The sequence below is a fragment of the Hypanus sabinus genome, chromosome 2 (genome assembly GCF_030144855.1).
Source record: "Hypanus sabinus isolate sHypSab1 chromosome 2, sHypSab1.hap1, whole genome shotgun sequence".
NCBI lineage: Eukaryota > Metazoa > Chordata > Chondrichthyes > Myliobatiformes > Dasyatidae > Hypanus > Hypanus sabinus.
This window is the reverse complement of record NC_082707.1, coordinates 161,233,602-161,521,959: the sequence shown is the minus strand read 5'-3', so window position 1 is coordinate 161,521,959 and position 288,358 is coordinate 161,233,602. Positions and strand designations below refer to the sequence as shown.

The 288,358-nt window shown below is 41.6% G+C and overlaps 1 protein-coding gene across 1 annotated transcript; it reads left to right on the top strand.

The window, feature by feature from the left end:
* Positions 1-127,281: 127,281 nt before the first annotated feature.
* On the top strand, positions 127,282-246,273 carry frmd6 (FERM domain containing 6). Its single transcript, XM_059958061.1, has 14 exons — positions 127,282-127,757; positions 175,932-176,195; positions 177,486-177,576; positions 189,432-189,511; positions 192,562-192,638; positions 195,392-195,578; positions 203,197-203,352; positions 205,948-206,013; positions 207,945-208,013; positions 213,461-213,635; positions 218,345-218,680; positions 224,583-224,714; positions 229,509-229,600; positions 245,021-246,273. The coding sequence occupies exons 2-14, from the start codon at positions 176,097-176,099 to the stop codon at positions 245,306-245,308; spliced, it is 1,848 nt and encodes a 615-aa protein (XP_059814044.1). The 5' UTR covers positions 127,282-127,757; positions 175,932-176,096; the 3' UTR covers positions 245,309-246,273.
* Positions 246,274-288,358: the final 42,085 nt, after the last annotated feature.

The window sequence follows — 288,358 nt, the reverse complement described above, 5'->3', positions numbered from 1 at the left end:
GTACTGTATCATGTAACACCATGGTCCTGAAAAATGTTGTCTCATTTTTACTGTGTACTGTACCAGCAGTTGTAGTTGAAATGACAATAAAAGTGACTTGACTTGACTCCTAATCTGTCCATGCCTTTCTGTCAACTCCCTACTTCCTCAGCAATACCTGTCCTTCCACCTATCTTTTGTATCATCCATAAACATAACCACAAAGCCATCAATGCCATCATCATCCAGATCATTAACATGAAACATGAAAATTAGTGGATCCAAGACACCACTAATCACATGCAGACAACCAGAAAAAAGCCCCTTTTATCCCTATTTATGTTCCCCAGTCAGCCGATCTTCTGCCCATGTTAATATCTTTCCTGTAATATCATAGGCTGTTGTTTAGCAGTCTCATGTGCAGCATCTTGTCAAAACCCTTCAACATGCATTGACTCTCCTTCATCTATCCTGCCTATTATTTCCTCTAACAATTCCAACAGATTTGTGAGGCAAGACTTTCCCTTCACAAAGCCATGCTGACTTTAGCCTATATTATTGTGTGCCTCCAAGTAACACTCTGGTATGGAAACACCAATGCCCAAGAACTTAAATCTACAAAAAAATGGTGAAATGCAGCCCAGCCCATCCCGGAAAAACCCTCCCCAGCACAGAATGCTACCACAAGGAAGGAACATCCATCATCAAGGACAACCACCATCCAGTCCATGCTCTCTTCTTACTGCTGTCATCAAGAAGGAGGTACAGGAGCTTAGGTCCTGCACCACTAAGTTTAGGATAATTTGCTACCCATCAACCATCCAGTTCCTGAACTAGCATGGATAACCTCACTTATCTCAACACTGAACTGATTCCACAGCCTCCAGACTCACTTTCAGGAACTCTACAACTTGTACCCTCAGTATTATTTATTTATATGCTTTTCTGTCTATTTATCTATATATTCTTGTATTTGCACAGTGTGCATCCTTTTGCAGATTGGTGTTTGTTGGTATTTGTTCATGTGTAGTTTTTAATTGATTCTTATGAGGAAATCTGCAGATGCTGGAAATTCCAGCAACACACACAAAATGCTGGTGGAATGCAGCAGGCCAGGCAGCATCTATAGGAAGAAGTGCTGTCACGTTTTGGGCCGAGACCGTTCGTCTGGACTTCATCCTTCATCCTTCATCCTGATGAAGGGTCTCGACCCGAAACGTCAACAGTACTTCTCCCTATAGATGCTGCCTGGCCTGCTGCGTTCCACCAGCATTTTGTGTGTGTTGCTTGAATTGATTCTGTTGTGTTTCTTTGTTGTACTGGGAATACCTGCAAAAAAGTGAATCTCGGGGTAATATATGGTATATTTACGTACTTTGTTATTAAATTTACGTTGAACTTTGAAGTAGCTTGAAATCTGATCCTTAATAAGGGATTCTATCATCTTCTATCATCTTAGCCACTGAAAGCTAACTGGCCTCTAAGTTCCTGTCTTTTGCCTCCCTTCCTTCTTAAAGAGTGGATTGACAGCTGTGACATTCCTGTCCTCCAGAACCTAGTGGTTCTTGAAAGATAACTACTAACGTCTCTACAGTCTCTTCAGCTACCTCTTTCAGAACCCTGGGGTGTGGTCCATTTGCTTAGTAATAGTGATTCCTCTCACTTCTGCCCCCTGACACTCAAATTTCTAGCATGCTGCTGGTATCTTCCACAGTGAAGACTGACACAAAATATTTATTCAGTTCGTCTGTAATTTCTTTGTTCCCCATTGCAATCTCCCCAGTGTCATTTTCCAGTAGTCTCATGTCTACTCTTGCCTCTCCTTTACTTATATATCTGAAAACCTCTTGGTATCTTTTTTTATTTTGGTACTGCCTTTAAGATTTAGGGGACAGGATGCTGGATCCACCTGGGTAGAGGCTAGGAATAGCAAAGAAAAAATAATCTCTGGTGTAAGTTGTCTACAAGCCACCAAATGATATTCCAGAGATAACGACAATTAAAGGAAGAAAAATCTGTTGAATGTAAGAGTGGAACAGCAACTGTCATGAGGACTTTAACTTGAACGTATCAAATTGGTTAAAGCAGTCATGAGGGTGAATTCAAAGAATGCGTTCATGATAAACACACATAAAATGCTGGAGGAACTCAGCAGGTCAGGCAGCATCTATAAATACGAATAAACAGTTGACATTTAAGGTCGAAACTTCATTGACTGCTTATTCATTTTCACAGATGCGGAGTTCCACCAGCATTTTGTGCATATTGCACTTGATTTCCAGCATCTGCAGAATCTCTTGTGGTTATCCATTCATGATAGTTTTCATGAGCCTCCAAAGGGAACATACTATCTTAGATCTTGTCCTGTGCAATGAGACAGGTAAAAAGATTGCAGCATGCTGTTGTGCAAAGGGACTTTGGATTACTTCTGCATGTCTATAAGGAGAGAATGAGTCATCTGGGACTTTACTCACTGGAATTCAGAGCAATGAGAGAGAATCTTACAGAAATATATGAATTATAAAAAGGGATAGAGACAGGAAAGGATTTTTCCCCACTGGTAGGTGAGACTAGAACTAGGGGACATAGCCTCAAGATTCCGGGGAATAGATTTAGGAGAGAGATGAGGAGGAATTGCCTTTCCCAGAACAGAAAAGAATCATTGCAATTCTCTGTTCAGGAAAGCAGCGTGCTACCTCAGTAAACTTTATTCTCAATATTATTTCCATTTAATAAAAATACAGTTCTCAATATTAATTATTTAGTATTATTTCTATTTCTGTAATTGTATGGTTTATCCTCTTCTTGTTTTATGTCTGGCTTTGTTTGTTTCTGTGTAACTTTTCGTTGATTTTATTTTGTTTCTGCGTATCTACTGTGAATACCTGCAAGAAAATGAATCTCAGGCTAGTATATGGTGACATAAGCGTGCTTTGATAATAAATTTACTTCCACTTTGAACTATTTAAATTAGATTTTAGATAGATTTTTGCATTGTAGGGAATTCAGGGTTTGGGTGGAAGGGGAGGTAGGTGGAGCTGAGCCCACAGCCAGGTGGGCAATGATTTTATTGAATGACAAACAGGCTAGATGGACTGGGTGGCCTACTCCTGATCCTAGTTCTTATGTTCTCATGTAAAAAGAAAAATGTATAATTGATTGCAATCAAATGGTATTATGTTGTTTTATTTTTAAAGTAATCTCCTCAACTTTGATCTCTTTTTCATCCTTACTTCTTTGAACAACCTTTTGATTATCATCCATAATATCTTCTTTATTGGTGTCGATACTAAATCTTGTTCGATAACTATTGTGTGTAACGCTTCAGGTTGACTTACTACATTAAAAGAACTATATAAACGCCAAGTTGTTATGTACAGTAATTTCTATTATAGTTTAGTTATTTTTCTATTTGAAAGCCAATTCAATTATTATACCCTCTTTGTGCTTGATCTCATTGTCTTGAACTGACTGGCATCTGACACAGAAGTAGGTGACCACTGATTGAACCATCCCCACCAAATCCACCCCCAAACACTAACCAGTATGATGTAGCCCTTGTCTCTTCTCCTCCCCCTAATTTCTGTCCATTTTCCTTCTATTCTCTCTGCTAAAACTATGTGTAAGATGAAATCTTCTTCAATTACAATTGCTTTAACTCTGATCTTCATCTTCAATGACATTTCCTTTCATACAAAATTCTTACTTTATCATAAAACTCCACCTGATTTTCCACCTACAAAATTCTGGCTTATTTACAAAATAATAGGGCATTTTCAAGCATTTTTGAAGCTTTTTACCAGGGAACTCATTGAAATTTTATAGTCCTGCTTGTATCTGGCACACAATGAAAGGTTATTTTCAATTCAGTGCAAAATTCATTGGTTACAGAACATAGAACAGGGCAGTGCATGAACAGATCCATCAACCCATGATTTCTGCCTGCCACATGGTCTATACAGCTCCATTCTGTGCCTGACCAAATTCCTTTTAAACATTGCAATTGTATCTCCTGGCAGCATTGAAGGTTCCTACAAATAAATCAGATTTTTGACTGAATGGTAATACAATTGAGCCCAACTTCGTGTCTTGGTTTTCAATATCAAACAAGTTTTGTTCCGTGTCTAATTATCTAGGCAATAATGTACTTATTTTTTTGATGAACTGTGTAACAAAAGGCAAAGGCTTTGATGAGGAAAACAATTCTCGACGAAGTGCAATTTATCAACGTGCCTCACAAAGCAGTGAAGTTAAAGCATATTTGCTGACATTTTCGCTGATTGCTTAGCTCAGAAAAAAATGCATGTATATTTAAAAATAGCTCATTGTTCTAAAATGATTATGAATGTGATGAATAGCAATCAATTTTAACATTTTAGAGACTTTGTATTATTACAAAGCTGTCCAAATTTATTATCCTAGCTGTACACCATAACATTTTAATGGGAAAAATCATCATAATTCATTTGGCTTACGATCCAACAGCCTGGCATCCTCTAATCAGTAGGAAAGGTCACACAATGTTGATGTTCCTTAGCTAAAGAGGAGAACATGGTTTATTCACACTTCCTCAAGTTTACTAGGCCTCCCAAAATTCTTTCATCAAACTCCACTTGTGCAGTTCATATTTCTCAGCTCTATATGACCATGGCTATGCTTGGTTGTCTCAAAATTATGTCTTTGTGGATTAAAACACTTGAAGGCAAACTAGGTCAATAAAAGGTGGAAAACATGGCTGATTTCAGAACTGGTGCATATCATCATCTCTTTATGTTTGACCCGAATGATTGGAAAGAAAAGTAAACCATGATCAAACCAGGCAGAATATATTTTTCAGATACTTTCAGTATTACAGAATTTAGTACTTCTAGTATTTTGTAATCCCAGAGGACAGGAGAGTAGCAAATGTACCTTTGTTCATGAAAGGAAATAGGGGTAATCCAGGTAATTCCAGTTAAGGTGGTGCTACTGAACATGTGCAACAGCTCCCTGGTAGTTCAAAAGGAAAGGAATTCAACTAAACATTACTAATAACACCTTTTCAGAAGTAAATTGTGTTAAATGTTCACCTCAAACAATGAAGAGGCAAGTAAAGGTGAAGCAAGATCGGGAGATGAGCCCTGGGTGTGTGGTAGAATTGACGCAGATGGAGAGAAGTCCAGGCAGAGGAGTTCTGATGCCCTTACAACTGGTCTGGGTGTGAGATTGGATCACTCTGGATGCCGTGCTGATTTGAAGAGTTTGAGAATGGTGAATCTGGGCTCGGAGTGAGTCATTGGGTTACTTGGTCTAGGCTGGGAGCCTTTTGCAGCAGCGGTTCCTGGGTGCAATCCACTGTTTAGACAATTTAAACACCAGCCTGGATCGGAGGAGACAGCCAGTTTTGCTCGCTCTCCCGCATTGTTCACTCCTCTCTCAGTGGCGCCAGAGCCTTTCGCTGCTGTGGTTCCTGGCTCCTAATGTGAGGTGCGATCCTCTGTTTGCACAATTCAAACGCTGGCCCAGATAGCTTGGAAAGACATGGTGTCAGGATTGGAAACGAGGGCCGATTTCACACGATCTGCAATGGTGACTCCTCTCTCAATGGCACTGAAGCTGTGAAAACTGCCCTGGCTGTTGTAAACAAACACATTTCAAGATTGTATAATTTATTCTTTCTTTACAAAACTATTTACAATATTACTCAAATATTGCTGAAATATTGAACACTCCTTTCTGCTTAGCTATAAACTCCAACTCAATATAGAATGCATTTCAACTATATACACAGTATACTATATAACTACTATGCACGGACATCCTCAGCATAGGAAATTTAAAATTATCCCATTCAGGCCTAAAGATTTAATTGTTGTGGAGGATTTATTACTCTTCTGAGATAATGTCTTTCCTGACAAGGCCAGGTCTCTACTTGGCAGATGAGATCTGTGGCAGTCTCAGATCTGGGGCCTCCTCTGTGGTGGTTGTAGAATTTGACTCTGAGACTGCAAGAAATGGTTCTGACTGCTCTGAATACCTTTCTTCTCCTTTCCTCAGCTCTTCCCTCTGGATCTACTTTGATCCCTGTTTCTCTCCCGGACCTGGCCTCTTTCTCTCTCATTACTGCTCTTTCTTCTTTCTAGTTTGTGCCTCTTGATCTTTGGAAGGAGCATTTAGTTCACTGAAGTATTCTATTATTAATCCTTCTACTGGGTCCTTTACGATCTGATATCTCCTCTTGGTTTACTCATCCACAATGTCATCTGATGTACCCTCAGTTTTCATATCTCCATTGACCCCTTTCTTTTTGGTCTTCCATTCATTCAGCTGGGCGTTGGTCCTTGCATCTAAGCAGCTTCTTTTGTCTTCCACTTGAAGTTCATGCAATAACCTTAATGCACGCAGAGTAGCTTCCGGTTCTTTATACATACGGCAGTCAACTGCTTGCAACTTTCCTGAAGCTCCTTGAAGTCTCTTCCAGCTTAAAATCAACCTACATTTCACAAGTAACTACTTGATTAACATATCACAATCTTTCTCTGGCATGTTGCCTTCAAAAACTGTTGTAGTCGGACCACTGCTTTCTTCATTTTCATGATTCCACTGATCATCATGGTCTTTCCTTGGTTGGTACTAACACCTGTTTGTCTTCTGTTGAGCAACAGTTCATAGTTTTCATGGAGCCAGTTGCGGTATCATCTTAATTTGCTTTCAGTTGTCTCTACTGCAAATGATGGATGGATCTCCAACCAAGTTGTAGTTGTCTCAGCCATTCAGGTCCCCACCAGGCTGGTCCTTCTGCTTTTTATCACATATTGGCCCAATGTGGCTTGTTGGTTGTTGTATTCCACTCCAAGCCCTGGGCCTCAATGCCCCCTTGTGCAATTGGATCTTGGATTTAGACCACAGTTGGTTCAGACTGACAAAAACATCTCCACAATCTCCATCAGCACAGAAGCACCACAGGGATGTGTGCTAACCCCCTGTTTTACTTGTTCTACACCTATGACTGTGTGGCTAAGTTACATATCCATCTACAAGTTTGCTTACTATTACAAAAGAAAAGCAGCATCCATCATCAAAGATCCTCACTACTCAGGCCATGTTCTTTTCTCGCTGTTTCCATCAGGTGGAAAGTACAAGTACCTCAGGATTCTCACTGCAAGTTACTACCCCTCAATCATCAGGCTCTTGAACAAAAAGGGATAGCTACACCCATTCTGCTTCTGGTGTTCCCACAACGATGTGTTCACTTTATGGACTCTTTATCTTGCTATTTCATGCTTGTTATTTATTGCTATTTACTTATACCTGCATTTGCACAGTTTGTTTTCCATTGATCCTGTTTACAGTTATTTGTTCTATAGATTTGCTAAGTATGCCCACAGAAGAATAATTTTAAGGTTGTATGTGGTGACATGCATGTACTCTGATAATAAATTTTATTTTGAACTTTGAGATACAGACTCTCATGTTGTGCATGAACTCTTAAGCCAGCAGCTCATAATAGAATCCATCATTTCAAGTAGGATGGCCAACTTAGAGTCATCCCTGCTTTTGAGCTTGGATTTGGCATTAAACATTTGTGATAAATCCAGAAGTTCTGAAAAACAGAGCTGAAGGACCTGCCTAGCTCAAGGATCACTACCATCTGGCTCATGCTCCCTCCTCACTGCTACTATCAGGTAGGAGGTACAGAATCCTGATGTCCCACATCAACAGGCTCAGGACCAACTCCTTGTCTGGACCCATTAGGTTCTTGAATTGACCTTCTCAACCGTAAACCTACCTCAGCCATAGAACACAGCAGACCACCTCTTGCACTACAACAAACTTGTTATTGATTGATTTTGTTGTACCAATGTCTTGTTCTTGCACGGTCTTATTTTTCCTCTCCCCTCACTGACTTGTGTAGTAAATATGCCAGTTGTATGTAATTTCTGTGTTGTTTGTACCTAAAATATATGCTTTTAATGAAAAGACATTTTTTCATTGTACTTGTACATATGACAATGAACTTGATTTAATTTGCTAAAGTGCCTGGAGTTGAAGAAGAAGTTGTTTAATGTGAGAGCAAGTCCATCCTGGAAAATATGTGTTGGAGGATGGAAAATGGTTGAAGTTTATTATTGTATACATACGCAGAGTATAACTGTCATGAAAATTCTGTTCTTGCAGCGGCAGTACAAGATGAGGACAAACATACGTTAACATAAAATAATATTGACATGAATTATACATAAATTACTCATCTGCTAAGTAAACAACAGAAATATAGCAACTTTGATGCAGGATTGAGAGAGTAGAGAAATATGTATGTATATATATATATAGTCTGAAGTAGTGTTAAAGATTTACAGGTTGGTTCAAGAAGCTGATAGCAGTGGGGAAAAAGTTGCTGTGGAATCTTGAAGTAGGTCTTCAGGCTGCTGTACCTGAGGAGAAAGTTTAAGAGGAACTTAAATGGCGACATTTTCCACACAGGGAGGCATCTATGTGGAATGAACTGCCAGAGGAAGTGACTGAGACAAGTACAGAAACAACTTTCAGAGAGAGTTGGACAGGTACTGGATTGGAAAGTTTTAGAAGGCGATTTGCTTAATTCTGGCAAGTGTTGGCAGGGACTAGTTGGGCAAAGGCCTTGGTTCCATTCTGTATGACTCAATGGCTATCTGCCTGATGGCAGCATTGAGAAGACGGCATGGCTCAGATGGTGGGGCGTTCCTGATGATGGACGTTGCCTTTCTGAGGTGTCCTGCATGACGTGAAGAGCTTTTCCTATAATGGAACTGACTGTATATCACTCTCTGTAGTCTATTGTAGTCCTGTACATCGGAGTTTCCATACCAGGCCATGATGCAAACAATCATAATGTTTTCCACTGTATATCTGTAGAAATTTTTCAGTCTTTGATGATATGCTGAATCTCCTTAAACAGATACTCCTTCTTCATCTTTGCTTCTATGTGTTTGTCCCAGGATAGGTCCTCTGAGATGCTGATATCCATCACCTTGAAACTACTCACCCTTTCCACTGCAGATCCCTCAGTGAGGATGAGGTGCATATTCACTTGATTTCCCCAAAATGAGCCCACAACTTGTTGGGCTTCTGCTCAGGGAAGAAGCAGGAGGTCCTCAGACCAATCTCATGTGGGACAAGGAGTAAAAGAATTGCACCTCCATAAGTTGGAACAGTTTCTGAAATCATGGCAGTTGTGAAGGGCATCAGAGAAATTACAGATACTATGAGTGAGAAGGAACTGGACCAGATGTTACGTACCCGTGACACGTGACAGTGGTACCCTTGTCACGTGACTGGGGTTGAAGCTGTACTGGACTTGAGGTAATGGTCTTGTGATGGTGGAGTGACGTCATTTTCCCACCAGTAGAGGTCATGTGACAGTTTTTTTTTACAGGGTATAAAAGGAGGACCCCTCCCTGTGAGGAGGGGTGGTTCATGGCTGGATTTGCCATGTTGACTTCATGCCACTGCGTGATTTAATGTTATGACACAGTTTAGTTGAAAGATGAAGTTTTATCTAATGCCTAAAGTTTAAAAGGTCATTGCCAGAAGTTTCTTTACAATACTGCTAGTTGAGAATCAGTGGAGAGTGAAGATTGGAGTTCAGGAGTTAAAAGATCGAGGAGAATCAATTTCGACGGTGAAACAGGTTCGACCTTGTTTGATCCTCATTCGGAAGGAATTCGTTGACTGTTCTTGTGTTAATCCCTGTGAATAATAGCAAAAAGGATTGGGAACAGTTTTGTAAAGGAAAGGTCAGTGCCTTTAAGCCGTTACATTTCATCTTTGTAAAATTCTTCGTGGGAAAAGTAGTTTGACTGGGAATTGCAACATCACGACGTGAAAGAGAACATAAATCATCTTAAAAAGTCTCTCCTTAAATGGACTGTAAGCATTTTGAACTTTTGCAATACTACTTTGAAGAACTGTTTTTGCAACATCGCTTTAAGAACTGTTTAAGCTGCCGCACAGCAGCTGATTTCTGGTTACGTTAGTGATTTGTTTACTTTTGGGGGGTTTGTTTTCAGTGTTTAATAAACGTGTTGTTTGTTGTTAAAAACCCCTGCCTAACTCATATATTTATTGTTGCTTGAATCCGTAACACAGAGAAAAAAGGATGGAACGAAGGCAAGAAGAAATAAGTTTGGTGAGGCAAGCACAGGCTGAAACAAAGGGATTGCTCAGTCATTTTTGCTCATGGGTCTTGGGAGGAGTTAGAGGCTGGCTCTGCGGGGCAGGAAGACTGGAAGACAAGAAGCCTTGGAAGGAAGATCTCCTGATGAAATGAGGCTGTAATTACCTCAATGTGTTAGCAGAATGCACACCTGACCTAAGCCTAGAATTGAAAATCAGATGTTGTCCAAGCTTGGTTGTGTTGCCAAGGTTAAGTCTGTCTGGCTGTACTATTAATAATCTTGCAACTGGCAACTTCTTCGACACACAGTCTAACTGAGATGCCAATCTCCAGCTCATTTGAGTAAGTGAAGAATTTTAACTACTGAATGAGTGCCTGTTTCATGCTAATAACACATCTTGTTCATGGAGACAATCAGCCACAATTTCAGCAAAGTCTTTGTTTGAACAAGTGATTTCAAACTTAGATAGAATTAGGGCTAAGTCCCTGATGGTAGGTTTTTCAGGTTACTTAATTTGATGCACCTTGTTCCGCTCTTGCTAAGACTGGAACAAAACCATATCAGAAGGGCAATAGTGGAGAAACCATAAAGAGAAATCGGAGCAACCTTGAAAGTTAAAAGTCAGCTTTATTTACCACACGTACATCAAAACATTGAGACGTAGAGTGAAATGCATTGAGAATGTGCTGAGCCCACAAGTGTTGCTAACTTCTGGCGCCAACATAGTATGCCGCCCACGTCTTACTAAAGCTAACTCGTACGTCTTAGGAATGTGCAAGGAAACCTGAATGCCTGGAGGAAGCCCATGCATGTCACAGGAGATCCTTACAGAGAGTGGCAAGAATTGAACCCCAGTCAGTGATTTTTGGTGCTGTGAAGTGGTTGCACCAACCGCTACTGTGCTGTCCCTTTGTTGGAGAAGTTGGAGTTCCCTTGAGTAGATCATTCAATGTGTGAAGCAGCTAATATTACAACTACATGCAAACCATATACCTGCACTTCCGTGCTAGCTTACTATGGTTATGCACCGTACATGGGCAATTTGGGGTGGTATTGTTGATTGGTATCGATCCAAGAATAAAAATCCCACAAAAAATCATGTGCTTAGAATAGTTGTTAGTGCACCTGATAAATATGTGGAAAATCTGCTAACAGTCCATTCTGATACAAGATTAAAACATCTCTCATTGAGGTCATCTAGCCAAGAAACCACGATTAACTGAGGAGAGAGATCTGAACTCTGCAGGAGTGTATCCTAGCAAAGAGTACCCAAAACGGTATCCCCATTGAATTGACTGAAGAATGAGTTGTTTTGTTTAATAATAACTGTTTTTTATTTTCTGGCCAGTCAATTCTTCCAGTACCTATTGCCTGTTGGTGGCACTTGGAGCCACAGTTTATGGTGGTCTTGAACAGGATGACTACAGCTATCAGTAATAAAATTTGATGAAGCAGCCTGCTGTTGTTCTTAAGTACAAACAGGGTCACTGTGATTCCAATAAAGACACAGCCATTCCTGCCACACCTCTCCGAATCAGAGAATATTGGTTGTAACGTGAATTTATTTAGTCAATGATTTAGACTAGTGCCGGAGGAATGTACCAGTTGTCAAGTGAATAAACATGCACGAAAACATGGCCTCCATTTATTTAACAAACAGCCTGGCGACGATGCCAATCTCCAGCTCGTTTGTGTACACATGTGGGATTTGTCCAATTGAATGAGAACCTGTGACAAGGAAGAGTAATAGCTAAAGTGAGCACTGACATGAATTCTGGATGTTAAATGTGTAATGCAGTACTGAGCAAAAGTCTTAGGCACACACAGTATATATCGCTGGGGTGCATAAGACACTTGCGCAATAATATAGTAATTTTATGCTGCCACAAAAAAATGGACTGAGAGTGGGAAGGGGGTAGCAAGAAGGGAATCATGATTGGGGAAAGGCAAAGGGAGAGGGAAAGGAGTGGGAGGCTGCAGTGAGGTATTCTGTAATGATCAATAAACCAATTGTTTGGAATCAATTGACCATGCCTGGTGTCTCAGGGCTGGATGTGTCTGAACCTATGCCAACCCCACCCTGGCACCCCTTCTCTGTGACCTGTCCCACACCCCTCCCATGGCACTTCACCCTCACTATTCTCAACATCTTTTCCTCCCACTCAATTTACAAACTCACGCTCCACTCCACTTTGACAAATACAGTACTGTGCAAAAGTCTTAGGCACCCTAGCTCTATGCTGTATATGTGCCTAAGACTTTTGCGCAGTGATGTACCATTTTCTTGGATTAATAATATTCCTATTATTCCTAAAAGATCTTTAAATTTGATGATTTCAAGAGAGTCACAGCCATTCCCTCCACACCATTCCTATTCAGAGAATACTACTGGTAATGATTTACTTGATTGCTGAAGCAACGTACAGACTGCCAAGATAATAAGTGTAAAACCATGGCCTTGATTTATTTTCCTTTTGGAAATCTGCCAGTTTTTTGAAGATTGCAAACCAGTATGCACAGGAAAATGAGGTAGAAAAATTTACTGACCCTTGCTGTCTTATAAAGGACAATAAGCATGTCTGTCCTTCTCTCTCCTTTCTGTTCTACAGTACACCTCACCTCTAATAGTGCTCACTTTATGCCTCCTTCATCACATTAAAGGTGACAAGTGGGATCCTTCATTTCTGCAAAACAAGATCTGTGCATAAATGAGGCAACAAAATCACTCTGTTGGATGTAGAGGACATCTCCTGGAAGGACACCTGTTTATCCATCTCTTTTATGTATTTCCAAATGTCCATATTGTTTCATAATAGCTCCTTGGATATTACTTATTAAAGAACATTGAACACTTCTAACTTTGTGGTTGCTCATTTCTAGCTCTGTAACAAGTACACTGTCCTTCGTCCATTGTGTCCACTGTGGCCATTCGCTCTATAGAGCAGAGAGATCACCAAGACCCTACTGCTCAGAGAGATGTTCTTGCTTGTGGGGATATCTGCTCAACAGGTGGAAGCCAGTGACATAGTTCAAGCACAAATACTGGCTTGAAACAAAGTCCAGACTAATGAGTTGACGTGAGAATGGATTGAACTCCTAGCTAATCATAATAGTGTTGAAGATTTTCAGAAACAGCACAGCACTGTGTAATTTATCTTTAAGTTTATGGGTTGGGTTGAGATGAAGTAATCAGATGTTTTGAAACTATACCACCTTGCCATTCCATGTTGCTGCAGAGTGGCTATAATTAACTCAATGCATTAAGACAAGTATTTTAATACAGTTACTTAAAATCTCCTCATCTTCAGTACATGGAAGGTTTTTTTTTGTCCAGGTTCAGTCTGAGTAATTAATTCTTCACCCTGAAGCGGAAATGCTGTTGCTTTGCACTAATTGCACTGCAATCATGCTGGCTATTAGCTATCTGCTGGTTGGGTATCTGTGAAATGATGGCAACCAAGTTATTCTGTGGTTTATCTACGTCAGTGGGCATAGACGCTTCTGTTGGAAAAATAAAGAACTTCTTTTAACGTGAACTCGTTCTGCATGCCAAATAGCTCACCCTTTAATCAGCAGCTTATCAAAAGTTATCAAAATATTTCCATTGACTCATATGTATTCTGCACTTGCATTAACATATTGAAAAGAGCAAACATAATCAAGAATATTTCCTTTCCGAGATAGCTAGATGCAGAATTGTCATTACCAGTCCTATGTCTGCAGTGTATTTTTATTAGCGTGTGTGGGGTAAAGGAAGTTCCACAGTCCAGTATTGAAAACATGCAGCTCAATAAGAACAGAAGTCGAATAAAGAAGATAAAACACTCTGCAGCTTGTGGGAAATAAGCTTATTGGAAATGTGACAGTGCAACAAATTCAAACATTTTAGGAGATTCAATCCTAAATGATTTAGGGTTGTTGTTAATCCTGGAAAACTGTATTATTGTGCCATAATTTTCACAATCATCATCCAGGATTTATGAAGTATCAATAGACAATAGGTGCAGAAGTAGACCATTCGGCCCTTCGAGCCTGCACTGCCATTCTGAGATCATGGCTGATCATCTACTATCAATACCCAGTTCCTGCCTTGTCCCCATATCCCTTGATTCCCCTATCCATAAGATACCTATCTAGCTCCTTCTTGAAAGCATCCAGAGAATTGGCCTCCACTGCCTTCCGAGGCAGTGCATTCCAGACCCCCACAACTCTCTGGGAGAAGAAGTTTTCCCTTAACTCTGTCCTAAATGACCTACCCCTTATTCTCAAACCATGCCCTCTGGTACTGGACTCTCCCAGCATCTGGAACATACTTCCTGTCTCTATCTTGTCCAATCCCCTAATAATCTTATATGTTGCAATCAGATCTCCTCTCAATCTCCTTAATTCCAGCGTGTACAAGCCCAGTCTCTCTAACCTCTCTGCGTAAGACAGTCCAGACATCCCAGGAATTAACCTCGTGAATCTACACTGCACTTCCTCTACAGCCAGGATGTCCTTCCTTAACCCTGGAGACCAAAACTGTACACAATACTCCAGGTGTGGTCTCACCAGGGCCCTGTACAAATGCAAGAGGATTTCCTTGCTCTTGTACTCAATTCCCTTTGTAATAAAGGCCAACATTCCATTAGCCTTCTTCACTGCCTGCTGCACTTGCTCATTCACCTTCAGTAACTGATGAACAAGGACTCCTAGATCTCTGTATCTCTCCCTTACCTAACTCTACACCGTTCAGTTAATAATCTGCCTTCCTGTTCTTACTCCCAAAGTGGATAACCTCACACTTATTCACATTAAGCGTTATCTGCCAAGTATCTGCCCACTCACTCAGCCTATCCAAGTCACCCTGAATTCTCCTAACATCCTCATCACATGTCACACTGCCACCCAGCTTAGTATCATCAGCAAACTTGCTGATGTTATTCTCAATGCCTTCATCTAAATCGTTGATGTAAATTGTAAACAGCTGTGGTCCCAATACCGAGCCCTGTGGCACCCCACTAGTCCCCACCTGCCATTCCGAGAAATGCCCATTCACCGTTACCCTTTGCTTTCTATGTGCCAACCAGTTTTCTCTCCATTTCAATATCTTCCCCCCAATGCCATGAGCTCTGATTTTACCCACCAATCTCCTATGTGGGACCTTATCAAATGCCTTCTGAAAATCGAGGTACACTACATCCACTGGATCTCCCTTGTCTAACTTCCTGGTTACATCCTCTAAAAACTCCAATAGATTAGTCAAGGCATTAGTCAATCCATGGCATGACCTTCAGTACTCACAGTAGCTTTTATTTTTCCTTGTAACATCAATGAGTCATTCATGTCCCTGTAGTTTAGATTTTATATCAGGCTTAAAATTGTGTGCTGGGAATCTATTATCAAGAATGCTGGAACTCTGCACTGGTATCAACCCCTCCAAAGTGTAGGCTGTTCGTGTGGAACCCTTCAAAACTATTTACAAATCAATTTTTTGTTCACTGCCAATGAAACAAAAGGTGACATTTAAACACGTAATTGCAAATTGATTGAGATACATTGGGAAAGTTTATTGTGCAATCAAATATTTACTAACTGTTCCAATTACTTTTATTCTTTATCAGAATTTTGGCATTGTTGATAAAGCTAATACCCTAATTGGCTTTCAGAAGGTGGTAGTGAACAGTAATATTAAACTGCTGGAGTTTCTTCAGTGAAGCTCCTCCCATAATGCTGGTGAGTCTGGTGGGTAGCAAGTTCCAGGATTAAGATGTAGCAATGACAATTAACTGGCAAATTTATCTCAAATTGATATGTAACTTGGAAACATGCAAGTGGTGGTGTTGCTACATATCTGGAACACCAGGCCAGAATCTGTTCTTGGATGCGGTAAATTGCAAAATAAATAAATAGTGGAAGAAAGCAGAATAATGAGTTAGTGTTCATGGTCTAGTCTGAATAGGTTGGGGGAGAGGAAGAAACAGAAGTTGGATTATTGAATTATCTTCACTCTCCTATATCTCCTCCTGATGGAAGTAATGAGATGACCATAGTGAGAGTCCATAATGGTGGATGCCTCATTCTTGAGGCACCACTTCCTGAAGATGTCTTTGATGGTTGGGAGGGCTGAGCCCGTGATGGAGCTGGCTGAGTCTACAACACTCTGCAGCCTCTTGTGATCCTGCACATTGGAGCCTCCATATCTGACTGTGATGCAACCAGTCAGAATGCTCTTCACTGTAAATCTGTACAAATTTGCAGGAGATGTACAAAATGTGATCAAACTACTAATGAAGTAGAGCCACTGGCATGCCTTCTTCACAATTGCATCAACGTGTTGGGCCCAGGGGCAGATCGTCTGAAATTTTGACATCCAGAAACTTAAAGCTGTCACCCCTTCCACCACTGACCCCTCAATGAGAACTGGAGTGTGTTCTCCTGACTTCTTCCTGAAGTCCACTGTCGGTCACTTGCTTTTGCTAACACTTAGAGTGAGGTTGTTGTTGTTGTGACACCACTCAGCTAGTCAGTCTCCGCTAAGCCTCCTTGTTGCCATGAGATTTTACCAACAACAGTCAGCAAATTTATAGATGTTGCTTGAGCCATCCTGCCACGCGTGTACAGTGTAGCGAGCAGTGGGCGAAGCATGCTTCCTTGAGGTGCGCCTGTGTTGACTGTTAGTGAGGAAGAGAGTTTATCACCAATGACGAAGTTGAGGATCCAGCTGCAGAGGGAGGTACAGTGGCCCCGGTTTTGAATCTTATGTAACTCATCACGTTACACTTAGAACATAGAACAGTACAGAAAAGGACCAGGCAGCCCATAACCAGCTAACAGGTTCAGCACAAAACCACCCAAAAATAATCCCTCCTATCTACACAATGTCCATCTCCCTTCACCTTCCTCACTATGATACGTCTATCTAAATGTCTCTTAATAGCCGCTAATGTATTTGCCTCTACCAGCATACCAGGCAGCGCATTCCAGGTATCCTCCACTCTCAGAGTGAGAAAGCTTACCCCTCACATCCCCTTTGAACCTACCCCTTCTCACCCTCAACGCATGCCCTCTGGTATTAGACAGTTCTACCATGGGATACAGATACTCCCCATATTCCCCATCAATACCTCTCATCATTTTATAAATCTTTATCAGATCACTCCTTAGCCTCTGCTGCTCCACAGAAAACAACCCATGTTTGTCCAGCCTCTTGTGATAACACATGCCTTCTAAGCCAGACAGCATCCTGACAAACCTCTTCTGCACTGTCTGCAAAGCCTCAACATCCTTCCTATAGTGAGACAACTAGAAATGCATGCAATACTCCAGATGTGGCCCAACCACACTTTTATAAAGTTGCAACATAACCTCTTGACTTTTGAACTCAATACCTCAACTAATAAAACCAGCGTTCCATAAGCCTTCTTAACCGACCTGTGTAACCACTTTCTAGGAAATATGAACTTGGACCCCAAAATTTCTGCTCAGCAACACTGTTAAGGGTCTTACCCTTAATAGTGTACTGTCTCCTTGCATTTTCCCTACCAAGGTGCAAAACCTCACATTTATCTGGGCTAAACACCATCTCCCATTTCTCTGCCCATATCTGCAAATGATCTATATTGTGTTGTATTCTTTGGTAGTCTTTGACACTATGCACAACTCCACCAATCTTGATATCATCTGCAAATCTACCAGCCCACTCATCTTAACTTTCGTCCAGGTCATTTATATACATCACAAGCAGCAGAGGTCCCAGCACAGATCCCTGTGGAACATCACTAATTACAGGCCTCCAGCTCCAATAAATCCCTTGAACCACTACCCTCTGACTTCCATGTGCAAGGTAGTTCTGGATCCAGGCAGACAATACCCTGTAGACCCCACGCATCTTAATTTTCAGGATTTGCCTTCCATGAGGGACTTTTGTCAAATGCCTTACTAAAATCCATGTTGACAACATCCATTGCCTTACCCTCATCAATCTCTTTTGTCACCTGCTGAAAAACTCAATCAAGTTGGTAAGATATGACCTGCCCTGCACAAAGCCATGTTGGCTACCCCTAAGAAGGCCATGCTCATGTATGCTATGCCTAAGAATATTCTGCAGCAATTTTCCTACAACTGGTGCGAGACTCACTGGTCTATGGTCCCCAGGATTTTCCCTTGTTCCCTTCTTAAATAAAGGTACAACATTAGCCACTCAACAGTCCTCTGGGACTTTGCTGTGCCTAGAGAGAACATGAAGATACTGGGCTTGGTAATTAAAACTGAGGGGACTATGGCATTGAATGCTGAGCTGTAATCATTAAACAGCAGCCTGACATACGTTTTGCTGTTGTTTAGGTGCTTCAAAGCAGAGTGAGAGCCACATGTTCTCAAAGGTCTTGATAAAATATGATGATGGCCAGGGCATATGCATTTGGATCTGCAGAAGAAACCCTGGATGTGATCCAGTCAACCAACTCAAAGCAGTTCTGTAAATGCTTCTCTGGCTTCCCGCAGTCTTCGACCTCTTCTTACATGGCAGCAGTAGAAGTACAGCCAGGTGACCTGCCGAAGTGCAGGTGAGGGATGGTGTGGCAGGTGTTCTTGACAGTGGTTTAACGGTGAGTGTGTTGGCTTCTGTGTTGACGTGTTGGTGGTAGTTTGTCAGAGACTTCCTCAAGCTGGCCTGGTTGAAGGTGCCTGTGACGATCAAGAAGGCATCAGGATGTGTGTCTCGTGACTGCTGATCACAGGGCTTGGTTCCTCCAGAGCCAGCTTAACGTTTCTATACCTCATCCCCGATGGTAGTAACAAGAAGATGGCATTCAGAGTCAGAACTAGGATCACAATCTCAATCAGGCTTTTTTTTAATCATTGACATATGCCATGAAACGTGATGTTTTATGGCAGCAGTACAGTGCAAGACATAAAATATTACAATAAGTTGCAATAAATAAATAAATAGATAAATAAATAAATAGATAGATAGATAGATAAATAAATACATACATACATAGATCATTTATTTTGCATGTCCAAACTGGTGATGGTCCTCAGTGATGGACGCTGTCTTCTTGAGACTCTTGAAGGTGTCCTTGGTTTTGTAGAGGGTTGTGCTCACATCAGATTATTAATGCAAATAGTTTAATTTCTATTTTTAAACTTCCTGAGGAAACTAGCTGTGAGCTGATTGTCTACTGCATTTGCCATTTAAAAAAAACTGTGACGTTGTAGGGTATGGAATGCTTTGAGGTGTTTTATTTCTCCACAGAAGCAACATTCATTGTCCATCTTTACTTGCTCTTGCGAATGAGGTTATGAGCCATCTTCTTGAGCAGCTGTTGTATTATTTTGGATGCCCAGATCTGAGCTCCCAAACCTGTGCTGGGTCTATTGTATTTAACACAATTATAACATCTGTGTCCAGGGTGTGAAGGTGGGACAGCCTTCATGATAACATCTACCTGTGTCAAGGATAGTTGCACTGACCAGGATAAGAGCAAGTCCATTTATATTGATTCATTCACTATCTGCTTCAGATTTGGTCTAACAACTGTTCCTTCAGACTCAGGTAGCTTGATCGATAGAGCCAGCTAACAAGTCTCTCGTTGTGATGGACATTGAAATCCATGTTCATTATTGAGAATTGCTATTCATCATCTGGAGGAGAATGCTGTGTGGTAATCAGGATCTGAAGCCACAGGACATCAAGTGGTCTTGAGTCAACAATGAGGTTACTCAAGGCTATTCCCTCCTCCCTTTATACAACTGTTCTGCCCCATCTGGTGGACCAGATCTGACAGGGGGAAAGGACATACCCAGGGAATTTGGAGGAGGAGCCTTGCCTGTAACATGTGACTCTGTAAGTACGACTTTGTCAGGCTGTGGGGAAGCTCTCCCAATTTAGTATTCCCAGATGTCCATGAGGAATCCCTTCAAGGCTAACAGGGCAGGTCTGAGCTTTGATACATTAGAATACAATGTTCTGATCTATGTTTTATTCTTTGTTTCTGTTCCCAATAGTGTGTAATCTATTCTACTGCAGTAGCAGGGAAGCTTCTGTTCAAGTAATTAAATAAAGCTCGCAGTTTTTATCCACAAGAACATTATATTGCCATAAAATCTCACAAGGTTCACAAATGTCCTTTAGGAAAGTAAATTTGACTCTCTTACTTGTCCTGATCTATGTGTACTCTCATGAGATCAGTAGAAATTAAGTGTGAATGTCATCAGCAACATCTACATCCTGTAAATGAATAATTTTTTTGAAACAAATTGGTTTTTGAAAGTGATAAAAGCTCTAATGGGTAAAACTTGCAAAGATTTTGGGAATAACTGAATTGCTCTTTGATGCAAACTTCATGGAGCAAATGGTTTTGTATGGTGTGTATATTTATATCATTCTCTGATCAGCTCATTTTAGTTCAGATACTTTCCTGTTATAGATTCTCCAGTTAGAAATTTTGATGAGCAATTAGGGCACACTTTCCTATGTCCTTGTTTTAAAGTTACAAGTGAAGTTCAAAGTAAATTTATTATCAAAGTACATGTATGTCATTGTATACAACATTGAGATTCAAGTTCTTGTGGGCATAATCGATAAGTCTATAGAATAATAACCATAACAGAATCAATGAAAGACTGCCCAACAAGGGTGTCAACCAGAAATGGAAAGTAGTAAAAACCACCTACTGGATAACTTTCAAAATATTTCTAAATATTTTATTTCTGTTTCAACAATGAACAACATTTACTTAATAGGCTCAAAATATGATATGGGAGGAATATCCCCAATGATAAATTGGAAACATAGAAAGATAAAAGATCTAAACTATAGTCCACTTATAACTCACCTCAGGATGCAAGTATTCAGTAAATACTTCTAAGAAGGCTTTGTGATATCATTTTAATAGGATTTTAACTTTTACCCCATTAGGGTCTGTTTCCTGAGAGTCAAAATCAAACAGCAAGTAGTCAGGTGAAAACAATGTCTTTCAATAAGTTCAGTAGGACTTCTGGGAAGGCCATCTTTCTGGGTTTCCCATCCATTCTCTCCCTGCCCCCATCGCCACACTTCTCACAACTGGAGTAAATATAGGGGCCTTTGTCTCCCGGGAGTCGATTAATCCAATTATTACCATGATAACTAAAACATACGTCTTAGTTTATGCAGCACCATAGTGAGAGCATGGCTGAACTTGAGCTGTGCCCTGATTTGTTTGCAGTGACTGGCTGTATTTAATGTTATTTCAGGTGGATACAGACAAATACGTGAGATTTATGCCAAGCTTGGAATCCAGACACTTTATTTTGGAAAAATAATGCCCTTTTTTCCAGAATATTTTTACATTCATCACAGTGTCCAAAATATTTGACTTGTTTGCCATTTGAGGCTGATGTTCATAGAATAACATTTATTTCATCAAATGCTCCAATCCAGACTATATAACCTCTCTCCTTGATACAAATCAGACTGTTGGTGATCACTCTTGTACAAAGAACCTCGGTCTGGCTGCTGTTCCGCCAGTTTTAAAAATAGGCAATGTCATAACTGAAGATTCAAGAGAATGCATTTATATATTTCATAACTCCTGATAGTTGGTTATCTCTGTTTAGATAAATAGTTAACAAAGGCAAAAGAGTATTCAACTCTTTAAATGAAAATTTAACACTAAAACTAAATTACCTCTATACAAAAGTAATGCTTTACTCTTTCATAGTTGACGTTTCAGGTCGAAACCCTTCAGCAGTCCTGCTAAAGGGTTTCAACCTGAAAGATCGACTGTACTCTTTTCCATTGATGCTGCCGGGCCTGCTGAGTTCCTCCAGCACTTTGTGTGTGTTGCTAACATTAGTTCTTCAACTTTTTTTTTAACCATTCATGCCGCATGTCCTTCCCAGTTAAAAGTGTGGGCAGGAACTTATAACTGTTAAAATCTGCTCGGAAGCAGCCACAGGTCCATGCATTATGGTTTCCCTCTTTTTTCTAAGAAGAACAGCTTGTTTTGAATTAGTTCTCCAAGACTAGTTTCTGCCATTGAAATAATGATGCTGCACAAAGCTGCATTGAGAGCTTATATTCTAGGCAAACGTACTCAGTTACACTTAGTAAATCATTCTGACACTTGACTGATTTAAAATGTTGTGAGCCTCTTTCAGGGCACTTTGGTAGCAGCAATTTCAATAGTTCACGTTGTTGCCACAACAAAGCAGAGATGATGAAAGTGGAATTCTAAGCCGACAATTTCAATATAAATTCCTTGTTTTTTTTTCAAAATCAAGACCTTACATCTTTTATACGTGGCTTACTTAATGAAAACTGCATCAAATTATAATTGTCAAAAATTATATTGCATTTCATAAGATCACCAAGGACATAAAGCACAGAGAAAAGGTAACTTGATTCAACTGAGCGATGCCACCACTTTAACCTGATTCACTTTCCCCGCCTTTCCCTAGTTAGTTGACTCACAGTTATTTTCCCAAGCGCACGTACATAAAACAGAAACTCTTAGATGTAGGTGACTCTGAAGAAAGGGGGTGGTTTTGGTTCATTAGACTGGAGTGGGCAGCTGAAATCTACTTCCTTTGCTGGTTATCAGTTTGAGGTTAATACTTCTACAACTTCTAGATATCGTTCATTTACAAACAGTCAGTAGTTGTGAAGCAGGTGGCAGGAGGTAAATACCAAACTATTGACAGGTGAAGCTTAGCAGGGGCAAGCTCAGAGTCCACCTTCTGATACATGGGTAAGCTGGTGAGATGGAGGGAGGGACAGGAAGTAAGGTTGTGTCTATGCTAATCTTGTTAGTTACCAGGAAGCTGATGAAGGTGAGGCAGTGGATATTGTGTACATGGACTTTAGCAAGGCATTTGACAGGATCCCACACGGGAGGTTGGTCAAGAAGGTTCAGTTGCTTGGCATTCAACGTGAGGTAGTAAATTGGATTAGACATTGGCTTTGTGGGAGAAGCCAGAGAGTGATTGTAGTGGATGGTTCCCTCTCTGACTGGAGGCCTGTGACTAGTGGAGTGCCACAGGGATCGGTGCTGGTTCCAGTGCTGTCTGACATCTTTATCAATGATCTGGATGATAATGCGGTTAACTGGATCAGGGAATTTGCAGATGACACCAAGATTGGGGGTGTAGTCGACAGCAAGTTTCTAGACCAGACAGAAAAATGGCTGAGAGATGACAGATGGAACTTAGTGCAGAGAAGTGTGAGGTGTTGCCCTTCGGTATGGCCAATCTTACACAGTGAGTGGTAGAGCACTGAGGAGTGCTGTAGAACAAAGGGATCGGGAATACAGATCCATAATTCATTGAAAGTGGTGTTACAGGTGGATAGGGTCATAAAGAAAGCATTTGACACATTGGCCTTCATAAATCAATGCATTGAGTACAGGAGATGGGATGTTATGTCAAAGTTATATGAGATGTTTGTGAGGCCTAATTTGAAGTATTATGTGCTGTTTTAGTCACCTCCCTACAGGAAAGATGTAAATAAGGTTGAAACAGTACAGAGAATATTTACAAGGATGTTGCTGGGACTGGAGGATCAGAGTTATAAGGAAAGATTGAATAGGTTAGGACTTCATTCCTTGGAATGTAGAAGATTGAGGGGAGATTTGATAGAGGTAGACAAAATTATGAGGGATATAGGGTAAATTTAAGCAGGCTTTTTTTCTGATTGCACGTCTGTAACGTGGGATGTCACAAGATTGGTACTGGGACATTACTTAGACCATAAGACATAGGACTAGAAATAGGCCATTCAGCCCATTGAGTTTGCTCTGCCATTCCATCATGGCTGATCCTGGATCCCACTCAACCCCATATACCCATCTTTTCGCCATATCATTTGATGCCCTGACTGATCAGGAAACGATCAACTTCCACTTTAAATGTAGGCTTTTTCCATTGAGGTTGGGTGGGAATGCAACTGGAGGCAATGGATTAAGGGTGAAAGGTGAAAAATTCAAGGGAAACATGAGGGTAAACTTCTTCACTCAAAGGGCCGTGAGAGTGTGGAACAAACTGCCAGCGCAAGTGGTGTATGTGAGCTCGATTTCAATGTTTGAGAGAAGTTTAGCTAGGTACATGGATAGTAGGGGCAAGGAGGTCTATGGTCCTGAAGCAGGTCAATAGGAGTAGGCAGTTTAAATGGTTCAGCACGGACTGAATGGGCCAAAGAGCCTGTTTCTATGCTGTACTTTTCTATGTCCGTATGACTCTTTGACAAAATATGTTTAAAAACAGGAAGGTAAGGGAGGCAAGGCTCCATATAGGTGGCTGATATAATGACTCCACTTGGAAGATTGTTCTTTGTTGAATCAGCATTAAACAAAAGTAAAATATAGTTTTATTGGAAACTGAGAGAAAAGAGCTGATTTTATTGATGATTTACAAATAAATGAGCTGTAGGTCTACTTGCCTCTCTAAGCTTCCCTACTTGGCTGATTTAATTGACACCTCCACTGTATATTCCCAAATGCCCATGATAACATTTGTGATTTGATATTTCATTAACATTTGAATAATAATGTAAATACTTTTTTTGATTAAACATTCTTTGTTTATATAATTAATTTTGGGTTTATGTAGAAGTACATGAGTGGTATATGTCATCATGCCATTATGTCAATGGTGAATAAATTGCTAAGAGAGAAATGAAGCATGCATACATGCTCCCAGCTCCTGTGTTTATTATTATTTTTTTCTTTCTTTTGTACTTGCACAGTTGGTTGTCTTTTGCAGACTGTCATATACCCTATTGGTGTGGCCCTTCATTAACTCTGTTATGGTTATTCAATTTATAGAGTATGCCCTCAAGAAAATGAATCTGCGGGTTGCACGTGCTGACATATGGTACTGAGCAAAAGTCCTATTCTCGTATGTATAGCTGGGGTGCCTAAGACCTTTGCACAGTATTGGATTTGTAAACGTGAAGCAGAGAATGAGTTTGTAAATTTGGTGGAAGCAAATGATGTCAGGGATGGTAAAGGTGGAGCACTTCGGGAGGGATACGGGACAGGTGGCAGAAAAGGAGTGTCAAGGGTGGGGAGGGGGGGCGGCATGGGTGTGGACACACCCAGCCCTGAGATACCAGGGAAGATCATTTGATTCCAAACCATTGGTTTATTGATCATTACAGAATGTCTCTGATCTTACCCAATTCCTCCCCTCTTCCTTCCCCCTTACTCACCATGATCTTCTTCTCCCTGCCCCCTTCCCACTCTCAGTCCACAATAGCGACATATGTCTGAATCAGGTTTATTGTCACTCACATATGTCATGTTAGTTTTTTGCAGCAGCGATACAGTGCAATACATAAAATCATAAAATTACTATACAGTCCTGTGCAAAAGTCTTAGACATCCTAGCTACGTACGTATATATGTGCCTAAGACTTTTGCATAATACTGAATATGTATTTTGATAATACATTTATTTAGAACTTTGAGACAACCAAATCCTCCATCAGAGCTCTGCAATTTCAGATCATTTGGATAAAATGCTTCTTTATTTTTCCTCATTATACCCCATTATATCCCATTTGTCAGTTCTTTGTCCTTCTACCTACCTATCTATATTTCCTGGCAGTGGTTTGCATCATAGCTTGTTCCAGCAGGCACAAGGGATGCAAGACACGTTGGCGTGCTGGATCCAAAGCTGACTTGGAGATAAATGAAGAGTTTCTTTTTTTCTGACTGCATGTCTGTAACGTGGGATGCCACAGGATTGGTACTGGGACATTACTTAGACCGTAAGACATAGGACTAGAAATAGGCCATTCAGCCCATTGAGTTTGCTCTGCCATTCCATCATGGCTGATCCTGGATCCCACTCAACCCCATATACCCGTCTTTTCGCCATATCCTTTGATGCCCTGACTGATCAGGAAACAATCAACTTCCACTTTAAATGTAGGCTTTTTCCATTGAGGTTGGGTGGGAATGCAACTGGAGGCAATGGATTAAGGGTGAAAGGTGAAAAATTCAAGGGAAACATGAGGGTAAACTTCTTCACTCAAAGGGCCGTGAGAGTGTGGAACAAACTGCCAGCGCAGGTGGTGTATGTGAGCTCGATTTCAATGTTTGAGAGAAGTTTAGCTAGGTACATGGATAGTAGAGGCAAGGAGGTCTATGGTCCTGAAGCAGGTCAATAGGAGTAGGCAGTTTAAATGGTTCAGCACGGACTGAATGGGCCAAAGAGCCTGTTTCTATGCTGTACTTTTCTATGTCCGTATGACTCTTTGACAAAATATGTTTAAAAATACACCCACAGACTTGGCCTCCACCCACAGTCTGTGGCAGAGCATTCCACAGACTCACTACTCTCTGGTTAAAAAAAATCCTCCTTACCTCCATTCTAAAAAGTTTTGAGGCTGTGCGCTCTAGTTCTGGATACCGCCACCATGGGAAACATCCTCTCCCCATCCACCCTATCTAGCCCTTTCAGCATTCAGTAGGTTTCCATTAGATCCCTCATCAAATGTTAACCCCTTCATTCCCAGAATCATCCTCCTCTGGACTCTCTCCAATGACAACTCATCCTTTCAAAGAAATGGGGCCCAAAGCTGTTGACAATACTCCAAATACTCCTGACTTATAAAGCCTCAGCATTATCACCTTGCTTTTAGATTCTATTCCCCTTGAAATAACTGCCAATATTGCATTTGCCTTTGTTACTGCAGACTCAACCTGTAAATTAACCTTCTGGGAGTCTTGCACAAGGACTCCCAAGTCCCTCTACACCTCTGATGTCTGAACCTTCTCCTCATTTAGATATTAGTCCACACTATTTTTCCTTTAACCAAAATGCCCTATTATACATTTCCCATCACTGTATTCCACCTGCCATTTTTTGCCCATTCTTCCAATTTGTCTAAGTCCTACTGTAATCGCATTGCTTCCTCAACACTACCTACCCCTCCACCTATCTTCATATCATCCACAGACTTTGCCACAAAGCCACCAATTCCGCTGTCCAAATCATTGACAATGAATGTGAAAAATCCCAATATTGACCCCTGAGGAACACCACTAGCAGTCAAAAAGAAAAGGCCTCCTTTATTCCCACTCACTGCCTCCTGCTTGTCAGCCATTCCCCTACCCATGCCAGTATCTTTCCCAGGGTTTTATCTTGAAGAGAAGGTTGGTGGTCTGCATAGTTAAGTTAAGATGATACAAATGTTGGCAGAGTCTTAGGTAACAAAGTAGATTGTCTAAGGGTATAGTGGAATGTAGATCAGCTTACAAGGGGGTGGAGCAGTTGCAAATAGAATTAAATCCAGACAAATTGGAAAATCATATTTGATAGGATATAGACTATGATTGTCAAGGACCTTAGAAACATAAATGTACAGAGGGGTCTTAGGATGCAAGTCAATAAGTCCTTGAAAATGCTGACACAGATGTAGTGGGCGGTTTGCCACAGAGAACAGTGCTTTAAAGATTGAAGTTTCTAGCACTGATCTTTGTGGCATTCTACTTGTTCCATCTTTCCAGTTGGGAAAGTTCCACATACTGTATCCTGCTAGCCAGCCAATCCACCATACAAGGCAGCAACTCTTCAAATGTCTTTGGAAAGTTTAAGAATAACGTTATATCCATGCCCCTTTATCTACACAACAGTTTTTTCTTCAGAGAGCTGAAGTAAATTGGTGAAGCACAACATCGTTTCGGGAAGCCATGGGAAGTTGTCTAATTTCCGTGAAATTTTCTAAATATCCTGTGATAACATCTTTATTAATCATTTCTAAAATGTGCCCTGTGACAATGTTAAGCTAACTGCCCTGTACTTCTTGCTTTCTTTCTCCATCATCTTCTGAATAATGGCATTAAATTTGCTGTTTTCCAGTCTAATGGAACATTTGACGAATTGATGGAATTTTGGAAAATTAAAACCAATACTGCATTTGCTGTTTTCCAGTCTAATGGAACATTTGACGAACTGAAGGAATTTTGGAAGATTAAAACCAATACTCTCTCACAGGCTACTTCTTTTAAGCCCCTAGGATTAGCATGAAGTCCACCAGGGTTAATGGAGCCATATACAGAAGCAGGACCTTCACCGCAATTCACCAGTGCCAACCATGTTGTCTACCTGAGCTGCTCTCATTTTCCTGTGTTGGCCTATATCCCTCTGAACTATCCTATCTGGATTCAGGATTAAGGGAGCCCTTAGGAACCAGTGACTAGAATATGAAAACCCTAGTTCTGCAGTTTGAAAGGGTGAAGCTAAAGTAGGATATGTCGATATTACTGTAGAGTAAGGGTAACTACACAGGGACCCTCTTGAGAGATGCTTGGACTTTGTCCTCCAAGACAGAGATCACAGGGTTCCTTGGATGCTGTGAGGATTCGTGCAGGTGTTGTGTTGTTCTCCCTTTCAAAGCGTACATAAAAAGTATTGAGCTCATCAGGGAGAGAAGCATCACTGTTAATAATATAATTAGGTTCCACCCTATGGAAAACACTGCCACAGCTATTATGCACCTGATTCTGTCTCTAGTTTCAATTGGAGTTGTCTTTTTGTTCTCACAATGGCCTTCCATACATCGTTCCTGGACTTCTTTGTACAATTCTGAATTGCTTCTTGTACAGATCTAGCCCTCAGAAGACAATGAATCATCTGGTTCATCCAGGCCTTGTGGTCTGGGAATACTGGTAGTGACAGGCACAGCATATTCATTCAGATCTAAAAAAGAATCTCTGAACATGGTCCAATACACCAATTCAAAACAGTCCTGCGAGCGCTTCCCTCACACCACCCCTGAATGCACCGTTGCAGTGAATGACACTGGTGCTGGGAGTGCTCCCCGACCCCCTCTGTCTGCACCGTTGCAGAGTATGACACAGGTGCTGCGAGTGCTCCCCCAACCCCTCAGACTGCACCGTTGCAGTGTATGACACTTGGGCTGCGAGCGCTCCCCCGACCCCTCCGACTGCACCGTTGCTGTGTATGACACTGGTGCTGCGAGACCTCCCCCCCCCCCCGACTGCACCATTGCAGTGTATGACACTGGTGCTGCGAGTGCTCCCCCACCCCCTCAGACTGCACTGTTGCAGTGTATGACACTGGTGCTGTGAGACCTCCCCCCCCCCGACTGCACCATTGCAGTGTATGACACTGGTGCTGCAAGACCTCCCCCACCCCCCACCCCCCGACTGCATCGTTGCAGTGTAAGACACTGGTGCTGAGAGTGCTCCCCGACCCCCTCAGACTGCACCGTTGAAGTGTATGACACAGATGCTGTGAGAGTTCCCCCACCCCACCCCTAAATGCAAGGTTGCAGTATATGACACTGGTGCTGCGGGTGCTCCCCACGCCCTCTGACTGCACCGTTGCAGTGTATGACACTGGTGCTGCGAGCACTCCCCCACCCCATCTGACTGCACAATTGCAGTGTATGACACTGGTGCTGCGAGCTCTCCCCCATCCCGCACCTGAATGCAAGGTTGCAGTATATGACACTTATGCTGCACGTACTCCCCCACGCCCTCTGACTGCACTGTTGCAGTGTATGACACTGGTGCTGAGAGTGCTCCCCCACCCCTTCCAACTGCACTGTTGCTGCAAGCGATCCCCCAGCCTCTCCACCTGCACCGTTGCAGTGTATTACACTGGTGCTGCGAGTCATCCCCAACCCCCTCCGACTGCACCGTTGCAGTGTATAGCACTGGTGCTGCGAGCGCACCCACACGCCCTCTGACTGTGCCTTTGCAATGTATGACACAGGTGCTGCGAGCGCTCCCCCAGCCCCTCCGACTGCACTGTTGCAGTGTATGACACTGGTGCTGCGAGTGCTCCCCCAGCCCTTCTGAATGCACTGTTGCAGTGTGTGACACTGTTGCTGCAAGTGTTCTGCCAACCTCTCCAACTGCACTGTTGCAGTGTATGACACTGGGGCTGCGAGCGCTCCCCTGCCCCCTCCGACTGCACTGTTGCAGTATATGACACCGGAGCTGCGTGTGCTCCCCGACCCTCTCTGACTGCACCGTTGCATTGTATGACACTGGTGCTGTAAGCGCTGACCCCCCCGGACCGCACCGTTGCAGTGGATGACACTGGGGATGCGAGTGCTCCCCCAACTGCACAGACGGCACCATTGCAGGATATGACACTGGCGCTGCGAGCGCTCCCCCACCCAGTCTGAATGCACTGTTGCAGTGTTGACACCGTTGCTGCGAGTGCCCCACCACCCTCACTGACTGCAACGTTGCAGTGTATGACACTGATGCTTCGAGCGCTCCCCTAGCCCCCCCCCCGACTGCACCGTTGCAGTGTATGACACTGGCGCTGCGAGCGCTCCCCCACCCCGTCTGAATGCATGGTTGCAGTGTTGACACCGTTGCTGCGACTGCTCCACCACCCTCACTGACTGCAACATTGCAGTGTATGACACAAGTGCTGAGAGTGCCTCCCAGCCCCTCCGACTGCACTGTTGCAGTGTATGACACTGGTGCTGCGAGCGCTCCCCTAGCCCCCCTGACTGCACCGTTGCAGTGTTTGACGCAGGTGCTGCGAGCGCTCCTCTAGCCCCCCCGACTGCACCGTTGCGGTGTATGACACTGGTGCTGCGAGTGCTCCCCGACCCCCTCTGACTGCACCATTGCAGTGTATGACACTGGTGCTGCGAGCACTCCCCCACCCCACCCCTGACTGCACCATTGCAGTGTATGACACTGGTGCTGCGAGCACTCCCCCACCCCACCCCTGACTGCACCATTGCAGTGTATGACACTGGTGCTGCACGTGCTCCCCCACCCCCTCAGACTGCACTGTTGCAGTGTATGACACTGGTGCTGCGAGTGCTCCACCACCCCGCGACTGCACTGTTGCAGTGTTGACACTGCTGCTGCGAGTGCTCCACCTCCCTCTCTGACTGCACCATTGCAGTCTATGACACATGTGCTGCAAGTGCTGCCCCACCCACTCCGACTGCATCATTGCAGTTTATGACACTGGTGCTGCGAGCACTTCCCCACCTCCTCTGACTGCACCATTGCAGTTTATGACACTGGTGCTGCGAGTGCTCCCCCACCCCCCCTGACTGCACCGTTGCAGTGTATGACACTGGTGCTGCGAGTGCTCCCCCACCCCCTCTGACTGCACCGTTGCAGTGTATGACACTGGTGCTGCGAGCACTCCCCCAGCCCCTCCGACTGCACCGTTGCAGTGTATGACACTGGTGCTGCGAGCGCTCCCCCAACCCCCGCAACTGCACTGTTGCATTGTATGACACTGGTGCTGCGAGCGCTCCCCTAACCCCTCTGACTGCACCCTTGCAGTGTATGACACTGGTGCTGAGAGTGCTCCCCCACCCCCTCCGACTGCATTATTGCAGTGTATGACACTGGTGCTGAGAGTGCTCCCCCACCCCCTCCGACTGCATTATTGCAGTGTATGACACTGGTGCTGAGAGTGCTCCCCCACCCCCTCCGACTGCATTATTGCAGTGTATGACACTGGTGCTGAGAGTGCTCCCCCACCCCCTCCGACTGCATTATTGCAGTGTATGACACTTTTTGTGCGAGTACTCCCACACCATCGGTGACCGTTCCATTGCATTGTTTGACACTGGTGCTGCGTGTGCCCCCCCAACCCCACCCCTGAATGCACCGTTGCAGTGTATGACACTGATGCTGCGAGTGCTGCCCCACCCCCTCTGACTGCACCGTTGCAGCATATGTCACTGGTGCTGTTAGCGCTACCCCCCGACTGCACCGTTCCAGTGTATTACATTGATGCTGCCGTCCTCAGTCTCTGCCGAAATGCTGGATTTCAAAGTACAACTGGTGACTGGACCGGCCAAAGTGCGAGCATGGGATGCCACAATCAGCATGATTTATTTCTGCAATATATCGATTTGTATGATTTTGCAATCTGTTGCTGCCACAAAACAATAAAATTCATTTGATTATGTATGTAATAATAAATCTGTTTCTTATTCTGATTTTTTAGCACATTTGGTAATCATTCCAGTTTTTTTAAGAAGAGGCACTTAAAAGTGTTGTTTCTTGGCTGTAGTTCAGGTTATGATTAGGTGCCAAAGTGCAAATCATTTTCCAGACAGTAATGGTACTTACATCACATCTGTTAGCAAATTTCTCACAGGTCTGTACTACAGCTGCCTTGTTATGCCCTGTCAGAGGGATAAGATTCTCTTGATGTGCTAGGAAATGAAAGAATGGATTTCACTCAGAGATAACATGTCAACCACGATCACACCTTGAGCGATAAATCAAATTGGGACAGTGGGACTGAACCAGTGAAGAAAGAAAAGGTATACATCTAAAGTGGAGAAGTCACGGGTGAATGAAAAGGGGGCTGTAAAGTCCTTTCTTTGGAGTTGTATGGTAAAGACTACTCAGCAGTTGTTTGATTTCCTGGAAGCTAGAGTTCATCTCCAGAGCTTCATAACTGAACTCTGAACATTCTGTCCAAAATGTTGTACAATTTTAATAAGCAAGGATAACAGAATTATTTGAAACATCTTGCTGCCAGTACACAGGAATGTGCCAGAGAAATGCAGCAAAGAAGTCAGATTCAAACTAACCCAACTGTTAAATAAGATGACCATAACAATCTACAGAGCAAAATATTGAGTAACCACTGACTCAAGAAACCACAGACAAAATAAAGTGTACTTTAGCCAGATTACTAATCTATTCTAACACAAGAAAATCGATCTCTTGATGAATAAACTTCAAAAAGAATCAAAGAACAAAGCAAGTCTATAAAACATGCTAATTACTCTCAAGCATTTATGTTCGAGTGATGCAATTAGGTTGTGCTGAGACCTGTAAAACTGGATATACTGAAAGGCTAGGAAGGAAAGTCAGAAGAAGCCTGTTTTTCTCCTTTGTTCCTTCATCTTTATCTCTTTCCCATGGCTACTTCTCTGCCAAAGAAATTGTCATTGTTATTCCTCTCCGAGTAAATTTTCCTCTTGGCTACTGCTTATATGCCTATTGGTTTAAGAATAACGCATCCAAATCCCAATTTAGTTTATCAATGTTTTCTATTTATGACTATTACTGCAAATCACTTAAAAAGGATCCAACTTTGGTCAGAAGCCCGACTTGTGTTTTAAATGTTAATCCTCTAATTGTGATTGGAAGCAGTGATAAAAAGAGAATGAACTGTGGATTAGAAATAGATGCACTGACATAGATGAGTTAACAAAAATGTTAATATATCTGTATGTCATATGGAAAGGATATACACACATGTGATGCAAAGATATCATTGTACATGTGACATAAGCATATATAGTTAGTTGTTAGTGTACACCAAAGAGTGAGTACATATTCTGAAGTTTGCATTATGGAGAAGCTTGTCTTGGAAGTCTACTCTATTGTTGTATTTTCAAGATTTCTGCCTCCTTTTTTTCCCACAATCAAGATTTAATTCCTAGCTTTTAGACCTGACAAGCTTCGGCCAGCATGTGGAATGGTAATAGTCTTCAGGTCAAGCAGCATCAGCGGAGAAAGAAACAGTTAATGACTAGGAATTACTTCAAAGAGATTATGTGCACCCTTCATGGAGTTTAATAACGGCAATTGGCAGAATTCTTCATTGATGACTAAGGGTGTTATATCTCACTTGAGTTCTGCCAGTAAGGTTCCTGAGATTAGTTCTCCATCTAATTACATTATTAGACTTTCTATTAAGCCATTTAGTCTAATCTGTTTATCCTGAATATAAATTATGATGCAGTTCACCACATTTTTCTTTTTTCTAAATTCCTTTCCTTTAAAGACAAGGCACTGCCAAATGTAACTGGTTGTGGGATCATCCAAGTCACATAATTTCCCATAAAGGCTGTTTTATGATCTGGCATGAAAGTAAATCAAAGAGATTGAGTCAGAAAATGTTTGCAAGCTAAGTCTGAATAATTTGGCTCCACTAGCCATGAATAAATGAAACTCACCCAGCTATGCCTTATGCTGTTGTAGGACTCAACTTTTAAGTAGAAGCAGTACTTTTTACCTTTTGACATACCATTCACATTCATATACATATGGGAAACTTAAGTTGTGCATTTTTAACTTAAGATCCAAACCTTAATGGCTCATTGAGTAGGTGAAATTTCATTTGTATATTCAAGGTTCAAGAGTTCAAAGTAAATTTATTATCAAAGTATGTATATGTCACCATATACATCCCAGAGATTCATTTTCTTGCAGGCATTCACAGTAGCACAAGGAAGTACAATAGTACCAATGAAAAGCTACACACAAAGATGGACAAAAGAACTAATCAAATTATTTCATATCAATATGTGGCAAACTGCTTGACAAGAGCAGCAACAAGAACTGAAGCATGAATTGAGTTATTAATGTAGTTTTCAAATGGATGCATTTAAAGTACTGGCTTAAATGGAGAGAGAATCTAGGAAAGAAGTTTAAGATCTTCTTGAACAGGAAGCTGAAAGCACAAGTATGGTTATAGGGCTGGTGGCATTTACAAAGAGAGGGATGGAAGGCATTTGAAAATGTTAGAATGAAGTAACGGTAGACCATGAGTCACTGTTTGTTGACAGGTATTTGGTGAGTTAGGACGTAGGAAGCAAAGGTTCAGCCGAGTTTGTGTTCATGAGGTCAGGAGGCAATTAGACCAACAGGTCGCTGCAGCAAATGAGCTGCATCAGGCGTGGTTATGTGAAACACTGCAGAATGGAAGCAGGAAGTCATGATCAGACTGGAAGTTTGCCACACTGTAAAAAGGAACACTGTGACTTACTGGTCTGGTATAGCATGAAGGGCAGAAGTTTCTAACCAGATCAATTACTTTTTTGATTTGTGAGTCTAATACAGGAATTCTGGCAATCAACTGTGAGTGTCTGAGGGATATCGTCCTGCCCCTTTTACCTGGCTGACCGAACTATGGACAACTGTTGCTGTGCCGAAATCTTATTTAATCTCGTTATTGCTCAGGATTTCAAAGTAAGTATATTACCAAAGTACATTTATGTTACCATATAATACCTTGCAAGCATTTATGGGGAGAAAAGAAATACAGTAAAATTTTACAAAGAAGAACTATACATAAGCAGACACCAACTAACCAACAACCAACGTGCAAAAAAAGACAAACCATGCAGATAAAATAATGCAGAGAACATTAGTTATGAAGAGTCCCTGAAAGGGAGTCTGTAGATTATAGAATTGGCCTAGAGCAGTGGTGAATTAAGTTAGCCACACTGGTTCAGGAACCTGATGGTTGTAGGGTAATAACGGTTTCTGAGGCTGGTGGTATCTGGTCTAAGGCTTCTGTACTTCCTGCCGATGGTAGTAGTGAGAAGAGGGTATGGTCTGGATGGAGGAGACATTTGATGATGGATTCTGCTTTCTTGTGGCAGCACTCCACATGGGGAGGACTCTGTCTGTGATGGACTCGACTGTATCCACCAATTTCTGTGGCTTTTTCCAGACCTGGCATTGGCGTTTCCATACCAGGCCGTAATGCAACCAGTTAGGATGCTCTCCTATAGAGGTTGCTGAAGTTTTTGGAGACATGCTAAATCGATGCAAACTTCTAAGAAATTGAAGGCCCTGTCTTGCCTTCGTTGTGATGACACTTAACGTGATATGTTTACGCCAAGGAATTTAAAGCTACTGAGCCTCTTCACCTCCATTCCAAAAAGAGTACTGGCTCATGAACCTGTGGTTTCTTCTTCCTGCAGTCAATAATCGGCTTGCTTTTGATGTTAAGTGAGAGGTTGTTGTGTCACCACTCAAACTATTTTGCAATCTCCCTCCTTTATACTGATTCATCACTACCTTTGATTTGTCCAATGGCAATAGTGTTGTTTGCAAACATAAATATGGCATTAGAGCTGTACTTAGCCACGCACCATAAGTATAGAGCAGTGGACTATGCACACAGCCCTGTGGTGCACCTCTGCTGGTGATGAGTGTAGAGGAGATTTTGTTGCCAATCTATAGTAACTTGCATCCTCCAGTGCAGAACTGAATGATCCACTTGAACAGGGAGGTACTGAGGCCTAGGAATTGGAGCTTAGCAATAAGTTTTGAGGGGATACTACTGTTGAATGCTGAGTTATATTCCATGAAGAGCATCCTGACATGTACATCTTCTTTGCCCAGGTGTTCCGGAGCTGACTGAAAGATGAATGAAATGACATCCATTGTTGGTACAAATTGGAGCAGATCCAGTTCATTCCTCATGCAAGAGATGAAATGCTTCACAACCAACCTCTTGAAGCAGTTGGTCACAGTATTACTGGATGGTAGTCCCTGAGTCAGGATACCATGCTTCTCTTGGACACCAGTGTGACTGAAGTCTGCTTGATGTCTGAGTACCTCAGACTGCCGAAGTGAAAGGCTGAAGGTGTCCGTAAACACTATCACCGGTTGATTAGCACAGGTCCTCAGTCTTCGACCAGGTACACCATTTGGGCCCAATGCCTTCCGTGGGTTCATCGTCCCGATGGATGCTGTCACATCAGCCTCAGAGACTGAGATCATCAGGGGCTGTGGGGGTTTGTGAAGGTGCCTTTATTGTCAAAGTCAGTGTAAAAGGCATTGAGCTCATCTGGGAGCGAATCCTTGTTGACATTTATGTTGTTTGGCTTTGCTTTGTAGGACGTGATGTCATTCAAGCCCTGCCACAGCTATCAAGCGTCCCCCTGTAATTCAAGTTCAGTGCAGAATTGCCACTTTGCATGTGAGGTAGTCTTCCAGAGGTTATCCCTGGACCTCTCATACTTTCCTGGCTCGCCAGTCCTAAACACCACCGAACTAGCCTTCAGCAAATTCTGAATTTCTTGGTTCATCCAGGGCTTCTGGTTGGGGATGACTCTAAATGATGTTGTGGGAACAGACCCATCCACACTTGTCTTTTTAAAATCTGTGACAGCTGTGATGTATTGATTCATGTCGTCTGATGGTTTCACAAACGTGATCCAGTCCACCAACACACAACAGTTCCATAGCTGCTCCTCTGCCTCCTGTGACCACCTCATTGTTGTCCGTCATCTGCTGCCTTGCTCTTTAGTTTGGGTGTATACAGAGGATAGCCAAATGGGCAGATCTCCCAAAGGGCGGTCGAGGAATGAAATGGTGGGCGTTCTTAATTTGTCCAGACAGACAAGAAAACACTGCGGTTACGCCTCACAATTAACTCATTAGTAGGAATGTATTGTGGAATATCTTGAGCATATGAAAATGCAAAAAACATATTATTTTATTTCTGAAGTGCTAAACAATGTCTTGGGATGGAAGGTTCTGTTTTAGAAATCGGCTAATCCTGACAGTTGAACACATTACATACATGCAACCAGCATCTACTTATTCTCTACTAGTCTACAGTGGGGTAATAGTGATATTTTTCTAAACAAACTAAGACCCAGAAATGTTGGGAACATGGAATGTGTACATAATGTAACATCTGACAATTAACTTGATCTCTACTCTCACCTCTGCAAATCCTAAATGTTGGTAAATAATGTCATTAAACCAGCATCATATATGAGTGTACTAGAGTCCAACTGTGAACAAGGAAGGCAAGTAATTAGGTCATATTTTCTAGGTATACTCTGTGTTGTATTTTATGTTATTTAGCAGGTCAATGTCAAGCATAAGAGCAAAATTAATTTTGCAAAAATTATACTGCTATTACTTTTTTACCTGTCAAATTAAGTTAGTCAAAATACGTAAATAGTAAAATACCTTTTAATGACACTCTTGAGTGCACCTCAGAAAGGCGGAGTCCACTATTAGGGACCCCATCACCCAGCACATGCCCTGTTCTCATTGTTACTGTCAGGACAGAAGGACAGAAGCCTGAAGGCACACACTCAGCGATTCAGGAACAGCTTCTTCCCCTCTGCCATCCCATTCCTGAATGGACATTGAACCCATGAACGCTGCCTCACTTTTTTTATATTATTTCTGTTTTCAACTATTTTTAATCCAACTGTTTAATATATGTACATATACTTCCTGTAATTGATTTTTTTTCTTTCTACATTATTATGCATTGCATTGAACTGCTGCTAAGTAAACAAATTTCATACAAATGCCAGTGATAATAAACCTGATTCTGATTCTGACCTTACTTGAGCATATGGGTGAAATTATGATGTCTTAATCAGAGAATCTTTGTTGTTTATTGATTTCATGGAAGCTTCTTTGCAGATTTACAGTACATACTTTCTATTTATGTGTATTAGTATTCAATTCAACTAAAACGCATACCTTAATCAGGGCTCATCAGGCTGAGATGAGATCAAGCTCGGGTGAGGTAAAGTGTTCTGTAAGTTACTCCCGTAGTAGTTAAGTGAGAATGTCTGCAGGGTCAGAGTTTTGTACTGTGTGTGGGATGTGGGAAGTCTGGGAGACCGCCAGTCTCCCGGATAAACACATCTGCAGCAGGTGCACCAAGTTGCAGCTCCTGAGAGAATGTATTAAGCAACTGGAGCTGCAGCTCAATGACCTTTGGCTCATATGGGAGAATGAGGAAGTGACGGACTCGAGCTGCAGAGAGGTAGTCACCCCTAGGTAGCAGGAGACAGGCAACTGGATGACTGTCAGGAGAAGGAAGAGAAATGCACAACCAGTACAGAGTACACCTGTGGCCGTTCTCAATAATACTTATACAATTTTGAATACTATTTCGGTGGACGAGCCACAGTGGCTGGGTCTATGCACTGATTCTGGGGCAGTACCTCAGAAGAGCAGAGAGACGCTGAGCACAGAAGTGTTGATAGGAGATTCTTTAGTCATAGGAACAGAGACAAGTTTCTGTTTATCCGATAGAGACACCCGAATGGCATATTGCCAGGACCAGGGATGATCGGATTGATCTATGGCATTCTAAAGGGCAAGGATGAGCAGCCAGATGTCAGTGCATACTGGCACCAATGACATACGTAGACAAGGAGAGGAGGTCCTGAAGAGAGATTTTAGGGAGCTAGGTAGAAAACTGAGAAACAGGACCTCCAGGATGGTAATCTCTGGTTTGCTGCCTGTGCCCTGTGCCTGTGAAGGATGTCTTGGCAGGTGAATGTAAGGCTGAGGAACTAATGCAAATTTATGGATCATTGGGATCTCTTCAGGGGAAGGTACGACCTGTACAAAAGGGATGGGTTACACCTGAACCTGAGGGGGTCCAATATCCTTGTGGGCAGGTTGACTAGAGTTGTTCAGGTGGGTGTAAGCTAACTTGGCAGGGGATTGGAACTGGAGTGATAGTGCTGAAGATGAGGTAGTTGGCTTACAAACAGAGGCTATGTGTAGTGAGACTTCTTAGCGAGGAGAGGTTGAAGGTAGGGCAAAATTGCAGTCAACAGGATGAGTTGCAATGTAAAAAGTGGACAAAATCAAAAAGGGTGAGTACAGGACTGGAGGTGTTATATTTGAATGCGCACGGTATACAGAATAAGGTAGATGGACTTGCACCTCAGTTACAGATTGGCATGTACGAGGAGTGATTGATATGTTCAGGACCTAAGGTAGAAGGAGTCAATTTTAGAAAACCTAGCACACTTAGTCCAGCGGTCGTGGAGCTTACGGATGCTGGACCTCCAGAAAGTGTCCACAGATGGGTGATTGATAAGTTCGTGGCCTAAGGTAGAAGGAGATGAGTTATACAGCTCTCATTACATGCACATACAGGTCAACACTTTGAGTGATTATACAGAAAGTTTGAAGTTAATAACTCATCTCCTTCTACCTTAGGCCACAAACTTATCAATCACCCTGATGAGTTATTAACTTCAAACTTTCTGCATAATCACTCAAAGAGTTGAACCTCATGTGCATGTAATGAGAGCTGTATAACTCATCTCCTTCTACTGTAGGCCACGAACTTATCAATCACCTCTGCTGTAGACACTTTCTGGAGGTCCAAGATCTGTATGTTCCACGACTGCTGGGCTAAGTGTATAAATGTAGGAGGGGACTGTTGAAAAATAAATGTGCTAGGTTTTTTAAAATTGACTCCTTCTACCTTAGGCCACAAACTTATCTATCACCCCTTGTATGATGTTGTAAGCATAACTGAGTCATGGCTGGAAGAAGATTATAGCTGAGAGCTTTATGTCCAAGGATACACATTGTACTGAAAGGACAGGCAGGAAGACAGAGGATGTGGCATTGCTCTGATGGTAAAAAATGAAATCAAATCATTAGAAAGAGGTGACATTGGCTTGGAAGGTGTTGAATCATTGTGGATAGACCTAAAGAACTGCAAGGGTAAAAAGATCTTGATGGGAGTTAGATACAGACTCCCAAACAGTAGTAAGGATGTAGACTACAAGTTATAGCAGAAGATAGAAAATGCACACAAAAAAGGGCAAGGTTGCAACGGTCGTGGGGGATTTCAATACACAGGTAGATTGGGAAATCAGGGTGGTGCTGGATTCCAGGAGGGGGAATTTCTAAAGTGCCTATGAGATGGCTTTTTGGAGCAGCTTGTGGCTGAGCCTATAGGGAATCAGCTATTCTGGATTGGGTGTTCTGCAATGAACCGGAATTGATTAGATAGCATGTGGTCAATGAATCCTTAGGTGCAAGTGTTCATAATATGATCAAATTTATCCTGAAATTTGAGAAGGAGAAGCTAAAGTCAGATGTAATAGTATTATGGTGGAGCAAAAGTATTTTGCATCAGTATTTACTGTGGAAGACACTAGGTGGACCAGATGTTGTACACTCCAGGTTTCTGAAAGAAGTTGCTAAAGAGATTGTGGGGGCATTAGTAATGATCTTTCAAGAATCGCTAGATTCTGGAATGGTTCTGGGAGACTGGAAAATGTCACTCTACTCTTCAAGAAGGGAGAGAGGCAGAAGAAAGGAAACTTTAGGCCAATTAGTCTGACCTCAGTGATTGGGAAGATGTTGGAGTCAATTGCTACAGATATGTTTTTTTGGGTACTTGGAGGCACATGATAAAATAGGCCAAAGTCAACATGGTTTCCTCAAGGGAAGTTCTTGCCAGACAAATCTGTTGGAATACTTTGAAGAAATAACAAGCAGGATGGACAAAGGAGAATTGGTTGATGTTGTGTGCTTGGATTTTCAGAAGGCCTTTGATAAAGTGCCATACGTGACGCTACTTAACAAGCTAAGAACCTGTGGTATTACAGGGAATATTCCAGCATGGATAAAGCAGTGGCTGATTGGCAGGAGGCAAAGACTGGGAACATAGGGAACATTTTTTGGTTGGCTGTTGGTTACTAGTGGTGTTCCTTAGAGGTCTGTGTTGGGACCAATTCTTTTTACATTATATGGCAATGATTTGGATGATGAAATTGATGGCTTTGTTGCAGAGGTTACACAGTCTGCAGAGGTTACAAAAATAGGTAGAGGGGCTGGTAGTTTTGAGGAAGTAGGGATTCTACGGAAGGACATAGATAAGGAGAATGGACAAAGAAGTACCAGATGGAATACAATGGCCAGAAGGAGTACTGTGTAAGGAAGAGAAAGGCTTGACTGTTTTCTAAATGGAGAGAAAATACAAACATCTGAGGTGCAAAGGGACTTGGGAGTCCATGTGTGGGATTTCCTAAAGGTTCATTTGCTGGTTGAGACTGTGGTGAGGAAGGCAAATGTGATGTTAGCATTCATTTCAAGTGGACTAGAATATAAAAGCGAGGATGGAATGTTGACAGTCTATAAAGCATGGGTGAGGCCTCACTTGGAGTATTGTGAACAGTTTTGGACACCTTATATTAGAAAGTATGTGCTGAAACTGGAGAGGGTTCAAAGTAACTTCACGAAAATGATTCCAGGATTGAACGGCTTGTCATATGGAGAACATTTGATGGGTCTGAACCTGTATTCACTAGAATTCAGAAGAATGAGGTGTGACCTCATTGAAACCTATTGAATGGTGTAATGCCTTGATAGACTCAATGTGGAGATGATGTTTCCTATGAGACTAAGACCAGAGGACACCACCTCAGAACAGAGGGGGATCATAAAAATGTAGAAACATAGAAAATAGGTGCAGGAGTAGGCCATTTGGCCCTTCGAGCCTGCACCGCCATTCAGTATGAGCATGGTTGATCATCCAACTCAGAACCCTGTACCTGCTTTCTCTCCATACCCCCTGATCCCTTTAGCCACAAGGGCCATATCTAACTTCTTTTTAAATATAGCCAATGAACCAGCCTCAACTGTTTCCTGCGGCTGAGAATTCCACAGATTCACCACTCTCTATGTGAAGACGTTTTTCCTCACCTCGGTCCTAAAAGGCTTCCCCTTTATCCTTAAACTGTGACCTCTCGTTCTGGACTTCCCCAACATCAGAAACAATCTTCCTGCATCTAACCTGTCCAATCCCTTTAGAATTTTATACGTTTCAATAAGATCCCCCCTCAATCTTCTAAATTCCAGTGAGTATAAGCCTAGTCGATCCAGTCTTTCTTCATATGAAAGTCCTGCCATCCCAGGAATCAATCTGGTGAACTTTCTTTGTACTCCCTCTATAGCAAGAATGTCTTTCCTCAGATTAGGGGACCAAAACTGCACACAATACTCTAGGTGCGGTCTCACCAAGGCCTTGTACAACCGCAGTAGAACCTCCCTGCTCCTGTACTCAAATCCTTTTGCTATGAATGCCAACATACCATTTGCCTTTTTCACCACCTGAGGTACCTGCATACCCACCTTCAATGACTGGTGTACAATGACACCCAGGTCTCGTTGCACCTCCCCTTTTCCTAATCGGCCACCGTTCAGATAATAATCTGTTTTCCTGTTCTTGCAACCAAAGTGGATAACCTCACATTTATCCACATTAAATTGTATCTGCCATGAATTTGCCCACTCACCTAACCTATCCAAGTCACCCTGCATCTTCTTAGCATTCTCCTCACAGCTAACACCGCCGCCCAGCTTCGTGTCATCCGCAAACTTGGAGATGCTGCATTTAATTCCCTCGTCTAAATCATTAATATATATTGTAAACAATTGGGGTCCCAGCACTGAGCCTTGCGGTACTCCACTAGTCACTGCCTGCCATTCTGAAAAGGTCCCGTTTACTCCCACTCTTTGCTTCCTGTCTGCCAACCAATTCTCTATCCACATCAATACCATACCCCCAATACTGTGTGCTTTAAGTTTGCACACTAATCTCCTGTGTGGGACCTTGTCAAAAGCCTTTTGAAAATCTAAATATACCATATCCACTGGCTCTCCCCTTTCCACTCTACTAGTTACATCTTCAAAAAATTCTATAAGATTTGTCAGACATGATTTTCCTTTCACAAATCCATGCTGACTTTGTCCGATGATTTCACCTCTTTCCAAATGTGCTGTTATCACATCTTTGATAACCGACTCTAGCATTTTCCCCACCACTGATGTCAGACTAATCGGTCTATAATTCCCCTGTTTTTCTCTCCCTCCTTTTTTAAAAAATGGGGTTACATTAGCCACCTTCCAATCCTCAGGAACTAATCCAAAATCTAAGGAGTTTTGAAAAATTATCACTAATGCATCCACTATTTCTTGGGCTACTTTGTTAAGCACTCTGGGATACAGACCATCTGGCCCTGGGGATTTATCTGCCTTTAATCCCTTCAAGTTACCTAACACCACTTCCCTACTAACATGTATTTCCCACAGTTCCTCCATCTCACTAGACCCTCGGTCCCCTACTATTTCCGGAAGATTATTTATGTCCTCCTTAGTGAAGACAGAACCAAAGTAGTTATTCAATTGGTCTGCCATGTCCTTGTTCCCCATGATAATTCACCTGTTTCTGACTGTAAGGGACCTACGTTTGTCTTGACCAATCATTTTCTTTTCACATATCTACAAAAGCTTTTACAGTCAGTTTTTATGTTCCCTGCCAGCTTTCTCTCATAATCTTTTTTCCCTTTCCTAATTAAGCCCTTTGTCCTCCTCTGCTGGTCTCTGAATTTCTCCCAGTCCTCAGGTGTGCCGCATTTTTTTTTTGCTAATTTATATGTTTCTTCTTTGGACTTGATACTATCCCTAATTTCCCTTGTCAGCCACGGGTGCACTACCTTCCCTGGTTTATTCTTTTGCCAAACTGGGATGAACAATTGTTGTAGTTCATCCATGTGATCTTTAAATGCTTGTCATTGCATATCCACCGTCAACCCTTTAAGTATCTTTTGCCAGTCTATCTTAGCTAATTCACGTCTCATACCTTCAAAGTTATCCTTCTTTAAGTTCAGAACCTTTGTTTCTGAATTAACTATGTCACTCTCCATCTTAATGAAGAACTCCACCATATTATGGTCACTCTTACCCAAGGGGCCTCGCACGACAAGATTGCTAACTAACCCTTCCTCATTGCTCAATACCCAGTCTAGAATGGCCTGCTCTCTAGTTGGTTCCTCGACGTGTTGGTTCAGAAAACCATCCCGCGTACATTCCAAGAAATCCTCTTCCTCAGCACCCTTACCAATTTGGTTCACCCAATCTATATGTAGATTGAAGTCACCCATTATAACTACTGTTCCTTTATTGCACACATTTCTAATTTCCTGTTTAATGCCATCCCCAACCTCACTACTACTGTTAGGTGGCCTGTACACAACTCCCACCAGCGTTTTCTGCCCCTTAGTGTTATGCAGCTCTGCCCATATTGATTCCACATCCTCCAGGCTAATGTCCTTCCTTTCTATTGTGTTAATCTCCTCTCTAACCAGCAATGCTACCCCACCTTCTTTCCTGTCTATCCCTCCTGAATATTGAATATCCCTGGATGGTGAGCTCCCATCCTTGGTCACCCTGGAGCCATGTCTCTGTGATCCCAACTATATCATATTCATGAATAACTATCTGCACATTCAATTCATCCACCTTGTTATGAATGCTCCTCGCATTGACACACAAAGCCTTCAGGCTTGTTTTTACAACACTCTTAGCCCTTGTACAATTATGTTGAAAAGTGGCCCTTTTTGCTTTTTGCCCTGGATTTGCCTGCCTGCCACTTTTACTTTTCACCTTACTACTTTTTGCTTCTACCCTCATTTTACATCCCTCTGTCTCTCTGAACTTGTTCTTATCCCCCTGCCACATTAGTTTAAATCCTCCTGAACAGCAGTAGCAAACACTCCCCCTAGGACATTGTTCCAGTCCAGCCCAGGTGCAGACCGTCCTGTTTATACCGGTCCCACCTCCCCCAAAACTGGTTCCAATGCTCCAGCAATTTGAATCCCTCCCCCTTGAACCATTTTTAAAGCCACGTATTCATCTGAAATATCCTCCTATTTCTACTCTGACTAGCACATGGCACTGGTAGTAATCCAGAGATTATTACCTTTGTGGTCCTACTTTTTAGTTTATCTCCTAACTCCCTAAATTCACCTTGGAGGACCTCATCCCATTTTTTACCTATATCGTTGGTACCTATGTGCACCACGACCACTGGCTGTTCACCCTCCCATTCCAGAATGTCCTGCAGCCGCTCAGAGACATCCTTGACCCTTGCTCTAGGGAGGCAACATACCATCCTGGAGTCTCGTTTGCGGCCGCAGAAACGCCTATTTATTCCCCTCACAATCGAATCCCCTAACACGATAGCTCTCCCACTCCTTTTCCTTCCCTCCTGTGCCGCAGAGCCACCCATGGTGCAATGAACTCGGCTGCTGCTTCCTTCCCCTGATGAGACATCTCCCCCAACTGTATCCAAAACAGAATATCTGTTTAGGAGGGAGATGACCTCAGGGGACTCCTGCACTACCTGCCTACTGCTACGCTGTTTAGTGGCCACCCCTTCCCTTTCTGCCTGTGTAGCCTTTACCTGCGGTGTGGCCAACTCACTGAACGTGCTATTCACGACTTTCTCAGCATCGCGGATGCTCCAGTATGAATCCAATCACAGTTCCAGACGCTCAATGCGGTCTGCCAGAAGCTGCAGTTGGACACACTTCCTGCACACATAGTCGTCAGGGACACTGGAAGTATCCCTGATTTCCCACATACTGCAAGATGAACAAACCACTGGGCCGATCTCAGCTGTCATGACCTGCCCAATACTTGCCTCAACTTTTGAAACTTTCTCCTTTGAAAGGAACTTACCCGGCCTTACCTCACTTGGAGTGAAGCTCATCCTCAGCCTCTCGAAACAAAGCCTTCCCACTCTGTCTCCCTCTACTCCATTGCCTCGTTACAATGTCATTTAGGATCGTTTTAGAACAGAAATGAGGAGGAATTTCTTTAGACAGAGAGTGGTAAATCTGTAAAATTCTTTGCCATAGACTGTTGTGGAGGCCAAGTCTTTAAGGCAGTGTTTGATAGATTCTTCATTTGTCAGGGCATGAAGGGGTACAGAGAGAAGGCAGTAGATTGGGGCTAGAAGGAAAAATGGATCAGAAATGGCAGAGCAGATTTGATGGGCCAATCTGGGCTAATTCTGCACCCATGTCTAATGTTTTTATGTTCTAATCGTGTGCTGTACTCAGTCTTCATGCTGACTTTCTGCCAACTACCTTTTGCTCATTCTGGTGATTATTCTGGTCTTTTGGCAATGTATGAATTGTCAGCAGTGCTATGCCTTAGATAGCATGAGAATTGGATTTGGACCCCCTGAAGGTTTCATTTACAGCACATTACAAAGCAATTATTTTTCATTCCCCTGGAGGTTTGCTCTAGACTATTAAGGCATTCAGATTCCTAGCTTTAGATATTTACTGCCTTCAGTGATATTTTAAATATGATTAATGCACAATTATGAAATATTGAAATAACACCAAGTTATTGTAACAAATACAAAAACCTGTGGGGAAATCAAATAGGTTAGGGTAGAGTTGGTGTAAGTAGGCTTTTGATGGTCTGCATAGACTCAATGGCCCATTACACGGGCTTAACTCTTGTTATACCTCTCTGTCGCTTTAACCATACTAAAAACAAGATGTTTTCACTTCTGAATCAATTGAAAACTAATTCATCAAATTAATTAAGATAACCAGCTAGAGCAGAACCTATCTCTTTAATGAGAGGAGTTGTAAATGATCTGAAACAACGGGCTATTCTCAGTAAAACACTGGGAAATGGTTCTTTTGTTTTGAGGGTTATTAACGATTAATAAGGTTTCAACAAGAGAAACATCCACTCATCTATTCCAATTGCAGCATTTTTTTACAATAGGAACCCATATTATTTCTCAGGATTACAAATGCTCCATTGGCATAATGCTGCTGGCTTGTATACTAATCGCACTGCCATTATTTACATGCAGCCTGAATCTCGCAGGAGAGTGGCTCTGTCAGTGGAACTGAGTGAGTCATTTATTATCTTTTATTCATAAGATTCTCAGTATAGCCCTGCTGCTAAGTGCAAGTCTTCCGCTGGAATGGTTGCTGGCGGGGCAGAATAGATTTGAGTAATGATTGGAGCAAAGTCAGTTCTTTGATGTCTGCTTGCACCCCGCCTCAAAAGCACTGCTCCGCGGCTGCATGGTCATAAGATCATAAGGCATACTGTCAGAGCAGAATTAGGCCATTTGGCCCATTGACCCCCATTCCTCCATTCGATTATGGCTGATGATTTATTTTCCCTCTCAATCCCATCTCCTTCCTTCTCCCTGGAACCTTTGACACCTTACTAATTGAGAACCTATCAACTTCCACATCAAATATGCTCAATGACATGGCCTTTACAACCATCTGTGGTAATGAATTCTACAGATTCTCTACTCTTTGGCTAAAGAAATTCCTCCTCATTTCTGTTCTAAAGGGAAGTCCTTGTATTCTGAGGTTGTGCCTTCTGGTCCGAGACTCGCCCACTATTGGAACCACATCCACTCTTTCAAGGCCTTTCAAAATTTGGTAGGTTTCAATGAGATTCCACCCCCACCCCCACTGGATTTTTTCTTAACTCCAAAGGGTACAAGCCCAGATCCAGCACTCCTCATAGGTTAACTCTTTCATTCCTAGGATCAGTTTCATAAACTTGCTTTGGATCCTCTCCAATGCCAGCACATCCTTTCTTTGATATGGGGCCCAAAGCTGCCAGGAAGTGCAACGGTATTTCAGTAAGCAGCTGTAGTCAAAACTGTCATAGGAATGATATGGGCAGTGGCGGACTCTACAGTATGGAAGGCAACACAAACTACAGAATACATCCTGTAAGATTCTGACTGATGTGAAGAAGTAAAGACAAATAGTTTAATGTAGCACTTCCAATTAACCTCAAGCAAACCAATTGACACCCATTTAATCTCCTTGAGGTTTTGCACCATGGTTTGATAATAGGCCATCATTAGTTCTTCAAAACCTTGGTCTTCTAATCCCACCCTCAGCAAATCAATCTTTATTCTTTCAGTATTCCAAACACATTCCTAAAATCCCGGGCACAAATTTATCTTTAACGAGTGCATATATAACCTCTAGCAGCTTCTCTGAGAGGCCACTGCTTATTAATGCCGACCCAATTACTTACAGACTATGTCTATAATATTCTTTTGTGTGTGAACCCAAACCTTGTCATCTGCAATGATTTTTTTTTCTGGAGAATTGGTTTTCATTAAACTCAGGCTTGAGCTGATGCTTTTTCCGAAGGCTTCCTGGTGGGTTATACTCGGACATTTGTTCTGCACGAGTTGTCAATACTCATGCCAGTGTCTCAGGCTGGTTTGAAATTTCTGTCCTCATATGTTCTCATTCCATTCCCAGGGAGAATGAATAATCCATGTCTGCATTATATGATTGAGCTTTGCCAACTTGTTGCATATTCTGAAACAGGATTCAGGTCCAGGTGTACTGTCAGCCAAAAGGTGTCCAATGACTGATTTGGAATTCCTTCCAGCTGAGAGGAAAGCCACCATGGCTGCAGTCTAGGTGCAAAGACTTCTCCAGTTTTTCACTTCATCCTAGCCCTGCCTTGACCTCTTCACATCCCAAGCGAATGCCACTGCAGGGATCATCGCCCTCTCATTACCTCTCCCACTCTCTATTAGTCAGACTTCTTTCTTTCTGACACTATCTGAGGAGTCTGCCCTTTGCTCCTCCCTATGTCACTCCTATCACAACAGCATTCGCTGATTATCTCAGCACAGCAAACTCAACTGTCGCATCATCTGTTATCAACAACATTCCAATCCTGTTCAAAGGGTTCGGCTCACTAACTTGCTGCCCCCACCCCCCCCCCCCAACCTCTCGATTCTTTTTCTGACCTGCAGTTTCCTCCAGTGAATGATTGCTGAGTAAACACTGTTTACTACAGTAGTTATTAGCCTGCAATCTGATTGCAGTTGTAGTCCTGCCTTTCACAAAATTGTGCCTTCCTGGATAATCAGCGGTTAATGAGTTATTTTGATGCTCAACAATGATTTTGGAGTTGTGGTTGCATTTGGTATGAGGACTTTTTTGCTGGACTATAATATATATAAAATATATATATATTATATATATGTAAATGACTCACATAAGAGGCATATTTGTTCTTTTCCTAGGTAAACTGTACATAAGCCAAAAGTGAAGTTTAGACTTGTCTTACTTAGTACATTTATGATTGTTCAAACAAGCATTCTTGCAGTAATTTCTTTTCAGGTCATTGAATCCAATAATAATAAATAAAACTTTCAAAGCCATTGCTTTAATGTTATTTAATGCTATTGATATTAAAATCAGATGAAAACATGCTGGAAATCTAAAATAAAGACAGAAACTGCCAGAAACACTCAGAAGGTCAGGCTGCATCTGCAGGAACGGTAATCAAGTTAATGTCTCATGTTGAAGACCCTTCCTCAGAAGTAAGAAGGAGAGGGATGAAGTTTGTTAAACTGCAGGAGAGTGACGGATAGTTGATCTCAGCAAGATATGCCCAGCATGTCAGGATGGACATGTCCATCACTTCCAGAAATGGAAAGCAAAAAAAGGGAGAAAAACAGCCATTATTCCTGCCGCTGTCTGTAAGGAGTTTGTATGTTCTCCCCATGACCGCATGGGTTTCCTCTGGGTATTCTGATTTCCTCCTACAGTCCAAAGACCTACCAGTTGGTAGGTTAATTGGTCAATGTGAATTGTCCCGTGAATAGGTTTGAGTTAAATTGCAGGGGGTGGGGGTGGTTGTTAGGCAGCAGGGGTTGAAGGGCCAGAAGGGCCTATTCTGCACTGTATCTCAATAAATATAAAAATAAACAATAAATGAATAAGTTATAGTGAACATCTATTGAACTTCAAAGTGATGTTTGCTATATTTGTCTTCTTTGGATATTAATATTGCCTAGACATTAATGCAATGTAAATATGAACCTGTAGATCACTGTCAGTCTGGAAAAGTATACTTTCTACAATGCAACAAGACACCTTTCTAATTATTACCACTGAATGTTAGCCAATATTGTTACAATACTTGTCAGATTGAAGTATTTCTAGCTACTGTGCTCATGATGTAATAATCTTCAGGATGTCAAGGTTGGAGAACATGGCCTACGTAAGCAGTACCGTTTTGTTCCATGATGCATGTCTGAAAATCGAACACAATTTCAGATTGTTTCCTTCATTTGAAGGAAAATAAGGAGCAAATATCTGGGTTTTGTTTTTGATGTAGCTTCCTCTCTGGACTCATTGGAAATATTTCTTTACTCTGTTCAGTTTTACCCTGTCAATCCTTCTTGAAAAACTGCAGCACAGGAGTGTGTTCTGACTCACTGACCAGTGAGCCCTGTCATCTCTGTGACCCTCACACCTACTCTTATGAGATTGTTTTGGAACTGCTTATTTCCAATAACTTTCCGACATCTGAATTTCTCAGCTCCAACACACATGGAGGTCCCCAGCATAAATAACTTAAACTGTGGAACATTACAGCATATGTTATGATGTTTGCCAGCTGCTTTTTAACCCTTTCACTTCCAGGTTCAGCCAACCTAGAAAATGGAACACAGTTTTTCTGTAGCGTGTTTGTTGGTAACGCATGACTGCATGCTTTATGCCCATCTGTTTTGAATTTCTGTTCAGCATTATCAGTGAACAGACCACTCTGTTGCGGCAGTGGTATCTGTGGATATGCAGAGGTGCCACCTTGGTCACTTCCCCACTGGTAGCAATGCTGTCACTTGCTGCCTTCTGCAGTATTGGCAGCCAGTGCACTTGCTAGCCACCTCTTCCAGATCCTTGACTATCCCAGACCAATAGACAAAGCCATGAATTACTGTTTTCATATTAACAATGCCTAAATGTTTTCAGATAATTTTTTTCAATTATTCTACTTTGTAGATCTTTATATACAAACAACTCCATGACTCTGTTTGGTAGTCTTGATATCTAGGCACCTTGTATTTTCTGTGTTATGGGTCCATTTGCATTAATAGTAGATCCTTCTGTGCTGTTTCAGTTATCCCCACTTCAGCTACAGGAAAATCATCTTCTTCTACAGTAGGGTGAGTACATAAGCTGCTCTATCGTCAGCATCCTTGTAAGGCAGCCTTGATAATGCAATCTTTCCTTACAGAATTATTCTCTTCTGATTGGCAGCTTTAATCTTTGATCATTATGAGAAACTACATGTTGTATCTGCCCTTGGGTTTTTGGCGCAACAGATGCAATGTGCTATTTGCTAATGGGACTGTGCTGAACTTCCTATTGTTTCCCATAACCAGGCCTGTGAAACATGACTGGCTCCTCACAAAACCATGCTGACTATCCCTAATAGGACTGTGCATCTAATAATGTTTATCATGACATTCTGATTATTAAGCTTTAGCTTATTTTAAAATTACTGTATTTTCAATTACTTTCAAGTATACCTTCAGAATGTATATTCACTCTTCAAGCTGCTTTATCATTAATGTACATGTCTCTGTTGTCAGCATTCCCCTTATAACAAGAACTTCCTTGGGTAAAATTATTCCAGCACACAGTCATAGTCTAATCTTCCATGCTGATACCTTATGCCCTTTCATTTTGCTCTTGGAAGATGGCAAATGCACCACTGTTCAAGAAAGGTAATAGGGATAATCCTGGGAAGTATAGACCAGTGTGCTTTACCTCAGTGGTGGGCAAACTAATGGAGAGGAGTAATGAGCATTTGGAGAAGTGTAGTCTTATTAGGGATAGTCAGCATGGATTTGTGAAGGGCAGGCAGTGCTTCACAAGCCTGACTGAGTTTTTCAAGGAGGTGACAAAGCAAGCTGATGAAGATAGAGTCATTGATATGATGTATATGAATTGTAGTAAGGCTTTGGAAAAGGTTCCTGTGGAAGGCTCATCCCAAAAAGTCATAGGGCCTGTGACCTTGTGAACTTGGCATAATGTATTTGGAACTGGCTTGCCCAGAGAAGGCAGAGGCTGCCAGTAGATAGAACATGTTCTGCCTGAAGGTCCATGACTAGTGGTATTGCCCAGCGATCTGTTCCAGGGCTCCTGCTCCTTGTGATTTTTATAAATGACTTGGATGAGGAAGAGGGATAGTAAGTTTGCAGATGACATGAGTTTTGGTGGTGATGTGAATAATATGAAAGGTTATTTGTAGATTACTAGGATACTAAAAGGATGCAGTTGGGCAGAGAAATGGCAGATGGAGTTCAATCCAGAAACGTTTGATATATACATCTTGGAAGATCGAATTTGACAGTGGGGTACAAGGTTAATGGCACGTTCCTAGCAGTGTGGAGGAAGAAAGGAATCTTGAGGTCCACATCTGTAGATCCCTCAAAGTTACTGCACACGTTGATCGGGGATTGAGTTCAAGAGCTGTGAAGTAACATTGCAGCTCTGTAAAACTCTAGTTAGATCATACTTGGAGTATTGTGTTCAGTTCTGGTCACCTCATTATAGGAAGGATGTGGGAGCTTAAGAGAGGGTGCACAGGAGATTTACCAGGATGATGTCTAGTTCTCTTTGAAGTGAAGGAGGATGAGAGGGATCTTGATAGATTGTTTATGGTTATGAGAGGCATAGATAAAGTGGACAGCTAATGCCTTTTTGCCCAGGATGGAAATGTCCAATACTGTACCAGAGAATATCTGTTTAGGTTGAGTGGAGGAAACTTTAACGGAGTGTCAGAGGCAACTTTTGTTACACAGGGACTGGTAGGTGCCTGCAATGCACTGCCAGGGGTGGTGGTATAGGCGGATATTATTGGGATATTTAAGAGACTCTTAGATAGGCACACAGATGAAAGAAAAATGGAGGGTTATAGGCTGTGTAGGAGGGAAGGATTAGATTGGTTATGGAGTAGGTTTATATAGGTCAACAACATCAAGACCTGAAGGGCCTGTACTGCGCTGTACTGTTCTATGTTCAATGTTATGTCCTAGTGCATCAGTGCTCTAAGCTGATGAACTTGTAATGGATGGGCTCCAATACATTGACGTTAGCCTTCCCCACTGGTGTTAACTTTCATGCAAAACTCGTAAGATTTATGTTTAAGATTGGCACTCCTGCACAATGATACACATTTGATCAAGTACATCTTGCAGTAATATAAACCTATTTGCATACAGTATATTAAAGTCTTCAATAATCCACATGATATTTTGCTGTCTATGTTGCAAGGGTTGATGAAGGTGATCATATAACATTCCTTTTTGAACAGGAATGTCAGGGAAAATGCCATCAGGTTTTCCTGGGAGGCACCATTGTTGAGATGTTCAGGGATAACAAGGTTATAGTTCAGCACTGGATCCCATACCTACAAGTAATCTTCTCCATCAGTCCCCACGGCCCTGAATCTCTGCTCAAACCCCTGGAATCCCCATTAACTCATAGACCACGGCTTTGTGATGGTTTTGATGTCTTGATCTCCAAGGACTCTTTCATTTCAAAGAACCAAAAGCTGCGCTAATGCACTGAAAACAACAGTGAAATTCATCACTAAATGTTGGCTTCTTTGGGAGGTGGCTCCTGAAGTACGTGAAGTCTACATTTTCCAGATCTCACTGTATATGTTTGTAGTCAAAGGACAGTGTGATACCATGTTGAGTTAGTGAAGGATCTTTGCTTTACTGAAATTACATATGAGGCAAATTCTTTCCACAGCCTCTCATATTCCTCAGTGAACAAATCAATGATGCCTTGGAACTTGACATCTAAACTTGTCCCGATGTAAATGATGACTGTACACTGCCGTTCGATGACTGAAGATGAATACTTTTCCTGTTTGCTCTGTGGAAAAAGAAGATGGTAGATGAAACTTCCTGCATTTATACACTGCATAAACCTAGTTCCTGGTTTAGAACTCAGGACCATGGACTAGTAATGGATATTGTGTGATGGATATTTTGATAGTGCTTTCTGAAATATCAAACAGTGGAAATTAATGCCCAAGTGGATGGAATCCAGTATGTAAGAGGATATAAACTGTTGTCTTATGAGCAATTTATGGCTACATTTTAATATTCCTTTAGATCATATTAACATTAAAAAGGGTAGTTTTTGTCCTAGCTGGTGCCTTCCATTCACCCCACTGCATGATCTTTACAGTAACATTTTACAGCCTCCTGGGTCTAATTGAGCTCAAGACCTGGTTGCCATGGCATCTGCGCTGTACTGCGATGTTGGCCCACTGATAGTGATATCAAAGGCCTTTCTAACTGTTTCCAAATGCCTATATGCTGGGCAAAGACATCTAAAAACTACTAAGATAGATTTTCTTTTTAAACCTTTGCGAGACAAAAAGAAACTTTTTAGATAAGGGATTTGAAATCAATTTAATTGAAGTAAAACTTAAAAGATAAGTTTGATTACGATAAATCAAACAACGAAAAGCAAAATTGCCTGCTTTTAATATCGATGTTAGCAAGCTTGTACAAACGAAGGTGTCGTAACAATGCATTAGCTGCACAAAGCTGAGTTGCTGGCGATGGAATGTATTTATCTCCTTGGCTTGACTATATGCCCTGTTACTGGTCTCTGTGCTGATGAAGTTGCAAAGGGGCAGGTCAGACATTCAGATCCCCAGCCTTGCATGTATCCTCTTAGCAATCCTAGGGTTAGGGAGATGGGAAAACACCAACCCACAAGGAGAGCTTCTGTACCACTGATAAAAGACAGGCACTTTTTGGTTCAATGTCTTTCCCCTTGTTCCCCAGTGCCAGGGTGCAATTCTATCTTTATATAATCTTTTTATCACTGATATGAAGGGATGTGGAAGTAATTTTCAGCAAGATGACCATCTGATTTCAAGATTGTTAATGGAAGCTGTAAGTGCCAAGTAACAAATTGGTGGGCAGGCATTTTATTTTCCCAGAGAAAACTTGTAAAATTTAGCATTGTTGCTGATTAAAACTCCATTCCAGCAAAATATACTTTTATACAAATGATTACCAACTTCGGAATAGTGGACCTGATGTGGCTAGTGACAAGTTATTTTTGTAAGATTTGACTCTGAATGAAATAAAACCCATCTGAATATTCTTGTTGGCTGGATAATGTTAGCTGTGTGACATTCCCTCTGTTCTTTGGCCAGTTTTTTTTTAACAAAGCCATTGAAAACACATGGGCTGTTCTCTCAGCACTTCATAGTTCTCCTACAACTTCTAAAGGCTGCAGAGCTCATGCTTGGGTGGGCTGTGAATTTTACACTTGGGGCCCATTACAAGCAACCCAGCAGCAGAAAGGGCCCCACCAGTTTTAATATCAGAACACTGTTGTAAGGAAGGACGGGAGTTCACTGTTCCCTTCTGGCTCAGCTTGTTATGTAGAAGGTGTTGGTGAATGAGCATCTCTGTAGGTGGAAGTTGCAACCAACAAAATTTAAGGTTTCACTGTGAATTTGCCCTAGCTGAGTAGGTTCAAGGATTGTTGGTCAAACATTTTTAAGCAGCATTGAGCCTGAACTAGGAGGGTGGCAGCTCAAGTTCCACCCTCTGGAGTGTGAGGGAGGGCTGCTCTGTCGGAGGTGCTGGTTTTTGGGGGAGACCTTGGGTTGGATCGTGCTGTCTGGACATACGACTCCCTTTGCCAAGGTGCTTGCTCATACAGATCTCAGCTCCAAGAGCAGAATATGAACAAACTGACCCAACGCAGGCAGGGAGGCACTGCAGGCTCCCAGAGGCAGGTGCAATCCCGGGCATTGATTAAAACATTTCAAACACTATTAAGAGTTAAATACATTGAAACAGAGTAAAATAACTCCGCCGCATACCTGCACGTGCATCCTTCCATGAGGCCGACTGCCACTTCACTTGAATGGGGTTGGCACTTGTCTTAATGCTGATGGACAGGACGCAGGGCTCAGCGCAGCAGCCCACATGGGTGACTTCAATCTGGAGGTGACTGGCTGCTTGGACGTTTAGATATACTAACTGCCAGATCAGCCTGGACTTCCTTTGGCGTGGACATCTGAGGTACACTGAGCTGTGAGCAGACAACGGTCAAGGATTCTCACTGAGTTGTCCGTTTGACCAAGATCCTTGCCTGCTCTGCCCAAGTGATGTCGCAGATGCTGTTGCACAATTTTGAAGAGGACCAGGGAAACAACCACTAGTATTGTGGCTAATATTTATCCCTCGATTAACATCACTCTGTAGAGGATATGGTTCCTCTGGTCACAAACTGGTGAACAACATTTGCCAAAGGGTATGACTGTCACCCTGAGCAGAATGTGCACCCCATAGCTGCTCTCTCTCCTCAACACAAATTTCACGGTGACTTGAGTGAGATGCTCCCACTCTTTGAGACCATTAGACACTTAAACTGAATGTATGCAAGCCAGCAACGTGAAAGAAGTTGAAAATAGATTATCTTAAATTAATCTCATTGCTGTCTGTGGGAGTTGGCTGTGAACAAGTTGTCAGCTGTGTTTCCTACATTCATCATCAACTTCAGCGATCACTCGTACTCGAGTATGATTCTTCTCCTGGTAGGTCTTGAGATGACTGAAGAGGCTGATCCATCATCCACAAATCCTATTGCAGTGCTGGCAGATGTAGGTCATTGGGGTGGTGGTGGATGTGCCTTGTTGGGCCTTTCTCCTTATGCTGAAGCCACTTAGTCTCAGCAACATGGTGGAGTTATTCTTTGAGCTGTGCCATCCCCTCATAGACAGTCCTTCTCCAGCTTTCCCTATCCTGTGCTAATTTCTCCCATCCATCCAGGTTGATCTGGCACTTCACTAGTTGGGTCTTGATATTGTCCTTGAACCGCTTTTTCTGCCCTCCAGGAGTGTGCCTTGCATCCTTGAGTTGACCAAACAGGAGCAGTTTAGGGAGACAGGCATCCGGCATGCAGATGATGTGGCCGACCCATCGCAATTGGTGTTGAGTCACGATTGTGACTATGGATTTAATGTTAGCTTCCTCCAGGATGCTGGAGTTAGTATGCTTGTTCTTCCTGCTAACTCTCAGAATCTTTTGGAGGCATCTTTGATGGTAATTTTTAGAGATTTTATGTGGCTTCTGTATGTTGTCCATGATTCCCCTCCATATAGCAAGGAGGGGAAGACTATAATTTTATAGACCAGAAACTTAGTGTTGGTCTTGTTATCCCGATCTTCAAAAACCCTCTTTTACAGCCTGGCAAAAGCTCCACTCACACTGCCTATTATGTAATTTATTTCAAGGTCAAAGTTGGCTCTTGAAGAAAGAAGGATGCCAAGATTAGGCAAATGATCAGCGTTCTCCAGAGAGATGTTGTCAGCTTGGATGTTTGGAGGTTAGGAGATTAATCTGGAGCAGGTTGGTGTGGGACTTGGGTTTTGATGATGTTTAGATCAAGTCCCAGGAGCTGGTATGCTCTGGCAAAAGCATCCGTTATGCACTGCAGATCCCCCTCAGAGTCAGCTACCATGGCATGTCATCTGCATATTGGAGCTCCAGGATGGAAATAGTTGACATCTTGTTCTTTGCCTTGAACCTGTTAGGATTAAAGAGCCCCTCCATCTGTCCTATAAAGAATCTGGACTCCTTGTGGGAGGTCTTGGCCTATGAGGTGAAGAATGATTCCAATGAAAATGGTAAACAGAGATGGGCTATGATGTTATCATTGTGTAAGGGTTGCAGGATCTTCAGGTGTTTCTCTGGGCACTCGATTTTGGACAATACCTGCCAAAGGGCAGGACAATTTATAGTCAGATGCTTTTGTAAGGTCTATGAAGGCCATATAAAAATGGGAGATTGTGTTTCTGGCTTTCTCCTGCAATTGATGTGCTGTGAAAATCACGTCAGATGTCCCTGGTTGGACAGAAGCCACACTGAGATTCAGGCAGGAGATCTTCTGCCAGAGGTGAAAGACAGGCACATAAAATTCAGCTAAGTACCTGTGGTGAACTACATATACCTGTCTGGACACCCCCCCTCCCCCCCCCGCTGACTGCTCCTGTGGCTCCTCCCACAGACCCCTGTATAAAGGCGATTGGAGGCACTGCTCCTCCCTCAGTCTCCAGGATGTGGTGTGATGATCTCTTGTTGTTGATAGTGCTCTCTCTTCCAGCTAATAAAAGCCTATCTCTCGCCTCACGTCTCCGAGAGTTATTGATGATACATCAGTACCTTTCCTGTTATAGAGAGGAGGGAGATGCCTCTATAATTTCCGTAGTCAGCTTTGTCACCCATTTTGAAGAGTGTGACAATCAGAGTGTCCCTGAGTTCAGCTGGAATCTTCTCCTTCTGTGCCACCTTTCTTGAGGATTTCTGCTAGAATTCCATCAGGCCCAGTGAACTTGTTGTTCCTCAATTTCTTGCAAGCCTTCTGCATCTCTTTGGTACTAGGAGGCCTATTCATGCCCTCCTTGATGGGTTATTGTGGGATTTGGTTGATGACTTCAATGTCAACAGTGGTGTTATGATTAAGTAGCTTCTGAAAGTGTTGCTTCTATTTTTTGAGCACCTTTTCTAGTCCCTTCTCCATGTGGGGTGAACAGAATGGGTCCTGAATAGGGCTGCTCAGTCATGGGTGTAGCTGCAGAAAAGCTCTATCTGATTCAGTCTAAGAGAAATACGACTGTATCCAACACCCACTGCCTGTGTGCATGGTTGTAGCTGAGATCTCCCAGACTTCACTGCCCTGCTCCTGTCACGATTTCCCGATCACCATAAGGCTTTGTTCAGATTGGTCGATGGGATTACCAACCCAGAAGAAATGCTTATGTGTGAGGTCTTTTAACACGGGGAAACTGATGCACAAGCAGCCCACACAGTTCCACATTATAACAGTGTTTACTTCTCAGAAATGCTCCTTTGGTGTACCACAGAGTGGGAGATCCAAATTTAGAATCATAGTATCATAGAATCATAGAAATCTACAGCACATTACAGGATTTTCGGCCTACAATGTTGTGCTGACCATGTAACCTACTCTAGAAACTGCCTAGAATTACCCTACTGTATAGCCCTGTATTTTTCTAAACTCCATGTACCTATCTAAGAGTCTCTTAAAAGACCTTATTGTATCCGCCTCCACCACTGTCGCTGGCAGTGTATTCCGTGCACCCACCACTCTCCGTGTGAACAACTTACCTCAGACATCCCCCTGTACCTACTTCCAAGCACCTTAAAACTCTGCCCCTTCATGTTAACCATTTCAGCGCTGGGAACAAAGGCCTCTGGCTGTCTATACAATCAATGCCTCTCATCATCCTATACACCTAAGAATCTTTCCTGAAAGAATCTATTTAAAGGCAAGTTACTCCATGTATTGTTTTAACAGACATTGAAATGCTAGCCATATTTAAATTGGTTAACTTTTAATGAATCCAGAGACTTTAATAAACTGTATTTCCCTGTGGCTTTGGCCTCCTTCTTTCTTGAATTTATATTGGTTAGTTCTTATTGACAAAGCATTTTGCATTTCCTACATCTGGGACAAGCCATTAACATTCCACATGAATGTGGTAATATCATATATCCATTCCACTGCTGAAAATAAAATGAGAAAAAATATATACAAACAAAATAAACATCAACAAATAATTGTTTTAGTTCTTTTGGAAGTGAAAAACCTGTCTCATGGGGCTCCTCTTGAGCTTTGGATGGAATTGCTTTAGTCAGTTTATTTTTATCGGTGTGAATGATTCCAATAAACTTTGAGGGTCTTGGCTTGTAAAACAGAACTTTCATTTACATCAGCCATTTGACAACAGCTCATTCATCAGCTAAACTAATTACAGGTGTTATGACTCATAACCATGTTCAACCATGGAAATTTCAGCACAACACATCCAGCCCCATCCTTGGCTTAAGCTATATTATTATTTTCTAATAATATGATGATCTTTAAAAGAGCTAATGGTCCTAATATGCTTAATCTGCCCCACAACTTCTGTTCAATCCCACATGATACCTACATAATTACTACTTTATTTCCCTGCAGCTCCTTTGAGCTGGAGGTCTCGTAACCTCAGCTATCCTACAGAGACAAGAGATGTCAGGAGGCGGAAACAGAGGCACAGCCCTGTTCTGACATCTTTTGATCCCAAATGTCTTTTCAACTGTTTCTACAGGTCTGTCATAATAATAGTCAAAAACAATGGGAAAAGAATTAAATAATTATAAAAAGTTGTTATTTAGTAATGTGATCACTTAACTCGGAAGCACATTTAACTGACAAAAATATGACCATTAATTAAAATAAATGATACTTTCTTTTCTAACATTTCATTCATTCATTTTAAGGGAATGGACAATACTCTATTCACTGACCACAAGATGGCCAGGTGGTGAGGGGCTGACATAAAGGAATTCTGATCACTCATCTCAGCATGACTCAACTCTGCCTCTGAGCCCAACAGTGGAGTGGTGTGACCTGATCTTCGTGTTGTTAAGAACATATGCATGATGGCAGAGGTGGATTTGCTGGGGTCAAGAGAGAGGGATGCTCCTAATAGAACTGGCATCACCAACAAAGGATGATCTAATCCACTATATACACATTTCAGAAACCAGTATCTATATATCCATTACTAGTCCATGGTCTTGAGTTCTAAACCAGGAGCCAGGTTTATGCAGTGCATAAATGCAGGAAGTTTCATCTACCATCTTTTTTTTCACAGGGAAAACAGGAAAAGCATTCAACTTCTAACTAGAAACAAGATCACTGCACCTTCAGCCATTGAACTGCAGTGTCCAGACCTCATTTACAGAAGGACAAGTTCAGAAGTCAAGTTCCAAGGCATCATTGATTTGTTCACTGAGGAATATGAGAGGCTGTGGGAAGGATTTGCCTCACATGTAACTTCTGTACAACAAAGATCCTTCACTAACTCACCACACTGCCCTCTGACAACAAACATATACAACAAGATCTGGAAAACTTAGACTTCAACTTAGACTTAGACTTCACCTCCCAATGAAGCCAACGTTTAGTGATGAAATTCATTTTTGTTTTCAGTGCATTAGCACAGCCTTTGGTTGTTTGAAAAGAAAGAGACCTTGGAGATCAAGACATCAAACCCAGCACAAAGCCCATGGTTTACTGGACACAGTAGCCCATTATACTCTTCTGATTTAATGGGGAGATCAGGGGATTGAACAGAGATTCAGTGCTGTTCACTGTGCTGTTGATGGAGAGGATTATATGTAGGTATAGGATCCAGTGCCTAACTATAAAGACTTTGAAATTCCGGAACAACTCAACAATGGTGCCTTCCAGAACAATATGGTGTAATTTTCCCTGACATTCCTGTTTCAAAATGAATATAGCATGATCTGCTTAATCAACCCTTGTAGGACAATGTGTCTATCTAAAATTCTCTTTAATATCCCTATTATATCAGCCTCGACCACCATCGCTGGCAGTGCGTTGCAGGCACCCACTGTTCTCTGTGTGAAAAACTTCTTCTGACACCGTGACATCTCCCTTGAACTTCCCTCCGCTCAACTTAAACTGATGTGCTTTGGACATTGCCACCTTGGGAAAAAAGGCATTAGCTGTCCATTCTATCTATGCCTCTCATAATCTTAAACACTCTATCAAGTCTCCTTTCATCTTCCTTCACTCCAAAGGGAAAATCTCCAGCTTGTTGAACATTTCTTCTTCAGGCATGTTCTCTAACCCAGGCAGCATTCCGGTAAATCTCCTCTGCACCATCTCTAAAGCCCTCTCTTAAATTCTCTAATTCAGTCCTCTAAATCACCCACTTGGAAATTTTGCAATCGTGTGGGTTTACTGCCGTCATTTAAAATAATTCTTTGCCAGAATTTATTTTTGTTTATTTTGCCATATTTCTAATGAGTGCGATGATTCACAACCTTAAAATATATTGAGAAGTGTGTACTATATATACAATCCTTGGGTCCCAACTGGCTTTCTCTGTCATGTACCAGGAAAGTTTCCTTACAGCAACTTATCAGAATCACCTAAGCTCTTTTACATCCAATAAATTGCCTTTTAACCATACGACAATAATATCATAAGACATAGGAGCAGAAATAGGCCACTTAGACCACTGAGTTTGCTCTGATATTCCATCAACATTGATTTATTAGCCCTCTCAAACCCATTCTCCTGCCTTCTCCTCATAACTTTGATGCCCTTACGAATCAAGAACCTATCAACTCCGCTTTAAATATACTCCTCCAGAGTCATCCGTGGCAATGAATTCCACAGATTCACCACCATCTAGGCATGAAATTCCATCTCATCTCAGTTCTAAAGGGATGCCACTCTATCTGAGGCTGTGCCTCTGGTCCTAGGCTCCACCACTGTTGGAAACAGCCTCTCCACACCTACTCTAGCTAGGCTTTTCAATACTCAATGGGTTTAAAAGAGATCCCCCTCATTCTTCTAAATTCTAGCCAGAACAGGCCCACGGCAATCAAACACTCCTCATATGTTAACCCTTTCAGAATCAATCAGGTTTAATATCTGGCATGTGTCATGAAATTTGTTAACTTTGTGACAAAAGTACAACGCAATGCATGTTAAATATAGGAAAAAACTGTATTACAGTAAGTATATATGTACTGTATTTTAAATAGTTAAGTTACAATAACTAGGACACAAAAAGAAATAAATAAAAAAAGTAGGGGTAATGTTCATGGATTTGGAAATCGGGTGGCAGAGGGGAAGAAGCTGTTCTTGAATCACTGTGTGTGCCTTCAGGCATCTGTACTTCCTTCCTGATGGTAACAATGAGAGGATGGCATGTACTGGGTGGTGGGCATCCTTAATGATGGACGCCACTTTCCAAAGGCATCGCTCCCTGAAACTGTCTTCAATACTATGAAGGCTAGTACCCATGATGGAGCTGACAAATCTTACAATTTTCTGCAACTTACTATGAACCTATACAGTAGCTTCCCCCGCCCCCCCCCCCCCAATTACCAGATAGACAGCGATGTAGCCTCTCAGAATGCTCTCCATGGTACACCTATAGAAGTTTCAGAGTATTTTAGGTCTCCTCAAACGCCTTCTGAAATATAGCGCTGTCTTGCCTTCTTTATAGCTGTATCAATATGTTGCGACCAGTATAGGTCTGCAGAGATATTGGCACTCAGGAACTCGAAATCGCTCACTCTCTCCACTTCAGATCCTTCTATGAGGATAGGTTTGTGTTCCCTCGTTCTACCCTTGCTGAAGTCCACAATCAGCTCTTTGGTCTTACTGATGTTGAGTGAAAGGTTGTTGCTGCAACACTACTCAATTAGTTGGTATATCTCACTCCTGTACACCCTCTGGCCACCATCTGAGCTGCTGTCAACAATGGTTGTATCAACAGCAAATTTATAGATGGCACTTGAGCTATGCCTAGCCACACAGTCATGGGTATAGAGAGTGGAGCAGTGAGTTAAGCATACATCCCTGTGGTGCACCAGTGTTGATTGTCAGGATACGGAGATAAATAAACTCATGAAAAAGGCTGGATCCATCTTTGGTCACAATCTGGATTTTTTTGAATTAGTGGTGGAGAGGAGGTCACTAAACAAACTGTTATCCATTATGGACAATCAGACACATCCTCTCCATGACCTACTGAATAAGCAGCGGAGTACCCTTTCGAACAGACTCATTCGGCTCCGCTGTCACAAGGATCTTTACAGAAAATCTTTCCTAACAAATGCAATAAAGCATATACAACAGTTCATCTCTGTGTGACAGGAGAACACACATCATATAACAATAGTCTCTGTTTTATTATTTCATATGTTATTATTGCACATTAGTAAATTATTATTGAGTATATTACTACTTTGTACTTTATTATTAGTTAAGTCTGAACACTGCTAAGTGTGTTTTTAAATGTAACAAAAGAATTTCCCACTCAGGATCAATAGGGTATTTATCATTATTATTATATCCTACCTGCATAGATTGTGGTCTTCCAGTTAGGAAGTCAAGGATCCAGTTGCAGAGGGAGGTTCTGTAGCTTTTCAATCAGGACTGTAGGAAAGATAGTATTGAATGCTGAGCTATAGTTAGTGAACAGCATCCTGGCACAGGTATTTGTATTTTCCAGGTGATCTGAGGCTGCATAGAGAGCCTTTGAGATCATGTCCTCTGTAGACCTATAGTGGCAATAGGCAAATTGCAGTGGGTCCAGGATTACTGAGACAAGATTTGATTCTAGCCATGACGAACCTCCCATAGCACTTCATTACCATAGATGTGAGTGCTACTGGACAATAGTCCACACTACTCTTCTTGGGAATTGATATAATTGTTGCCCTTTTGAAGCAGGTGGGAACTTCCAACCATAGTAATAAGAGATTGAAGTTGTCTTTAAATACCCCCGCCAATTGGTTGGCACAAGTTTCCAGAGCCTTATGATTGGGACGACCTGACATCTTGCAGGGCTTCCCAGAATCTGTCTTGCGAACCTCCTCTAGACTCTCACCAATATCAGCACATCTTTTCTAAGATGAGGCCCAAAACTGCTCACTAAGTGTGGTCTGAGCAATGTCCAAAAAAGCCTCAGCATTACATCGTTGCTTTTGTATTGCAGTCCTAAAACGAATGCTAACATTGCATTTGCATTCCTTACCACCATTCAACCTGGAAGTTATCCTTTAGAGGTTCCTGTATGAGGACTCCCAAGTCCCTTTGCACCTCTTATTTCTGATTTTCTCCCAATTTAGACAATAGTCTATGCCTTTATTCCTTCTACCGAATTATTATGACTTTCCGACACTTTATTTCATCTACGGCTTCTTGCCCATTCTCCTAATTTCACTGTTCTTCTGCAGACTCCCTACTTCTTCAACACTACTTATCCCTTCTCCTATCTTTGTATCATCTGGAAACTTCGCCACAAGGCCATCAATTCCCTCGTCCCAATCATTGACGTATACCGTGAAAAGAACCATTCCCAACACCAAGCACTAGTCACTGGCAGCTAACAAGTCAATCTTCTATCCACATTAGTATCTCTCCTAACACCACAGGCTCTTCCCTTGTTTAGCAGTCTCATGTGTGGCATCTTGCCGAAGGCCTTCTGAAAATCCAAGTAAACAATATCCACTGACTCCCCGTTGTCTACCCTGCCTGCTATTTCCACAAAGAGTTCCCAAAAGGAATTCCCTAAAGGAAACCATGCTGACTTTGGCCTATTTTATCATATGGCTCCAAGTACCCTAAAACCTCATCCTTAATATTGACTCCAACATCTTTCCAACCACACTAGTCAGGCTAACTGATTGATAATTTCCTTTCTTTTGCCTCCCTCCCTTCTTAAAAATTGGAGTGACTTTTTGCAATTTTTCTGTCTGTTGAAACTATTTCCAGTATCCATTGATTCTAGAAAGATCACCATTAATGCCTCTGCAAACTCTTCAGCTAACCCTTTCAGAATCCTGGGGTATAGTCCATCTGGTCCAGGTGACTTATCTACCTTCAGAGCTTTCGGCTTCTCAAGCACCTTCTCCTTAGTAACAGCAACTGCACTTACTCCTGCTCCCTGGCATTCCTGAATTTCTGGCATACCGTTAGTGTCTTCCACAGTGAAGACTGCTGCAAAATATTTATTACATCAGTTTATTATGACTGATACAAAGCTCAGCCACCATTTCTTTGTCCCACATTCCTACCTCTCCAGTATAATTTTCCAGTAGACTAATATCCGCTCTCACCTCTCTTTTACTCTTTATATATCTGAAATACATTTGGTATTCTCTATTATATGACTGGTGAGCATACCTTCATATTTCATCTGTGTGAAGTCCAGTTATTATAAAGTGCTACAACTATGAAATTAATGAAGATGGAATGACTTTTTAACTCCGCCCTGGACAGTCCCAAGCCCAGCTGAGAAAGGAGGAGTGTTGAGCATGGGTCTAGCAACTCAATTCTGTAAAAATCCACTGCTACAGTAACATCACCAGGAGCTCCAAAGACCTGATCCCTGAGAGAGGAAGGATCTTAAATGGGCTTCACCTGGGATCAACTTGAAAGACCGGCCCAGGACAGAGGATCTGGCAAGTTGCTTCAGTGGCCAATGCCCCATTAGAGGTGATGGGCTGAAGAAGGAGAATGACCTTCTGGATGGTTTGAGTATTTTCTGCTGTTAATAATGCTTTGTGACCATTTGAGCTGGCAGATGGTCAAATATCTCATCCGTGACATCTTCAAGCATTTCCTCCGTATTGAGGCCACTGCAGCCTGCCTGCCGAAACCCTCACCCTGCCACGATGTTATTACACCAGAAGTAGTAGCTTGTGAATCAAACGCTCCTTTTGTCTGAGGTGACAGGTTGGATCTCCTTAACAAGGATTAGGCTTCACCTTTGTTGAAATTATTAGCTGGCTCCTTCCCTTCAGTGTATGATTTCCTAATAGAATGTTGAGATTGCTTCAAAAATATCACAAGAAACATTTCTTGGGCTGCGGTGATGCCAGCATTACATCCAAATGGAAGTTAAAACTGAAACGTTGTGCAGCTCCCGAGATGGTTTTAAGTGGGTTCTGTGAATACACCTTCAAATCCATGGCTGTTAGAGAGTGACAGCATGATTATATTGGTCATCAAAGTGTTTCCAAAGATATTCTTTGCTCCTGCCATACCTGACCTCAGGCAGCTGGAAGTAAAAAGGATTGAATGGAAGAACACAGCTTTAAAATTCAGCCCCTCCGGTCTTCTCCTATCATTTTGCATTTTCGCCTCCCCCTCCTACCCTCAAATCTATTACTGTATTTCCTTTCAGTTAGTCCTGACGAAGGGTCTTGGCCCGAAATGTTAACAGTGCTTCTCCGTCTAGATGCTGCCTAGCCTGCTGTGTTCCACCAGCATTTTGTGTGTGTGTTGTTTTAAAATTCTGAATTGGTTACCTTTTAGCTGAAGGTAGCATTTCCTGAAGAGGAGGGATGGTGAACTCTTCATTTTAATTGGTTAGAAGTTTGGTCATGAATAACCCTAAAGCCCTAGCAAACATAGTTTGCCAAAGCCAGACGGATATCCTTTCATTCAAGGGGGTCAATAACTAAAGTTTCAGTAGCCCCAACCACCCCACTGTTACAAAGGTGCTATTGAAAAGGAGAAGCCATTATCCATAATTGAAGATCATCACTCAGTACTAAGACCAGATCTGGAATCTCACTAAGGAGGAGGGACCATTAGCTATATGAAATCGGGATTGGGATCACTGGCTTTGGGCACTGGACCAAATGGACAGTCAATGGACAGAGTATGTTTTATGGAGGAGGGTCATAAAATAGATAGAAAACAGTAGCATTACTAGGCCCCTTTTACCCCTTGGGTCTGCTCTGACATTCAACAAGATTATGGCTTCAATGCCACTTTTCCACACACACTCAGACCCTTTGAATCCCTTATAATCCAAATACCTGGCACATTGAATATATTCAATAATTCCTTCTCCAAGTCTCCTTGGGTTAGTGAATTCTCAAGCATTATAGCCCTCTGAGAGAAGAATTTCTTTCTTATCTCCAATTTTAATGGATGTGCTCTTATTATCAAACTCTGACCTCTAGTTCCACTAGGGAGAACTTCACCTTAGCATCTGCATGATCAATATCCCTCAGAATCTGATAAAGAATAACTATAAAACCTGCCTATTCAACCTTTTTGTACACTCTCATCCAGACATCAACCTAATGAAAATTTCTCTGCACAGCCTACAAAATAAGTACATACTTCCTTAAACATGGTGACCTAAACTGTACCCAATACTCCTGCACCCTAAAACTTTGCATCAAAACTTCCAATTTTTTTACTCCATGCCACTTGAGTGAAAGGGTAACATTGGACTTACCGCGACCGTGTTGCTAAACCTTTGAGTTTCTTGCATGAGGTTCCCCACCACCACACCCCCAAAGTTTTTTGTACTACAACCTTTTATCTCACTCTATTTCAATAATGCTTTTTTCAACAGTGAATAACCTGACTTTTTCGAGCATCATGCTCCACCTGCAGCATCCTGGATACTTTGCTTTCCTGTGTGTCTTTGCAGGCACTTTCTGTCAACCTCACAGCTTGTTCACCCAAATACCTTGTGACATCAGCACATTTGACGTAAAACCCACGTTTAAGACATTACTACAGAGTACAAAAAGTTAGGGTCTCAGCAATGATCCCAACGGAATGCCTTTAGTTTCTAACTGCAGACCTGAAAATTATCCTGACATGTTTTTGTTAGTTAGTCAATCCCCCTAGAAATCGCCCAAAAATCCCCCAATTATCTGTAATCTTATGAGGTAATGTGGCACCTTATCTAATGCCTTCTGGAAATCCAAAAGCATTACACCTACTGTTTCCACTTTATTCATCCTGTTTGTTCCCCCCACAACATCGTAGCAAATTTGTCAAGCATCATTTGCCTTGCATGAAAACCATGTTGACTTGATTTGATTGCCTAATTTATAAATGCCCAGCTATTACTTCCTTAATAAGAGATTCAAACATTTTCTCAATGCCAGATGTTAGAATTAAAGTTTCCTGCTGTTTAATGCTAGTGTCTTATTTTCATTCCTCTTGGTCCTTTCCAGTATCCAGGAAATTTGGCAGTTACAACCAATGCAACCACTTCCTATATATATATATATCTACCTTCTCCCATTCTCAATCCCTCCCTCTCACCCTCTCATTTCTTCCCTCTCTCTGCCTTACTCTTTCACTCTCTCTTCATCTCCCTCTCACTCTCTCTATCTCTCCCTTTCTTTCTCCTTCCCTCTCACTCTTTCCCTCTCCCCTTCTCTCTCCTCTCTCAACCCTCTCTCTCTGTCTCCTTCTCCCCTCCACTCTCTCCTCCACCTCGCTCCCTCTCACTCTCCACCCTCCCTCCTTCTCTTCCTCTCCTCCTCTCTCCCTGTCTGCCTCTCTCTCTCATTTGCATATTGCTCCTTGTGTACAACAAATACAAGTGCAGTGCCCAGCCATGCTAATAACATGCAGCTCTACAAATATATGTTGTTACTTGCAGTGAAGGGATAAACATAATCAAAATAGTCATGAGCAAAACAATCAGTTTAATCTCCAGTTCAGCATAATTCAGTTAATGGTTATTTAGAAGCAATTTGTTTGTTACACAGGATTGTTCACTCATCGGGTCAGGTGGTCACATGTGGTTAATGGATGGGAAAATGACAAATGCTGCATTAGGCCACTACATCAAGGGCTGAGAACTGTGTACTGAAAGCTGCTGCCCAACTTATACAAACAGCCCCTTTTCCCTTGGTGGCTGTGTTTACATAAGGGCCATTGACAGCATTCCAAGGCAGGGCCAGCTGCAGGCTAATTCCTAAAATGACCACAAATTTCAGAACCAAATGCCTCATTTTTCACCTCGTCAAGAAAAAGTGAGAAAAATCTCTGATGGCAAGATAACAAACCGTTTAGTGGCAGGGAGTAAATGCTAAGTTATAGCTGACATTTCACATATCGATATCATGTGAGATTTCATTGTTACTATGACAACTACAAGAGATAAGAGACCTGCATCCCACAGGCTGAACACAATGGCTTATGTTGTTTTAGGAGTCCAGTTTTCCCACCTGGAGGAAATAGCTTCCCAGTTGGTATCCTTAGTTTGACTTTACTAATTATGTCTATAAGTTACCACAATTAATTTTATAGTGTGGGCTTCCGACCATCGTCTTTCACCCCTTCAAGGAATGAATTAAATTTATTGGAATCCGAGCCAGATTTATTATCACTGACATATGCTGTGAAACTTCTGGGGTTGTCTGTTGTGTCCAGTGCTCCCGATGCGGCCTCCTCTACATTGGTGAGAGCCATAGTAAATTGGGAGACTGTTTCGTTGAGCACTCCTCACCATCAGCAGCAAGTGGGACTTCCCAGTGGCCAAACATTTTAATATCCATCCCCATCCCGACATGTCGGTACGTGGCCTCCTCTTGTGCCAAGATGAGGCCACCCTCAGGATGAAGAAGCTGGTTAGCCAGCTATCTGATGGCATTAATATTGATTTCCCCTTCTGGTAAGCACATTTCAACTCCCTCCCCACCCACCTTCCTCTATTCCCCACTCTGACCTGTTATTTCTTTGCACCTGCCTATTGCTTCTCCCGGGGTCCCCTCCTCCTTCCCATTCCGCTGTGGTCCTCTCTCCTCTCCTATCAGATTCTTTCCTCTCCAGCTCTTGACCTTTCCCACCCACTTGGCTTCTCCTATCACCTTCCAGTTAGCCTTCTCTCCCTTCCCCAGCCTTTTTATTCTGGCACCTTCCCCCTTCCTTTTCAGTCCGGATGAAGGGTCTCAGCCCGAAATATCGCCTGTTTATTAACTTCCATTGATGTTGCCTGACCTGCTGATTTCTTCCAGTATTTTGTGTCTGTTGCAGTGAAGTCTGTTCCTTCATGGGAGCAGTACAGAATAAAAATAGAAAAATCTATAAATTACATTTGTGGCCTCCGTCGGTCGTGGTCAGCCATGGGTACTGCGTCTCTGGTAGTCACTGGGAGTGGCTTCTCCAGGGCAGAGTTGATGTGGAGATCCATCTGTTGCCCATGCAGTGGGACCCCCTCTCCATGCTGATGACAGGTCCAAAGGAACGACAAAATTCAATACAGTTTGGTGCCAGCAACATCACAGGAGTTGCCATGCCGGTGCTGGGTACAGCAGTCAGCCGTCTTCGAGACTCCAGCTCCAGATATTTCCTCGGGGTTTACTCCCAAAGCCTTTCCTGTGAGCAGGTATAGCCGCAAGAGAGCGGAGGTTTGAAATCGGAGTTTTCCCTCTCCTAGGTGAGCTACCATCCCTGGTTAATGAGCCCCATCTGCCCAGAGCAACTGGCTTTAAGGCGCCAGTGGTCTGCCTTTGCCCCTTCTCCTGTCACTAAGAATGGCTCCACCGGGTATAAGAACTCTGCCACAGGTGAAGGCCAGGAGTTGGACTCGGTTGTCAGAGGCTGTTTGAGACGCACGCCATGAAGAGCATTTGTTTAGCAGTGGGAGCTCGTCCCCACTACCACCCTTCGGCTATGACTACCCTTGGACCCTTTTACAAAAACAAATAAACAGTGCAAAAAAAGTGAGGTAGTGTTGGTGGACCATTCAGAAACCTGACTGTGGAGGGGGAGTAGCTGTTCATAAATCATTGAATATGGGTCTTCAGGCTCCTGTCGCCCTCTTCCCTGATGGTTCAAACGAGAAGAAGGCACGTCCCAGATGGGGAGGGTCCTATAGATGCTTCTTCTTTGAGGCACAGCTTCTTAAAGCTGTCCTCAGTGGTGGGGAGGGATGTTTCTGAGGCAGCTGGCTGGGTCCACAGCCTCTTGTGATCCTGTGCACTAGAGCTGAATATCTGGCTATGATGCAGTCTGTTCAAATGCTCTCCACCACACATCCATAGACATTTGTAAGTCTTTGGTGACATAGCAAATCTCCTTGAACTCTGAATGAAGTAGAGACACTGGCATGCCTTCTTCATAAAGGCATCAACGTCTTTGGCCCAGGAGAGATCCTACCAAAAGTATTGATGATCAGGAACTTGAAGCTGCTCACCCTTTGCATCTCTGGTCCTTCAGCGAGGACTGGTGTGTGCTCTCCTGACTTCCCCTCCCTGATGTTCCTTCGTCTTGTTTACGTGGAGTGCGAGGCTGTTATTGTGACACCACTCAACCAGCCAATCAATCTCATTCATTGCCATTTAATATTCTACAATAGTAGTAATTTATGCTGTCAGGATGGTCTGATTCTGAAGACATAAGTGCAGAATTAGACCCATTCAATCCATTCATCTGCTCTCCCATTCAATCATGGTTGATTTTTTTCCCCCCGATCCTATTCTTTTGCCTTCTCCCTGTAATCCTTAACACCTTTACCAATCAAGAACCTATCACATTATCTTTTTCCAGAATAAAAGCAACATGATGCTTTACATATTTTGGAGAGAGTGGACAGGTCTTTGTCTAATATCCTTTTCAAAGGACCAGAATTTAGATGTTTTAGTATTCCCTCCATGTGACACTGGAAAGTCATCCTCGATCTGTATGTAACAACAGTGGCATAGCTGGTGGAACTCTGACCTCTTTGAAGGTGACAAGTTCAAGTCCCAACATGAAGCTGAGCATGAAGTTTTAAATTTATGTAGAATCTTTCATGTCCATCTCAGAATGTCCTGAATCACTTTACAACTAATGAAGTTCACCTGTAGTGTGCCAAATAATACAAAATACAAGAAGGCCAACTTTATGCAGCAAATTAATGACCAAGTAATCTGGTTTGAAAGTGTTATTTGATTTATAAATTGACCTGGACATGGGGAAAGCTTCTCTGCCTTTTCTTCTGAGTGACAAATGCTACCAGTTGACCCTTTGCAAAAGATACTGATTTAACTGGAGATGAAAAATTACCTACTGTCAATATTTTATTCCCATTCATGCTGAAGCAGAATTACCAAACCTCACATAACTTGCAAAACACACGTTATGATCAATAAATCTGAAAATACATGCCACATATTCTGCTTAAATTATTTCAGATACAGATGTGAAATGCTATTTAGTTCAGTCTAACTCATTGAAATTTTATTTTTATAAAGACAGGATGACGGGTCCTTCCAGCCCAACAGCCCACGCTGCTCAATTACACCCATGTGACCAATTAACCCGCCACATCTTTTAGAAAGTGGCAGACACCAGAGCACCGCATGGAATCCCACGTGGTTACAGGAAGAACATATGAACTCCTTACTGTCAGTGGCAAAATGGAACCGCAGTCGCTAGTGCTGTAATGCTAACCACAACTCTGCTGTGGTGGGCAAATATTCCAAATCGTGTTTCTTATTTCACAGCAGCTGAATTGCCCACACTCTTACCTGAAAGATCTCTTCTCCTGTTAGAAATATCTCCTATCGAAACATGCAGTTTCCTGGATTCATTCCCGTGTGCGCAACCTATCAAATAAGAATAAAAGCACATTAAAAATAGAAGAAACAGTAAACTATTTGTCCCTATAGGTTTGCTCTGCTATGCTATAAGATTATGGTTAATGTTTAACCTCAGCACCACTTCCTTCCAATGTTCCTATATTACTTTACTCCCCTGTTATGCAAAACTCCATCCATCTCGCCATTGATGCATTCAATGTTTATAGTCTTTTTGGATGGAGAACTTCAAAGATTCACACTCCGCTGAGTGAGATATTGCTTCTCATCTCAGTCAGGAATGGTCAACTCTTTGGTTTGGGATTGTGAGTTCTGATTCAAGATTCACCAGTCAAGGGGATCTTCAACACCCAAGGTACTGTTTATCCAGAAATCTTGAGTAAATCATAAAATGATGGAGGAACTCAGCAGGTCAGGCCACACAGTAGTGGGAAAGAAACAATCGACCTTTTGGGCCAAGACCCTTCCGAAGTGTTGACTGTTTATTTATTTCCATAGATGCAACCTGACCTGCTGAGTTCCTCCAACACTTTGTGTGTTACTGAAGAGAATCATTATCTTTCTATTTAGTCTGGCAAGCTGAACAAGGACTTTAAATATTTCAATGAATCATTTCTTAATTCTGCTGAACTCTGGAGAGTATTTTCAACACCTCTCTGAAACTCAGTCCACTGTCCCCACAGGCTTCAAGACAGTCGCCGTGATCTTGGTGGCCCAAGACGGTGATAGTAAACTGTGTTAATAACTACCGTCCAGTGGCACTGACCTCAACAATAATGACAAACAAGAGAAAATTTGCAGATGCTGGAAGTCCAAGCAACACACACAAAATTCTGGAGGAACTCAGCAGGCCAGGCAGCATCTATGGGAAAGAGGAAACAGTCAACGTTTCTGGACGAGACCCTTTATCAGTCAATGGAATGTTGGGATTCACTTCAAGGACAATAGAGTATAAAAACAAAGAGATAATGCTGAGGCTTTACAAGACACTAGACAGGCCGCACTCAGTATTGTCAACAGTTTTGGGTTCCATATCTCAGAAAGGATGCATTATTATTGGAGAGAGTCCAGAGGAGGTTTACAATAATGCTTCTAGGAATGAAGGTTTAACGTATGAGGAGCGTTTAGCAGCTTTGGGTCTGTCCTCACTGGAATTTAGAAGAATGCAGGACAGATTTCATTGAAATCTACTGAATGTTGAAAGGATTAGATAAGGTGGATGTTGAGAGGAAGTTCCCAATGGTGGGAGTGTCCAGAACGAGGGGGCACAGCCTCAAAATTGAGGGGTGACCCTTTAGAAGAGAGTTAAGGAGGAATTTTGTTTTATAGCCAGAGAGTAGTGAATCTGTGGAACACTCTGCCACAGACTGCAGTGGAGGGCAAGACTGGGTATACTTAAAATGAAAATTGATAGTTTCCTGATTGGTCAGGGCATCAAAGGATATGGCAAGAAAGCAGGCATACAGGATTAAGTGGGATCCAGGATCAGCTATGATGGAATGGCAGAGAAGACTCGATGGGCTGAATGGCCTAATTCTGTTTCTATATCTTATGGTCTTATGCTGTTTATCATCTTCATCTTGGCATTTAATATGATCATCCCTCAGAAGCTGGTGGGTAAACTGTCCTCATTGGATCTCAACACCTCCCTCTGCAACTGAATCTTGGACTTCTTGACATAATTCCACAGTCAGTCCATGTTGGCAGAACGGCTCTAGCTCCATCATGCTGAGCACTGGTGCCCCGAGCCCACTTCTGTTCATGTTGCATGATGCACTACTGTACCGCTAGATGCGGCTCAGACTGAATCATCAAGTTCGCTGATGACACAACAGCGTTTGACCTCATCAACAGCGATGACAAGATGACGTATAGAGAGGAGGCAAGCACAACTTGAGTCTCAAAATGGACTAGACTAAAGAAATAATTATCGGCTTTAATTTAATCGGCTTTGACGTGGACTGGCTGACCACGTCAAAGCAAACAACTGGCTTTTCCTTGGAGAAATTTAGAAGCACTAAGTTTTTGGGAGTGTACATAACTGGTGATTTCATCTGATCCCTCAACACCACTTCTTTAGTCAAGAAAACACAGCTGTGTCTCCACTTTCAAAAGAGATTGAGGCTCCCACCCCCGCCTTCATTCTAAGAATTTTTACAGGAGCACCCTTGAGAGTGTCCTGACCAGCTACATCACCATCTGGTATGGGAATTGTAAGGCATCCGACTACAAGATCTTAGAAAGAATTGTGAGGACTGTTGAGGATCATTATGGCCTCTCCTCCACCCATCAGAGATATTTATCCAGAATGCTGTCTTCCCAGGGCCTGATTCCTCCCATCTGTCCCACAATCTCTTTCAACTCTCTGCCAGTAGCCAGGACTCATTATTTATAAAGCACCAGTAGCTTTACTCTGTTCACTTTTTGACTTGTTTGTAAGTGCACCTTATGATAAATGTCAATCTTCTGGAACTTATTTTATTATTTTTGAATTTATTTGTGGTAATATTACTCTATGAGTTGTGTGTGAGTTACGTGTACTGTGTTGTGCACCTTGGTCCAGAGGAACATTGTTTTGTTTGGCACTATATATGTATATGGTTAAATGACAATAGATTCTAACTTGACAAAAGTAGTAAACGCTGGAAGGAGTCAGCAGGTGAGACAGCATTTGTGGAAATAAAAACAGGGATAATATTTCAGATCAAAGACCATTGGTCAGAACTGTAGAAGGAGAGCATAAACAAGTTAATTTGAAGTTTCAGAGAGGGTTGTGGAAGGATGGATAGACAAAGGAATATCTAATTGGATGAGGCCTGGATTGCCTTGGGGTTAAATTGGGAATAAGTTATTCAGTTGATAGAAGGATAGCTGGTGAGAAAAGAACATGAACAGAGGCAATGAAATGAAAGCAAGTTGAGCCAGGTAACATAAAGGTTGAAAAATGTGAGACAGAAATGTAAGTATTGCTGGTGGAGAGCATGAAGCTGAGAATGGATGATTTACATCAGACTGGTCTTTTGCTATACATCACTGATGCCTGCCCTTTGGCCCAATGAGTCCATGGCAACCACAGTGCCCATCCAGCTAGTCCCAATTCCCTGTATTTGGCCCGTATCCCTCTAAGCCTCGCCCCTCGATGAACCTAACCAAGTCCTTCTTAAATGAGATGACTGTTTCTGCCTCAACCACTTTTTCAGGCATCTCGTTCTATACATTCACCACGAAACGTTACACCTCAGGTCTCTTTAAAATATTTTCCCTCTCACTCTAAATCTATGCCCCTAGTTTCAGTCTCTGCTACCCTGGGGAGAAAGCTGCTACCATTCATACCTCTCATAATTATAAACAGGTCACCCCACATGCCCTTATATTCCAATGAAGAAAGACCTAGGCCGGCCAACCTCTCCCTATAACTGAGGCGCACTTGACCGAGCAACATCCTGGTCAATTTTTCAATACAATTCTGGTTTATCTGCATCTTTCCTATAAAAGGATGACAAAGCTACATGCAGTACGCCAACTATGGGCTCAACAGTGATTTATACAACTGAAACCACTTCCACTTCCCATTCCCATTCTGATATGTCTATCCATGGCCTCCTCTACTGTCAAAATGAATCCAAACTCAGATTGGAGGAACAACACCATATATACCAGCTGGGTAGCCTCCAACCTGATGGCATGAACATTGACTTCTCTAACTTCTGTTAATGCCCCTCCTCCCCTTCTTACCCTATCCCTGACATATTTAGTTGTTTGTCTGTTCTCCACCTCCCTCTGGTGCTTCACCACTCCCCCTTTCTTTCTCCTGAGGCCTCTTGTCCCATGATCCTTTCCCTTCCCCAGCTCTGTATCACTTTCGCCAATCACCTTTCCAGCTCTTAGCTTCATCCCTCCCCCTCCGGTCTTCTCCTATCATTTTGGATCTCCCCTTCCCCCCACTACTTTCAAATCTCTTACTATCTTTCCTTTCAGTTAGTCCTGACGAAGGGTCTCGGCCCGAAACATCGACAGTGCTTCTCCTTATAGATGCTGCCTGGCCTGCTGCGTTCCACCAGCATTTTGTGTGTGTTGTTGTTTGAATTTCCAGCATCTGCAGATTTCCTCGTGTTTGCTCTTTAAAAACTTCTATAGATGTATTGTGGAGAGCATTTTGACAGGCTGCATCACTGTCTGGTATAGAGGGGGTGGTGGGCTATAGCACAGGACTGAAAGAAACTACATAAAGTTGTAAAGTTAGTTGGCTCCATCTGAAAGCAAACTTCTTCAGTGTAGGCATCACTGGCAGAGTTCTTTCAGTTAATCCTGACGAAGGGTCTCAGCCTGAAACGTCGACAGTGCTTCTCTTTATAGATGCTGCCTGGCCTGCTGTGTTCCACCAGCATTTTGTGTGTGTTGTTCATCTTCAAGGAGAGATGACTGAGAAAGACGGCATCCATCATTGAGGATCCCCATCACCCAGGACGTGCTGTCTTTTCATTGTTACTGTCCGGAAGAAGGTACAGAAGCCTGAAGGCCCACACTGAGTGATTCAGGAGCAGCTTCGTCCCCTCTGCCATCCCCTTCCCAAATGGTCATTGAACCCTTGAACAACACCTCACTTTTTTATATTATTTCTGCCTTGCACTATTTTTAATCTAACTATTTAACATCAAATATTCTTATTGTAATTGATTTACTGATTTATTTTTTCTTTCTACATTATCACGCATTGCATTGAACTGCTGCTGCTAAGTTAACAAATTTCACGACACATGCCAGTGATAATGAACCCGATCATAATCCCGAATAACTTTTCCAACTTTATCTGCATTCAACGACTATCAGGATCAAACTCACGAGCCATTTGTTTAGAATATTTTCTTTTCTGTCTGCATCTTGCTATAAAAATAGGCAATTCATTAACCTTTTAATTCAGAAGGCAATTATTTCTGTACATGGTGGATTTAGCTTCAGTATTTTCTGCTATCTGGTTTATATTGTGCTGTTGAATGACTAAAGGGAATGAAATCTACTGTGCAGTTCTTAATAGCCTTGAACAAAGTGCAGGGATTTTTGATGAATTTGTTATACTCTGATCAGGTTTAATGTAGTTTGGAATAAGTACATTGTGGAAGCTTCAATTTGTGCAGAGATTTCAAGACCAATCATTTGTCACCACCACAAAAGACATTTGTGATAACTGTATGATTCAAGATCCTTTCAAGATCTTATGACTCTTTCCAGTTTTCTAATTGCTCAAATCGATCCACTGATGATACCAGAGCCTCTGCATGCCACTCTGTCCTGCCCCACCTAGAAAATTCTGACTCATTAAGCCAGGATGCTGTTTATTGACTTCAGCTTGGCATGTAATGTGATCTTTCCTCAGAAACTGTCCTTGTTGGGTCTCAAAGCTTCTCCCTGACGCTGGATCCTGCAACCCTTGACCGAAAGGCTACAGTCATTCAGTGCTGGCAGAAGCATTTCGAGCTCCATCAGGCGGAGCACCAGCACTGCCCGGGACCAGGTGCTCTGCGCCCTGCTGTTCATGCTGCTGACGCATGACTGCACTGCTGGATCCAGTTCGAACCTCATCATCAAGTTTGCTGATGACACAACAGTGGCTGGCCTCATCAACAATGATGAGGAGACAGTGAACAGAGGGGAGATAGAGTGGCTGGTAGAATGGTGCGAGGACAACAACTTGAACAAGACCAAAGAGATGATTGTGGACTTTAAGAAGGTGCAGGCTGACCACTCCTCACTGCTCCTGACTACTCCTTTGTGGAAAAAGTTAGGAGAACCAAGTTTCTGGGAGTACACTTAATGGATGATCGCACCTGGTCGTTCAGAACCTCCTCTTTGGTCAAGAAAGCACAACAGCGTCTCCACTTCTTGAGATTGAGGCAAGAGTGGCTTCCCCACCTACCATTCCCCCTCCTCCATTTTAACTAATTTTTACAAGAGCACCGTTGAGAGTGCCCTGGAACAGGAAATGCAAGGCATCTGTCCCTACAAAAGATTGAGGAAGGTCTCTCTTTAATTCATCTGAGATATTTATCAGGAGTGCTGCATATACAGGGCCCTCAGCATTGTCAATGATCCCTCCCTTCTGTCCCACAGTCGCTTTGACCTCTACCATCAGGCAGGAGCTACCATAGCATTAAAATGAGGCCGTGAGACTACTGAACTCCCTGCCATCATTTAGGTCTCATCAATTGTGAAGCGCCAGTAGTGTTATACTGTTTACTTCTAAACTTGTGTCATTTATGCAGCTTATTGTTTGTTAATTTACTAGTGGTAGTGTTAATTTATGTGTTTTGTGTGTGTGAGTTATATGTGCTGTCTTGTGCACCTTCGCCTGGAGGTGTGTTGTTTTATTTGGCAGTAGACGTGTGTATGATTGAATGGTGATAAACTGACGTTGAACTTGAATTTGATTTGAGCTTTAAAGTGAGCAGTTTCTAGTGGGAACAATGAAGCATGAATATGAGAGAGGGCAATGAAACTTTTATAGTTCACGGGTAAAACATTTTCATCGATTAAGATGGTCTGTTTATTATAATGATATCCATATTTCATCTATGCTTTATTGAGTGATCATACATATATTTTTATGAAATCATACCTGCAAATGCATAGTTATATTTGGATCTGATGAAATACTGAACAGATCGGTGTGCATTCACATGAAAACTGTTGTGCAATATGGACACATTAATAGTGTGATAGAAATATGCATTTAGATATATAAATTGTGACCAAAATCTACATGAACCTTCACATGATTCTCTTGGGTGCTCTTGTTCAAAAATGCATAACAGCTCATGGTCTCAGTGTTATTTATTTTTTGGTATTTGCGCTGTTTATCCTCTTGTGCATATTGGTTGTTTGCCAGTCTTTGTGTGTAGTTTTCATTGATGATATTCTATTTATTTTTTTTCTACTGTGAATGCCTGCAAGAAATGGAATCTAAAAGCAGTGCTATATGGAGCATATACATACTTTGGTAATAAATTTATTAAATTTAATAAATTGAACTTTGATATATTTAAAAAATGTATTGAGAAGCCTGTGGAGAACATTTTGTTTTATTAGTATTTTTTGTTCTTAAAATAAAGTGGGAAAAATTAGTCTAATGACTTTCCACTCTAATGGTTTCCATGCAGTATGGTTTTGAGATGGTTTCCTGCAGGCTGCTCAGATAAGTAAGCCAATGGACTGATAGACAATCCATTCTTGAATTGACTGATTTATGCTACTGTCAAGCAGATTGTTACCCAGTGGTATACATTCATCACTGTTAAGTGCTTACAGAATGCATTATATGAACATTTAGAAAGATGTATGTTGCAATTTTTATGAATAATTTGTATTTTTCTGAAACTCTGGAAGTCATGGATTATTTCTGTTATCTTGGCTCATTTAGCTTTGATGAACATCTTGGACAACTTCAGCAGAGGCTCTGTTATTTTTAGCAATCTTACATCATGAAAGTGGAATAACACACCGTGATTTTTGAAGTGTCTGTCTGTTCTCCATATTCTTCTTTAGGGTTGTGTCAGGGGTTCCACATGGGAACGGAGATAGAATAGTTTCCATCTTTTATAACTCAGAAAAATGCTCAGGTTTGTGTTTTGACTAAGTATTGCAGTGAGAAAGCCAGGCTGGATCAGTGCAGGGCGTGCTGGATGCTCACTGGCTCCACTGCCTTGGACCCGAACAGTGCGCACATCAAGGTCTGACCAAGACTGCATCATGTCCAACTCAAGAGCTACTGTTGTGCACAGGAAGGCTAAATCTCCAGAGCAGCAACAACGTTGGACAGTATCAAGAGATTCAGCATTCTGGGGAAAGCTTACCACAACTATATGAGTATGTTGGTAAATTGTCAGGGTCTTGTGTGTGCCATTATATTCTTGGATGTATTGGCTTGAAACTTAACTCACTTTGTAGAATTAACCGTTACACCAATATTTCTGATGTTTGGAAAGTATTTTTAACCATTTTAGGAACTAATGTTTAAATCTGGGTGTTTCTGTGGTTACAAATAAGAACATAACAAGAAAATTCTGGTTCCTACCTGACCACTCCTCCTAATGACAGCTGACACTGAGAACTTAGAACATTGAACGCAGTGGAAGAAATTTACTTTGAACTTTGATCCCAGCAAAAGAGGCATCACAGATCAAATTCAATGTCATATTATTGGCTTGAGGTCTCAGCTACCACCATCAGTGTTGCTCTGTGAGTAAGTTTGCATTCTAAGTCATTTTTATTTAAATGACGAATTTATTCCTTGTATTTCTCCATAAATTCAACTTCACAGTTAATTTGTAAGGAGTATCAGTGCAACTTTATTGTCCATTCTAAAATTCTTGTAAGGTAACAGTTGGTTGTTCTACTGCTAGAGTAAAAAGTAGTACTCAAGCAGGAATAAGCAGTGAATATGGAAAGGGTGTGTCACTGAGAACGCACACCAAAGACGTGCTTTAACTGCAGAAGTCTAAAAAAGGAGCTGCCCAGGAAGGATCGGGTCATGTTTCAACAGGTGCTGTAATTCTTGACATTATTCAGAAGGCTGAATAACAACATGAGACTTAGAACAGCAATGCATTAGCTATTAGTCACCGAAACATTTGCAGTAGCATTGGGATTTAGAATACAATTTAAGTAGTCCTTTAAAGCTATTTAAACATTCTGTGCTTTTCTGAATTAGCTCATCAGGTAGAAAGACAAAGGAAGGAAGGGTTAGAAATAAAAATGGACTCAAGAATTCCTGTATAAAATCAAAGGTGGCTGGAGTTGAACCATCTTCTTCAGGCCATGCTTATGTGTGGGCTGAATAAGCAAAAGGTGATTGAAGACCCTGCCATGTGGCAAATACAGGACACACCTGGGTGCCTGGAGAGTAAAATGGTTTTGTTGTCCCTTATTTGCCTCACTCTGGTGGGGGCTAATGATCACAGCTTTAGGATTTAGCAGAAGGTCAAAGATCCCAGTACTGGCCACTGGGGTAATCCATTGTACACTTCCCTTCAGTCCAAAAATAACTTTTCACCCGTACTCCCTATTTCCTTCCAGTCAAGCTGCTGCAACCCCTTTTCTTCTGTGATAGCTATATTCAACATCATAAATAAGTTAACCAATTTTCTCAAATTGACTCTTCTACTTCTTTAAAAAAAATCACAAAATGAACTGCCAGCATTTGGCTTTAACATGCCCATGTGAGTTTTTCACAATCAATCCACACTTACCTGAATGAATGCCAACACTGACTTTCATTGCTGTTTTCAGAACTTCACCCAGCACAGATGATTAACTGACTGCTCAGTGGCTGCAGGTTTTGACTCCTCAGGGATCTCCCTGAGTCTCTTTGGAAGATTTATAGCTGAGACCACTGCGATTTCTTCCTTTATTTCCCTCAACAACCTCAAGTACGTTTCACCTGAATTAGGGGATTTATCTGTTTTATATAAAACCAGCCATTCAAATGCTCCTCTTTTGGTCAATTTTTAGCCTATCCAGAATCTCTATCGCACTTCAACAGCCTCACCTTCCTTGGTGAAAACTGATGTAAAACCCTATGTTTGCAGCAAACCTCATCTCATGTCCCCTCTCTTCTTTTTATTTCCCCTCAGAAATTCCTGTCATCACCTGTGCTAACAATCTCGTGTTCTGTCATGTGTTCTACCTCTGCTCTTTTCTACTTCTCTATCAGTTTGGTCATCCATTGAGCTTCAGCTTTAATTTCCCTACGCTTCCTGGGACTGTACTTCGATTGCAGTTAATGCACACCCAGCTTACAGCCTCCCTTATCCAATTATAGATTTCCCTGCCAGGCTTTGATTTCAATTCATCCGGCCAGATCCACGGTCATCCCTTTAAAATTGTCCTTTTTCCCATTGACTATTTTTATCTCAAGCAGCCCATATACTTTTCCATAATTATATTAAACCTTATTATGTTGTGATCACTGCTTCCTGAAGTGTATGTCATTTTCAAGCTGACTCCCTCAAGCAGGTAATTAAAATATGCCCCAAGTGGTGTGAATACCAGCCTGGAATATAAAAACATCAAGATCTTCTCCTTTGTTCTCATGTGCTTTGGCAGAGTAATTAAAACAGGCACTTCTAACTTTAATGCTGTGATGTTGTGTCACTGTTTTTGAGTCTGATAACTTTAAATACATGGTAAAAGAAAACATATGTAGCTTGGCTTCATTGATTAGGATCCACTAAATTCAGCAGCAAGGGGCCTTGGTTCCAAACTGATCTGTGGTAAATTGGTTCAACTGTCGGAGGCTGTGATTAGATGGTGATAATTAGTCACAGTAAGTTTGGGAAACTTCACTTCTGTATTTAATGATCCCCGTTGTAAAATGAGCTGTGTGAATTCCTTGTGTGAAGGCATATTTACATCGGATACTGCAGTGTTTCATTCCTGGGAAATCTATAATTTAGATTCAGACATCAAGAACTATTTGGCCAAGCTTTTTGATTTGTGCTCGCTCCTGTTGAATTAGGTAAAATTTTCAGAAGAAAAAGAGATGCTTTGAAAAGAGACTGCAGATCGCTAGTTGAGAAATTCTTTGTGTGATTTATGTGCTTGTATCTATTCATTGGAAACAATTGGAAAAGGAGAAGAGTACAACAGGTGAAGGGTCAAAATGAAGATGACCTTCTGTAGTGCATGTTGAAATTACCCTTTGATTGATCTCGTGCAAGTAACAGACCTTCAGAGACTTCAATCTCCTTTTCTATTCATTCTGTTAATTTCATTATTTTTGCTTTAGAACACCCTAAAACTGTCTGATAGAATATAAAGAAAATACATACAATTCATTTGAAATTTTACCAAAATTTGAAAAAAAGACATTTAGAGATAATCATTGGTCATAACTGAAAATGTTACCTTTAGTAATTAATCTATTGTTTCCTATAAATATTAGCATTGATCATCACAAGGAGTCATTGACTCTATGCTGATGTACAGTTCAATGATGCCAATTGCCTTTTGGTGTTTTGGTCAAGTACTCATTGTTAATATAAGAAGCTTGAACTACATGTTGAAGTCTGGTCCTGTTGGAAATTCATGTCAACGTGCATTAAGTAAATTGAATTGGAAGCATTGTACTCTCCTTCACTGAAAATTGCCAAGTCAACTGCATTGTAAATCTTAAGAGCTTGGTGATAATCAGCTAATTCTGTGAAATGATTATTCCAAGGCTTTCCTGTTTTCTATGTGCTAAATACTAATAAGATAAACTCGTATTAATCTATCAGGAGAACAAAAGTAATGTTTAAAAAATAAATGATGTACTGTGTAGTATTTTAATGTATTTCTTCCTACATGGGAAATTAAATTTCATTACTTTTTCATTTAAAGCAATCCGATACAACTGGAAATGAATTTTTAATTCTGTAGGAAGGTTACAATTGACACTCAAGACAAAGCAGGATGCTTACCTTGCTCAACACTGCAGGAGCTGGCAGAAGCCTGGACTACCACATGTGTTATCAGGGTTGGCCAGAATCCAATATCTTGTTTTTTTCTCTCTCGCCCAGCTGGGATTTCATCAATCAGATAGGGGAACTTGTAAACTCTTTTACAATGTTCATAAGGCAAGGTGGGGAGGAGAATAGATGGCAGATATGTAAACAAGTATAAACTTAAGATAATTTTGCCTGATGTTACTTTTAATTTGAACATTTAAAGATACAGAACCTTTTTCTAATTTTGCCAGAGATTTTAAGCAGTTGTGTGCAATGAAGGTTGGAGGTTCATGAGCAGTTTGTGATGGTGGTGTCGATGTTGCACAATAGTTGGTAGATATTGGGCAACCAGTTTGCATGTTGCAGATCAATGTCTACCTACTGGTGAAGTTGCTAATTCTGCAGAAGGTTTGTGTGTGTATATGTGTCTGTCTGCCCTTACATATATTCAAGTCAAGTCATGTTCATTGTAACTATATACATGTATATAATCATATAATGTATAAAGAAACGAGACATTGTTTCTCAGGTCCAGGGTGTAAAGCCTGGTAGAACACTTAACACACATAACGCATGATAATTTATGAAGGTAAAGATAAAATCTACAGATGAGTCACACAAATAACAAACTAATGCGCATTAATTTTAAATGTTGTAAGGTACGGAAAAGATCAACGAGTGACACTTCAAACACAGTGCGGCAGAGATTTCAGAAGCCTAATGGCTGGGGGAAGAAATTGTTTCTCATCCAGACCATTCTTGTTTTTATGCATTGTAGTCTCCTGCCTGATGGTAGAAAGTCAGAGAAGATGCTGGATGGATGGATGGGATCCTTAATAGCACTAAGGGGCCTGCGTATGCAGCGCTCCTGATAAATCTCCCCAAAGGATGGTAGAGAGACCATGGAGATGGTGGAGATGCAACTTGTCAGAATGCTCTCAATAGTGCTCCAGTAAAACACAGTTAAGATGGGGGGGTGGGGGGGGAGCCTTGTCTGCCTCAATTTTCTTAGGAAGTGGAGGTGCTGCTGTGCCTTCTTCAGGGAGGTGATACTAAGGGACCAGGTGAGGGCTTCTGTGATGTGAACCCCGAGGAACTTGGTGCATTTAATTCTCTCTATGGAGGAGCCATGTATTCGCAGAGGGTGATGGTTCATCTGCACCTTCCTGAAGTCCACACTAATTTCCTTTGTCTTCTCCATGTTCAGGCTTAGTTTGTTCTTCTCACACCAATCCACCAGCTGCTCCACTTCCTCCCTATACTCCGTCTCGTCATTGTTCTTGATAAGGCCAATCGCTTGTGTCATTCGCAAACCTGATGTCACGGTTTGAGCTGGATCCTGCGACACAATCATGTGTCACCAGTGTGAACAGCAGCGGGCTAAGCACACAGCCTTGGGGAGAGCCTGTGCTCAGCGTAGTGGGACGAGAGACATTGCTACCCACACGAACTGACTGTGCCCTTACTGTTCAGAAGTCCAGTACCCAACTGTAGAGGGAGGTGTTGAGACCCAACGAGGACAGTTTCCCCACCAGTTTCTGGGGTATGGTAGTGTTGAATGCCAAACTTAAGTCTATAAACTGCAGTCTGGCATATAAGACTCCATTTTCCAGTGGGACAGGACAGAATGGAGGACAGAGGCTGTTGCATCATCAATGGATCGATTTGAGTGATAAGCAACCTGGAAAAGGTCCATTGTGGTCGGGAGAAAGGCCTCAATGTGCTCCATGACCAGCTGTTCAAAGCATTGATGTTAATGCCACTGGATATTAATTTAATCATTTAGGCAGATTACTGTCATCTTCTTTGGCACTGGAATGCTGGTTGAAGACTGAGGGACAATGGATTGTTCCAGAGAGATGTTGACTATATCAGTCAGCACCTCTGTCAGCTGGGCTGCACAGTCTTTCAGAACCCAACCTGGCATACTATCGGGCTCCCCAGCTTTGCATGGGTTGACTCCAGCCAGTGTCTTCCTCACCTCAGCTTCAGCCAGACCAAGGGCTGCTCCCTTGGTGGAGGGGTGTCATCTTTGTTCTGTGCATCAAACTGGGTGTAGAAGACTTTCAGCCCCTCAGGGAGTGAAGCATCCTGGTCACTGACTCACAGGGTAGATGTAGTCCATAGTCCTCTGAAATCCCTACTACATGAGCCTCATGTCACTGCATTCTTTTTTGGAATCTCGGGTCTCCTCAGCTGTAAGAGGGCAGATATTTTTAGAATTATCTTTTACATGCTCAGAAGATCAAGAGCTAGATACATAGCAAATCACCAACATCTCACATTGATATATGTCTTTGGATTATGGACACAAGAGTCCAATGTCTCCTTCTGTGATATGTATGAGTGTTCAGCAGGTAATCTGCCACCAGGGATCCATTTGTTTCGTTGAAAGCAGAAGGAGAGTTCCTGTTCTCTTCATGATGCTGATTCCATCTATTTGAAGGCACGTGCTATTCTGATGTGAGGCTGGGATCCAGAAGGTCTTTAGTGTTTAGCATTTTAAAACCCTTTGCATTCTTCTGAGATCATCATAGAATGAGGGGAGACTTGATAGAGGTATATAAAATTATGATGGGTATAGATAGAGTGAATGCAAGCAGGTTTTTTCCATTGAGGCGAGGGGAGAAAAAAACCAGAGGACATGGGTTAAGGGTGAAGGGGGAAAAGTTTAAAGGGAACATTTGGGGGGGGGGGGGCTTCTTCACACAGACAGTGGTGGGAGTGTGGAATGAGCTGCCAGATGAAGTGGTAAATGCGGGTTCACTTTTAACATTTAAGGAAAACTTGGACAGGTACGTGGATGAGAGGCGTATGGAGGGATATGGTCCAGGTGCAGGTCAGTGGGACTAGGCAGTAAAATGGTTTGGCACAGCCAAGAAGGGCCAAAAGGCCTGTTTCTGTGCTGTAATGTTCTATGGTTCTATCATGTTGGAGGCAGCACAATGACTTCATGAAAGAGGATGGTCTGAAACAAGGAGGAACACCACAACATGAACACACAGACTTTTAAAATATTTCAAAATAAAAACTCCAATCACCTGTAGTTCAAAACTTGAAATCACTTGATCAGTAGGCACTATCTCAGTCAGCCAGACATTGGGCATTCAGAAGAGTGTGTCCCAAAATAAGCAAGATATAGTTAATGAAAAAATTTATATAATATTTGTGCAATGCATCCTTGGAATGCTTAATATAAAATTGTGAACAACATCTTTTACAGGGCAGGCTAATTAATACATCATATGTATAATGTAAGTTGATGCTTAGAAAAACTAAACTGCCAAGTTCTAATGAAGGCTCTTCAACATGGAATGTTAATTCTGTTTCTCTTTCTACAGATGCTGACAGGCTTGTTGAGTATTTCCAATATTTTATATTTTTACTTAAGTTGACTTATTAGGCAAATAATGAAATGAGTTTGAAAACTATCTCGTTTCAACAGATTTTAATCTGGACAAATTAGTAGATTGAAAGTTTGTTTTTCACTGGCAGCTATAAGGCTTCTGGATTAAATGAATGTGCGGAACTATAGCTACAAATTTATTTGACACAAAACTGATGTAGAAAATTAACTAAACGCTGTGGATTCCAGTTAACTGGGCCATCAGTTAATCGGGGCAGCCATTTATTTGAGGCAACTCTTAATGATTAAGAACTAATGGAGAAGATAGCTGGGATTCCCTTCATTTATTTGAGACACTATGCCGCTTAATTGGGGCAGGAGAGTGTCGCTAAACAGTTTTTAACTAGCATCATACACATGCACTTGTGTAGCCTTTAGAGACCACGCTGTACTTAGAGCAAACAGTTTTTTAAAACAGTGTCAGCTGCATGTGCTTGTGTTCAAAAAGTCATGATTTTTGACACTGAGGTTGGCAAGAAATAAGCAATAAGATAATTTAGAACTGTTTGGTTCACTGCAGTTTCAAGCATTCAGGCTTGGTGATGCCTGAAATGGTTGGAAGTGAAAATGAAATGACTTCACTACTTCAACAAGTTAGGAATTTTGAAGAATTTGAAGGTATCGATAATCATCTTGAATATTACAATGAAAATGAAGTTTCGGAGGATGCAGTCATTTGAAAGCATTGTATGATGGCAGTCCACTGGATGTCTGCATTAATTTTTTTCAATTACAGTCAATCAAAAGACAGCAGATTAATTCCTCTATTGACTACTATTAGGAACTAATGCACAGTTTTATAGTACAGTACTGCAGTAATACTGATAGCGTTCTAATTTGCTCTGTACAGGGTGTATTTCATTTAATTGCATAATTTGTTGCTCAGTTAAATGGTAGTTTGCCTTTTTTATAGCTTTTTAAATATTTCCATGAAATTTCAGCCATTTTGGAGAAGCTACTTAATTTGGCCAAAATGTATTGGTCCTGATGTGTCCCAATTAACCGGAATACCCTGATTTAAACAACATGAAATGGTCTTCTTTTTCCAATATAGTTTTGTCACAAATATATATATGTATGAAGCATGGTTGTTTTCTGCTCTGGGGTCTGTCTAGTCAAGGTCTCCAGTGCTGACATCACTGGAGTATGCAGGGTCGACACATGGAGAAGATTTGAAGAAAGCAAGTTGCATATCCTGTACAAAACTAGAGTCAGACCAGAGATGTCCGACATGAAAGTCTATTCATGGTACTAACTGGGAAAGGGAATTTGCAGCCTTTCTCGATAGTTCTTATAAACCCTATTTTTGTGTACATAATATTATTACTGGCTAAAAATATTGCTATCTTTCACACAATATTTTTGCAGAAATTTCATACAAACCATCATTTGTATGTTTTTTTTTACTAAATTAGCCTCTACTGTTGATACAACATGTTATCTATAATACATTAGCAATGTGGAACTAAAACTGAATAATATTCTAGAGATTGTGACTCATCCCCACACTTCCTCGAGTACAATGTGGAGATGTGACGAGCCAGGGACCCAGGGACATATAATTTATATTAGTGTACACTAATTCCACTGAACTTTCTTCTCAATGAATTGTCTATTGGTACAATGATTCTAAAGACTGTGAAGAGACATAGATTAATTGGCTTTTACATGACAATTTGTGTGGGTGTTGTTTTCACCTCACAGCAAAAAGAACTGATTCACAAGAAAGTGACAGGCCAATTTCACATATACTGCAGATAGGGTACACACCACATACAATCAGCTCATTTCATTCAGATTCATTTATTTCTCATAAGTACATTATAACCACCTTGCTTCTATTAACACTGACACAACCTAAGAATATGCTGGGGGGGGCAGCCTGCAAGGGCCTCCACACATTCTGGCGCTAACACAGCATGTGCAGAATGTTTATTACAACAGCAAGAAAACAAATCAACCACAACAACAAAACAAGCCCTTTTCCTCCCTATACACACACACACACACACACACACACACAGAGTGAGATACACACTGACATACACATACACACACTCCCATACATACACAGTCACACACACACTCACACACACACACACTCACATACACACACACTCACATACACACACACTCACACACACACACACTCACATACACTCACACACACACTCACACATACACACACTCACACACACACACTCACACATACACACACACTCACACACACACACACTCACACATACACACCCACACTCACACATACACGCACTCACACACACACACTCACTCACATACACACATACACACACACACACTCACATACACTCACACACACACTCACACATACACACCCACACTCACACATACACACACTCACTCACACTCACACACACACTCACACATACACACACTCAGACACACACACTCACACACACTCTCTCACACATACGCACACACACACTCACACTCACACATACACACACTCACACACACACTCACTCACATACACACATACACACACACACACTCACATACACTCACACACACACTCACACATACACACCCACACTCACACATACACACCCACACTCACACATACACACACTCACTCACACTCACACACACTCACACATACACACACTCAGACACACACACTCACACACACTCTCTCACACATATGCACACACACACTCACACTCACACATACACACACACTCTCTCTCTCACATACACACACACTCACACATACACACACTCACACGCACACACTCACACATACACACACACACTCACACAAACACACACTCACACACACACTCACACATACACACACACTCTCTCTCTGATACACACACACACTCACACACACACACATTCACACACACACTCACACACACACATTCACACACACACTCACACACACACACACTCACACATACACACCCACACTCACACATACACACACACACTCACATACACTCACACACACACTCACACATACACACCCACACTCACACATACACACACTCACTCACACTCACACACACACTCAGACACACACACTCACACACACTCTCTCACACATACGCACACACACACTCACACTCACACATACACACACACTCTCTCTCTCACATACACACACACTCACACATACACACACTCACACCCACACACTCACACATACACACACACACACTCACACAAACACACACTCACACACACACTCACACATACACACACACTCTCTCTCTGATACACACACACACTCACACACACACATTCACACACACACTCACACACACACACACACTCACACATACACACCCACACTCACACATACACACCCACACTCACACATACACACACTCACTCACACTCACACACACACTCACACATACACACACACTCTCTCTCTCACATACACACACACTCACACATACACACACTCACACGCACACACTCACACATACACACACTCACACACACACACTCACACATACACACATACACACACACTCTCTCTCTCATACACACACACACTCACACACACACACATTCACACACACACTCACACACACACATTCACATACAGTCACTCACAGGGCCTTCAGTGGACATGTTGACCTGCGGACATCAGGCCTCTGACTTTCAGGCAGACTGACCCAGGTGAGTTGACCATTGGGCCTCAACTTCTGGATTTGTTCAGAAGTTCGCTGATGACACAACCGCATCAGCTTACAGAGAGGAGGTGCAGTGGCTAACGGACTGGTGCAGAGCCAACAACCTGTCTCTTAATGTGAACAAAACAAAAGAGATGGTTGTTGACTTCAGGAGGGCACGGAGCGACCACTCCCCGCTGAACATCGACAGCTCCTCCATAGAGATTGTTAAGAGCATCAAATTTCTTTGTGTTCACCTGGCAGAGAATCTCACCTGGTTCCTCAACACCAGCTCCATAGCAAAGAAAGCCCAGCAGCGCCTCTACTATCTGCGAAGGCTGAGGAAAGTCAATCTCTGACCCCACCCCTCATCCTCATCACATTCTACAAGGGTTGTATTGAGAGCATCCTGAGCAGCTGCATCACTGCCTGGTTCGGAAATTGCACCATCTCGGATCGCAAGACCCTGCAGTGGATAGTGAGATCAGCTGAGAAGATCATCTTTTCCTGCTATTACAGACATTTACACCACACGCTGCACCTGCAAAGCTAACAACACTATGAAGGACCCCACGCACCCCTCACATAAACTCTTCTCCCTCCTGCCATCTGGCAAAAACTACTGAAGCATTCGGGCTCTCACGACCAGACTGTACAACAGTTTCTTCCCTCAAACAATCAGACTCCTCAATACTCCTCTGGACTGACATCTACATCATTTATTATTATATTGTAATTTGTCCTCTATTGTGCCTACTGCCTTGCTTGCAAAATTATTGCACTGCCCTGCACTGTTTTGTGCACTTTATGTAGTCCTGTGCAGTTTTCTATGTTGTTTTATATAGTCCAGAGTAGCCTTGTGCTGTCTAGTGTAGTTTTGTATTTCGTGTAGCACCAGGGTCCTGGAGGAACATTGTTTCGTTTTTACTGTGTACTGTACCAGCAGTTTACCAGAAATGACAATAAACTTGATTTGACTTGCTGACTTTGGTCCTCAACCTTTGGGCTTCAATCCATTGCCCCTGGGTCTTGGATCCATTGCCCCTGGGACTTGCTGATCATGAGACTTGATTTCCAAGCCTCAAACTCCATACTCGAACAGACTAGTGAACCCAGAACTCACTGACTGTGGATTGACTGAACCCCAGGACTGTAGAACTGAAGCACAAAATGTGCTGATTCTTTCCATATTGAATATGTTTAACCTTTGCCAAGAAATCTAGAGCTAAGTCCACAGTACTGTCTCTGCCTGCAGCTCAATATTTCCCTCATCCAGACTCTGAAGGACTTTTTCTTTTAATCTAAACCTTAAATTTTCAATGTAAAGAATTTGCACTTAATCTCTTGCTCTCAAGTTTTCTTATGCAGTTTTAAGTTGATGGTCTTATGTTACTAGAACAAACTTTTGTTCTGGCCTACGAAATTTTAAAATGTGAATTTAGCAATGAATTTACAAATTCACAGTGGTGTATGCCAGACTGTTCACAGTCTGTGTAACCAAATTAGCAAAGGAAACCAGAAACTCATGAAATTAATACTATCTTCCTGTGCAAGTATTAGGATGTCTTTACAAAATTGTGTGCTTTCTTTATCTGGCTGACAAAGAATACAGTGACAAAGCTCAAGAAATTGGCTGAAGCAATGCTCATTAGGGAGATTATCCTAACTGTATAAATTTGCTGAGGACCCTAGCAACATTGTCGCTGTAGGTAGGATTCCCACAAACTGTGCCTGGTCAAATCTTTACTTTTTTTCAAGCCATAGATCAGGCTCACTCTTGCTATTCCTGGCTTTCTTGTGGATTGATTACAGATTTGTAACACATACAGTGAGAGCCAACAAGAGGGGTTTATCACTGAGCAAACCACACATAGCCACAAAAGGTTTTGTCGCCTAGATTAACCTGGTGGAGTTTGTCGCAGAAAGCCTTGATTTCTACGTTTTTTTCCTCACTGTAGCATGAACAGGCCAAACATTGAAACTGTAAAGGAGTAAGGTGGGAAAATGGAAAATCATTGTTGCTTAGCACTGCCAAAAGCTGAGGCAATATATGACTGAGGAGGGGTCCTGTTTTCAAAAAACATGCAACCTAATCTTCTCTTCCATCTATCTGGAAAATGGGAGAAAGTTCATTTGGCACATTATGACCTGGAGATCATATTTCCAATTTCATTTTTCCAATCTACAATCTATTCTCTAATCAGGAAGAACTTCCTGCTCTCCACTGAGGGTAAACCAATCTCATTCTCCTCTTTCACTCCAATTACCATCAATTCAATGTTTCCTTTCAAGGTCACAGTGCATAAGACAGGATCCTTGCTACAGTAACTGAATAAACACTGCCACCTGGGCATTTTTCCCACTTCGTTGAAAGAACATAAATTATGCCATTGTCACTGCCAAACAATTCAGATTCTTATTCTGATTCTGAAATTGAGAATAATTGTCCCACTGGGCATTAAAAATATCCAGATCTTCAACACACTCTCCTCCACTTGCCCATCATGTCCCCCCACTCTTACCCACCACCTCCAACCCACACCTTTGTATAATCTATAGCCATCCATTGAAACAACAAGCCACAGCAGAAGAGGTTGAACTGGAGATCCCTGGAGCTGGGGTTTCCAGGTTTTGGTCTTTGGCTTCTTGTTCTAATAAGCCCTTTTGGTGACACAGAGCTAGTCAATATTTTGATTTCCATTGCAAAGGGGAACTTGGTTTATTATTGCCACAGTACTGAGATACACTAAAAATCATCTTGCATACCTGCCCATACAGATCATTTCACTACAAAAATGCACTGAGGTTGTTCAAGGTAAAACAATAAAAGAAGAATGAGGAGTTACTATTATGTTTTGTAACTCCAGAAAATAATTGAAAGAAAAACACAGGAGGCCTGGAAAACATGTCTACTTTGTTTCCCTTTAGAGAAGCATTAAACGTATGACATGCTGGCATAATGACGTATGCCTCCCACATAATTCTACATGTAACCCATATTGAATGATGAAAACAACTAAGAATGCTTAATCAAACAATATATTTACAATATTACTCAAACATCAATGAAACAATAAATACACAACACTCCCTGCTTAGATATAAACCAGCTCAATATAGAATGCAAGTCAACTATATATACAGTATACTATCTAATACAACTGCTATATAACCATCCACAGCATAATCAATTTTAAGTCATCTCATTCAGGCCAAGAGATTTAATCGTTGTGGGGGATTTCTTACTTCCGTGGGATCATGTCTTTCCTGACAAGGGGGTCACTCTGCCTGGCAGGAGAGACTTGTGTCTGTGAAATAATCTCAGGTTCTGGGGCTTCCTCCATGGTGCTTGTAGGAGTTGACTCTGAGACTGCAGGTGACAGCTCTGGGCATATTTCTTCTCTAACAATTGATTGCACTTTTCAACTGATCAACGCATTATCTCCAGATGACATCAGACACAATCTCCACTGCATAGGAGAGTGGTCCAATTCTGTCCTTCATCTTTCTGAACACCCACTGTTGGTCATCCCTATAGTCCCTCACCAGGACTGCTTGTCCAGGAGTGAAACATCAAACCTCCTTGTTTGAGGAGCCCTCAATGTCCCATCTGTCTGTCCTGCATTCCTCTACTGAGATTGGGTTTGAGAAGATCCAAGTGTGAGCGCAGGGGACGACCCAGGAACAGCGCAGCTGGTGAACTGTTGATTGTGGAGTGTGGTGCATTGCAATATGCAAAGAGGAACTTGTTGAGCTGATTCAGTGTCAGTGTAGTGTGTTCTGCTGACATTGCTCACAGAGTCTTCTTTAGACTTTGGGCAAACCTTTCCACCAAGCCATTTGTAGTTGGGTGGTATGGTGCCAATGGAATTTGTCGTATTCTGTTCATTTTCAGGACTGACTGAAACTGTTCCACAACAGACTGTCATCCATTGTCACTGACTAAGTGTTTTGGAACACCAGTCCTTGAGAAGATACTTTTCAACTCATCAACAGTGTGCAAGACTGTAGTGGAAGCTATTTGGAACACTTCTGGCCATTTTGTAGCTACATCCACTACTTAAATTAATGTGCATGGATGGTCTGACAAAATCCACATGAATGCTAGGGATGGAAAGGTGCTGCTCTTGGCATCTACTGGATATGGCATCCTGAACAATGTATGGCAATCTCCTCAATCTGCTGATCTATCTCCGAGGCCACCAGACAAATTTTTGAGCTAACACTTTCCTTTTCACCATGCCAAGATGACTGCAGACAACTCTTCCAACACTTTAGCTCTCGGTTTGAATAGTATGACAGCTCTAAATCCCCACATAAGGCAATCCCTGTCAGAGGCAAGTTCCTCCCAGCACTGGTAAATATGGGGGAACTGGAATTTCTATTTTACACCTCAATCCAGACTCAAGGCCTCTCTGTAAACCTGTGCATAATATTTCTCTGCAGTGGTAAGGAAATGTGATGCAAAGGCAATGGAGCGTTCACTTCTAACACTATGACATGTGACATTATTGCACCTATACCATAAGCTGGATGTGTGAGTACGGAGTCTTTGTCTTTCGGAAAGGCATCTCATACTGCTTGTCTGTTGCCATTTCTTCCCGACTTAGTAGTGATGAGATGAAGGGGTGGAACACAGTAGCCAGGCTTGGCAAAAACCTGTTATAGTAATTGTAGTGTTCTCACACAGGTGTAAAAACTCTGAACTAAACACCAAGTATAAACCGGAGTCAATGAGGCACGATCCCAGTAAGATGAACCATTTACTGACCACTCTTCCATATTAACATATGGTGAAAACTGTTGATAAAACAATACAAAATATATACAATATTTGTTTCCTTCTTGGCATCACATTTACATCATACATTCTTGGAAAAATAAAACTACAACAAACTATATTACATTAAAATACAACATACAGTCAAAATCTACCTACGCCATCAACTGCTTTAAATACTTCAACACAAACTATCCGCAACTCTTTAAATAACAAAGAACATAAACTTTATCAACCGTCATTACTTTTAACAGAATCAGCGTTAACATTTTTACTTCAACATATCGATTATCTTATGAACTTACGACGTTTCTTCTATGATGTTTCAAGTGCATAGAAAGAAAACTTTTCTCGCGCTGATCCTGCACACATAAGCCCCCTCCTTCCCGTTTCTCCAAACCGGTATTTTCCCACAAGACGCAGCGAAACCGGGTGTGATGTCATCACATGCCGCAATATATCACAGACAATGGATTTACTTTTAACAACCCTAACTTTAACTAGAAAATGATTACAACAAATTACTAAAGTGAAAATATAATAAACTAAATGAATGCCTTAAGGGCAACACGGTAATTGACAAATGCTAAAAGGGCTACTACTGTGACAGGTCCTTTGACCTTGGGGTATGCATCTCAGCATGCCAGTATAATTCTTGTGTGTCAATGGTGCACCCACATTAAGTGGTACTTGGTTTAAAGTATTTACACTTGTTGCGTCATTCTCTGAGCCCATAACCTTCTAATTATTTTTAACACAGTCTTGAGTTTGTGGAGATGTTCCTTGTCATCGTCACTAGAAACAATGATGTACTCCAGGTAACACTGAGTGCCTGGGCAGCCTTGTAGCGCCTAGCTCATAGCTTTCTGCTAGGTGCAGATGCTACTCCAAGAATAAGCCTAGTATAGTGATAAAGCCCTTTGTGAGTGCTTCTGATGAGAAACACTTTGGACTCTTTTTCTCATCTCCATTTGTAACTAGGTTTCAGCTAAGTTCATTTTGCTGAAGTGCTTTCCTCCAGAAAGATTTGCAAAGATATTCTCTGAATTGGGCATAGGGTATTGATCTACTTTCAGTACTGGGTTGATGGTGATTAAAATCACCACTGATCCTGACAATCTCAGTCCTTCGTGGTCCACTGGTGTTGCCCATGGGCTCCACTGAACCTTGGAAAGAATTTCTTCAGCCACCATGTGAACCAGCTCACTGGCTACTTTATCACTGCTGGTATAAGGAACCAGACGGGATTTGCAAAGTTAGGGTGTGGCATTTTCATTTAACACTATTTTACCCTTGGTATGTTTGAGTTTTCCAATGCCATCATTGAACACTGCTTAGGCATCATCCAGTACCTTTTTTCATATTCACTTTCAGTTGAGTCTAATGCAGGGGATGTGGCATGCAAATGGTAAATAGATCTCCAAACAAGTTGTAGTTGTCTCAGCCAATCATAGACCCCCTCCCCCTCCGTTTTTGCTACACACAAGCTTGATTAGGCTTATTGGTTGTTGTATTTCACTGTTACGAATGTCATTCCCTTAGGAGATTTTTTTCCCCTGTATAACTTCTTAGTTGGATATCTGCAGGGTTCAGTTTAGTATATTTGAAATGCTGTTCAAATTAACTTTGTGTTATGATTGAACCAGTTGAGCTTGTGTATGCTCATCTTCCTATTGCACTCAGCAAAACTGGCACTTGTTTCTGATTAGCTACTCCATTTGCTGTAAAATGCTACACAATTCATTCAGTATACTATACATCACCCAGTTATCTGTTGTGCAATCAAGCACGTCTATATTTCTGATGTAGACAGTCATTCCTGCTTTGTTTCCCCATAATTTTCACTCACTATTCACTGTTTATGAACCTGTGAATTTTGTCCATTTTCTGCCTTTTGTTTTAACTCATCCATCTTTCTCCCCTTCTGAAGAAGCAAGTGCTGCACTTTTTAAATAACTCAAACATCTCTCTTTCCCCTACAAAGAATAAAACAATTTTTGTTTCAAACTCGAATGTCTCGCTGCACTTCAACAGGTAGGTAGTTGGCTGAGGTTTGTTTTAAAACTTCTTCATCACCAGTTATGTTTTGTAACATGTCAGGAAGACAAAAAAATGGACAGCACAAAGAAGAGAAAAAGATAAAAATTTAAGCTCCAGTTTCAGAAAGAGCACTACTCTGTATGCTGTTGATGAAAAATCTGATAATGATGACAATGACACAGGATTGAGATTTACAGTGTGAAAATTAGCAATAGACAAGCAATATAATTTACACCAAAAATGAAAGGCAAATGAATTAAAATGGAATTGCACATTGGTTCAGCTGTTTCAGTCATTCCATAACATGAGTTTGAATGGCATTTCAAAGATACCAAACTGACGTCTGCTGATTTCCAACTCAGAACTTTTACTGGAGAAAAAGTAACTCCTGTGGGAATGATATTTGCAACAGTGCAATACGACAACCAACAGGTCACGTTGAGCTTGTATATGGTAAAAACAGGAGGATCAACCTTGCGGGGGTGTGATTGGCTGGGACAACTACAACTTTATTGTAGATCTATCCACAATTTGCATGCCACATCCCCTGCAATGAAGCTAACTGAAGGTGAATTAAGAAAGATATGAGAAGATGCCTTTGGAAAACTCAAACATATCAAGGGTAAAATAGTGTTAAATCAAAATGCCACACCATAATTTTGCAAAGCCTGTCTGGTTCCTTACACCATCTGTGATAAAGTAGCCAGTGAAATAGTTTTCAAGGAGGCTGGACAAGTTCTTTCCAAGGTTGAGTGGAGCCCATGGGCGATGCCAGTGGTCCCAGCAGCCAAGAAGAATGGGTTTGTCTGGATCTGAGGTGATATTAAGGTCACCATCAACCCAATACTGAAAATAGATCCATACATTCTGTCCACTCTGTTATCTGGATGATATCATTGTTTCTGGTAAAGATGACAAGGAACATCTCCAGAACCTCTAGACATTGTCAAAAAGATTAGAAGATCATGTGACAAGTAAGAATTCTTTAGACCAAGCAACACTTACTGTGGTTAGGCCATTGATGCACAAGCATTACACAAGTGTATTGAAAAAATTCAGGCAGTGGAGGATGCCCCCGAGCAAAAGGATGTGTCACAGTTACGGACTTTTTTAGGATTCTCTACTACTGTAACAGGTTCCTTCCAAACCTGGCTACTATGCTCCACCCTTTGAACTCATTACTACAGATTGGGAAGAAATGGCAATGGACAAAGCAGTGTGCGGGGGCTTTTCAAAAGGCAAAGGAAATGGTGACGTCAATCACTGTACTCATACATCATGATCTGCATCGTCCAGTGTAAGTTGTCTGTGGCTCCTTGGCTTATTGTATAGGTGCAGTCGCATGTTATCAGTGATGGAAGTGAACACCCCATTGCCTTTGCATCATGTTCCTTTACCACTGCAGAGAAAAATCTTGCAAAGATTGACAGAGAGGCCTTGAGTCTGGATTGGGGTGTAAAATGTTTCAACCTGTACTTGTAAGGCAGAGATTTTATACTTGTTACTGAACATCAAGCACTGGTGTCCATTTTCAATCCACGGAAGGATGTTCCAGTAACAGCAGCATCACAAAGCAGAGATGGACTCTATTTCTTGGAGGACATAATACAAGATGAATTCCAGTGGACAATTAATCATGGAAATGCCAATGGATTGTCCTGTTTCCCCTTGGAAAAGGAAATACCTGAAAAGTTTACTAAAAAAACAAACTCCTCTTGATGGATTTTCCCTAACACAAATCGAATGAACTCCAGATCATTCAGCAAGCTGAAGGAGAGATAGATAGGGAATAAGGAGAGGTATTTACACCCAAGGTACAGGACAAAGGAGGCTGGGTGATAGTCACGAAGGGAAAAGGGTTAGGGAGCCAGTGTAGGGAACCCCTGTGACCATCCCCCTCAAAAAAAGGTATTTCACTTTGTATACTGTTGGGGAAGATGAAGTAGCAGAGGAACGTCACAGTAGTCGGGCCTCTGTCACTGACTTTATCTCTGTGATTCAGAGCGGAAGAGGAAAGAAGAGGCACACTGTGGTGATGGATTTATTAGTAAGGGGAATGGCCAGGAGGTTTTGTGGGTAAAAATGACATTCCTGGATGATATGTTGCCTCCTGGGTGCCAGGATCTGGGATATCTTGGATTGAGTCCTCAGCATTCTAAAGTGGGAGGGTGAGCAACCAGAAGTCGTTGTCCATGTATGTACCAATGACATTGGTAGGATGAGTGATGAGGTTCTGCAGAGGGAGTTCAGGGAGTTAGCTGCTAAAGGGTAGGAGTCCAGGATGGTGATCTCAGGATGCTGCCCATGTCACGTGTAGTGAGGCTAGAACTAGAAGATTATACAGTTTAACATGTGGTTAGGGAGTTGGTGTAGGAAGAAGGGCATAAGATTTTTGAATCATTGGTCTCTCTTCCAGGGAAGGCGGGACTGCAGAGAAAGAATGGTTTGCACTTGAACTGGAGGGGGCTAATATCCTAGTGGGAAGGTTTGTTAATGCTGCATGGTGGGGTTTAGTCTAGAGTTGCAGGGGGATGGGAACCAGAGTACCAGAACAGTTAGTGGACTAGAGGCAGACATTCATAAGACCTCAGACAAAGTTAGGAATCAAAAGGTTGAGCATGGTCTGACAAAGTCGAAATGGATGAATACGGGGCGGACGGTGATCTATCTGAATATGCGCAGAATGCAGAATAAGGCAGATGAACTTGCAGCGCAGTTGCAGGTTGGCAGGTATGATGTTGTAGGTATCACTGAATCATGGCTGAAAGATTATAGCTGGGAGTTTAATGTCCAAGCATACACACTGTATCGAAAGGATAGGCAGGAAGGCGGGAGGGTGGGGCGGCATTGCTCTTTGGTAAAAATGAAATCAAATCATTAGAAAGAGAAGACATAGGATGGGAAGGTGTTGAATCATTGTAGATAGAACTAAGGAACTGCAAGGGTAAAAAGACCCTGATTGGAGTTGCATGCAGACCCCCAAAATGTATTAAGGATATTGCCTCCAAATTATAACAGGAGGTAGAAATGCATGCCGAAAAGGTAGTGTTACAATAGTCATGGGGGGTGTCAATATGTAGGTAGATTGGGAAAATCAGGTTGGTGCTGGATTCCAGGAGGGGGAATTTCTAGAGTGCCTATGGGATGGCTTTTTAGAGCAGCTCATGGTTGAGCCCACTAAGGGATCAGCTATTCTGGACTCGATGTTGTACAATGATCAATAATTGATCAGAGAGCTTAAGGTAAAAGAACCCGGGAAAGTGATCATAATATAATTGAGTTCACCCTGAAATTTGAGAAGGAGAAGCTAAAGTCAGATGTGTCAGTATTACAGTGGAGTAAAGGGAATCACAGAGGCATGAGAGAGAATTGGCCAGAATTGACGGGAAAAGAATACTGGCAGGGATGACGACAGAGCAGCAATGGCTGGAATTTCTGGAAGCAATTCAGAAAGCACAGGATATGTACATTCCAAAGAGAAAAAAGTATTCTAAAGGAAAAGAGATGTCAAAGCCAACATAAAAACCTAAGAGAGGGTATATAATAGAGCAAAGATTAGTTAGAAGTTAGAGGATTGGGAAGCTTTTAACAACCAACAGAAGGCAACTAATAAAGTCATTAAGAAGGTAAAGATGGAATACTATTAAAGAGGATACCAAAAGTTTCTTCAGATACATAAAATGTATAAGAGAGGCGAGAGTGGTTATCAGACCACTGGAAAATGTTGCTGGAAGAGGTAGTAATGGTGAACAACAAAGTAGCAGACAGACTGAATAAGTATTTTGTATTAGAATTCACTGTGAAAGACACTAGCAGTACGGTGGAAGTTCCAGGTGTTGGGGGCATGAACTGTGTAAAGTTACCATAACTAGAAACGAGGTTCTTGCGAAACTGATAGGTCTGAAAGCAGATAAGTCACCTGGACCAGATGGTGTACACCCCAGAGTTCTGAAAGAGGTGGCTGAAGAGATTGTGGAGGCATTAGCAATGATCTTTCAAGAATCACTAGATTATAAAATGATTCTGGAAGACTGGAAGATTGCAAATATCACTCCACTCTTCAAGAAGGAGGAGAGGTAGAAGAAGGGAAACTATAGACCAGTTAGTCTGACCTCAGTGTTTGGGAAGATGTTGGAGTCGATTATTAAGGATGAGGTCTCAGGGTACTTGGAGGCACATGATAAAATAAGCCACAGACAGCATGGCTTCCTCAAAGGAAAATCTTGCCTGGCAAACCTATTGGAATTCTTTGAAGAAGTAACAAGCAGGATAGGCAAAAGAGAATCTGTTGATATTGTGTACTTGGATTTTCTGAAGGCCTTTGACAAGGTGCCACACACTTTGTGTGGCTGTTTAACAAGCTATGAGCCCATAGTATTACAGGAAAGATTCTGGCATGGATAAAGCAGTGGCTGATTGGCAGGAGGCAAAGAATGGGAATAAAGGGAGCCAGTCTAGTTGGCTGTTGGTTTCTAGTGGTGTTCCCCAGGGGTCTCACTTGGGAACAATTCTTTTCTCATTATATGTCAATGACTTGGATGATGGAATTGTTGCAAAGTTTGCAGACGATATAAAGATGGGTGGAGGGGCAGATAGTTTTGAGGAAGTAAAGGGGCTACAGAAGGACTGAGGTAGATTAGGAGAATGGGCAAATAAATGGCAGATGGAATACGGTGTCAGAAAGTGTATGGTCATGCACTTTGGTAGAAGAAATGAAAGAGTCGACTATTTTCTAGATGGAGAGAAAATACAAAAAAACCTGAGAGAAATTCAGAAGAATGAGGGGTGACCTCACTGAAACATACTGAGTGGTGAAAGGCATTGATAAAGTGGATGTGGAGAGGATATTTCCTGTGGTGGGAGTGTCTAAGACCAGTGGACACAGCTTTTCAGAACAGAGATGAGGAAGAATTTCTTTAACCAGAGGGTGGTGAATCTGTGGAATTCTTTGCCACAGGCAGCTGTGGAGGCCATGTCTTTATGCATATTTAAGGAAAAGGTTGATAGATTCTTGATTGGTCAGGGCATGAAGGGAGATAGGGAGAGGGCAAGAGACTGGGGCTGAGAGGAAAATTGGATCAGCCATGATGAAATGGTGGACCAGACTTGATGAGCCAAATGGCCTAATTATACTCCTGTATCTTATGGTTTTATGGGATGTCTCCCTATTATAGCAGAGATGATCCAAAGGGAAACGGGAAAAGACTTTACATTATCTCAGGTCTGCATAGCCACTCAAAATGGCTGGAATGTGCAACAAAAATCCCACTTCCCTTATTTTTACCATTGCTGGGATGAACTTGCCCTTGATGGGGATTATGTGGGGAGTTTTGTTGTACCATCCAAGATGAGAGAGAATGTGTTGGTCATCTGTGTGTGGTGAAAATGTAAACTGCAGCTTGAAGCTTTCTCTGGTGGCCTGGGATATATCGATAGATTGAGCAGCTTGCCATACACTGTTACAGATGCCAACGTCTAGAAGGTGCCAAGAGCAGCATCTCTCCATTCCTGCAAATGGCCTGCGTTGCCTTGGCAGAGGATTCATATGGATTTTGCTGGACTGTTCATGGGCAGAAATCTCTTGGTCGTGGGGGGTGTAGCTACAAGTTGGCCAGAAGTGTTCACAGTGGCCTCCACTGCAGCCGTTGATCTGTTGAGAAGCCTCTTCGCAAAGACTGATGTTCCAAAAGACTTAGTCAGTGATAATGGATCACCGTTTCTGGAGGAGCAATTTCAATCATTCCTGAAAATGAATGGAATAAGACATATTACTTCTGTACCGTACTACCCAGCTGCAAATGGCTTGATGGAAAGGTTTGTCCAGAGGCTAAAGAACACATTGTGCGCAATGTCAGCTGAACACACACTAACACTGAACCAGAAGCTTGCTAATTTCCTCCTTGCATATCGTAATGCAACACCCTACACAACCCAAACCTCACCAGTTCTGTTGTTTCTGGGTTGTCTTTTGCGTTCATGCTTGGATCTCCTCAAACTCAATCTCAGATGGAGGATGTAAGACAGCCAGCTGAGAGAAATTGGAGGTTCCAAACAAGGAGGTTCAATGTTTCACTCGTGAACAGTCCTGGTGAGGGACTACAGGGATGATCAAAAGCGGGTGTTCAGAAAGATTAAGGACAGAACTGGACCACCCTCCTACACAGTGGAGACTGAGTCTGGTATCTTCTGGAGACACCATATAGATCAGTTGAGGAGAGCAGAGTCAATTGATAGACAGGAAAGTTGCCTGCCTCTGTCAGAACCACCTACTGCAGACGCGGTCAGCTCCTATAGCCACTACAGAGAAGTCCCAGAACCTGAGTTTGCTTCATAGTCACAACTCTGATCCACCAAATAGAGTGATCCCACATGACAGGAAAGACATTATCTCACAAGAGTCAGAAATCCTCTACAGCGATTAAGGCCCAAATGGAACAATTTAAAACTCACTGTGCTGTGGATGTCTGTGTAAAGTAGTTTTGTTAGATAGTATACTGAGTTTATAGTTGAGATGCATTCTATATTGAGTTGGAGTTCATAGCTAAGCAGGGAGGAGTGTTGTTTCAATATTTTAGTTGTATTTGAGTAATCTTGTATCTAGATTGGTTAATTGATCATTCCAGTTTGTTAAATAATTAATTATGGGTCATATGCAAAAAATGTTAATTGTATATGTCATTATGCTATCACGTGATACTCGAATTAAACCTGTATTTCGGACTCCTGGCATTTTCTTTTGAATGAATTTAATATTTTGAAGTTACAAAACATAACAATGGCCAAGTGAATTAATTTAACTTTATGATAATTGAACTAAATCTGTCCTACAAAATCTGGCCTTAAATTAATTGAATATGAGGGTGGCTAATAGATCTAAATCTCCTTTCAACTGAAATATCTGGAATGAGAAAATAAAGTTAAACGGCTCATAACGATAGCATTCCATTTCATAATTTTTTGAGTTCTTGGTTTTAAAATGTTTCTGATTTTGAATAAAACATTGTAAAATTATCTGGAAGAGTTTAACCTGGACAAATTTGAGTTTGCATGATGTGTACCTGGTGTATTCAATACTTTAGCAATCATTCCAAAATTATTTCCCAGCTTTTCTTTCAAAGGAAACCTCTGTGGGAACATAATGTTTCAATAAAGCCTTTGAGCCACACTGAACTCAGAATGTGGTATTGTGCAATGCCTCCGTTTAACAAATTGAAGAGAATTAACTTTGTCATTAAGAAAACCTTAACCAACATGGGGATATATTTATGATGTTATTTAGAAAAAGTTTTTCAAATTGAGTCATAGAGTCATAGAACACTACAGCACAGAAACAGGTCTTTTGGCCCATCTAGTCTATGTCAAACTTCTCTGCCTAGTCTCATTGACCATTAAATGTTTCACCTTTCACTCTTAACTCATGACCTTTAGTTCTAGTAGTGAGATGTCATTCAAAATGTTGGTGCTCCGCTACATGTCGAAATGACACGCCAATTAACATTCAGTGTGATAATATGGCATATGAAATATTATGTTGTGCACTTTCTGTTGCGTTACAGATCTGAAGCAAAATAGACTTCTTCAGGCAATTTATTTCTCCAGTCACCATCAGGCTGTGTTTCATACTTGAGTGTGTAATTTTAGTTACATTCTTCTTAAAAAATGTCACTGTTTCAGGCTTTTGTAAGTTGACATTAAATTGGGTGAATCATCAAGCTCAAGTGGTCATGAAGGGGAAAACAGTGTGACACATGTTACAATGTTGACAGGCATGGATCTGAAAAGATGGCTATTTCCTTTTCCCTAGTGGGACTGAGATTTTACAAAAGTAGTTGGTTCAGCATATTTCAAATTCCTTTTGGAGTCTGAAGGCTTGCTACACATTTCCAGTAGCCCTAGCTGACAAAATGAGCTTTCATCAACAGCTATGTTTCAAATGAGTCCAAGCAAGAGTAATTTATTTTAGCATACTTTCAATAGACAATAGGTGCAGAAGTAGACCATTCAGCCCCTCGAGTCTGCACCGCCATTCTGAGATCATGGCTGATCATTCACTATCAATACCCAGTCCCTGCCTTGTCCCCATATCCCTTGATTCCCCTATCCATCAGATATCTATCCAGCTCCTTCTTGAAAGCATCCAGAGAATTGGCCTCCACCGTCTTCCGAGGCAGTGCATTCCACACCTCCACAACTCTCTGGGAGAAGAAGCTCTTCCTCAACTCTGTTTTAAATAACTGACCTCTTATTCTCAATCCATGCCCTCTGGTACTGGATTCTCCCAACATCTGGAACATATTTCCTGCCTCAATCCTATCAAATCCTTTAATTATCTTAAACGTTTCAATCAAATCCCCTCTCAATCTCCTCAATTCCAGCGTGTACAAGCCCAATCTCTCCAATCTCTCTGCGTAAGACAGCCCTGCCATCCCAGGAATCAACCTAGTGAATCTACGCTGCACTTCCTCAATTGCCAGAATGTCCTTCCTTAAACCTGGAGACCAAAACTGTACACAATATTCCAGGTGTGGTCTCACCAGGGCCCTGTACAAATGCAAAAGAACATCCTTGCTCTTGTATTCAATTCCCCTTGTAACAAAGGCCAACATTCCATTTGCCCTCTTCACTGCCTGTTGCACTTGCTCATTCACCTTCATTGACTGGTGAACTAGGACTCCCAGGTCTCTTTGCATTTCTCCCTTACCTAACTCTACACCATTCAGACAATACTCTGCCCTCTTGTTCCTGCTTCCAAAGTGGATAACTTCACATTTATTCACATTGAATGACATCTGCCAAGTATCTGCCCACTCACTCAGCCTATCCAAGTCTCCCTGTATTCTCCTAACGTCCTCTTCGCATGTCACACTGCCACCCAGTTTAATATTGTCAGCAAACTTGCTGATATAGTTTTCAATGCCCTCATCTAAATCATTGACATAAATCGTAAAGAGCTGTGGTCCCAATACAGAGCCCTGTGGTACCCCACTAGTCACCTCCAGCCAGTCTGAGAAACACCCATTCACTGCTACCCTTTGCTTTCTATCTGCCAACCAGTTTTCTATCCATGTTGAAACTCTGCCCCCAATGCCATGAGCTCTGATTTTACTCACCAATCTCCTATGTGGCACCTTATCGAATGCCTTCTGAAAATCTAGGTACACAACATCTACTGGCTTACCCTCGTCTAACATCCTTGTTACACCCTCAAAAAACTCCAACAGATTAGTCAAGCATGATTTGCCCTTGGTAAATCCATGCTGGCTCGGCCTAATCCTATTTCTGCCATCTAGATGTGCCACTATTTCGTCCTTAATAATGGACTCAAGCATCTTCCCCACGACTGACGTTAGGCTAACAGGGCGATAGTTCTCCGTTTTCTCCTTCCTTCCCTTCTTGAAAAGTGGGACAACATTAGCCACTCTCCAATCTTCAGGAACTGATCCTGAATCTAGGGAACATTGGAAAATGATTACCAATGCATCCGCAATTTCCTGAGCCACCTCTTTTAGAACCCTCGGATGCAGACCATCTGGACCCGGGGATTTATTAGCCTTCAGTCCTACCAGTCTACTCGTCACAGTTTCTTTCCTAATGTCAATCTGTCTCAATTCCTCTGATATCTTATGACCCTGGCCCATCCATACATCTGGGAGATTGCTTGTGTCCTCCCTGGTGAAGACAGATCTAAAGTATGCATTAAATTCTGTTGCCATTTCCCTGTTTCCCATAACAATTTCTCCCAATTCATTCTTCAAGGGGCCAACATCGTTCTTAACTATCTTCTTTCTCTTCACATAGCTAAAAAAGCTTTTGCTATCCCCTTTTATATTCCTGGCTAGACTGAGCTCATATCTGATTTTTTCTCTCCGTATTGCTTTTTTAGTTAAGATCTGCTGTTCCTTAAAACTTTCCCAATCATCTGTATTCCCACTCATCTTAGCCCTGTCATACTTCTTTTTCTTTAATGCTATACAATCTCTGACTTCCTTTGTCAACCACTGTGGCCCCTTCCCCCTCTTTGAATCCTTCCTTCTCATTGGAATGAACTGCATTTGCATCTTTTGTGTTATGCCCAAGAATAACTTATCAAGAATCAACTTATCAAGGGCTGCAGCTCATTGTTTGCCGAATGGGCACTGAATATCCTTTAGAATGTTGCAGTTTAAAATAGTTGTCCTTCACTTAGCAAACTAGCATTAGACTGAATAGAATCCTTGAATTTAGAATTTCCATATTTGAAATAAAAAATGGGTGGATTACCATGTGATTCACCATCAATAACTCTCGGAGACAAGAGGCGAGATATAGGCTTTTATTGGCTGGAACAAAGAACAAGCAGCAATTGACCACCACACTACATCCTAGAGACTGAGGCCGGGGCTGTGTCTCCAATTACCTTTATACCGGGGTCCATGGGAAGAGCCACGGTCTGTGGGAGGAGCCACAGTCAGTGGGAGGAGTCAGCAGGGGTGTGTCCAGACAGGTATATGTAGTTCACCACACCATGGAATCACTGAGGTCTGACAGAATCCTGGAATGCCCTTTTTCACAACTGCTTCTTTGTCAGCTGGCATGAAATCTTGATGGAATGTTGCACAGTCATCAGGACAGTAAAGTCAAACCTTTCCCTTGGCTTCCAGGGATCTAAAATGAATGCATGAGCTTGGTAAAACTAAAATGAATTTAACAAATGTTTTATTCATATGCAATGAAGTCCTTTGCTAATTTAACAGCACAATTATTTCACTTATAAAAACTCATTTATAATTTATCACATTTATCTTCAAAATATATTTGTCATTTATAGTAAAAAAAATTATGGATTTTGTGAAGACTACCCCTGCTAACTTTTTGAAGTGAAAGCATAAGCATTAATATGATTGAAAGGTTCATGACTTTAATCACTACTGAATGTACCAACATGAGCTTTTCTATAGTCTCCATCACCAACTTATAAACTTCCATGAAAACATTCCAGGTTGCAATCAATATGTCAGTCCTCCGGTCAAAATTGTCATCTTTACATCCCAAATATTCACTATATACATCTACACTTGTTTTCCATAATCATCTGTTGTAAAATATGACAGAAGTTTCAACAGAAATATTTGCTGAAGGTGTTCTTGTGACTGTTTATTCTGTACTCTGGCTACTCTGCCTCCCTCTTGTCTATTTTCTGTCGTTGTGGTTCTCTGGTACAGCTACTCTAATCCCTTTCATTTCCATTGAAAGGAAACTGGAAGGGGATGCCATGATATTTCTACAGAATATGGTTTGGGCAACAAGATATTCCCTGATGCCCTTTATGGAGTATCTACAACAGACCCTGCTACGTGGGGCAAGCATCTTGCAGAAGTTGTAATTGCTGACTCAGTCCACTTTCCAGTTCATTGGTTGTGGCTGATTTGGATGGGCTGCTGCCATGACAGAGAGCTCCGTACAACACCAAAACAGGCCCATCAGTTCAACTCATGGATGCTGACCATGCTGCCTACCTGAGCTAATCCCATTTGCCTGTGCTTGGCCCTTTCCCGTCCATGAATACTTGTCCAAATGTTGGCTCACTTTCCCAATTGATCTAGACTCAGTTGTAATCTTGGGCAACATTCTCCACCATCCTCTGTACCACCAAATTTTATTGTCATCTGTACTTACCATTCCAACTAATTCTCATCCAAATTATTAACAGAAATTATGAACAATAATGGGTATGTTAAATATTGCTGCACAACCACTTTCTGATTCCAAAGAAAAGCAGCATCCACCATCAAAGATCCTCACCACCCAGGCCAGGCTTTTTCTCACTGTTGCCATCAGGGAGAAGGTACAAGTGCCCCAGGACTCACAGCACCAGATTCAAGAACAGTTACTACCCCTCAACCATCAGGCTCTTGAATAAAATGGGATGACTACACTCATTCTATTTCTGGTGTTCCTGCATCCAATGGTCTCACTGCAAGGTCTCTATCTTGTTATTTCATGCTCTCGTTATTTATTGCTATTTATTTATATTTGCAGAATGTGTTGTTCATTGACCCTGTTTACAGTTACTGTTCTACAGATTTTATTAAGTATACCCACGGGAAAAGGAATCTTAGCGTTGTATGTGATGAAAATAAATTTTACTTTGAACTTTTGAACTTTGAAGCACCAAACCAACGTTATACCCAAATGGCTAGCTCATGCTGAAACTCATGTGATCTAACCTTCCAAACCAGCCTATCATGTGGGGCCCTGTCAAAGGTCTTGCTAAAGTTCACGTGGATAATGGATACTGCCCCTCCCTCAACAAACCACTCAACCACATTTTCATAAATTTCAGTCAAATTTATGAGACGTGATTTCCCATGCACATAGCCATGCTATCTGTCCTTGCCTTTCCAAATGCAAGTAGATCCCCTCTATCAGAATCTCCTCCCATAATTTTCCCACCACTGATGTTAGGCTCTCTGGCCTGTAGTTTCATTACTTGTTCTGGCAGCTCTTCTTAAAGACACAACATTAACCCTCCCTAGATTTCCCATACCTCACCTACACCTAATGATAATATAAATAATGTTGTCAGGACCTCAGCATTTTCTTCCCTTCCTTTCCACAATGTCCTAGGATATACTTGGTCAAGCCCTGGGGATTTACCAACCTTGATGTGCTTTAAGACCACCATCACCTTCTCTGTAACATTGTGGACATGTTTCAGGATATCACTAATCTCTTCTCTAAGATATCTAGCTTCCATGACTGGCTCCATGGTAAATACTGATCAGAAATATTTATTGGAAACCTCGTCCCTCTTTATGCCTTCAAACATGGATGACCACAATTATCCATAAGGAGCCCTATTCTGTCCCTATTTACCTTTTTGTTTTTATAACTGTTCATATTTGCTGCAGTGCTGCATTGAGCTCTTCTCCAGGGATTCTCATGCGTGATGTATTTAACAAGAAAGCTCATCCTAATCTAACAACCAAAAAAATGCTGGAGGAACTTAGCAGGTCAGGCAGCATCTATCGAAAGGAGTAAAGAGTTGATGCTGACTCATTATTCCTTTTCATAGATGCTGTCTGATCTGCTGAGTTTCCCCAGCATTTTGTGTGAGATACTCTGGAATTCCAGCATCTGTCGAATCTCTTGTGACGTCTCATAACTCTATCCATTGAAATCACGATGATGTAGCCTAAGGTTGCTTATTCCAAGGGCCAGGGCTGTTCTGCAACCAGGCTCAGGGCCCAATTTATTTAACTAATCCAGGAGAGTACCTAATGCTGGAAGCTGCAAGGAAGCTCTCCTATTGACCTTATGAAATTGTTATGCTCAGAAATGATCCTACCCTGAAACAGGGCCACAGAGATCTTGTTCTTGAATTCAAAACCTGGGTAAGGATGTGACCACATCCACCTACTAGGGATACCTTGTCCCTTTCCTTGTAATCTTACTGCCCCTGTATGCTTACAGTTTGTGCTCCCTCCTTGTCCAGGTTATTCTCTGCTACGGATGTCTTTGAGCAGGTGTGTGGTTAAGTAACGCTCAGTGAAGGCAACCCCATCTGTGCTCCTTCTCAAAGAGAATCAGATGAGTCCCAGAAGTCTGAGAGCATCCTGGGACAACAGGACTAATTTTCTTGCAACCAATGGCAATACAGAGGAGTTGCTAAAAGCAGTTAGTGCAGTGACTCAAATCTCCTTCTTAATAGGCCAAAGCTTCATTATTTGTGTCAACATGATGTGGGATATAAACGCTTGGACAGAACATAATTTATTGTAGGAGAAAATAATGCACTAGGTGCCGTGTTTCCAAAATATAATCCACTCTGTGATAGGTGACTTCTACATCTTTATAACAATCAATCAGAAACCAATTACCCCATAATTACAGACATGACAATTGGTCAAACTGTGCAAGTGCAGAGAACTCAGGTTGTGTTTTTAATTCAAATGACACACGGTTACAACCTCCCAAATATAGAACAAAAATAATAACTTGATAGAATGAAAGGAGTAGTTTAGCAAAGTTTAGCAAAGCCACTTAATACATAATTTAATAAAGAAACATATCTGTAAAATTGAATGAAATATTTTGAATTGTGCTCCTCGTTTCTTGCCAAAAGGTCAGACATCCCAATAAAAGCTGCAAATGCTTGCACATCCACATAAATTAATGTGGGAAGACATTTTTACCACTAATTGGCAATAGAACTCATTAAAATGTTACTTATTCACTCTATTCAAAATATATTTTTCCTTTTGTCAGTTTAAGAATGCATAAACCTTTCTTTTAATCAATCTTTCTCAGGTAAAGTTATTTAACTCTTATATATAATGAAATAAATTTTGGAAGATGGTATCTCATGAGCAGAAAATAGCTAGAATTCTCTTAACATTTTGAATCAGAATTTTATAAAATCTTGGTTCCACTTCCTGCACTAACTACACATTTAAAGCTAAAAATACCTTTCAGTGAAAGAAAACTAACTGCCAAGTGAGCTTTTTATAAAACAGTTACGTTCAAAGCAAATGTTATTCACTGAGATTAACAACTAATTCTCCCCATTGTGGAGCAGAGTACCCACTCTTTTTCATACTCAAAATTTCCAATGTTTATGTTCTACTACTTCTTGTCAGGAACTTTTTGGTGTTCATTTTGTGCACCATTCTTGTACAATAGCATCACGCATAACACAGGAACTGCAGCAGAACTCCAACAATGTTAAAACTTTTTAATTTCCTACTAAATTGACATTCCTTCAGTCTTCTTAATCGAACAAATTACGATTTAAAGCAAGTAGGTTTAATGTGAAGTTACTATTAAAATCAATGTTTGTCGCCAACATGGTCAAAAATTTGTGAATTAAAATGCATGGTTTGTTGTCATTAGGGTGCTGCTGACACATGGAACTGCCAATGCTGTAAAAAGCAGAGCTAATGCTCGAGCATATACCTGACTACATTTCTGATCCTTGGGGATAGGATCAGACTGTGTATACTAAACTTCAAGGGATCTAACCTTAGAATAAAGTAAATCCTGTTATTCTGAATCCTTAGTTAGTCTTCAGCTGCTTTTAGAGGATTGAGGTGCCAAATCTACTTTATGGCAGTTTATTTCAACATTTGTAACACTGTCACTGAAAACAGGTTAACGGAGTAGGTTGGAAAGTTAAAATATGACTATTCCCTCTGTAGCTTCTTTTCTATTTTTGTCTATTTTACAATTATAACAGACCAAAGCCCAAATATCTTTTTTCTACAATTGCTTGCTTCTACACTCTGCAGCCAGTTTGTTCGGTAGCTCCTGTACCTAGTAAAGTGGTCACTGAGTCTGTGTTCGTGGTCTTCTGCTGCAGGAGCCCATCCACTTCAAGATTCAACAGCTTGTGCATTTCTACACCCCACTGTTGTAACACATGCTTTTCCGAGTTACTGTTGCCTTCCTGTTAGCTTCAACCAGTTTGGCTATTCTCCTCCGACCTCTCTCACTAACAAAGTATTTATTCCACTAAACCTCTGCTCACTGGGTGTCTTTTCAAATGTTTTCTGCATCACTCTCTGTGAACTCTGGAGACTGTCACAAGTGAAAATCCCCGGAGATCATCAGTTTCTGAGATACTCAAACCACCTCATCTGGCATCAACAACCACTCCGCGGTCAAACTCACTTAGATCACATTTCTTCCCCATTCTGATATTTGGTCAACAACAACTGGTCAAGATTGCTGAGTTTGAGTTTCTGTGAGTGAAAATAATACCAACAGCTCTCTTGAGTGAGAATGCTGGGAACTCAGACACCAAAAGGCCGTAGGTTAAGGCTGACCGTGAACCTATGCACCTTTCCTGGACTAAACGCCATATCCCTTGACTCCCTTAGTTTATTCAATCCTATTAATCTTTGTTTTGGTTATATTCGGGCTTTAGGCTTTGAACATCCACGGCCCTCTTGGACTGAGAATTGTAAAAAAAAATCGATAACCTTAGTGTAAATAATTTTCTTTTCATCTAGTTCTGATTAGCCACCCTCTTATTTTGACACTATAACCCTTGTTATAAATGTCCCAGCCAGGTGAAACATCATTTCAATTCCTGCCTTGTCAAACCCTGTAAGAATTTTACTTCTTCCAGTCAGATTACCTCTCATCCTTCTATGCGCTAGAGAGTGTGGCCTGTTTCACCTCTCCTCAGCACATCAGCACATCACATGAATCAGCCTGATAAACTTTTATTGCTTTCCGGTTATCATGAGATATCTTTCCTTAGACAGAGAAACTGGACCTTTACCATTTCACCAGGACTCTAATATAGAACAAATTATCTATGTAAGTACCCAGGTCATCTTCAGGGAGGTATGCCAGAAAGGCAATGTTCATTATTAAGGACCTCCAGCACCCAGGACATGCCCTTTTCTCACTGTTACCATCAGGTAGGAGGTACAGAAGCCCAGAAGCCTGAAGGCACACACTTAGCAATTCAGGAACAGCTTCTTCCCCTCTGCCATCCAATTCCTAACTGGACATTGAAGCACTGAACACTACCTCACCTTTTTAATATATACTATTTCTGTTTTTGCACAAATTTTAATCTATTCATATATGTATACAGTAATTTATTTATTTCTTCTTCTTCTTCTATATTATGCAGAGCATTGACCTGCTGCTGCTAAGTTAATGGATTTCACAACGCATGCCGGTGATAATAAACCTGATTCTGATTCTGGTAATTGAATGTCATAGAGTCATGAGAAGAAACAACATAGAAACAGACTGCCCCCTCCTTATTTCTTTTTTTCATTGTTCCCCCCTCACCCATTCCCTATTCTGGTGGCTTTCTCACTCTTGCTTTTCCTCTCCCCAACACTCATGATCTGTCCATCACCTCCCTCTGCTCTCCCACCTCCTCCCCTTTATTCCATGGTCCACTCTCCTCTCTATCAGGCTGCTTCTTCTTCAGCCCTTAACCTCTCCCACGATCACCTCCAGCTTCTTACATCAGAAGCAGAATCAGAAACAGGTTTATTATCACTGGCATGTGTCGTGAAATTTGCTCACTTAGCAGCAGCAGTTCAATGCACTACATAATCTAGAAGAAAAAACAAAATAAGATGATGATGATGATGATGATAATAATAATAATAAATTAGAGTATATGTATATTGAATAGTTTAAAAATTGTGCAAAAAACCAGAAATAGTATATATTAAAAAAGTAAGGTAGTGGTCATGTCCATTTAGGAATCGGTTGGCAGAGGGGAAGAAGCTGTCCCTGAATCACTGAGTGTGTGCCTTCAGGCTTCTGTATCTCCTTCCTGATAGTAACAGTGAGAAAAGGGCATGCCCTGGGTGCTGGAGATTCTTATTAATGGACGCTGCCTTTCTGAGACACCTCTCCTTGAAGATGTCCTGGGTACTTTGTAGGCTAGTACCCAAGATGGAACTGACTAAATTTACAAACCTCTGCAGCTTCTTTCGGTCCTGTGCAGTAGCACCCCCCCCCCCCCCCCCATACCAGACAGTGATGCAGCCTGTCAGAATGGTCTCCACGGTACATCTATGGAAGTTTTTGAACATATTTGTTGACATACCAAATCGCTTCAAACTCTTAATGAAGTATAGTCACTGTCTTGCCTTCTTTATAACTACATTGATATGTTGGGATCAGGTTAGATCCTCAGAGATCTTGACATCCAGGAACTTGAAACTGCTCACTCTCTCCACTTCTGATCCCTCTATGAGGATTGATATGTGTTCCTTTGTCTTACCCTTCCTGAAATCCACAATCAGCTCTTTCACCTTACTGACACTGAGCGCAAGGTTGTTGCTGAGACACCAGTCCACTAATTGGCATACCTCACTCCTGTACGCCTTCTTGTCTCCTTCTGAGATTCTATCAACAATGGTTGTATCCATCAGCAAATTTATAGATGGTATTTGAGCTCTGACTAGCTGCACATTCAGGGTATAGAGAGAGTAGAACAGTGGACTAAGCACACACCCTTGAGGTGCACCAGTGTTGATCATCAGCAAGGAGGAGATATTAGATCATAACACCATAAGGTATAGGAGCAGAAGAAGGCCATTCAGCCCATTGAGTCTGTTCTGCCTTTGAAACAATCCAATTCAATACAATCCAATTCTTCCAGTCATTCACACTGCCCTGCTTTCACCCCATACTCTCTGATGCGCTGGCTAATCAAGAACCTATCTATCTCTGCCTTAAATACACCCAATGACTTGGCCTCCACAGCTGCTCATGGCAACAAATTCCACAGATTTACCACCCTCTGACTAAAGTAATTTCTCCACATCTCAGTTCTAAAAGGACATCCTTCAATCCCGAAGTCATACCCTCTTGTCCTAGAATCCCCTACCATGGGAAATAATTTTGCCATATCTAATCTGTTCAGGCCTTTTAACATGTAAAATATTTCTATGAGATCCCCTCTCATTCTCCTGAACTTCAGGGAATACAGCCGAAGAGCTGCCAGACGCTCCTCATATGGTAACCCTTTCATTCCTGGAATCATTCTTGTGAATCTTCTCTGAACCCTCTCCATTTTCAGTATATCCTTTCTAAAGTAAGGAGCCCAAAACTGCACACAGTACTCCAAGTGTAGTCTCACAAATGCCTTATAGAGCCTCAACATCACATCCCTGTTCTTATATTCTATACCTCTAGAAATGAATGCCAACATTGAATTCACTTTCTTCACAACTGACTCAACCCGGAGGTTAACCTTTAGGGTATCTTGCACAAGGACTCCCAAGTCCCTTTGCATCTCTGCATTTTGAATTCTCTCCCCATCTAAGTAATAGTCTGCCCGTTTATTTTTTCCACCAAAGTGCATGACCGTACACTTTCCAACATTGTATTTCATTTGCCACTTCTTTGCCCATTCCCCTAAACTATCCAAGTCTCTCTGCAGGCTCTCTGATTTCTCAACACTACCCGCTCCTCCACCTATCTTTGTACCATTGGCCAGTTTAGCCACAAATCCATTAATCCGATAGTCCAAATCATTGACACACATCGTAAAAAGCAGCAGTCCCAACACCGACCCCTGTGGAACTCCACTGGTAACCGGCAGCCAGCCAGAATAGGATCCCTTTGTTCCCACTCTCTGTTTTCTGCTGACCAGTCAATGCTCCACCCACGCTTGTAACTTCCCTGTAATTCCATGGGCTTTTATCTTGCTAAGCAGCCTTGTGTGCGGCACCTTGTCAAAGGCCTTCTGAAAATACAAGTACACCACACCTACTGCATCTCCTTTGTCTACCCTGTTTGTAATTTCCTCAAAGAATTGCGGTAGGTTTGTCAGGCAGGATTTTCATTTCAGGAAACCATGCTGGCTTTGGCCTATCTTGTCATGTGCCTCCAGGTACTCGGTAATCTCAACCCTAACAATCGATTCCAACAATTTACCAGCCACTGATGTCAGGCTAACAGGTCTATAGTTTCCTTTCTGCTGCCTCCCATCCTTCTTAAACAGTGGAGTAACATTTGCAATTTGACAGTCATCCGGTACAATGCCAGAACCTATCAATTCTTGAAAGGTCATCGTTAATGCCTTCATTATTTCTCCAGCTATTTCCTTCAGAACCCGAGGGTGCATTCCATCAGGTCTAGGAGATTTATCCACCCTCAGACCATTAAGCTTCCTAAACCCTTCTCAGTCATAATTTTCACTGCACAAACTTCACTTCCCTGACACTCTTGAATGTCCGGTATACTGCAGATGTCTTCCACTGTGAGGACTGATGCAAAATACGCATTCAGTTCCTCTGCCATCTCTGCATCTCTCATTACAATATCTCCAGCATCATTTTATATTGATCCTATATCTACCTACGACTCTCTTTTACCCTTTACATACTTAAAAAGTTTTTAGTATTTTCTTTGATATTAGTCACCAACTTCCCCTTATAATTCATCTTTTCCTTCTAAATGACCTTCTTAGTTTCCCTCTGCAAGTTTTTAAAAGCTCCCCAATTCTCTATCTTCCCATTAGCTTTGGCTTCCTTGTATGCCCTCTCTTTTGCTTTTACTTTATCACCAATTATCACCAATATTATCACCAATCCGCACAGATTGTGGTCTTCTGGTTAGGAGGCTGAGGGTCCAATTACAGAGGAAGGTACAGAGGCCCAGGTTCTGTAATTTTTTCAATCAGGATTGTGGGAATGATGGTGTTAAACGTTGAGCTAAAGTCGATGAAGAGCATCCTGGCATTGGTGTTTGTCATATCATCCCTCCTCCACTGCCTACCCACCTTCCTGCTCATCTGATCTCATCTATCACCTCCAGCTTTTTACATCATTCTCCCTCCACCACCTACCCACTTTCCCACTCACCTGGTCTCATCTATCACCTGCCAGTTTGTACCCCACCCCTGCCACCTCACCTTCATATTCTGGCCTGCCCTCTTCATTTCCAGTCCTGATAGAGGGTCTCAGCCAAAATGTTAACTGTTCATTTCCCTCCATAACCTTCCTAACCTGCAAAGTTCCTGCAGAATTTTGTTTGTGTTGTCCAAATTGTCCAGCATCCACCCATTGACAATGATTGCACCTATACTACATTAATCCCATTTTTAAAAATTCTCCACTCATTCCCATTAACTCCTCCTTGATTCTACCACTCACCTGCACAGTAGAGGCAATTTTCAAAGGCCAATTAACCAACCAAAATGGCTTTGGAACAGCCCGAGGAAAACCATGCAGTAACAGGAAGAAGGTGGAAACCGTACCTGAGGTCAGCATTGAACATTTTTCTCAAGGGCTGTGCTGCACTTCGCCACTCTGCCTATGCTGAGAGATAATAATGCATGAGTCTTGTACCAAATTCCTCAGGTAATTTTATAGAATGTTAGAACAGTAGTCAAATATGCTTATTGCAACCTGTTACTGAACTACTATAATAAAAGACATTTTTCTTTGACTTTGTCTCTGCTTGTTGTTACTGAATGCTCTGTAATCAATTTACTAATCCAACATTAATGTCAGATAAATTAAAGTTAAAAAGTTCAAAGTTCAAAGTAAATTTATTATCAAAGATATATACCATATACAATCTTGAGATTCATTTTCTTGTGGGCATATGCAATAAATCCAATACCATAAGAGAATCAATGAAAGAGTGCACCAACAGAGTGCTCAACCAGCGTGCAGAAGACAGCAAACTGTGCAGATGCAGAAGGAAAGAAAGAAAAAAGAAATAGTAATAATAATAATTTTTCAGGGCAACTCTCTAAGTCCAGTATGGTTTTGTTTGGCTTTAAATCCACTCTCTAATTTACTGAATCAGACAAAAATAGGGTATTTAATCAGAAAATAATCAAACAAGTTATACCTTGACATACCATCTGAAATTATATGTTCCCTAATCAGTAAAGCTAACCAATTAATTCAAATTCTAGAGCTATTTTTGAAAGATATAAACATGAACTGTGGACTTGGTAAGTGCAGAACTTTAAACATAAAGGAAGGTGCATGGAACCTATAGAACACAAAACAGAGCAGCAGGATACAACACAACTGATGGATGACATGAAACTTTTAAGTATCTGGGATATCATCAAGCAAAGAAAATAGATGATAGCGCAATAAAGCGAAAACTTACGACAAAATTTACTTCAAGTTTTAAGAAAAACTGCCAAACAGATCTCAGTAGTAAAAATATAACACTTTCACTTACCCATATTAATGTATTCTTTCGGCATAATGTCTCGTTCTGAAACCGATCTGGAAAATTTACAAAGAAAATTAAGAACTGAAATGACCAATTTTAGAAAGCACTATGTACACTTGAACACTCTTAGGTTAACACTACCTAGGACAGAAGGAGGAAGAGTAATAACCAACATAATCGATTTACTATAGACTGTCACACAAATCGTATTATGACCGATCTGTTATTACAGATGGAACAATCATAATAACTGTCCGGATATAACATTACAGGGTAATCAAGCAAGAACAACTTTCTTCATAGATAGAGCCATTCCAGACACACATCGCAAACAGAAATCAGTAAGTGAGAAACATCAGAAGGAGAAATTGAAAGGCCATGGAACACGAACAGGGTATACGTTGTCCCAATAGCTGTATCTGCAATTGGTATCATCCCAAAGTCACTACACAATAGCATTAAACAGTTAGGCCTATACAGTAATATCTTCAGAAAGCCAGAATTCTGAATGCCACTGGAGTGTTCCTAAGGTTCCTAGCAACTGAGAAGTGAATATGCTTGGCTATACTTGTATCTCAGGCTTCTCCAGCTCGAGCTGAGAAAAAATAAACCTAATATTAACAAATGAATAAACAATAAATATTGAGAATATGAGATGAAGAGTCCTTGAAAATGAATCCATGGATTATAGGAACAGTTCAGTGATGGAACAGTGAAGTTGAGTGATGTTACCTCCTCTGGTTCAAATCTGATGGCTGAGGGATAATAACTGTTCCTGAACCTGGTGGTGTGAATCCTGAGGCTCCTGCCCCTTCTTCTTGATGATGGCAATGAGAAGAGAGCATGACCGGGATCCTGGGGGTCCCTGGTGATGGATGCTGCTTTTCAGAGCCAAGGCGGGGACGGACTGGGCCAGAGTCAGAATCAGAATCAGGTTTAATGTCATCGGCATATGTTGTGAAATTTGCTAATTTAGCAGCAATAGTACAATGCAATACATCATAATCTAGGGAAAATAAATAAATCAATCAATTACAGTAAATATATATATATATATATTCAATAGTTAAATTAAAAATGGTGCAAAAACAGAAATAATAAAAGTGAGGTAGTGTTCATGGGCTCAGTATCGTTTTAGGAATGGGATGGCAGAGAAGAGAAACTGTTCCTGAATCAGTGAGTGTGAGCCCTCAGGCTCTGTACATCCTACAATGAGAAGAGGGCTTGTCCTGGTTGATGGGGGTCGTTAATGATGGATGTCACTTTTCTGAAACATCGCTTCCTGAAGGTGTCTTGGATACTGCAAAGGCTAGTACCTATGATAGAGCTGACTAATCTTACAAGCTTCTGCAACTTATTTCAATCTTATGCAGTAACCCCCCCCCCCCCTCCCCATTAGCAGACGGTGATGCAAACAGTCAGAATGCTCTCCATGGTACATCTGACAGTTTAGGTAACAATCCAAATCCCCTCAAGCTCCTAATGAAATATAGTCAGTCTTGCCTTCTTTATAGATATGTTGGGATCAGGTTAAATCCTCAGAGGTCTTGACACACAGGAATTGCTCACTCACTCCATTTCTGGTCCCTTTATGAGGATTGTTTTGTGATCACTAGTCCTGCCCTTTCTGAAGTCCATATCCATTTCTTTTTGTAGGATTTTCCATTCGGGGCATTGAAGCTGCCATATCAGGCTGTGATGCAGCCAGTCAATATACTCTCTAATACACATCTATAGGAGTTTGTCAAAGTTTTAAGATGCCATGTCAAATCTTTGCAAACTCCAGAGGAAGTAGAGGCGCTGCTATGCTTTCTGCGTAATAGCACTTACGAGCTGGGCCCAGGGCAGATCCTCGGAAATGATAGCACCAAGGAGTTTAAGGTTGCGGACCCTCTCCACCTCTGATCCTCTATTGAGGACTGGCCCATGGACCTGCAGTTTCCTCCTCCTGAACAATAAACAGCTCCTTGGTCTTGATGACATTGAGTAAGAGGTTGTCTTCTGGCACCTCTCAGCCAGATTTTCAATCTCTTTTCTATATGTTGCTTCATCATCACTCTTGGTTCGGCCAGCAACAGCGATGTCATAACTTCGCCACACAATCATAATTGTCAAGTGAGTAGAGCAGGGGTTCAGCATACAGTCTAAATACACGTTGCTTTGCTCTTTGCTAATAATGAAATAATTATTCAGACTTTGAATGTTTGCAAGAACATTATGAGTGACAGATAGTTGTAATGTAAATGAAACTTACGGTCAAAACGGTGCCTGCGTATAACGCTCCTGTGGTCAACATCTTCTGGATGGAATATGAAACCATATATTTCACTTCTTTTATGGCTTTTACATTTGTTTTTATTTGTCTTGAATGTGTTCCTGGAACCGCTGGAGCCTGTGATCTGCGGATTGGAGATTATTGGGGTGTTTCAGCACTCTACAGTCTCCAAGAAGATTCCAGGAGACAGAGGCAGCGTGTGGGAACATTGTGGTGAGAAGGCTGTGAGCCCATGTTTGGCTCCATTTCCCCAATTAAAGCTTCCATTGTTCACCAATTAAAGCGACGAGAGAGATTGAGATATCAGCTGCCTGCCTTTATATCGCTGGGGGATCACCTTGCTGCCAGAGAGGGTAGACTGCCTTTTTAATGCCGCTGAAATCACTCCGCTATAGAGAGGGGAGATTGCCTTTTTACTGCTGGTGAAATCACTCTGCTATGGAGAGGGGAGATTGCCTTTTTACTGCTGGTGAAATCACTCTGCTATGGAGAGGGGAGATTGCCTTTTTAATGCCGCTGAAATCACTCTGCTATGGAGAGGGGAGATTGCCTTTTTACTGCTGGTGAAATCACTCTGCTATGGAGAGGGGAGATTTCCTTTTTACTGCTGGTGAAATCACTCTGCTATGGAGAGGGGAGATTGCCTTTTTACTGCTGGTGAAATCACTCTGCTATGGAGAGGGGAGATTTCCTTTTTACTGCTGGTGAAATCACTCTGCTATGGAGAGGGGAGATTGCCTTTTTACTGCTGGTGAAATCACTCTGCTATGGAGAGGGGAGATTTCCTTTTTACTGCTGGTGAGATCGCTCTGCTATGGAGAGGGGAGATTTCCTTTTTACTGCTGGTGAGATCGCTCTGCTATGGAGAGGGGAGATTGCCTTTTTAATGCCGCTGAAATCACTCTGCTATGGAGAGGGGAGATTTCCTTTTTACTGCTGGTGAGATCGCTCTGCTATGGAGAGGGGAGATTTCCTTTTTACTGCTGGTGAGATCACTCTGCTATGGAGAGGGGAGATTGTTTTTCTGCATTTTGGATGTAGACTTGGACTGTGGACTACTTTTCAATCTTAAGGTTATTTTTGTATTCTGTGTTTTTTGCCCAATATTTCAAATTTTTGTGTGTGGGGGAGGGGGTTGGTGTGCCTGTTCCATTTTTGTTCATTTTTTGTGCAGAGAGGAGGGATTTTGGGTTTGATGATTGTGCTGTTGTTCTTTTCTTTCTTGGTTTCGTGGCTATCTGGAGAAGAAAAATTTCAGAGTTGTTTACTTTGAACATAAATGAAACTTTGAACCATTGAACCTTTTAATAAAGAAAGCTATCTTCCATTTTCTATCATCAGTCATGGAACATATTGTCTATGGAACTATCGCCCATCTTTGTTGAAACTGGAGGCTTCTATACTTCTTTCATCCCCCATATCCCTTTTGTGTCTGGTAGCAATGAACTGACTCTTTAATTATGGTTCTTCAGTCTTTTGCATCTCACCTTAGGGTGTCATCCTGGTGCTCTGTGATTTTTATTTTTGGCCTTTAAATAAATTTATGAAGAATCCCCTAAGTGCACAATCATTTCATATGAACCAATGTTACTGGTGCTTTTTAAACATCCCATTCCATGCCTTTACAAACTGACCCAAGAAATCATTGATGAGTTTTAATGAGAAACCTGTAGTGAATCATCTTCTTAAGTATAAAAGCAGAAGGGAAGTGGTCTAAATGGGGTTGACCTTGAGCTGCAGTAGATCCCTTTGCTCCATGGCACTCTTGAGTCTCTTTAACATTGGGAGATGGGGTTAATTCCAGGCTACGTTCTCTCGGTTACATGACCCTTGCTAGTATGTGAGAATCTGTCCAGAGGGGAAATCTAAAGTCAAATGCTGTCTGCCTGAAAGGCTGTAAATGTACTTGGAGACTGTGCAGGGGAGACTAGAATTCAATTACGCTGTACTTTGAAAAACCAGAAAAGTAGGTTTTCCCACTTCTGTTGCCAAAATGTAATTTTGACTTTCTCCATAAAATAAGAAGATTGATTGCCCACTTTTCCCATCCCCCAATCTAAACTGTGCTCAAGTTACACTGGGGAAATCTGATTTACTTGGCTTCCCTTCTCCTACCTCCATTCAGGCAGAGGCTCCAGAGATAAGGACAAGAAAGAGATGGTCAGTGGAGGTGGAGAAGCAGCCACGGGATTGCTTAGAGACAGAGGACTTAGCCATGTTCAAGGTCTCATCCGAGGATCTGAATGTTGTCATGGACTTTGTAAGTACTGTCGTAGACAAGTGTGTCTCCTGAAAACCTTGCCCAACCAGAAGCCCTGGATGAAGCATGAGATCCAAATCTACTGAGGAGCAGATCTCTCGCAATCGGGTCTGGCATACAAGAGATCCAGGTACAATCTTTGGAAAGCCACCCCATGTACATTGTGACAACTCTGGACCAGCTTTGAATCCCTGAAGGAGGCTCGGCAGCTGTGGCAGGGCTTGAACGCATTTACCTCCTTCAAAGTGAAACCATGCAACATCGGTGAAAAGATGGCTTCTCTCCTAGATTAACTCAGGTCCCTTCATGTTTGCTCTGACCTTCAAAACATGGAGGAAACCGTCACAAACTCCCACAGCCCCTGATTGCCCTGTGATTTCAGTCTCTGAGGCTAACGTGAGAGCATCCTTCAGGAGGATGAACCCATGGCCCAGATGGAGTAGCTAGCCAAGTACTAAAGACCTGTGTTGATCAACTGGCTGGAGTGTTCACCGACGTCTTTAACCTATTGCTTCAGCAGTCTGAGGTAGACACCTGCTTCAAACAGCCTTTGATTATACTGGTGCCTAAGAAGAATGTGGTAACCTGCCTCAATGCCTGTCATCCAGTAGCACTTACACCTACGGTGATGAGGTGCTTTGAGAGGTTGGTGATGAAACATATCAAGTCTTGCCCGTGAAACAACTTGGATCTACTCCGATTTGCCTACCATTGCAGCAGATCCACAGCAGATGCCATTTCATTGGCTCTCCGCTCAATCCTGTAACATATGGACAGTAAAGGTGCATACATTAGGATGCTCTTTATTAACTGCAGTTCAGTATTTAATACTCAAAACTAATCAATAAGCTTCAAGTCCTTGGCCTGAATACCTCCTTATGCAATTGGTTCCTCGATTTCCTCACTTGCAGGTTGCAGTCAGTTTGGATTGGAAACAACATCCCCTCCATAATCTCCATCGGCACAGGTACAACACAACGCTGTGTTCTTAGCCCCTGCTCCAATGACTTTGTACTTATGACTGTGAGGCTAAGCACAGCACCAATCCCATATTTAAGTTTGCAGATGACATCACTGTTGTTAGGGATGAATCAGCATATAGGAAGGAAATTGAAAATCCAGCTTAATGGTGCCAGACAACAATCTCTGCACCATTGAACACATTTGCACAGACCCGGCTCCCCACCACCCAGGCCGTGCTCTCTTCTTGCTGCTGCCATTAGGAAGAAGGTACAGGAACCTCAGGATGCACACCACCAGGTTCAGGAACAGTTATTACCCCTCAGCTTTTGAACCAGAGGGAATAACTTCACTTGCCCCATCAATGAACTGTTCCACCACATATTGAGCCCACCACAAACTGTGGATTCACTCTCAAGGACTCTTTATCTCATGTTGTTGATGTTTAATGCTTTTTTATTATTATTGTTATAAAAATACAAAAACATCTTTTTCTCAGCTCAAGCTGGTAAAACCTGAGGTGTGGGCATAGTCAAGCAAGGCTCATTGGTCAATTGCTGGGAACTTTTGGACTATTTTAGTGGTGTTTAGTATTGTGGCTTTCTGAAGATTTACATAAATATTGCTGCGCAGGCCTAATTGTTTAATGCTTTTGTTAGTGACTTTGGGACGATACCAGTTGTAGCTATCACTATCAGGACGCTGTATACTCTGTTCAAGTTCCATAGACTTTCAATTCCCTCTATTAATTCAGCAGCTTTCTTAAGCTTTTCACTTACTGATTTCTGTAAGTTACATGTGTTTGGAATGTATATATTTATTAACTAAGTTGTTCCTGCTTGTTTATCCTGTAATATTATAACTGAACTGTTACTATGGGTTGTCCTATCTGTAATAATGGATTGGTCATAATAGAAGTTGTGGTATTCTGACTCTAAATGATTATTATTATTATTCTTTTTGTGTCTGCATTATTTATTAGCCTTTACACATTAGTTATTGTCCATCTTGTTGGGTATGGTCTTTCATTGATTCTATTGTGCTTCACGGATTTACTGTGCGTGCCCGCAGGAAAACGAATCTCAGGGTGACATATATGTACTTTGATAATAAATTTACTTTGAACTTGAACTTTGAGTGAAAACGCCAGCATAGCTTCCAGGCCCTTTGATCAGCTCTCTGAGAAGTATTCATATTCCAGCCGCAGGGTGTAACATATACAACTATGTCTGCGTGCAACATGTTAGCCGATGGGGCCACGAGGGTTCAAAATATGGTGATTCGTGACGGAACATTGGAAGAGATATTAGCTGATTTGTAAAACCAGAACAAAAGAGTCTTCTTGTTTAAAACCAGTTTGACTAAAGGAGCGTTGCTAATTCAGCGCCAGTGGAGAGGGTTAACGAAACAAAGGCAGAGGTGACTATAGGTGATTGTTGAAAAGGTTACAATGCGCGGGGTAAAGGGCGCGCAGTGATTTGTAACGTGGTCACATTTTTTAAAACGGGCGGGTTCCCGTGAACTGCTCACTCATGTATGTGTGTACATGAAAGCTGTGGCACACGGAGCCAGACAGGAGCTGGCATGTTAGAGAGTGGAGCAAACCATCCAAGTAATGAACAGAGGGGGATTGCAACACACGCAGCGCCCAAAACGCTCCAATGAGTTCCAGCTGTATGAATTTCTGTGGGACTCCGACGTGGGCTCAGGAAGAGAAAAGAGCACGATAAGAACCAACCCCGGCAGCTTTCACCGAGCGCACGAACACCGCTGAAAAGACGTACGCCGGCGGTTGTACCCTTTCATGTTTCCCAGCACATGTGGGAATTCGGCCGACAACCATATGTAGTTTTGTGGCTGCCGGAGCAGCGGAGATGTGGCAGTGAAGTTTGTCTCGGCTACAATAACTCTTCCCCACTTCAGTGAATCTTCAGCGGACATTTCGTTTGGATTTGTGGCTGCTGGAGGCAACTTCCTTCGTGGTGTATCCAGTGGAGGACTTCCAGCGGTAAGAAAGCGCTGGCTCTATTTAACCATCTTTCAAAAAAAAACGTTTGCCTTGTTTTCCAATGTTGGGGGGGGGGGGGGGGATTTAAAAATTTGCTTCAAGTCCGCACCGTGGCACTTCTAAGTACACATATTAGAGTAAGAATGAAGTTACTTGAGAGCTGGTGTATATTTGAATAATTTTTATTCAGATATACACGTGAAACTTATTTGTAAACTATTTACTTTCACGATATTTATAGAATTTTTTTTAATCCTAGGTGTTATTACATAAATAGTATCATGCTGGGAATGTTTGAAGCAAACCCCCTCTGTAGCTTCTCACAGGGTAAAAAACTGTCATTCCTGTGGTTTTGACTGGCTCTCCCGTCAGTTCCTAAACGACCCTGTGGGACAGTTAGGCGATCCTTTAAGATCCCTGGTAAATGTATCTGGTTGTCGTTTATCTGTAAGATTTACGTTGTCTGAAACATTTTGCCTCCCATCTTTCTTCTATAAGCTTTTAAGATTTTGGTGGCTATTGCATTCGCTTCTCTTCAGTGCCGCAGGGTACAATTTATACGATTAGTCACTTCTGCTGAGGGACTGCATGTGGCTTAATTTTTAAAGAATGCGAGTCATTTCCTTTCTGAGATTTCTGTGAGTTGACTTCTCGGATGGGATCGGTGAATGTTGCTGAGGATGTGTTTTTTTCAGGTTGTAAGTCCTCGCTAAACCTTATTTTATTCCAAGCATTGCATGTTCATCCCGCTGCTAAAAGGCTGATTGCGATCTACTCTGTCAGTTGTTTAAGGAAGATAAAACAATTTAATAGTGTTTGGGGTGGAGTACCCTTGTTGAGCGTGAGTCAATGAACACTACGGGCATCCAGCCCACTTTTCCCTGAATTTCTGTACAATATTTAAATTACTGTGCATGATCCTATTGGGCCCCGTAAATAAAAGTGAAATGTTGTAATGTTTGTTGCGAAACATTGAAGCATCCAATAGAACGTTCCCGCAGTTTTGAATAGACTATTCCACTGAGCATTTCAGTGAAGGCGGTGGGTATGTATGTCGTGGCCATTCCAATTATTTTCACATGACTTTTGCCTCACTATTCCAACAAGAACAAAAAGCTCAGGGGCTTTTGATTGTTTGCCGGGGCTTCTTTAAATTTGCCTATTAAGCGAATACAGGAAACCAGTGTGATCGTGGACATAGACGGAAGGGCACAGGAAACATGCTCTTTGGTGTATCTGCAGTTTTGCAGAAGTCAATTAAAGCTGACTTTAATTCCACCCAGCGTTACTCCAGGGACTTACTGCTGCTTTTCGAAAACAATACTACATGGGGAGTGGAGAGGGGCGGGGAGGCAAGCTAAGCCAATTCCTTAAAAAAATACCCTGTATTAAGATGTCTTGACAGTGGGAGTTTATTTTGATCATGAGTGACACGTCCATGAAGGAAAGATTGAAACTATCTTTGAGATGTATTCTTTTCAGGAATGGAGGCTATGGATACTGACAGGCTCAGTGTAACCTACTAAGCCTGGAATTTCTGAAGCGGTGTGGTAAAAATAAAACGCAATGAATAAAAACACATTGACAAAATATGTGGATAGACTAAACCACTGAAAATGGGGGCCTCAACTGAGGCCTGCTTCCCATATGGTAATGTCTTGCTGCAGTCAAATGGTCTTGTTTATATTGATAACTTAATTCACTTTGATTTATTTTTAAAATAGAATCTTATTCGAATCATTAAGCCCGTTTCCCTGATGGCTTGTACCTGGGCGGTGCAACTATAGTAAACAGATGATGTTGTCAACAACTGTTATGTTTGGATTTGTGTTTCTTACTCTAAGCGTACTTGGACATAGTTTTACAAATTTGGCTTGTTTAGTCAGCTAGAATGCGATTCACACTGTAAACTAAAGGTGATGACACCATCACAATCAATATCCAGCATTTTTCAATTGATTTCAAGTCTTTCAATATTCTATATCTCTAGGTGAAGGTGATAATGGTCCAAGCTTGTAAAACTTCTGGGTGAGTTCACACTGTCACTTTTGTGCCTTTAAGTCTTACAAAAAAAATCTTGAATATTTAAAAGTAAACAGTTAACTAGTGACTCCGAGGGATCCTGATCTCAACACGAATTCAGGTTCAGTTTCCATAGTACCAGCCTTCCTGATAAAGCTGCTGATCACTTTGCCAAATGGTTTGTGATAGCTTTCATATTGTGTGGTTCATCAGTGCAAATTTTAGGAACAGTCAGACTTGGGTTCATTGAAATACTGCTGGCTGAACCCATTACTGTCAAAATCTGTCGTTCTGCTTGAAACTATTTGGACTGAATTGTTGAATAATTATCTACTCAAATAAAATTATTTAACTTGCATTTATTAAACTATTGTATGCATACAGGTGATATTTCTGAGGGTTGACCATAAGCTGAAGAATATTTTGAGTGATATAGGTCTGCCTTTAAATTGTACTGATAAAACTGGCATTGCATAGTATTTCTATTACAAATGATAGTCTGAAAATGTAACTGAGGAGCATTAGGAACTAACATGGACAGCGTTCCAGGTGCTCTACATTGTATCATGGTGAGAGCTAAGCTTTAAAGATTTTTTTAATAGAGAAGTGACAGTGAGTCGATGAGGAATACAAAAAGAGTTCCAGAAATTTGGTGTGTGACACTAGGCAGCCAGGCTTCCAATGGATTCCTTTCTCTCATTATAGATTTAGACGGTTGTGCAGTGACACAGCAAGTAGAACTGCTGCCTCACACACCAGTTAATTCTGATCAAAGGTGCTGACTACGTAGACTTTGCTCATTCTCCCTATGACTCCTTGCGTTTCTTCTGGGCTTTCCAAGTTCTTCCTAGATCCCCAAAACTTACAGATTGGAGGGTTTGATGGCCCTGAGTGTGTAAGTGAGTGATTGAACCTGGTGAGTGGATAACATTGTGGGGGAAATTGGGTTAGTGTAGGATTACTGCAAATGGGGAGTTGATAGTTGGTGATAGGTTGACAGATCTGTTTCTAAGCTATATGCCTTTGTGACAAGTTACAAACGTTGTACATGTATCTGACTCATAAGTAAAATTTTGAATGATGTTAGCAAATTTGCCTATTCAAATGTAACTTGTGTGGGAACAATTTTCCCTAACTCACCCATCTTTGTGAATTAAGGGAGACCTAATAAATATCATCAAATCTTAGAAGAGTTTTGAGAATGTAAGTTCTTTAATGAAGCTAGGGATTATCAGTGGAAGAGAAAAAAGGGAGATGTGAAGCTTTTTTTTACAGTAGGTGGTTAGAGTGTGTAATGTTTAACTCAATGAGGCTAGTAATGCAAAGAACATATGGAGCTAAAAAGGGAATTGAATTTTATGAAAGTGAAGAACATATAAAGATTTGGAAAGAAAATGGGATATTGCCCTTTTTGAATTGTCAGAGGCACTATGGACTTGTCAATATCTATCCCTGTAATATCTTATGATTTTTTTTTCCAGTGGCATCACTTTCCATTCTGAGATAGTACATTGTGAGATCACCTGATTCAGAGGTTCATAGAAAGTTATTGGAAGGTATTCTAAGAGGCCAGGTATATCAAAGATTCACTTATTATCAAAGTGTACAACTCTGAAATTCTTCTTCTCCATATGAGTATTTGGATAGACAGGGATCGATTAGGGATAATCGGCATGACTTTGTGCATGGTAGGTCATGTCTAACCAATCTTAGTTGTTTTTTTTTGAGGATGTTACCAGTTAAGTTGATGAAGGCTGACACCTTGCCCTATTGTCCTGTTTATTATTTATTGAAATGCCTGCACTGTTCTTGTGCACTTTACGCAGTCCTGTGTAGGTCTGTAGTCAAGTGTAGCTTTCTCTGTGTTGTTTTTTTAAGTAGTTCAGTCTAGTTTGTGTACTTTGTCATGTAGCACCATGGTCCTGAAAAATGTTGTCTCATTTTTACTATATACTGTCCCAGCAATTATGGTGGAAATGACGATAAAAGTGACTTGAATTGACAATAAATGTAGTCTACATGGACCACACGGAACCATTTGACAAGGTCCCATGTGAGAGGTTGGTCAAGAAGGTTCAGTCGATTGGCATTCAAGATGAAGTAATAAATTGGATTAGACATTCACTTTGTGAGAGAAGCCAGAGAGTGGTAGATGGTTGCCTGTGACTGGTGAAATGCTGCAGGGGTTGGTGCTGGGTCTGTTGTTTGTTTGTCATCTATATCAGCCACCTAGGTGAGATTGGATCAGCAAATTTGCAGATGACACCAAGGTTGGGGAGTAAAGTGAACGGTGAGGAAGACTAGCAAAGCTTGCAGCAGTATCAGGACCAGCTGGAAAAATGGGCTGAAAACTGGCAAACAGAATTTAGTGCAGACAGGTGTGAAGTGTTGCATTTCAGTAGGACCTTGTACAGTGAATAGTGGGGTACTGAACATCATGATACAACAATATGTAGATGGATGTCTGCATATTAAAATCCCTATGTATTGGAATACATGAGGAATTAATCTTGATTAGGAATGTAGACCATTCATGATCTTTTTGAATAATTCCATCAATTTCCAACTGAGAAAGCTGACAAGGCATTAATTTAGCACCTCAATGAAGTGGCGGTCTAGATATGGCAGAAATTAGTATCGTAGAAAACTACAGCTCAGAAACAATGGTCACAGGGTGAGCAGCCTTAAGTTCTTTGATGGCAACATCTCAGAGTGTATGTCCTGGATGCAATCCGAAATTATGCATGGTAGTAGCAATACTTTGTTAGGTGTTTGAGAAGATTTGGTATATTACCAAAGATACTTGCAAATTTCTACAGATGTATGGTGGGGAGCATTCTGACTGTGTGCATCAGAGACTGGTCTGGAGGCTCTAATGCACAGAACTGCAAGAGGGTGCAGAAGGTGATATATTTGGCCAGCTCCATCATGGGCACCGCCCTCTCCACCATTGACAATATCTTCAAGAGGTAGAGCATCAAGAAGGTGGCATTCATCAATAAGGATGCCTTCTTCTCTTTACCATCATCATGGAAGAGGTACAGGAGCCTGAAGACCCACATTTGTGATTCAGGAACAGCTTCTTTCTATCTGCCATCATAGTTCTGAATAATCCATGAACCCTTGAACACTGCAGAAGTTTTTCTTTTATTTTGCATTGATAATAATTTATAGAAATTTTGTGTCTTTTCGCTGTACTGCTGCAAATCATCAAACTTCATGTCATATCAGACAATGGTGAACCAGATTCTGGATGAATTTTCATAATTGGGAATGTATGCCAATATTTCAATAACCAATGGCAGCTAAATACTCTTTTAAGTTCAAAATATCCATCCAGTCAGCTGAGTGAAGCTTTAATATTTACACATCTAAACAATCATATAGTTGTCGTGTTTTCTCATTAAAAGATATAGTGGCAAGCTTCCATTCATACATATAAACGCTTATCAACAGTTACTGTCTTTAATTGGTTCGAAAATATGGCTGTAACCTCGGCCAGTATTTAACTCCTGCCCCTGTTGGGCCTGGGAAGGCAGTGAAATGGCTTTCTCTGAACTGCTGTGTCCTAGTGGCAAAACAGCTCCTGTGATGCTCTTGTTCTTTCAGTACATCAGGCCACTTGAGAAGCCAGTTAAGAGTCAACAACATTGGTTGACAATGGAGTCCTGCAATGATCAAAGATGGCAGATTATCTCACCTGATTAGGATTATTGAGCCAATTGAGACTGATGCCTGCTGTTTTGTTTTAAGAGTTATGTAGCAAAGAAACAGGTCTTTCAGACTACTGCCTCCGCACCAGCTGTCAAGAACCCAATTAGATTAATCCTGCTTTTTCCTCCTGCATCCCCATTTACTCCCTCTAACTTTTCTGACCCATGAGGCAAATTTACAGGTGGCAATTAAGTTATCAACCAGCAAGTCTTTGGGATATGGGAGGAAACCAGAACACCCTGAGGAAAGCTCACACAGGGAGAATGTGCAAACTCCATGGTCAGCAGCAGAATGAGGAATCAAGCCGGGGTTTCAGAAGCTTTGAAGCAGTAGTACTTTGCACTCTATCCGTGCGGTGCACCCTCACTGGTTACTTTCACTGAGATCAGATCTCAGACTAACCTGGTGGGAAGTTAAAATTTGAAATGTTAGCTTAATCTTGAGACATTTTCAGTCAAGTCCTGTAATGACATCAGAGTTTGAGGTATGTGTACAACATGGCTTAACAATGCCTGAAAGTTTTGGTTAGCAATGAAAGTACTGAGCCCCAGGTACAATTAGAGACATCGTCTCTGATAGAGCTAGACCATACATGTTTTTTGCATATTCAGCCTTGAGCTAAGATTCTAATACTGTAAATTTCCCATTACTAAGATGACCTCCTTGTTGCTGTAATGTTGCTCTCTGCTCTGCCTCCTTTTAATGCCACTAGCCTATTCTAATGGTCTCCTGGCTCCCTAAATTGCAGTTCATTCAAGTGTTTCCACTACATTTACCCATCATGCTCATCTTTACTGATCAACATAAGATTCCATCATCTGAAATTTGAAATGATTGTCTTCATTGCATCTTTTTATCTACAGTACTATCTGATGTTTTGCGTATTGCCACCCCATTTTGTCCCATTGTTGATAGCTGTGCCTTCAATTCCTGTATTTCCTCCTCCTCAGATTTTACTTTTTAAAAAAAACCTCCTCAACAAAGGTTTTAGTTACTGCTACAATGGAAAATTTTTTGTCTAGACAGAATGTAGAACATAGAACAGCACAGGCTCTTTGGCCCATGATGTAGTGTTGACCTTTCAATCCACTACAAGATCAATCAGACAAACAGATATCCTTTGGGTAGATAGCCACCCTGAGATAAAAGGGGGTGGCTATCTACTTTGTCTATGCCCTTTATTATGTATACCTCTATGAAGTCACCTCTCACCCTTCTTCATTCCAAAGCCTTAGTTTGCTCAACCTTTCCTCACTTAACCTTTCATCACTAGACATGCTCTTATAATTCAGGAATCATCCTGTTAAATCTCCAAGTGTGGTCTAACCAGAGTTTTTATAGAGCTACATTACCCTGGCTCTCGAACTCAATCCCCTGACTAATAAAGGCCAACACACCATATGCCTTTTGAACTACCCTATGACTTATGTGGCAACTTTGAGGGATCTCTGGATGTGGACCCATCTGTTCCTCCACACTGCTAAGAATCCTGCCATTAACCCTGTACTGTGCCTTCCAGTTTGACCTTCCAAAAGATTATTATTATCCAATTTTCCAGATTTAACTCCATGTGCCTTTTCTCTGACCCAAGTCTACATCTTATCTGTGTCCCCTTGTAACTATGGCAACCTTCTACTCTCTCAACAATGCCATCAACCTTTGTGTTATCTGCAGATTTACTAACCCACCCTTCTGCTTCCTCATCCAAGTAATTTATAAAAATCATGAAAAGCAGGAGACCCAGAACAGATTGCTTTGGAACACCGCTTGTCACTGTCCTCCAGGCAGAATATGCTTTACCTCCTACCACCTCTGTCTCTCATGGACAAGCCAAATCTGAATCTATGCAGCCAAATCATGCCTCCTGACTTAATGAATGAGCTAACCAATAATAATCTAAGTATGAAATGTAGTAAATGTATGAAATATCAACTTGTTGATTATTTCTCTATGGAGTGTGAAGAAGATAATTTTCTACTCGAGCTCTTAGCTCCACACGGAAAGCACTGCACTTTTTGCTGTATTGTGGAAAGATCCACTTTCATCCCAACTCCCCTTCTTTTGGGCTCTCGAATGTCAGTCCAAGTCTCTGCGTCATTAATTTGACATTGAGCACATCACCAGCACCTTGTCCTTTTGCATAATTCCACTATTAATCAAACATTAATATTACATTTTCATGTATGTTTTCTTGTGGCAGCTCAACTCAGTTTTTGAAGTTCAGCCTTCAATTCCAAATTCAATTCATCGCCCAAATTCCAGCTAACTGGAATGGATGAGAAATGAATATTTTGTAACCAAAAGCAAAATCTGGTTAGTAGATTAATAATTTTAAAATAAAGTTTGGATAAGAATGCTTAATTTTCAAAATGGAAAGCGAATTGGGAAGAATTGAAACTGGAGGGAATAACTGAATCGTTGGTCTGAATGAGAAACATATACAAGAGGGATAGAAGAAATCAGTGAAGGAAAAGTCAACTGTTTTGATAGCTGCTTTCCAATGCATAAATATGAAGTTAGATCAAAGCTGTATTTCAAGTGATATTTTATGACTTGCAGGAACAAAATTAAAACAAAACACATGGGAAAACTGGGAAAATTCCCACCAAGTGATCAGTCCACTCACCCATTTATCATTCATCTTGTTTACCTCTTTTATATATGGAAATTTGGCTTTTAATATGTGCTCCTTTCCCCTTATTGGATTTGATTTGATTTTACCCTTTCCATCTCCCTTCTGCTTACATCGGACAACAAAGATTTTGCTTCGTGAATACTTTTGGGTGTATTTTATAGATTTTAGGTTGCCAATCATGAAAATCCCCACAAGCTTTCCCTATCATGCACCATTCTTTTGAAATCACTGATATTTGTCATTCCATTTCGCAATTCAAGTGAATTAAAATGTTGCCCATAATGTAAGCTGAAGAGTTTTCCATCTTGCCCAGGCATGTTTAGGCAGGGTGGATGCTGCATGGCAGGATAGGTTTGTGTGTGTGTTTATTATAACAAAGTAATTGTAATTTCAGGTGTATTTATGATAGCAAAATATTTCGCCAAATTTGCAACAATAGCGATACTTTTCGATATATTTGTGGTGAGTATATGCTTAAATCTCAAGGACTGAACATGATTCCTGTCATTAAGAAAGCCTATGAACTCTATTTTGGGTACAAAGTTGATGACTTAGACACAGCCCGAGCTCCTCACGTTTATTGCACGGCATACACTGTCGATTTTAGAATTGGCTCAGAGAAGTCAATGCTGTTTGCTGTCCTGATGATATGGTGAGAGTGGAAGGATCATGTGATAGACTGTTACTTCTGTCTGACCGGTGTGTCTGGTTTCTCTGCTAAAAATGAGAAATCCATTGAATATCCTAATCGCCCTTTAGCCGTGAGACCTGTGCCTCGTGACCTTAGTCTTCCAGTACTGAAGCCACCAAAGACATGGAGTCCAGAGGAGTCAGACAAAGATGCCATGGTATACAAGCCAGGAGTGGAAAATGACACTGATACAGATTTTGAACATTTTACGTCGAGGGAACCTCATCAGATAACTCAATCTGTTAAATAACCTGGTCAGAGGCCTGGGTTTGTTAAAGGCAAAAGCAGAATTACTGGGTTCAAGACTGCAAGAACAGAATCTGCTGTCACCAGGCACAAAAAGTTCCATGAAGGTTTTCAATATTTGAGACAGATATTTCCCAGAATAACTGATGCCAAGATTCAGGAAGGTATTTTTGTTGGTCCACAAATCAAAAAAAGTCATCAAATCAGTCAATTTGAAGAACTTCTAGTAGGACCAGAGAAAATGGCATGTAAGTTATTCAAGGATGTTCTTGAAAATTCTTGGTAGCTACAGAGTAGCAAACTACATGCAACTGATTGACAAAATGATTCGAGTGTACAAAACCATGAATTATAACATGTCACTAAAGATTCATTTTCTGCATTCCCATTTAGACTTCTTCCCTGCAAATCATGGAGAAATGGTATCCAGTAATGTTATCTGATTATTGTTGGACATTTAACACCTCAGATACCAAGTACAAACAGAAATCATCAACAAAACATTTGTAGCTCAGTTGAACTGTTGCAAAGCATCAGCACCATTATGCAATTAAACAGACTATATTCAGTAAAAGTTAATTTCTTTTCTCTCCAAGTTCTTACGTGACACAAACAGTTATATTTCTGTTCAGCTTCAAGCGGTCAATCGTAACCAAAAAAAAAATTTCTGAGGAAGCAACAAGTTTGAGAAAATTGGCTGTCCAGTGATATTTACTGTAAAGTATTCATTTTAAGTGCCAAGGTCCTTTTGAGTAATGCTTGGAGCTGACATCAAACACAGTCTGCTATTAAGAGGGGATATAGCTTGAGTTGCTACCCACCAAAATGCTTTGAAGCTACCTTAATAAACTAACATGGACATATTTAACTGTTTATTAAGCTATTAGACTGCTAGAATGACAATTGGCTTTAATTCCTTCACCAAGAAGATGCTTTACATAAATGCTCATTAAACAGGAGTTTTAACTAATGACACCCTCTAGGTCATGGTACTATTTTTTAATGGTTGAAGTATTTGCCATCCTGAGTAATGGAGACAGTCAGCATCCAGATGTAAATTGGGCAACTTCAGATGATTAAAAACACAAAATGCTGGCAGAACTCAGCAGGCCAGACAGCATCTATGGGAGGAGGTAGTGACGACGTTTCGGCTGAAACCCTTCATCAGGAGTCAGTCAGGAGGAGTCACCCTCCTGATGAAGGGTTTCAGCTGAAACGTCGTCACTACCTCCTCCCATAGATGCTGTCTGGCCTGCTGAGTTCTGCCAGCATTTTGTGTTTTTATTTATTTCCAGCATCTGCAGATTCACTCGTGTTGCCTTTGAACTTGAGATGATTTATGATTTATAGTTTAAAAATGTGAAAATCAGCTGCTACCATTAAGATTCAAAGCGTGGTCACCAGCTTTGAGGAAAATAGCATTCCTTATTCAACTGCATTGAACAGAATGCATATTGGAAATGAACTTTCCATTGACTGGTGGGGGAAAAAAAAGCTTTTCAAGGAAAAAAAAAGCAGAAATGAGGGAAGTATAAAAACTCCCCATGCAGCAAAAATTAGATCCTATTATTCTGATTAACGTGATTGGGTAATGCTGAGAATCTCAAATTGGTAAAAGGATCAATGTTCAGAAAGTGATTAGGCAAGTTAGGCAAGTGGTGCATTTGGCCTTCACAGCAAGATGATTCAGAATGGGAGCAAATATAGTTTACTACAGTACAATAATGAAGTCACGTTTGGTATATTGTGCAGTTTGGGACTTGCTGTAGAGGCTGAGCAGCTCAGGTTCACCATACTGATCCTTGGGATAACTGGACTTCTGTAGGTGGAGAGATTAGATCAACTAGGTTCACAACCTCTAGAGTTTAGAAGTGGGGGAGGAAGCTGAAACTATCAGAATACTGATGGGGCAAGACTGACTGGATGCAAGGAGCCGGTTTCTCCAACTGGGGCATCTGGAATGAAAGGTCACATCTTAGATTGCAAAAGATTTGAGCCTGAGGGTACAGAGAATTTCTTCACTCAGTGTGGTGAGCATGTGGAATTTGTTACTACAGAGTGCTGGAGAGGCCAGATCGCTGAATATAAATAAGGAATTGGATATATTTCTAGCCACAGAAAGCATCAAGGGGTATGGGCTGAGTGTTGGAATCTGATAATGAGGTAGAGGGTCAACCATAAATGGCAAAGCAGGCTTGAAGAACTGGATCCCCTTCCCATCTTCTATGTAATTTCCCGTTATTGTGATTGACTAAACTGTATATGTTGCAACACTCTTTGGAAACCAAACATGTGATGCTTCCACTGAGTTCTGAATAAATTTTCTTTTTAACAGGAGAATCATCCAGCGCAAGGATAAATTCAACATAAATATACAAAACAAGAATTGCATAACTTAACCAAATATGGTTCAGCTCTTTCCTATTTGAGCAACGGTCTTGTACAAGAATGGTTCAGGCTGTGAAGCTTCAACAAACTTGGGTCTCTGGTAACACTTACTGGAGTTCTGTCAGCCTGAACAAGAAATTTTTAAATTGATTTTTTTTTCATGACTGTAAATGCTTTACAGCTAATTAAGTACATTTGAATTATGACAGTGTAGAAAATGAACAACCAGCTTTTCACCCAACAATCTCCCACAACCATTAATGTGGTACAATCTGTAAATATGTTTTTATAATGTTAACTGAGGTATGAATATTGGCCAGGACATTGGAAGGATCTCCTATGCTTTTCTTCCCAATAGATGCACTCTGAACAAATAAAACCTCAACTTAATGTCTTAAATAGAAGACCTTGCTCTTCACAGAGCATCTTTCCCTCAATAATGCTGTCAAGTGATAATACTGTGTGTCAGTATCACCACAGTACATCTTAAACCTTCCACCTTTTGTCTCAGTGGCAATATTGCTGCCAACTAAAATCTATCTGATTCTTTGCTGTGTTGACGTTCAGTGAACTGAGACTATTTCAAGTCAGCAGTTCCAGAAGGGATTTCTGCATGACTTGGGGAATGGTACATTGATTTGAGTGCCACACATCTTTGTGTTGCAAATTAACAGGCAGTGGGATGAGAAGAGCCGAAGTCTTTTTCCACGGTTTCCCATTTCCAGTTTCCTGCTAAAAATAGTCAGATCTGATTTAAGGTGAGTATCCAATGAATCCTTTAAAACAAATCCTTTAATTTAACCTCTCATCTAATTACATACTGTAAAGTTCTAATGCAAGTACTTGTGTGCAGCTTTAACAGAGCCAAATCAATCGAACTGTCTCAACACTAGCGTGTCAGCTTACTTATTGTTCCTCAACGTGTCAAAATAAAGCATACCTAAGAATTTTATTCTGATCTGTTGGCATAATCGGCTCTGCATCATTTGTTTCATCCAGCGTGAATTCATCTTGAGCAAAATGCACTCTTGTCTGGTTTTCATTTCTTTCATGCAGTAATAACAGCTTCCACATGACCAGACCTCTCAACCACAAAGTCTAAGTATGCCATTTGAAGTTTAGGATGGCTAGAATTCAGATCTTAGTTTTGTTTAAAAAGTAAAAAAAAATTAAGGAGTGGAGGGGGCAGGAGCAAAGTGGGGGTGGGGATGTCTGGCTGATGTTACTGTGAGATGTAGGTGAAAGAAGAAAGGGTGGATCCCTTGACCCTTGCTTTTGCTGCTCCTGTCATTCGGTTCCAGCTATGAATGAGGACTCCTTTTAAAAATGCTTAAAAATCAGCTTTTGTCAGATTTTTCAACCCCTTGCTGCTTCAGAAGTTCCTACTTGCTTCAAAAGGGCAACAATTATACCAGTGCCTAAGAAGAATAACATGAGCTGCCTTACTGACTATCGCCTGGTAGCACTCACATCTACAGTGACGAAATGCTTTGAGAGGTTGGTCATGATTAGACTGAACTCTTGCCTCAGTAAAGACCTGCACCCATTGGCCTATCTCTACAATAGGTCAATGGCAGATGCAGTCTCAATGGCTCTGCACTTTAGACTCCTGGACAACATAGGCACCTACAATAGGATGCTGTTCATTGAATATACTCAGCATTTAATACCATCATTCCCACAATCATGATTGAGAAGTTGCTGAACCTGGGCCTCTGTACCTGCCTCTGCAATTGGATCCTTGACTTCCTAACCAGAAGACCACAATCTGTGCGGATTGGTGATAACATCTCCTCCTCGCTGACGATCAACACTGGTGCACCTCAGGGGTGTGTGCTTAGCCCACTGCTCTACTCTCTACATTCACATGACTGTGTGGCTAGGCATAGCTCAAATACAATCTGTAAATTTGCTGACGATATTATATTGTTGGTAGAATCTCAGGTGGTGATGAGAGGGCGTACAGGAGTGAGATATGCCAACTAGTGGAGTGGTGCCACAGCAGCAACCTGGCACTCAACGTCAGTGAGATGAAAAAACTGATTGTGGACTTCAGGAAGGGTAAGACGAAGGAACACATACCAATCCTCATAGTGGGATCAGAAGTGGAGAGAGCGAGCAATTTCAAGTTCCTGGGTGTCAAGATCTCTGAGGATCTAACCTGGTCCCAACATATCGATGTAGTTATAAAGAAGGCAAGACAGCGACTATACTTTATTAGGAGTTTGAAGAGATTTGGCATGTCAACAAATACTCAAAAACTGCTATAGTTGTACTGTGGAGAGCATTCTAACAGGCTTCATCACTGTCTGGTATGGGGGGGGGGGGGCTACTGTACAGGACTGAAAGGAGCTGCAGAAAGTTGTAGATCTAGTCAGTTTCATCTTGGGCACTAGCCTACAAAGTACCCAGGATATCTTTAGGGAGCGATGTCCCAGAAAAGCAGTGTCCATTATTAAGTACCTCACACACCCAGGGCATGCCCTTTTCTCATTGTCACTGTCAGGTAGGAGGTACAGAAACCTGAAGGCACACACTCAACATTTCAGGAACAGCTTCTTCCCCTCTGCCATCCGATTCCTAAATGGACATTGAATCTTTGGGCACTACCTCACTTTTTTATTATACAGTATTTCTGTTTTTGCACATTTTTTAACTATTCAATATACATAATTGATCTAATTGTTTATTTATTTTTATTTTATTTATTATTATTTCTTTTCTGTGCTAGATTACGTATTGCATTGAACTGCTGCTGCTAAGTTAACAAATTTCATATCACATGCTGGTGATAATAAACCTGATTCTGATTCTGAAATAAGGTAAACAATTGTGTTTTATATGGGGGCTCTGTTTTAGTGAATTGCTTTGTGTAACATTGCTGCAGTTAATGGGTGTGTTCGGTGTAGGACAATGCCTTTGAAGCAAGCACAATGGTGTCTGGATGTTAGAAGGTACTCAGTTTTTCCTGGAACAGCACAAGTTAAGGCATTACATTTTGCTGTGTGAGCTCTGGATTACTTGTCTGTTTTAGCACTAGCATTTTTACCACTGTTACAACTCTGACCCTGTCTCAGCAGCCATTCTGCTGAAACCTCATCGGTGTCTCTATTACCACTCTGGGGCATCCACAGCCTTTCACCTTTTTCTACCCTCAGGAAACTTGTCATCCAAAACTGCTACCTGTTTTAACTTGCTGAATGATCCTGTGTCTGACAGCCAATGCTGCTGAAATAGTAACTGACAAAACAAGGCCATGATTTTAATGTTCACATCCTTGTTTACTGATTTCACCGGTTTTTTTAGTTCTGGTGTCTTGAGCATTAACAAATTCAGTTGCTCCAACACTGATGAATGACCAATTTCAATGCTTTTGAATTTCGTCCCCCAAGCCCCTGTCATCTTTCCGTTCCTCCTCTTTAGAATCTTCCTCTCTGACCAAGTCTTTGGTCATCTGCCCTTCCATGTCAACTTGTGTGGCTTGGTGCCAATATCTGTTGTTACTCTTCATATGAAGAGCTTTGGAATGTTTTCCTCTTAAAAATGCAGTAGGGTAGATGTTGACTTTGTTCTTGCAATAGTAGTCGAACCGTAGTAGTTGAAACCTTGTATCATAAGCTAACAGAACTTGCAGTAGGTTTACGATCTGTAAGAGTACACAGCTGTACAAGTGTACATAAAGGAGAGGGAAGACAAAGTAATCTAGCATATCACCTGACCCAGATTTTAATGAGATCCAATCTCTGTGGAAGCTGTTTCATGCAGATGAGCATCTGGGATTGGAAGTAGTACAGGGGAGGGTTAAATTGGGAAAACCTGAGAGATATGTTTGCAACCTGCTGAGTTCCATGTGTTAATGAGCAAATAAGGATTAGGTAACCAATCCAACCCCAGGAAGTGTAGAAATGTTTTAAGTAAGCTAATGAGCCCCCATGCCTCTAAATTAACCTTGAGTTCCTTGAGAATTCATTTTCCAGGGATCACTAAATATGACAGATTGCTGCTTCTAGCCTAAGAAGATCTAAGCACCTTGAAGCTGCCAAAAATTTCAAAGTATTAGACCACCTGCACATGGAACCCACAAGTTCATATCTCCAGGTCAAGAATCAGCAGTGAAGCTTCTCCTCAGGATGGGTCACAGGCCCTTTCCCATTTTCCTCAATTCCACCATAAGATTGTCCAGATCTGCAGCCTCCTCCACAATATCCCATACTCAGCTGGGAGCTGGGTGGGAATGATGTAGATAGAACTAATTTGCCTGCTGTGGAGTTGAATGATGGGGTATATAGGGAAACCCAGATTTCCCACTTTTCCTGATCACCATTATGAAACCCCAAAAAGCCTGCTCAGTGAAGGAAAGTAAAGACCAGGTGAGGAGATTTGAAAATCAACTAAAGCGCATGCAGAAACAGAAACCATTGATATGGGGGCAGATTTTTGTCTTTGCGTCTGTAGACACTGATTGGGCTACCAGAAGTTCTTGTTATTCCATTTATTTGTTGAGGCCAAGGAACATTGTAATTGCAAATTCCACATCAAACATTGCAGTTTTGTGCTTTCTGTATTTGTTGGTGGTTTTTCCTGTTCTAACCTACAAACACGAGAGGCTTCCTCAATGAATTTGTTTAGGGTGTCAGGATGTTACTGATGTTAGAAACAGTGATCTGCAGCACTTCCCGAGACGTTTTGCTCTTGACCAATAAAGCTAGAAACTCTCAGTTAACAAACTCCTTGCAGAATTGTTCCTGAAAGCATTCTTGAATTTGCCTTTCCACTCGGGATAATGGAATGATGTCTCAATCCTTATCATTTTGCAAGTACTGACAATTCTGCGGATGTAAATTGTAAACTGTTATTTTTCACTGAGCTGTACGGTAGCCAAATTTGGTAAAGCTGCAGCAAAGATCGAACAAAATTTGACCCTCTCCCTTGTGAAGTTCCGATTCACCCAAGGCTGAGTCACAGTCTCATCTTGCAGCAATGGATCTTTCTCTTGGATAATGTGGATAAACCAGTCAGAAAACATTTCCCATTCTGGTTTAACCAATATTGTTATCCTTGTCCAATAAAGGGGTACAGGGGTGAGGAACTTTATGGATTTAACCTTCACTTTGAATGAGCTTAAGTCTGTGCACTTTGCAGTGGGCATCACAAGTAGTTGTCCCTTGTATTTTGATTCCCTTTGGACAGTGAGGTCATTCAAAAAGTCAAAGTATGGAAGGATGAATTGAGGCACTGCTGACTGCATCCAAGTTCCTCAGTTCCAGTTTGAGATGTCAAATAGTCTGCATTTAAGGTTTGAATTGAGTCACCAGCTGCAGCTGGATTATGTTATTGCCAACATGTCCCTGACTGGAAATGATTCATTATGATCTGGTTCTTCCACTCAAGCTTTCAAAACAGCCACCATTAATATCATTCAAAGTATTGAGAGTAACTTTCAACAATCCCTGTTGCCATTGTGTGGCATTATCTCTTTATACTGCAAACGTGGCTGTGGGTTATTATGAAGAGTATTCCTGTTGTATTTCAGTATGGAGCTAACCAGTTAACCTCCAGAGTTTCCGGATGTGTTTCTTTTTTCTTCTGCATCACCCACACAAGGGAGAGTAAGCAAAGGAATCTGAGCATTCACCTGCCAAATCCCATAGTGGTGGCCGTGACTCCACTCAGATTCCTTATCGCCCATGTCCATGCTGTGTACATACCTGTGCATGTTAAGTTTCTTTGTGTTGTGAGAAGCTGCTGAACTGTTCTTAATTTACCTAAATGAATCCTGATGACAGATCTCTGCCCAAAACATCCCCTCCATTGGCGCTGCTTGACCTGCTGAGTTCCTCCAGCACTTTGGTTGCGTGGATTGCTCTGCAGAATTTCTAGCGCCTGCAGATTCTCTTCTGCTTCTGAGGTTCTTTTTTTTGTTATTTCTCGACCACTTGGTAGATAGCGGATAAGGCATATTTCCTGATGATAATTCACCTTTTTGATTTCTTTGTGGGAATGGGGATGAAGAGGGAAGGCAGCACAATGAAGTAATGGAGCATGGAAGGGATATGAGACCAATCTGTGGTGAATCTGCTCAGCACAAAGAGATTAGAGGCTGAATGAGCAACTTTGCTGTTGGTAGCTTTCTTCAGTTGAAGAACCTCAGCCTGAGCCATTCTACCTGCCGCACCGTGATCTGTGGCCTCTGTATATTTTGCTCCCCTATCCTTTTACATGGTTTTTTTGAAATGTGACTGATGGAGTTAATTGTTCAAATAAAATCTGCAAAATTAGTTTACCCGAGAAAGAAGCAATGTAACTCTAAGTGGTTCCCACTCAAATGCAGATTATGTGAAATGAGTGGAATTTTTAAATGTTTACAGAATGTTCTTTAAATGAATACTTTTGTTAATCATTCTTTTGCAAAGAATGAATTTTTCTGTACTCCCCACTTTTTAATTCATTCCTATTATTTGAATACCAATGAGCTGAAAGGGATACTTTAGGAAGAACACAAAGATCGTATTGCATCAGAATACCGCAAAGGGACTCGCAGTCAATGGCTTAGCCGCTGATATAAGGCAGGAAGTACAACAGTAAATTTGTCCACAGCAAGCAACCGCAAACAACATTGTGATAATGACCAGATCGTTCATTATGTAATGTTGATTAAGGCATAACTGTTTGCTTTTGTCACCAACCCTTGCATTCTCATTGGATATTTTATATCAGCTCAGAGAGCAGATGTTGTTTGTCTGAAAGACAGCATTTCCAATGGCTTGTACTAAAGTAGGTCCAGTTCAGATCTCTGGTATCTGGAGTGAGGCTTGAACGACAACTTCCTTGCTAGGAGCCAGGGGTCATGGTTAAATCAGCCAGGCTGTTATAAAGGTTGCTGACCAAATTAGGTGAAATTGTGCTTTGAAGCTAAAATAGTGCAATTGTAGTGTTTTATATTGGTATTGCTTTTACTTTCAATTTTACTACATATTTTTCTATATAGTAATGCAAATTATTATAGAAGAAAATATAGTTAATACAAACTTTAAGGAATGTCCCTTGAAGAAAAAGAAACTAGTTGTTGATGAATAAGTGGACTGTCATCATAACTTTTTGTTAAACATTGTTTCATTATGAGCCACAGAACAGACATATTTTGAAATTTTGCACTGATTTTATATCTTGTTGTTCATTCACAATTAATGTGACTTAACAACCAAGATCGTGGAGCAATTTGTAAATGGCCAAATCTTCACAATACTGCTACATTGCTTTAAGCATTGATCAGGCCTCTCACCGAGGCACAGGATGAAGGCCCGAGCACAGTGGAGTATAAAACTAATGTAATGTAATAAAATGGTCTGTTCTGAGCTGGTTCCAGTTTGTTCATGTAGTCCAGACCTTTCCAAGCCATTAACCCAGCCTCAGCTGCCCCTTGTGTCACCACTTAGGCTTTCCTAATATTCTCGATGTCTTATCAATACAAGACCATAAGTCATAGGAGCAGAATTAGGCCATCTGGCCCATCGAGTCTGCTCTGCCATTCAATCATTGCTGATCCTATTTTTTTTCCCATCTCCTTCTCAACCCCAGTTCTTCCTGTAACCTTTGATGCCATGTCCAATCAAGAACCTATCAATCTCTGCCTTAAATACAGCCAACGACCTGGGCTCCACAGCTGCATGTGGCAACAAATTCCACAAGTTCACCACCCTTTGGCTGAAGAAATATTACTGTATCTCTGTTTTGAAAGGGTGCTCCTCTGTCCTGAGGCTGTGCCCTCTTGTCCTAGATACCTCCACCATGGGAAACATCCTTTCCACATCTACTCTGTCTAGGTCTCTCAACATTCGAAAAGGTTTCAATGAGATCCCCCCCTCAGCCTTCTGAATTATAGTGAGTACTGACTCGGAGCCATTGAATGTTCCTCATATGATAACTCTTTCATTCCTGGAATCATCCTTGTGAACTGCCTCTGGATCCTCTCCAATGCCAGCACATCTCTTCTAAGATGAGGGGCCCAAAGCTGTTCACAGTACTCAAGTTGAGGCCTCACCAGTGCTTTATAAAGCCTCAGTATCACAACCTGACTGTTGTATTCTAGACCTCTTGAAATGAACGCTAACATGGCATTTGCCTTCCTCACTACCAACTCAACTTGCAAGTTAGCCTTCAGGGTGATCTGCACAAGGACTCACAAGTCCCTCTGCATCTCGGATTCCTAGATTTTTCTCCCCATTTAGAAAATAGTCTGCACATTTATTTCTACTACCAAAATGCATGACCATGTATTTCATTTGCTACTTTCTTGCCCATTCTCCTAATCTGTCTAAGTCCTTCTGCATCCTACCTGTTTTCTCAACACTACCTGCCTGTCCACCAATCTTTGTATCATCTGCAAACTTAGCAACAAAGCCATCTACAGTCGGCCCTCCTTATCCGCGAATTCCGCATGCGCGAATTCAACCAACTGTGAATCGCAAAAACCTGGAAGTGCTCTTCCAGCACTTGTTGTTCAAGCATGTACAGACTTTTTTTTCTTGTCATTATTCCCTAAACAATGCAGTATAACAACTATTTTACATAGCATTTACATTGTATTAGGTATTATAAGTAATCTAGAGATGATTTAAAGTATACAGGAGGATGTACGTGGGTTATCGTGCATTGGGATCAAAAACAATCGTAAGTTCTCTTACTAAGTAAGTCAGAACAGGTATATCTGGTATTATTTAGCGTTAGTTAGTCAAATGTTTGTCTTGGTATATAGTATATAATTTACCTTTCTATGCATATAAAACACTTAAGAGTGTATGTTTCAGCACCAGGCTCGGGAACAGATGGGCTTGCTCTCCATCCCTGCCTGGTTGATATGGGGGATCAAGACCCCAAAACCCAATAATTAAACCACTGCGTTGCTTAGTAATAATTGTATCTTTCATCGGGGCAGAGCCTTTCACATGCTCCATTATTCTCACTTTATCCTTTAAAATTGTTCCGATCGTTGACCGACGTAGCCTAACACTTTTCCAATGACCGATGACATTTCAACTCTTTCTGATCGTTTTATTATTTCCACTTTATTTTCAATCGTGATTATTTTTGTGAACAGAAACACTGTGGATTCAGAGCTCTGACGATGGGTCCTAAAGTCCATCGCACTGAGACACGTTAAAGAAAGTCTGGGGTTCTGCTGGGTCCTAAGATTCACTGCATTGAGACAGGTTGAATAAGGGACTCGAGGGATCCCGGAACCAATCCCTCATGGATAAGGAGGGCCGACTGTATTCCATTATCTAAATCGTTTATATACAGCATAAAAAGAGGTGGTCCCAACACTGACCCCTGTGGAACAGCATTGGTCACTGGCAGCCAACCAGAAAAGAATCCTTTTATTCTCACTTGCAGCCTCCTACCAATCAGCCAATGCTCTAACCATGTTAGTAACTTTCCTGTAATACCATGGAGTCTTAACCTGGTAAGCAGCCTCATGTGTGGCACCTTGTCAAAGGCCTTCTGAAAGTCCAAATATACAACATCCACTGCATCGCCTTTATCTATCCTACTTGTAATCTCAAAGAATTCTAACAGGTTCATCAGGCAGGATTTTCCCTGAAGGAAACCATGCTGACTTTGTACTATCTTGTCCTGTGTCACCAAGTACTCCATCACCTCATCCTTAACAATTGACTCTAACATCTTCCCAACCACTGAGGTCAGGCTAACTGGTCCATAATTTCCTTTCTGCTGTCTTCCTCCTTTCTTAAAGAGTGGAGTGACATTTGCAGTTTTCCAGTCCTCTGGCACCATGCCAGTGTCCAATGATTTTTTGAAAGACCATTTCTAATGCCACCACCACCTCTCCCGCTACCTCTTTCAGAAACCTAGGTGCAGTTCCCCTAGTCCTGGTGATTTATGTACCTTCAGGTCTTTCAGCTTTTTGAGCACCTTCTCTCTTGTAACAGTAACTGCACCCACTTCTCTTCCTTCACACACTACAACATCAGGTATACTGCCAGTGTCTTCCACAGTGAAGACTGATGCAAAATAACCATTTAGTTCATCAGCCATCTCCTTGTTCCCCGTTATTATTTCTCCTGCCTCATTTTCTAGTGGTCCTATATCCACTCTCATTTCTCTTTTTATTTTTAACATACTTGAAAAAACTTTTAGTATCCACTTTGATAATATCCAGACTTAATGATCAGGAGACAAGCGCAGCAGTAAGTCTAACAGATAATGCCCTCCATTTGGTTCCATATCCTCTTGCCAACCTTTTGGGGGACTTCCTCTAGTGGTGATGCAAGTTAATGAATTCAACAGGACTTGCAAATGTAATGTTAAACCACCAGCCTGTACTATTCCAGCATTCTTAATGCAATTAGGTTATGAGGTGTATTGTTCCAGTATAAGATTTAATTGTCATAAATTTGTAAAATTTCAGAACATATGAACAAATTTCAGAACATACGATCAGAACAGATCGTACTAAACTGATTGTTATTCTTCAACATATTACTTTTTAAAGATACTAGATATAGGTCATGCAGACTGCACATTGTAATAGAAAGACACGTCACATTCTGTGCCTGTGATATGTTTTATCTTTAGATCTCATGAAAATATGTCTCTTTGCAGGATGCAAATATGGAGTAGAGTTTTAGTTTGATAGTAGAACTTACAGTATTGTAGCCTTTTGCAGTTTCTGTTGTATGCTGATATCAGTGATGTGATTATACATAAACAAGTGCAGCTTTCAGATCTAAAGTAGATCTATCTAGCGGTCCTATATCCACTCTCAGTTCTCTTTAATTTTTAACATATTTGAAAAAAACTTTTACTATCCACTTTGATAATAAAGATTGATAGAATCTTCAAATTAAGTCTTTGTTTTTCCCTCCATAACTTAAACTGACAAGGTACACATCATTGCCAAAAAAAATATGGAAGCATAATATACTGAACTTGGCAGTAAAAACCATCGAGAGGAACAGTGGGGTCTCTATTTCTGACATTTACTGGGAACATAGTAGATAAAAAGCCCAAAGCATTACTGAGGATCCCTACCACCCACCCCACAATCTCTTTGACGTACTATTACCAGCAAGGAGGTGCTGAAGCATCAGGACTAGTGCTGCCAGATGAGCTAACAGCTTCTTCCCGCAGGCTGCGAGACTAATGAATACCCTGCCACCACTGGGGTCTCGTCACTAAAACAGCATGCTGTTTACTGTACTGCTTACCGTTTACCCGTGTTGCACTTTACCACATGCATTTTGAATTGTAGTTTATTAACCAATTTGACGTTTAAAGTTTTGGTTTGTGCTGTGTGTGACGTGTAGTGTGGGCGCACCATGGTCCGAAGAAACGTTGTTCCATTTGGTTGTGTGTATGTACAGTCAGATGACAGTAAACTTGAATGTTATTAAAAGCTTATTAGATGCTGATCTTAATGCAAAAAATACATCCTTTACAAAATTGTCTTTAACACTGCAAATTATCTTACACAAGCACACACGATTCTGCAGATGTTGGAAATCTTGAGCAATGCACACAATGCTAGAAGAACCCGGCAGGTCAGGCAGCATCTACGGAGGAAAATGAACAGATGACCTTTCAAGCCAAGACCCTTCATCAAGTAGTGTTTATTTTCCTTCCACAATTTTGCTCTTTTCTTCCCGAAGAACTTGTCAAGGTCTTCAGGAGGTGCCTCAGCATAAGATGTCAACTGTACATTTCCCTCCATAGATACCATCTCACCTGCTGAGTTGCACATGTCCTTATGGTAAGGCTCCATGGCATAAAAAGGTTGGGAACCCCTGCCTTGTACTTTCATTATGGTTACACTAAACCATACCATGTATTCAGTGCAAGTTACATTCACTAGATCTAAAGTAATGCTGTATATATCTAAACTTTAACTAAATGTTCTGCCAACCACACTTCTCATGGTCTGGATGTCATGCACCCACCCATCATCAGTCATGTGAGGATTTACCCCTGCAGGACCCACACTCAACCCCAGTAAATAGCATTATTCGTCCCTCTCTGCTCTGGTTCAGCAGCAGGAAGCCAGGAGGTGGTACAGCCCTTTCTCATTGGACAGCTGTCATCTGTGCCTCTGCTCATGGCTGAAAGATCCTCCTCAGTCAAGAGGTAACCAAGGATTGAAGGATCTACTATGTCTTCCTCCAGTGTAAAACATCGATACTGCCTCTTTCCCAGTATGTATGCTTATTAATAGCATTTCAACTGTTTCCATTTCGAGCCGAAACGTCGACTGTACTCTTTTCCAGAGATGCTGCTTAGCCTGCTGAGTTCCTCCAGCATTTTGTGTGTGTTGCTCAGATTTCCAGCATCTGTAGATTTTTTTCTTGTTTGTGGTTGGATTTCCATACGTACATATTATGTTGAAAGGAAAAGTAAAGTCTTATTTAAACTGCTACTGAATGTTGAGATCAGCGTTGTGTGGCATTTTAAAGACGTGCTGCTGGTGTTGTGGGGCATACTGGCTTTGCAGCTTTCTCTTTCTCTTTATTTACCTGTTATCACCTTCTGTTTACAAGCAAAGGGAAACATCTACATTCGCTTGCCTATTAACTAGGTGGGCCTGAGGTTTCCTAATACAATGTAGCTGAGATTTTTATTGACTCCTGACACAGGCTGGTTAGACAAAGGCTTTTAAAGACTAACCCAATGGCCTCAAAAGCAACCCTGTTTCCATGTCTTGAAGCTGTACATCAAAATGTAAAACTTTGATGAAGCTCTTTGTCCAAACCCTTTGTGAGAATAACTATTTGAAAAGCATCGCAAAAATGGAAAGCAGGCAGTTTAAATGGTTTTGGCATGGACTAGTTGGTTATCTCTGTGAGTCTATGACTTCTTGCTGGGTTTTCTGCTCTCTCCCCAGGCACCTAGGGACATTGGGTGAATCTATTTGCCTTGGCTGGGATTGACAACAGAATTTTGGCGTAAATCACAGCAGATTCTGTGAGAGATATCTGTGCCTTTGGAGCCACCATTGCAACCCAGTGGTCCCAGGACTGAATAAAAACTGAGAGTAAGACTTGGGAAGGAAAAGATGAGGGGGATTCAGCAGGGTTTGAAACATTAATGAACCAAGATGTTGTATATTCAGAACCAAAGCTATTAAGTTTCCCCATCACTGACAGTACAAGTGAGTAGTGATTTGATTGTGTAAATCAATAAACATAGTTTGAAAGCTGTGTCATTATCTTTTTGTCAATAATCCTGCCTCTTTCAAAATTAAATCCCTTACCTAAATGTTTCATTTACATGAACTTTTTGAATTATATTGTGGACAGCTAATCTAAAAGCTAATGACTAGCTGGTGATGCTGAAGATCTGACGTAGTGCAAATTAGGCAGCTTTAGTGGGAGCATCATCAACCTGAAACATTAGCTGTTACTCTCCCCACGGAGGGTGCCTGACCTGCTGAGTATTGCCAGCATTGTCTATTCCTCATTTGTGCATACCTAATACTAACATCTGTATTCAAATACGTTCCTACAGATATATGACCCAAGTTCTCTCAATGGACCTTACTACCTTCCTGCTTTAGAAGAAGAATATGGTCCACGTTGCAGTTTATCAGGTGGCACTGGGGTGCGGCAGTTAGTCTGATGCTTTTACGGTGCCAGCATCGGGCTCAGTTTCTGCCACTGTCTGTAAGGAGATTTTGCATTCTCTCTGTGGCTGCGTGGGTTTCCTCCAGTTGCACTGGTTTCCCCCCACGTTCTGAAGATGTACTGTTGGGGCTAGTGAGTTATGTTGGTGTCTGAGGCATGGCAGCGTTCCCAGGTTGCTCAGCCCAATCCTCGCTGATTTGATTAGATGCAAAATGGCACATTCCACAATATAAGTGACGAATCAAGCTTATCTACTCTTTATTAAGATGTTGTTATTCCTGTAATCTCCACAACTCTTCCAAGAATATGCATGAACAGCAAGGATTGGCAAAATTTTAACTAGAGTTACCTGGATTATTCCAGTGGATGTCCATTAGGGTTATTAAAAAATATTTGTTTTTTGCAATTAGGGGTGTAGTGAATTTTAAGTTGAGTAATACCCCAGTTTTATTTTGTCACCAAAAACGCAAGCAAAATCTCAGATATTTTTATCTTAAAAATAGCTTGAAATAATTGAAACACCCCTGCCTTTAACTACTAACATTTAAATGTTTGTAGTTAGAAAACCTGTAACTTTGAAAACCCCACTTGGCAAATCTCCAGATCAGTTTTATGAATTTCACTTTAATAGTTCACATTTAGCAAAAGTTTACCTGCTTATTCTTGGATGCGGCATTAGCACGCCTGGCGCAAAGCAGCCACTCTTTTGTTACATCAGCAGAATCCACTTTATAAATTATTGAAGACTTTTTGAGTTGATTTCCTTCATAGCAGTTTGGGAGATGATTGTTTTTGCATAATATTTAGTTGCAAACTAGGCTGGAAGTAGTCAGGCTTACAACTTCTTAAAATATGAATATACAAATCCACCTAAGTGTCTCACAGAGATAGAAATATATTGCATGAAATAAAGTTAAATTTAGTACAATAAAAGAACTGTGCTTCCACTGCATTTGGAGTTAGTTGGAAAGTGATGATTTATTAGTTCACTAAAAAATCCACAACCCTATTTCTTTAGAAATATTTGTTGTTTTCATGTTCACTGAATTCTTCTTCATCATATTTATTTTTGTGAGGTTTGCTAAAAGAACTTTAACATGTTGCACGTGTCCAATTTTTCCTCTGGGTGTGGTTTCCGCACACAGGGCAGGAGCTTAGTAATTTGTCAATTCTCCATTTCCAAGGCCATCCTTAAAACTTCTACTCTTCTTTCACTCAACCAGTCAATATCTCTTACCTTAGCTGGGTATTGGCTTTCACCTGTAAGTGATCTTTTGAATTCAAAGATTGCTGGAACCAGTTACCAATTGCTGTGACTGCTCTGCACCTGAAATTAATTAATGCAGTTTGTGTAGAAATTTGTCTCGTGAATGTAGCTATACATGTTCCACGCCACTTCCAAAATCTGGTGGGCCACCTTAAATTTTGGGAGAAGAATAAAATGACTTTGTAATGGTGTTTTGTGCCACCTGTGGGATGAATCTTGCAGATATTCTGAGTGTACCTTTACTCCATGGCAAAACTTGCAAAGCACAGCTTGCCTAGTTTTCATTAGGTTTGGAAGTGCTTTTGGCACCTTCAAACTTTAGTGCTGAAGTGACAACAATGCCTGTGAAGAAAATGGATTAATTCTGCAAGTGCTACTTGTATCATTGATCCTATATACACACTTCAGTCATTTTTGCTGCAGTGCTGAGTTCTGTGGGTGTGAATTTAGTACTAATTGTGCAAACTAGGCAGAAGATCCATGGAAACAAAACAGAGAAAAGATGAAGTGCGGATGTGAGAAGTTTTACTGGATCTTGAAGGGAAGCTATGTTGGAAGTCATGGATGTTTCTCCCCAGTGTGTTGATGCACTGTGTTTCTGGCTATGAGCCAACCTGTGCCTCACATAATTTCCAGCCTGCTTTTCCCTGTCACATAGTTTGAGTTTTATTGTCAGGCAAAAATGGTACTGAACTATAAATGGGCTGCATGTTCAGGCCAAGTCAAGTTCATCATCTGCTCAGATTCTCTGCAGTGCAGCCATACTGAGAGGCACAGCAATGGGGCAGCCCTCAGTCCAATTATATGGTGCTTCTCTTTCTCTGTTCAGGCCATTCATCTGGTCTCTTGGTCACGTCACATTTGTGTTTATTTTTGTAACAGCAAATTATTCTTCAGTTTTAATTTTTTTTTTGGTCTGAGGAGTCTGATATGTAAGATATTCTAAATATTGTACAGTACTGTGCAAAAGTCTTGGGCACATCTATATAGCCAGGGGGTGCCTAAGACTTTCACGTAGTACTGTACAGTATATGCCAGCATGGAGCAGAGAGCAGGTTTGTAAATCTGTTGTATAAGTTTGTACAATACAGAAAAGGGTCATTTGGTGAATCAAGAGTGTGGTGACAATCAAGTAGCCATCTATGCTAATGCTATTTCTCTGAAACTGTCCTGTAGCCATTGCATTTCAAGAGTTCACGTCTGCCCTGACCTCTCCCACAGGCAGACTGTTTCAGGAGGCATTTCCTTCAAATCTCTAAATCTCCTACCCCTTAAACCTGTGCCCTCAGGATAAAGACACTGCTTCTAAAGGGGAAATTTCCCATATCTATGCTACTAGTAGAGCTGGATACCTCAGTCAGGTCCCCAGTTAGCCTTCTGCACTCCAGGGTAAACAAACCCAGACTATCCAGTCTCAAGTCTCCCAAACACCTTCTGAACTAGTTTCTCTGGCCGTGCTGCCACAGGGATCCTTGGATTTGTGCACTGTTGTCCCTCCGTTCCTCAGTGCTACCAGTCATTATGTATATCCCGACCTTGTCTAAGCAGGTGCTGTGAGACTTCACCCTTCATCTTCTGCCTATCGATATTTTTCTCTGATGCCCTGGTTCTGCTTCATCTTTGCACCTGACCCTTCACACCATGAGCTGAGCTTATAATCTTGAGTCTGAATGTATGCACAGTGAACTGTACACATCTTGTGCGTCAGGCATGGTTCTGATATATTGGGTGTGAGGTTCACCAGCCGTTTGTCAACTGGGAATTTTGGAATCACTCAGCAAGTCAGGCAATATTTGTTGAAAGAAGATCAGAGTTAACACTTCAGAAAATACAGGGCTTGTCTTCCTGAAATGTTAACTTCACTTTTCTTTCCAAAGATGTCTGAACTGCTGAGTGGTTCCAGCATTCTCTGTTTTGTCTCAGATTTCCAGCAGCTGCGTAGAACTATATAGCATATCTGCAACAGAGGAGTAGAGGCCGCAGGCGGATCAGCCATGCCCAACTTGAGAAAAGTACTTAAAACTGAGGCGCAGATGAAGCAGACAGTAGCCGTCTTTTCCTGAATGTCAGATACTAGTGGGTGAGGCTGCAAGTTGAGAGGGGAAATCTTAAAGATTGTCAAGGCTTTTTTTTCTGCTAGAGCAGGGGTTCCCAACCTGGGGTGCCCACACCCCAGAGGGTGCGAGATGGAATTTCAGGGGGTGTGACAAAGAGTGGCTTGTGTCCTTGAGTGACGAGTCACGAGTCATCACTCAGCCAGCTGCCAGTGGGCCTTGAGGAGTGGTTTGTCCCAAGCACACTCCAGTCTCCCGCTGCCCGAGTCGAGAGAGACGTCAACTCACTCCAATCTCCCGCTGCCTGAGTACGCATTGAGGATTCTCATCAGTGTTACCTGGGAATTACACCTCAGAGTTGAGGAATCTCATCAATTTACTGTTTACAATTTTTTCTGAATAAATTAGAATCTAATTGCTCAATTTATATTTGCATTTTATGCACCGAGTTAAAAGCTTATTTTTTTTAAGGTCAATTTGATCACCCGCAGTATTGTATGTGGTTCAATAATTAGAAATTAGACTTCTTCATCTTCAAATGTGATATGACTTTTGTAGGGGGTGCAAGCATTAATCAAACATTTCCTAGGGGTGTGGGGCATAGAAAAGGTTGGGAACCACTGTGCTAGAGGTTGCCAGGTGCTTGAGGAAATGGCAAAAGCAGATATGATAGCAGCATTTAAGAGGCATTCAGACAGACAACTCCCACAAAATGCTGGAGGAACTCAGCGGGTGAAGCAGCATCTCTGGATATGAATAAGCAGTGAACGTTTTGGGCCGAGATGTTTCTTCAGCACTGGAAGGGAGACGGAAGTCATCAGAATAAGAAGATGGGAGGAGAGGAAGGGGGACACACTAGAAGTTGAAGCCAGGTGGGTGGAGGAGCGGAGTTAAAGTAAGAAGCTAGGAGGTGATGGCTAGAAAAGGCAAAGGGCCGGACAGGAAGGAGTCTGATAGGAGAGGAGTGATGGGAGAAAAGGAGGAGGGCCGTAAGGAGGTGATAGGCAGGTGAGGAGAAGTGGCAAGAGGCCGGAGTGGGGAATTGTTAAAGAAGGAAGGGGAGGGGGAAAACTACCAGAAGTTGGAGAAATTGATTTTCATGCCATCAGGTTGGAGGCTACCTCGACTGTTGCTCCTCCAACCTGAGTGTGGCTTCATCATGGCAAAAGAGGAGGACGTGGACAGACATGTTGGACGGGGAATAGGAACTGGAGTTAAATATTTGGCCACTGAGAAATCCTACTTTCTGCAGATGACTTTACCTATCACCTTGCCTGTCCTCCCTCCACTCCCTCCACCTTCTTATTCTGGCATCTTGCTCCTTCCTTTGCAGTCCTGGAGAAGGGTCTCAGTCCAAATCGTAGACTGTTTATTCATCTCCATAGATGCTGCGTGACCTACCGAGTTACTCCAGCATTTTGTTGCTTTGGATTTGCAGCGTCTGCAGAATCTCTTGTCACTCTCGGGTTGGAGGAGCAGCTCTTCTTGCTCTGCTCTGGTTGCGCGTTTCCCTTGGGTTCATCCACGTTGCCGCCACCTGGGCTAATTATTTTTCTCTTTCTCCGGTTTGATGAGTCCTTCATCTGAACTGGTAGCTGTCTCCCTTTTCACCGATGTTGCCTGCTTGCTGAGTTTTTCTATCATTTTCCAGTTTTACATTTCTTTATTGTGTGGGCTGCATTTTTCTTTCCCTATCTTTTTTTTCTTTGAGTGTGCCTGCAGGGCAAGTCCCAGCACCTTACCATGAATAACTCATCACATGTACCAAGAGGCTTAATCTATTGGTAAATTGCTGCCAAAAAGCCATAATGACTCATCCTAACACTTTTGTTGTGTGATCCCACCCCTTCATCTCTCCTACTGAAAAGTAATTGCTTCTCTCTCTCATTCTGTTCTGATGGAAGGTCATAGGCCCGTGTTGTTGACCTTTTCACTTACCTCATCTTCTGAGCTTTTAACCAGCATTTGTACAAAGACAAAAGAGTCTGCAGACACTGTAACTTAGAGCAGAGAGGGGAAAAAAAACGTCTGGATAAACTCAGCAGGTCAAGCAGCATCATTGGATGTAAAAAGTGTAAGTTGAAATTTCAGGTCAAAACCCTTCATCAGGAGTTCCTGTCACAGGACTTCCTGTTTTTGTTTCAGATTTCCAGCATCTGCAGTTTTTTTTTTGTATTTTTATTTTTAATTGTCGCTCCAGAATTTGGAGCTTAATTAAAGCCATAAGCAGATGCAGGTTGGCAGCTTTCCAATGAAGCAGAAACTTAAGGCTGGAAAGCCTGAGGTCTTCGTGACAGTGCTGGTTGTGGACTGATGGGCAGTGGTAACTGGAGGTTGGCATTATTGCTCCTTTGAACCTGAAGGATCTTAAAAGGATATTTTAACAACTTGCCTTTTCGGCAAGGCAGCTGCTCCAGCCAGTTGATATGTGGCTTTGCAGAACTGGTCTCAATATTATGTTGGTGTGAATAATGACATTGGACTGTGGAATTTTAAAAAGGTTCCAGTTACTTTTAAAAGGGTAAAAGCAAACTGCAGCAGAAACTAGAAATTGGAAGTTATGAAATGAAGTAGAAGGTGTGATTACATCTGTGCAGAGAATATCTGTGAAAATTTCGGGTCACTTGCGATTAAATCAGTGTGAAGTTCAGATGAGAGGATATCGACCTGAAATATTAACTCTGTTTCTCTCTCCACAAACAAGGACCTGTTAAATGTTTAGAATTCTTTGAGGAAATAAAAAGCAGGATAGACAAAGGAAAATCGGTGGATGTTGTGTAGCTGGTTTTTTGGAAGGCCTTTGAAAAGATGCCTCATGTGAGGCTGCTTAACAAGTCAAGAGCCTGTGGTATTACAGGAAAGATACTAGCATGGATAGAGAATTGGCTGATTGGTAGGAGGCAAAGAGTGGGAATAAAGGGAGCCTTTCCTGATTGGCTGCTGGTGACTAGTTGTGTTCTGCCGGAGCCTGTGTTGGGACTGCTTCTTTTTGTGTTATATGTCAGTGTTTTTGATGATGGAATTGTTGGCATTGTGGCCATGTTTGTGGCTGATATGAAGATAGGTGGAAGGGCAGGTAGTGTTGAGGAAGCAGGGAGTCTGCAGAAAGAGTTAGATTAAGAGGATGGACAAAGAAGTGGCAGGTGGAATAGTGTTGAGAACTGTGTGATTATGCACATTGGTAGAAGGAACAAAAGCATAGACTGTTTTCTAAATGGACAGATGTGGTGAACTATGTGCCTGTCGGGACACGCCCCTGCTGACTGCTCCTGTGGCTCCTCCCACAGGCCCCTATATAAAGGAGACCTGCGGCCTGACGCTCGGCCTCAGTCTCCAAGACCTTGTATGATAGACACTCACTCCTGGTTCCTTCTTCCAGTCAATAAAAGCCGATATCTCGCCTACGTCTCAGTGTGAGTTATTGATGGTGCATCAACAGAAAATTCAGAAATCTGAGTGCAAAAGAACTTGTGTCCTTGTGCAGGATTTCCCCAAGGTTAACTTGCAGCTTGAGCTGCTGGTGAGGAAGACAAACACAAGGTTAGTATTAATTTCAAGGGGAATAGAATATAAAAGCAAGGATGTAATGCTGAGGCCTTACAAGGCATTGGTGAGGCCTCACTTGGAGTTTTGTGAACAGTTTTGGGTCCCTAATCTAAGACTGGATGTGTTGGCATTGGAGAGGTTTCAGAGGAGGTTATGAGTGCTAGGAAGAATGGAAAGAAATAATTTTTGTTTTTTTGTTTGTGGAATACCTTTCCACATGGCATGATTAAAATAAAGGCATAAAATTGCATGGTTGTTTGAAGCAGAGGGAATGTGTAAAGTATTGAGCAATGGGGTTAATTAGGTTGCTTTAGGAATGAGGCATTCCAGTTGTCCAAATCAGCTATAATTACATTTCCTTTTACTAAGATGTTTTTGTGTTTGTTGCAACAAAGCATGATTATTGAAACTCACCTATCTTTGGGGCAATTTTTGATTCATCCTGGGCAAAAACATTTCTGGTGGTCTAATATAATATCTGCTGGAAGCAAGGTGTTGAAGTTTTGCCATCATTGTCAAGGGTACAGAGTTGACCAATGTTGACCAAAGTTTAAATTACCCAGGCATCCTGGTTTCACATTCAAAGCTTTCCTCTGTTCCCAGTGGCACAATCCATTGCCCCTTTGGACATCTCCTTAGTGAAACATGCTGCCAGCTATATGCACTATATGTACAAACTTACTCTTATATGTATATCTTACTCTTTGCATAACTCTCATCCCATTTATATTTTCGTGTAAGGTACCAAAATACTGCTTGAAAAACCAAACAATATGTTCAAAGTATTTTGTGAAGATGGTTAAAGGGTGCCTTATTGTGTGTAGCTTGCATTCAATTCAGGATCATGCAGTGAATGCCGAGCACCGTCAATGAAGAATATGAAGGGAAAAGGTCAAACAATTGGCTGGTTAGACAGTTTGAAAATTTTTATTGTAATGTTGTAATAGAATTTTTTGACCATCTGAGTGCAAATGTGAATTATTGAGAAACAATTAGAAGCATTTTGATTCAATTGACCAAACTGGAAAGATAAATATAATGATAATATAACACTGTGATATTGACAATCAATGAAAGACATTTTAATTCAGTTGTATTAGACATGAAGCCAAAAGGTAAGTAAAAAGATGACGTAACATTAATATTTGGGTCTTAGATGGGAAGTAGCTCAGCCAGTTACCCAGCACTTGATTTAAAAATACCTTATTGCATTCAGGGAACCATAAAAATAATTCTCACATTTTCTCCCTTGTTCACTATAGTTAGTATAAAAATAACTCTTTCTTTCTGTTATCACGTGATGTTTCTCCCCTGGCAGCAGACCTTAACAGCATAAGAGCTGGACTGCCAATTAACAATAACTGCTTCGGATTCTCAGAATAGCTTTGTTCCCGCTTCTGTTTGAGCAGTGTTGCTTCAGAGCTACGACAGTGTTGTGTTTTTATGTTATTATTGATATTTGCAAGGACTAGGATGCCATCAAAATATTTCAATATTCCCAGTTCTGCATTGGTTATTAAAATGGTCTTTCTGCTGAAGAAAATTAAAATGAAAACTAATTGAATAGTATTACATATATACCTGTAGCCTAGGAAATTGAGTGAATTATCGTGGACCATGAATTCTGATGCATTGACAGAGGTTTTAGCAATGTGGTTTATCTAGTAGTGTGGTTTTGACAACTTGTATTCAAGGCCAAACATCACCTACTCAACATAGCCATTTAAAGCTGAAATTCATTATGAGTTACATCTGGCACATGGCCATCCACATCCTGGCCACTTCCAATCCTCATCATCGACTGAATGTGCACATCTGCTGCTAAAATAGTCATCCACACCGACGCTACACTGGGACTTTGTCTCCTATCTCTACCCAGGATAAACTGTGTAAAAACCACTTCTACCTGAATCTTAACTCGCACCGAACCCCATTCACTCACAAACCCTTCTATTTACTCAGCTGCCTTGATTCCATGTTCAGCAAAGCCTCAAATTTCTACTTATCCTTTCGTGCAAATCCTTCCATAGCATTAACTACACAGTCTCTCTAGTTTCCTCAACCCAAGAAGACTTCAAGGTCTCCATGCTCCTCCATTGCATTACTGTTTCTGGTTACACTTCCAGCTGAGATTTGGAATTCCATCCCTATATTTTTCCCTTTTTCAGGCCTACTCTTTGAACGGATGTTTGGTCATCTGTCTTCATGTTCCTTCCAAAGTTATAGCGTCTTCATTTCAATTCATAATGTTCTTGATGGTTTGCAATGTGATGGTTGTATTAATACAAATCTAGAAATTCCTCCATGCTGGGAAAGATGCATAATTATTCTGCAGGGCCACTGCTGCAAAGTTATGTTGCACATAAGATCCATGTCATTGTGCATAGTAGGACAGGCCCTGTAAATTTAACATAGATAAGGGCCCTGCTCTTGGTGTGGGAGGAGAACATTCAGAATTGTGCTTGGTCCTTAGCAAGAAGGAGAGCTGCTTGTAATTAAAGAGAACTCAACTATTTGTTAATGCCAGCATGGGGCATAGATAATGTGAATGACATATTCTAATTTCCAAGGATTGATAGTGCTCACTTTGAAGAGTAAAATCTTAACACAATAATCTGCTCATTTATAGTCAGGTTTGTGAGTCAAGTTACAAGTAATCATAACGTAGCCTGGAAATTATATTACCTTGGGCAAATTTATGTATACCATCAGATAGAATGTTATCGGAGGACACAAGTGTGTGCTCCATGCTTCTCTCAGGTCATGTGTGTGACTGAATTGAGTGCTTAGACCTGTGACTTGCTATTTGATACCACTGCCCTTGGGCTCTATCAGTCATAGCACAGCAGGTGCACTCGGCACCTAGTATTTCGGCATCATTCATCAAAGGTACAGTTAAATACCCAATCATTTTCATTTCTTGTTTGATTTACCTATCAGTGCAATTAAGGGCAACTACACGAGATCAGCTTGCCTTGTAAATTTTTGCTAGCCACATTAGCTAACTGGGTGATTTGAGGAACATGGACAATTTCCATGTCGTTTCAGGCTGTGGGTTGGCATGATCTAGAGGAATGAGTTCAGGCACAGATCCCAGAACTGGAATGCTGCCGTGTTGACCCATCATAGCACTGGATGGTAAGCTGAAAGTGCAAGTTGCTAATAGCCACCTATACACACCACAATAGTGAGATGGAGAGGAGCAGATCTTAAAAATGAAAGATAGTAAAATGTGACTCCAATAATCTGCATTATCCACGTGGAGCAAATGAGCCCCGCTTGCTCTAATCTATTCAGTTCATATTAAATCAAATCCTGTATAAATAAAACACAGAAACCCCTCCCCATAAAGTATAATGACAAACAAATATTCACTTAGAGCAGGGATTTCCAAACTGGGGTCCACAGGCCCCTTGCTTAATGGTATTGGTCCATGGTATAAAAATGTCTGGGAACCCCTGACTTGGAGTCAAAATGATGGTTTTCAACTCTGACATTCTAAAATGCCCTAAGATTCATTAACAACTACTGTATGAAATCAAAGACCTAATTAATTTGGAAGCATAGGGAGCAGTAACAAGTCATGAGTGACCTATCCAGAGGAGGGATGTGAGCCCGCACTACAGGCTCACCTGGCAGGACAACCAAAAGAGCAAAGTGTATCTTAACCTTGGATTGGAGCCTATGAAAATAAGAATTAACATTTTGGCAGAAGAAATGCAGTGTAATAGTTCTGCATGATTTAACAGGAAAGAGAATTAATTATAAATGTTTTTTTGGAAATCCCCTGTATAAGATAACATTTTTTTTTAAAGTTTAAAAGGAGCATACGTTTGATTCCAATTACCTCAATAATGGATGCAAAGTAACAGAACCAGAATATGAACCAGTAAAGTTGAATCAGATTGCTTTTCAGCCAAGTGTATACTTATCAGCATCTTTGAGTCACCAGGGGGTTATCAATATTAAGTGTGATGAAATGACTGAAGTGCTATACCTAGCAAATATTCTGTCCAAAAGCATGTAATTGTAAAAAAAAGCTACATAGGAATGGAATGTATAAAAATGAACATTATGAAGATGAGAGAGTTGTGGACTCAGCTCAGTATATTAGCCTTCTCTCCACAGACTCTGTCTTCTCACTACTTCAGTAAAGCAGCCAATATAATCAAAGACACTTCCAACCCCAGACCAAGATGCCCCCAGCCCCTCTCTCTGCCCTCCCCTCTCTTTAGGCAGAAGTTCAAAGTAAATTTTATTATCGAAGTACATATATGTCACCATATACAACGCTGCGATTCATTTTCTTGTGGGCATACTCTGTGAATCTATAGAATGGTAACTATAAAAGGATCAATGGAAGATCAACCAGAGTCAGAAGCCAACAAACAATGAGAACATGAGATAAAGTTTTTAAAGTGAGGTCATTGGTTGTGGAACATTTCAGTGATGGCACAAGTATCCTTTTTATTCAAGAGCCTGATGGATGAGGGGTAGTAACTGTTCTTGAGCCTAGTGGTATAAGTCCTGATACAAAAGCCTGAAAGCATTTGCCACCAGGCTCAAGGAAAACTTCTATCCAACCTGATCTAATCTACTTCATTATGATTTTGTACTGCACCTCTTCCTCGGCTGTTACATTTATTCAGCATTCTCTTTTTATCTTTTTCCCTTACAGTGTTTCAATTGACTCTTTTATAAATTGCTCTGTGAGATCAGTATGCAAGTCTTTAATTGTATATAGACAACAATAGATCAAGAAGAATAAAACTTTCCAGGGATCATATAAAGAAGCAAAGAAGTAGAGGGATTACTTTAAACAAGCAATATTGAAAATTTTGAGTATTAGGTGATAAACTATAGATCGACAAGTAAAAGGAGGCAAACAAAATTAGTTTTAAAAAAAAGTTTAGTAAGTGACCTCAGTGTGTGTGTGTATGTGTGTATATATATATATATATATATATATATATAATATTCTCCTTATAGACACTGCCTGACCTGCTGCGTTCCACCAGCATTTTGTGTGTGGTACACCTTTTAATGTTAAGTTGATCTGGAATCAATTTCCAAATCAAAATCACTGACATATGTCATGAAAGTTGTTTGCAGCAGTAGTACATTGGAGTACATAAAAATGCTGAAAAGTACAAGAAGAAATGTGTATATATTAAATTAAATATGAAGTATTCATGGGTCAGTTCAGAGTCCAGTCAAAATATGTGGTGGAGGAGAAGAAGCATTGACTGTGTGTCTTCTGGTTTCTGAACCTCTCTGCTGGCAGTAATAAGAGAGCGTTTAATAATCTAATCGAATAAAAGTGAGTCAGAACACTGAAATACGATTGAGAGAAGTTGAGATTACAATTTGCTGATCAAAAAAGCACTTAGGGATTTTGCTCAACTTTAGAGGTGCTCTTGTGTGTCTGTGATAGCCCAGCGTTTAGGGACTTCTGTTCATCAGTTTTAAAAGCACAAGGTAGCAACTCAAATCTCTAACACAGGCATTCATACTGCGCATGTGACATAAGCCATCATTCAACCCATTAAGTCGATGGCTGCTCAGAAGAATTTAATTCCTTCACTAATGTTTTCCTGTAAACCTATTCTTCCTATAACCCCTTGAACAATCCCAGATTTGTATGTTCACTCACAAACCTGGGGCTATTTACTGCATGCATTAACAGCATTTACCAAGGTACTTGGGTGGATATATGATTAGGTATGGTTGATGGGCATGGCCCAAATGCAGGGTTAGCTTAGATGCAATCTTGGTCATCATGGATTAGTTGGGCTGAAGGGTTTGTTTCTGTGCTGTATAACTAATTAACCTACCAACCTGCATATCACTGCGGCTCAGAAGAGACCTGAATATTGCGTGGTCACAGGAATAATTTACAAAATCGACCCAGACAGGATTGAACCTACATTACAAAATTGATATCACCTCAGTGCTGGACTTCCCAGTGTCAGTGGAAGGACATTTTATTTTAACATGTTAGCCAATAGAACTGCTGAGAGCTCACCTTTATATATTCCATCCATCTAGAAAACCAGCTAACTATAGGTTGGTGGCCCCAAGAGACAAACTTTGGTCTCCTCAGCTCTCTGTGGAAGACCTGATTGGACCAAAATAAAGCTTCATTTCTTTATGGATCTTGGCTTTGAGTACCATTTTTAATGGAGACTGCATTCTTCGGTATGATTGAGCTCATTTGACCTTCTATAAACAGGCCGTCTTCATCTTTGCCAGACAAGTGGGATCTTCCAACAGAAATTTTCCACTGGGGGAGAAAAACACCTTTAAGTGTAAGAAGTGTGGAAGGGGTGTTTGGAAGAGATTCTGCCTTGATAAGGTAGGCTCTCTTGCTTTCCCGACCCAGCTGTGTTTCGATTGCTGAAGCTCCAACGACCTTTGGGCCCATTATGTTGATAAAGCTGCTGGAGGACCACATCAAAGATGTCTTCAAGTTTGATTGTTCCTGGTACCTGAGTCTAAGTGAGGAACACACAGTCAGTGTTCGAACCAACTCATGAACTATCTCCAGCAAGAAGAAAGAATCTAAATATCAGTGGGTTGCTCCTTGCTTTTTCTATTTATTTCTTTGATCAATGACTCTGGAGATATATTTTTGAGATAGAGGTTTTATTTAACTTATTACCTGTAGTTCCTAATATCTGTAGATATAATTACAGTATTTGTAGTTCAGCTTTCCATCAATTGGAAGCTGCAGTTCCAAACCCTTATCTGAAGGCTAATTTTCATTTTCTGATTCCATTTCATTGGCAGTGCTTTGGATAGTGAGATCAAGGCAGAATCCTAATAATCATTAATAAGTAATTGAGTACTGGATTTAGTAATCATTTTCTGCATATTTGTTCAGTTCTGGGTAAAAGTGATACTCCTTCCATTTTAAATCACAAGGCTGGATACCACTCTCAGTCCACCGAGTCAGTGAGGAATCATTCGAGGGTTCTGTTGCCTGTAAGTGGCTGTTAGTGCCGTTTGGTGATGGGTGAAGATGAGAATGTTGCTTTATCAATTGTGAAACTTGGGACTTTTGGAGTCTCCCTGAGGCTTGTGGGGAAAGCTGGTGTCACTTTACAATGCTGATGATGTGTTTCACTTGCTCCGCCCGAGATTCAATGAGAGACTCTTCTTGTCACTTAACATATCCCATAAACTCAAGAGCTTCTGCAGATGGTGGAAGTCCAGTGCAACGCACACAAAGTGCTGGGGGAGCTCAGTGGGTCGGGCAGCATCAATGGAAGGAATAAACAGTCAGAATTTCAGGCAGAGACCCTTCAACATGGTCTCAACCTGAAACATCAACTGTTCCTTCCCCTTTACAGATTTTGCCTGACCTTCTGAGCCATCCCATGATGTTTTGCTGTAAAACTGTAGAGAATGTTTGTGCCATTTGAGTAATACAGCTTTAAAAAGAGTTGGATGCAAAATATGGAACAGCCATCAACCATTCCTAGCCTGTGGGTGGAATCCTTTCAGTGGTCAATATTTGCATGTGTTATGCAGGTAAATTACATTTGAACGTAACTAAATCTTTAGTGTGCGCGCAGCTGATGCCTGTACTTTGAATTAGGTCCTCTGTTTGTGTATGCTGGTCATTTATGCACAGGCTTTTGGGGTTAGGTGATTGGACTGCTGCAGCATTCATGGTCTCAGGGACTTGGACTATATTTTTATGTGTGGTCATATTTTTGCTGCTGTCTTCCATGCGGTGTACACGCCTTTGGTACTGTGCTTTGCACCTGGGCCCTGGTGTAACGCTGTTTTGTTTGGCTGTGTTCATGAATTTGATATGTAGTGAAAACAAACAGCATCGGATACACAATTTACACACAATTAATTTAATATGTTAGAGCTCTGTGGACATTGCGAGCATTTACTGGGCCTTAATAGGGAAATAAAGACTGCTACGGCCTTTACTATAGGACTAATTTTGAGAGGGCAGTGCAAAGTGCAGTTGGTGAGCATTGAGGGGGAGAGAATGGGGAGTAAAAGACAAAAGATAGGTTTATTTAGGTATTTTTCAATAGAAGGGTCTGAGGTTTCGGATATGGTGGCTAGGGCAGTCGTATTCTCCATCTGCAGAATGTGGGCGATCAGTAATATTTCTGGTGTCTCTGATGAGTGTGCCCTTCTGTGGCACCTGTCAAGGCACATGGGACAACTGGAGCTGAAATGAACATGGTATGAGCAAGTTGGTCACACTAAAGAATGCAGATGGGTGACTACCAGGAAAGGCAGTAGGTGCAGGGGACTCGTGTTCATTGCCCTCTCAAATATGTGTGCTATTTTGGATACTGTCGGGGAGATGTATCCTCTCAGAGGAAAGCAGAGGATAAGTTTGCGCCACTACAGTTGGCTCTGATTCATACTGGGGAGAGAAAAGTCTAGAGGAACAGCAGTGGGGCATTTGTTAGTGAGGAAAAAAGCCAGGATGCTTCTGTGGCCAAGAGTGAGGTTCTAGAGTGAAATATCTTTTGTGTGCTGGAGTCAGGGGTGTCTCAGATCAGGCACAAAACATTCTGGGGGGGGGAGGGAGAGCAACAGAGATGGGAGTACAAACTGATGTCATGATGGAGGTAGAAAAAGAAATGTGGTCCTGCAAAGCAAATTTAAGGAGTTAGGCAGAAGGTTAAAAATAGGATTTTTTGGATTGTAATCTCAGGATTACTCCTGTACCTCATGCTAGATAAATAGAAATAGGATATTGTCTCTCCTTAAAATCTGCTGCTAACACACCAGTCCACAAGCAAAAAACCCTTTTAGCCTCCAGTTTGTCATCCCATTTCCAAATTCTCCCATTTCACTAACTCCTTGAATATACTCTGGCCTTCCGATTCCATGACTTATTAAAAGCCATGAATAATTTCCTATGTGACGGTAGCAAAGGAAATGTATATATTTTTGTCCTTTTCAACCTGCTTGCAAACATTTATATAGCTGACCACACCGTCCTTCTCCAGTGTCTCTGCTCCATTGTTCTGCTGTGGGAAGACTCAAATGCTTTGCTCTTGTCTAAGTGCTGAATTATGTTAATGAATAAGCAGTGTTGGCTTTTCCCTTTTCTGTACCATTAAGCTCTGGATCCATCTACAGTCCCCCTTGTTTCTCGTCACCTACGGGCCTGCTGATGCACCATCAATAACTCACACTGAGACGTAGGCGAGATATCGGCTTTTATTGACTGGAAGAAGGAACCAGGAGTGAGTGTCTATCATACAAGGTCCTGGAGACTGAGGCCGAGCGTCAGGCCGCAGGTCTCCTTTATACAGGGGCCTGTGGGAGGAGCCACAGGAGCAGTCAGCAGGGGCGTGTCCCGACAGGCACATAGTTCACCACACCTGCACCCACCTGAAAGCAGTGCATCTAAGCCCCAATGTACACCCCCAATCTACGTCACCACCACATCACTTTCTCTGTCAGATTGCTCTCCCTACCTACAGCAGAAAGTATTTCTCAGTAAGTCAGGGAAAACTGAAGCTATTGTCCCTGGTTCTCAGCACGATCGCTGTTATTTTCTTTGACTTCTATCTAAAACTGAACTGGACTATTGGTGGGCCTGAGGTGAGATTCATATAAACTTTCTCCAAGCCGACCTCTGCAATATCATCTTAGTCTACGACCTCAGCTCATCCCTGCTGACACTTATCTGAGTAATTGTTACCCCCATCTTCAGCTAGTTCAGAGGTACATTTATTAACAAAGCATGTTTGCAATATTCAACTCTGAGATAGCCATGAAATAAAGAAAAACCTGCAAGTCAGTTCAGAGAGAAACAGCAGACTCAACCCTCCGCACCAAAGAAAATGAACTCCATAAACCCCCCTCCCCCCACACAAAAAAAAACAGCAAGAAGGAGTGGGTGACAACACAGAATATAAAAACACAGGACTGAAAAATTTCATAAGCACTGAACCTTGGTAACATCATGGAGAGAGTGACACGGCTCGAGTATGCCCTCTGAGCACGAGCAGCAGAGGCCTGGAATCTTGGAGACAGCAAAGTACTGGATCACGCAATCAACCTTCAAACTGTAAATCACAGGCTCTAACAGTTTCAGAAACAGATTTATGGTGAAAAGTAGACATAAAGGAAGTGAATTAAATAGTCTTGTGGTCTATCCAGAGGACGTTGACCAAAGGAGCGTCGTGTGCGAGTTAGTCTCCACAAACTCGATGTATGGTGCCCACATCCAAACTCAGTCCAAGTCCTATTTGTTGAGTTCCTTGATTACAGACATACTTTGCTTCCGAGTTAAAGCAATGTCTCAAAATTAAAAATCTCATTCTCATTTTCCAGTCCCTGTGTGGCCTTGCTTTGTCTTCCCTCTGCAGATTTTTGCAATGTTCTAACACAACAATATCACAATGCTATCCTAAATCTGAACCGATAATCATCCCCACAGTTAATCGCTTCTTCAGTTGCCAAACTGTAGCCCCTCCCTAATCCTGTACACACTTTCTTTTCCTTCTTTACAAAGATCCAAAGCCTTCATTGTTGATCAGGCTTTAGGTCGTCTGTCTTAATATCTCAGGGTTGTATTTTCATGATAATGCTCCAGTGAAGTGCCTTTGTTAATCAATATTAATTGTTGATAAAGTGTAGGTATAAAATACCAATTAAAATGTGCACTATTACCAATGGGATGAAATATAGCCAAGCCAATTTATTTGACAAAAAAAACTTCTATTAATATCTTCTAATACAGTAAAATGCTTGTATTTCTACCAAAGCATATTATTTTTAAAAAAGTAGGTATAAAGTTTAACTCATTTTAAAGTTTAAAGCATTACAGTAATCAGATCCATGTTTTAAGCAAATATTTTGCAAGTTGTAATCTCTTCCTTACTCAGAACTGGTATAGCCAGTATGTTATGGATTGTCCGTCTTAACCGAGTTCATGAAGTGGATTGCAGTCTATCCAATTGTACTGCTTTGTATGAGTCAGTCAGCAGAGGTTAGTGGGTGCTGACATAAATATGCAGGTGATTACATCTTGAAGAAAACAATGAAAGAAAGGACTTGTGATCATACACCGCTTCAGTTTGTCATTTAGTAAACTTGGCATTGGAGTGATATTTACAAAGTTGCCAGAGGAAAGCGTATGGAAATTCAGCAGCATCCACTTCCTTAAAAACTACAAGAACGCATGTTATATTTTAGATTTCACTGTAACATTTAGAGACATTTTTTCCCAACTTTGCTTTGGGTGGGATATTTGTAACAAGTTATATTGCTGCAATGGCTTCTTGGACTAGGAGCATACTGTACACTTCACTGACTATATGAAAGTGACATGTTGTTACAATGCTGCTTACCACATTCTTTGGCAGCATACTCATTTCCTTTGAGTTAAAGACTGAATAGTATCTTGTACAGAAGAGATTCTGCAGATGCTGGATATCTTGAGCAATGCACACAAAATGCTGAAGGAACTCGGCAAGTCAGGCAGCATCTATGGAAAGGAATAAACAGTTGATATTTTAGGGCAAGGCCCTTCATCAGGACTGGGAAAAAAAAGAGACAGAAGCCAGAATAAGAAGGTTTGGGGGAAGGGGTTAAAACATATAAGCTGGAGCTGGTAGGTGAAGGGTGAGACCAGATGATGGGGAAACTGGGTAGATGGGGGAGACAGAATAGATGGAAGACATAAAGAATTAGAGAAAGAGGAATCTCATAGAAGAAGACAGTGAACCGTGAAAGAAAATGGAGGAGGAGGGCAACCGGAAAGAGGTGATGGGCAGGTGAGGAGAAGAGGCAAGATGAGTGTAAGCAGAATGAGGAATGGAAAAAGAGGAGGGGGAAGAGGAAGAAATCACTGAAAGTTGGAGAAATTAATCTTTATGCCATCATGTTGGAGACTACCCAGATGAAATATGATGTGTTGTTCCTCCAACTTGAGTTTGGCCTCATGGCAGTCAAGTCCAAGGATAGATGTATCAGAATGGGAAGCTAAATTGAAATAGGTAGCTGCCTGGAGATCCTATTTTTGCAATAGACAGAGTACCAGATGAAGTAAATGACCTTGACAGACTTGCAGGTAAAGAGTTGCCTTACTTGGCAGGACTGCTTTGGGCCTGAATGGTGGTGAGGGTGGAAATATAGGGGCAGATGTAGCATTCGGCATTACTATTTCAGAGGATCTGTCCTGGGTCCAACACGTAAGTGCCTTTGCAAAGAAAGCACATCAGTGCCTCTCCTTTATCTTAGAAGTTTGTGAAGCTTTTGACTTTACTGTAGACGTATGGTATGGTGGAGAGTGTGTTGACTGGTTACATCAAGGCCTGGTATGAAACCACCAATGCCCTTTTACAAAAAAAGCTTACTAAAAGTAATGGATACAGCTCAGTCGATATGGATAAAGCCCTTCCCACACCGAGCACGCTTACACAGAGCACTGTCACAGGGAAGCATATTCTCCTCTTGTTGCTGCCACTAGGAAGAAAGTACAGGAGCCTTAAGACTCACCACCTGGTTCAGGAACAGTTATTACCCCTCAGTGTTCAAGTTCTTGAACTGAAGGGGATAAATTTAGTCACCTTATCACTGAAATGTTCCCACAACTGATGGACACACTTTCAAGGACTCTTCATTCCATCTTCTTGATACTTATAGGTTATTTATTATAATTATTATTTTTGTATTTGTACAGTTTTTTACATTGGTTTTTGTCCACCATGTTAGCTGTGGTCTTTAATTAATTCTATTGTGTTTCTTGTATTTTCTGTGTTTGCCCGCAAATTAATGAATCTCAGGGTTGTATATGGTCACATATATGTACTTTAACCTTTGGTCATCCTTGCAGGGATATCTTTGTCTAATTCTTTGCTTTCCTGTTTTTGTTTTTGAAATTCCTTAACATATCAATGTTTTGAGATGTTAAAAGTATTAATATAATGACCTTGTGCTGGCTAGGGTTGTGCCCTCACATCTTACAAAGGCTTGTCTGTTGTGATTGCAAAATTATGCAGATGATATAGCTGAACAAATATGGAAACAACTGGAAAATCTGGCAAACATGTTCGTTCTTGATTGCTGTATTGTACGCACTGCGGTGAAAATGAAACTATTTTCTAATTTTGTAATCAAGTTTCATTGTAGAGCTTTAGGCATAGAAGAAATACATTGTGGGAGAAAAAGAGGCTGTTTTTGGTTATTTGCTAGGAGGCAACTCTGGAGGGACAGCTGTTCATTTTATTGCATTAGGCATTGTGACATTTTCTACTGTGGAAGTGTACTTGCCTGGAATGGCACTTCAGGCATTTTTGGTGCATTAATTGGTGCTGATGGTCTGTAGGAAGTCACAAAAATATCGCAAACTTGGGACCTGTATGCTTTAAGAAATTGTTATCAGTGTTGCTTCCTATTAAGACCAATAAAATAATGTATGTTGCAGTGTAAGCTGGGGCAGAAACCATGGTTCCATTCTATTGAATGGGATTATGCCTGTTTGAAAATCAGGATAATTGAGGAGAAAGGGGGGCTTATTTTACATCTTTTAACATTTTGTTATTTAAAAATATTTTAAATTAACTCATCTTACTAGACTAGAAATTATTTACTCCTGTTTTGACTATCTCTGAAAACCTGTACTTCACAAGTGACAGCTGCTTTACAGACAGACAGCATTAGTGCCCTTAAGGAGTTGTGTCCATGGCAGCCTGTGGCTGAAAAAAGGTAATGGGATATAAGAGGAGTAATGGTGCCGGGCCTCCTGGGGGTCTGACTATTGACACCGAGTGTCAAAGGGTCATTCCCAATGTTCAGTGAGTTGGTGCATTGAGTCACAGATGGAGAGATCTGTGAACGATGCTTATCAGTTTACAGGCCTTTACAGAAAGGGCTGGCGACGAGTTTATAAAACAAAATCCTGAAGGTTTTTATCCACATTTTAACAACTAGGTCCCAGGGATCATATGGGGCACCTCATTCAGCACAATATGCTCATTGAACTGAAGAATTTTATGATTGTGAATTGTGAACTTTGAATCCTCTTTTTTTCAACTAATTGAATAAGCCATGTATTTGCTAATATTATCACATGTGGCAGGTGCAATGATAAAATTACTATGGGTGTAAATATGAATTGTGATAATGATTATTACTAGTAGACTCTTCTTGGGCTTCAAGCCGGGTAGAGGTATCAATTATAACCAATGTCTTTGATGACAAACACTGTCGTCTTCTTCAGGGCTAGTGCCTGGGCAAGTCTAGTCTGGTGGTATTTATACCCCTGTATTCTGTTCCTCCTGAATGGTTGGTCCTCTTCCAATCAGGTTTCTACTGTTCCATCACGTTTACAATTGAATTCCACATGCCAATGGCTTTTGAAACTGCCTGGTAAGAGAAGCCATTGAAATCAAACTACTGGAAAAGAATTTTAAGAAAGATGAAGGTCTCACTCTAAGTAAGAACAAACCATGCAAACGATGGGAGAGCAAAAACCCAATTAGATGAGGACTAACCAATCAGGAGGGACGGAATACAGGGGTATAAATACCAGCGGACTAGAATTGCCCAGGCATTAGCTCTGAAGATGATGGCAGAATTTGTCTTTGAAATGTCGGTTATAATTGATACCTTTGAAGCCCATCATATATGCCGGGAAAGTACTAGATCCTTTTTCAATACTAATTATTATCTTTCCACTCTTTTTGTATTTGACAGTTTATTATCTTTTGCACATTGGTTGTTGTCCTATTTGGGGGGGGGGGGGTGGTGTGGGGATTGTTCATTGATTCTATTGTGTGTCTTGTATTTACTGTGAACGCACACAAGAAAATGAATCTCGGGGTTGTATAAGGTGACATGTACGTACTTTGATAATAAGTTCACTTTGAACTTTTAAAGTGTAGCATTTAGCTTTACAGTAACGAAGCGCGATTCTCACCACTGTCTGCAAGGGTATTGTATGTTCTTGCCGCGACCGTATGGGCTAGCTCTGGGTGCTCCAGTTTCTCCCACGTTCCTAACACATGCATTAATGGTTAATTAGTTGGCATGCTGTGTTGGCATGGGAAACATGGCAACACTTGTAGGCTGTCCACAGTCATCACTTATTTGATTTGATGCAAATGATGGATTTCACCATATATTCTGATGTACAAGTGACAGATAAAACTAATCTCTAAAAGTGCTGGCCCACTTTCCCAATTGGACAAGGCATAAACAGGAAAGTACATGTAAAATCACAGGACAGGATGCTTTAGAATCAAGGATTAACTCTTATTTACCATTAATTTGGAACTTGCTATGGTGTGTTGGCCAGGGTGGAACATGCACCAGAAAAGCAGCATTATAAAGAAAGAATTACATATAATTGTTTGCAGTATGTAGACATAAAAAACGAATGCAAGAAGGTACAGTTCCTAGCAACTCCCCCCCCCCGACCAAAATCACTTGTCAGATCTCAACTTCTGAACCACTTACACTTAACAATTGAGCTTTCAGGTTGGAAAGTTGGAAAGTTCTTTTTAAAAGTTGCTTGCAATTAAAGGCATTTGTTCTAAAGCCAGCTGTGATGTTCTATCAAGCATTAGGCCCTTGGGGGATATCAATGTATTTGATCCCAAGTGTCCAAATCTGGAGAGCACTTTGCTTCTACATGCCTCTCCTTTTAAGCCATTCTCTAGGTAAATTCATAATATTGCCATCTAAAGCAGTAAGGTTTAGAAATTCTGATTATAAACTTTCAAGATACTGGTGTGTTTGTTAAAGCATACTTGTATCATAATAGTGTAATCGGTCTTTCCATGTGCTATACAATTATTGTATGACAAGCCTGAAAAGAATGAATATGAGGCTCCAATCATGAGCCATCCAAGCAATTAGGTAACTTTGCATTTAAATCAACAGTTCTGTCTAAGCTTGCCCAAGAAATATTCTAATTACTGTGTAGTGAGTGACTGGCTTCTCTTTGATAACATCTAACTTCTGTTTTGTTCCTCCAGCTGCAGTGAGTGTTATGACACATGCAGAGTTGCCCTGCCTCTTGCGAGCTTATGATGAAGAGGATTTGCTTGTGAACATCTTCCATTACAGTTCAATGGTCTGACTTGTAATGTGGAAGATCCCTGGGGCACCTGGGAAAACCATCTGACAGCCTGCTTGGCGTGATGAGCAAGTTCACCTTTCAGAACAACAAAGTAATGCAGGACCGCCGGAGCGTTTGTGTCTTCCTTCCGAACGATGAAGCTCTCAACATTATTGTGAACGTAGGTTTTGTCCACTTTTCTTTGAACCGATATTGTTCCTTAAATGAACAGCTTAGACCTTTAACGTGAAAGGGAAAAGCTGCACAATACTTCAGCACCGTGTAGTTCTATATTGTTTGACCCATTTGCTACTTTATTTAGCCCATTATGCTCTGAAATATCAAAATAAAAATGAGTTGTGTATTGATATTTCTTTGCCACTTGTTTGAACTTTGAAATTTGCCTAATGATTGTGAATAAACCATGCATCCTCTTTCACTAATGGTCACTGAATTATAGGAAAGATGTCAACAAAATAGAGAGAGTTCAGAGGAGATTTACTAGAATGTTACATGGGTTCCAGCACCTAAGTTACAGAGAAAGGTTGAACAAGTTAGGTCTTTATTCTTGGGAGCGTAGAAGGTTGAGGGGGGACTTGATAGAGGTATTTAAAATTATGAGGGGGATAGATAGAGTTGACGTGGATAGGCTTTTTCCATTGACAGTAGGGGAAATTCAAACAAGAGGACATGAGTTGAGAGTTGGGGCAAAAGTTTAAGGGTAACACAAGGGGGAAGTTTCTTTACTCAGAGAGTGGTAGCTGTGTGGAACGAGCTTCCAGTAGAACTGGTAGTGGCAGGTTCGGTATAGTCATTTAAAAAAAATTGTATAGGTATATGGACAGGAAAGGAATGGAGGGTTATGGGCTGAGTGCAGGTCGGTGGGACTAGGTGAGAGTAAGAGTTTGGCACGGACTCCTACTCTCCTAAAGTATTTTATGATGAATAAGACCATAAGATTATAGGGGCAGAATTAGGCCACTCGGCCCATTGAGTTTGTATTGCCCATTCGATCATGGCTAACTTACTATCCCTCTCCATCCCACTCTCCTGCCTTCTTCCTGCAACCTTTGACACCCTTATTAACCATGAACCTATCAACCTCCGCTCTAAATATTCCTACTGACTTGGCCTCCATGGCTGTCTATGGTAATAATTTTATTTAATTTTAATTAGGGAAGTGTTTCAATGCCAATTACTAAATTGATGGACAAAAGCTTAATCTATTAACAAAATTTGTGTCAATTTCCAGTTTATTTTTTTTGAGAATGCATCGTTGTAGGGCTGAAAGCAAATTCACAATTGAAGACTCTACCACGGAAGGGATGGTGTTGGCTTAATATTTCATGTAAAAAAATATTAATATAATATTCTGTGTTTGAGATTTCAATTAATAAGAAATTAGTGAACCTTGATGCTAGAAAACCGGCTTTGCTAAATTCCTTTCAAAAATTTCATGTTTTTTTTCTAGGTTAAAGCATTATGCCAAGAATTATTCGTTCAAGTGTGCGACCTTCTAAGGCTGAAAGACTGTCATCTTTTTGGGCTCAGTGTCATACAAAGTAAGTGATACAAAAGAATAATTTCAGTATCCCTAATAATATAATTAAACAACATCATCAGTGTAAATCCCTTTTTCAAATTGTATTCAATGCCACATTTTTATTCATATCCATAATTTTCATATTGTTACATGTGATATCTTCTTACAGTTTTACTAGGCCAGAGCCTTTGTCTTTTCTTCCTTTAGTCCAGGCATCAGCAGCCTGGGGTCCATGGACCCCTTGGATAATGGTAAGCCTCCATGGCATAAAGGAGTTTGGGAACCCCTGCTTTTTAAGTAGTGTAATTTAGTCATCACTGACGAATTCAGTGGCAGTTTAAGCAGGGCACTTCACCAGGGCATGAGACACACCTGCTGCCCTCACCTGATTGAGCCCGCCTGTCGAAGCAGCGTACTGGGGTGTGGCCGCTGTCCCATGCAAACAGCTACTTAGACCTACAAGTGGGAACTGAGGGTTCGGTGAGGACCAAAGTTTAGTGAGCTGCCCCAGAATGGACACAACAAGCCCCTTCACCAGAGGTGCAACTCCTTCCTGGACACCCCATACATGGTAGTATACAGTGGATGAGTTACTCTGTCGATAGCTATTAGGATCTAATACAGTTTTTAGCACTATAGTAGAATTGGTACTGTTCTAATTTGACCTTATTTAATTTTCTATACATAATTTGTTACTCAGTTAAGCAGTAGTTTTTCTTTTTTATACCTTTTTTAACTATTTCCCTGGAACTTTGGTTAGTTGGGCAGGTACTTAATTGGGCCAAAACATACTAGTTCTGAAATGTCCCAATTAACTGGAATCCACTGTACATCACAAACAGCAGAGGTCCCAGTACAGATCCCTGTGGAACACCACAGACAAAACACAGTATGGTGTGCTTGAATCCTTGATGATGCAGTGTCAGATATGGTTTATTTCTGGTCCTAATGTAAATTATTTGTTCAGGTCACACTTGGGCATTTTGCAAGCAGTTGAATAATGTTGCAGAGTGTAAGAATTCCGTTCAGTATTGTGTGGCTGCAGTGACAACCTTGCATAGGTTCCTTTACTGGGCTACCTTGGGAACATGTACAAAGAAAATTGTATTATGCTAAAAGAAGCACACAGTTGAGAATTTCCTAAATTTGAATCTTTTATTTGTACATTAACTTTGGTAATTAGTTGGGATTCTGTCCTATTTATGATGTGATTATGATGCATGAACAATCGTGTGCATAAAGCCTCTCAAGATTGGCGGCAGTGTTAAATAAGAAACGATACATTTATTTAGCTAATAGGAAATCTCAAATTTACATATGCTAATTAAATTTTAGGAAGCTTCACTGTAATTTTTCATAACTGCTTGAGGTAAAAATATGGGCCAAGCTACTGTTATATCTACACAGTTTTAGTGGTATGCCTGTGCATTTATTTAAGATGGTTTATAAATAAAGTTGTGGTCGTGTTGAATTTTTATAGCTTATCCGTTCATGTCAGAGCATTGAATTCTGGCAATGTAGCAAGAGAAGTCAAGTGAGTAAGGTAACTGAGGCCAACCTCCATTGATCTTTGGGGAGCTATGGTAGTCTAGTGGACGGAGTGACACAATTACCACTCTGGGCATCAGCGTTCAATTCCGGAGTCATCTGTAAGGCGGTTTGTACATTCCTTTACGTGTGTGCATGGGTTTTCTCCAGGTGTTCCAGTTTCCTCCCAAGTCCAAAGACTACTGATTAATAGGTGAATTGGTCATTGTAAATTGTACTGTGATTAGGGTCGGGTTAGATCGGTGGGTTGCTGACTGGCATGGCTCAAAGGGCTGGAAGGGCCTGTTCGTGCTGTCTCTCTCTAAATAAACAAACAGAACACGATCTGGCTGGCTTTGTGGGAGGCTGAGGAACTCCCAACCGAGTTTCCTCTTTGTACTCTGTCCAGGCTAATGAACTTCGTGAATAAAGCTGTAAATATACTGGACATTGGACAGAATCTTCAAAAATAAACTACACATAAGAAAAAATTGTGCAAGAAATAATGTTGATATGATTCACGTGATCAGACCAAGGGAGGGAAAATTAGTAATTATTTAAACAACAAAGGATCAAATGCTGTCCATTCTAGTTACCATGGTCAGGATCCCCTCTGATCCTGACTGCAGTTTACCACCAGCAGCTGACAATAATCAAGCACTTGAGATATTACATAATGCCGTCACCAAACAAAAAACAGTCCATCCTGATGCATTTCATATCATAGTTGGGGATTTCAATCAAACTTGCTTGAAGAAATCCCTGGCCAATCCCATGCCCGGACCACACTTGCACTTCAGGAAATCTGAACACTTGGCTGTCCTTTTTCTACCTGCATAAGAGCAGAGGCTTCAGAGATTAGGACAACTCAGAGGAGTGGCTACCGTATTGCTTCGAGTCGGTGGACTGGGACGTGTTCAAGGACTCATCAGAGGATCTGAATGACTGCACCATACTGTATCTGTCACAGACTTTATAAAAACAGTCATAAATGAGTGTGTCCCCATAAAATTATTCAGAGTCTTCCCCTGGATGAACCATGAGATCCACAGTCTGCTGAGGGCCAGTCAGAGGCATTCAGGTCTGGTGACCAAGTAAGTTACAAGAGGTCCAGGTATGCTTGCTGGAAAGCCACCTCATGGGTGAAGTGACAGTTCATTAAATCAATTAAGGATATTCAACAGATGTGGTAGGGCTTAGGAGTCCTCGTGCAGGATTCCCTGAAGGATAACTTGCAGGTTGAGTTGGTGGTGAGGAAGGCAAATGCAATGTTAGCATATAAAACAAGGATGCAATGCTGAGACTTTATAAGGCAGTGCTGAAATCTCACTTGGAGCATTGTGAGTAGTTTTGGGCCCCTTCTCTAAGAACGCTGATATTGGAGGGGGTTCTAAGGAGATTCATGAAAATGCTTCTGGGAATGAAAGGCTTATCATATGAGGAGCTTTTGATGGCTCTGGGCCTGTACTCACTGGAATTTAGAAGAATGAAGGGAGGATCTCATTGAAACCTATCGAATGTTGAAATGCCTACATACAATGGATGTGGAGAGGATGTTTCCTATAGTGGGGGAGTCTACGACCAGAAGGCATAATCTCAATAGGCAACATGCAATTAGAATGGAGATGAGGAAGAATTTCTTTAGCCAGAGGGTGGTGAATCTGTGGAATTCATTGCCACAGGAGGCTGTGGACACCAGGTTATTGGGTGTATTTAAGATGGAGGTTGATAGATTATTGATAAGTCATGATGTGAAACATTACGAGGAGAAGGCTGGAGAATGGAGTTGAGAGGAAAATGGATCAGACATGACCAAATGGTGAAGCAGATTTGATGGGCAAAAAATGGTGTAATTCTGTTCTGATGTCATATGGTCATGTAGCCTGAATGCTATCACCTCATATAATGTAAAGTCAGTTGACACAGGCAAGAACAGGGCTTCGCTTCTAGACGAGCTCAAAGCCTTCTGTGCTTGCTTTGCCCCTCAAAACTTGGAGGAACCATTTCAAAGAACCCCCTTCCACCTCCCCAGTGATCCTGTAGTTTCATTCTCTGGGGTGGGTGAACCTGTGGAAGGCACCTGGCCAGGTACTAAACACGAGCTGGTCAGCTGGAGTGCTCACTGAGATATTTAACCTCAAGGCCGTGGCTTAGCCCTCTGCTCTGCTCCATTTATACTTACAACGGGTGGCTAAGCAGGGCTCTGCCATATTCAAGTTTGCTGACAACACTACTGTCACCGGCCAAAGCAAAGATTTTGTTGAATCAGTATATAGGGAGCTTGAAAATCTGGCTGAATGGTGCCATAACAACAACCTCTCACTCAATGTCAGCAAGACCAAGGAGCAGATTATTGACTTCAGGAGGAGGAAACCAGAGGTTCATGAGCCAGTCCTCATCGGGGGATCAGATGGAGAGGATCAGCAACTTTAAATTCTTCTTTAGTGTTAGTAGTTCAGGGACCTGTCCTGTCGCAGCATGTAAGTGCAATTACGGAGAAAACATGGCGATACCTCTTCCTTCTTAGGAGTTTGCAAAGATTCAGCATGACAGCTAAAACTTTGACAAACTTCTCTGGATGTGTGGTGGAGAGTATATTGACTGTCTGCATCACATCCTGGTATGGAAACGCCAACGTCCTTGAATAGAAAATCCTCCAAAAAGTAGTGAAGTTCTCAATGAGACACTGCTTTAAGAGAGCTGCATCGATCATCAGGCACCCTCTCCACCCAGCTCATGGTGTCTTCTCGCTGCTGCCGTCAGGAAGGTGGTACAGGAGCCTCAGGACCCACCACCAGGTTCAGGGCCAGTCATTATCCCCCAAAACATCAGGCTCTTGAACCAAAGGCAATAACATTACTCAAGTTCACTTACCCCATCACTGAAATGTTCCTACAGTCTATGGACTCACTTTCAGGCACTCTTCACTTCATGTTTTCCTCATTATTTATTATTATTATTATTATTATTTCTTTTTGTGTTTGCAGTCTGTTGTCCTTTGTACACTGGCCAAGCACCTAGTTAATGAGGTCTTTCATTGATTCTATTATGGTTATTGGATTTTTGAGTATGCTCGCAAGCAAGTGAATCTCAGGGTTCAGTATGGTGGCATATATGTACTTTGATAATAAATTCATTTTGAACAATTTCCCATCAACCATGATTAAGTATTGAGGCAAATCATTTTGAACTCAAGATTAAACATCATCAATTTTTTTTATTTCAAAAGTGTATAAAGCACTGGAATAGTTGGAGTTTGCCAAGTTCATTATTTACTTATTACTACCCCAATTTTTTAATTGTTTTCAGGAAGAACTGAATTTGTGTGGTCTCTCAGAAATCATAAAGGATTTCTCTGTAGAATGAATTACAGTATTCAGAATTCTATTTAGTTATATAGGCAAACAAAATATTAATGAACTAACAAAAGATTAACAATGAGTAGAAATAAAGCTAATAAGGATGCTTGAACAAAATGAAAATGAGTGACGGCAGACTATGCTAATAATCTTAAGGATATGAATTATGGAAGACTAGAGATTTAAAAAAAAATGCTGGAAGTATTAAAACTCCTTTTAAAAATATCCATTGGGAATTTGTGTTTGTACATTATTTTTGCTTATGAAGTATTGATCATACTCTTTTTCCCAAGCTTTTCAAAACTGAAGGTGAAAAGTATTAGGAGGAACCAAAAATTGGTTTTAAAAAGCTCATTTTAAGCGCAACACCAAAAACAGCTCACTCAGTACTCTCTCCTCAAATTTCCCTTTCTATTGAAGCCACAAAGCTCAATTGTTTCCTGCATGCTAGCTGCCCTCTGGGTTAATTTTAACTATGCACAGCTTTGACTTAATTGCATTTGTCTGTGACTTTATCAAGAACTGATGTGGTACTGAGATACATCATGTGTTACTTTCTGCAGTCCACCTGTCACTTCCTTGTTGTAGTCCATATGATTTGAGGTAGTCTTTCCCTTTCAGAATTTTTATTGCCCTTTGGTTCCATCCTGATAATGTATAAATGGTCTTCATCCTTATTCCCATTATTGTAGTATCCATTCATTAGTTAGCCACGTGCTCTGATTCTAGAAGCACCCTGTTTAAATTATGATATGTCCCTTTAAGGGCTGGTTACTGAGAGGACAGCTGCTGGGCTAAATACCGTAAAAATCTCTTGTAGATCATTTGACTGCATTTTAGTGGAATTGACACAATATAGCCTTACACTAGGAATCCTGACATTGCTGTTCTGTGTATTTAGAACCTGTTTGTTGAAGATTCTGATCTTTATGATAGTAAAATAATTTTTTGTCTGGTGAGTGTCGCCATTGAAAATATTTACTCATTTGTTCACATTCTCTATATATTATTTTCTACTTGAATTTTTTTGCGTCTGACTAATCTCGTCCTCTGTGATATTTTTATATTATTACCGACAATCTTGTCATTTTCCATTTTTCATCCCTTTGAATATCCTTTTGCTGAATTTGTGGATCTCCTTAATCAGTCCCAGTAAAAACTTTGCATCGACTCCTCACAGAACTCGTGCACGTTGTTTTTCTCATTAGCTCATTCTTTTACTGTCTTTGTTAATTTTCTCATGTGTCTGTTAGTTTCAGGGAAGTATCTTTCTTGTTTGTTCACACTAAAACTTAAAAGCTAGTCCACTGGTTTTCTATTGCATTGATGGGAAGAATTTCCCCTATTTATTCGTGTTGGTTGTTACTGATTTTGGGTATTTCTAACTTCCAGATCATATGAAAATTATAATTCCCAGGCTTGCCGGAATCCTTATTTCTTGTCAATTTGTTGGTACGTTCGTGTTCTTCCATTTGATACCAGATCAAAAAGAGCATTGTTGCTGTAGTTTCTTTGGCACACTGGATGAAGAAGCAGCCATGCATTAAATCCATTAGCTCTGCCCTAAGCACTGTATGTGATAAACAGGCCTTATTACCAAATACAGACTGTAGAGTAGGCAGAGGTACCAGGATAGCTTACAAGGCAGCGAGGAGAGGCTTGGGATGTGGATCAAAGCATAGGAAACTCACGGAAAAGGCAGTGTGTTAGGATGAGCAGGAGCAAGGGCATCGCACTCTGAAGCTCATATCTGGATTATTTGGTGGTGGCTACAGGAATGGGATTTTGGTTGCTGGTCATGAATGAACTCCCATTCGCACAACTCCAAGGATCCAAGAACAAGCAAGTCTCTCAATGTGTCATGATACAGTTCCAAGGAGAAAGCATTCTGTACTCTGAATCTTGTACTCATTTCCATTCTTAGGATTGGATTGGAATGTTGCCATGCTCTTGATAGACTCAATTAATGGTAGTTTTGCCATGCTGGTGATTATGGCTCTGCCATGTTATTTTCTAACACTCTTACTATGTATCTGCATCATAGAATGGGTGTCTTTCTTCAGTGTCTGCTTTTACTTACAGCTCTCCACAGATTCATGTTGCTTCCTGAGTTTTTCTGTCCATGGAGACATTATCCAGCTCTACTTCAAGTAGTTTCCTCCCTTACTACTTTTATGAATGTTGAACCAATCCAATTTGCATGCCTAAATATTGAGAGTGGACATTTCTTATCAGGTGTAATCTGTAAATTGGCATCTCAATTGCCTCATCTCATTCAGTTCCATCAGGCTGAGAGGGACTGAATATTGTGCAGGAATGCCAAAAGATACCAATGTTATTGGGTTATTTAATGTGGAAATCATAGGTGAATGACTGTATTTTTGCAGTACTCGTGTGCCTTCAACGTAATCAGTTACCTGCACTGCAATCCATGAAGTGTGATGATATTATTTACTTGGGTTTTGTTTTGACCAGAAGTATTTTCAAATAGCACTTCTAAGTATTATTCTCTGCAAAAAAAAAATTAGAGGTTACTCAACATTGTGACAACAGCAATATACCAATTGTAAAACATAGGCTCCAAATCAGTCCAATACTTTGGATAGGAACGGGAAGAATAAAAGGAAATCCTCTAAAGAAAATTTGACCAAAGCTGGGGTCAGAGGTAAATTGGATGTTGCTTTGTAAGTCTTTTAGTGATTGAAGCTGCAGCAGTGAATGGGTCAATCAAATGAAAAAGAGAATACGATGTTTAAAAAGAAAATAATTTGAGCGGATTTAAAGATCTAAATTTCAGCATTTGCTTGAAGTGTTGTATGATCATTATGTGATCCAAATTGCTTTGCAGCCTCGGTAGTGTTTGTGAGGTGTGTTCACCAGATTATTGTACGAAGAGAGGCAATTCATTCAATCAAAGAATCTACATCTCATGTTCTCTATTTATTGTTGTCATTATTTCTATTCTTTTTTTTGCATTTGCACAGTTCCTTGGTTTTTCATACGAGGGTTGTCCATCCTGCTGGGTAAAGTCTTTCATTGATTCTAATGTGATTTTTTTACTGTGAAAGCAATAGATCCCCCATTGAACTTGACCTTGAGCCATATTTAGAGTGTGAAAGAGCAGCGCAGATTTAGAGAGCAAATTATCTTTCATCGTAATTCATTTGCTTTGATATTTGGGTAGCTAATTTCTTGCCCACTTTCTAGCTGAGATAGTGGTTGTTTAAGGAAAGGAACTTAAGAGGAGCAAAGAATTTTTTAGTAAGAGAGGACGTTCCACCAATTAAAATTCAAAATTACATTACCTTAGGATGTTAATTTAAATAAAAAGTCATTGAAGCTTCTTAAAATGTAGAGTACTATACAAGGTGATGATAGCATGTTACCAATTTTGATTATCATTATCCATAGCATATCTCTCATGCAAATTAAATTTCATGATAAATATAGAATAATGTGGGGAGTTCATGCCGAGTTATTAAAGCACAAAAAATGCAACAAATGAAAGGCTGGAAAAATAGATATGAGAATTGTCTCCAAGTGCTAGATGTTTTGTGTTGTGCCCTGCCATCTTTACTAAAACATGGGGTCAGCCTCAAACCTTCCCTTGAGTACTCTGAAATTGCTGCTTTTGTATAGCTAGCACAAAGGGGAAATTATAAAAATACAACTCTTTATATAAAACTAAAAGTATCAACAAATTCATTTAAATTAACGAACTGAAAGTGAAATGAAGGATGCCCAAAAAAATTGTTTTATTGGACAAACATCGCTGTTTAAGAAATGCTGTTAATGACAGTATAATAAAGAAAACTTGTTTCTGCCTTGCAGAGGCAACTCAACCAATTTATTTGCCTACTTAACTATATAATGTATAGCTTTCAGTTAGAATTGAAAACCAATTTGAGTCCTGGACCACTGAAATTACTGAAGAACATTCAACTCTCAATCCTGAGTGTTAATATTGAGCAGGAACTGACCGTGTTAATTTGGTGTAAGAGTAGATCAGAGCCCCTGATGCCCCAAATCCTTTTTCCCCATGTCGTAGAGTGCATAATGAGATATTGTCTATTTTCCTGGATGTGTGCAAGCTCAAAGCTTGATACCATCAGGGACAAAGCTGCCTAGTTGATTGACATCCCATACACTGACCTAAGCATTAATTTCTTCCATCATAACTACAAAGTACACTTTACTCTGACGCCATCTCCCAAGCTCAACTGCCAAGAACATGGTGAGTAATGCATGCAAGTGAACGCTGCTATTGCCCCTTGAGTTGCTTATGGCTACTGGTCTAAATCATTCACCTCCTTTCCCAACGGAATTGTTGGAGTAACCTTTTCAGAATGTTGGATGACCTTTTATTTTTCCCCAGTTCATGGTGACTTGCCCTTATTCTTTGAGGTTATGATTATAACCGCAGACTGATTATGATTGTCGGGTGGACTCTAGTTTATAACTTTGAAAATGCAGTATGATAAGGCTTTGTTACTTTAATTTAATAATATTGGTAATAAACTAGTAGAGAAGGGCAATTTGCTTGGAGAAAATTACATGGTGACAACTGTCCATAGGGACAGTTTCCTTTTTAAAAACGCAAACAAGAGAATTTGCATTGATAATAGCGTTATGACAAATAGTGCCAGAAATATGAGCATGACAAGTGGACAAGTAGAATTTTGTTGTTGAAACGGTTATACGATATTTAAGTTACTGAGTTGATAGGTATAAAATACATGGGAGCCTGTAGAGCAGTGTTTGTAATGCACCTGAGGTAAGTCAGCCAATGAGCCTACCAACATCACATAGCATTATGCTTGGCCTAAAGACACGAACGGGCGAGTCTAATCCTTGAGCATTAAACTGAAGAAGCTTGCTAGTAAGGCAGCTATCTGATGGCATTGGATTTCTGTAATCTTTGTGAGAAGAAATTGAGTGGACCATATACTGTGGGCAAGGGGTGGAACTGGTTTACAGCTGGTAATCAGGGAGCATTTCTACTCCCCAGACCTCTACAGGAACTAGGTAGCTTGTAACTTCTCTTCCTTCACAGCTTCCGAAGAAGCTTGGGTGCAGAGGGCTTGGTATGATTCACTTTGAAAAGATACCCTAACAGAGGGAACTGCTGAGGGCACCAAACTGATGAGTCTCATTATTTCAGCAGTGTGTCGGGGAAAAAGAACATCATTTTCTGCTTTGATGTCTCTGCATAAATACAGATTGTGAGATTAGTTAAATCACAAAATTATATATTACAATGACCAAGTTATTTGACTTTACATGGCATTGCCTGTGTGGAAAGCTGTTGTGCTCTGAGGCGATCAAATTTAATTGATTTAAATGGTTTACACTCTGACCTCCCTTTGCATGACGATGAAAGCACTGCAGAGTGCTGACAGCCTTGTCACTGTCTTATTGCCAATGATTCAAATTTTCCTGAAATTAAATTGTTTTGTTGAATTCTGAGATTAAAAGATAAATATGAGTTTATGATTAGTGTGTAGTGATATGATGGATCTTAAAGTTCTTTGTGTAGCAATTTGCAGCTGCAGTGTGTGGGGGTGTGTACATCAATAACTTCTTTGCAGAGTTTAACATTATAATTAACTAACTTTGAGTTTACTCAAAGATGTTTTTTCCATTGACATGTTGTGCAACATTTTTTTGTAAAATTACCTCTTTTCCAAATCATGAGACGTCCTGTTATCTTCTGGCCAAATATTGCCCGACAGATTAACCTCCAATGCTGTGTTGAGAGCAAGACCTCTCACAGAAAGCTCAGAATTGTGAATGCGTGCTACTCTGGAGTGTTTAAAAAGCCAGTTATTATTTCAATATGATGAGATTGCTTAGACCAAGTGAAAGCGAAATTACTTTGTCAACCAAACTCGTTGAAAATCTTAAGTACTAGATTCTCTGCAACATCTGCATGATCTCCTTATCATCTCAAATGTGGGTGTTATTCTGCTGGCTACGAGGACTTCCGCCACCAAACCTCTGACCTCTGAAGTTCCTGGCATCAATTTGCCTTTCTCCTTGTAAAATCTATGCACCTTTGGCAGAAACATTATCTCTGTTTCAACTTCCACAGGTACTGCCTCACCTTGTGAGTGTTTTCAGCACAAAACTATGTTAATTAATAATGATCTGATATTAAAGACTCTCCAATCTTGTATTATAATCACATTTATTTGAGGTATTGTGATAGTGCAAAGGGGGAATTTCCCATCATTCCAAATAAGATGCGATAGTTCTTAGAAAAATCCTTAATAATGGAAGAAAACTTGTAGCTTGAGGATATTTCTATGAATATAGTAAATAAATGCTTATGAATGGTGGAAGCTGGGCTTTGATATATTAATTTTTGAAATGCTCTGTTCATTTTAAAGAAAATAACGATGCCATCCCGGTGAATTCAGAATCTCAATACAGTACGATGTTAATATCAGATCCACCTTGCCAGCAAAGGTTAAAGTTTGACATTAACTAGCAATTGGAAGTGGAACTCATTTATTACTGTCGTGCACTGAGGTATAGTGAAAAGCTTGTCTTCCTTACTGAACACACAGATCAAATATTACACAGTGCGTTGAGGTAATACAAGGTAAAACAATAGTATAATTCAGAATAAAGTGCAACAGGTACAGAGGAAATGCAGTGCAGGAAGACAGTAATGTGCAATGAGGCAGATTGTGAGGCCCAGAATCCACATCATAGTAGGGAACCATTCAACAGTGGGGTGAGAAGCTTGCCATGGATCATCTGAGGTGGGTAGGGACTTTTATTGTGCTGGCTGCTTTCGTGAGTCAATGAGCAGTGTGGATAGAGTCCATGGAGGGGAGGCTGGTTTCTATGCTGTGCTGAGCTGTGCCCAAAGCTCTCTGCAGTTTCTTGCAGTCATGGACAAAGCAGTAGCAATTGTGTTTTTATGTTGTTTGACATTCCACGATTGGGGTTGATGTTTCTTTATTTTATCTCCCTAACATAGATAATGAACACGTTTATATGGAGCTGATGCAGAAACTCTACAAATATTGTCCAAAGGAATGGAAGAAGGAAGTAAGCAAAGTGAGTTAGCCTGCTGTCACTCCAGCCCACAATCTTTCTTTGGCCTGGAAATGTTTTTATTTTGCTTGGAGTAATGGGTGACCGGATATGCATTACAAAACATAATTGTTGAAGGTGTTTGCAAATAAGAGGAAGTTTGAGTGGTTTGTGAATAGTAACTGATGTGAAAATTACCATAGATGCCTTTCTTTACACAGGCTGAATTAGAGTTAACATGGTTACTGTATGCTTATGATAGTAAAGTGCATGCAATTGATGCATTCATAGAACTTTTAATTGTCTAATTCAGGTGCGACACTTTTAGAATGAACCAGGTTCAGTTTCTTATACAAGGAGGAGGAAAGGGGTCATGAGAGATTTCAATATGCAGGGAGATTGGGAAAATCAGGTTGGTGCTGGATCCCGAGAGGAGGATTACGTGGAATGCCCGTGAGGTGGCTTTTTACAGCAGCTTGTGGTCAAGCCCACCAGGGAAAAGGCAATTCTGGATTGTGTGTTGTGTAATGAACCAGATTTGATTAGGGAGCTTAAGGTAAAGGAACCCTTAGGAAGTAATGATAATAATAATTCACCTGACAGTTTGAGAGGGGGAAGCTGAAATTGGATGCATTGGTATTACAGTTGAGTAAAGGCAACTACATAGGCATGAGCGAGGAGCTGGCCAAAATTGATTGTAGTGAGACACTAGCAGGTATAACAGCAGATGGAGTTTCTGGAGGTCCATCCCCAAGAAAAAGGCTGACAAGGGAAACAAAAGATAGGATAAAAGCAAATGAGAGGGCATACAATAAAAGAAAAATAAAGTGGAAAGTTAGAGGGTTGTAAAGTTTTTAAAAACCAACAGAAGGCAACTAAAAAAAAAATAAGGAGAGCTATGAGTAAATATGAAGGTATGCTAGCCAGTAATAGGATACCAGAAGTTGTTTCAGATATATAAAGGGTAAGAGGGAGACATTGAACCACTGGAAAATGATGCTGAAGAGATTGTAATAAAGAACAAAGAAATAGCAGAAAAACTGAGTAGGTGTTTTGATCAGTCTTCACTATGGATGACACCAGCGGCATGCCAGAAATTTGAAAATGTCGGGGAGCAGGAGTGTAGTCGCTATTACTAAACAGAAAGTGCTTGGGAAGCTGAAAGGTCTGAAGGTAGGTAAGTTACCTGGATCAGATGGACTACACCCTTGTGTTCTGAAAGAGGAAGCTGAAGAGATTGTGGAGGACTGGAACATTGCAAATGCCTCTTCACTCTCTAGGAAGAGAGGGAGACACAAACAGGAAATTATAGTCCGATAGCTTGACTTCAGTGCTTGGCAAGTTATTGGAGCCCTTTATTAAGAATCAGGTTTAGGCATACTTGAGGTACACAATAAAATAGGCCAAAGTCACCTTGGTTTCCTTAAGGAGAAGTCTTGCCTGACTAGTCTGTTGAATTTTTTTAAGGAGATAACAGGTAAGATAAACAAAGGAGAGTCAGCGGATGGTGTTTCCTTGAAAGGCCTTTAACAAGGTGCCACACAATGAGGCTGTTAAACAAGCTAAAAGCCCATTTCATTATAAGAAAGATACTAGTCTGGACAGAAGCTAGACTGACTGGCAAGAGGCAAAGAGTCAGAATAAATGGAGCCTTGTTGGCTGCTGGTGAATAGTGATGTTCTACAGGGGTCAGTGTTGGGGCCACTTCTTTTCATGTTATATCTCCATGAGTCGTTTGATAGAATTGATGGCTTTGTGGTCAAGTTTGTGAACGATACAAAGATAGGTGGAGGGGTAGGCAGCATTGAGGAAGCAGGGAGTCTGCAGAAGCACTTTGACAGATTAGGAGAGGGGGCAAAGATGTGGCAGATGGAATACAGTGCCAGGAATGCACAGTCAACCACTTTGGTAGAAGGAATAAAAGTGTAGAATATTTTCTAAGTGGAGGGTGAATTCAGAAATTAGAGATGCAAAGGACCTTGGGGAGCCTAGTGCTGGGTTTGCCAAAGGTTAACTTCTAGGTTGGGATAGTAGTAAGGAAAGAAAATGCAATGTTAGCATTTATTTCAAGAGGAGTAAAATATAAAAGCAAGATTTTAATGACCATTAACGTAGCTTTGGTCAGATCACATTTGGAATACAGTGAGCAATTTTGGGCCCCATATTTTTTAAAAAAATGATGTGCTGGCATTGGAGGAGGTTTATGAGAATGTTCCCAGTAATGGAAGGGTTAATGTTGGAGGAGCGTTTGATGGCTCTGGGACTGAACTCGCTGAGGTTTAGAAGAAGGAAGGGGATCTCACTGAAACCTAGTGGATATTTAAAGATCTAGATAGAGTGAATGTGGAGAGGATTTTTACTGTAGTGAGAGATTCCAAGATTAGGTGGCGGAGCTTCAGAATACAAGGAGTACCTTCAGAACAGAAGTGAGGAGGATTTTCTTTAGCCAGTGGGTGGTGAAACTGTGGAATTTGCTGTCAGACATCTGTGGAGATCAGGTCATTGGGTATTTTTAAGATAGAAGTTGATAGGTTCTTAATTAATAAGGGCATCAAAGGTTATGGGGAGAAGGCGGAAAATGGGTTTGCGATGGAAAATAAATCTGCCAAGGTTGAATGGTAGAGAAGCCTCAGTGGGCTGAGTGGCCTAATTTTGTCCTGTGTCATGTGGAAAGGACACACATAGACAGCCTGGTGATGGTAATATATGTCATGTTGAGAAAGCATAAAGCTGCTGCAAAAAACAAATACCAGCCTGTCTGCATCTGAACATTCACTATGTGCAGTCTATAATATGTGAGCTGAATGAACTCCAGTTCCAGGAATTCAGATCAGATGGAATTGGACCTCAAAGCGAGTTAGCACCACAGTAGATGTCGGTTTACTCTACCAACTGATGTAGTTCATCAACTAATTTAGGATGTGGAGATTTATTTTAGTTAACTTGGCATGAGAAAATGAGTTTTCTTTGTTTGTTTTGGTTTCATGCACAAGGGTATGGAGAGCAGACAATATGAAACTCTGTGGAAAATCTGAACTCCTGTTGTCAGATTAATATTTCTTTCCTTTCTGCAGGGCATTGACCAGTTTGGTCCACCAATGATTATTCACTTCAGGGTACAGTACTACGTGGAGAATGGGAGATTAATTGGGTGAGACTAAAGTGATTGAAGATTTTTTTTAAGCATTAGCTAAGATGATAAACCAATAATAGTGTTTAAGGATGCACATATTAGTAAAGTGGTTTTGATTAAATTAGTGTCCATAAATATTCAGTCATTAAATTATTACAGCGTGTGCACAGATGTTCTCAATGCTTCAGTGAACTTGCTTGTGTCTTTCACTCAGGCCGAAGTCAATCTATTTTATCATTTGCATTTGTTTTGCTTTTTTTTGCATTATTGCTTTAAGCTGTACAATTCACAAAGTGCAGGAGGAATCAGAGAAATGATAGAAAAGAGTTCTGTCTCCTTGTGTAATATTAGAATCAAGTTTATTATCACTGACTTGTGTAGTGAAATCTGATATTTTTTGGCAGTAGTACAGTGTGATAAAACATTACTATAAGTTACAAAATTAATAGTGCAGAAGATGAATGATGTGGTGGTGGTGCTCGTGGACCTTTCAGTAATCTGATGGTAGAGAGCAGGAAACAATTATTAAAACTTTTAAGTGTGGGTCTTTAAGCTCCTGTCCCTCCTTCCCAATGGTAGAAATGAGACGAGGGTATGTCCAGAATAGTGAGGGCCCTTAATGATTGTTGCTGTCTCCGTAAGGCAGTTTCAGAGGATGCCCTTGATGGAGGCTTGTGCCAGTGGTGGAGCTGGCTGAGCATGCGACCGTCTGCAGTCTCTTTCGATCCTGAACATTGGAGCCTCCGCACCAGGCAGTAATGCAGCCAGTCCAAATGCTTTCCACGGCGCACATGTTCTAAGCCTTTCATCAATCGACTCGTTAATGTATATATCAGTGCCTCTCCTAATACACATCTTCACAATAATGCTTCTAAAAGGGAAAACTTGACAAAAGCACCTTATCAAGCATTAGGAAGCAGGAGCAGGGACTCCAACCCATCGACCCTGCTCTGCCACTCACCAAAATCATGGCTGATCATCTACCTCGGCCCCATTTTCCAATGCTCTGCTGCATTATAGGTTTCTGCATTTTGTCCACGTCTGATGTTCAGCCATGTTTTACAGCTTGGCTTATTGGTAGAGTATCTGAGGTAGGTGCATGTTGAGTATAAAGCCAATCCTTAATAAAGAAATAATGCAAGTCCACAGCTAAGTATTCCTTGAGTCTGAAAAGAGAGCTATCATGTGCAAATTAGAGGTTTAATGGTATATATTTGGCTGAAAAAATAGTCCTCCGCCTGTTGTGTATTGGAGGTGTAACAACACTTGTCTCTCCAACCAGCATTTCAAATCATACTCTCTCCACTGCTGTTATGTTTTGGCTGCTGCCTGCATCATCCATAGAATACACTGTGGTTGCTTGCAAATGTTGCTCCGATAGCACCTCTTAAATACTCTGACCTCTAGCAATGAAGAACTCAGGAAATTTAGCATACCTCTCGGTTCAGCTCCATCACACTGAGTTCAAAACCTCAAAATCTTCTCAAAAACGTCAGCGTTAAAGTAATTTTAACCTCATCCTGCAGCAGGTCAAGGAATTCTCTCCATCGACCATAAAGCATACAGTAGGAGCAGCCCATAGCATCTGCTCTGCCGTACCATCATGGCTGATTTATGATCTCTCTCAAATCCATTCTCCTGCCTTCTCTGTAACCTTTGCTCTGACTAATCAAGAACCTGTCAAACTCCTCTTTAAATATACTCAACGACTTGGCCTCCACAGCTGTCCATGGCAATGAATTGCACAGATTCACCACCCTCTGGCTAAAGAAATTCCTCCTCATCTCTATTCTAAAGAGCTGCACCTCTATTCTGAGGCTGTGCCCTCTGGTCCCACTATAAGATCCATCCCCTCCACATCCAGTTTATCTAGGCCTTTCAATATTCGATAAGTTTCAGTGAGATCCCTCTCATTCTTCTAAACTGCAGTAAGTACAGGCCCAGAGCCATCAAACGCTCCTCATACATTAACCCTTTCATTCCTGTAATCATTCTCCTCTGGACCATAACCTCTTGGGGAGGGTTGGGGGGGAGGTGAAAACAGTGAGGGACGAGGAAAAACATTGGCCTCGGTAGTGATGCTCACATCCCGTAAAAATAATAAAACAAAACATTGAGCTCAAATTTATTGTTAAGGAATTAGCAGTGGAGGAATTATCTAAAGGAATTTGAGATGTTTGATGGGAAAGCTAACTCTGAGGCAGGGTTCCAAGGGAGATGTTGGAGAGGGTTGTTGCATTGGAAGAGGGAAGGAGTAATGGAAACATTTAACTACAGGAATGTGTTGGGGAGTGTGAGCCAAAGCAAGGCAGCAGTAACAGTGTGATGAGAGTGTGGAGTGTGACCCGAGACTACGTGAGCTGACACAAATGGAAGATGGAGTAAGAATCTTCAGGTGCAGAGGTACAAAGGGATTTCTGAGCTTCTCAGGTGCTGAAGGGATGAGATCTAAGTAAAGATATGTGGGTAATAAAATGAAAATGGATGTACTGTTCAGTGAGTGGGTCAGGTATTCAGCCCTGATTTAATCATCACGTTCAGTTGTGTAATCTTGAGATGTAGCTAAGACTAAGATTAAATTAGTGACATTGGACATTAGGGACCCTGTGACCACTTAATCAAACTCCAGTCTCCCCAGTGTTTATCTGAAAGAGCTCACCAACACTCCTAAAAAGAAAGAGGGAGTGAAACGTTCAGAAGTGGCAAAAACATAAACGTCATAATGTAGTTATTTTGGCTTTGATCCTAATCTGCTATATTTCTATTTCCAGTGACAGAACAGCGAGATATTATTATTACTGGCATTTACGGAAACAGGTTCTTCAATCCCAGTGCATACTGCATGAAGAGGCCTACTTTTTACTTGCTGCTTACGCATTACAAGCAGACCTTGGCAACTACAAAAGGCACAAACATTATGGAAAATACTTTGAGCCAGAAGCTTACTTTCCTCCTTGGGTATGAACTTCAATTTTTTTTTCTCTTTATAAATAAAGATGTGAGCCAAACTCCAGTGTAAACTTGGAAGCCCTAGCTGGGGTAAGCTTACGAATTTGGAACATAAACAAGATTCTTCACTTTGAAACCTCTTAAGTTTCATTCAAAATCCCCTTGAAATTTGGAGAAGGTTTCAATAATCTTGTAACTGAATGCAGGTGTCTGAATGATATTTCTGGGCTAAATTTCACCATTTACATCCTGGAGTAGGATCTTCAGAGACTGAAAGAAATTATGGATTTGGGCTTTTCCTGATTTGGGAAAACTGGAAAATAAAACATATGGGGCTTATAAAGAGGATGATATTTTCTCAATCCATTCAGTAACTTGAGGAACTGACTATCACTTGCTCAGGAGCCACCAGTGTCTCTTCCCTGGTTGTGGATTTGTTTGATGTGAGTTGGAAATAGTAAAAAAAAAGTATCTCATATTATTGACCTTGTGATTATTCTATAGAAATATCAAGTTTATGTGTGTTTTTGAGTTAAGTGAGGGATTTTTGCATTTTATTGTGTTGGATTACTAGAAGCAATTCTTGAGTTTTAGGCTACAGTGACCTAATATGGTCAAATGAATTGCAAATGGTTGATTGAGGCCTGTCCTGCTGTGGAACGTGGACAGAGCATTAACCTTATGTTGCCTACTAAATATCATGTTGCCGGTGGTTCTACACAGAACATCCAAGTTATTAAGATATATCACAAACAAGAAGGGTCCTAGCATCAGTCCCTGTGGTGCACCAATGCCTGCAGACCTCCAGTCAACAAAGCATCAATCCACCATTACCTTCAGCCTCCTATCAACATGCCCTTGTTTGGATTGAATTTGTCAGCTCACCTTGGATCTCATGTGCTGTAACATGGAAAGTTACTGCTTGAATGGAGTTTGTATGTTCTCCCAGTGACTGCGTGGGTTTCCTCCCACATTCCAAAGACATACGGTTAGGGTTAGTAAGTTGTAGGCATGATATGGTAGCACCGGACTCGTGGTAATATTTGTGGGCTGCCCAGCACAATCCGTGCTGATTTGATGCATTGATGCATTTCACTGTATGTTTCAATGTATGTGTGAGAAATAAAGCTAGTCTTTGACCTTCTGGACCTGCCCGCCAAGCAGGACCTTGTCAGTTGCCATACTGCCCTCTACTTAGATAACACCTACCACCCTGCTTTCATCAGTCCTCATTACCAGCTCAGAAAAGCTCAATGTTCTTAGTGAGATGGGATTCTCCCTACACATTACCATGCTAACTTTCTCTAATCAGCCCCTGTCTTTCAAAGGTACTATCCCTCAGAATTTTCTCCAGCATTTCCCTACCACTGACATAAGGTTCACAGGCCTTATGTTACCTGGCTTATCCATGCTGCACTTCTTAAATAATGGTATCAGCTACCCTCTGCACTTCTGGCACTTCACCTATGGCTAACAAAAGTTTCAAAAATCTCTCTCTCAAGTCCTCAACTACCTCCCCTCTTGTTTGCCGTTGCATCCTGAGATGGGTCTCACCTGGCTTTGGGGATTTAACAACCCTTACAAATTCAATGATATTTAACATGTCCCCATTTATAATACTGACCTTCTCCACACTCCTCCCTGAACTCACTACAGAATACAGATTCAAAATATTCAATTTGGACCTCACCCATGTTGCCTGGTTCAATCATAGATTAAAATTAGGTCCCTAAGGACATCTGCTCTTTCCTTGACTACCCTCTTGTACCTGATATTACAGAATATCTTGAAATTCTCCTTAATCTACTAATCATGGGTATGCTGTGGCACCTTTCTGCCCTTTTTGTGAAGGCTACTCACTTTTAGAAACCTACACACTCTGTATTCCTCAACAGACCTCTTTGATCCCATTTGCCATGTTTCCTTTATTTTCCTCATTAAAGCCTTTTATATTCTTTATCGTCTGAGGTTTCCTAATCCAACAGATCTTCACCAAATCTACTGGCCCTGTACTCTTAATAACTTTCTTTTTAATATACTCTCACTTGTCAGCTGTTGTTTTACCCAAGGTATCTGCTCCCTATCTACTCTCATCAGGTCCTCTCTAATGCCATTGATATCAGCTTTTCCATAATTTATACATTAATTTGAGAATCAACCATTTCCCTTTCCAAAACTACCTTGAAACTATGGTCACGGTTCTGAATGCTTTCCCACTGAGATTTACACAACTACCCAGTTTCATTTTCCAGGACAAGATCAAAAAAACGCCCCACTCTAATACCATTATCAACATATTGTCTTTACAAACTCTTGATCACAATTTAAAAGTTAAAATCTCCCACTGCTATAACCTTGTTGAACTGTATAATACTGCAATTTGTTTACATACTTGTTCATCTAGTTCCCAATGACTATGTTCAGCTTTCGAGCCAAGACCCTTCATCAGGACTTTCAATGACCTTATTGGTCCAGTGAATGGATCATAAAGTGCCATGCTGTGTCATCAGCACCACTAGCCACGGCCACAGCCCAATTCTTCACCCCCCCGGTTCACTAAGGAACAAGAGTGATCACTTGGGATTCATACTTGGTCCCGTTCCACACTGCTGCGTAGACAACAACCACATCCTCCCCTTGTACACACTGCCAGCCAGTCAAGCTCAGCAGTCCCACTGCTCGAGGATGTTAGATGCCAGCAACCGATAAGCTTCCTCTCTACTGCAGGGGAGGATGTGCACAATAGCAGAAAGAAAAACAAACTGCTGGGGAGCTCTGGGTCAGGCGGCATCTACGGAGGAAAAGGATAGTTGATGGTTCTGGAGAAGAGCCTGCATCAGCCCTTCAGTGATTTGTAATTAAAGTCTGATTCTGATTCTTTTGCAAATCATGCCGACTGTAGATTCCTGTGTCTCCCTGGGCACAATGGAGGCGGCAGCAATTAAGCAGAGGGTCAAGAATCCTAAGAGAAGCTTAGTGGCTCAGGATGTGGCCGTTGGTAGGCTGGAAATATCCATTGTGACTATCCTTGTGTCGCACCTTCTCTTCACGCTGCATTCTTCTCTAATTTATGATGTACAAATCATGTGAATGTGTGCATATGGCTCCCCTGTCCCATCTCTGGACAACTGCATTCATATATAGGTCGACCTTCACTAATCCGACCACCTGTAATCCATTCCATCGATAATCCGGCACTGATTTCAAGTTTTCCGTGCAACTGTAATTTCAAATTTCCTGGGCCACTGTACCAATCTGCTGCACATTGTTTTGGTTGTGCTGGATCTATTCACATGTTGGCGCACTGTTGTAAGCACTGACGGGCAATTCCTGCCTGATTTCCTGCATTTATTCATATCATTTGCAAGAGGCGCGGCCACCTGGCAACCACCGGTCTCACCCACTAGCGACGGGGGAGCTGACGCGCGCTGGGCCGGTCCGCCTTCTTGCCCGCCTGCCGGCAGTCGCGCATTGCCCTCCGGCGTCAGCCGGCTGGCGCTCCGTTCTCTTCTGCCTACAACCTCAGATCAGATGTGGTGACCTGCTGAATTTAAGCATACTACTAAGCAGAGGAAGAGAAACTAACAACAATTCCCTCAGTAACTGCGAGTGAAGAGGGAAGAGTCCAGCGCCGAATCCCCAGCCCCCTGGCAGTTGCGTGAAATGTGGCGTATAGAAGGCCTCCTTTCTCCGACTTCTGCTTCTGCTCACCTGGATGTGCTGCCACCATCATCAACAGTTTTTGAAGAAACCGTTGTGCCAGTTTCAGCACCAGTTCCTGATGCTTCACTCATTTTTCAAGATGAAGACATTGATGATCCTGACAACCCCACACCTGCAGACATGTAACTTTGCCTGAAGGTATATTAAACATCTCACTTTAGAAGCAGAAGTGCTCAACGGTCCTGTATAAGTTAATTCCTGTACATTTGCCTGTACCCGTTATTTTATCTGTGACTGTACAGTATATCACTTCATTAAAATTTCACTTGCTAATCATTTCATATTTCTGTTTCATTATTATCTAACTTGTACTGATTTACATGATATATTAAAGGTATTATGAGGCGGTTATCTATTGCGTAATGTGATTCTTCTTTAATTCGGCATTTTCACTAATCAGGCACTCCTCAGGTCCCAATGGTGCTGGAGTATAGAAGGTCGACCTGTATTTATTTCAGACCCCCCCTAGAAGCTTGGCCTGGTCAGTGCAAGGCATCCTGCGCAGAAAGGCATTATCTTTGTGGTAGTCAAATCCATTCAAAGATTCATGATCCCAATCATGATGTCCTGTGTGATGGCTGATGCTGCTGTCTCGCAAGGAGCTGCTGCCCAGTGTCTCAGTGCCCAGCCAGAAATCTGGACCTGCTATCGTGTGATTACAGAGTTAAAGTAGGTTTACTATTATCCAGTGGCTTACTAGATCCAGTGATTCAGACCTGGAGCTGGTCAAGGCCATTCTCCAAGCCCACTTACTCCCTTCTGCATGAAGGAAGCATGGACAAGCAAAAGCCGATGTCAGCTGAATGGCACTCGTGATGAATTAATGTTTACAGAGTCATAGAAAAGTACCGTATAGCACAGAAACATTGGCCCAACTTGACTGTGCTGAACCATTTAAACTGCCTACTCCCGTCAACCATAGCCCTCCATACCTCTACCATCCACGTACCTTTCCAACCTTCTCTTAAACATTGAAATCAAGCTCGCATTTTGTGGTGGCAGCTCATTCCACACTCTCACAACCCCCTGAGTGAAGAAGTTTCTCTTCATGTTCCCTTTATGTTTTTCACCTTTCACTCTTAACCCATGACCTCTGGTTATAGTCCCACCCAACCTCAGTGGAAAAAGCCCACTTGCATTTACCCTTTCTATATCCCTGATAATGTTGTATACCTCAATCAAATTTCCTCCCAATATTCTACATTCTAAGGAATAAAGTCGTAACCTATTCGATCTTCCCTTATAACTCTGGTCCTCCAGTCGTGGTAACATCCTTGTAAATTTTATCTGTACTCTTCCAACCTTATTTAATAGGTTCAGTAGGTAGATTTAATGTCTGAGAAATGTATACAATATATATCCCGAAATTCTTTTTCTTCGCAAACATCCATGAAAACAGAGGAATGCCCCAAAGGATGAATGGAAGTTCAATGTTCGAACCCTGAAGCCCCCTCCCAACTCCCCCCTCCCACGCATTACATCTTTATATCTTTTAGTGACACTTTTTTTTGAAGAGTTCAAATGTATAATATGATGGTGAGGACAAAGCAAAAGCCATTGTCAATCAACTAAGAACTACAGTGATTCCTTGATGTACTTTCTTGGACAGAGTGAACACGAGGGGTCTATCTAGGGTACTGCTTCTATATTCCCTTTCCTCCATTTCAGTTTCCTAGTCCTTCTTGGCCTCCTGTACTTCCTTCTCAGCTGCTGACTGTGTAGGTAGTGAGAGGGAAGCAAGATTATGCAGCAGGCCTGTCCTTTGCCAAGTAGAGCAGAGAAGCTAGACAGTAGAAACAGTTTCCAAGCACCAGCTGCCTGGTAACATCATTCCTTGGCATGTGCAGATATCCCTTGTTGATCAATAGCCATTGCTTTGGTTTGCTATAATAACTAATGCAGTTGGTTCTAACTATTATTAACGGTAAACCGAGAAAGATTTTGGTGCATAGACTGGGGGAAAAAAGCACCTGAACACAGAAACCACTAAATAATAGGGATCTGATGCAGTTGTATAATTATCAGTATCTGGAAGGTTTATAAATGATGTTTTGTGTTACTATATATTGAATCGTGCATAAGTTATTTGAAAGACCTGCAGAATAAATCACATATAACTTTGTTTTGTACATAAATATGAGCTTAGTTGTTTGTGTATGTGGAATTTGCAATTGTGATCTCATAGAAATTACAGATTATACTTGTAAAACACTTTATCCTCATTGGTGCCAAGTACTGCCCATTCACTCACCTCTCACCCAACTATTCTCAACCCCCCATCTTAACACCCCCTTACTCCCCACCTTCTCCCACCTCATCCCCACAAACACTCATTGACTGCCTCAGTGATCCCCCTCCCCCCAATATGGTCCTAGTTTTTGGCCCGCTCAATAATGCTAGTTAGCGAAATGCTGGATAATAGTTTTTAATTTAATTATGAAACTCGGGGATTTTAGGCTAACAAGCTTGCAATTTTGACTATTTTATGAAAGTTTTGTCTGAAAGAGCTGATCCAAACAACAAATTAATGTATTTGAAGCAAATTAACTTAATGGTGGGTGTAAGATGGGTGTTCCAGAGTAGAAACAAAATGAAGCAGGAATTGGGGAGAGCCAAAGTTGCATAATGAAAATATCTCTAAGTATCAGGCCATTAGTCTACAGGCCTGAAGTGTATTCTGATATTCCAATACTTGTTCGTTTCATCTCAGTTTCTCTCTCAGCTTCTCGGCTCTGAGGAGGCACAGTTTTATAGCTGCTAGAGCACCAGAGCTCTGGGTTCAATACTGGGTGCTTACCATGTGGAGTTTGCACTTTCTCTTAGAGACTGAATGGGTTTCCCCTGGGTACAGCAGTTTCCTCGCACATCCCAAAGTCATGTCGATTGGTAGGTTAATGTGGCTGCTCTAGATCGCTTCTTGCACGTAGAGAAGTCATAGAATCCAGGGAAAATTAAAACGGGATTAGTGTAGGAGTAGTATAAATGGGTAATTGATGGTCACTGTAAATTTGGTAAACTGAAGGACCTCTTTCTGTGTTGTATACCTCTAAAGAATAAGTCAAGCGATAAATTCTAAGTAAAATGTAATTCCTCCATGCTTATATCTCCTTACCCATTTTTGAACTTTGTGTTTTTCATTCAAAGGGTGCTGAACATGATCTAACTCCTCTTGGGTGCTGAAGTTGGGTTGAGAAGTAATGAAATTCGAGAATCATTGCACAGAATGGGGGGGACTAATTGTTTCTAAGCATTTTGCTATTTGTTTGCCATTTCTCCGCCATTTCTCCAGAGCACTGCTTCTTACTACATTGAAATAAGTGAAGATGAAGAAATGGAGGTGTTGCGCATTGCATAGGAACTATAAATACTGCTCCGATGTCACCTTCAGATTGGATATGCACATTGATGTAATCTGTATTGAAGTTAACATTGACCTTTAGTATCATTTTAGTAAAATGTGGTTTATTTCTATAGATGTAAAATGCATTCAAGGTTACAATTTACTTTGGATATTATATTCTCCCTTGAACAGCAAATCTTTGCCAAACTATTCATGGCCTAACAGGCTCTGGTGTCTATTGTCACTCGTAAATTGGAACATAAGTCAGCTAAAATATTGAGCATGTGATGCATGAGAAGTATATTAATGCAACTCCTGGCTACAATGAGTCTGCATTCTGGATTTTGTACACTCAACACACACTATATAGTGTAGAGTTTCTTGACTGTGAAAATGCATCTAATAATACAGGGAGACATCTACTGAGCAAATATTGAGAGGCTTTCACCCTTTATGATTTATGTGAAAAGTGCATGGATGTCTTCTGGTTGTGGCAATTTAATTTTATGGAATATTAAGTAATAAGCTGCAAATGAAGGCTCGCTCTAAAACTCACTCTTACAGGTGGTTACCAAGCGAGGCAAGGAGTATATTTTGAAACACATTCCAAATATGCACAAGGACCAGTATGCACTTACAGCCTCAGAAGCACATCTCAAATACGTCAAAGAGGCTGTCCAGCTGGATGATGTGGCTGTTCATTATTACAGACTGTATAAGGTAAGGGCTAGAATGTGTATATACTACAGCTTCAGCTCAGACAGAATGCTCTGAATTTTTATTGAAAGCACTGACTGAAAGAATTTTCTATTTACTGAGATTTCTTTTTGTCTGACTGCTTTCATAACCTGGGAAGGTTGCCAGTGACCAGGTTAGTGGAATGGTTACTTGCAGCCATCTTGGCATGGTCAACTATAGTTTGGAGAAATTGACCTAGGAAAATGTTGAGGCCACGCATGATATTTTAGAGAGGAAAGAACTGCCAGAGCTCTGGTTCAAATGTGTTTAATGACCTTGTAACAAGTGTTTGGGGGTTGGGACTGGTTAGTTGTGTTTTCAGGCAGAAGGTAAAGGCTCAGGAGGGAGCACCATTACTGCAAACCCTAATCACATGATCAAGAAGAGTCAGCTCACATCTGTAGTCCATGGCTTTCTTGTTTGTTTTTTGCATGCCAAATTAGCAGTGAATGTACAGAATGGTTACTGTACGAACAGAAGACATTTGGCAACACTAATCAGCTCCTTTAGACCGTGGTTTACCTATCACCATGTCAATCTTTATTCTCCCCATTCATTCCATTAGTACTGAGTGAAGTGCATGAGAAAAATGTTCCTGGCCCATGGCTTTGACTGAAAGAAGTAAAATAACCATGGGGCTCTTCCGTGAACCTTGCACATTTTCAAAATGCTTAAGGACAGATTAATTTTCAGTAACATAATTTCAGTGTTTGGTTCAGTACCAGAATGATGTCTGCGATGGCAGTTTTATCCAATGAGAATTTAGGCTGGAGTTCTCTGTTTTTAGAAGTATGAAATGTGATTTCATTGGGATGTGCAAAATTCTTAAAGTTTGACAGCGCGGGTGCAAATTATGTGTTTTTCTTGGTGTGGTGTCTGAACCAGGGCCAGTTTCAAAGCAAGGGATCAGCTGCAATGGGCACAGATGAGAAGAAATTTCTTCACCTGGTGGATAGAGAATCTTTGGAATTCTCTACCAGAGGCTTGCTTACAAGGTACATTCAGGACAGAGATAGATAGATTTGTAGATATTCTGGATGGTGGCTTTGGATTATCAAGAGCTGTAACACTCACTGCAGGATACTCGGTCTCTGATCTACTCCTGTGACTATGTGGGTGGTTCAGCTGAGTCAACAGTTATTCCCTATAACCACTGGGAATGGTTGATGGGAATTCAATAATACTAATGGCAAGGGTATGTGGTTGGACTTCCTTGTGTTGGAGATGTAGTTGTCTGGCACTTTTGTGATGTGTGACTTGCATTTATTGGATCATGTCCGATTGTTGTCTAGATGTTCCTTAAGGTAGGAACGTTTTTTTCCTTATCAAATAAAGCACTATGGTTTGTTCCGAGTTCACAAGGTGTTTTTGGAGATTATTGAAGCTTGTATGGCCATTATTGTATATCTATATTTCTGAGCTTAAGATGAAAGGGAGGGGTTGGTTTGGTCTTGAGGAACAAGCAATGATAACCAGGGTTGGGACGTTCAACCACCTCAACTTTCTTCCCTTTGCAAGGTATAACTCCAACTGTTGGAGTACTTTCCATCTAATGTTCATTGACTTTACTTTTCCCAGGGCTCTTGGAGCCACACCTAGTCATGTACTTTAAAGTCACTCTCTCCTTGCCTCAGAATTTGGGTATTAGGTTCATGAATTTGCAGCCATTTCCAGACAAGATTTGCTGTAAATTAAGTTGGTCACGAGCTTGTTTCTGTGAATGCTGCTGTCATTGTTAATCCACTCGCACATTTGTAAATTAATGTCACAACAAGCCTCTGACAGTTACTGGGACTACCAGCCGCTGTGTTACGACTCTCAGGATGACAGCATTGGTAACTTGGTCACTGGCTCTCCACCAGTTCCCCTGTAATTTCCTGTTAACACGCTCCATGGCACTCCCCGTGGGGAAATATCATAGCCCATAATTTGAATCCTACAAGCACAGCTAGTCATGAGGACAACCTCAAGCATCTGTGTTCTCCTCCACTGAAAGTTACATGGATGTTTGAAAATGGAGGACTATGTAGGATGGAAGGGTTAGATTGATCACAGAGTATAGTAGGTTAAAAGATTGGCACAACATCATGAGCCGAAGGGCCTGTACTGTTCAATGAAACTCTCCTGATAAGCGCATGTCATGTTCCAGCCATTGGAACAGCACTGTATAAGGTAGTATGTTGCATTGTGTTACACCACGCACAGCAATCAGGGTGATTCTGCCCGGATCAGCTCACACCAATAACACTGCCTGCACTGACTGGCAACTGGGCCTCGGTTATTCATGCAACAAGTTTAAATGAATGGCCATTGATCAAAATATGTTGCCTGAGCTGGTGTTTTGTCATAGCTCATGACTCTTGTGTGGCAGAATAGGAGACATCTGAAGCGTATTAGGAAATATGGTAGAGGCGCGTGTTTTAGCATTATTAGAAGGTATTGTCGCAATGTTTGTCCACTTTAGCTTTTAGCTGCGCCAAGACAATGAAGCACCCATTTCACAGTTATAATAACTCTGAACTTTGCAGCACAGGAATGTAACCTGATTTTACTTGTGTGTGTTTTTTTAATATTTAGGATAAAAGAGAGATTGAGGCCTCACTGATGCTGGGCTTGACTCTTCAAGGACTTCAGATATTTCAGGTGAGTCTCAAAACAGTTCTATGCAAACCCAACTCACTCGCAGTCTTTAGTTGTTGGTAATCACGGTCTCAACCGTCTGTCTACAAAGAGTACTGTGCAAGTGGCGAAATAGTTCAGTTACTTTGCCATGTGCTGCTTTGTAAGGGGCTGATCATTCTAGCAGCTTAAAAACTCAGCTGTGTAGTTCATCTTTGTGTACACCATGTGGTTGAATGAAATGCAAATCAATCACACAACGCAATCAGCACTTCCATCCACACATCACAGTGAGTCTGTCTGTGTGCTGTTCCTGCTAATGGACATTGCTGTCTGTGTAGCCTAAGATCAGTTGTTCTGTAATGTATATCTGATATTGTTGATGCAACTTTGAGCACAAATACATATTGTAGACCATACCAGGAAAAGCAGGCCTTAGAGGGGAAATGGAGGTGTGTAAAAGGGGAAGTCCTCAGCTGGCCAGTAATCATTCAGTGCAAGTTGGCATTACCTGTGTCACCAGAATTTATAGGTGGTTAGTGTACACTACTATAAGAAAGAAGTTCTTGTCCTCATTTTCGCATGATTGATTAACTGGAAAAGTTACACAGAAGAAACCTCAAAGTTTAATTTTTAATAAACAGCATTAATGTATAGTAACTGCTTTGTTGCTGTATTTCACTATATTCGCAGCAGCAAGAGGAGGGTCTTTACATGTTAACATTGTTTATTGGCTCATGATGAGCATACTTCCAAACATTAGGTTTGTTTTATAAAGCAGTAACCGGTGCATTTTAAATGATCTACAAAGGCTAGTTCATTGAGTAGAAGAATGACTTCAGTTTAACACAAACATGATTTCATGCTATCCGAAACAAAGTAAGCTGCATTGATTAGGTTTAGATCTAACTCAGAATGATGGAGAATACTCTATCAAAATTTTATGAGCTGAAAAAACACACAGACACACGCTTTATATTTCTATGTATATTTTGTTGGAACCAGCTTTTAATTTTTTGTGTTATAGTGGAAAGGTTAATAATCATCCGTTTGGTAAAAGGTGTGTGTAACTTGTGTATGGTAAATTTTTAATACTTTCATTTCCTCTTAACTGAATAAGAGAGACAATTTGTCTGTTATACCTTTTACCTTGAATATATTTCATAGCCTTTTTTATTCTTTTGCCTTATGTTATTTTACTTGGAAGTAACAAATTCAGCTGAATTTCATTGAAATTGCTTCCACTTTCTGTTGTGAGGATGAGGCTCTGCCAATATCAGTAAAGGGAAGCGTCTCAAAGTCAGTCTGCAGAAATGCCTCGGGTCTGGATATCACAGTTTATTTTTAAAAAAACTTGAGCATGTGCCCATTTGGCAGCAAGGTGATCCAAGCTCTGAAATTGGTCAATGGCACAGTCCATCTGGCTGTAAAAAAATGCCTCTAAAGTTAACAGATCTATATTGTTCACAAAGAAGGTAGTTTTGATTGTGAAAGACAGAATTGGCTTTGGGCTATTACAAGTTTTTTCCCCTGTGTGATTCAGCGAAAGGAAGGGGAATGCTGACATGGAGTATAATTGCATGGTAATCACTGTAATTTTTGTTCCGGAGTACTACTGTACCATATCCTAAAATAGAATGTGATTGCAATGCTCCATTTTTGTTTTCTGAGCAACCCAAAGTAACTAGAAACATCTTTCAGCTGTCTGTGGTTTATTCTCACATGTTTGCAGAATTCAGTCACTGGGATTCACGTTGATTTCCATTTAGTAAAACGATTTGGACTAGGAAAATGGATTGACACAATAACCTGCAGTATATTGACTCTAGTATGGCTTTAAACAATAACCAGGACTACACCCAGTACTCTTCAATTTTTTGTGCTCTGTGCTAACAAAGGAGGGCCCAGAATGAGGAAAACTGAGTATATTTCTCATACCATTTAATCTTTTCCAGGTTGTGGGTGAATCTAAACAGTTGTTGTATGATTTTCCTTGGACCAATGTTGGCAAGCTTGTATTTGTGGTAAGTCAGGAAATTTTTGTAGCAATCTTTCCTTCCAACTAACTTTTATGAGCAAGGGAATCTGTTTCCTCCCATTAATGTTTAACTGACACTGTGGAAATCCGGGTCTTGAAGGGGGACCAGAAGTCAGACCCGTAATACAGAAACAATGCTTTAGTATAGTTTGCTGTTTATGGTCTTGCATGAGAAATCTGACATAGAGGAAAAATACAATCTTTATTATCTAGATTCCAAGATAAGGAAACATCGATAATAATAATAATTTGTAAACACAACAAAATTATTTTACTGCTGTTTTAACGTCATGGAATGAGATTGGATTGTTGTTGAGATGAGTGCGTGTAAAGGAGCACAATTTACACACAATAAATTCAGTGTAACTTTAACATCTCCTCCATGTTAAATCACACCAGTGAATTGGATTTTCACACTCCCGCCCTCACACATTGGGAAAACCTTTTGTATAGTAGTCAACACTTGCACTTTTTGTAACACTCTCGAACTTGCCTTTTACAAGTACACAATTGATGCATGCCTTTCACTGTATGTAAGAATGCTGGTAAGAGATTTTTGTATGCATAAATATGCAATAGCTAGGTAAAATGAAATCAATTTCTAAAAACTCTAGCAAATGTGCACAACCTTGAATCGAACATGAATGATGCATTATGACTTCCAGTTTAATTTTGTGGCAAAACTATTTGCTTGAACACTTCTGTACCTTACATTCTGAATAATTATAGCCTGGTGAAACTTCATTTGTGAGAACACTGAAAAATGACAAAACTCATGTCATCCGCTCTCTTTATTGAGAGATGCAGGCTCTTCTGGACACCTCCCAATAACACCCATGTGACCAATTAACCTACTTCCCCATATCCCTTTGAAACGTGGGAGGAAACTGGAGCACCCGGAGGAAACCTACACAGTCACAAAGGGAGCATACAAACTCCTTAGAGACGGTGACGGGAACTGAACCTGGGTCGCTGGCTTTGTAATGACATTCTGCCAACCCTGTTCCCACACTACTTTTAAACACACTAGGGCTTTATTCCAAAATCCTTTTTTTTGAAGTCACTGAGGCCTTTGCTTCTTTCAAATACATCAGGACCCAGTTTTTGCATCCTTGCAAACATACAGGGGCCATCTTCTAACACCCCCTTTAAGCATAATGGCATAATAATAGGAGTAAAAATCCTGAATATCTGCCTTTCAGGGTGCAAAATTATTAGTTTTAATGTAAATGTAGTTGCCTTGTAGACAAATTAATTCAAAATACATTTATTTATTTCAGTGATACAGCACAAGAGTAGGCCGCTTCAGTAACTTCAAGCCCCAACAAACCCCATTAACCCTAACCTAATCACGGGACAAGTCACAATGACTAATTATCCTACCCAGTACACCTTTGGACTGTGGGAGGAAACCGGAGCACTGGGGAAATCCCAGGCATTCCACGGGAGGGCATATAGAGACTTCTCGCAGAATGGCACCAGAGTTGAACTCGGGAAGACCCCAAATGACAATAGTATCTCACTAAACGCTACGCTACCATAGAGTTTATGTATACTCTAACACAACCTTAGTGGTGACATTCCATCAAACCACAAATGATTTAACTAATTTGCCCAGCTGGCAGGTTTCTAGCAGAGAAAATCATCGTCAGATAGCTGCCAATAAAAGCACAACCATGAAGATTTAAATACCTGCGTGACACAGTGATTTGAGGAAATTACTGTTCATCTCCACACATCTGCATAGCTGTGCTGCCAAGTTTTTATTCCCACAGTCTGAAAAATAATTCACCTTGCATTCAAAATGTTAAGTGCTAAAGATCTGTTCCAGAGCTAGCCAGTCCTCTTAAAATATTTCATGTTAGTTACAACATTGCAAGTATTCCAAACTGTGGAATGTTTCCAAGGTAACACCCACAAACCACTGAGGGAATTCAACAGGTCATGCAGCATCTATAGAAAGGAATGAAGAGTCACTGTTTTGGGGCAAGACACTTCATCAGTTCTGTGATTACCTTCATTTCAAAGATGTGGCCTGTTCTCAAAAATCCAGGTAAATCCAATCTGACCAATTACTGCCCCATTAATCAACTCTCAACCATGAAAACAGTGATGGAAGTAACGTTGACAACGCTGCTTAATAGAACTCAGCTTTACCTTGCTCTTTTTTTGGGGCTCCATCATGGGCCAAGCACGCAGGATCACATTACAGCTTTGATCTAAGCTTTGTTAAATTAGGGTGATTTAAAAAAAAATGACTGACTGCCATGTTTCCAAGGCATCCCTTTGCTGAGTGTAACATTAAAGGGCCAAAGTAAAACGGAAGTCAAAGGAAATTGGGTTAAGCTATTCACCTGTCCAAACTGTACACAGCCCCAGCATCTTGTCATGGTTGTGCAAGTCCAATGACAATGCAGGAGTTCCTCAGTGCAACCATATTAATCTCTTCACCAATGATTGTCCCTCCATTGGAAGTAATATTGATTGTTAATCATTATGATCAGTTCTATTGATAATAAGAGAGTCCCTTTGTGTAGCGGAATCTGGACAATATTCAGGCATGGGCAGATAACTGGAAGTAATTTTTATGCTACATTGTGTCTGACAATGGCTTTCTCCAATTAAGGCAGATCTAGCAACTCCTCTTGACATTGTCTAAGGTTTCACTATCAACATTCTGGGAAGTTATCATTAATTAAAAGCTAAATTGGACCAGCCACATAAATACTGTGACTACAAGAGCAAGCAAGATTCTAAATATGCAACAGAATTGATTCAGTCTATTTCTGTAAATCTTTTCACCATCTTGAAGGCACAAAGCAAATCTCTATTGAAATACTCTCCCCTTGCCCATAGCAGTGCTGGTTTAGCAACATTCAGGGTATCTGATATCATCAAAGATAAAGCCTTTTGTTTGACTGGCACTCCATTCACCACCCTACACCTTTACGCCCTCCATTGCTACTGCACTGTGTCTCCAACGTGTACCAACTATAAGATGCAGCTTAGCAAGAATTCCTCCATGATGTAGAAGAGGAACGCCAGCAAGTGACCTTATATCAGTCTGTTTCCTGAGAGCCATGGCCTGGAAATACATCTCCCTTACTCTCCTGTCTAATTCCTGGAATTTTATATCTAGCAGTGCTGAGGAGAACCTTTAGCGATTTTTAGAAGTGATTTGTAAGGGACAACAAGTGCTGGTGATGTGCTCATCCTCTGAATGTTGAATATTCATCATGCTGAATACATTGGACTGTTAGGTGTCAAAAGGCTGAAAAATAGCAGAAGTTGACCTTCCAGAGGAAGAGATAGTCAATTTCTCAGGCTGAGAACCTTATCTTGGGCCAGAACTTTGACTTGTTTATTCCTTTCCATAGAGGCTGCCTGACCTGCAAGTTCCTCCTGCATTTTGTGTGTGTTGCAACGGATTCCCAGCACCTGCAGACTCCTGTGTTTAGGAGTTGTCTGCTTTTGGCTGGTTATTTCATTTTAAATGTTTTCTTACAGCGAAGAAGGGGGCCAATCCTCCCAACCAATCTACGTTAGCTCTTGCAAAGTTCCCATTCCCCCACAATTTATTGTCCCTCATGTTCCCATCAACTCCCCTCCCATTTTCTTGCCGCCCATCAACTCAAGGTGCAAGTCACAGCAATCGATTAATGTGTCAACTCTTCTTTGGCACGTGGGAGCATACTACCTGAAGGAAATCTATGTGGTCATCGGAAGAACGTAGTCATTTAGAAAAATAGAGGGCTATGGGTAACCCTAGGTAATTTCTAAGGTAAGGACATGTTCGGCACAGCTTAGTAGGCCGAAGGGCCTGTATTATGCTGTAGGTTTTCTATGTTTCTATATCTCCAAATGTGCTGGGCCCACACAGGTTGTATCAGAGGTCAGGACTGAAGGTGGACCATTGGCCTACGTGACAGAAATGCTTACTACTTCATTACAGTGCCAGTCTTGTCTTAATTTCAAATATTTTAACTATCTCAGCAAATGAAAAATAGTTTTAATTTAAATGTGCATGCCAAAATTGTGGCCCCACCAGTGCCAAAATTATGTGATTTTTCCAGTACCCTTCTGTGGAATTCCCAATGAGAGTGCAGCTAAAGAGCCAGAAAACAGGTTGGACCTTCGTTTCTGCTTACATTTCCTGTCAATATCCATAGGGCCTTAGGGCACTCCCTCTGACCACTCATAATAATTCACGTGCTCAAGAAACTGGGACGCCTTACTGGTGTTTCCACAACTTTGATCTGAATGATTCAAACTCTCCAAGGTCAATAGACTCTAAACTTTGGTTGCCCGCACTCCAGATGGAGTGTTTTATTCCTTCTATACACCTCCACTCATCCATTAAAAGTATACAGTATAATGTATCCAGTCTCCTGTGTGATGCTTTGTCCTTTCAGGCAAACAACTAGGTGGTCAGTCATTGGGCCATTTTATTCTCACTCTGTTGTGAAGCTGTTGGCCTTTGCACACTCTTTGAGAGAGAGCACTTGAGATCAGAAACTTCATTCCAATGGGCTACACCCCTGAGTATGAATGTATTGACCCAACAGTATTTCATGCAACTATTCTAAAAGTATCCATATAATACTTTTACTTTAAGTGCTCACAGCTGATCACTAAAGATATACTTTAGCACAGTGCTTGGTACAATGGTGCACTTCTACATCTCCCAGGCATAGTGAAATCTCAACAAGCAAGGCTTGTATGATGGAAATTTACCATTTTCTGAGCAGAGAAACTTGATTAAAAGTGGTACTATACTTCCATATAATCATTTGCACCAAATTTCCTCTTCACAAATGCATATCTTGGGATTGTGTAACATACTGAGATGTTCTTTTTGAGTTCTTGAAGAATGGTTTTAGTCATAGGTAATTCTTTAGAAATATTTGCAAGTACCATTTATCATGAAGCATCATGCTTCCGCCTCCCCCCCCCACCCTAATGCAGCATCCACGCCAGGACCACCAGACTCAAAACCAGTTACTTCCCCAAGCCATCAGAACGATCAATACCTCCACCCATTAACCCATCGCCACCACAGCATTATCACTCCCTATCAGACTTGCCTTGTGTACAAGTACTCCTGTACCTAGTGTCACTTTATGTATATGCAATCTCTCTATGTATGTAAGTAATCTTACATATTTATATTTATTATGTTTTTGTGTTCCTTAAGCTTATTGTGTTTTTCAATAATGCTCAAGATCCAGACTAACAATCCTTTTGTTCTCCTTTTCACCTGTTGTTTATTGTCAAGAATGACAATAATCATTCTTGAATCTTAAACTTCTATTGTTAAATTGATTTACTGTATAATTCATTACAAATGGTATTGAATTGATTACCCAAGTTTAAAGTTGTATATGGTTTTTGTTTTGGTTTGCTGATCACGCAGAACTTTTCCTATGTTTACAGGGGAAGAAATTTGAGATCCTGCCAGATGGTTTGCCTTCTGCTAGAAAACTCATTTACTACACTGGCTGTCCCATGCGTTCCAGGCATCTGCTTCAGCTCCTCAGTAACAGCCATCGTCTCTACATGAACCTGCAGCCTGTCCTACGACAGGTCCGGAAACTGGAAGAGAATGAAGGTATGCTTAAAATCCAACTATTTTAGAAGTACTGTGACTAGTTGAGCTTGAAATTTCATGGAGTGTTCCTGTTCTGTTTGTCAGGTTGAATTTGACATGTGCACAGATATAATGAGGTTCAGGCGAAATGAAAAACTTGCTTGTTGCCCAGGGTTCAGACAGCACTCAAAGCATAAATTATACAAGTCAATGAAGAGGAAAAACAGCTATTGAAAATGTGAAATCAGTGCAAAAATGGACAAGATATAATAGTGCAAGAGGTGGGAATACAGTTGTGCCAAGAACCTGATGTTTGGAGGAAATTAGCTGTTTCTAAACCTCATGGTGTGGGGCTTCATGCTTCCGTGTCTCATCAAGTCAGGACTGACGAAGGATCTCGGCTCAAAACGTCAACTGTTTATTCCCTTCCATAGATGCTGCTTTGCTTGATTTGTTGTTCCTCGGGGGGGGTGGGGGGGTGTTGTTCATTATTTCCACCGTCTCTTGTGTTTAGGCTTCTGTGTCTTTTGCTCGACAGTAGCATGGAGAGGAGGCATGGTGAGATTGTTGATGATAAATGGCACCTCCTTCAGGCAGTGCTTTTTGTAGATGCTGTCAGAGGAGGACCAGGCTGTGTCCACAACTCTCTGCAGATCAATGCGATGATCTTGTTGCTTTTTCAGCTCTGCCAGGAGAAATGTGAGAAGTGGCATGTCATTTGTCTTCAGTGAGACAATGCTAATGTTTTCTGCTCTAAAGTGAGTCATGCTTGGACCACTTACCTAAAATTACTAGTATGTTAGTTAGTTTTTTAATTACAACAAAACCTATAGCACTGTGAAATTTAATGAACTAGGCAGAAAATATTAGATATATTTTAGGTGTGATGTTTGAATTTCCAGGAGACACCATCTGGAACATTGTTGTTTCTAAGCTTACAAAAGGCAACAGTTTGTAATTCTGCCACCTGATGTGGTGGTCTGTACACTGTGCAGGCGATTTTATCTGAAACTGGATTAGAAAGATGCCTTCGGATGCTCATAGAGGACATGTGCTTGAACTGGAACATGAGTGTGTGTGGTGTCATCAGGCTGTGTGCAGTGCACATCTTCCCATCACTTGTACACTATTCTTGTGAAGGAACAGGCTGATCACAACGAAGCATGCCTTAACTCCAGAACTGAGCCACCTTTGTTTCTCAAGCTGATCAGCTTTACTGTTGTAGACTGTAGAAGAATACAGCATTGAAACAGCCCTACAGCTCACTGTCCATGCTGACTATCAAACACTTATTTACACCATTCCTCCACAGTTACATTCTTTATTCTGCACATTATCATCTTGCAGGCATATGGTTCTTTGCGTTCACTCCAACTTGTGTCCCCTCTTTGCCGATATCTTCATGATATTTGATCATGTGTCTGACTAACCCCTCTTCAGACACTGAACAAATGAGATGCTTGCCATTACTGGACACCAGTTTGTACGTCTCCATATCACCTCCTCACTGAGCTTGTTGCTCTGCCTGGGTCCAATGCTAAGAGGAATCAACTCCAAGATGGAGAATGTCGTGGCAGAGCTGACGGTGGAAAGGTTTTTGCCCAGGTGTTTAGTATATATTTAAGTAATGCAGAAAGAGAATAATTTTTTTTTAAAGTGATGTAGTCTACATGGGTTCATTGTCTGATGACAGTGGGAAAGAAACTGTTCCTAAAACATTGAGTGTGTGTCTTCAACTTTCTATACCTCCTCCTTGATGCTAACAAGGAGAAGAGGTGTGATGGGGGTCCTTAATGACAAATACCACCTTTCTGACGCATCGCTTTTGGAAGATGCCCCTGAGACTAGTGCCCATGATGGAGCTGCTCAGTCTGCAGCTTCTCTCAGCTTTTTCTGATCCTGTGTGGTGGTCCCACCATGCCAGACGACGATGCAACCAGTTAGAACGTTCTTCATGGTACATCTGTAGTAATTTGCAAGAGTCTTTGGTGACATGCAATGTCTCCTCAAACTTTTCATGAAATCTAGCCACTGTTGTGCCTTTTTTATAATTGCATCAATTTGTTGGGCCCAGGATAGATCAGAGATGTTGATACCCAGGAACTTGAAACTGGTCTCCCTTTGCACTGCCAATCCCTCAATGAGGGCTGGTGTGTGTTTCCTCGACTTCCCCCTCCTGAAGTCCACAGTCATTGTCTTGGTCTTACTGATGTTGAGTGCAAGGTTGTTGTTTGGTCACCAATCAACCAGCTGGAGACTGTAAGATATAAGAGCAAAATTAGGCCATTTGGCCCATCAGGTTTGCTCTGCCATTTTATCGTGACTAATCCATTTCCCTCTGAGCCCCATCTCCTGCCTTCTCGCTATATTCCTTCTTGCCCGGACTAATCAAACATATATCAACATCTGCCTTAAATATACCCAATGACATGGCCTTCACAGCTGCCTGTGGCAATGTATTCCACAGACATGCCACTCTCTGGCTAAAGAAATCTCTCCTCATCTCTGTTCTAAATGGACATTCTTCTATTCTGAGGCTGTATCCTTTGTTTCTTTGACTCCCCTACCAGAGGAAACATCACTCTATCTAGGACTTTCAGCATTGGATAGGTTTAAATGAGATTTCCCTCCCCCTCCTCCCCCCCCATTCTTCTTAATTCTGGTGAGTATAGGCTTAGGGCCATCAGGTGCTTCTCATATGATAAACCTTTCAATTCCAGAACCACCTCCTGCAAACCTCCTTTGAACCCTCTCCAATGTCAGCGTATCCTTTCTTAGAGGCCCCAAAACTGCTCATGATACTCCGTGAAGTCTCATCAGTGCCCAAAAAGCCTCAAAATTAAATCCTTGCTTTTATTTTCAAGTCTTCTCGAAATGAATGCTAATATTGTATTTGCCTTCCTCACCACTGACTCAGCCTGCCTATTAACCTTTACGGAATCCTGCACAAGCATTCTCAAGTCCCTTTGCACCTCAGAATTCTCTCTCCACTTAGATAATTGTCCAAAGTGCATGACCATACATTCCCCAACATTTTATTCCATCTGCTATTTCTTTGCCCATTCTCCTAATCTAAGTCCTTCTGTAGCCTCTCTGCTTCCTCAAAACTACCTGCCCCTCCACCTATCTTTGTATTCCCTCCAATCTTGGCCACAGAGTCATCAATTCAGTCATCCAAATCGTTGACGTATAATGTAAAAAGATCAGGTCCCAACACAAATCCCTGTGGAACACCACTAGTCTCTTGCAGTTAACCAGAATATAGGGTCCCTATATTCCCATTCCTTGCTTCCTGCCAGTCAGCCAAAGCTGTATCCGTGCTTGTATATTTCCTGTAATACCATGGGCTCTTAACTTATTAAACCACCTCACCTTGTCAAAAGCCTTTTGAAAATCCAAGTACACAACATCAACCAATTCTCCTTTGTCTATCCTGCTTGTTATTTCTTCAAAGAATTCCAACAGATTTGTCAGGCAAGATTTTCCTTAAGGAAGCCATGTTGACCTCAACATATTTTATCACATGCCTCTAACACCCCCGAAACCACATTAATAATCAACTTCAACATCTGCCCAACCTCTGAGGTCAGACTAGCTAGCCTATAATTTCCTTTCTTCTGCCTCTCTCCCTCCATAGAGTGACATTTCCAATTTTCCATGCCAGAATTCGTTGATCCGTGAAATATCATTACTAATGCCTCCACAATCTCTTCAGCACCTCTCTATTTCACTTCTGTACGGTGCCTCCTCACCATCTGAAATTCTAACGATAGTGTATCCTCGGCAGATTTATTTGGGCTGCACTTAGCACAAGTTGTGGGTGTAGAGAGAGTAGAGCACTGAGCGAAGCAGGCATCCTTGAGGTGTTCCAGTGTTGATTGTCAGCAAGGAGGTGATTTTCAATCGGCACTGACTGTGTTCTCCTGATGGGGAGGTCAAGGATCAAGTTGCAGAGGGATGTACAGAGGCCCAGATTTTGGAGCTTGTTGATTAGTACTGGGGTGATGGTGTTGAACTGTTCTGCCTTTCATAAAACTGGTGCTATCTATTCCATAGTGTGCTGCTTTAGCCTGTGTTTTTAGCTGTGGTGGAATTTCATATAAAGCTCATTACACAGAATGTATGTGGTCAAAGGCTTCACACAGTTCCCCAAAGTGCTTTCCAAACATTTTTGTTCAGTGTACAGTTCACCCAGTCAGTGGCCTTGTGTGATTCATTTAATTCATTGCATTATTCTTTGAATATTTTAATGCATTCAGTGGTGGTTTTATTTGAAGACCATAACTATTCTCAGTGTTGATGTGTTTATGCAGAGATGTAACAATGAGATTAATTGTGTTATTGGGGTATTTGCTTAAAATTCATATCAGAGGCTGCATCAGCACTGACATGAGCAGCTAAGTAAGAAACGTCCTATTGGGGTTTTTGCATAATTTGTTCATGGGTTTTAGAAAAGCACACTGCTTGAACATTTTTAATTGATTTTAATGCTATAATTTCTCTCAGATTTAATTATGAATTTAATTTACCATTTAAAAATTAGCTTAATACAGTGTCAGCCTGGTATGAGGACACATTTTGCATGGAATTTTGTGGGAAATACGTGTTTTTTTTTCATTTCAATCTTTTTTTATTGATTTTTAAAAAATTATATGAATAGAAATATGTGTTGCTGCATTTATTTAATGAATGTGTTAGAAGTAAACATGCTATTATTGTTCTCTTTGAAGAAAAGAAGCAGTACAGAGAATCTTACATCAGTGACACCATGGAAATGGATATTGAACATCTGGAGAAGCGATCGAGAGCCAGTGGCAGCAGTGCAGGCAGCATGAAACATAAACGTCTTTCCAGGCACTCTACAGCCAGCCACGGCAGTTCTCACACTTCGGGCATTGAGGCGGACACCAAACACAGGGACCTTGGACCAGAGGACAGTTTCAGTGGACACATCCTTCATCGGAAACTCAAGTCCTGCAACTCAATGACCAGCCATGGCAGCTCACACACCTCGGGCGTTGAGAGTGGTGGGAAAGACAGAATAGAGGATGACTCACAGGATGATGGTAATCCAACTGGATAGTGCTGCAAGCTACCATTGCATCCGCTTCATTTGCTTGTTATTACTATGGTAAAACCTAACACAGACACTTCTGTACAAACAGATATGATTAACAAGTAAAATAAGACAGCAAGCATAATGGCTTCTTTGCATGCCAGGCATTCTGCTTTGAGAATGGAAAAGAGAATTTCAAGCAGTTTGCCTTTGTAAGACTTCTATTTGTCAAGAATGGTGTGACATGTTCTGTTCTGTTTGCAGAGCACGCCTCTGAGGGAGTGTTTCTGAGAAAGCGTAACACCTTTTGCTTAATTACACTTTGAACAAACCATGGAACGAGTCACTTTGTTGTGCAAGGCTGAACTGCGGAAATTTTCACTGCAGTTCTTGCGAGGAAGTGGTGGTGGAATAGAGGGCCTGGAAGGCTGTTGATTGAATCACCTTTGAGGACACCCTCCTATTGTCATGAGGTGGTGGAGGGTCACAATGGACATAGTAGTTTGATCTTGATAAATGCTTTCAATTGAGAATTATTTCTGATTTACAAGTTTGTTTGCAGCAATATACTTTTTAAAGAATAAATTTGTAATTTTTTTTGTAACATACTTGTCTGGTGCAAGGAATTGTTCTTGAAACAAACTAGACTTTCCATTACTCAGAAACAGATAGCTTGTATAGCTGTCTGACTGACCTGTTTGTTCTTGCCCATTTGTTTCTACAATGGTCAGTTTAATTGTTTTTTCAGAGTCTGTACAAAGTATTTAACCTGCACAAGGAGACAAGAGCTGAAATGTGAGATACTGTAGGTACGTCAAGTGAGCTCACAGAGAAAGAGGCCAATGTCTCTTCATCATTTTGGAAATATTTCAAAGACAATTCCCCTTCAAAATTTGAGGTGGGGGGGAGAAATGACAGTCAAATGTGAAAAAGCAACGAAGAAGAAGGGCTTTAGTTTCCGACCTTGTGCTTGAAGGCTCCCGTAATGGAGGTGGCGCGGCAAGAGGTGATTGCACGGAGGGTTTTCAGTTTGAAGTTGTAGCACGTCTTCCGCACAGATTGTCTTTGCGACATGTCTTATCCAAGATGAAGGCAGGTGAGAGGAGAAAGCTGGCTGTTGCTAAGGTGACCATGCCTTGTGATTAATGTTAGCTGCAGGTGTCGGTTGCAGTGAATGGTAAAGGTCTGTGTCTGGCTCCCTGTTACTTTAAGATTGTGAGGCTGACAACACCTCGGGTATGACCAGTGAATTGACTGCCAGTTGCTGAGCTGAACACCGGTAACCAGTGTGTAATTGATCACGTCTGTGATATCAGATACACTCTCATTGCTTCTTTTTGCAGTTGGAGCCCTTGGTAGAAAGTAAGTATCTGCACAGAGGACTCTTAGCAAATGTGACTGTGAGGATCTTGACAGGTGGCCACTGGATGCAGTCTGATGTGTTTATTATTCTTTAAAAAATTAACTTAAATAGAGAGAGATTCTCTTTAGGAAACCTAATAGAGAAATGGAGTATTGATTCAGGAGATGTATAGCCTAGGCTGATTCCTCAGTGTGTACTATGCGACTTGTTGCAAGTGTCACTTAGTGATGAAGCTTGGTTAAGACTGATCTCTAAAGTGAATGTAAAGGATCACACTTCTGTTTAGCATTAAGGGAGTAAACCCTTTGTCCTGACCAACAATAATCTGGTCCTACTGTCTGTGGAACACTAGTGTACACTTCTTCCCTGCTGCATTCCTTTCAAACAGAAACTGCTGTTCAGAAATTTGTTTTCTGCAACACTCTGAAGTTGAGAAAGAATCGTCATAAATGTTTTTCATTCCCTCAGAGTACTAGGTGTGTAATAAATAATGATAAAAACCTCAGACTGCTAGCAACAACCTAATGAAAAGGGATAAATAACTAAAACTGATCTTTCATGTTATCTCTGTTATATACTTGCCTTTAACATGAAGCATATTCTAAAGTGGCCTCAAGAAGTGAACGAAAATGGGAGTCTGGAAAAGAGAGGGGAAAATTGGCTGCTCAGAGGAACTCCATTGTTCCTCTGCTCAGCTTTGGATACTCCATTTTGCACAGTCCTCAGGAATGACACTGTTGTGTTTATCCTTAATGTCAACTGGTCTTCACCACACATTACCTCTCTTCCCACTGAACTTGTCTCTTAATGGCTCCAAATCAGGATCCCCAACCCATGACCGAGTCCCTTTCCACGTTGTTCATACATGGATTTGTAGCATCTTTCAGGTCTACTTGAAGAAGTCACCTCTACTGTCACTATCTTCACCCATTCATTGGCCATTCCTTCAACCAATTTGGCTCCCTAAACAGTTTTCTCTCTGTTTAGATTACCACTTACCCGAGTGTTTATTTGGCTGCCTAGTGCTGCCTGGTACTGCCTTCCGAAATTCAACATCACCTTTCTCCTGATTGAAGCTGTGTCAGGACCCTTGGGACTTTTTTTCTGCAAGCTGCTGTTATCATTGCTGAGGTAACAGCCACTACACATGCCATAATACAGACTTCGCTGCAATTAAATCAAGGGAGTGAAGTTCAAAGCAGTTCAGGCAGCATTGTTGGAAAGAAGACCAAAGTTAACATTTCAACTTGATGACTTTCCATCAGCATGCTCCATCCAGGGTAGTCTGAGCACTGTCTAGCTAGAGCACATTGTAGTAACTGATCGCACCAGACATTCAAAAGCAAGTGTACCAAAGTAATCATCTCCATGTTTTCTGTGATTTGGTCATGTTTGATCAGTTTCTCTGTTATTTTACTCTCTCGTTAAAGTTAAATTGTGCTGATAACAAGCCAATAAGCCTTATCTCAACACTTTTTATTTAAGGGATGTGGACATCCCTGGCAAACCCAGCAATTATTTCCCGTCCCTAGTTGCTTGCGAGATAATGATGGTGAACCATCTTCTTGAACGACTGTAGTCCTCCTTGTGAAGGCACCTGACTGTACTGTCGGATAGGATTTAGGCCCACAGGCAATGACGGATGGCGACATATTTCCAAGTTAGGGTAGTGGGTGACTTGGATGGAACCTGCAGGCGGTGGTGTCTCCATGTGCTTGAAGACATTGTCATTCTTGGTGATAGCGATCACGGGTTGAGAGATGCTGTCAGAGTAGTCTGGGTGAGTAATTGTAGTTCATTTTTGGAGTTCACTGCAGCCATTGCACACTGGTGGAGGGGGTGTTTTCCTCATCTTTCTCAACCTTCATTGTGTCCTACAATTTCAGTCTTGGGAACTCAGTCCTAATCTTGGTATTCTTATTTGATTGTCTTACTTTCAGACTGATATATAAACTTTGAAGAACTTAAATGTTTGGCTACTGGAACACTAAGATTACATATTGCAAAAGACCCAGGAGATCATAATTTGAACTTTACAGTTCCAGCATTTCTTTACTACACACGTTTTATAGGATATCCAATACCTTAAAGAGAATGGATTGAAAAGGCTCTGACCATTGTATTGAAAGATGATTTGGTGCTCAAAGTTATAAAAATCCTTCTAAGGAAATAAAACCTTTACAAAGCATTTCATAAAATGCAGAGGTACCATCAAAAACTGTAGAATAATAAACCAGAAGTATCAAGAATTGGAAGTAATAGAAAAATCAGAAGTATTTAGTTGGTCAGGCAGCATCTGTGGAGAAAGAAATTGAATCGATTCAGGTTGATGATTCTTCATCAAAATTCAAAAAGTGAGAAGGAATTGAAAAGCCGACTGCTTCTGGCATTTTCTTTGTTTCAGATCACTGGCATCTGAGATTTTGATCCATTCTTGAGCACCTTACATGATTGGGATTATGTTGGCAAAATACATCATGGTTTATAAAACTGTTTCCGATTCGATTTGACTTTGCAAGAACACAGGAAATGGCAGCAGAAATGGGCTACCAGCACCTAGAGCCTGCACCTTCATTCAGAAAGGTGGTAGCTGATCTGATCTTAGCCTCAGCTCCACTTAAATATCCTTTCCCCAATATCTTTGAATCCTTTAACATTCCCAGATCTGTCTGTTTCAGCCTTGCATGCACTCTGTGCCCTCTTCATTGTTATCCAGAGCAGGGATGTCCAGACATTTTCGCATCTTTCTGAGAGAAGAAACATGAGGAAATCTGCAGATGCTGGAAATTCAAGCAACACACACAAAATGCTGGTGGAACACAGCAGGCCAGGCAGCATCTATAGGGAGAAGCACTGTCGACGTCTCGGCCCGAAATGTCAACAGTGCTTCTCCCTTTAGATGCTGCCTGGCCTGCTGCGTTCCACCAGCAGTTTGTGTCTGAGAGAAAAAATTCTGCTTTGTAGGCACCTAAAATGGGTGACTATTTACACACAAAGTTCTAGATTCCCTCAGGAGAGAATACGTCCAATATTTCATGTAGGTGAAGCAACCATTAAACTGCTGCCATAATTCAGCAAGTTGAGCAGCAACTGTGCAGACTGGGAGTGAGGAATTGTTGACATTTTGGGGTTGAACCCGCCATTAGAATGTATGTGTCCTGATACAGGATTTTGACCCAAATTTTAGTCATTTCCTTTCCCTTCCCCTCCCCACCCTAACAGATGCTGCTTGATCTGCTGATTTAATCCGGCGTTTGTTAGTTGCTCCAGATTCCAGTGTCTGCAGTCTCTTGGATCTCCTCTGTCTTGATCTAGCTGAGCCTGCTCTAGAGCTCATTCTTCTTACATCTAGCCGTCTCCATCAGCTCATCAATTCCTCTGCAATGGTAAACCTCCCTTCATTTGGCGTTCGCCTTCCCTCCAAAATGGTCTTGATCTATTGACTGGAGGTGTCTGAAAGTCTGATGACAGCCAAACCGATCATTTAAAATGTATGATTATTCTAAGATTTTTCAAGGTGACATCAATGCAAATTGAAGAAATGTTCATTTAAAACTGAAAAGTGTAGAAATTGCTGAGGCTGGGGAAAACTGCAGTCCTCTTCCCAGCAGGTGGGGGGACCTGAATAATTAGAAACATTTAGAGTGAAGATGAAGAAACATTGAATTTATTGAGGATTAGAGGGGTTTGGAAGAATGGCGCAGAAGAGGATCTGAGGCCAGCATAGATTAGCTATGATAATGGGGCTAGCTTGAAAGGCCTGCTCCTGTGTTCTTGTGTTTATGTCTTTTAAAGTCTTAAAAAAGAACAACTGGAAAAATAAAATGCAGCACTCTTTTCATACCTACAGGAGGAGAAATTTATCTGGTGCTGATGGTAAATTGTGGCTGAGTGTTGGCTTCTGGGTGTACTTCTCTTTCTATAGCTGCCTTGAAGTGCATCTCTTACTGTGTATGGCAGAAGATGCATTTCTCCTCCATAGGCACAGCGTTCCTTGGGGGGGACTTCTGTAACAGCTTCGCAGTTGCTTTTTCATATGACGTTGGAAGAAATGGTTGAAAGTTATTAAACAATTACTATATATGATCCATGATTTCCATCAGAGCATAATTTTATTAAAAAAAACAAGAATGCTGACCAACCCATAAACCTGGAAATGACATATTAACTCCCTTTTCTGTGGCCTGTCAGCAAACAATTCTACAATTTCATATTCTTTTTTTGCCTGGCAGTCAGAAAATCTTCCACTGAAAGGAGGAGGTAAAAATTTAGCGTAAGAGTTTGCACCTGACCCTGCCAGCAGAGTTAATAAAGAAGCCAGCTAACCCCAAAATAATAAATGTGTTATGTTAGGCCATTCCTAGACTGGAGTAGTCATTTTAAGATTCAATTGGCTGAGTCGATAGTCAATTTCAGCTCAGGACTGCACCCTTCAGGCTAGTCTTGGCTGAGAAACTGCCGCCCTTTCTCCAAAGTCATGTGAGATTGTAGTGCAGCAAAGCAGCTTACTAGAAATGTGCTGGAGCTAAGTGTGTTGTTTCTGTCCCAGAAATAGAAATGCTGGTGGATGATCCCAAGGACTTGGAGCAGATGAATGAACTGGCTCCAGACGTCAGTGCCGACATGTGTATTCACATCACGGAAGAGATGCTGATGTCACGGCAGTTGAATGGACATTCAGGTGAGTAATGGCAGGAGAGTTCCTACCAGCTTTCCTTTATTACTGCAGAAAATCGCACTGTGTAGTATAGATACTTGAGAGCAAATAATTGATTGATTTGTTTATACCACACTAAAAACAGCACAAGTTGAAATGATTGGTTTATTACTGTCACATATATCAAGGTGCAGGGGAAAGCTTATCTGGCATACAGTCCATACAGATCAATTCATTACACAGTGCATTGAGGTAAAAGCATAACAAATGCACAATAAAGTGTAACAACTATAGAGAAAGTGCAGTGCGGGTAGACAATAAGCTTCAAGATCATAGCAAGGTAGAGGAAGACTGGGAGGTGAAGAGTCTGTCTTATTGTCCTAGGCAACCATCCAGTAGTCTTATAACAATGTGGCAGAAGCTGTCCTTAAGCTTTAGTGGTATGTGCTTTCAGGCTTTTGTATCTTCCGCCCGATTGAAGGGGAGAGAAGAGGGAGTGTCCGGGGTGGGTAGGGTCTTTGATTATTCTGGCTGCCTTTTGGAGGCATTGAGAAATATAGGCTGTCTCTGGAGGGGAGGCTGGTTTCCTTGATATGAGGGCTGTGTCCACAACTCCCTTCAGTTTCTTGTGGTCACAGGCAGAACAATTGCCAAAACCAACTCTAATGCATCCATATTGGATGCTTTCTATGGTGCATCAAAACATTCTAGTAAGGCTCGATGGGGGCATCTTTTGCCATCCTAGGAAGTAGAATTGAGCTTTCTTGACTATGGCGTCTATGTGAAAGCTCGTGAAATGAGAAATTTCAGTTAATTTTTTGCTGATTAGAAAGCAAATTGATGTGCACTGAAAATATCAGGGGTGTGCTTCCTGAAAGCAGAAATGGGTTCTACCAGATACCTTCCAAAGAAACAGATTCCAACTTGGTTTGAGAAGTCTTTCTTCCGGCTTTGCTGTAGGTTTCATGAATCAAATGGGTATTAACTAATCACTTAGGAAAGCTGAATACTTTTAGCCCTTAGCTGAAAGGTAAATCATTGTTTGGGAGATTTGTTTGAACTTTGTTGTTCCTCTCCACGTCTTGTGGTGCAGCAGACAGCATCCTTGCCATTTCTTCAGCACTTTTCAATTTTTTTTAATGTGAGGCTGAGTTACTAGCTCAATCCTCACCCTAGCACGGAAGGACAGTGTGCCAGGAGCTGGCCATATTTGAACCTGGGACCACTCGTATCGAAGTCCGGTGCAGGTGCCTCTACACCACCTGTGTGAATTTACGTTGCCTGAAATTCAATCCTAACAATGGTGCTGTCTGTATGGAGTTTCTGTGTTCATGTATCCTCCAGGTGCTCCAGTTTCCTTCCACATCTCAAACACAGGCAGCTTAACTGGCTGCTGCAAATTTAGTGCATAGGTGAGTGGTAAAATTTGAGGGGAGTTGACAGAGTGGGATTAATGTCAGATTATATAAACAAGTGGTTGGTAGTGGGCATGGACTCTGATGAGCAAAGGGCCTGTTTTCACGCTGTATCACTCAATATGATGGGGTGACCTATAGAATTATTGTAATTAGATTCCCAAAGAGGCATTTGAGAAGGTGTCACATAACTGGCTGGTGCATAGGTTAAGAGCCAAGGGTTTTGAGGAAGTGTGTTAGCATGGATTGAAAACTAGCCGCCATGTAGAAAATAAAGAGTTGGAATAAATGATTTGTTCATGCTGGAGGGGTGTAATTAGAGCAGAATGCCACGGATTGAGCTTTGATCCTCAGCTGCTACCAATTTACATTGATGAACTGGAATAAGATATAAAATGTAGGTTTTCCAAGTTTGCCAATGGTATGAAAACAGGTCAAGGACATGTTGTGATGTGATCGTTGTGATTCTACAAGATATGGAAAGATGCAAACTTGGTAAATAGAGCTTAATGTGAAGTATGAGGTCATGCATTTTGGTAAGGGGCATCGAAAGACAGATTATGGTCAGAAACTACATATGAGTGAACTTCAGCATCTAGATGTTTTTATGCATGAATTTCAAAAGGTTTGTAAGAAATTATGATTATGAAGGGTGTAAATAGGGTAAATGCAAGCTGTTTTTTTTCACCTGAGGTTGGGCAAGACTAGAACTAGAGGTCATGGGTTAAAGGTGAAGGGTGAAATATTTATGGAGAACTGTACCAAAAGGGTGGTGAGTGTGAAGTGAGCTGCTGGTGGAAGTAGTAGATGCGGGTTTGATTTCAACATTAGAGAAATTTAGATAGGAACATGGATGGGAGGGGTTTGGAGGGCTATGGTACAGGTGCAGATCGATGGGACTAGGCAGAATAACAGTTTGGCACAGACTAAATCAGCTAAAGTGCCTGTTCCTGTGTTGAACACTGTGACATGAGTTCAGCAAGTTATTAAGAAGGAAATGCCATGTTTGCAGTCATTTCAAAGGTATTAGCATTTAAAAGGCAGGAGATTTTGTTACAGTTGTTCCGAGTGTTGGTGAGGCCACACCTGTAAGGTTGTGTGCAGTTTTGGAGTGGGGATGAGAGGGTTGTCCTTTCAGGAGAGAAGGAATGATGGGTGACTTTATTCAAATGTATAAGATTCCAAGGTATCTTGACAGAGGAGATTTTGAGATGTTTTCACTTGTGGGAGCGTCTAAGTAAGAGGACTTAGTTACAAGCTAGGGGCTGGTCACTTAAACTGAGATGCATAGGAGTTTCTTCTCTCTGGGGTAAAAGATCTCTGGAATACTTTCCCCAGAGGGTTGTGGAGGCCAAATCACTAGATGTATTTAAGGTGGAGATATATATATGTATTTGAAAGAATGGGGAATTGAAGTTTATGGGGAACTGGTGCAGGAGTAGAGACCATGATCATGTTGAATATCAAAGCTAAGTTTTTCATATGGACAAATACATCAATGCACAGGTGCAATGAGAAACTGGCAGCAACATCACAGGCCAAAGCATCTTATAAGTAGCATTTAGAAGGAAAACCTAAATTATCCATAAATTGTACACAATTAGAACAAAAGAAGTCAAGTGTATTTTAGCACTGGGTGACCAAAGTGGTAGTGATTTTGCTGAACTGTAGTGATTACTGTTTTGTCGATTGGTTCAAGAACTGGTTGAAGGAAGGTGCAATGTTGAAGTGCCTTGTGTTCTTGTATAAACCTCATGTCAATAGTCGGATGTCACTGACAGAAAATTAATGTACTTGCTGTCTTCCTGTCTCCATTAATTTATCAGTGCTTAGGAAATAAATTAAATCATTTTACTGCTTGAGATTAATTTGTATAGTGAAATACAGATTTAATATCAAAAAATCAGAACTTTTTAGTTTTCAACAGCAGTTCTCCTTTAGCAACTGCAATAAAATTAAGTAAATCAACTGGTCAATTGTCTGGTGGTTAGAGTATCACTGGCAGAAGAATTTGTCGGCATGTAGTCATGCATTTTAGAATAGCAAATACTGAAAGGCCAAGATAGAGTTGATGTGGAGAGGATGTCTTCTATAGTGGAGGAGTCTAAGACCAGAGGGCACAGCCTTGGAACAGAAGGACATCATTTAGAATAGAGATGAGGAGGAATTTCTGTAACGGGGTGGAGAATCTGTGGAATTAATTGCCGTCAATGGGTATATTTAAAGTGGCAGTTGATAAAGTCCTTGATTAGAAAGGCATCAAAGATAGTAGGGAAAAGACAGGAGAATGGGGTTCAGAGGGATAGTAAGTCAGCCATGATAGAATGGTAAAGAAGACTCAATTGGCTGAGTGGTCTGTTTCTGCTCCGGTCTCTTATCATCTAACAGTTTGTTGCCGTGAGATATTTCAAGATGATTGATTAGATATAAGTGCATATTTGGGTAGTTCTGGATTTCAGAAATACTGAACAAACACTTCCTTTGTAATTTGTCACCCACAAACACCAATAGATAACATACAGAAAAATAGTTGAACAGAGAGTAACAAATGTTTCACAAGGTTCTAGTCAAAGAGCTGGATTGGTGGGCGAGATGAGCCTTCTCCTTGGCAGACCATACTGCAAACCAACTGGAAATGTGTTCAGTAGTGGGCCAAGACATCGATGCAGAACTGTGACTCATGAGCATTTTGGACTGTGATACATTTCTCTATCAGATTATGTAAAACGATAAGGAAAATGTGGCAAATGACAGGAAAGAAACAAGAGTAAAGCATAGAAAGTGAGTGAGTAGAATCAGAGTAAAGCAACTGAGCAAACGAGTAAGAAAGCAGGCCGAATGCGTTGATCCTCGATGTTAATAATGCTGGACAGGTTGTAGAATATACAAACATTAATGTTCTTATAAAATCTCAACAGTATTTGTTCAATGAAGTGCATTTAGTTTGTACGTCTGATTGTCAGAAAGTCAGATTTCGTCTGAAAAGATTCCTTCTGACTCCAGCAGTGACATGGAATACAAAATAGCACAAATTATCACCAAGGCAGCAAAAGAACTCCAAGAAGAATTTATCATCTGGCCCAGCTGTTCAATTTCTGTGCCTCCAAGGCTGAGTATTTTTTTTATCATGAATCAGATTATTGACAGGTTCCTTAAGATATGAGTTACTTGATCTATTTGGTAGAGGCAAGATTAATGTATGTTGAAGTATTTCAGTACGTGTCATGCACTTGAATAGAGAATCGTAAGTTTAGTTGAACTTAATTTATGGTTTCAATTCATCAAAGTATTGGCAAGAATTATTTCTTTTAATCGTTTTCAAGAACTTAGTGAAAGGTAAATCAAAGTTTCCTCAGTCTGCAGCTTTGCAATATTCTAACAAAGTCTGTTTCATCTGATATAGGATTGATTGTGCGTGAGCTGAGTTGTTCAACATCAAGTTCTTCAGAAACAGTGGTGCGACTTTATGGTCAAAGCATAGATTCATTACCACAGGTGAGTCTGTACCCAAGAGCACTCTCAACATACACCTTTCAATCTGCTAGTACAACTATATCTTCCTATAATTGCAGAATATGGGAATAAAATTCTATCACTAGCCCACTTTATATGAAACAGAATGACATTTATTAAAAATGTGATTGGGTCCTACATTTGTGATATCAGCTGGGTTGATCAATGCCTTGTCAGTTTTACTATGACTGAATATTACTGACCTCAGCTATAAATCTAAAATTAACAGGAATTCTTTCAGAGAGTCCAGCAATGAAAATTCTTAGACTGTATACTTGTCTACCTTTGGCTCCACCCTGCAGATTGGCCTCCGCTCAGTTCTCACATTTTCCACAGTTTCTTGGACCTTGCTTCCAACCCTCCAGCTGTTCCCACCCCAGCCCACATCAAACTTGTCTGCGCGTAACTAGCTCTCAGCCCCATTTGTATTACTTTACCCTTAAATCATTCACGATATCTTGCCAAGCTCACCTTAAAGGATGCTTACTCCAATTAAAGGTCTCTCTTCTTTTCAAACTGATATTTCCCCTCATCGTGTCAGTTTCAGCTCAAAGCTCACTGTGTTGTTCATTGTCCTGCCTGTATCCTATTCCTCTGTCTTTCACACCGCGTGTGCACACCCACACCTTAAACAATAGAGGGTGTCATCAGATGACTTGTTTGCTGGCATTGGTGTTATTTTTCCCTCATATTCAGAAGGGCCATTGAATTTTCTGGCTGGGCCCATCATTTCCCAGCCCTCTCTTCCAACTTACCCAAGCCTCCAGACTTCCACTTCTCTCCTCCTCTCTAGCCCACCAGATTGCTCACCTCTCACTGCTCCTTTTATGGACTCCCTCCATAGCTCAGGTGAAACCATGTTGAAGTTCAGGAGCAGAGACAGCCAATTGTAGTCAGAAGGGCCCTGTATTATACAAACAGTCACTGATCCACAGGGAAACATCCTCCCAATTGAAGAATGCACCCAGGGCAATCTTGAAGAAAGATACAAGTAGGTTAGCATGGTCAGTGGGTATGTTGGATCTAAATCAAAAGCATAATGGGGGAAAGTAGCCGAGCCCTGGTTTGACCTTGTTTTGTAAGAGTATTTGGAGCACGCAAAAGCCACCTGTTAGGCTGCTGGTGTCCTTGTCTGTAGATTAATGAATGGGAGCCTACGGGTGAGCCTGTCGAAGTTCACACATACACCGTGGACTGCAGGATGTAATTTGATACTCAGACTTTCCCATTCAAGCAGAGTTCTCGCAGCAGCTTTTTCACTGCACCTGGTCCTCGGGGACCTGCCACAGCATGCTTCTGTCTACAGGCTGATGTCAGACACCAGCGGGATGCAGCCTGCCTTAAAGACCTCATCACGAAATACTGCTGAGGTCACGAGGCGCACTCACGGGTGCAATGGTTCAACAGAAAGCCTAGGTTCCGGAATTAACTTAATAATTAAATTACTTGCTGTAGCCTTTTTCAATGCCGTCATTGAAGGTAAATGGTTTCTTAGTGCCGTTTCACCTTGAGGTTGTGCTTTCATCATTTGGGCCTCAGCATGAAGGACAGATGGTCTTGACATACAGACATGGCTGCTCCAGGCTTTGACACAATGAAAAGCAAGAAGGAGAGGCTGGGAGTATCCATCAGCAAGAGAAGAATTTACCACATAGGCTTGAAAGAAGGCCCAGTGACTGAGAGCCTGCTTTGACTCATAAAATAGGGGTAAATCAGAACAATTCTGACTAGAGGTATTATTAAAATGATCTTCCACATCTGTGTCCTGACAAAATTTGTTCTGAGGAAACTAGACTGCTGGACTTAATAGTTTAGAATTCCTATTTTTTAAAATTCCCTTCAATCACTACCACATCTGTAATCATTTTATTTAACCCTTTTTGTCTGTGTAGAATCTAATCTTCCTCTTCAGTTGTTTACCTTGAGGCCTATCCGTTTTTCCTCCAAAATCTGCAGTCCAGCGCAGCCACTTACTTTAACAAAGGACCATCAGTCCATGTACAGTTCATCTTGAGGTGATGCCCGCATTATCCCTGTGGTGTCTGCAGTCTTTAGTGTTGCTGTTTACTAAGGTAGCAAATTGAGAGCTATCAATGAAATGTCCCTTTATAGAACTGAATTAATATTCAGCTATCAGCAGTGCCTTGTATAACTGTGTTCAATAATCATTTCCTAAAGTAACACTTGCAGTTATATAACCTACTCTGCTTTGAACTTTGTATAAATCTGCACAGTAAGGACCAGCCCTCCCAGCACAATCCGGCTGACAGACAAGCATGGTGCTGCTGTGGTTAGAAGAACTGGTCTCCATCTCAAAGAGGCCAAATCTTAAACACCTAGAGATGCCTTCCTCTGGAGCATGACCTCCGCCAGTGAACATCAGGCCATTGACTCCCAAACAACCATTAACTCGTCTCCTCAAGAGATCTTTCCTCAGCACCCAGCCTTATCCCAGGCAGTCCAAACAGGATATAGACTTTCCTCCAAACTGCTTTCTATCAGCTCCACGAAGGTTGCCTTTGCACTGAAGATGCTGATGTACAGTCCAAGCAAAGCTCTTAATTTAAGACTGCTCAAGAGGCTCATTTCAGGTCATCCCACAATAGTCTATCTTCCTGGCTGACTTGATGCTTTCCTTCATAGCTAGTTTTTCCTCTTAATGGTTGTCTGCCCAGTTGTCTCTTCCAGTATAACTTACCTACACAGTAATGTAATAATAGCTTTGCTTGCTATCTTTTGGCAAAGTATCTACAGCTCTTGGTGGCAGGTACTCAAGCAGTTCACGTGACAAGCCTGTGGTTTTCGGACAATACTCTCAATATTCAAGCATCATGCAAAACGTACTTTGGCAATTTGTAGCATGGCTCCTCTGAAATTGTCAACTTCTCATTCTCCTCCGTGTGATTCTACCACATTTCTTTGTTTTCATCACTTTTTTTTTAATCTTTTGTGCTACCATAACACCTACTTGCCCAATTTGTGACTTAGGTCCTCATGGGAAGCTCTTAGATTTTGCTACTTTTCAGACCAGGCTTCCCATTGCTCTTCAAGTGGACTGGAGAATGGTCCCTTTATGTTGCCACCCATACTTTCACTTGTGGAAGTTGCTGTCAGCCACTCTGTGTTGTGCTTTCTTCTTTCTCTTCAGGTGGTGAAACAATAAATTCTGATCTCTTCTTTATCATGACCAGTTGTTAAAATTGTGTACTGTGGTCCTGGTCTGGTGGTGTCCATGAATTCTTGTAACCTCCTAACGGACTCGTGTGCATTTGGGAACCCCAAAGCATGAGATGCTCTTGGAACTCTGAATTTCTCAAAAAGCAACCTATTAATCTTAACTCACTTAGTCCCATCAACGTCCATGATCACTTTCCTGATTCTGGCTCAGCTTGGTAACTGGACCCATTTATCCCCCATAGAAAGCCAACAATTTATCTTCAAAATTTGGTGTTGCCAAGCTTCCAGGTCACTCTGTTTTCAAACATGTTTACTAACTAAAACTTTAGAATTATTTGTCATATTTGACATAGAACAACAAGCAGAGCACTTGTATCTTAAAGTTTTTATTTTAGCAAGCAAATAATGGGATGCCATGTATGATACTTCTTTTCAACACTGACCTGACTTTGTTCAAGTCAGAGTGAAATGAGATTTAGAGCAGTGAATTATTCACATATTAGAGGCAAAGGTCAGGCCTGGAATGGGAAAGCCGTTTCTTGCTTTGAGAATATCCTGTCAGATCTAGAATTCTTCGTGCATCAGAAGGGTTTTATGTTCTGATTCACTCAAAGGCGGACAAAGGCACTGTTACACGTGCAAGTTGTAGTTAGTAAGTATGGCAGAATTACGAACAGGACTCTCAAGCTTTTGAGTGAAGCTTTGCTTTAAAGGGACACATTTGTCTGGAAGAGAGGTCAGTGGAACAGTGAAAAGATGAAATATGGTCTGCGGCACCGTGGTCTCATCAAGGATCACCGCATTGTTAGCTAAGTTAAAATTTGGAAAGTGACAATCTGAAGCAAGGACCTGAGAAATGAAAGTTATTTACAAACTACGCAGCATGTGAGCGCCCGCAGAATAAACACCCAAATCAACTTTCCCAACAGAGGAATATCACTTCACAGAATTCCCATGAACCCTGCAATAGAACTGGAAGAATGTTCCTTAGATTTGTATCTTGCGATATTTGAAGGGTAATTAAATCAAATGTGTTTACAGTTTTCCTGCCAGTAATAATTAAAGCAATCCCTGCACTCCACCCTGACTAGGCCACAATGAGTTAGTACTTGAAGCACAATGAACCACTTCCTGCTCTCTTGCAAGGGGAGGGTCACCACTGCCCTTGATATTTATACATCATTAGCCTTCAAGAAGGCAAAGGCAGACATCATAAGAATTGACCACTGCACCAGAACAAAGCTAAGTTGCTGAATTCCATTGGATTAAAGAATAATTTTGTTATATTAATGTGGTTTTGCATTTATTTCCCCTTGGTGTTGTGGAATTTGCTGATTTCATGGAAGAATGCTCTGCAGCAAAGTGATTCCGGGGAGGTTTTTGGTTGTATGCCTTGTATTCGTGTTACATTAGTGTGACACCTTATTCATCTGTGAATTAACACTCCACCCTGCCTCACCCAAATTGAGTTTGAACCCTATGTTACTTAGGACCATAAGACACAGCAGCAGAGTTAGGCCATTTAGCCCATAATCTACTCCATTTGATCATAGCTGACCCATTTCCCTCTCAACCCTATTCTTCTGCCTTTTCCCTGTAACTTCTCATGCCCTGACTTATCAAGAATCTATCGATATCTACCTTAAATACCCCGATTACTTGGCCTCCACAGCCACTTAGGAATGAATTTCACAGATTCACCACCCTCTGGCTTAAGAAATACCTCCTCATTTCCATTCTAAGTGGATATCCCTCTATTCTGAGGTTGTACCTTTCAGATCTAGACCTCCCCACTATTGGAAAGATCCTTTCCACACACAATGTATCTAGGCCTCAATAGGTTTCAATGAGATTCCCCTTCAGTTTTTTAAATTACAGTGAGTAGAGATCCAGAGCCATCAAACGCTCTTCATATGACAAGGCTTTCATTCCTGGAATTGTTTTTGTGAACCTCCTTTGAACCCTCTCCAATGTCAACACATCCTTTCTTGGATAAGCAGCCCAAATCTGCTCTCAATACTCTAAGTAAGGCCACGCCAGTGACTTATAAGGCATTACATTCTTGTTTTTTTTTATATATTCTAGTCTTCTCTGAATGAATGCTAACACTGCATTCATTTTCCTCATCACTGACTCAACCTGCAAGTTAAACTTTAGGGAATCTTTCAAGAGATCCCCAAGTCCCTTTGCGCCTCGGATTTTTGAATTTTCTCCCCAGTTAGAAACTAGTCTGTGCTTTTATTCCTTCTACCAAAGTGCATGACCATACACTTCCTGACGTTGTATTTCATCTGCCACTTCTTTGCCTGTCTAAAGTCCTTCTGCAGCCTCCCTGCTTGCTCAGCACTACATTTCTTTGCCTCCTACCAATCGGTCAATGCTCTCTCCATGCTGGTACCTCTGTGCTGCACCTTGTCAAAGTCGTTCTGAAAATCCAAGTACACAACGTCCACCAATTTTCCTTTGTCTTTGTGTTTGTGTTTCCTTTGTCTATCCTGCTTGTTATTTCTTCAAAGAATTCTAACAGATTTGTCAGGCAAGATTTTCCGTTAACGAAACCATGCTGACGTCAGCCCGTTTTGCCACCTGCCTCTAAGTGTCCCGAAACCTCACCCTTAATGATCGATTCCAACATCTGAGATCAGACTAATGACCCTATAATTTTATTCTCCCCCCCCCCCCCCCCCCCCACTTCTTGAAGAGTTGAGTGACATTTGCAATTTGCCATCCTCTGGAACCATTCCAGAATCATGGTTCTTAAAAGATCATTATTAATACCTCCACAATCTCCTCAGCTACCTGTTTCAGAACCCTGGGTGTAGTCCAGGTGTCTTGTATACCTTTAGACTTTTCAATTTCCCAAGTAGCTTCGGAATAGCAACTACATTCACTTCTGACCTCTGACGTTCTAGAGCTTCCAACAATCTGCTGGTATTTTCCACAGTGAAGAATGATACAAAATACTTATTCAGTCTATCTGCTATTTCCTTGTTCCCCTTTACTACCTCTCCAGCATCATTTTCCAGTCGTTGGATATCTACTCTAGGCTTTTACTTTTCATGTATCTAAAAAAAAATAATTTGGTATCCTCTTTTTGATGTTATTGGCTAGCTTACCTTCATATTTAATCTTTTCCTTTATAGGATTTTTTTTTGCCTTCTGTTTTTTAAAAGCTTCCCAATCCTCTAACTTACTAAATTTTGCTGTATTATATGCCCTCTCTTTGGCTTTTATGACTCCTCTTGTCAGCCACTGTTGTGTTGTGCTGCCTTTAGAATACTTCTTTGGGATGTATCTATTCTATGTGTTCTGAACTTCTCCCGGAAACTCCAGCCATTGCTGCTCTGCCATTATCCCTGTTAGTGTCCCTTCCAATCAGCTCTGGCCAGCTGTAATTCCCTTTGCTCCACTGCAATACTGATACATTTGACTTCTATTTCTCCCTCTCAAATTGCAGGGTGAGTTCTAACATATTATAATCACTGTCTCCTAGGGGTTCCTTTACCTTAAGTTCCCTAATCAAACCTGGTTCATTGTACAACACCCAATCCAGAATAGCTGTTCCTTTAGTCGGCTCAATAGCAATCTCATAGGCATTCTACACGTTCTATCTCTTGGGAGCCAAAATCAATACCAACCTGATTTCCTACCTGCATATTGAGACCTCTCATGACTATCGTAACGTTGTCCTTTTGACATGCATTTTCTATTTCCCGCTGTAATTTTTTGCCCACATCCTGTCTGCTGTTCAGAGGCCCGTATGTAACTTCCATCACGGTCTTTTTACCCTTGCAATTTCATAACTCAATGGAGAACTGCTTGGTAATAGAAAGCTGGTACTGAAAATGAGTGCCCACCTGCTGTTCCTGCAGTATTTCAGCTGTTCTGCTGCTGGAGGATGCTTTCTGATTGGACTCGCTTGATTGCTGTAGCTGAGGAGTAAGAGTTTCTGACTCCATTCGGGCTACTTGGCTTTAACTTTTTTTCCAAATGAATTAAAACAAGTCATGGTGATGTGTTGAAGCTTGCCACGAAACGTCTGCATAGTCCACAACAATGCTAGCCTTGATTTAAATCCAACGTACCCACTGTAAATGGCACGTATCAGTTGCTTTAATAATAGCAAGAACACCTTACTACATTGTGGCTTCTGGGACACACCTGACTGACATAGGTCAGTTATGATCTACCCAAAAATAAGCAGGTACATTTTGAGTAAGTAATGACGATTTCAATCAAGTACCATTGAAATTGTCAGGGGGCAGGGGTTGCAGGGAGGAGTCAGAGCTCCCAACCAGCAGCAAACCAATTGACTAAAGCCAGATGTAGACCTTGTTCTGGCATCACCATAAAAATAAGTATCTAATTTCAATAACATTATAGCAATGATGGTCTTTCTGGCCCCTTAAACCTGCTCTACCTTTCAATAAGATCATGGCTGATTTTTCACCTCAGAATGATTTTCTTGCCATCTGCTTGTAACCCTGGATTTCTTTAATATCCAGAAAGCTGACCTCTGTTTTAAATGTACTCAGTGACTCGGTTTCCACTGCCTTCCCGGCCAGAGAATGCAAAGGATTCACCTCCCTTTGAAAGAAGAATTTCCTCCTGTTCCAATACTAAATTACCTACTGCTTATTTTGAGATGGACCTTGGTCTTTAACCAGGGAAAATTCCTCCTGCATTGATGCTGTGAGCCCTCTGAGAGTTTTGTGTATTTCAGTGAATTTGCCCCTCATTCCTCTGAGTGCTACAGAATGGAGGCTGCACCTTGTACCATGGAGTTCCAGGAACCAGCCTGATGCTGCCCTCCCTCTGAAGCAGGGGTTCCAAACATTTTTATACCATTAAGGAAGGGGTCTGTGGACCCCAGGTTGGGAACAGCTAGTCTAAAAGAATTATAGGTAAAGTGACAGTGTTTATACACAATACTCCAGATATGGTCACAATAATGCTCTCTATTCAATTCAAGTTTAATTGTCATTTAACCACAGAGGAATAGGGCCAAACGAGACAGTCTAACTACAGGGTCAGGGTACAAAGACAAATTACCAACAGTCACACATCGACCACAATCACATAACACGAGCCCCGAGTCCCTCCCCACCCCCACCCCACGACACTGCAGCTTGATGTATACAAGTCAACTAACCCACATCGGATATCAGTAAAAATACAATGACACAGAATAGCATGTGTATATACAGTCCAGACCCCCTCCCCAGCCCACCGATGTTAACTATCGACTGGCCCCTGATGCCCGCCAGGCAACAACATGGTTCTGAGGCAGAGTCCTCGTATATACAAGCACATAAGGAAGATTAGTAAAAACAGCCAGACAGCTGTATATGTCCAGACTCCTCAGTCCATCTTAAGCCTTCAGTCACCACAACCATGCTGCATTGTCTCTATTACAGCACGATGGCTCAGGCGCCTCTCCTGCAGCTGAAAAACAAGCAGCCCCACAGCTTGAGGCCGGAGTTCACTGTGCCACTAAAAGATCTGCAGTTGGCCACTACAGAGCTTGTCTTCTGCTGAGTGAAGCTCTGGGAGGGCAGCTCTGACTCTGTTCACAGCCCCCGGTGAAGCACAGCAGCTTTGTCCCCTCTCTCTGAGTGGCTGCAAACAGGCGACACTGTGGCTTCAGGCCCAATCCTCGCCTCGACCTAAAACTGTACTCAATCAATCTGCCCCTGCTGGCAGATAGTTAATCAGTGACTCCAACCTGTGGCATACCAGATTAACAATATCTAAAGGGGTTTTACAATCACAAGAAAAGCGACCAGGATGGCCACTTGCTGTTTGACTGTAAGTCTCCATCAACTCAGATTGCACAGCTCCTTCACTTTCTCCACCAGGGATCAACTCGCTGATGGTGTAGACCTGCAGTACTTTAAGTTCTTAACGTATAGCAGGATCTTGCAGTTATTAGATGTGCATTTAAGTATGATGGTAGCACCTTTTGTAGACCCCATAGAAGCTGCTGCAACCAGTCACACTGCCATCTTGCTGTATTGGAGGCCAATGTTTCTCAGGCAGTTGTGTTCCTTTCCTTAATGCACCAGAGATTTAAACTGCATATAGCTGGCAGCTCAAGACAGAAAAGGGAAAAAAAATTCTACTAAGGGAGTCTCTGCAAAATCTTCCAAATTCCTCAATGTCCTCCTCCAGGCCAACATAACCACTACTGAAGACCTATCTGCACTTGATCTATTTTGGAAGAGCCACCAAAGACTAAATTCCCAAAACAGACAGTACTTTGAGTTCCAAAACAGGAGAAGACCAGGCACGCAGAGGAAAAGATTCGAGGATGTGCTCGAGGCCTTCTTGAAGTACAACATTCACTGTGATGCCCGAGAATCTCTGGCCCACAGCCCCTCCTGGTGAACCAATATATACCCAAGGCCATGATTCAGCACCACACAGAAGCCCCATATACGCAACAGAAGTGGGTCAACTTACAAACTATCCTCCTGCCTGCCCTCTCAGTCACCCCCTGCTCTATCTGTGGCAGACTCTGTGGTATTCACATTGGTTTCTCAGAACTCATAAACCTGGAACAAATCATCCCTGAACCTGGGGCTGTTGCCTATGAAGAAGAATAAGATATTGAAGTGAGATGCCTTTACTCCTGTATTCAAATCCTCCAGCAATAAAGGCTAACATATTAGTTGCCTTCCTAACTGCCTCCTGCACCAGGATGTTAGCTTTCAGTGGTTTGTGCATATCTTAGTGCCTTTGAATGCCTGTCCTTTCTGCCAAAGCAAATTATCTCACATTTTCCACGTTGTGTTTCTGACAAGTTGTTGTCCACTCACTCTTGAGGTGTCATGATCACTGCTTTTATTTCCACTTGCCTTGTGTTACTGGGAGCCTGTTAGCCAGGTTATTGATATGGATTGTGAAGAGTTGGCCCTAACACTGATGCTAGTTGTGCCTACTACTCAAAGCCTCCAATCTGCAAAGAACTCATTTATTTCTACACTTTGTTTTCTTTTAATCACCTCTGAATCCATACTATTCTCTTGCATGTGATTAAATCAGCAAAGGGTGCTCGACACTGTCACCTCTTAGAAAGTTAAATCATGCGACGTGGCTTCACTGCCAGATGAGAATGACTTCCTTGCTCACTTTGACCCTTAAAACATGGAGGAACCATCACAAACTCCCACAGCCCCGATGATCCTGTGGTTTGTCTGAGATCGATGTGTGAGCAGCCTTCATGAGGGTGAACTCACAGAAAGCATCTCCCCTAGACGGGGTACCTGACCAAGTACTAAAGAGCCGTGCTGATTGTCTGGAGCGGGGGTCGGCAACCCGGAGCCACATGCGCTCTTTTACCTCTGTGCTGCGGCTCCCTGTTGCTTTGGGAAATAATTGGTTTTTTGCAGCATCCGCGCCCATGGGGGCCAGGTTGAGGGAGGCTTAAAAGCAAGGCTGTTTAGTTCGAATAAAGTTATTCGACTGCAGTTTACTGACTGCGTGAGCACACCGCTACAACGTGTTTTTATCGCTATTAATATACGTCACCATTGCCAATACCTGACACCCGTCAGTGCGCGATTTCTTTAATTTTTCGATCCAAGGTAGGCCAACTATGGAGAATTCTAAAAAAGGAAAAGTGACTGAAGAAAACAGAACGTTTAATGATACGTGGACAGATTCATTTGCTTTCACTGTTGACGAGACTGGTTTACCGGTATGCTTAATATGCAATGAGAAACTAGCAAACAACAAAAAGTCAAATGTTGCAAAGCATTTCTAGAATTATCACGCAGCCTTTGCTCAAAAATATCCGGATGGAGATGAGAGCAAAAAAGCCGTTTCGGAACTGATGCGGAAGGTTGATCTGAGCAAAAATCATTTCAAGCAATGGATGAAGTCTGGAAAATCAACGACATACGCGAGTTATATTGCCGCTCAGGAAATAGTCAGGCACAGGAAGCAGTTTACAGATGGTGAATATATAAAAGAATCTTTCATTAAGATTTCAGAATATCTATTCACGTACTTTAAAAACAAGAGTGAAATTGTGCAGAAAATCAGGGATATGCCCCTCTCTGCAAAGACTGTCAAAGATAGAACCATAAAAATGGCAGAAGACATCACAAGACAGCAAATTAAAGACATCAATTCAGCTGTGGCCTACTCGATTGCCTGTGACGAGTCTAAAGACAAAGGTGATATTGAACAAATAGCGTTGTTCTCCCGGTATGTAAACTCTGCCGGGCCACAGGAAGAACTGATTGAGTTGATACCTCTAAAAGACCAAACACGGGGGGAGGACATCTGTGAGGCTGTCTTGAATTATTTAAGAGCCAAAGGAATAAAGACTACCCACCTGATGTCAGTAGCTACTGATGGGGGCACCGAATATGACGGGAACGCACAAGGGAATTGTGGCTTTACTGCAGAAGTCGCTGGACAGAAAGCTGCTGACTTTTCACTGCATCTTGCACCAAGAGGCACTGTGCGCTCAAACATTTCCTCCGGAATGCACAGAAGTAATGGATGTTGTCATTCAGATTGTCAATAAAATAATGGCAAAAAGTTTAAATCACCGTCAATTCCGTTTGTTACTGGACGAGCTGGAAAGCACATATTCTGATCTCCTGCTGCACAACAAAGTCCGGTGGCTGTCCAGAGGGGAGGTGCTGAAACGCTTTGTCGCGTGTCTGGAAGAAGTGAAAACTTTCCTGGGCAGCAAAGGGCTGGAAAAGCTACACTTCATGGTAGACATGACAGCGCACCTGAACACGCTGAACACAGCTCTTCAGGGGAAAGGACGTACAGCCCTACACATGTTGGAGGAGTTTTGGCATTCGAGCGCAAGTTGACAGTGCTTGCCAGAGATTGACAGAAAGGCACTTTGTCTCACTTCCCCAATTTGAGAGAGTTCAAACAAGGTCACGACATGATAAGTTCGGAGTATTTACATTCTGCAATCATCGCAATGCAAACATCGTTTGGGAAACGCTTCTGTGAGTTCAGAGAGGAAAAAAACACATTATCCTTCCCGGTCACTCCCCCAAGCATCGATTCATCTCTACTGAATACGACTGCATTGGCAGGTGTGAGTAAACCTGATCTTGAGATGGAACTGGCCGAAATAGCCGACAAAGACATATGGGTGTCCAAGTTTAGACGCTTGACAGCAGAGCTTGAAGATGTTGCCCGTCAGAAGTCCGTTCTTGCTCAGAATCACAAATGGAGTGATATTGAAAACCTCCCTAAACCGGACAAACTTGTGTTCGAAACATGGAATGCTATCCCCGACATTTATGTAAACATTAAAAAGTATGCGCTTGGAGTCCTGACGATCTTTGGATCCACATATGTATGTGAGCAGGTGTTCTCCAACATGAACTTTATTAAAAACAAACATCGTGCACGCCTCACAGATGACAGCTTGCGATCCTGTGTAAAGATGAAGGTGACGTCATACAGCCCTGATGTGCAGATGCTGTGCGCTGAGGTCCAGGAGCAGAAATCCCATTAACCAAGTATGATACATATTTTAATTGCCTATTATTTTAGGAATATTCATATTTTTTCATTGTTCAGTGAAATAGTCCTTTTATTTTTCAGGTTGACAGCTGGCTGACGTTAATTTTGGTTTGCTGCTGGCGGAAAATTTAAGTTCAGCGTTTTTCATAAATACAAGAAGAACTCAAATAGACATTGAGTATTTTACTTAAAAGTAACCTTCAACCCAACGTCTTTTTTTCGGAGTTCAAAATGTTTTTGTTGCATGCAGAAATGTAATTTTGTTTTCTCTGCAGGAGTTCATCAATTTCATAAATGCAACACATTATAGTTTGTTTATACATAGCATAAAGGCAAAAAAAATGTTGTATGCAGTGTTATTTCATTTTAAATGTCAAACAGGTTTTGCGGCTCCCAGTGTTTTCTTTTCTGTGGGAAACGGGTCCAAGTGGCTCTTTCAGTGGTAAAGGTTGCTGACCCCTGGTCTGGAGTGTTCACTGAAATCTTTAACCTCTCACTTTGTCCCGGCTGCTTCAAGCAGGCTTCCATTATGCTGGTGCCTAAGAAGAATGTGGTAACCTGCCTTAATGACTATCATCCAGTAGTACTTACATCCACTATGAAGTGTTTTGAGAGGTTGGTAATGAAACACCAACTCGTCCCTGAGAACCAAAGTAGATACGCTCCAATTTGCCTAGCAGAGCAACAGGTCCGCAAAGATGCCATCTCATTGGCTCTTCCCTCAACTGTGAAACATCGGGACAGCAAAAATCCATACATCAGGATGCTCTTTATCGACTACAGCTCAGCATTCAATACCATCATCCCCGCAAAACCCATCAACGAACTCCAAGACCTTGACCTCAAACCTTCCTCGTGCAATTGGATCCATGGTTTTCTCACTTGTAGAGTCAATAACATCTCCTCCATGATCTGTATTAGCACAGTTGCACCACAAGGCTATGTGTTTTGCCCCCTGCACTACTCGCTTTACACTTACGACTGTTTGGCTAAGCACAGCTCCAATGCCAAATTCCAGTTTGCTGACAACACCACTGTTGTAGGCTGAATCAAAGGTGGTGATGAATCAGCATATAGGAGGGGAACTGGAAATCTGGCTGAATGGTGCTACAACAACAACCTCGCGCATTTTCAACAAGACCAAGGAGCTGATAATTGCCTTCAAGAGAAGGAAACCAGAGGTCCATAAGTCAATCTTTGTCAGCGAGAGGATCAGCAACTAAATTACTCGGTGTTATATTTCAAAGGACCTGTCCTGGGCCCAGCTCGTAAGTGCAATTATGACGAAAGCCAGGCAGTGCTTCTACTTGGGAGTTTGCAGAGAATCAGCATGACATCTGAAACTTTGACAAACTTCTATAGGTGTGTATTGGAGAGTACATTGACTGGCTGCATCACTGCCTGCTATGGAAAAACCAATGCCTTTGAACGGAAAACCCTACAGAAAGTAGTGGATACAGCCCAGTCCATCGTGGGTAAAGCCCTTCCCACCATTGAACACATCGATACAAAACATTGTTGCAGGAAAGCAGCATCCATCATCAGGGACTCCACCACCCAGGTCATGCTGTCTTCTCACTGCTGCCATCAGGAAGAAGGTACAGTGATCTCAGGTTTCGCACCACCAGATTCAGGAACAGTTATTAACCCTCAGCCATCAGGCTCTTGAACCAAAGGGGACAACTTCACTTGTCCCATCATTGAAATGTACTCACAAATAATGGTCTCACTTTCAAGGACTCTTCATGTTCTTGATATTTATTGCATATTTGTTTATTAATGTTATTTCTTTTTGTGTATGCAGTGTGTTGTTTTTCGCACACTGATTGAATGTCCAAATTGGTGCAGTCTTTCGTTCATTCTGTTGTGGTTATTATGCTAATGTTTATTGAGTGTGCCTGCAAGAAGATGTACCTCAAGTATACATATATATGGTGATATATGTATACTTTGATATAAATTTACTTTGAACTTTTAAACTTGTTCACCAACATTTAATGTGGGCCTTTGAAAGTCCAAATAAATTACTGGCATTGGTTTTCCCTTCTCTGAGAAATATCCTCCGTATACTCCACTTTTATAATGATCTGAGGTTCGAGGTAGGTAAAGGCTATACATAGATTCTATAAACAGCTTCTGTTTGCAAACAAAGCCTAAATGCTGAATAAGCAGCACCCTGCATTCTTAAACTGTACCATAATCATCCATGCAGTAGTTACAGAGCAGGAATGGTAACATAAACATAATGGTAACATAACCTAAAGCTAAGGCATACATATTATGTAAAGCTATATGAGGGGGCTTATACTATTTGACTTGAAACCCCTGGTGTAATCCAAAATCCAAACTAAGTAAGTTTATCTGCATTGACATCATCTTTCTTTCTCGATTAATCTGACCAGACATCTTGTGCTTGATTGTGTGAATATAACTTTACTGCTTGAGGTAAGAAAGTCTTGACATCAACCTAAAAGAATTTATTTATAACGTCTGAGTATTTATTGACTTTTGTTGAGTGGAATCAAATATTAAATGCATCATTTGAAATCTGACCGGATACACCAATCAGGAGTTTCCTGTCACTATTTTTTTTTTTGCAACATTTTATTTTTTTGTGGGGAATGAATTAATAGAAACTTTTGAGTGTCAAGAGTATTTCAGATTTGGAAGTCTTTTGAGTGATCTGTGGCTAACGTATTTGTTTAAATATATATGCAGCCCGTGTGCAGAAAACCAAAGAGCTCCTCAGACCGGCACAGTCAGAGCCTGGATGACATCCGCCTTTACCAGAAGGATTTTATGGAGATAACCACCCTTAGCCAAGACGCTGCTCAGAGCTACACATTTGGTTGCGCTCATAATCTGAGTGAGGAAGGTAATTGCTGTAACCGCTGCTTGGCAGAGCAGTACAGTTCAACAAAAGACCCATTCATAGTCAAACGAACAAGCAAATATTCATCTCTGGACCTCACAGCGGATGACTCTGTTCCTGAATTTGTAGTCTGAGCATTAAGATTTAACTATGCATTGGTGAAATGTACGGTATGCCTGGCTGCCTACTGCGTTCACAATGACCTTTCAAAGCCATTACCTGACACTTCTATCAAGCAGCAAATCTTTTTTTTATTTCAGCTTGCCAATAAACAATTTACACTCTGCAGTTCTTCCATGTTTTGGACAAAAACAGCTGACAAAGTAATGGATGTCAAGAAACCAAAGAAAATGTTCATTCGGAATCTAAGATGTATATTTTTGCAAGTCTGAGAAAGAACTTTCGGGTAAAGCAAGCCTACGGGAATTCTTTGCACACTTACTTTTCTGTGGAGAATCAAATCCATTGTGTTCAGTATTACACAGACAGATCTTTCTACAGATATTTTTAACCAAGCAGAATAGTTTAAATGTTACAATTTAGTGGAACCTTAGTGTTCTTACCACATGTGTTAGAGGCTTCATTTTATGTTGTTGATCAACTTCAAAGTGTCCCATTGAATGCGTAGACATGACCTTGGTACTGTGAACCTTACTGTGTCGTGATCCTGTACCTTTGCTCATTTGTCGGTTGTGTATGTATGCAGTGACAATCAGAATTGTCTGTCCACTGACTCCCACTATCGTCAATAATACAAGATGTATAATAGAATATTGCAGATGCTGTGGGGATTTATTTGACTTGGGATTGGTGGCGGGGTTGAATTTCACTCCAATTAGTTGGTTAATTCCAGTTAATGGAAAGATAACCTATGTAAACGTGGTGGCAGGTGACCAGAGACAGTGCAAGTTTTGAAGCAGAGAGGATTTGTGTATTAACAAAAGTAAAGCTGCTGGGAAGCGTGGATAAGCCTCACTAAGTATCAGTGTACCAAGGAATGGATTCATATATCAAAGAGTTTTGAATGCAAAAGGGTTGAATCACATATATGTTATTTTTGTTTTAATATAGTTATGCAATAAACCAGGATAGATTTGTCCTTGGTCATACACACTTCATGCTTGATATTTCCAGGATGCAGTTCCATTGATTTCAGCTGCAGCTATATTGTCCATTTAGCACATGGGAGCAAGGGTGAATTCCACCCAAATTTCTGCTCCACTATATTTCTTGAAGCTATTGTATCTAATCCAATGTAAATTATTAGCCACAGTTTAGATCACTGTACCTAGGTACAATGGTTCTTGTATGATATAAAATATTATGTCAGACAAGTGCTCATTTCAAGCACTAGCATCAAGAATACCAATATTAAAAAATAGTCTCGTGTAAATGAAGAGATTCACAGAAATGGCAGGAGATGGATAAAGTTTGAACAGATTTTGGTACCTATCAAATTTAAGTTGTACTACAGGTATAATAATTGATAAGGAAATTAATGGAATATGTCATAGGAAATCTTTTGTTAATTAAGACGAACTGGTGTTTACATTGAGGCAGAAAAACTATTAGAATGAATTTGCTTTGTAAAGTGAAGTAGTGTGGTTATCAAATAGCTGATTTTCAATCTCATCAGTGTTTTGCAATACACTAATGGTTACCATATTAACATTTAGCTGTGTTTTTGCAACTGGAATAGTTTCTTAAAATATTTTTTGATATAAAACTTGTTTATTGGTATTTTTATATAATGGATATTTTTACATGAAATTATATTAATCAAGTAGCTGTTAAGGTCAGTGCAATTTTTAGCAGTATTATGACAATCGTTAGCAGGCGTGGAAGCAGTATTATAAACTAATGAGGTTAATATTTGTAGTTCAGATTTGTGTCTGTGTCAGTGAGTGAACTGGCCATGTGGAAATTCTGGATTACTCTTTCCCTTCTCATAAGTGTGCTTTTGGTTTCAGCAGCGATTGAGAGGAATGACATTACGTCAAGGAAGATTGGTGACATAATTTTGAACAAAGATGAACTCATTCTTTCTATTTTCATTAAAATACATTAAACCAATCACCAAGTCATGTTGGACTCAGTGACTAGATAGATGAACTTGAGGTTTTCATCAGTCTTTTAGAGTTTTCTGTTCTTTGTAACTTTTTAAAAATTCCTAATGCTGTCACTGAATGAATGATCAAATAATATTAAGTTGTATTCATGAAAACTTATCATTGGATATCATGTTTAAACATATCTTAAGGCTCCAAGAATGTATCAGAAACAGGATGTTCTGTAATGGTCAGAATAGTATCCATTTGGTGGATTGTTGCAATTCCATCAATAGAAGAAGACTGATGATATCAAGGACAAGAGGCTTAATTGAATAATGTCCATTTGGAGCATTAACTTCCTACTCATCAGCAGACCATTGCTATAGTTGTCCACTGGATGAAATGTTTTTTCTTTGAGGCTTCTTCAACTGCATCTTCTATTGCCACCACCTTCCATGTTCATGTTTAATTGGGAAACATTGTTAATTCTTCATTTTTCTGTGGTCAAAAATCCTGGAACTCCTGACTGAACAGCATTGTGGAACTATCTACAACACAAACTGCAGCATTTTAACTAAACAACTCACAATATTTTCAAGGACAGTTGTGAATGGTCAATAGACATTGGTCTTCCTTGTATTCCATGGAAAATTAATTTTTTTCTATGGTTTAAATCACATTTCGAAAATGGTCTTCATGCTTAAACTTTATGAAACTCGTATTTTAAATCTTAATAATAAATCCTAAGTCTGCATGTGAACAATGTCCTCATTAGTAAATCAGTAATTTATCCACAAAGTTAAGATGAGGTTACTGAATTATTAGGATTTCATATTTCTCAAGAATTGTATGCAAGTTATGTTAATGAAATAATACCAAATGATAATTAGTGCTATCCTAAACTGGAACACAAGTCTTCACAGTACAAGACATTGTTTCATAACTACTAGTAATGACAGGGAAATTTGGCTTCAATTGGAAACATTTGGGCTGCAAGGACAATGTTAAAATTCTCACTCGTAGATCTTAGCAATCAGTATTCCTCAACATGCCCCCATTTCTAAATATAACTATCTGTTAGGGTATAGCACAAAATTGCATTCTTTAAACAAGTATATACAAATCTATCTTTTCCATGGATGTGAAATTCTCAGTACAAGTATAGCTGCATATGAAAGAGCTATGACAGAAGGTTCAACTCAAGTGTCCAGGGCAATCTGGTTGAAAATTAACTCTGTTAAGACTAACATGCAAGATACAGTACTGATTAGTTATGTAGAATTTAAAGGAACACCAAATTTATCAAAGACTCCATACATTAACTGACAAGTTTATTGAGACATTCGACACTTTGATGTCGATTGTCATTTAGCAAAGTAAATTTTTTTAAAATTTTAAATCTTTCCTTAAAATTTATATTTTTGTGTTTGTCAGTTCTTCATCAAGTGCACAGTTGTTGCTGACTCAGTTGGTCCTTTGTGCAAATTGCTCTAGGACAGTTGATCTGCCCATTTGAAGCTAAGAACTTATTAATGTGTGTTACTCAGAATTAACCTGTCACCTTTCAAGATTTTTGGTATAGAGATTCCAAATCGCTAATGAGAAAAGGCAAGTAGAAGTTAGAGGGTACAGGTTAAATAATGCGCACATCCACTGCTCACATAATAATAGGAAAAGGGTCCCTATTTGCATCGTTATCATTCAATGTTAATTAAAGTTGGACAAGATTGCTGTCTCAAGGAGGTTCAGTTAAACTTATTGAATTATATAGCCAATGGGTGTGTCAGCTTCAAATTTCCTGTAAGTTGTAAATTGCTTTAGAAAGTTCTACACTAATGGATTATTTTTCAAAATAATCAGACTTCCATCTCTTGCAAACGTGCAATCCTCAGTCATGCTTGCAGTTTCAATTTCTTTTGTTATGTTTTATAGAACTTGAGCATTACTCTGGAATTGTGCTGAATAGCTGCTTGTCATTTGTTCGCAAACCAGGATTTATGCATAAATATGGCCAACTTTTCAATAGCTTATAAAAATGTTTGCTACATTTCATATCCTTTCCTATAATAGTTGCACAAACTGTAAAGGTTCCTTTCTGTGAAAGGAGATTCTGTCAGGATATGTAAAGAAAAAAGAGCATTTTTCAATCTGTATCTGAACTACTTTAAAAGAAAAATGAAGTCCAATAGTATCTTTGAGGTACAAATGCCATTATATAATAAAATGTCAATATGTTTGCCACTATCAGTGTTCTGTTTTAATTTTGAAAAGACTTCGTAATTTGTGTAATAATGGGTTTTTTGACACCACATGGATTTTGATGTGAGTTCCAGGGCAATGTCACGGTATAATTGTTGGTTGGTTAGCCATTAAGGGGGCTTAATTAGAATATCACGTAGAAGCAATAGATAGTACCTTATTTCCATATTTCAGAGTAGATAGAGTGATTTGCTCTGGAGAAATTGACTCTCCCTATGTATATCACCCTTCCAGAAAGTGTTTTAGCTCTTAACAACTCTTCATTAAAAAATAACTCTGAATTTTTTCTTCAATTTCTTTGACTATTATTTTCCTCCTATTTCCTTTGGGTTCACCAGGAAAATGATTGTCCATATCAGAAAGATTTCAGAATGTTCCACTTCTTTCCTTTTTGATGGGCAATGGCAGTGGTGGGAACAAAAAGTAAATCACAACGTAAAGCAGGTCACTATAAATTTGGGAACTTTAGCAGTCAGAGAATCCTTAAAAAGGTCAGCACTAAAAATATGTGCTAGGATTCATTACTGTTATATGTTGTGATGCAGCATATCAGTATTTGTCCTGATGAAGTGTCTCAGCCTGAACCTTGACTGTTCACTCCTTTCCAAAGGTGCTACCTGGCTTGTTGAGTTCCTCCAGCATTTTATGTGCATTGCTTGGATTTCCAGCATCTGCACATTTCCTCATGTTTATGTTTTTCTATTGGCTTCAGCAAAGGAACCTCTTGACAATTATTAGTAGCCAGGTGTTTTTCCTATATGCAATGCATACTAAGTGCTGAAGGAACTCAACAGGTCAGTCAGCAACTATGGAGGGAAATAAACAATTGACATATGGGGTCAAGACCATTCATCAGGAATTTGGTGAAGGGTCTCAGACTTCCAGCATTTTCAGACTTTCTTCTATCTCTGCTTTTCCCTAAATAAAATTTGCACAAGCTGCTAACATTTAGAGCATTAATTATTCCATGTATACTGACTAATTATAACTTGCAGAGCTTTTTATAAATTAAGTACTCCTTATAAGCTTGCAACTCTGATGCATTTAAAGGAAATTGTTCATGTAGATTCAATTCTGAAAATTATAAGTCTGTTTAGAAATTTATATGGAGACTATCAGCCCTAGATTTTATAAGGTTAATTATGACAAATGGAGTACCTGGAATTTAAGTGAGACTTTACTGGTTTAAGTGACAACTTAGCCAGTATCCAGGATACATGGATTAAAAATATCTGATAAAGGAACTAGCAAAATTTTTAGAAGTTTTAATAAGTTAAGATATTAAAATGCATTTTCTGGAAGAATGATAGGAACATGAACATTCAAAAAACTATTAGCATGCACTGGGGTTGACATCGAATGATTAGAGGGAAAAGGGCAGGGATGTGAAATAAAATTGCGCGCCTTTCTGAAACTGCTGGTACAAGCATAGCTTGCCAAGTAGCTTCCTTTGTTATATCATTTAATACTAAGAGGTCTTGCTTCAAGAACGAGTGAAACTATGATGTTCATGCCACACCAGCTTCACACATGTGCTCCCATTTATCCTGCCAGGCAAGTGAGGGCAGCCAAATTGAAAAGTATTAGTAGCCTTTGTTTCTAGACTCTCTACAGTTCAAACTGAAAATAAGGTTTTTACAAACAGTACCATAGTCAGATAGGGTACATCCATTAAACAATCATTTGTTAATATTTCAAATGTTAATTTCCTATCCCAACACTCTGCAAATATGTTAATAATTTTGTCATAATGCAATATCAGAAGAACATCTCAACTGCATCTTTGTGGTCTTTATGATCTTTATCATTTTTGGTCAGTAAAGATGGATTGAGCCGTATACAGTTACAGAGGCTTTGCCACTTGATTGGGAAATGAAAGATGTGATAAGAAAAAACAAGGAGGAAGATACTAATTTACAGGAGCACAAGTTGGTGACCACAGTAAACTTTAGAGAGAATAGAATTTTGAGAAGTTGAGAAAAGAATTTGGGTTAAAACACTGGACAACAATGATGCCAACAGTGATGTAAAGTAACAATGGAGAATATTAAAACAGTTTAACTGGAAAACTATTATGCCCCCTTACTGCCTCCCGTTGGATGCGACAGAAGCCGTTTTCTTCCCTTTTCATCAGGTGCTGATGGAAAAAGAGCACAGGATAAGGGCAGTCTGTCAACACATGCCATATGTCCTTATGTCCTGTATGAACCAAGTCAGCCAGGTTACAGTGGTAAGTTTCGTTCGTAAAGACAGACTCTCCATTTTATTGCTGTGCTATAATTGCCAGGTTTCTGGCATAGTGTGAAGTCTTGATAGACACCTTTGAAGTATATGGGTTATGTATCCTCTTAAAGGTACCAATGTAAGCAGTGTGCACCTACAGCCAAAAGACCCACAATGTGGATTACCATGGTGCAGCCCTGGAGAGACTTTAGATCCAATGGGAACTCCAATTAGGATAGCAGGCGATTATGAATAGACTGTGGGGTAGGTGCGAGAATGAAATTTACCTCCATGAAATCAAAGTGGTTCTGTTTTAGTATTAAGAATGAGAAGAGGTAACATAAACTGGAGGGGACACGTTCTAAAAAGGATATAAAGAACAGAGAAATGGATCTTGGGTATGTATGCTTAAATTATTGAATGTGGCAGGGTAGGTTGGGAAACTAGTTGAAAATAGCACAGGGGGTCTTGTACATTCATATTTGAAAGTAATAGCTCAAACATTAATAATTTTCAATGTATTCTAGTATTAAATATATATCAGAATTGTCTGAATTAAAAGAAGCGCTCACTAAATTTAATCCTCTCAAATTACTTGAATAATACAAATATGCTGATAACGATCCCTGACACAGAAGGAAACATATTTGCTTGCCAGGGTAATATGATAGAATATTCCTTAAGTTCAATTGATAACTCCTAAATTAAGTACAGTATCTAAGGAACTGCAACATCCATTTACTTTTATTTATACTGGAATGTCAGGTTTCCTTAAGGTGATAGGTTCAGTGACCTTGTACTAGGTGTTTGGCGAGTATTAGCCAGTACATTATATCTGTGTGCACTTCGTAGGGAAATCTGATTTTAGGAGTATAATATACACCAGTCCTCAAGAAGTGTGCAGGATATGAACAGTCACTTTGAACTTTAGAGATACAAAATTTGTGCACAGATAGAAATAAAATAAAAGGAGATCTGGAAATAATTTCAAATAAAATTTAGTAAATTCCTTTCTTACAATTACTCTTTAAAATATTAGTTAATACAGTTAATATTTGTATTGGGTGAACTGACTCAAAATGATTGTTTATTTAATTTGAAACAATCAGGTTTAATATTGCTGGTATATGTCATAGAATTTGTTGTTTTGTGGCAGTAGTACATTGCAATACATAATAAAACTATAAAATGCAATAAGACTCAATAAAAATATATAAAATAAGTTGTTCTAAAAGAGACCAAAAAGCAGGGAAAAAAGTGAGGTAGTATACATGGGTTCAATGTCCAATCAGGAATCTGCTGGTGGAGGGGAAGAAGCTGTTCCTGAAACGTTGAGTGGATGTCTCCAAGCTCCTGTACCTCATCCTCGATAGCAGCAATGAGACAAGGGCATGTCCCCGGTGCTGGCACTCCTTAATAATGGATGCTGCCTTTTTGAGGCGTCACCTTTTGAAGGCATCCTTGATGCTGGGGAGGATATTGTCCATGGTGCAGCTGACTGAGTTTACAACTTAATGCAGCTTTCTGACCCTGTGCAGTTGCCCCTCCACACCAGACTGTGATGCAACCAGTTGGAATGCTCTCCTCAGTACATCTGTAGAGATTTGCGAGAGTCTTTGGTTGCAGATCAGATCTCCTCAAGCTCCTAATGAAACATAGCCACCACCATGTCTTCTTTATAATTGCATCAATAGATTGGGGCCAGGATAGATCTTCTGTGATGCTGACACCCAGGAACTTGAAACTGCTCACCCTTTCCACTGCTGATCCCTCGATGAGGACTGGCGTGTGTTCCCTTCCTGAAGTCCACAATCAATTTCTTGGTCTTACTGATGTTGAGTGCAAGTTTGTTGTTTTGACACAACTCAACCAGCTGATTTATCTTTCTCCTGAGATTCCAATTTACATATTGGGATTGGGTTATTACTGGCAAGGGCAGCGTTTATTGCTCATTCCTAATTCCTAATTGCTTTTCAACTGCGTGACTTGCAGAAGGCATTTAACAATCTACTATTTTTTTGAATTTAAAATCACATTCAAGCTAAGCCAAGTATGGACAGCAGATTTTTTCCTTCAAAAGCTGTAGTGAACCATGGGAGTTTTTATAACAATTCAATATTAAAATTGGGAAATGAGAAGTCTTCAGTTCTGCCACAAATGATATGGATTTATATCACTCCATCCCTTTCCTGGCCATTATCCCAGACTGAACCAGTGTCTTTTCAAGTTTTGCAATCTATCTGGCCTTTGTCAATCTGTTGCTCTGTCAAAATCTACTCACCCCTCCTAATGTATCCTTATTTCATTTGTTCTCAAGAGTGAAGTGACTATTCCTCTTATGTCATTAAAGGTATAGTCTAAGTGCAAGTTGTCATAGTTCAATAATTAGCTACTCCCCAATGATGTGGGTCACGCTATGCACAACAACACCTCAACTGATTACCTAAGCAAAATGGGAGATAAGGGTACGAAAAATGTCAGGAGGACACAAAGATCTCATTTCAGCCAACTGGACAACCAGCTAAGTTCAGCCCATCAAAATGTAGCTTGATAGGTGGAGGCAGGTGAAGAGAATTGTAGAGATGAAGGTGAGTGTGGAGAACGTTACTTCTATCAGTCTGTTAGTTGCTTGCATCCTCACAACGTTCAACTTCCTGCCTCCCAGACACCCCTTCAAATACTACTCCCCCATCACACTCCATCTGTCCATCATCCTTTCATCTTTACTTTCATACTACCTTGATCCACCAGTAACTACCGGTGCCTGTCTCACCAGTTCCCATTCCTATTTATACTCGCTACCTTCCCTAGCCATACTATTTTCTGGTGTAGTTATTTTCTTCCCGCAGATGTTGCTCAACCTGCCAAGTTTCTCCAGATTCCAGCATCTGCAGTCATCTTTGTCTTCATCTTTGAAGCAGGCCCGTGTTAGACATCGGTTTCAAGTTTGATTATTCATTTAAGCTTAGGTTTAGGTAAATTCATTTTGGTGCAGATAATATTTCAAAGAAGGGAATGTATTAATATGATTAGAAATATTTGACAGAGTCACTCAAATAAGGGGGTATGATTGGTGTTTGACCTCTTTCATGATGTCACCCTTCCTGCTCTTATTATTTTCCTATATTCCAGGTTGGGTGATGGGGTGGAGATATGTCTCTACCAAAGGAGGTGTAGGGTGCTCCTTTCCTCCACCAGCCTGCAGGTCACCCTTGGGCAAGGGGTAGCTCTTGCTTAGCCCCCTGTTCAGGGTCACATGAAACCATGGGAGCAGATGGTGAATGGTTATATGAACAGTTGGTGTATATCACAAATCCTGGTTATGCAGCCAATGAAGCCAGGGAGATAATCTCTGAAGAGTGTTGATAATGGCGGGGGTGTCACCGGTGTTATAAAACCAGTGCCCAGAAGAAGGCAATGGCAAACCACTTCTATAGAAAAATTTGACCCTAAGAACAACCAAGCTCAAGGGAAGACCATGATCGTCCACGTCATACAATACGACACGGCTCATAAGGAATGAATGAATGTTCCAGGTCCTGGCAATCCATCCAGAGGATTTCACAATTATGATTAAATTTCAATGTAGCTCTTCCCATATACTGCAAGATTTAATAAACTAAGCAGCTTTTATGAATGTAAGCTGATGGCCTAATAACTTGAAGTGAATTCGCTATCAGATTTAATGCAGCAAATATCATTTCATGATTGTGTTGACTAATAGAATTATGCATTTTGATCAATGATCAAAATCACTTTTACCAGTCAATCACCTTGCTGCTTTCTGTGTCCAAGTGTGGGAGGACTTGATTTTTCCAGTGGCGTCTCAGTTGTCCTCATGGGCTCCAAGCTCTAAGCTCTGCGGTGCAGTCCAATTATTGCTCCTCATTGGTCTCCTTTTCTCTATTTCCTCCAAATTAGGGTTTCCCAACCTTTTTATGCCCTGGACCCCAGTCATTAACTTAGGGGTCTGTGGACCACAGGTTGGGAACCTCTGATCGAGATGATTTTATTTTAAACTTAATTTGCCGTGTCTCACTCCTCCCCTCTTCCTGACTTCACCTTATAACAACACCTCAAGAAGAACTCTCCAACGGGCCAGCAGTCATGAAAGTGTACCCCACCTGCATCTTTCTATATATGTGATCTTCTTTAGGCCTCAGTTCTGAATAACATTTTGACCAACACGTCTTAGCAATCAGCACAAATTCTTGTCTCATTCTGTTGGTGTGAAGCTCCCTAGGATACTTTACCACATTAAAGATACATTATAAATATAATGTTAGCCAGGTTCCATCCATTGTATCTGTCTAGATTTTGCGATGCCTCACTGAAGCAGCTGGTAAAATCAAAACCACCTTCACCCCAGATAGCCTGGTAGGCTCGAAGTTAGTTTCTAGCCTGTTGTTATAAGACTGATGGATGGTTTCCTAGTTCTTTAAGGTGGACTCTTAACTTCACAATCTACCTCATTAAGGCTCCTTCATTTTTGCCTGCTCTGTAACTAAACTACCTCAATGAAGTTACGTAATGATATGCAAGGCAAGTTTTTCAGTGTAATGTGACAATTTTTAAAAAAACCTCCCTATTATATTCACTTCTGCATAAAACAAACCTCCAGGAACCAGTGCTGTTAACAATGTCTTTTTGTGTTGCGTCAGGGGAAGAAAAGTTAGGATAACAAATAGAATGATTTTTCAGCACTAATCTCAAGCTCACTGCTCAATAGATATGGCATCATATCTCATGCTCAATAAATATGACGTCTTTAAACAAATAATCCTTATTGCCAAGATGACTCAAATTGGCAAGTTGGCCTCTGCACATCTTTGAAATTATGTTCTTGTTTGTTTCATTGAGTAGCATTATAGAAATATTATTTGTAGTCTGAGTGAAATAAATCCTTAACGCAATAGATTGGTGACCAAGAGAAAACTAATACAAAATCTTTATACTAGAAATACAGTGGACTAAGCAAGTGCAAGCGATAGCTTTAATAGGAGTTGAAAGAACAAGGGATTTTACTGGTTATGATGTCTACTCCAATTCATGCTGGAAGTTTCATATGTCCACATGAGGATCTAATCTTTTCATTAAAACTATTAATTTTCTATGGCATGTACTTGTGGCTACTTTTGTTGTAATGGGGGGTTGTTCTTCATAGAAAGCAGTTATAGGAGACCATAGCAGCACATGCAAATTGCTGGAGGAACTCAGCAGGTCAGGCAGCATCTATGGAAATGATTAAATGGAAGACGATGTTTCAGGCTGAGACAGGACAGGAATAGGAAACTATTCCCAGTTCTCTTTCTTTATGTATGTATGACTTATTTTAGTTTTAGGTTGAGAGTATCATTGGTAATACCATCATTTGTACATCTGTCATTGTCCTTAAGGTAGTTTTGAGCAACTTTCTTGAATCATTAGAGTTCTTCTGTAGTAGACATTCACACAGAGCTGCTGAGTGGAGAGTTATATGACTTTGACCTAGGACCAACAAATGAACAGCAATATATTTGCAAACAACAATATTGGAGGGGAACATTAAGATGGAGGTATTCCCATGTTTTTGCCACTCTTGTCAGTCGAGGTGGTGGAACCAATCAGGTCTTCTGCTTTGTCCCAAATGGTGGCAAGTTAATCAGCTGTTGTTGGAGCTGTACTCAAGTGTGACAGTCATGTGACTGCAGATTGTGGAAAAGCCTATTGGATGACAAGGTGGATTGCTTATTCCAAACTGCATTCAAGACTGAATTATCCTTTCCTCCAGAAACCCTGTTGGAAAAAATGTGTGAAATATTTTCTGCTCAAAATCTAATGATTTCTGGTTTTCCTGTGTTAAACCAATTCTTGAAGACTACTGAGTCCTTCAAAAAAGGGAAGTGCTGTTAGATAACACAGTAATATGAATTATTTAAAACCATCCTCCTTGAGCTGAATATGAAATTTTGCAGCACGACCCAGCTGAAGTGAGTTTAGTAACTAGTCAGAATAATCACTGAGCATTTACATTGACTCCACATACTTCAGTCGGAGTCTACATGTAGCTGAACTCATTTAAAGAATAATCCTCCAAATACACTATGACATTTTCATGTGGCATGACTGTCAATCAGAACACCTGTAAGGTAGTTGGTTTCCTGTATTAGGATGGTCCAAACTTTATTCCAGCTTTATGGTAGTGTTAAAATCTATCCTGCTTGCAAATTCTCAGTGTTCCAGCTAGCTACATCATCAAATGCAAAGCCCAGACTGTAGCAGGTTTACAAGCAGATGTTATACATTATGTTCCAGGTGTATGTATTTTAAGTTTACTGTGCAAAATGGAATGCATATGAAACAGCAGTAGACTGTGTTAATTTGAAATGAAAGAGCAGGTTGAATTAATGTTGTGTCTGATCACTTCAACACATTTCCTTCATCTGGTGCCAAATTCCTGAAAGATTCTGAAAAAAAATAATGTTTTCAGCTTCACTCATTTTTCAAAGTAAACTTTAGAAGAACTTCTGTTTAGCTGATCCAAATAAATTAGTTGTAAGTTGTCAGCTTTGGTCAGTGGTCCAAAATTTCCTGGATCAAACACAGTTGCAAATTTCCACTGGCTAAGGTACCGAACATAGCACTGATAGTACTAATGAGAATGTATCTCCTGCGGAGCTCATTTTCCTGAATCAGATTGTAAATACCCAAGCATAAAGCAGACAGTTTTTTTTACACTATCAGCTTGCATTCTATTTTGTGTATTCTAAATAGCAGGTTTTATGTTAAATCTTGTCATAAAGAGGTGGACAACAGATTTTACTAATATTTTTCTGGCTAGCATTTTTTTGCTTCATGGCAGATGCTGTAAATGATCAAACTCATTTAACCTTACTGACCTGCAGCCTTAATTCTGTACCTCCATGGGAGCTGCCATGCACGCTGTGAATTTCCATCTATGTTGCCTGATACTGCTGCCTCAGTTAATGTAAGATTTTTTGTAAATAAATTATCATTGTAATGTACCAAATTGGTTTATCTACAGTAACTAAAGTTGTTAATAAATGAAGATACTAAAATATATTCTGCAAGAGGCCAAGCCATGACTGTCTCAAGGGTGCAGAAGGTCAAGCAGATTGATTCCACATTAGGAACAATTATTGTTCTGAAGAATGTTATTCATTTTCACCAGCTCCGCCTGTCCTTCGATACAGGGCCGGAGCCTGCTCAGCAGATGGGGGAATGCACAGGCTTCAGGTGGTAAGTCAAACTCAGTATCTCCAGCCCAAAGTTTAATACAAACGTCTTCATACTGGTATTGCTGATTTAAATCAAGATTTAATTCTTTTAAATTTTGCTAATAACTTCTATAGCAAGTGTTTTTGAATTTTATAATGTACTCAGATTAAATCAAAGATAAAATACAGCAGATGTTGGAAATCTGAAATAAATCAGAGAATGCTGGAAATACTCAGCATGCCATGCAGTATCTACAGAGAAGGAGTTATTGTTTCATTTTAATGACTTTTTATTAGGAAAGACCTGATAATAAGTTATTGATCTGAAATGTTTATTCTTTTTCTCCACAGATACTGCCTGATTTGCTGGGTGGTTCCTGCAATCTCTGCTTTAGTTCAGATTAAATGTTCATTTAAATATCTTATTCATAATAGTATTCATAACATTATTTAAGAATTTAGATAGTTACAGTGGTTTTTATTTCATGATAATAGGTATTCATGCAAAAGGAAATGAAAATGGAGTATTATTAATTATTACAATTGCTAAAAAGGAAACTAATGCTAATAACCTGCGATAAGCAGTTACTCTCCAACTGGTGTCGTGTTCTGCTAGACCTAATAGGAGGGTTCTAAATGTATAAAGTGACATGACTGGTGTAAATCAATAGTACTCTTCACAACTATAATTTTATATAGTTTGGGCCTGTAAAAAATAAACAGAAATAATGCTTGAGGAAATTGGTGTACAGAAATGTTTTTGCTGTAACACATAAATTTCATATGTAAATATCTGCATGTTTGCCATAGTGCATCACAAAACTCATGGAACTTCCATGGTAGTTTGTCATTTGCAACTCCAGGCATTAAAGGATGCTTTAACTTCTCATAAGACTTGACTATGCTCTCCATAGGGATCTTGCTAGCACAATTTATAGTTATGAATTCCATCATTTTCCTCTTTATATGCTTTATATCCATTCCCCTCTGCCTTCTTAGTTGAGCTTCATGGACATCCCTTTGCTCGGTCCCGATATTGAGTGCCAGCTACTCCGGCAAGGCAATATGCATGCAGAAGGCTATTTCTGACTCTTGAGATACCTAATTCACTCCATGATTGACAGCAGTTGGTCCACAGTATTCTTTTGCTTCCCTTTCATTCTGCAGTAATCTAAAAACAAAGATAGTCCTGTCAGGAACTCACATCCAGTGAACTATGTATGTTGTACCAGTTATTGCCTTATGAATTTGATATAACTCTACTGAGCCACTTAAGGGAATGTTATTTACTGAAGATATCAGCTGAGAAGGCCAGAGCCTCTTATTCATATAGATATATACTAATTTCTATAGATGTGTAGGTGGAGAGCATTCTGACTGGTTACATCGGACACTAGTATGGAGTCACAAGAGGCTGCAGAGGATTGTAGACTCGGCCATCTCCATCACAGACATAACCCTCCCCACTATCAAGGGCATATTCAAGAGACAGTGCCTCAGGAAAATGACAGAGAGTGCAGAGACTGCAGAGACTGCAGAGAGTGGTGTGGACCGCGCAGCGCATCTGTCGATGTGAACTTCCCTCTATTTAGGACATTTACAGTGACAGGTGTGTAAAAAGGGCCCGAAAGGTCATTGGGGACCCGAGTCACCCCAACCACAAACTGTTCCAGCTGCTACCATCCGGGAAGCGGTACTACAGCATAAAAGCCAGGACCAACAGGCTCCAGGACAGCTTCTTCCACCAGGCCATCAGACTGATTAACTCATGCTGACACAATCGTATTTCTAAGCTATATTGACCTATGTTGTATATCTTACTGTACATACTATTTATTACAAATTACTATAATTTACACTTTACACATTCAGACGGAGGTGTAACGTAAAGATTTTTACTTCTCGTGTGTGTGAAGGATATAAGAAATAAAGACAATTCAATTCAATTCAATTCATAAATCACTAAATATGTTCAGCAGGGGTATTGCCCTTTTAGAGTCACAGAGACTTACAGCACAGAAATAGGCCCTCTGGCCCATCACCATTTAAAACTGGTGATGTTTTAAAACCAAAATCATTTAAACTGCCTACTCCTATCGACTTACACCAGGACCATAGCCCTTCATACCTTCATGTGCCTACCCAAACTTCTCTTAAATGTTGAAATCAAGCTCGCATGCCCCATATGTACTGGCAGCTCATAACACACTCTCAGGACCCTTTAAGTGAAGATGCTTCTCCTCATATTCCCCTTAAACTTTTCACCTTTCACCCTTAACTCATGACCTCTGGTTGTAGTTCCACCCAATCTCCGTGGAAAATACCTACTTGCATTTACCCTAGCTTTCCCTCTCATAATTTTGTATACCTCTATCAAATCTCCTTTCAATCTTATATGTTCTAAAGAATACAGTCCTAACCTATTCAAACTTTCCTTATAACTCAGGTCTTCCATACCCAGCAACATCCTTGTAAATTTTCTCTGCACTCTTTCAACCTTGTTTTCACCTTTCCTGTAGGTAGGTGACCAAAAATGAAGACAATACTCCAAACTAGGCCTCATCAACGTCTTATACAACATAGCACCCCATCTCCTGTAGTTTATGAAGGCCAATGTACCAAAAACTTTCTTTATGACCCCATCTATCTGTGACGCCACTTTCAACAAATTATGGACCTGTATTCCCAAATCTCCTTGATCTACCAAACTCCTACCTTGTAAGACTTACCCTGGTTGCTCCTACTGAAGTGAAAAATCTTGCACTTGTCTGCATTAAATTCCATTATTCTTGTTCTTGTTATTACCATTGGGGTGTTGATAGCTGAAGAGACACACTCAGTGATTTAGGAACATCTTTTTCCCCTCTGCGACCAGATTTCTGAACACTCCAGGAACCCATGAACTCTACCTTTTCAATAATTTTGTACTATTATGTATTTTGTAATGAATAGTAACTTTAATGTCTTTGCAATATACTGCTGCCACAAATATCATGTCAAATAAGTTAGTGATTCTGATATTCTCAGGGCAACTAATTATGTGGAACTATGTGGACTGAGAAAAATATTTCCAAATCTTCAATAATGTCTAAAAGTCAGACTTGGTTTCCAGAGTACAAATATTCATTGCTGTATTGGACCAGATAAAGAGACTGGAAATAAATTCTGTCACTGTTTTCTCTGAACCAAATTGGATTCTGGAACTAAATGAAAGCACTTGTGTCTCTTGGTGGCATTAATCAACTTCATGCAGAGTAAAATGGGAAGGATGGGGACTGTGACATAGTTTCAATTAACAGCAAGTATCATTGACCTCATTGTGAACAATAACATCTTATTAGTAACAGACGCTTTTCCCTCAGTGTCTTGGTTCAGCATTCTTCTTCGTTCATTCTTTGTACAGCATGTTTCCAGTCAAAAGATAAGTGTCCCACCAGATCAGTTAGGACTCTGGACTCGGTGCTTTATAACTCCCTAGATCAGGAAGCTGCATTGTAAGCAAATGATGGCTAGGAATAAGGGTCAAGATGGAAACTTAGCCCAGATGCTGACTCATTTATTCTGAAGGCTGCAGGTTCTCCTGAGTCTAAATGTTGTTCAGTATCAACCAATCCTTAAGTAAGGTTAAATATTGAAAATGACCATTAGATTACATCTTATCAAACAATTATGTTAAACTCAGCTGTCAACATTAACAGGCATTTCACAAATAGTGAATTCAGTACTGTTGGCCAAGACAAGACATGAGACTAAAGGAACACACACAAAGTGCTGGAGGAGCTCAGCAGGTCTCAGTCTGAAACGTTGACTGTTTATTCATTTCCATAGATGCTGCCTGACCTGCTGAGTTCCTCCGGCATTTTGTGTGTGTTGCTCTGGATTTCCAGTATCTGCAGATTCTGTCCGTAACACTGAGGGACTACCTGCTTCCATTGTGGGAGTGTGGAAGGTAAAGGTAGAAAGGAATTCCGAGGTGGGGAAGTCAAAGTATCAATTGGATTTAGGAATTTGGGGGCGGTGGGAAGAGAGTCGGCATCAGAGTTGGGTTGGGGCAGCAGTGGGAGAATGGATAGTGATATGGTCATAAGCAGGTTGAACACATATAATGGTGGTGAGGGAAGGAGGTTCAGGGTTGTGTTCTGGGTAGATTGGTAAGAGCAATAGAAACGGATGTCCTGAAAATACCCACAGAAAAATTTTAACTTAGAAGGTACCCACCCGTAGCTGGTTCTTACCACTGCACATTTCTGACTGGAACTTGTTCAAACAGCTCCTCATTGAATATTGCCCGAGGGATCTGGACTCGGTGCTGTCCGAATGCAGTTTGTGGGGTTTCCTCATAGCTCACTCTCTGTCAGGTGCTCCAGTATTCTGCAATATCACAGAGATCATTATTTTTTTCCCAGTAAATTGTCCCTTAGTGTGAGTAAGTGGCAAAATAATTTAAAATAGAGTTGGTGACTAAGTAAGAGGGAACAGAAGCAAAATGATAAAGTTACAACAAGCACAGTAAATACTCAAAGGCATTCAATCAATTTCACTTTTAGATCATGAGATAGATTTTCTAAGCTGTTAGGTTTTGCCATTATTATACCCAGAGGTACAATACCATCATCCCAATATGCTTAAAGAGACATATATTAACCTTTCAAGCATCGTGGCTGATCAGTTCTTTTTAACCTCATTTGTTTCAAATGGAACAAAAGAATGTCAGCTTCAGTGACAAGAAACTCATTTGGCCCAGCATCCATGCTTTGGGAGTAGGTTTCAATTTCCATTGCCGTTTGGTTGAAGGTGATTTCCCATCCCTCTCACCAATTCACCCCAATCCATCCAGGATGGACTGGTGAGATGAATGGAGGTAGGAAGGCCTTGGGAAACCTACGGCAAAGCTTTTCACTTAAAGGATACAGTTCCCAGTGGAACTTCCATTTTTAAACATGCAATAAGATCGCCCTTCAGTCTCCGAAACTCAAGTTTATATCACCTAAGCACACTCTTTTAAGTCCGTAATTCCTAATAGAATTCCAGTGAATATGCACTCCCCTTCACTGGTCAGCATGCTGGAGACAGTAGCCAACAATTCATCAGTGCATCAAAGCCCAAATCCCTTTTATGCTGTTGTTCTCCCGTAATATAAAAAAAATAATGTTTGTAGCATTCAGATTTGTCTTTCTAAGTCGATGACCTCAGACTTCCACATTCAAGAAGTGAACCCAGACGATGGTAATTGGAGAGATTAAAAATCGGCCATTCAATTCAGATGCAGGTGAGGGAATTTCTAGATCCAAAAATAGTGCTATGTCATTTGTAATTATGGCACTGTCTTGTTAACCGTGGTACAATTTAGATGGGTAAAAGGCATGTTTTAAAAGTAGAATGAATATTTAATTCCTGGGCGAAATCGGTTAAGGGGAACTGAATTAATAATGAGACATTATATGGAAATGTAACTCATGTTAAATTCATTTTCTGAAGTGGTGTTATTTATTTATTTAGCGATACAACTCGGCAACAGGCACTTACGGCCCAACGAGCCCACACCACCCAATTACACGCATGTGACCAGTTAACCTACCAGCCCATATGTCTTTGGAATGTGGGAGGAAACCGGAACACCTACGGGACACCGAGATAGTCATGGGGAGAATGTACAAACTACTTACAGATATCAGTGGGAATTGAACCTGGGTCTTTGGCACTGTAATAGCCTTAAGTTACCATGACGCCCTGTGTGGCTATGCAATTACCACACTACAAGCAGCAACTAAATTTTTTTTTAGTTTAGAACTTATTTCTCAATGAGAAACGTAAATGAGTAAGATAAATTAGTATCACAACTGGTTAAAAAAAATGAGATGTCAGAAACACTCAGCCGGTCAGACAGTCTCTGGTTCTATTCACTCAATATTAAATTAATGGTTCTGAACATCTGGTGGAGGAACTCAAAGTTAAATGTTCAAAGTAAATTTGTTAGCAAGTTTATTATCACTGAGTACAACACTGAGGTTCACAATCTTGGGGGTGTTGACAGTAAGTACAAAGAAGCACAAATTTAAAAAGCACACAACAAGATAGACAAATAAACAAAGTACAAAAGAAAGGAAGATCCCAAAACTACAAAAACAAAAAGATTATTCTCCCACCCAGCCCCAAGCAACCAGCCTCCTCTAAAATTATTTTTAAGCATGCTAAAGAACCATCTGGGATTCCCCACTCTCCCAACCATTTTCAGGCTCCCAGATCTCCATCATCACACCTCATTCTCCCAACTATCTTCAGACTCCCAAACTACTGTCATCACACCTCATTCTCCCACCCACCTGCAGGCTCCCAAATCTCCGTAATCACTCCTCATTCTCCAACCTGTCTTCAGGCTCCCAAACTACTGTCATCACACCTCATTCTCCCACCCATCATCAGTCTCCCAGATCTAAATCATCTCACCTCATTCTCCCACCCATCTTCAGGCTCCCAAACTACTGTCATTACACCTCATTCTCCCACCCACCTTCAGGCTCCCAAATCTACGTCATCACACCAGATTCACCAACCCACTTTCAGGCTCCCAATTCTTCATCATCTCACCTCATTCTCCCACCAATTTTCAGGCTCCCAAATCTTCGTCATCACACCTCATTCTCCCACCCACTTTCAGGCTCCCAATTCTTCGTCATCTCACCTCATTCTCCCACCAATTTTCAGGCTCCCAAATCTTCGTCATCACACCTCATTCTACCACCCATCTTCAGGCTCCCAAATTGCTGTCATCACACTTCATTCTCCCACCCACCTTCAGGCTCCCAAATCTACGTCATCACACCAGATTCTCCCACCAACATTCAGGCTCCCAAATCTCCGTCATCACACCTCATTCTCCCACCCATTTTAAGGCTCCCAGATCTCCGTCATAAAACCTCATTCTCCCACCCATCTTCAGGCTCACAAACTACAGTCATCACACCTCATTCTCCCACCCATCTTCAGGCTCACAAACTACAGTCATCACACCTCATTCTCCCACCCATCTTCAGGCTCCCAGATCTCCGTCATCACACCTCATTCTCCCACCCATTTTCATGCCCCCAAATCTCTGTCATCACAACTCATTCTCCCACCTATCTTCAGGCTCCCAAATCTCTGTCATCACAACTCATTGTCCCACCAACCTTCAGGCTCCCAAATCTCCATCATACTGCCTCATTCTCCCAACCACCTTCAGACTCCCAAAATACAGTCATCACACCTCATTCTCCAACCCATCTTCAGGCTCCCAGATCTCCGTCAGCACACCTCATTCTCCCACGCATCTTCAGGCTCCCAAACTAGTGTCATCACACCACATTCGCCCACCCACCTTCAGGCTCCCAAACATTTGCCATCGTACCTCATTCTCCCACCCATCATCAGGCTCCCAAACTATTGACATCACACCTCATTCTCCCACACACCTTCAGGCTCGCAAATCTCTGTCATCACACCTCATTCTCCCAAGTATCTTCAGGCTCCCAAACTACTGTAATGACACCTCATTCTCCCACTAACCTTCAGGCTCCCAGATCTCCGTCGACACACCTCATTCTCCCACTCACTTTCAGGCTCCGAAATCTCTGTCATCACACCACATTCTCCCACCCACCTTCAGGCTCCCAAGCTATTGTCATCACACCTCATTTTCCCAGCAATCATCAGTCTCCCAGATCTCCGTCATCACACCTCTTTCTCATTCCCATCTTCAGGCTCCCAATTCTCCGTCATCACTCCTCATTCTCCCACCCAACTTCGGGATCCCAAACTACTGTCATCACACGGCATTCTCCCACGTATCTTCAGGCTCCCAAACTACTGTCATCACACCTCATTCTCCCACCAACCTTCAGGCTCCCAGATCTCTGTCATCGCACCTCATTCTCTCACCCAACTTCAGGCTCCGAAATCTCTGTCATCACACCTCATTCTCCCAGCAAACTTCAGGCTCCAAACTACTGTCATCAGACCTGATTCTCCCACCAATCTTCAGGATCTCAAACTGCTGTCATCACACCTCATTCTCCCATCCATCTTCAGACTCCCAAATGTCCGTCATCACACCTAATTCTCACTCCCATCTTCAGGATCCCAAATCTCCGACATCACACCACATTCTCCAACCCACCTTCAGGCTCCCAAACTACTGACATAACACCTCATTCTCCCACCCACTTTCAGGCTCCCAGTTCTCCGTAATCACACCTGATTCTCCCACACCTCATTAGGTTCCCATATCTCCGTCATCACACCTAATTCTCACTCCGATCTTCAGGATCCCAAATCTCCGACATCACACCACATTCTCCAACCCACCTTCAGGCTCCCAAACTACTAACATAACACCTCATTCTCCCACCCACCGACAGGCTCCCTGATCTCCGTCAACACACCTCATTCTCCCACCTATGTTGAAGCTCCCAAACAACTTTCATCACACCTCATTCTACCACCCACCTTCAGGATCCCAAACTGTTGTCATCACAGCTCATTCTCCCACCCATTTTCAAGCTCCCAAACTACTGTCTTCACACCTCATTCTCCCAAGTATCTTCAGTCTCCCAAAATACTGTAATGTCACCTCATTCTCCCAACCACCTTCAGGCTCCCAAACTACTGTCATCATCCTCATTCTCCCACCAATTTTCAGGCTCCCAGATCTCAGACATCACAGCTCATTCACCCACCCAACTTCCGGCTCCCAAACTACTGTCATCAATCCTGATTGTCCCACCTATCTTCAGGCTCCCAATCTCCTGTCAAAACAACATTCTCCCGCACACGTTTAGCCTCCCAAACTACTGTAATCACACATCATTCTCCCACGCATATTCAGGTTCCCAAACTATTGACATCACACCTCAATCTCCCACCCGTCTTCAGGCTCCCAAAACTACGTCATCACACCAGATTCTCCAACCCACTTTCAAGCTCCCAAGTCTCTGTAAACAGATTCATTCGCACACCCATCTTCAGGCTCCCAAATCTCCGTCAACACACTTCATTCACCCACCAAACTTCAGGCTCCCAAATCTCCGTAATCACACCTCATTCTCCCACCCACCTTCAGGCTCCCAAACTATTGTCATCACACCTCATTTTCCCAGCAATCATCAGTCTCCGAAATCTCCGTCATCACACCTCTTTCTCACTCCCATCTTCAGGATCCCAGATCTCCGTCATCACACCTCATTCTCTCACCTATCTTCAAGCTCCAAAACTACTGTCATCACTCCTCATTCTACCACCCAACTTCAGGAGCCCAAACTACAGTCATCACACCTCATTCTTCCACGTATCTTCAGGCTCCCAAACTGCTGTAATGACACCTCATTCTCCCGCCAACCTTCAGGCACCCAGATCACCGTCATCACACCTCATTCTTGCACCCAACTTCAGGCTCAGAAATCTCTGTCATCACACCTCATTCTCCCAGCTAACTTCAGGCTCCCAAACCACTGTCATCAGACCTGATTCTCCCACCAATCTTCAGGATATCAAACTGCTGTCATCACACCTCATTCTCCCATCCATCTTCAGACTCCCAAATCTCCGTCATGACACCTAATTCTCCCACCCAATTTCAGGATTCCAAATTACTGTCATCACACCTCATTCTCCCACCCATCTTCAGGCTCGCAAATCTCTGTCATCACACCTCATTCTCCCAAGTATCTTCAGGCTCCCAAACTACTGTAATGACACCTCATTCTCCCACTAACCTTCAGGCTCCCAGATCTCCGTCATCACACCTCATTCTCCCAACTAACTTCAGGCTCCCAAACTACTGTCATCACTCCTCATTCTTCCACCTATCTTCAGGCAACCTACCTATTGTCATCACACCTCATTCTCTCACCCATCTTCATGCCGCCAAACTACTGTCAACACACCTCATCTGCCACCCCTCTTCAGGCTCCCAATTCTCCGTCATCACAATACATTCTCCCACCCATCTTCAGGCTCACTAATCTCTGTCATCACACCTCATTCTCCCACACACCTTCAGGCTCCCAAACTATTGTCATCACTCCTCATTTTCCCAGCAATCATCAGTCTCCGAAATCTCCGTTATCACACCTCTTTCTCACTCCCATCTTCAGGATCCCAGATCTCCGTCATCACACCTCATTCTCCCACCAAGCTCCCAAACTACTGTAATCAGTCCTCATTCTACCACATATCTTCAGGCTCCCAAACTGCTGTAATGACACCTCATTCTCCCGCCAACCTTCAGGCACCCAGATCACCGTCATCACACCTCATTCTCGCACCCAACTTCAGGCTCAGAAATCTCTGTCATCACACCTCATTCTCCCAGCTAACTTCAGGCTCCCAAACTACTGTCATCAGACCTGATTCTCCCACCAATCTTCAGGATATCAAACTGCTGTCATCACACCTCATTCTCCCATCCATCTTCAGACTCCCAAATCTCTGTCATCACACCTCATTCTCCCAGCTAACTTCAGGCTCCCAAACTACTGTCATCAGACCTGATTCTCCCACCAATCTTCAGGATATCAAACTGCTGTCATCACACCTCATTCTCCCATCCATCTTCAGACTCCCAAATCTCTGTCATCACACCTCATTCTCCCACCAATCTTCAGGCTCCCAAACTACTGTCAACACACCTCATTTGCCTCTCCTCTTCAGGCTCCCAATTCTCCGTCATCACAATACATTCTCCCACCCATATTCAGGCTCACTAATCTCTGTCATCAAACCTCATTCTCCCACCCAACTTCGGGATCCCAAACTACTGTCATCACACGGCATTCTCCCACCCATCTTCCGGCTCCCAAACTACTGTCATCAATCCTGATTGTCCCACCTATCTTCAGGCTCCCAATCTACAGTCAAAACAACATTCTCCCACACACATTCAGCCTCCCAAACTACTGTCATCACACCACATTCTCCCACCCACCTTCAGGCTCCCAGTTCTCCGTAATCACACCTCATACTCCCACACATCCTTAGGCTCCCAAATCTCCGTCATCACACCTAATTCTCACTCCGATCTTCAAGATCCCAAATCTCCGACATCACACCACATTCTCCAGCCCACCTTCAGGCTCCCAAACTACTGACATAACACCTCATTCTCCCAGCCACTTTCAGGCTCCCAGTTCTCCGTAATCACACCTGATTCTCCCACACATCATTAGGTTCCCATATCTCCGTCATCACACCTAATTCTCACTCCGATCTTCAGGATCCCAAATCTCCGACATCACACCACATTCTCCAACCCACCTTCAGGCTCCCAAACTACTAACATAACACCTCATCCTCCCACACACTGTCAGGCTCCTAAACTACTGTCATCAGACGTCATTCTCCCACCCACATTCAGCCTTCCACTCTACTTTCATCACACCTCTTTCTTACTACCATCTTCAGGATCCCAGATCTCCGTCATCACACCTCTTTCTCACTCCCATCTTCAGGCTCCCAATTCTCCGTCATCACTCCTCATTCTCCCACCCAACTTCGGGATCCCAAACTACTGTCATCACACCTCATTCTCCCACCAACCTTCAGGCTCCCAGATCTCTGTCATCGCACCTCATTCTCTCACCCAACTTCAGGCTCCGAAATCTCTGTCATCACACCTCATTCTCCCAGCTAACTTCAGGCTCCAAACTACTGTCATCAGACCTGATTCTCCCACCAATCTTCAGGATCTCAAACTGCTGTCATCACACCTCATTCTCCCATGCACCTTCAGGCTCCCAAATCTCCGTCATCACACCTAATTCTCACTCCCATCTTCAGGATCCCAAATCTCCAACATCACACCCCATTCTCCAACCCACCTTCAGGCTCCCAAACTACTGACATAACACCTCATTCTCCCACCCACTTTCAGGCTCCCAGTTCTCCGTAATCACACCTGATTCTCCCACACATTATTAGGTTCCCATATCTCCGTCATCACACCTAATTCTCACTCCAATCTTCAGGTTCCCAAATCTCCGACATCACATCACATTCTCCAACCCACCTTCAGGCTCCCAAACTACTAACATAACACCTCATTCTCCCACCCACCGTCAGGCTCCCTGATCTCCGTCAACACACCTCATTCTCCCACCTATGTTGAAGCTCCCAAACAACTTTCATCACACCTCATTCTCCCACCCACCTTCAGGCTCCCAAACTACCGTCATCACACCTCATTCTCCCACCCACCTTCAGGATCCCAAACTGTTGTCATCACAGCTCATTCTCCCACCCAGCTTCAGGCTCCCAAACTACTGTCTTCACACCTCATTCTCCCAAGTATCTTCAGTCTCCCAAAATACTGTCATCATCCACATTCTCCCACCAATTTTCAGGCTCCCAGATCTCAGACATCACAGCTCATTCACCCACCCAACTTCCGGCTCCCAAACTACTGTCATCAATCCTGATTGTCCCACCTATCTTCAGGCTCCCTATCTACTGTCAAAACAACATTCTCCTGCACATGTTTAGCCTCCCAAACTACTGTAATCACACATCATTCTCCCAAGCATATTCAGTTTCCCAAGCTATTGACATCACACCTCAATCTCCCACCGGTCTTCAGGCTCCCAAAACTACGTCATCACACCGGATTCTCCCACCCACATTCAAGCTCCCAAGTCTCTGTAAACAGATCTCATTCGCCCACCCATCTTCAGGCTCCCAAATCTCCGTCATCACACCTCATTCTCCAACCACCTTCAGGCTCCCAAATCTCTGTCATCACACCTCATTCTCCCACCAACCTTCAGGCTCCCAAACTACTGTCATCACACCTCATTCTCCCAACCACCTTCAGGCTCCCAAACTACTGTCATCATCCACATTCTCCCACCAATTTTCAGGCTCCCAGATCTCAGACATCACAGCTCATTCACCCACCCAACTTCCGGCTCCTAAACTACTGTCATCAATCCTGATTGTCCCACCTATCTTCAGGCTCCCAATCTACTGTCAAAACAACATTCTCCCGCACACATTTAGCCTCCCAAACTACTGTAATCACACATCATTCTCCCACGTATCTTCAGGCTCCCAAACTGCTGTAATGACACCTCATTCTCCCGCCAACCTTCAGGCTCCCAGATCTCTGTCATCGCACCTCATACTCTCACCCAACTTCAGGCTCCGAAATCTCTGTCATCACACCTCATTCTCCCAGCTAACTTCAGGCTCCAAACTACTGTCATCAGACCTGATTCTCCCACCAATCTTCAGGATCTCAAACTGCTGTCATCACACCTCATTCTCCCATGCATATTCAGGTTCCCAAGCTATTGACATCACACCTCAATCTCCCACCCGTCTTCAGGCTCCCAAAACTATGTCATCACACCAGATTCTCCCACCCACTTTCAAGCTCCCAAGTCTCTGTAAACAGATTCATTCGCACACCCATCTTCAGGCTCCCAATTCTGAGTCATCACACCACATTCTCCCACCCACCTTCAGGATCCCAAACTATTGTCATCACTCCTCATTTTCCCAGCAATCATCAGACTCCGAAATCTCCGTCATCACACCTCTTTCTCACTCCCATCTTCAGGATCCCAGATCTCCGTCATCACTCCTCATTCTCCCACCCAACTTCGGGATCCCAAACTACTGTCATCACACGGCATTCTCCCACCCATCTTCCGGCTCCCAAACTACTGTCATCAATCCTGATTGTCCCACCTATCTTCAGGCTCCCAATCTACAGTCAAAACAACATTCTCCCACACACATTCAGCCTCCCAAACTACTGTCATCACACCACATTCTCCCACCCACCTTCAGGCTCCCAGTTCTCCGTAATCACACCTGATTCTCCCACACATCATTAGGTTCCCATATCTCCGTCATCACACCTAATTCTCACTCCGATCTTCAAGATCCCAAATCTCCGACATCACACCACATTCTCCAACCCACCTTCAGGCTCCCAAACTACTAACATAACACCTCATCCTCCCACACACCGTCAGGCTCCTAAACTACTGTCATCAGACGTCATTCTCCCACCCACATTCAGCCTTCCACTCTACTTTCATCACACCTCTTTCTTACTACCATCTTCAGGATCCCAGATCTCCGTCATCACACTTCATTCTCCCACCTATCTTCAAGCTCCCAAACTACTGTCATCACTCCTCATTCTCCCACCTAACTTCAGGATCACAAACTACTGTCATCACACCTCATTCTCGCACCCATTTTCAGGCTCCCAGTTCTCAGTCATCACAGCTCATTCTCCCACCCAACTTCAGGCTCTCAAATCTCTGTCATGACACCTCAATCGCTCACCAACCTTCAGGCTCCCAAACTACTGTCAACACACCTCATTTGCCTCCCCTCTTCAGGCTCCCAATTCTCCGTCATCACAATACATTCTCCCACCCATCTTCAGGCTCATTAATCTCTGTCATCAAACCTCATTCTCCCACCTATCTTCAGAATCGCAAACCTCTGTCATCACACCTCATTCTCCCGCCTATGTTGAGGCTCCCAAACAACTTTCATCACACCTCATTCTCCCACCTATCTTAAAGCTCCCAAACTACTGTCATCACACCTCATTCTCCCACCCAACTTCAGGATCCCAAACTACTGTTATCACACCTCATTCTCCCACCAACCTTCAGGCTCCGAAAATACTGTCAACACACCTCATCTGCCACCCCTCTTCAGGCTCCCAATTCTCCGTCATCACACCACATTCTCCCACCCATCTTCAGGCTCACTAATCTCTGTCATGAAACCTCATTCTCCCACCCACCTTCAGGCTCCCAAACTGTTGTCATCACATCTCATTTTCCCAGCAATCATCAGTCTCCGAAATCTCCGTTATCACACCTCTTTCTCACTCCCATCTTCAGGATCCCAAATCTCCATCATCACACCACATTCTCCAACCCACCTTCAGGCTCCCAATCTACAAACGTAACACCTCATTCTCCCACCAACCGTCAGGCTCCTAAACTACTGTCATCACACGTCATTCTCCCACCGAACTTCAGGGTCCCAAACTACTGTCATCAAACCTCATTCACCCACCCACCTTCAGGCTCCCAGATCTCCGTCATCACACCTCATTCTCCCACCCACATTCAGATTCCCAAATCTCTATAATCACACCTCATTCTTCCACCTTTCTTCATGCTCTCAAACTACTGTCATCACACATCATTCTCTGATCCAACTTCAGACTCCCAAACTATTGTCATCACAGCTCATTCTCCCACCCACCTTCAGGCTCCCAGATCTCCGTCATCACACCTCATTCTCCCACCTATCTTAAAGCTCACAAACTACTGTCATCACACCTCATTCTCCCACCCATCTTCAGTCTCTGAAATCTCCATCATCACACCTCATGCTCCCACCTATCTTCAGGCTCCTAACGTACTGTCATCACACCTCATTCTCCCACCCACCTGCTGGCTCCCAAACTACTGTCAACACAGCTCATTCCCCGACTGCTCTTCAGGCACCCAAACTACTGTAATCACACATCATTCTCCCACCCACATTCAGGCTACCAAACTATTGACATCACACCTCATTCTCGCACCCATCTTCATACTCCCTAAACAATGTCAGCACACCAGATTGTCCCAACCATTTTCAAGCTCCGAAATCTCCATCATCACACCTCATTCTCCCACCAAAATTCTGTCTCCCAAATCTCCATCAAAACATCTCATTCTCCCACCCACCTTCAGGCTCCCAAACTATTGTCATCACAACTCAATCTCCCACCTATGTTGAGGCTCCCAATCAACTTTCATCACACCTCATTCTGCCCCCCAACTTCAGGCTCCCACACTATTGTCATCACACCTCATTCTCTCACCTATCTTCAGGCTCCCAAACTACTCTCATCACACCTCATTCTCCAACCCACCTTCAGGCTCCGAAATCTCTGTCATCACACCTCATTCTCCCAGCTAACTTCAGGCTCCCAAACCACTGTTATTGGACCTGATTCTCCCACCTAGCTTCAGGATCTCAAACTGCTGTCATCACACCTCAATCTCCCATGCACCCTCAGGCTCCCAAACTATTGTCATCTCACCTCATTCTCCCACCCACTTGCAGGCCCCCAACCTATTGACATCATACCTCATTCTCCCACCCACCTTCAGACTCCCAAATCTCCGTCATCACACCTAATTCTCCCACCCATTTTCAGGCTCCCAGATCTCCGTCAACACACCTCATTCTCCCACCCAACTTCAGGGTCCCAAACTCCTGTCATCACACCTCATTCTCCCACCCACCTTCAGACTCCCAAATCTCCGTCATCACACGTAATTCTCCCACCCATTTTCAGGCTCCCAGATCTCCGTCAACACACCTCATTCTCCCACCCACCTTCAGGCTCCAAAACTACTGTAATCTCACATCATTCTCACACCCACCTTCAGGCTCCCAAACTATTGTCATCACAACTCAATCTCCCACCTATGTTGAGGCTCCCAATCAACTTTCATCACACCTCATTCTACCACACACCTTCAGGCTCCCAAACTACTGTCATCACACCTCATTCTCCCACCCAACTTCAGGATCCCAAACTCCTGTCATCACACCTCATTCTCCCATCCATCTGCTGGCTCCCAAACTACTGTCATCACAGCTCATTCTCTGACCCCTCTTCAGGCTCCCAAATCTCTGTCATCACACCTCATTCTCCCACTCACCTGCTGGCTCCTAGATCTCCAAGATCTCAGGTTACTAAACGATTGTCATCACACCTCATTCTTTCACCTATCTCCAGCCTGAGATCATTGGGACAACTCCAGTCATCACACCTCATTGTCCCACCCAACTTCAGTCTCCGAAATCTCCGTCATCACGGAGAATCTCCATCGTCACACCTCATTCTCCCACCCACCTTCAGGCTCCGAAACTACTGTAATCACACATCATTCTCCCACGCACATTCAGGCTCCCAAACTATTGATATCACACCTCAATCACCCACCAGTATTCAGGCTCCCAAAACTACGTCATCACACCAGATTCTTCCACCCACTTTCAGGCTCCCAGGTCTCTGTACACAGACCTCATTCGCCCACCCATCTTCAGGCTCCCAGATCTCCGTCATCACACCTCATTCTCCCACCAAACTTCAGGCTCCCAAACTACTCTCAACACATTTCATTTGCCTCCCCTCTTCAGGCTCCCAATTCTCCGTCATCACACCACATTCTCCCACCCATCTTCAGGCTCACTAATCTCTGTCATGAAACCTCATTCTCCCACCCACCTTCAGGCTCCCAAACTATTGTCATCACAGCTCATTCTCCCACCCACCTTCAGGCTCCCAGATCTCCGTCATCACACCTCATTCTCCCACCTATCTTAAAGCTCCCAAACTACTGTCATCACTCCTATACTCCCACCTATCTTCAGGATCCCAAACAACTGTCATCACACCTCATTCTCCCACCCATCTTCAGTCTCTGAAATCTCCATCATCACACCTCATGCTCCCACCTATCTTCAGGCTCCTAACGTACTGTCATCACACCTCATTCTCCCACCCACCTGCTGGCTCCCAAACTACTGTCAACACAGCTCATTCCCCGACTGCTCTTCAGGCACCCAAACTACTGTAATCACACATCATTCTCCCACCCACATTCAGGCTACCAAACTATTGACATCACACCTCATTCTCGCACCCATCTTCATACTCCCTAAACAATGTCAGCACACCAGATTGTCCCAACCATTTTCAAGCTCCGAAATCTCCATCATCACACCTCATTCTCCCACCAAAGTTCTGTCTCCCAAATCTCCATCAAAACATCTCATTCTCCCACCCACCTTCAGGCTCCCAAATTATTGTCATCACAACTCAATCTCCCACCTATGTTGAGGCTCCCAATCAACTTTCATCACACCTCATTCTGCCCCCCAACTTCAGGCTCCCACACTATTGTCAACACACCTCATTCTCCCACCTATGTTGAGGCTCCCAATCAACTTTCATCACACCTCATTCTACCACCCACCTTCAGGCTCCCAAACTACTGTCATCACACCTCATTCTCCCACCCAACTTCAGGATCCCAAACTCCTGTCATCACACCTCATTCTCCCATCCATCTGCTGGCTCCCAAACTACTGTCATCACAGCTCATTCTCTGACCCCTCTTCAGGCTCCCAAATCTCTGTCATCACACCTCATTCTCCCACTCACCTGCTGGCTCCTAGATCTCCAAGATCTCAGGTTACTAAACGATTGTCATCACACCTCATTCTTTCACATTTCTCCAGCCTGAGATCATTGGGACAACTCCAGTCATCACACCTCATTGTCCCACCCAACTTCAGTCTCCGAAATCTCCGTCATCACGGAGAATCTCTATCATTACACCTCATTCTCCCCCCCAACTTCAGGCTCCCACACTATTGTCATCACACCTCATTCTCTCACCTATCTTCAGGCTCCCAAACGACTGTCATCACACCTCATTCTCCCACACACCTTCAGGCTCCCAAACTACTCTCATCACACCTCATTCTCCAACCCACCTTCAGGCTCCGAAATCTCTGTCATCACACCTCATTCTCCCAGCTAACTTCAGGCTCCCAAACCACTGTCATCGGACATGATTCTCCCACCTAGCTTCAGGATCTCAAACTGCTGTCATCACACCTCAATCTCCTATGCACCCTCAGGCTCCCAAACTATTGTCATCTCACCTCATTCTCCCACCCACTTGCAGGCCCCCAACCTATTGACATCACACCTCATTCTCCCACCCACCTTCAGACTCCCAAATCTCCGTCAACACACCTCATTCTCCCACCCACCTTCAGGCTCCAAAACTACTGTAATCTCACATCATTCTCCCATCCACATTCAGGCTCCCAAACAATTATCTTCACACATCATTCTCCCACCCATCTTCAGGCTCCCAAAACTATGTCAACACACCAGATTCTCCCACCAACTTTCAGGCTCCCAAATCTCCGTAATCACACCACATTCTGATACCCATATTCAGGCTCGCAAATCTCCGTCATCACACCTCATTCTCCCACCCACCTTCAGGCACCGAAATCTCTGTCATCACACCTCATTCTCCCACCCAGCCTCAGGCTCCCAAACTACTGTCATCACACCTCATTCTCCCACCCACTTGCAGGCTCCCAGACTATTGTCATCACACCTCATTCTCTCACCCATCTTCATGCCGCCAAATCACCGTCATCACACCTCATTCTCTGTCCCACCGTCAGGCTCCCAAATCTCCATCGTCACACCTCATTCCCCCACCCACCTTCAGGCTCCGAAACTACTGTAATCACACATCATTCTCCCACGCACATTCAGCCTCCCAAACTATTGATATCACACCTCAATCACCCACCAGTATTCAGGCTCCCAAAACTACGTCATCACACCAGATTCTTCCACCCACTTTCAGGTTCCCAGGTCTCTGTACACAGACCTCATTCGCCCACCCATCTTCAGGCTCCCAGATCTCCATCATTACACCTCATTCTCCCACCAAACTTCAGGCTCCCAAACTACTCTCAACACATTTCATTTGCCTCCCCTCTTCAGGCTCCTAATTCTCCGTCATCACACCACATTCTCCCACCCATCTTCAGGCTCCCAAACTGTTGTCATCACACCTCATTCTCCCACCCATCTTCAGGCTCACTAATCTCTGTCATCAAACCTCATTCTCCCACCCACCTTCAGGCTCCCAAACTGTTGTCATCACACCTCATTTTCCCAGCAATCATCAGTCTCCGAAATCTCCGTCATCACATCACATTCTCCAACCTATCTTCAGTTTCCCAAACTACTAACATAACACCTCATTCTACCACCCACCTTCAGGCTCCCAAACTATTCTTATCACAGCTCATTTTCCCACCCATTTTCAAGCACCCAAACTACTAACATCACACCTCATTCTCCCACCAACCGTCAGGCTCCTAAACTACTGTCATCACACCTCATTCTCCCACCGAACTTCAGGGTCCCAAACTACTGTCATCAAACCTCATTCACCCACCCACCTTCAGGCTCCCAGATCTCCGTCATCACACCTCATTCTCCCACCCACATTCAGATTCCCAAATCTCTATAATCACACCTCATTCTTCCACCTTTCTTCATGCTCTCAAACTACTGTCATCACACATCATTCTCTGAACCAACTTCAGACTCCCAAACTATTGTCATCACAGCTCATTCTCCCACCCACCTTCAGGCTCCCAGATCTCCGTCATCACACCTCATTCTCCCACCTATCTTAAAGCTCACAAACTACTGTCATCACTCCTATACTCCCACCTATCTTCAGGCTCCCAAACGACTGTCATCACACCTCATTCGCCCACCCATCTTCAGTCTCTGAAATCTCCATCATCACACCTCATGCTCCCACCCACCTGCTGGCTCCCAAACTAGTGTCAACACAGCTCATTCCCCGACTGCTCTTCAGGCACCCAAACTACTGTAATCACACATCATTCTCCCACCCACATTCAGGCTACCAAACTATTGACATCACACCTCATTCTCGCACCCATCTTCATACTCCCTAAACAATGTCAGCACACCAGATTGTCCCAACCATTTTCAAGCTCCGAAATCTCCATCATCACACCTCATTCTCCCACCAAAATTCTGTCTCCCAAATCTCCATCAAAACATCTCATTCTCCCACCCACCTTCAGGCTCCCAAACTATTGTCATCACAACTCAATCTCCCACCTATGTTGAGGCTCCCAATCAACTTTCATCACACCTCATTCTGCCCCCCAACTTCAGGCTCCCACACTATTGTCATCACACCTCATTCTCTCACCTATCTTCAGGCTCCCAAACGACTGTCATCACACCTCATTCTCCCACACACCTTCAGGCTCCCAAACTACTCTCATCACACCTCATTCTCCAACCCACCTTCAGGCTCCGAAATCTCTGTCATCACACCTCATTCTCCCAGCTAACTTCAGGCTCCCAAACCACTGTTATCGGACCTGATTCTCCCACCAATCTTCAGGATCTCAAACTGCTGTCATCACACCTCATTCTCCCATGCACCCTCAGGCTCCCATTCTATTGTCATCTCACCTCATTCTCCCACCCACTTGCAGGCCCCCAACCTATTGACATCACACCTCATTCTCCCACCCACCTTCAGACTCCCAAATCTCCGTCATCACACCTCAATCTCCCATGCACCCTCAGGCTCCCAAATATTGTCATCTCACCTCATTCTCCCACCCACCTTCAGACTCCCAAATCTCCATCATCACACCTAATTCTCCCACCCATTTTCAGGCTCCCAGATCTCCGTCAACACACCTCATTCTCCCACCCACCTTCAGGCTCCAAAACTACTGTAATCTCACATCATTCTCCCACCCACCTTCAGGCTCCCAAACTATTGTCATCAAAACTCAATCTCCCACCTATGTTGAGGCTCCCAATCAACTTTCATCACACCTCATTCTACCACCCACCTTCAGGCTCCCAAACTACCGTCATCACACCTCATTCTCTCACCTATCTTAAAGCTCCCAAACTACTGTCATCACTCCTATACTCCCACCTATCTTCAGGCTCCCAAACGACTGTCATCACACCTCATTCTCCCACCCATCTTCAGTCTCTGAAATCTCCATCATCACACCTCATGCTCCCACCTATCTTCAGGCTCCTAACGTACTGTCATCACACCTCATTCTCCCACCCACCTGCTGGCTCCCAAACTACTGTCAACACAGCTCATTCCCCGACTGCTCTTCAGGCACCCAAACTACTGTAATCACACATCATTCTCCCACCCACATTCAGGCTACCAAACTATTGACATCACACCTCATTCTCGCACCCATCTTCATACTCCCTAAACAATGTCAGCACACCAGATTGTCCCAACCATTTTCAAGCTCCGAAATCTCCATCATCACACCTCATTCTCCCACCAAAATTCTGTCTCCCAAATCTCCATCAAAACATCTCATTCTCCCACCCACCTTCAGGCTCCCAAACTATTGTCATCACAACTCAATCTCCCACCTATGTTGAGGCTCCCAATCAACTTTCATCACACCTCATTCTCCCACCCAACTTCAGGATCCCAAACTCCTGTCATCACACCTCATTCTCCCATCCATCTGCTGGCTCCCAAACTACTGTCATCACAGCTCATTCTCTGACCCCTCTTCAGGCTTCCAAATCTCTGTCATCACACCTCATTCTCCCACTCACCTGCTGGCTCCTAGATCTCCAAGATCTCAGGTTACTAAACGATTGTCATCACACCTCATTCTTTCACCTATCTCCAGCCTGAGATCATTGGGACAACTCCAGTCATCACACCTCATTATCCCGCCCAACTTCAGTCTCCGAAATCTCCGTCATCACGGAGAATCTCTATCATTGCAGCTCATTCTCCCCCCCAACTTCAGGCTCCCACACTATTGTCATCACACCTCATTCTCTCACCTATCTTCAGGCTCCCAAACGACTGTCATCACACCTCATTCTCCCACACACCTTCAGGCTCCCAAACTACTCTCATCACACCTCATTCTCCCAGCTAACTTCAGGTTCCCAAACTACTGTCATCAGACCTGATTCTCCCACCTATCTTCAGGATCTTAAACTGCTGTCATCACACCTCAATCTCCCATGCACCCTCAGGCTCCCAAACTATTGTCATCTCACCTCATTCTCCCACCCACTTGCAGGCCCCCAACCTATTGACATCACACCTCATTCTCCCACCCACCTTCAGACTCCCAAATCTCCGTCATCACACCTAATTCTCCCACCCATTTTCAGGCTCCCAGATCTCCATCAACACACCTCATTCTCCCAACCACCTTCAGGCCCACAAATCTCTATCATCACACCTCATTCTCCCACGAACCTTCAGTCTCCCAAATCTCTGCCATCACACCTCATTCTCCCACCCACCTTCAGGCTCCCAAACTACTGTCATCACAAATGATTCTCCCACCCATCTCCCGGTTCCCAAACGACTGTAATCAGTCTTCATTCTCCAAAGTATCTTCAGGCTCCTAAACTACTGTAATGACACCTCATTCTCGCACCAACCTTCAGGCTCCCAGATATCCGTCATCACACCTCATTCTTCCAGCTAACTTCAGGCTCCCAAACTACTGTCATCAGACCTGATTCTCCCACCAATCTTCAGGATCTCAAACTACTGACATCACTCCTCATTCTCCCATGCACCTTCAGACTCCCAAACTACTGACATCACTCCTCATTCTCTGACCCCTCTTCAGTCTCCCAAATCTCTGTCATCACACCTCATTCTCCCACACACTTGCTAGCTCCCAGATCTCTGTCAACACACCTCATACTCCCACCCACCTTCAGGCTCCAAAACTACTGTAATCTCACATCATTCTCCCATCCACATTCAGGCTCCCAAACAATTATCTTCACACATCATTCTCCCACCCATCTTCAGGCTCCCAAAACTACGTCAACACACCAGATTCTCCCACCAACTTTCAGGCTCCCACATCTCCGTAATCACACCACATTCTGATACCCATATTCAGGCTCCCAAATCTCTGTCATCACACCTCATTCTCCCACCCACCTTCAGGCACCGAAATCTCTGTCATCACACCTCATTCTCCCACCCACCGTCAGGCTCCTACACTATTGTCATCACACCTCATTCTCCCACCCAGCTTCAGGCTCCCAAACTACTGTCATCACACCTCATTCTCCCACCCACTTGCAGGCTCCCAGACTATTGTCATCACACCTCATTCTCTCACCCATCTTCATGCCGCCAAATCACCGTCATCACACCTCATTTTCCCACCCACCTTCAGGCTCCCAAATCTCTATCATCACACCTCATTCTCTGTCCCACCGTCAGGCTCCCAAATCTCCATCGTCACACCTCATTCTCCCACCCACCTTCAGGCTCCGAAACTACTGTAATCACACATCATTCTCCCACGCACATTCAGGCTCCCAAACTATTGATATCACACCTCAATCACCCACCAGTATTCAGGCTCCCAAAACTACGTCATCACACCAGATTCTTCCACCCACTTTCAGGTTCCCAGGTCTCTGTACACAGACCTCATTCGCCCACCCATCTTCAGGCTCCCAGATCTCCATCACCACACCTCATTCTCCCACCAAACTTCAGGCTCCCAAACTACTCTCAACACACTTCATTTGCCTCCCCTCTTCAGGCTCCTAATTCTCCGTCATCACACCACATTCTCCCACCCATCTTCAGGCTCAGTAATCTCTGTCATCAAACCTCATTCTCCCACCCACCTTCAAGCTCCCAAACTGTTGTCATCACACCTCATTCTCCCACCCATCTTCAGGCTCACTAATCTCTGTCATCAAACCTCATTCTCCCACCCACCTTCAGGCTCCCAAACTGTTGTCATCACACCACATTCTCCCACTCACCTTCAGGCTCCCAAACTATTGTCATCACACCTCATTTTCCCAGCAATCATCAGTCTCCAAAATCTCCGTCATCACACCTCTTTCTCACTCCCATCTTCAGGATCCCAAATCTCCGTCATCACACCACATTCTCCAACCCACTTCAGGCTCCCAAACTACTAACATAACACCTCATTCTCCCACCCATCTCCCGGTTCCCAAACGACTGTAATCAGTCCTCATTCTCCCAAGTATCTTCAGGCTCCCAATCTTTGGTAATGACACCCCATTCTCCCACAAACCTTCAGGCTCCCAGATCTCCGTCATCACACTTCATTCTCCCAGCTATCTTCCGGCTCCCAAACTACGGTCATCAGACCTGATTCTCCCACCTGCTGGCTCCCAAACTACTGTCATCACAGCTCATTCTCTGACCCCTCTTCAGGCTCACAAATCTCTGTCATCACACCTCATTCTCCCTCTCACCTGTTGGCTCCTAGATCTCCGTCAACACACCTCATTCTCCCACCCAACTTCAGGCTCCAACACTACTGTAATCTGACATCATTCTCCCACCCACCTTCAGGCTCCCAAACTGTTGTCATCACACCACATTCTCCCACTCACCTTCAGGCTCCCAAACTATTGTCATCACACCTCATTTTCCCAGCAATCATCAGTCTCCAAAATCTCCATCATCACACCTCTTTCTCACTCCCATCTTCAGGATCCCAAATCTCCGTCATCACACCACATTCTCCAACCCACCTTCAGGCTCCCAAACTACTAACAGAACACCTCATTCTCCCACCCATCTCCCGGTTCCCAAACGACTGTAATCAGTCCTCATTCTCCCAAGTATCTTCAGGCTCCCAATCTTTTGTAATGACACCCCATTCTCCCACAAACCTTCAGGCTCCCAGATCTCCGTCATCACACTTCATTCTCCCAGCTATCTTCCGGCTCCCAAACTATGGTCATCAGACCTGATTCTCCCACCTTCAGGCTCCCAAACTACTAACATAACACCTCATTCTCCCACCCATCTCCCGGTTCCCAAACGACTGTAATCAGTCCTCATTCTCCCAAGTATCTTCAGGCTCCCAATCTTTTGTAATGACACCCCATTCTCCCACAAACCTTCAGGCTCCCAGATCTCCGTCATCACACTTCATTCTCCCAGCTATCTTCTGGCTCCCAAACTACGGTCATCAGACCTGATTCTCCCACCTGCTGGCTCCCAAACTACTGTCATCACAGCTCATTCTCTGACCCCTCTTCAGGCTCACAAATCTCTGTCATCACACCTCATTCTCCCTCTCACCTGTTGGCTCCTAGATCTCCGTCAACACACCTCATTCTCCCACCCACCTTCAGGCTCCCAAACTACTGTCATCACACCTGATTCGCCCACCCATCTCCGGGTTCCCAAACGACTGTAATCAGTCCTCATTCTCCCAAGTATCTTCAGGCTCCCGAACTACTGTACTGACACCTCATTCCCCCACAAACCTTCAGGCTCCCAGATATCCGTCATCACACCTCATTCTCCCAGCTAACATCCGGCTCCCAAACTACGGTCATCAGACCTGATTCTCCCACCTGTCTTCAGGCTCGCAAACTCCTGTCATCACACCTCATTCTCCCATCCACCTGCTGGCTCCCAAACTACTGTCATCACAGCTCATTCTCCACCCACCTTCAGGCTCCCAAATCTCTGTCATCACACCTCATTCTCCCACCCACCTTCAGGCTCCCAAACTATTGTCATCACACCTCATTTTCCCAGCAATCATCAGTCTCCAAAATCTCCGTCATCACACCTCTTTCTCACTCCCATCTTCAGGATCCCAAATCTCCGTCATCACACAACATTCTCCAACCCACCTTCAGGCTCCCAATCTACAAACATAACACCTCAGTCGCCCACCCATCTCCCGGTTCCCAAACGACTGTAATCAGTCCTCATTCTCCAAAGTATCTTCAGGCTCCTAAACTACTGTAATGACACCTCATTCTCCCACAAACCTTCAGGCTCCCAGATATCCTTCATCACACTTCATTCTCCCAGCTAACTTCCGGCTCCCAAACTACGGTCATCAGACCAGATACTCCCAACTGTCTTCAGGCTCCCAAACTCCTGTCATCACACCTCATTCTCCCATCCATCAGCTGGCTCCCAAACTACTGTCATCACAGCTCATTCTCTGACCCCTCTTCAGGCTCCCAAATCTCTGTCATCACACCTCATTCTCCCACTCACCTGCTGGCTCCTAGATCTCCAAGATCTCAGGTTACTAAACGATTGTCATCACACCTCATTCTTTCACCTATCTCCAGCCTGAGATCATTGGGACAACTCCAGTCATCACACCTCATTGTCCCACCCAACTTCAGTCTCCGAAATCTCCGTCATCACAGAGAATCTCTATCATTACACCTCATTCTCCCCTCCAACTTCAGGCTCCCACACTATTGTCATCACACCTCATTCTCTCACCTATCTTCAGGCTCCCAAACGACTGTCATCACACCTCATTCTCCCACACACCTTCAGGCTCCGAAATCTCTGTCATCACACCTCATTCTCCCACCCACCTTCAGGCTCCCAAACTATTTTCATCACACCTCATTCTCCCACCCACCTTCAGGCTCCGAAATCTCTGTCATCACACCTCATTCTCCCAGCTAACTTCAGGCTCCCAAACCACTGTCATCGGACCTGATTCTCCCACCTATCTTCAGGATCTCAAACTGCTGTCATCACACCTCAATCTCCCATGCACCCTCAGGCTCCCAAACTATTGACATCACACCTCATTCTCCCACCCACCTTCAGACTCCCAAATCTCCGTCATCACACCTAATTCTCCCACCCATTTTCAGGCTCCCATATCTCCATCAACACACCTCATTCTCCCACCCACCTTCAGGCCCACAAATCTCTATCATCATACCTCATTCTCCCACGAACCTTCAGTCTCCCAAATCTCTGTCATCACACCTCATTCTCCCACCCTCCTTCAGGCTCCCAAACTACTGTCATCACAAATGATTCTCCCACCCATCTCCCGGTTCCCAAACGACTGTAATCAGTCCTCATTCTCCAAAGTATCTTCAGGCTCCTAAACTACTGTAATGACACCTCATTCTCGCACTAACCTTCAGGCTCCCAGATATCTGTCATCACACCTCATTCTTCCAGCTAACTTCAGGATCTCAAACTGCTGTCATCACACCTCATTCTCCCATCCATCTTCAGGCTCCCAAAACTATGTCATCACACCGGATTCTCCCACCCACTTTCAGGCTCCCAAGTCTCTGTAAACAGACCTCATTCGCCCACCCATCTTCAGGCTCCCAAATCTCCCAAATCCTAAATCATTCTCCAACCTATGTTTAGTTTCCCAAACTACTGTCATCACATCTCATTCTCCCACCCATATTCAGGCTCACTAATCTCTGTCATCAAACCTCATTCTCACACACACCTTCAGGCTCCCAAATCTCCGTCATTACACCTCATTCTCCCACCTATCTTCAGTTTCCCAATCGACTGTCATCACACCTCATTCTAACACCCATCTTCAGTCTCCGAATTCTCCGTCATCACACCACATTCTCCCACCCATATTCAGGCTCACTAATCTCTGTCATCAAACCTCATTCTCCCATACAACTTCAGGCTCCCAAACTATTGTCATCACTCCTCATTTTCCCAGCAATCATCAGACTCCGAAATCTCCGTCATCACACCTCTTTCTCCCACCCAACTTCGGGATCCCAAACTACTGTCATCACACGGCATTCTCCCACCCATCTTCCGGCTCCCAAACTACTGTCATCAATCCTGATTGTCCCACCTATCTTCAGGCTCCCAATCTACAGTCAAAACAACATTCTCCCACACACATTCAGCCTCCCAAACTACTGTCATCACACCACATTCTCCCACCCACCTTCAGGCTCCCAGTTCTCCGTAATCACACCTCATGCTCCCACACATCCTTAGGCTCCCAAATCTCCGTCATCACACCTAATTCTCACTCCGATCTTCAAGATCCCAAATCTCCGACATCACACCACATTCTCCAGCCCACCTTCAGGCTCCCAAACTACTAACATAACACCTCATCCTCCCACACACCGTCAGGCTCCTAAACTACTGTCATCAGACGTCATTCTCCCACCCACATTCAGCCTTCCACTCTACTTTCATCACACCTCTCTCTTACTACCATCTTCAGGATCCCAGATCTCCATCATCACACTTCATTCTCCCACCTATCTTCAAGCTCCCAAACTACTGTCATCACTCCTCATTCTCCCACCTAACTTCAGGATCACAAACTACTGTCATCACACCTCATTCTCGCACCCATTTTCAGGCTCCCAGTTCTCAGTCATCACAGCTCATTCTCCCACCCAACTTCAGGCTCTCAAATCTCTGTCATGACACCTCAATCGCTCACCAACCTTCAGGCTCCCAAACTACTGTCAACACACCTCATTTGCCTCCCCTCTTCAGGCTCCCAATTCTCCGTCATCGCAATACATTCTCCCACCCATATTCAGGCTCACTAATCTCTGTCATCAAACCTCATTCTCCCACCCACCTTCAGGCTCCCAAACTATTGTTATCACAGCTCATTCTCCCACCCATTTTCAAGCTCCCAAACTACTGTCATCACACCTCATTCTCCCACCCAACTTCAGGATCCCAAACTACTGTTATCACACCTCATTCTCCCAAGTATCTGCAGGTTCCCAAATCCCTGTCATCACACCTCATTCGCCCACCAACCTTCAGGCTCCGAAAATACTGTCAACACACCTCATCTGCCACCCCTCTTCAGGCTCCCAATTCTCTGTCATCACACCACATTCTCCCACCCACATTCAGATTCCCAAATCTCTATAATCACACCTCATTCTTCCACCCACATTCAGATTCCCAAATCT

Bases quoted from the DNA above. Each gene is read 5' to 3' on its own strand.
- frmd6 (XM_059958061.1), top strand. From the start codon at position 176,097: ATGAGCAAGTTCACCTTTCAGAACAACAAAGTAATGCAGGACCGCCGG. The intron at 195,579-203,196 runs GTATGAACTTCA...TCACTCTTACAG, and splicing joins AAGCTTACTTTCCTCCTTGG to GTGGTTACCAAGCGAGGCAA. The intron at 218,681-224,582 runs GTAATCCAACTG...TTTCTGTCCCAG, and splicing joins GGATGACTCACAGGATGATG to AAATAGAAATGCTGGTGGAT.